The sequence below is a fragment of the Pygocentrus nattereri genome, chromosome 29, assembly GCF_015220715.1.
Source record: "Pygocentrus nattereri isolate fPygNat1 chromosome 29, fPygNat1.pri, whole genome shotgun sequence".
Classification (NCBI taxonomy): Eukaryota; Metazoa; Chordata; class Actinopteri; order Characiformes; family Serrasalmidae; genus Pygocentrus; species Pygocentrus nattereri.
Window position 1 is genome coordinate 2,831,488 of NC_051239.1, and position 261,129 is coordinate 3,092,616.

The following is a 261,129-nucleotide window of genomic DNA, read 5'->3' on the forward strand; positions in this document are numbered from 1 at the left end:
TACGTCATTAACGATCATCAAATAAACAAACGCCGCTCAGCTCCGCCCTCTAAAGACGTCATTAACAACCATCAAATAAACAAACGCCGCTCAGCGCCGCCCTCTAAAGACGTCATTAACAACCATCAAATAAACAAACGCCGCTCAGCTCCGCCCTCTAAAGACGACATTAACAACCATCAAATAAACAAACGCCGCTCAGCTCCGCCCTCTAAAGACGTCATTAACAACCATCAAATAAACAAACGCCGCTCAGCTCCGCCCTCTAAAGACGTCATTAACAACCATCAAATAAACAAACGCCGCTCAGCTCCGCCCTCTAAAGACGTCATTAACAACCATCAAATAAACAAACGCCGCTCAGCTCCGCCCTCTAAAGACGTCATTAACAACCATCAAATAAACAAACGCCGCTCAGCTCCGCCCTCTAAAGACGTCATTAACAACCATCAAATAAACAAACTCCGCTCAGCTCCGCCCTATAAAGACGTCATTAACAACCATCAAATAAACAAACGCCGCTCAGCTCCGCCCTCTAAAGACGTCATTAACAACCATCAAATAAACAAACGCCGCTCAGCTCCGCCCTCTAAAGACGTCATTAACAACCATCAAATAAACAAACGCCGCTCAGCTCCGCCCTCTAAAGACGTCATTAACAACCATCAAATAAACAAACTCCGCTCAGCTCCGCCCTCTAAAGGCGTCATTAACAACCATCAAATAAACAAACGCCGCTCAGCGCCGCCCTCTAAAGACGTCATTAACAACCATCAAATAAACAAACGCCGCTCAGCTCCGCCCTCTAAAGACGTCATTAACAACCATCAAATAAACAAACTCCGCTCAGCTCCGCCCTCTAAAGACGTCATTAACAACCATCAAATAAACAAACGCCGCTCAGCTCCGCCCTCTAAAGACGTCATTAACAACCATCAAATAAACAAACGCCGCTCAGCTCCGCCCTCTAAAGACGTCATTAACAACCATCAAATAAACAAACGCCGCTCAGCTCCGCCCTCTAAAGGCGTCATTAACAACCATCAAATAAACAAACGCCGCTCAGCTCCGCCCTCTAAAGACTTCATTAACAACCATCAAATAAACAAACGCCGCTCAGCTCCGCCCTCTAAAGACGACATTAACAACCATCAAATAAACAAACGCCGCTCAGCTCCGCCCTCTAAAGACGACATTAACTACCATCAAATAAACAACCGCCGCTCAGCTCCGCCCTCTAAAGACGACATTAACTACCATCAAATAAACAAACGCCGCTCAGCTCCGCCCTCTAAAGACGACATTAACTACCATCAAATAAACAAACGCCGCTCAGCTCCGCCCTCTAAAGACGTCATTAACAACCATCAAATAAACAAACGCCGCTCAGCTCCGCCCTCTAAAGACGTCATTAACAACCATCAAATAAACAAACGCCGCTCAGCTCCGCCCTCTAAAGACGCCATTAACAACCATCAAATAAACAAACGCCGCTCAGCTCCGCCCTATAAAGACGTCATTAACAACCATCAAATAAACAAACTCCGCTCAGCTCCTCCCTATAAAGACGTCATTAACAACCATCAAATAAACAAACGCCGCTCAGCTCCGCCCTCTAAAGGTGTCATCTGTTAACAACCTGATGAAAACACACACACTTAAAATCCTATTTCTCAGAACGTAAACCGATGATTGTGAAGATTAATGGCTGTGGTACGTCACTCAGGTTCCTTAGGAAAACTCAATGTAATTAGCTTGAGTAACGCTGGTCAGCTGATTATGTTAATTGCTTTGCTGTGAACAGCGCAGGCAGCCTGCAGAGGTAACGCTGAAGTAGCAACAGATGTTCTGAACCAGCCAGCCAGTTTTAAATGAAATGTGCCATTTATTTCAGGGTAGAAACAGCAGAAGAGCAACTGAGAGGCGCTCTGAGTGAAAGAGGAGGAGAAAAATGTGAAGAAACGTCTAAAAGCCTGTTCCTGTATAAGAGGAAGGAGACTGATGGGGTTTTGCCTGTTCTGCTTCATTCTTCTGTTCAGCGTCCCTCAGGGAGACCCACTCTGCACCCACAACAATCATCCCTCGCCTCTTCTGTCTAAGGGCTCTCGACCACGCCCTCTCTCTCTCTCTCTCTCTCTCTCTCTCCTTCCCCCTCTTCTTTTCTCTCTCTCCCCCTCTTCCTTTCTCTCTCTCCCTCCCTCTGTCCCTCTCACTCTCTCACAGGTGAAGAGCTTTTCTAAAGCGTATGGACAGTCATAAGCGGCCTTTCTGACCTTTACTGCCCATCTGGCGTTCACTGAAAAGGTCAAAAACATTTTATCTCTCAGGGCTGTTACTGTAATGTGACTAGAGCTGCAACGAGCCATTATTCACACAACACAACACATCCTGTGTGGATCATATGAACATTATAGAGCTTTTTAAATGAAACAGTAGAAGCCGTATCGCCCCCTACGCTTCCTGTAGTGTATTACAGTCTGTCAGAGCGACTGTGTGGATCATATGAACATTATAGAGCTTTTTAAATGAAACAGTAGAAGCCGTATCGCCCCCTACGCTTCCTGTAGTGTATTACAGTCCGTCAGAGCGACTGTGTGGATCATATGAACATTATAGAGCTTTTTAAATGAAACAGTAGAAGCCATATCGCCCCCTACGCTTCCTGTAGTGTATTACAGTCTGTCAGAGCGACTGTGTGGATCATATGAACATTATAGAGCTTTTTAAATGAAACAGTAGAAGCCGTATCGCCCCCTACGCTTCCTGTAGCGTATTACAGTCTGTCAGAGCGACTGTGTGGATCATATGAACATTATAGAGCTTTTTAAATGAAACAGTAGAAGCCGTATCGCCCCCTACGCTTCCTGTAGTGTATTACAGTCTGTCAGAGCGACTGTGTGGATCATATGAACATTATAGAGCTTTTTAAATGAAACAGTAGAAGCCGTATCGCCCCCTACGCTTCCTGTAGTGTATTACAGTCTGTCAGAGCGACTGTGTGGATCATATGAACATTATAGAGCTTTTTAAATGAAACAGTAGAAGCCGTATCGCCCCCTACGCTTCCTGTAGTGTATTACAGTCTGTCAGAGCGACTGTGTGGATCATATGAACATTATAGAGCTTTTTAAATGAAACCATAGAAGCCGTATCGCCCCCTACGCTTCCTGTAGTGTATTACAGTCTGTCAGAGTGACTGTGTGGATCATATGAACATTATAGAGCTTTTTAAATGAAACAGTAGAGGCCGTATCGCCCCCTACGCTTCCTGTAGTGTATTACAGTCTGTCAGAGCGACTGTGTGGATCATATGAACATTATAGAGCTTTTTAAATGAAACAGTAGAAGCCGTATCGCCCCCTACGCTTCCTGTAGTGTATTACAGTCTGTCAGAGCGACTGTGTGGATCATATGAACATTATAGAGCTTTTTAAATGAAACAGTAGAAGCCGTATCGCCCCCTACGCTTCCTGTAGTGTATTACAGTCTGTCAGAGCGACTGTGTGGATCATATGAACATTATAGAGCTTTTTAAATGAAACAGTAGAAGCCGTATCGCCCCCTATGCTTCCTGTAGTGTATTACAGTCTGTCAGAGCGACTGTGTGGATCATATGAACATTATAGAGCTTTTTAAATGAAACAGTAGAAGCCGTATCGCCCCCTACGCTTCCTGTAGTGTATTACAGTCTGTCAGAGCGACTGTGTGGACCATGTGTGGCCACTAAAGGGCTTCTAATGATGTACCTGCTCTGTCTGCACGGTTGACACACAGAAAAGCCTAAATAAACCTCTCCAGCATATGAAAGCGCTTTCTATCTAAACATAAAAAGCAATAAAATAAGCCTCGTTCATTAAGTGTGCAATATTTATCCAGCCCTGACATTTACAGACGTCCTTTTCTTGAGTCTGAAAGGAGCCGAGCAGCGAGCAGAAGCTGAGCGAGGGAACCGAAGTGATATATTCTTATACTGTCAACCTAAATTCCACTCTGAGAGGGAGCTCAACAAAAAACGCTTGATCAGAAGCCAAAAATACATCCATAAATAACCTGAAGTGAACAGTGAGATGACGTTCCTCATCATTATTAACTTCTACACAATGTCCTTGGAAGGGGTTCTTGAGTTTCCGATGAAAATGGCTGAATATGGTATGTGCTGCAAGCTTCTTCTAACCCTTTTAACCCCTCAGTAGATGATGACTAACGCTGCACTGCACAATGGGCTCTAATGGCCTTAATGCAGGATGATCTCCGGATGATGGAAAGGAAAGAATTCCATGGTAAACAGCAGCGATTTGCTCATGTTTTTGTCATTTTATACCCAGCAAAGGCTGATTTTACAAAACTGGGGTGTAATCAGAGGTTCAGAGGGTTTGGTGTGAAACGGCTCAGACGTCTTTACAGTGGTGGTGATGGGAACCAGGCGTCGCCATGACTACAACACAGATATAGACACTTTATTTACCATCCAGAACCACCATGGAACCTACACGAGTCATCTGAGCTTATATGGAATGTTGATGGTGGAAAACAGTGGAATAATCTGGAATAATGAGTTTTCTTTGGGGACTATTTTGCCGCACAGCGCCCTGCATGTCTCCCTCCACCATGAATGGAGTTGAAGTTCTCTAAACTCTCATAAAACAGCGTCTCAGTCATCAGGCAGTGAATTCAGAACCAGTTCATGTAGGAACTTTCTGTAGGAGCTTTTAGAGGGGGGACGTCTGGTTCCCATCACCACCACTGTGAGGAGCTGTAACACGTTATTCTGCTGCTAAACATTTACACTGTTTAAATGTCTGTTACTGTAATCAGATTTTCCAGTTCAGTCTGTATCTTTGTTTACATCTCAACCACATAATTACGGCAGAACTTTGAAAATATGGTGGGATTGTCCTTCAAGCCTGACATTCTGTCATTAACTAGACTTTTAAGAAGTGTAGCCAGAGAGAAGAGGACATTGATATCAGTCTATAAAGCACTCTTCAGCTAAAACTAAATAAAACAACTCATATAAAATTGTATCAGCCGATATATTATCGATTATTGGATCATTTTTTGCCCCTTAAAATCGTTACTGTCATCATCCCCATAGTTTTCCTACCTGTTAGGCCCGATAAGAGGCCACACGAAGCCTAAGCTGCGTCCATATTTGCCAGCTTCTTGTTTCTAATTGTCTGTTCCACCTTAACTGGTGGAGTCATTTAAGGTGGATCAGACGATTCCAATAAAAAGCCGGTCAATACGAAGGCAACTGTACTAACGCGTTCAGGGGAGCGTGTGATGTCGTAGGAGTGCAGTTAGCACCATGCCAACTGGTGGGCTACAAGCCCCCGTTACTTGTTGGCCACATTAGACACTCAACACGCCTCGAGTGATCCTGAAATCTGATGTACTATCACTTTAAAAGCTGCGCTGAACTCCCCTCCCCCCAAGAAGTTTCACCACCTCAGTGGAGAATTTTTCGGCAGGCGACCCTGAGCGCTGATTTAAACCGCCCCCACTGGTATCCCCCCGGTATCCTCCCTCGGTATCCCCCCTCGGCTGGGAGGCCTGGTGTGCTGGTGGAGGGTGAACAGGGTCTTGTGTTTGCTGGAATGTTTCAGGACCCCCGGGAGAGTGTGTGTGTGTGTGTGTGTATAAGGGTGTGATGGCAAGCAAACAGAGGGGCGGAGCCTGAAAGGGGAGGAAGGAAACTCCCTTAAATCCGATTGGCTCACAGAGTCTCTGAACGCAGAGAGAGATTGCGTGACCCTTGACCTCCAAAACTGCAGCCTGCTGCTAAAAACACACTCCAGTGCAAACACAACTGCAGCAAAACAAACTCATATATACAAACATATAAACACACAAACAGGACAAATAAGAAAGCGGATCTGTGTTATTTGATAATGCAAATGTTATAAGCTCCAAATTAATAATCCATTTTAGGAATGCACCAGAATTTGGGCCACCAAAACCAAAAGTGCACATTTTTGAACATTTTTGGATGAAAAGTTTGCTGAATTGCTAATTGGGGTTTATTAATTTAATGTTTATAATGTTTTAATTAAGTGGTTTAAGTGGTTTATGTGAACCACTGGAGAAAAACATCAGACTAAAATCCTTTTGCTGTAAGTGACCTTATACATAATTTAGTAATAAATAAATAATAATAATAATAATAAATAATATTAATTTTAAAAAACATATTTTATTAAACGTAATGACTGAATATTCCATATTGTCACTACCAAAACAACAAACATAACACTACACAAACTTTAACAAATCATTCAGTCACGAACATGGTCTGAATCAATTCTTATTCACAATATACTGTAATAGCAGGGCATGACCTGGGAGAGCGCTGCTGCTCTAATGCAGTGCTGCCTCTGCTGTACCAACAGAGACTGACTGATGTAACAATCAGTCAATCATATTAGATCTCAGACATTAAAAGCCAATCATAACAGAACTCATACGTTGCAAGCCAGTTATAGTGGCATGGGTGCGAATCCCACTTCTGACACCACTGTGGCATCGGCACAGAAGCGGAAGATGCGGAAAACATAGGACGTCAAACGAGTGCTCTTTTATTTACAAGCAGCATGTTCCCAGTGGTGGTGATGGGAACCAGACGTCCCCCTCTAAAAGCTCCTCACAGAAAGTTCCTACATGAACTGGTTCTGAATTCACTGCCTGATGACTGAGACGCTGTTTTATGAGAGTTTAGAGAACTTCAACTCCATTCATGGTGGAGGGAGACATGCAGGGCGCTGTGCGGCAAAATAGTCCCCAAAGAAAACTCAGTATTCCAGATTTTCCACTGGTTTCCATCATCAACATTCCATATAAACTCAGAAGACTCGTGTAGGTTCTCTGGTGGTTCTGGACGGTAAATAAAATGTAAATTTAACTTTGTGGTTTCTGACACTGTGATCGATAAACACGGAGTAAAGTACATTAGCTCAACTACTCGGACTTTAAACATGTCTTGGATGATTAACCTGTTAAATGGCCAGAGCCCAAAGTTTTATTACACTTCTATAATCGAAGAATAGTTCAGCCAGTTTGCACTGAAGTCCCTGTAGGTGAATAATAATAATAATAATATTAATAATAATAATAATACATTTCTCCAAACTACCACTTTAACACACTCTTCATAGGGAAGTGAAAAGACAAACAGCAGTACTAATATTTAAGAAAGCAGTGCTGCAGATAAGCAGGTGGAACAAGGGGAAGGTCACACCTGCAGGACGCAAGACGAGGCGTCCGGATCGGTAGGGGTGGGGGGAGGGGGGTGTGGGGGGTTTCTTTTTGGGGCGGTGGAGTTCAAAGTTCAAATTTAGTCACTGCAGTTGCACAAGTAGGCAAACAGGAGTTATGCAGTCAAATAAACAGCAAAGCCTGTGTAAACACTTTTACATGACTAATGGCACGGGCCCCCCGCACCACGCTGCCGGCCCCAGGAGCTCTAACAGCATTAAAGGGCCCATATCACACACTTCCCCTGCCTTCTTCACGTAAACACCGCTAAAGTTTCAAAACATGCCAGTCATGCCAGCGCACAGCGTGGTCTGCATGGAAACACATACAGCTGTTTTTAACCCACTGTTTTTGTTTTTGTGATGTCATAACCATGAAAACATTTACATATGACAACTGCATTTTATCCCCACCCATACAACTTAGAGCACTTTAGCTCCTCCCATTCAGTCTACAGCAGTTTAGCCCCGCCCATTCATCCTACAGCAGTGGACTGCATCTTTAAACCAGGCGGACGTTGACGTTGTTCACAGCTTCTAAATCGAATGTCCTGGTCCACCTTAAATGCTAGCACAATGAAACTGCAACACCATTTAAGGTGGAATGGAGGATTCTCAAACCAAGCTGGTTATTGGTCTGGTTTGGTAGTTTTGTATGGTTTGGTCATTACTGGTGTGGTTTGGTAGTTAATTGGTGTGGTTTAGTAGTTTTTAGTGTGGCTTGGTTGTTATTGGCGTGGTTTGGTAGTTAATTGCTGTGGTTTGGTAGTTCTTGCTGTGGTCTGGTAGTTTTCGGTATAGTTAATTTGTTTGGTATTGGTGTGGTTTGGTAGTTTTCAGTGTGGCTTGGTCGTTATTGGTGTGATTTGGTAGTTAATTGGTGTGGTTTGGTAGTTAATTGGTGTGGTTTGGTAGTTAATTGGTGTGGTTTGGTAGTTCTTGGTGTGGTTTGGTAGTTTAATTTGTGTGGTTTGGTAGTTCTTGATGTGGTTTTGTAGTTAATTGCTGTGGCTTGGTAGTTAATTGGTGTGATTTGGTAGTTCTTGGTGTGGTTTGGTAGTTAATTGCTGTGGCTTGGTAGTTAATTGGTGTGATTTGGTAGTTCTTGGTGTGGTTTGGTAGTTAATTGCTGTGGTTTGGTAGTTCTTGGTGTGGTCTGGTAGTTTTCAGCATGATTTGGTAGTTCATGGTGGGGATGGGCAGTTTTCGGTATGGTTTGGTCATTATTGCTGGGGTTTCATTGTTTTCACCTGAACAAAGTCACGTACCTTGCTTGTAAACATCCGAGTACAATTTAAAACACTGAATAACTGCATATTTTGAAAACGTTTACAGATTGGTCTGTTCCCTTGAGAGGATCCAAAATGAAGCCAATACAGTCCAGCCAATCAGAACAGAGCTCATTTACATAAATAAGTATTGGAGGCCCAGTAACAGAAACACTCTGTTTAATTGACTGTAAGAGAGGTTGGAGGATGGTGATGTAGAAATTAACTATGACTGTCTTTGGTTCATTAAACCCCACAAAGCTAATAAGTGAACCTCGGGGAATATAAAGCAGAAGTAACCGTGGGATACGGGCTCTTTAAAGAGACGGTCAGGCATGACTGATGGGGCTTATATGGCTGGTATTAAAGTGAGGGGAGGTATGCAATCTGGTGAGATCTGATCGCCCGTCCACTTCTCTTTCAGGAGGTCAGTGGAAAAGTCTTGGTCAGCAGAGCAAACCTGACCGCACAGAGCAGGACAGTGCCAGCACAAGGGAGAGTGAGCTGGATCAGCACCAAAACAGTGCCTTCAGTTCTAATGGCAGCTTTAATACCTCAGTACTGATACCTCAGATAACAAATCAATAGCCTAACTAATCAATTAAATGCACAGCAGCACTTAATACAGTTGAGCAATAGCTGTAATATTATCACAGCCTTACTTGGTTCACGAGGTGTTTGGGTAGCAGTTGGTGTGGCTTGGTTGTTATTGGAGTGGTTTGGTAGTTTTCAGTGTGGCTTGGTTGTTATTGGTGTGGTTTGTTTGTTGGTGAGATCCGGTAGTTTTCAGTGTAGTTAATTTCTTTGGTATTGGTGTGGTTTGGTAGTTCTTGGTGTGGTTTGGTAGTTTTCAGTGTAGCTTGGTCGTTATTGGTGTGGTTTGGTAATTATTGGTGTGATTTGTTTGTTGGTGTGGTCCGGTAGTTTTTGGTGTGGTTAATTTGTTTGGTCTTGGTGTGGTTTGGTAGTTCTTGGTGTGGTTTGGTAGTTTTCAGTGTAGCTTGGTCGTTATTGGTGTGGTTTGGTAATTATTGGTGTGATTTGTTTGTTGGTGTGGTCTGGTAGTTTTTGGTGTGGTTAATTTGTTTGGTCTTGGTGTGGTTTGGTAGTTTGTAGTGTGGCTTGGTAGTTTTTGGTGTGGTTTGGTAGTTTTCAGTGTGGTTTGGTAATTATTGGTGTGGTTTGTTTGTTGGTGTGCTCCGGTAGTTTTTGGTGTGGTTGATTTGTTTGGTCTTGGTGTGGTTTGGTAGTTTGTAGTGTGGTTTGGTAGTTTTTGGTGTGGTTTGGTAGTTTTCAGTGTAGCTTGGTCGTTATTGGTGTGGTTTGTTAGTTTTCAGTGTGGTTTGGTGTTTTTCAGTGTGGTTTGGTAATTATTGGTGTGGTTTGTTTGTTGGTGTGGTCCGGTAGTTTTTGGTGTGGTTAATTTGTTTGGTCTTGGTGTGGTTTGGTAGTTTGTAGTGTGGCTTGGTAGTTTTTGGTGTGGTTTGGTAGTTTTCAGTGTAGCTTGATCGTTCTTGGTGTGGTTTGGTAGTTTTCAGTGTGGTTTGGTAGTTTTTAGTGTGGTTTGGTAATTATTGGTGTGGTTTGTTTGTTGGTGTGGTCCGGTAGTTTTTGGTGTGGTTAATTTGTTTGGTCTTGGTGTGGTTTGGTAGTTTGTAGTGTGGTTTGGTAGTTTTTGGTGTGGTTTGGTAGTTTTCAGTGTAGCTTGGTCGTTCTTGGTGTGGTTTGGTAGTTTTCAGTGTGGTTTGGTAGTTTTTAGTGTGGTTTGGTAGTTATTGGTGTGGTTTGTTTGTTGGTGTGGTCCGGTAATTTTCGGTGTGGTTAATTTGTTTGTTCTTGGTGTGGTTTGGTAGTTTTTAGTGTGGTTTGGTAGTTATTGGTGTGGTTTGTTTGTTGGTGTGCTCCGGTAGTTTTCAGTGTGGTTAATTTGTTTGTTCTTGGTGTGGTTTGGTAGTTTGTAGTGTGGCTTGGTAGTTTTTGGTGTGGTTTGGTAGTTTTTAGTGTGGTTTGGTAATTATTGGTGTGGTTTGTTTGTTGGTGTGGTCCGGTAGTTTTCAGTGTGGTTAATTTGTTTGGTCTTGGTGTGGTTTGGTAGTTTGTAGTGTGGTTTGGTAGTTTTTGGTGTGGTTTGGTAGTTTTCAGTGTGGTTTGGTAGTTTTTAGTGTGGTTTGGTAGTTATTGGTGTGGTTTGTTTGTTGGTGTGGTCCGGTAGTTTTCAGTGTGGTTAATTTGTTTGTTCTTGGTGTGGTTTGGTAGTTTTTAGAAGGGCTTGGTAGATCTTGATATGGTCTGACAGATTTTAAAACCTGATTGGCTGAGCTGTGTTTGAAGCCATTGTAAAGCCACTGTGAGACCCTATATATGCAGGTCTGTGGCCTCACAACAACGGTAGCTGCATACTGTAATAATGGACCCACTCCAAAACCACTGTGCTGTAATCATAGCATTGCTGCTCACAGGAACCACTGAGTGCACTGGTGTGGTGTTCTTCACCAGAACAGTGTGTGGTTCTCTTTAGTTGTGTGGTTATATGCCCTAGGGAACCTCAATCTGTGTACTACATCGAAGTAGATTAATTTTGCTCTTGCAGGCGACATCATATATAAACAAAGTATGGCAATAAATGTCTAATGCCCAATAAACGGCCAGTGCATTTTGCCAACATTGTCCTCTTCAATGTAAACTGGCCGATTCTAATCTTATGTATGCAGAGTCGCCACCAAAACTCTGACAAAAGTGTATATGTACTAAACGTAGCGCTCTCGTACACCTCTGAGTTCAACTTGTCCAAAAAATAAGAGAACTGGTTAAAAGATCCAGACAACATGTGTCTCCTCACAACCATCTGGAAGACCTGGTCGACCCAAAACTGCCCCATCAGATAAACAGGTCTCAGAGAGAGAGGAGAAGATCAAGCTGCTTCAGATCTGAAAACATCCACAGGTGCTTCTGTCCATCCTTCCACTGTGAGAAGACCACTCAGCGCTGTGGGTCTGAAAGGATGTGTAGCAGATCAAGAATAACCTCACTGAGAAAAGGAGACGGACACATCAAACAAAGAAGCTGGACGATGGACTGACCCCCCCAGAGTCCAGACCTCAGCACCACTGAATGGGTTTGATCATCAACCAGCTTCTCAGACTGAGCTTTGGAGGCGTGTCTTCTCTGAGGAGCTGAAAGTGAGGCTGCTGAGAAGAACGGAAGCTGGAATGAAGGGAGAGAGACTCACTGACTGACCATGCTGAGAGTAGAGTGAGCTGCTGAGGATTCTGGGTGATTTGCTGTTAAATATGTGTTATTTACGGTATGAGGTACGGTTTACTGCACAGAACTTTACATACATATAACTACATCTGCTCTGAATGCTCTGCTATAGAGAACGACTGGCTGGTATGTGTGTATCTGGCTGCGTGTTGGAGAGGCACTGAGCTTTGTTTACGTTTCAAAGGTCTGTGGACTGGACGTTTATCTGCTCACTAGATCAGAACCGACGTCCCGACAGCTCTGGACTGCAGGGCTTTAGCCTTTAGCCTCTAGATGCTAACGTCAGCACATTCCTCCATCTGAAATCTCTCAGTGCTGCACGCTGATCTGAGCCGACATCACACCATTCAGCTACAGCGGTTTAGCTCCACCCATTCAGCTACAGCGGTTTAGCTCCACCGTTCAGCTACAGCGGTTTAGCTCCATCATTCAGCTACAGCGGTTTAGCTCCACCCATTCAGCTACAGCGGTTTAGCTCCACCATTCAGCTACAGCGGTTCACCTCCACCCATTCAGCTACAGCGGTTTAGCTCCACCCATTCAGCTACAGCGGTTTAGCTCCACCCATTCAGCTACAGCGGTTTAAGCTCCACCATTCAGCTACAGCGGTTTAGCTCCACCATTCAGCTACAGCGGTTTAGCCCCACCATTCAGCTACAGCAGTTTAGTTCCACCATTCAACTACAGCGGTTTAGCTCCACCCATTCAGCTACAGCGGTTTAGCTCCACCATTCAGCTACAGCGGTTTAGCCCCACCCATTCAGCTACAGCGGTTTAGCTCCACCCATTCAGCTACAGCAGTTTAGCTCCACTCATTCAGCTACAGCGGTTTAGCTCCACCATTCAGCTACAGCGGTTTAGCTCCACCCATTCAGCTACAGCGGTTTAGCTCCACCATTCAGCTACAGCGGTTTAGCCCCACCATTCAGCTACAGCGGTTTAGCCCCACCCATTCAGCTACAGCGGTTTAGCTCCACCGTTCAGCTACAGCGGTTTAACTCCACCGTTTAGCTACAGCAGTTTAGCCCCACCATTCAGCTACAGCGGTTTAGCTCCACCGTTCAGCTACAGCGGTTTAGCTCCATCATTCAGCTACAGCGGTTTAGCTCCACCCATTCAGCTACAGCGGTTTAGCTCCACCATTCAGCTACAGCGGTTTAGCTCCACCCATTCAGCTACAGTGGTTTAGCTTCATCCATTCAGCTACAGCGGTTTAGCTCCACCGTTCAGCTACAGCGGATTAGCCCCACCGTTCAGCTACAGCGGTTTAGCTCCACCGTTCAGCTACAGCGGTTTAGCTCCACCCATTCAGCTACAGCGGTTTCGCTCCACCATTCAGCTACAGCGGTTTCGCTTCACCCATTCAGCTACAGCGGTTTAGCTCCACCGTTCAGCTACAGCGGTTTAGCCCCACCCATTGAGCTACAGCGGTTTAGCCCCACCATTCAGCTACAGCGGTTTAGCTCCACCCATTCAGCTACAGCGGTTTAGCCCCACCCATTCAGCTACAGCGGTTTAGCCCCACCCATTCAGCTACAGCGGTTTAGCCCCACCCATTGAGCTACAGTGGTTTAGCTCCACCGTTCAGCTACAGCGGTTTAGCTCCACCGTTCAGCTACAGCGGTTTAGCCCCACCCATTCAGCTAATTCATAGTAGATACTGAATAATTCATAGTAGATTCTGAATAATTCACAGTAGATACTGAATAATTCATAGTAGACACTGAAGAATTCACAGTAGATACTGAATAATTCATGGTAGATACTGAATAATTCATGGTAGATACTGAATAGTTCATAGTAGATACTGAATAATCCATAGTAGATACTGAATAATTCACAGTAGACACTGAATAATTCATAGTAGATACTGAATAGTTCATAGTAGATATTGAATAATTCATAGTAGATACTGAATAATTCACAGTAGACACTGAATAATTCATGGTAGATACTGAATAGTTCATAGTAGATACTGAATAATCCATAGTAGATACTGAATAATTCACAGTAGACACTGAATAATTCATAGTAGATACTGAATAGTTCATAGTAGATATTGAATAATTCATAGTAGATACTGAATAGTTCATAGTAGATACTGAATCATTCATAGTAGATACTGAATAATCCATAGTAGATACTGAATAATTCACAGTAGACACTGAATAATTCATAGTAGATACTGAATAGTTCATAGTAGATACTGAATAATTCATAGTAGACACTGAATAATTCATAGCGGATACGGAATAATTCACAGTGGATACTGAATAATTCATAGGGGATACTGAATAGTTCATAGTAGATACTGAATATTTCATAGTAGATACTGAATAGTTCGTAGTAGATACTGAATAATTTATAGTAAATACTGAATAGTTTGTAGTAGATACTGAATAATTCATAGTAGATACTGAATATTTCATAGTAGATACTGAATAGTTCACAGTAGATACTGAATAATTCATAGTAGATACTGAATAATTCATAGTAGATACTGAATAGTTCATAGTAGATATTGAATAATTCATAGTAGATACTGAATATTTCATAGTAGATACTGAATAGTTCGTAGTAGATACTGAATAGTTCGTAGTAGATACTGAATAATTTATAGTAGATACTGAATAGTTCGTAGTAGATACTGAATAATTCATAGTAGATACTGAATATTTCATAGTAGATACTGAATAGTTCATAGTAGATACTGAATAGTTCATAGTAGATACTGAATAGTTCGTAGTAGATACTGAATAATTCATAGTAGATACTGAATAATTCACAGTAGACACTGAATAATTCATAGTATATAGTGAATAATTCATAGTGGCTAATGAAGGCTAAGATTTAGAGTTAATAACTGAGTAATAATCTGCAGTTTGTCCCTTTAATCAGAATCACGGCTGTTTATAATCCCCTCCCGTACGGTGTGTATAGTGTATAGTGTGACTTCTCAGAGCTGCTGGGGAGTTAAAGTTCACATGTAAGGAACTCGATCTGTTCACGGACGTGTATCTGCCCTGTTATGAATAAGCAGCGCGTCTGACCGATCGGCCGGCGTGCGGCAGGTGAGGGAGCTGAAGGCGGTCAGCGCTGGAGCTTGTGGAGCGAGTCGATACGTCATTACAGTTCGCAGCCCCTCTGATTCATTAGAGCACAAACGAGGAACTCACGCCTCATTTATCATCACTCCGCTCTCCGTCCACTCGACTGGACAGCCCATATTCAACACACACACACCAGAAGTTTGGGGACTCCTCAGCTTCTTTACTGACGTTGGGTTTTCACAGTTGCTCTTCACGTCAGTAACCAACGTGGTGTAAAGAGCAGGTTTTAAACAAGGATTTGATTGGTTTTCTTTCCCAAACCAGTGTTTAAAGATGATTCCAGCCCAAAGTGAACCGGATTAATATGGTCAGTTACCGCAAGACCAACAAAGAAAACATCACAGTTTTTATTACAAACATGTTAGAGGTTTAAACAGAGGGATCCACAGGGGTTCACTGTGAAACGGTTCAGACGTCTTTACAGCGATGGTGATGGGAACCAAGCGTCGCCATGACGACAACACAGATATGGACATTTTAGTTACCATCCAGAACCACCAGAGAACCCACACGAGTCTTCTAATAAGTTGGCTTTGGCCTCACAGCTCCCTGCACGTATCCCTCCACCAAAACACACTGCAAATAACACCAAACCATCAAGGGAAATTATCTCAAGCCTTTAAAGCCAGAGTCTTCTTACACACTGAGGCCGATGATTCAGGAACTACAGGGACTTCAGTGCAACCTGGCTGAGCTGATCTTAGATTACAGGAGGGGGTAATAAACTCTGGGCTCTGGTCATTTAAAGGTTTAAATCTAGTCAATATGTGTAATATCTGTCGTATTGAGATTATTTACATTATTATAAGATGATTGAACTTATTTAAGACATTTTTAACTTCTTTTAAGCGAAATGATCTCACTGTCAGTGAAATTGCTGCTTCTTCCACACACATTTCTTTAAACAAGCAAAATTATCCGCCAGAATGGAACGACCTCACCTAAAAACAGGTTACACGGCTTTAGAAACAAGAGAAACGCAATCTTGACATGATATATATTGCATATCGTTGCTGTCCAAAGAAAAACAAGCGTCTCCAAAACGTAAACGTTACAGGAGAAAAACGTTCTGCACGTTCTGTGCCGGTCCAACCAGCGTGGAGTTTTCACACAACGTAAAGGACAGCTGCCGCGGACAAATGACGAACGTTCCCGGCCCAAAATGGAAAACTCTAAGCCGTAAAGGTCTTAATAACAAATGCTTAAAGAAACAGACGAAGCAGCTTAACGGGAGTTTTTCACTCTGATGTCTTTAAAGTGGCGGCTTTGTGTGTAAACTTACAGTCAGTACTGATCCACTGCTGATCTGACTCGGACCAGCCAGAACCCTCAGTAAACACCGTTATATTTTGGCCCAGGAGTGAAGAAAAATAAATACTGAAAATAAATAAATAAATAAACAGAAATATATGTTTTCCTTTGGGCAGCACAAAACATTCACTGTTTTACTAAATATACACAGATTTTAAAGCCTGATTTAGAGCCGAAAGATCAACTTGGATTTAGTCCCTACATGAATCTTCTGAGTTTATAAGGAATGTTGAGGATGGAAAACAGTGAAAAATATGAAAACTCTTTTTTTTTGGCCTCGCAATGTCCCGCATGTATCCCTCCACCCTGAACGCACTGCAAAAACCACGTAATCTCGTCACGTGACATGATCCTGAACCTGTGATATTTCCCATGTTGAGGATCTGAAGCTCATTATGGGGTCGTTTCACTCGTTTCCAGACTTTCAGGTTGTATCCCACTGTACTGACAGCTTTGAGGGGTCAAGCAAAACGAGCGAAATGACCGGCTGATTTAGTGAGAAGGGATGCAGAACGAGTCCTGATCTGGGTTCAGGGATCCCGTAATCAGCTAAACTGCCTGAACATGAGAAATATTAGACATACTGACCAGATTAGTCTGCTTTAAAACCAGTCTCGTAAAACAGCATCTCAATCATCAGGCAGTGAGTTCTGTGAGGAGCGTTTAGAGGGGGACGTCTGGTTCCCATCACCACCACTGTGAGCAGCTCTGATTCTGTTCAGTGTTGGAGCTGCAGAAAGTGTGTCAGCTGGTCCGGAGCGTTAAAGCGGAGCTCCGAGAGCAGCTCGGGGCTCATATAGCAGCTAACAGCTCATGTGTCGACTTGTTGCAGCTCGCGGCATTTAGACGGCATCTACAGTCCACTGGTGCGAGTGTGTGTGTGTGTGTGTGTGTGTGTGTGTGTGTGGGTGTGGGTGTGGGTCTTTGTGGCCTCATTCCTACAACCACGCTTCTCACACACACACACACAGATCAGAGCTGGAACACACACTGACACTGCTGAGACAACTCAGTAAACCAGCGCAGCACGAGAACCGAAATCGACACAAACCAGAAACACCGTCAGCAAAAGTACCTGCACCACCTGCACTCGGACGCAAATGACCATTATCCACCACTCTAAACGCTCAAGTTAGTCCCAACTAAAATCGGTCCCACAGTAAAACTGACACAGAGCAGCGAAGAGTCCGGATCTTAGATGATTACAGGGATTCTGTTCTGATCTATTTAATCCCAAAACATTAACAGAGACGGTAACAAGCTAAATACATACAAACTCATCATTAGGAGTCTGTCCCAAACACTAGCCCCTAAATTTACACCTAAAATAATAATAATAACATAACTAATAAGTGTATCGCTTTTTCAGTTTTTGACATAATGTGAAAATGCCTGCGGTTCTTTACATCGTGTGTAAATTTCGTGATGAATGGACCAAAAGAACCGGCCCAGAATGACTTGGGAAAAATTCTGGTTCCATTGACTTCCATTAAAAGTACAGCAGGTTTTTTCCTTCTCCTGTAAAGTTACTATTTAGGAGATACGAGGTTTTGTTCCGACAGCAGCGTCATGTATAGAATAATACTTACGTTTAATTCTGTATTTTCTAGGTTTTTTGGTTTATTTTAAAGTTTTATATTTAGATTGATGATGAGTTTAATTGAGTTTAATTGAGTTTCATTGTAATTGCGGTCCCTCATTTTCACACTGCCTTTATTATGTAGGCGGAGCCTTATTTTAGCCCCGCCCCTGTGTTTCAGAGCAGGCGGTGGGGCTGCATCCCCGTCCCTCATGGCCACATGGTGAGCAGTTTGATCCCAGTGTTTTGCAGTAAATGAGTCCCAAAGTCTGAATGTCAGTGAGGAGCATTAAGAATCGCCATATTTCCTGCAGTTCAGCTCTTTTTAGTGTTTTAGTGAAAAAATGTGGTGATTTTCTGGGTGAACAGCTGGTCAGAGCTGCGTCTGCTGAGTTTCTGAGCTCAGAATGAGCCGAAATTGAAACATTCGGTCCAGTTTGGATCGAGTTCTGATTGTTTTGGAAATGTTTAATCATTAGTTGTAATAAAATAATCAGAATTATGATAATTACACCGCGACCCTATCTGGACTAAGCGGTTAACGACAATGACGATGACGATGATGATGATTATGGTTCAGAGCCACTCGGAGCAGAAGGAGTTTAGTCTGAATGTGTTTCAGCTCAGACTCTGACCCAGTTCAGCAGAATCATCTGTATATAGATAAAGTTGTGCTTCATAGTATATGTAGATACCCACACCTGCGTAGTTACTACGGCAACCCATGCAGGGTAGGCTGGTGACGTGTGGACACACAAATCAGATTTGACCACTTGTCACCACAAACGCTGCGTTCACATTATAAGCCTCCATGTTCAAATCCGATTTTTTGCTCAGATCTGATCTCTCTAACATGCCGGTTCACATTCGTGGAGATAAGAGACTCAAACCTGTCATCAATGACGACCGAATTAAAGTGATCAGATCTGAGTCACATTACAGCAAAAAATCTGATCTAGTAATGTGAACACAGCCAAAAGATCCGATTTGAGAAATCCGATTTGCCTGCAGTCTGAACGCAGCCTTCACATTAGTCGGAATATCTCTAACTGCTACCATTAAACTAAGGCTGCGCTCACATTTCCAGGCTCAAGTGGCACGAATCTGATTTCTTGCTCTAATGTGAATCAGATCTGGTGTTTTCAGGGCTGTGTGGACACAAATCTGAGCTTTTCAAAGCCGACCTGAGCCACTTTCATATGTGGTCCTAGATCGGATACGTATCAGATTCGTGGCCATGCGACCTAAATGTGACGCCATCATTCATCGTTACCATGGCAACAGCGGCGAACAGCCGTTAAAGCCTGTAAACGGTGGAAAGGAAGCTGGTCTCACCTTTTTCCTCCTCCGTCTGGCTCTAATAATGAAGCTGAGAGCCGATCAGAGTTAATGATCTTCTCAGCGAAGCTCGTTCTGCTCGTTAGTTTGTGCTGATGATGCAGCGATTCAGTCACGTGACGTCACTGAGTAGGAGGAGCTCATGAGGGTCATTTCAGGAGCCGGTTCGTCACATGAATGAATCACCTAAACGAGTAAGAACCATCGTGTGAAAGATCTCAGCCAAAAATCTGATTTGAGAAACGAGGTGCGTAATGTAAATGTAGCCAGAGTGGCTCAGGTCCAATTTGAAAAGATCAGATTTGTGTTCAGCTCTGAGTCACATCAGGGCAAAAAATTTGGATTTGTGTCACTTCAGCCCGGTAATGTGAACGCAGCCAAATAATCTGATTTGAGAAATCCGATTTGCCTGCAGTCTGAGCCCAGTCTTACGACTCCCGCTGAACTAAGAGCGCTTTCAGACCTGCCTTGGTTGGTGCGCCAGTCACACTCTGTCTTTACTTTGGTCACCGTGTTCAGGTCCACTCGGAACACCAGAATCATGTTAGTTCACGAGGGAATCCAACACCAGAGCTCATCAGAGCTGCACTGTCCGTATGATCTGCTGCCCTAGCGGTCGCTCATATCACGCCTCTTCATTAAGGCAAGCAAAATCGGTAAACCACTGATATCAAATAAGGTTTATCACTGCTGCTGATTGTGGTTCTCACAGGCGAGAACCGCCTCTGTTCTCCGTGTTTATGGCGAGCGTGAGATCAGCAGAGCAAACCGGGTCTGAGACCGGGGCGCTGGCTGGACTCTGGACCAGGTCTGTGGTATGTACACTCTGATGGTCCTGCGAGGGCTCTTTAGTAAAGAAAATGGTTCTATATAGAACCATGAACACTTAAAGAACTCTTTTCTTTACTAAAGAACCCTTAAAGAACCACCTTTTTTAAGAGTGTACACACCACAGACCTGGGGGCCGATATCCCAAAACAGCCGTACAACCTGAAGAACCATTTCGAACCCTTTCATGATGCAAAGAACCCTTTAACCATCGCAAAATGGTTCTTCAGATTGATGAAGAACGTGTTGTATTTGGTTCTACATAGAACCTTTTTGAAAATGCATCGTAACAATAACAGAACCCTTTATGGTGCTATACAGAACCAAATACAGCACAGTCTCCATCAATCTGAAGAACCACTTCACCATGCAAAGGGTTCTTTGAGTGTTCACGGTTCTATACAGAATCACTTTCTTTACTAAAGAACCTTTCAGAAGGTTTTTATAGTCATTTCTGGACAAACTGTGTGAAAGTGCTGCTTAAGCATTTTAACCTCAGTCTGTCAGCGAATAGTTCAAACACCTCCTTAAATCAGTCTCACTATTCCACTCCACCTTAAATCAGCCTCACAATTCCGCTCCACCTTAAATCAGCCTCACAATTCCGCTCCACCTTAAATCAGCCTCACAATTCCGCTCCACCTTAAATCAGCCTCACAATTCCACTCCACCTTAAGTCAGCCTCACAGTCCCACTCAACCTTAAGTCAGCTTCACAGTCCCACTCCACCTTAAGTCAGCCTCACAGTCCCACTCCACCTTAAGTCAGCTTCACAGTCCTGCTCCACCTTAAGTCAGCCTCACAGTCCCACTCCACCTTAAGTCAGCTTCACAGTCCTGCTCCACCTTAAGTCAGCTTCACAGTCCCACTCCACCTTAAGTCAGCCTCACAGTCCCACTCCACCTTAAGTCAGCCTCACAGTCCCACTCCACCTTAAGTCAGCCTCACAGTCCCACTCCACCTTAAGTCAGCCTCACAGTCCCACTCCACCTTAAGTCAGCCTCACAGTCCCACTCCACCTTAAGTCAGCCGCTGATGAACAGAAGTCCAGGTGTGAATATTCTCTGCGATCTTCGGCTTGGTGTGAAAAGGTTGAGTGCAGAGTCTCAGATTTCAGACTTGGTTTAAATCATTTACACACGGACAAAATGTGAAACGTGTGCACTTTAGCCCCGCCCATTCACACTGAAGCTATAAGGAGTGTTTCAGCTCACACTGCACAAGGCACAAGGCCAATCAGAACAGCTCTCATTTACATGCATCAGCCTTAAAGGCACAGCAACATAAAGTAAACGACAGCGTTCGTCCTGTAAACATGAACTAACAGTGAATAAACACACAGACGGAGTAAACACAAGACAGGCAGGAGAAGTCAGGTAACGCGGGATGAGGGCCCTTTAAACAGATCAACACACTGTATTCCTGTCTTTGTGGGGTCTTCTCACTCATTTCTGTACAAACTGTGAAGAAACGCGGCTCAAAATCCACAAACAGCGCCTCAGAAACGCGTTTTAGCGCTAAGCGCTGATCCGCGCCGGTTAAAGCTCCGCGAACTGCCGAGGACCTGCCGGAGCGCCCTATCGCGGCAGCCGCCGGCATGTTTTTCCCGCAATCTGGGGACATCGGGTCCCCACAAAGCGGTTTCCTCTCCGCCAGCGTCTCACAGGAATTTTCCGTTCCACCTTAAATGGTGCAGCAGCTACACTGAGGCGCCTGAGGCCGCAGCCGCTGCAGGATTTAAGGTGGGACGGGGGCTTCCGAGGCGAGGCTGGGAGCTGAAGTTGAGCCTCGTCTCTCCGGGACTCACCGCGCCGAACTTGTAGACTTTTCCTCGCGCGCTGTCCTCCGCTCATGTGCTCGCGCTGTCCTCCGCACTCCTGACGCGCGCGCGGATCAGACCAGCATTCCGCGTGTAAACACATACACGCTCGCGCGCACACATACACGCACTGTGTCCCTCTCACACACTGCTCTCCGTGTCTCCCTCTCTCGCTCGCGCGCGCGCTCGCGCACACACACACACACACACCGCGGCGCGTGAACCCGCTCCTCCGGCCCGAGCGCGGCGAGAGTCTCGCGCTGATTTCACTCACTCTCTGCGCTGCTCCGGGACTGCGCGCGCTGCAGGACGGCAGAGGCACGCGCGCCCCCTCGCGACAGGCATCCGCGCGCGCAGCGCATCATAATCGCACCTTCATAAACAACAGAGTGACGACAATAATAAGAGCGTAATGAGCGCAATTAGCTAATTAATCATAATACAGCCGTTATTACAGGACGTCATCGCTGCGGTAGCGCGGCGTCACTTACGCGCCAATTTATCCACAGTCCACAGCCTCTGATGAACTCCCTCTGATTAACTCCCTCTAATTAACTTCCTCTGATGAACTCCCTCTGATTAACTCCCTCAAATTAACTTCCTCTGATTAACTCCCTCTAATTAACTCCCTCTGATGAACTCCCTCTGATGAACTCCCTCTGATTAACTCCCTCTGATTAACTCCCTCTAATTAACTTCCTCTGATTAACTCCCTCTGATTAACTCCCTCTGATGAACTCCCTCTGATTAACTCCCTCTAATTAACTCCCTCTAATTGACTCCCTCTGATTAACTCCCTCTAATTATCTCCCTCTGATTAACTCCCTCTGATTAACTCCCTCTGATTAACTCCCTCTAATGAACTCCCTCTGATTAACTCCCTCTGATTAACTCCCTCTAATTATCTCCCTCTGATTAACTCCCTCTGATTAACTCCCTCTAATGAACTCCCTTTAATGAACTCCCTCTAATGAACTCTCTCTGATTAACTCCTTCTAATGAACTCCCTCTAATGAACTCGCTCTAATTAACTTCCTCTGATTAACTCCCTCTAATTGACTCCCTCTAATGAACTCCCTCTGATTAACTCCCTCTGATTAAGTCCCTCTAATTAACTCCATCTAATGAACTCCCTCTGATTAACTCCCTCTGATTAAGTCCCTCTAATGAACTCCCTCTGCTTAACTCATTCTAATTAACTCCCTCTAATGAACTCCCTCTGATTAACTCCCTCTGATTAACTCCCTCTGATTAACTCCCTCTAATTAACTCCCTCTTATTAATTCCCTCTGATTAACTCCGTCTGATTAACTCCCTCTAATTAACTCCCTCTAATTAACTCCCTCTTATTAATTCCCTCAGTTTAACTCCGTCTGATTAACTCCCTCTAATTAACTCCCTCTAATTAACTCCCTCTGATTAAGTCCCTTTGATTAACTCCCTCTAATTGACTCCCTCTAATGAACTCCCTCTGATTAACTCCCTCTGATTAAGTCCCTCTAATTAACTCCATCTAATGAACTCCCTCTGATTAACTCCCTCTGATTAAGTCCCTCTAATGAACTCCCTCTGCTTAACTCATTCTAATTAACTCCCTCTAATGAACTCCCTCTGATTAACTCCCTCTGATTAACTCCCTCTGATTAACTCCCTCTAATTAACTCCCTCTTATTAATTCCCTCTGATTAACTCCGTCTGATTAACTCCCTCTAATTAACTCCCTCTAATTAACTCCCTCTTATTAATTCCCTCTGATTAACTCCGTCTGATTAACTCCCTCTAATTAACTCCCTCTAATTAACTCCCTCTGATTAAGTCCCTTTGATTAACTCCCTCTGATTGACTCGCTCTAATGAACTCCCTCTAATTAACTCATTCTAATTAACTCTCTCTAATGAACTCTCTCTGATTAACTCCCTCTAATTAACTCCCTCTAATTAACTCCCTCTTATTAATTCCCTCTGATTAACTCCCTCTGATTAACTCCCTCTGATTAACTCCCTCTGATTAAGTCCCTTTGATTAACTCCCTCTGATTGACTCGCTCTAATGAACTCCCTCTAATTAACTCCATCTAATGAACTCCCTCTGCTTAACTCATTCTAATTAACTCCCTCTGATTAACTCCCTCTGATTAACTCCCTCTAATGAACTCCCTCTGATTAACTCCCTCTAATTAACTCCCTCTGATTATCTCCCTTTGATTAACTCCCTCTAATTGACTCCCTCTAATGAACTCCCCCTGATTAACTCCCTCTGATTAAGTCCCTTTGATTAACTCCCTCTGATTAACTCGCTCTAATGAACTCCCTCTGATTAACTCCCTCTGATTAACTCCCTCTGATTAAGTCCCTTTGATTAACTCCCTCTGATTAACTCCCTCTAATTAACTCCATCTAATTAACTCCATCTAATGAACTCCCTCTGATTAACTCCCTCTGATTAAGTCCCTCTGATTAAGTCCCTCTAATGAACTCCCTCTGCTTAACTCATTCTAATTAACTCCCTCTAATTAACTCCCTCTGATTAACTCCCTCTGATTAACTCCCTCCAAAACAAAAACACAGTCGCAAAAAGTTGCTGCAGGTTTTACTTTACTTTAGTGCATCGTCTCTTTTTGGGATCAAACATAAAGCCGCGGCGTGACTCCCGCACACTGTCCAGCGAACAGAACCAGCGTTAAGCCTGAAGCTGTGCCATGACTCCCACACACTGTCCAGCGAACAGAACCAGCGTTAAGCCTGAAGCTGTGCCATGACTCCCGCACACTGTCCAGCGAACAGAACCAGCGTTAAGCCTGAAGCTGTGCCATGACTCCCACACGCTGTCCAGCAAACAGAACCAGCTACAAGCCTGAAGCTGTGCCATGACTCCTGCACACTGTCCAGCGAACAGAACCAGAGTCAAGCCTGAAGCGGTGCCATGACTCCCGCACGCTGTCCAGCAAACAGAACCACAGTCAAGCCTGAAGCTGTGCCGCGACTCCCGCACGCTGTCCAGCAAACAGAACCAGCGTCAAGCCTGAAGCTGTGCCATGACTCCCGCACGCTGTCCAGGAAACAGAACCAGCGTCAAGTCTGAAGCTGTGCCGCGACTCTCACACGCTGTCCAGCAAACAGAACCAGCGTCAAGCCTGAAGCTGTGCCATGACTCCCGCACGCTGTCCAGCAAACAGAACCTGAGTCAAGCCTGAAGCTGTGCCATGACTCCCGCACGCTGTCCAGCAAACAGAACCAGAGCCAAGCCTGAAGCTGTGCCGTGACTCCCGCACGCTGTCCAGCAAACAGAACCAGAGTCAAGCCTGAAGCTGTGCCGTGACTCCCACACACTGTCCAGCAATCAGAACCAGAGTCAAGCCTGAAGTTGTGCCGTGACTCCCGCACGCTGTCCAGCAAACAGAACCAGAGTCAAGCCTGAAGCTGTGCCGCGACTCCCGCATGCTGTCCAGCAAACAGAACCAGCGTCAAGCCTGAAGCTGTGCCATGACTCCCGCACACTGTCCAGCGAACAGAACCAGCGTTAAGCCTGAAGCTGTGCCATGACTCCCGCACGCTGTCCAGCAAACAGAACCAGCTACAAGCCTGAAGCTGTGCCATGACTCCCGCACACTGTCCAGCAAACAGAACCAGAGTCAAGCCTGAAGCTGTGCCATGACTCCCGCACGCTGTCCAGCAAACAGAACCAGCGTCAAGCCTGAAGCTGTGCCATGACTCCCGCACGCTGTCCAGGAAACAGAACCAGCGTCAAGTCTGAAGCTGTGCCGCGACTCTCGCACGCTGTCCAGCAAACAGAACCAGCGTCAAGCCTGAAGCTGTGCCATGACTCCCGCACGCTGTCCAGCAAACAGAACCTGAGTCAAGCCTGAAGCTATGCCATGACTCCCGCACGCTGTCCAGCAAACAGAACCAGAGCCAAGCCTGAAGCTGTGCCGTGACTCCCGCACGCTGTCCAGCAAACAGAACCAGAGTCAAGCCTGAAGCTGTGCCGTGACTCCCACACGCTGTCCAGCAATCAGAACCAGAGTCAAGCCTGAAGTTGTGCCGTGACTCCCGCACGCTGTCCAGCAAACAGAACCAGAGTCAAGCCTGAAGCTGTGCCGCGACTCCCGCATGCTGTCCAGCAAACAGAACCAGCGTCAAGCCTGAAGCTGTGCCATGACTCCCGCACACTGTCCAGGAAACAGAACCAGCGTCAAGCCTGAAGCTGTGTCGCGACTCTCGCACGCTGTCCAGCAAACAGAACCAGCGTTAAGCCTGAAGCTGTGCCATGACTCCCACACGCTGTCCAGCAAACAGAACCAGCTACAAGCCTGAAGCTGTGCCATGACTCCTGCACACTGTCCAGCGAACAGAACCAGAGTCAAGCCTGAAGCGGTGCCATGACTCCCGCACGCTGTCCAGCAAACAGAACCACAGTCAAGCCTGAAGCTGTGCCGCGACTCCCGCACGCTGTCCAGCAAACAGAACCAGCGTCAAGCCTGAAGCTGTGCCATGACTCCCGCACGCTGTCCAGCAAACAGAACCAGAGTCAAGCCTGAAGCTGTGCCGTGACTCCCACACACTGTCCAGCAATCAGAACCAGAGTCAAGCCTGAAGTTGTGCCGTGACTCCCGCACGCTGTCCAGCAAACAGAACCAGAGTCAAGCCTGAAGCTGTGCCGCGACTCCCGCATGCTGTCCAGCAAACAGAACCAGCGTCAAGCCTGAAGCTGTGCCATGACTCCCGCACACTGTCCAGCGAACAGAACCAGCGTTAAGCCTGAAGCTGTGCCATGACTCCCGCACGCTGTCCAGCAAACAGAACCAGCTACAAGCCTGAAGCTGTGCCATGACTCCTGCACACTGTCCAGCGAACAGAACCAGAGTCAAGCCTGAAGCTGTGCCATGACTCCCGCACGCTGTCCAGCAAACAGAACCAGCGTCAAGCCTGAAGCTGTGCCATGACTCCCGCACGCTGTCCAGGAAACAGAACCAGCGTCAAGTCTGAAGCTGTGCCGCGACTCTCGCACGCTGTCCAGCAAACAGAACCAGCGTCAAGCCTGAAGCTGTGCCATGACTCCCGCACGCTGTCCAGCAAACAGAACCTGAGTCAAGCCTGAAGCTATGCCATGACTCCCGCACGCTGTCCAGCAAACAGAACCAGAGCCAAGCCTGAAGCTGTGCCGTGACTCCCGCACGCTGTCCAGCAAACAGAACCAGAGTCAAGCCTGAAGCTGTGCCGTGACTCCCACACGCTGTCCAGCAATCAGAACCAGAGTCAAGCCTGAAGTTGTGCCGTGACTCCCGCACGCTGTCCAGCAAACAGAACCAGAGTCAAGCCTGAAGCTGTGCCGCGACTCCCGCATGCTGTCCAGCAAACAGAACCAGCGTCAAGCCTGAAGCTGTGCCATGACTCCCGCACACTGTCCAGGAAACAGAACCAGCGTCAAGCCTGAAGCTGTGTCGCGACTCTCGCACGCTGTCCAGCAAACAGAACCAGAGTCAAGTCTGAAGCTGTGCCATGACTCCCACACACTGTCCAGGAAACAGAACCAGAGTCAAGCCTGAAGCTGTGTCGCGACTCTCGCACGCTGTCCAGCAAACAGAACCAGAGTCAAGTCTGAAGCTGTGCCATGACTCCCACACGCTGTCCAGCAAACAGAACCAGAGTCAAGCCTGAAGCTGTGCCGTGACTCCCGCACGCTGTCCAGCAAACAGAACCAGAGTCAAGCCTGAAGCTGTGCCATGACTCCCGCACGCTGTCCAGCAAACAGAACCAGAGTCAAGCCTGAAGCTGTGCCATGACTCCCGCATGCTGTCCAGCAAACAGAACCAGCGTCAAGCCTGAAGCTGTGCCATGACTTCCGCACGCTGTCCAGCAAACAGAACCAGAGTCAAGCCTGAAGCTGTACCGCGACTCCCGCACGCTGTGCAGCAAACAGAACCAGAGTCAAGCCTGAAGCTGTGCCGTGACTCCCGCACGCTGTGCAGCAAACAGAACCAGCGTCAAGCCTGAAGCTGTGCCATGACTCCCGCATGCTGTCCAGCAAACAGAACCAGCGTCAAGCCTGAAGCTGTGCCGCGACTCCCGCACGCTGTGCAGCAAACAGAACCAGCGTCAAGCCTGAAGCTGTGCCATGACTTCCGCACGCTGTCCAGCAAACAGAACCTGAGTCAAGCCTGAAGCTGTGCCGCGACTCCCGCACGCTGTCCAGCAATCAGAACCAGAGCCGAGCCTGAAGCCGTGCCCTGACTCCCGCACGCTGTCCAGCAAACAGAACCTGAGTCAAGCCTGAAGCTGTGCCGCGACTCCCGCACGCTGTCCAGCAATCAGAACCAGAGCCGAGCCTGAAGCCGTGCCCTGACTCCCGCACGCTGTCCAGCAATCAGAACCAGAGCCGAGCCTGAAGCCGTGCCCTGACTCCCGCACGCTGTCCAGCAAACAGAACCAGCGTCAAGCCTGAAGCCGTGCCCTGACTCCCACACATTGTCCAGGAAACAGAACCAGAGCCGAGCCTGAAGCCGTGCCCTGACTCCCGCACGCTGTCCAGCAAACAGAACCAGCTACAAGCCTGAAGCTGTGCCATGACTCCTGCACACTGTCCAGCGAACAGAACCAGAGTCAAGCCTGAAGCTGTGCCATGACTCCCGCACGCTGTCCAGCGAACAGAACCAGAGTCAAGCCTGAAGCTGTGCCGTGACTCCCGCACGCTGTCCAGCAAACAGAACCAGCGTCAAGCCTGAAGTTGTGCCGTGACTCCCGCACGCTGTCCAGCAAACAGAACCAGAGTCAAGCCTGAAGTTGTGCCGTGACTCCCGCACGCTGTCCAGCAAACAGAACCAGAGTCAAGCCTGAAGCTGTGCCGTGACTCCCGCACGCTGTCCAGCAAACAGAACCAGAGTCAAGCCTGAAGCTGTGCCGTGACTCCCGCACGCTGTCCAGCAAACAGAACCAGAGTCAAGCCTGAAGCTGTGCCGTGACTCCCGCACGCTGTCCAGCAAACAGAACCAGAGCCGAGCCTGAAGCTGTGCCATGACTCCCGCACGCTGTCCAGCAAACAGAACCAGAGCCGAGCCTGAAGCTGTGCCATGACTCCCGCACGCTGTCCAGCAAACAGAACTAGAGCCGAGCCTGAAGCCGTGCCCTGAGTCCCGCACGCTGTTCATGTTTATTCATTGCGTTTAACACGGGAAAGAAATTTAATGTAAAGCGTGGCCTGTGAAAAAGTTATGGCCCCTTTCATGTTTTACTTTTCCATGTTAGCTCAGAAGCTGAGTAGGTCGGGGCGGTGTGTGAAGCAGATGTGTGTAATTTACACGGAACCGGAGGTTTTGGGCCTGTTTGCCTCCGAGGCTGTAAGCAGCGATTATTACAGCGATGCTGTTGTTCTGCTGTGAGTCACTGTGCAGCCGGAGAGCAGCTCGACCTTTGACCTCAGCGCCGATAAGTCATGGTCGTGCACGTGATCATGACGTGTCAGTCGTCGGCTGCTCTTGAACACCGACACATTCCGTGTCATTTCCTTCTGCTCTGCTGGTTCTGATCCAGAGGCCATATAACAGAACCAGCTCAACTCTGAACTCTGATCTGTTTGGTCTCCATGATGACTGAGTTTAGCTCAGTATCTATTCCAGAATAGACAGGAGACAGGAAGACAGGCAGTCAGGCAGACAGACAGACAGGCAGGCAGACAGGAAGACAGGCAGACAAACAGACAGGCAGGCAGACAGGAAGACAGACAGACAGGCAGACAGACAGGCAGACAGACAGGCAGACAGGAGGACAGACAGACAGGCACACAGACAAACAAGCAAACAGGCAGACAGGCAGGCAGACAGACAAACAAGCAGACAGGCAAACAGGCAGACAGGAAGGCAAGCAGACAATCAAACAGGCAGACAGACAGGGAGACAGGAAGACAGACAGACAGACAGACAGGCAGGCAGACAGACAAACAAGCAGACAGGCAGGCAAACAGACAAACAAGCAGACAGGCAAACAGGCAGACAGGAAGGCAGGCAGACAATAAAACAGTCAGGCAGGCAGACAGACAAACAAGCAGACAAGGCAGAGAGACAGGCAGGCAGACAGACATGCAGACAGGCAGGCAGACAGACAGGCAGGCAGACAGGCAGGCAGAAAGGCAGGTAGACAGACAGACAGGAAGACAGATAGACAAATAGACATAAAGACAACCAGACAGACAGACAAACAGCAAGGGGCGCTCTGATAAACAGCAGGGGGCGCTCTGATGAACAGCAGGGGGCGCTGTGATAAACAGCAGGGGGTGACTCTGATAAACAGCAGGGGGAGCTCTAATAAACAGCAGGGGGCGACTCTGATAAACAGCAGGGGGAGCTCTGATAAACAGCAGGGGGCGACTCTAATAAACAGCAGGGGGAGCTCTGATAAACAGCAGGGGGCGATTCTGATAAACAGCAGGGGGCGACTCTGATAAACAGCAGGGGGCGATTCTGATAAACAGCAGGGGGAGCTCTGATAAACAGCAGGGGGCGATTCTGATAAACAGCAGGGGGAGCTCTGATAAACAGCAGGGGGCGACTCTGATTAACAGCAGGGGGCGACTCTGGTAAACAGCAGGGGGTGCTCTGATAAACAGCAGGGGGTGGCTCTGATAAACAGCAGGGGGTGACTCTGATAAACAGCAGGGGGCGACTCTGATAAACAGGAGGGGGCGCTCTGATAAACAGCAGGGGGCGACTCTGATAAACAGCAGGGGGAGCTCTGATAAACAGCAGGGGGCGACTCTGATTAACAGCAGGGGGCGACTCTGGTAAACAGCAGGGGGTGCTCTGATAAACAGCAGGGGGTGGCTCTGATAAACAGCAGGGGGTGACTCTGATAAACAGCAGGGGGCGACTCTGATAAACAGGAGGGGGCGCTCTGATAAACAGCAGGGGGCGACTCTGATAAACAGCAGGGGGCACTCTGATAAACAGCAGGGGGTGACTCTGATAAACAGCAGGGGGCGCTCTGATAAACAGCAGGGGGCGACTCTGATAAACAGCAGGGAGCGACTCTGATAAACAGCAGGGGGCGACTCTGATAAACAGCAGGGGGAGCTCTGATAAACAGCAGGGAGCGACTCTGATAAACAGCAGGGGGCGACTCTGATAAACAGCAGGGGGTGACTCTGATAAACAGCAGGGGGTGACTCTGATAAACAGCAGGGAGCGATTCTGATAAACAGCAGGGAGCGACTCTGATAAACAGCAGGGGGCGACTCTGATAAACAGCAGGGGGCGATTCTGATAAACAGCAGGGAGCGATTCTGATAAACAGCAGGGGGCGATTCTGATAAACAGCAGGGGGAGCTCTGATAAACAGCAGGGGGAGCTCTGATAAACAGCAGGGGGAGCTCTGATAAACAGCAGGGGGCTACTCTGATAAACAGGAGGGGGCGCTCTGATAAACAGCAGGGGGCGACTCTGATAAACAGCAGGGGGCACTCTGATAAACAGCAGGGGGTGACTCTGATAAACAGCAGGGGGCGCTCTGATAAACAGCGGGGGGCAACTCTGATAAACAGCAGGGGGCGCTCTGATAAACAGCAGGGGGCGACTCTGATAAACAGCAGGGAGCGACTCTGATAAACAGCAGGGGGCGACTCTGATAAACAGCAGGGGGCGATTCTGATAAACAGCAGGGGGCGACTCTGATAAATAGCAGGGGGCGACTCTGATAAACAGCAGGGGGCGACTCTGATAAACAGCAGGGGGCGCTCTGATAAACAGCAGGGGGCGACTCTGATAAACAGCAGGGGGCGACTCTGATAAACAGCAGGGGGCGCTCTGATAAACAGCAGGGGGCGACTCTGATAAACAGCAGGGGGCGACTCTGATAAACAGCAGGGGGAACTCTGATAAACAGCAGGGGGCGACTCTGATAAACAGCAGGGGAAGCTCTGATAAACAGCAGGGGGCGCTCTGATAAACAGCAGGGGGAGCTCTGATAAACAGCAGGGGGCGACTCTGATAAACAGCAGGAGGCGCTCTGATAAACAGCAGGGGGCGCTCTGATAAACAGCAGGGGGCGCTCTGATAAACAGCAGGGGGCGCTCTGATCAACAGCAGGGGGAGCTCTGATAAACAGCAGGGGGCGACTTTGATAAACAGCAGGGGGCGACTCTGATAAACAGCAGGGGGAGCTCTGATAAACAGCAGGGGGCGACTCTGATAAACAGCAGGGGGCGCTCTGATAAACAGCAGGGGGCGCTGTGATAAACAGCAGGGGGAGCTCTGATAAACAGCAGGGGGCGGCTCTGATAAACAGCAGGGGGCGACTCTGATAAACAGCAGGGGGCGCTGTGATAAACAGCAGGGGGAGCTCTGATAAACAGCAGGGGGCGCTCTGATAAACAGCAGGGGGAGCTCTGATAAACAGCAGGGGGCGCTCTGATAAACAGCAGGAGGAGCTCTGATAAACAGCAGGGGGCGACTCTGATAAATAGCAGGGGGCGACTCTGATAAACAGCAGGGGGCACTGTGATAAACAGCAGGGGCGGCTCTGATAAACAGCAGGGGGCGACTCTGATAAACAGCAGGGGGCGCTGTGATAAACAGCAGGGGGAGCTCTGATAAACAGCAGGGGGCGCTCTGATAAACAGCAGGGGGAGCTCTGATAAACAGCAGGGGGCGACTCTGATAAACAGCAGGGGGCGATTCTGATAAACAGCAGGGGGAGCTCTGATAAACAGCAGGGGGCGACTCTGATAAACAATTAAGCTCTTATCTGCATAGGAATCATCTTAATGAAAAATTTCAGTCTGGTTTTAGGCCACATCACAGCACAGAAACAGCACTAGTAAAAACTGTAAATGATCTTCTATTATTCACGGACCAAGGAAATGTGTCGTTGTTAGTCCTCCTTGACCTTAGTGCAGCATTTAACACAATAGACCACTCTATCCTACTAGATAGACTAGAAAACCTTCCAGGGATAAGAGGAATACCTCTTTCCTGGTTCAGGTCCTACCTCACTGATCGATATCAGTTCATTAATGTAAAGGGTGAATCATCTGTCCTTGCAAAAGTAAAGTATGGTGTTCCACAAGGCTCTGTTTTAGGGCATATATTATTCACATTTTATATGTTACCACTGGGCACCATTATCAGTAAACACGGCATAAATCTCCACTGCTATGCCGATGACACCCAGTTATATATATCAAGCGAACCGGATGATAAAATTAAACTCAGCCAGATTGAGGACTGAATAAAAGACATAGAAGACTGGATGTCGAGTAACTTTCTGCTACTTAACTCAGATAAAACAGAGGTCCTGCTTCTTGGTCCAAAAGCAGCTAGAAACAAACTGTCTAACTCAACACTTAACAATCTCTCAGTTTCATCAAGCTCATCTGTTAAAAGTCTTGGTGTCGTGATGGACACTGATCTTCGACGCACATATAACTAATATCACTAGAACAGCCGTCCTGCATCTCCACAATATCACAAAATTAAGAAATGCACTATCCCTACAGGATGCAGAAAAGCTAGTTCATTCATTCATTACTTTAAGGCTGGACACTGTAATGCCCTGCTGTCTGGACGTCCCAGCAAAAGCCTCAACAAGCTTCAGCTGGTCCAGAACGCTGCAGCCAGAGTCTCACAGGAACCAGAAAGTTTGGCCATATCAGCCCAGTTTTATCAGCCCTGCACTGGTTACCAGTTAAATTTCACACTGATTATAAAATCCTATTACTGACCTATAAAGCTCTAAACGGACTCGCCCCTCAGTACCTGAGTGACCTTCTCTCCCACTATGAACCATCATGCCTACTTAGATCACAAGGTGCTGCTCACTACTGGTACCTAGAACTAATAAAGCTCCATCAGGGGGGAGAACTTCTCATACAGAGCCCCCCAGCTCTGGAATAATCTTCCTGTTAATGTTCGGGACTCAGACTCAGCCTCAGTCTTTAAGTCGAGGCTAAAAACTCACTTGTATAGTGGAGCCTTTGGTGATTAGTCTCCCTGTCAGATCTGGACCTGCAGGAGTCTCTGCTGCTCTGTTATAATCTGTGGTCAGCCACTCTCTACAGAACTGACTCTGTGGTCAGTCACTCTCTACAGAACTGACTCTGTGGTCAGTCACTCTACAGAACTGACTCTGTGGTCAGTCACTCTCTACAGAACTGACTCTGTGGTCAGTCACTCTTTATAGAAATGACTCTGTGGTCAGTCACTCTCTACAGAACTGACTGTGGTCAGTCACTCTCTACAGAACTGACTCTGTGGTCAGCCGCTCTTTACAGAACTGACTCTGTGGTCAGCCACTCTCTACAGAACTGACTCTGTGGTCAGTCGCTCTTTACAGAACTGACTCTGGTCAGCCGCTCTCTACAGAACTGACTCTGTGGTCAGTCACTCTTTATAGAACTGACTCTGTGGTCAGTCACTCTCTACAGAACTGACTCTGTGGTCAGTCACTCTTTATAGAACTGACTCTGTGGTCAGTCACTCTCTACAGAACTGACTCTGTGGTCAGTCACTCTTTATAGAACTGACTCTGTGGTCAGTCACTCTCTACAGAGCTGACTCTGGGTTTTCTTCTTTTCTCTGCCGAATTGATCAGCTGCCCATCTTGTGCATCTGATGCTGTTTGCCCTTCTGCCCTGATCAGGTGCCGCTGCTGACCAGCCATCGGCTTGACCACCGCTGCTGCTGCTGCTGCTGCTGTTGCTGCTGCTTTATCATAAGCTGATCTAATGAGCCACTGCCTTCTTTTCTTCCCCACTTTGTTCTATAAAACTTCATACTAACACTGTTTGCTGTCGACCAGAGGAGGACGGGTTCCCCTCCTGAGTCTTGGTTCCTCTCAAGGTTTCTTCCTCTTTTAGGGAGTTTTTCCTTGCCACTGTTGCCGCTTGCTGCCGCTTTCTTTCTGTAATACTGATTGATCTGTGAAGCTGCTTTATGACAGCACCTCCTGTAAAAAGCGCTGGATAAATAAACTTTGCTTGCTTGCTGTCTGTCTTTGGTTCTGTTTGAGCTTTTTATACACCAGTAACGCAGCATAACCCATGTTTTAACGTTATTCTGATGATGTGTTTACGTTTCAGCTGTGTGTTTATGGTCGGTTGCTAGGACACAAACATGACAGCTGGTTATCTGATCAGATAAGATTCCTAAACTAAGATCAGATTTGCTTCTGTAACAGGAATCAGTGGAAAATCTTACCTTGACCTGAAAGATCTTGACACTAAACGACAGGAGGTTTCTGTGATTCGGCTCCTGGTCCTGGGTTTTCAGCAGCACCGCTGTGTCTGATCCACTTGCACCAGCACAACACACACTAACACACCACCACCACGTCAGTGTTACTGCAGTGCTGAGAATGACCCACCACCCAAACAGTACCTGCTCTGTGAGGGTCCATGGGGGTCCTGACCACTGAAGAACAGGGTAACAGGGTATCAGAGAAACAGATGGACTACAGTCTGTAACTGTAGAACTACAAAGTGCAGCTATACGGTCAGTGGAGCTGATACAGTGGACAGTGGAGCTGATACAGTAGACAGTGGAGCTGATGCAGTAGACAGTGGAGCTGATAATGTGGTCAGTGGACCTGATACAGTGGTCAGTGGAGTTGTTACAGTGGACAGTGGAGCTGATAAAGTGGTCAGTGGAGCTGATAAAGTGGTCAGTGGAGCTGATACAGTGGACAGTGGAGCTGATACAGTAGACAGTGGAGCTGATACAGTGGTCAGTGGAGTTGTTACAGTGGACAGTGGAGCTGATAAAGTGGTCAGTGGAGCTGATACAGTGGTCAGTGGAGCTGATACAGTGGACAGTTTAGCTGATACAGTAGACAGTGGAGCTGATAAAGTGGTCAGTGGAGCTGATAAAGTGGTCAGTGGAGCTGATACAGTGGACAGTGGAGCTGATAAAGTGGTCAGTGGAGCTGATACAGTGGACAGTGGAGCTGATACAGTAGACAGTGGAGCTGATACAGTGGTCAGTGGAGCTGATAAAGTGGTCAGTGGAGCTGATACAGTGGACAGTGGAGCTGATACAGTGGACAGTGGAGCTGATAAAGTGGTCAGTGGAGCTGATACAGTGGACAGTGGAGCTGATACAGTGGACAGTGGAGCTGATACAGTAGACAGTGGAGCTGATATAGTAGACAGTGAAGCTGATACAGTGGACAGTGGAGCTGATAAAGTGGTCAGTGGAGCTGATACAGTGGACAGTGGAGCTGATACAGTGGACAGTGGAGCTGATACAGTGGTATTAAAACAGCCTTCAGGGAGAACCGGGAGGAACATCTGTCTGACTGCGGTGAAAACTGTGATGATGTTGCTATGAGAACTGGAGAAGATGACCAAAAGCAATCTAGATGACCAATCTACCGGAACCTGTTCAACTACACTCTTAAAACAGATGGTTCTTCAAAGGTTCTTCAGTAAAGGGAAAGGCTCTGTTCAGAACCCATAGTTCTATACAGAATCATTTGCATGATTAAATGGTTCCCTGCATGGTGAAATGGTTCTTCAGATCGATGGAGAACATGTATATGGTTCTATGTAGCACCAAAAAGGGTTCTGCTGTTGTAACAAGCTTGACATCGTAACAATAGCAAAACCCTTTTAGGTGCTATATAGAACCAAATACAACACAATCTTAGCAAGGAAATGGGTCTGTATAGAACTAACGGTCCTATAGCCAACTTTTCTTTTAGTGTACATCAAAATCATTGTCATAATAATATTTATTTACATAGTTAAAAAATTAAATAACTAAACCAAATAAAACTTCAAAACAAAAACAGACTCAATTAATGATATGATATTCCAGGTGGTTGCTATAATAATGTAAGGAGGTTGCTATGGTATTGCAGGTGGTTGCTAATGTTGCTGAAAGGATGATATGGTATTCAAGGTGGTTGCTAGTGTTGCTAAGAGGTTGGTATGGTATTTCAGGTGGTTGCTAGTGTTGCTAAGAAGTTGCTATGGTACCTTAGGTCGTTGCTTGAGTGTTGCTAAGAGGTTGGTAGGGTATGCCAGGAGGGTACTAATGTTCCCAGGAGGTTGCTATGGTATTCCTGGTGGTTGCTAGTGTTGCTAAGAGGTTGATTTGGTATTTGAGGTGGTTGCTAGAGTGTTGCTAAGAGGTTGATATGGCATTCCAGGTGATTGCCAGAGTGCTGCTAAGAGGTTGATATGGTATTCCAGGTGGTTGTTAGAGTGTTGCTAAGAGGTTGATATGGTAATCCAGGTGGTTGCTAGAGTGTTGCTAAGAGGTTGATATGGTAATCCAGGTGGTTGCTAGAGAGTTGCTAAGAGGTTGATATGGTAATCCAGGTGGTTGCTAGAGTGTTGCTAAGAGGTTGATATGGTAATCCAGATGGTTGCTAGAGAGTTGCTAAGAGGTTGATATGGTAATCCAGGTGGTTGCTAGAGTGCTGCTAAGAGGTTGATATGGTATTCCAGGTGGTTGTTAGAGTGTTGCTAAGAGGTTGATATGGTAATCCAGGTGGTTGCTAGAGTGTTGCTAAGAGGTTGATATGGTAATCCAGGTGGTTGCTAGAGTGTTGCTAAGAGGTTGATATGGTAATCCAGGTGGTTGCTAGAGAGTTGCTAAGAGGTTGATATGGTAATCCAGGTGGTTGCTAGAGTGTTGCTAAGAGGTTGATATGGTAATCCAGGTGGTTGCTAGAGAGTTGCTAAGAGGTTGATATGGTAATCCAGGTGGTTGCTAGAGTGTTGCTAAGAGGTTGGTATGGTAATCCATGTGGTTGCTAGAGTGTTGCTAAGAGGTTGGTATGGTAATCCAGGTGGTTGCTGGAGTGTTGCTAAGAGGTTGATACGGCATTCCAGGTGGTTGCTAGAGTGTTGCTAAGAGGTTGGTATGGTAATCCAGGTGGTTGCTAGAGTGTTGCTGAACGCACAGTTAATACACAACTAAAAACTTAAGCAAAAAAATCACTGTAACATGTCCAGATTTCTGATGTTTCCTTATAGATTGTTATCTGGTTGCTATCACACTGAAACATCGGCCAGTGCCTTCTACTGTGAGTCAATTCACGGTCAGTAAGTTTTCATTTCTGTTCCAAGTTCTGAGAAACGTATTGACAGATACAGCAGACGGAGGTTAGAATGAATAAAACTAAAATATTCCTTTAAAGTCAGCTGGTCCTTCTGTGAAGCCTGAATTTTGACCTTGAGGCAGTTTGAGTGACAGTGTCTTTGTCTATACTGCTCAATAGAAAAGCTTCAACTCAAACCGCACCACTTCCAGCTCTCAGTGAACACCTCGCAGTACAAACCCTCTGTGTCCTGATGGGAAAATGATCAGTCATGTTGTCTTTGACAGTTTTATTAAGGATCTGTTACTGCGTTCTGTAATTTATCCTCCGTCTTAAAATAGGCCGACACTGAGAGACGCTGACTTTAGTCTGCCTTCAGTAACCCCGAACTCTAATTTAATCTCACAACCGAAATAGAAAACAGCGCACAGAGCAGAGCTTTACTCTCAGCACCAGCGACAGCTCAGACTGTAGTGTATATAGATCAGGTAAACTCAGTGCAGCAGGTTTAAAAGCGATAATTTAGCAAAAACATCTCATTTAAGCAACTTTCCCCTTTTACTCCAAATACAGCCAATCAGTGAGGTTCACAAAGCAGCCTGGACTGGGTGGAGCTAAACTGCTGTAGGCAGTGTGTGTGTGTGTGTGTGTGTGTGTGTGTGTGTGTGTGAGTGTGTGTTTGTGTGTGTGTGTGAGTGTGTGTTTCTGTGTGTGTGTGTGTGTGTCTGTCTGTGTGTGTGAGTGTGAGTGTGTGAGCATGTGTGTTTCTGTGTGTGTGAGAGAGTGAGTGTGTGTGTCTGTGTGTGTGTGAGTGTGCATGTGTGAGTGTGTGTCTGAGTGTGTGTGTGAGTGTGTTTCTGTGTGTGAGTGTGTGTGTGTGTGTGAGTGAGTGTGTGTTTCTGTGTGTGTGTGTGTGTCAGTGTGTGTGTGTGAGTGTGTGTGTGAGTCAGTGTGTGAGTGTGTGTGTGAGTGTGTGTGTTTCTGTGTGTGTGTGTGTGAGTCAGTGTGTGAGTGTGTGTGTGTTTCTGTGTGTGTGTGTGTGTCAGTGTGTGTGAGTGTTTCTGTGTGTGTGTGTGTGTGTGTGTGTGAGTGTGTGTGTGTGAGTCAGTGTGTGTGTGTCTGTGTGTGTCTGTGTTTCTGTGTGTGTGTGTGTCTGTGTGTGTGAGTGTGTGTCTGAGTGTGTGTTTCTGAGTGTGTGTGAATGTGTTTCTGTGTGTGAGTGTGTGTGTGTGAGTGTGTGTGTGTTTCTGTGTGTGTCAGTGTGTGTGTGTGAGTGTGTGTGAGTGTGTGTGTGTTTCTGTGTGTGTGTGTGAGTCAATGTGTTTCTGTGTGTGTGTGTGTGTGTGTGTCAGTGTGTGTGTGTGAGTGTGTGTGTGTTTCTGTGCGTGTGTGCGTGTTTCTGTGTGTGTCAGTGTGTCTGTGTTTCTGTGTGTGTGTGTGTCTGTGTGTGTGAGTGTGTTTCTGTGTGTGAGTGTGTGTGTGTGTGAGTGTGTGTGTGTGTATGAGTGTGTGTGAGTGAGTGCTTCTGTGTGTGTGTGTGAGTGAGTGTGTGTCAGTGTGTGTGTTTCTGTGTGTGTGAGTGTGTTTCTTTGTGTGTGTGTGTGAGTGTGTGTGTCAGTGTGTGTGTTTCTGTGTGTGTGAGTGTGTGTGTGTGTCAGTGTGTGTGTGTCTGTGTGTGTGTGTGTGTGTGTGTTTCTGTGTGTGAGTGTGTGTGTGTGTATGAGTGTGTGTGTGTGTCAGTGTGTGTGTGTGTGTGTGTGTGAGTGTCTGTGTCTGTGTGTGTGTGTGTGTGTGTGTGTGTGTGAGTGTGTGTGTCTGTGTATCTGTGTGTTTCTGTGTGTGTGTGTGTGTGAGTGTGTGTGTCTGTGTGTCTGTGTGTTTCTGTGTGTGTGTGTGTGTGAGTGTGTGTGTCTGTGTGTCTGTGTGTTTCTGTGTGTGTGTGTGAGTGTGTGTGTGTGTGTGTGTGTGAGTGTGTGTGTCTGTGTGTGTGTGTGTTTCTGTGAGTGTGTGTGTGTGTGTGTGTGTGTGAGTGTGTGTGTCTGTGTGTCTGTGTGTTTCTGTGTGTGTGTGTGTGTGAGTGTGTGTGTCTGTGTGTGTGTGTGTTTCTGTGAGTGTGTGTGAGTGTGTGTGTCTGTGTGTTTCTGTGTGTGTGTGTGTGTGAGTGTGTGTGTCTGTGTGTCTGTGTGTGTGTGTGTGTAGGCGCTGCTGGATCCCACTGCAGACTCTGTAGCTCTGGGCTGAATAAAAGCGGAAAAACCTGCAGCTTCACATTAATCGAGGGTGACATGAAAACAATAGTTGTGAGGTTGATGGTCGGAGTCCACGGTGCAGAGCACACACTCCCAGCGCCGCCCAGCACCGCCCAGCCTGCATTCTTCACCACAACAATACTCACCAGCTCGGAGCACCAGAAGCCGAGTTTACTGACCACTTTACCTTAAAGCGAAAGTTCAGTGGAAAACCTCTCGCGCTAAATATAGTCAACCAACCACGACGTTCCTTCTGTAAAAGGACTAGTCAATAGTTTTGCTTTCTAATTGGAATAAGCTACGTGGTCCTAAAGGAAACACTAGTTTCCTGTAGATCCCATTAGAACCAACAGAAACACTTACTGGTTTTTAGGGTTTTTATGCAGGGCTATTTGTGGTTTGAAGTTTTTTGCCTTCGTTTTAGCACCAGAGCAGCCCTGCAGATTGTTCTGGGCCCAGTTCTGTTCTCTCTCTCTCTCTCTCTCTCTCTCTCTCTCTCTGTCTCTCTCTCTCTTTCTCTGAGCATTTGTGTAGACAGACACTGATGTTGGACAAGAGGTTCTGGCTTACAATCTCTGTTCTAATTCATCCCAAAGGTGTTCAGCTGGGTTGAGGTCAGGACTCTTTGAGGGCCACTGGAGTTCCTCCACACCGAACTGGTCACTCCATGTGTTTATGGAGCTGCTCTGTGCTCAGGGTCTCAGTCCTGCTGGAACAGGAAAGGCTCTTCCCCAAACTGCTGACCCAAAGCTGGAAGCTTAACTGTGTCCAATGTCTTTGTGCTGTAGCATCAACATCACCCTTCACTGGAACTGAGAGCCCAAACTCTGAGAAACAGCCCAGCCCATCATTCTTCCTCCACCAAACTCTACTGCTGGTTCTGCGTTCTGGTAGGGAACGTTCTCCTGACACCCACGAAACCCAGATTCATCATTAGACTGACAGACAGAGTAGATTTATCACTACGGTTCCTCAAATCCATGGTCCAATGGCTGCGCTTTACACCACTCCTGCTGACGCTTGGTATTGCGCATGGTGATTTTTGGCTTGTGTGCAGCTGCTCAGCCATGGAAACCCGTTCCATGAAGCTCCTGATGCTCAGCTCTTGTGCTATTGTTGCTTCCAGATACAGTTTAGCACTCTGTAGTGAATGATGAAACAGAGGAGAGGAGATTTTCAACACTCAGTAGTCTACCGTGGCTGTTGTTGCTTCTAGATGCTTCCATTTCACAATAATAGCACTTACAGTTGTCTGGGGCAGATCTAGCAGAACAGAAACCTCACAGACTCGCTTGTAGCAGAGGTTTCATTCTATGACAGAGCCGTGCTTAAAGTCGCTGAGCTCTTCAGTTTGACCCTCCACTGCCAGTGTTGGTCTATAGAGGCTGCAAGGCCGTGTGCCTGATTTTATACACCTGTTAGGGAAGTGTGTGCCTGAAACACTCAACAAATAAAAGACATGTCAACATGTAATACATGTAAAAAATGCCTGTATATCATTAAAAATGTAAACATTTCCTTTCCTTTACCAAAACGTGGTTAAAAAGCTGAGCTCTACTGCACTGACGGCTGTGATTCTGAAGGCTGGCCTTTATCGGACTCCACCTGTGAGATTTAATTCCAGCTCTCACTCTGAAGGGCAGAATTGGATTAATGTGATGGTCATCGGTCAGAAAAGGCCACTGAGCACCTCAGGTTGCTGCTCACTCCTCAGGACCCCCGGGGGGCAAAGATAATGCTGTTTATGTGTGTAATTGGGAAAAGGGTAAAGTCAGATTAGTGGTCAGGAATCGGTCAGGAACTGAGACAGACTGTGGCTGTGGTCCAAAGTCAACACCCTCTCTCCATCACTGACACCGGAGGAATGCTGCAGGCTTTATCTGAGCGTGAAGACACACAGCTGCAGACTCAGTCAGAGTCAGTTTCACTGAGTACAAGAAACGGCTCAACACACACAATAATGCTGATTCATCTAAACTACTGACTCACCAAAGGGGGTGGGGTTCACCTACAATCAGATGCACCTAGGCCTACACAACTCACACAGTCCTGTTCTAAAATAACCATAAACCAAAATGAAATAGACTGTAGATGCTCAAACATGAGCCAAATCTGTTCATATTTTATATCCATTAATAAGTGTTGCAACAGCTCAGTTTCCACCAAAATGACACACAGTGTGCTGTAGTGATAAGCAGGTGGGCCTTGAGGTGTGAAAGGCTGATTCAGACCACACTGAGTGCACCTCAATGATTTCTGCAGCAAAATGTTTTCAGTTTCAGTTTCACTTAAACTCTCATCTGCTTTTACTGCATCGTTTGGCTGCTCACAGCCAAATTACAGTCTGTTACAGTAATAACTAGTGTATATTGTAAGGGCGAGCGAGGAGGCGGACGCACACGCTGAGATAAGCGAGATTTATTATGGGCAAATCCAGGGTCGTGGTCATAACAGGCCAGGTTCATATAGCCGATACGGACAGATCGAGGAACAGACATGACAAAAACCAAAATAACCAGCAAACAGAGACATCAAACAAAGACCAATACAATGATACAAAGACTGGCAAACACAAGGGGCAAACACAGGGCTTAAATACACAGAACAATGAGGGACAGGTAAACACAATCAGGGGCGGAGTAACCAAACAGGGGGCAGGACTGAAACCAAAACAAAGGAGCACATGGAGGGGCCAACCGTGACATATATCTACATGACACTGTGCTAAATGTAATTAAAAACAGAAAGCAATGATGTCCATATCATTTAAACCCTATATTCAATTCAAACATAATTCAAAGACAACATACCAGATGCTGAAAATGAGAAACTGTATATTTTTTTTAATATATGCACATTTTGAATTTGATGGCAGCAACATGTTCCAAAAAAGTTGGGACTGGGGCAACAAAAGGCTGGGAAAGCTAAAAAAAACACCTGGTGGTTGATTGGCAGCAGGTCAGTAACGTGATTGGGTATAAGGAGCATCTCAGAGAGTCTTTCAGAAGTGAAGATGAGGAGGGGTCACCACTCTGTGAAAGACTGCACCATCAAATAGAGCAACAACTCAAGAAGAACGTTCCTCAACATAAAACAGCAAAGAGCTTCTGCTTTTCATCGTCTACGGTGCAGAATATCATTAAAGACTCAGAGAATCTGGAGAAATCTCTGTCTGTGAGGGACGAGGCTGAACACCAGTATCTGCTGGCCGTGATCTTTGGGCCCTCAGGCAGCACTGCATTAAAAACAGACATGATTCTGTAGTGGAAATCACTGCATGGGCTCAGAAACACTTCTGAAAACCACTGTCTGTGAACACAGTTCATCACTGCATCCACAAACGCTGTTAAACTCTAAAACACAAAGAAGAACCCAAATATAAACAGGATCCAGAAACGCTGCCACCTTCTCTGGGCCTGAGCTCATTTAAAATGGACTGAGGGGAAGCGGAAAAGTGTCGAATCAACATTTGAAATTCTTTAGGAAATCATGGACACTGTGTCCTCCGGGCTGAAGACCCCTCAGCTTGTTATCAGTGCTCAGTTCTAAAGCCAGTATTCATGATGGTTTAGGGGGCATTAGTGCTCATGGCGTGGGTGACCTGCTCATCTGTGAAGGCTCCATTAAAGCTGAATGATATATACATGTTTTATCAACATCTGCTGCCGTCCAGACAACGTCTTTTTCAGGGAAGGTCTTGATTATTTCAGCCAGACGATGTCAAACCACATTCTGACTGTATTACAGCAGCACTGCTCTGTATTAAAGGAGTCCGGGTGCTAAACTGACCTGCCTGCAGTCCAGACCGGTCACCACTGAGAACATTTGGCACATTATGAAATGAAAAATACGACAAATGAGCTCCTGAAACTGACGATCAGCTGAAATCCTGAATCAGACAAGAACAGAAAACATTTCACTGTCAGAGCTACAGCAGCGTCTCCTCAGTTCCCAAACAGTGACAGAGCTGTTAAAGAAGAGGTGATGGACTCAGCGGTGAACAGAACCTGTCCCGACTTTTTTGGAACATGTTGCTGCCATAAAATTCAAAATGGGCAAATATTTTTCAAAAAACAATCAAATTTCTCAGTTTCAACATCTGATCTGTTGTCTTTGTAGTGTTTGCCATCAGGGTTCTAATGACTGGCACATAACTGTATTCTGTTTTTATTTACATTCTGCACAGCGTCACAACTTCTTTTGGAAACAGGGTTGTAAAAATGTAGATCCCACATACATTTCCACTGTGGGGTTTACACATTCTCATGGAGAGACTTCACCGGGTTGCCCAGTTTATCATTGATTTAAACGCTTTATCATTGTGCAGGTTAAAACGTTGGACTTTGTTTTTGTTTTCTTGCCTGTAAACTAAACAAAAGCAACCCTGGCAACACAATTCAGCACTGAAGGTCCCCAGACGAGTTCTCTCGGGATTAGATCCCGTCTGTCCCTGCCAGCGCATTCAGCATTCAGCATCAGAGCTTTTGCCTCTGGAGTGAGTAATAAATCCTCTTTACTGTACTCGCTGATGTTGCTCAGCAAAGTCAGGCTGACCTGCAGCGTGGAAACATCTCTCAGAGTAAACAGTGTCTGAGAAAATAGCACCTCCGCGCGCGTTCGGACCCCGGCGGGTAGAAAAACAAGGCAATTAGCATTTGGCTGTTTTTGCTGCCGCATGCAAATGAAATATTTTCTCCCATTTTTCCGGTAAATGGATGATCTAATAGAGGCTGCCGTCACAGCATACTAATCAGAGAGTTCGCCTTAATTAGTGAAGGAAGGATAAAAGCGGCAGGGAGGTAAGGAGAGAGATGACCGGGCAGCGGCCTGCGGGACAGATCCGGCCCAGCCGACTCCAGCCCTACGAACCTGTTCTAGTTCTGTTAAAGGGTCTATAGAAAAGACAGAGCACTGAACTGTGTAATGAAGAGTATAAACACCTGTAGGGAGACACCTGCGGCTCTGCGGCTCTGCAGACGGACGTTACTGCCCACAAGGGGCATTCTGCTGTACAGGTAAGAGAACAAGAGGCAGCAGAGCGGCTAAAGATGCTACGTTAGCCATGCCTGATAGCCATCAGGGTATTTCGCGATAGCAGCTGCATCACTGCAGGTCCGACCGGCTGGATGGGACTTAAATATGTTTTGATCCGTTCTTCCGTTCTTGACATCAGCAGTGGTGGACAGTAATTAAGTAACCGAGTAACTAAGTAACCGAGTAACTAACTAACCGAGTAACTAACTAACCGAGTAACCGAGTAACTAACTAACCGAGTAACTGAGTAACTAACTAACCGAGTAACCGAGTAACTATCTAACCGAGTAACCGAGTAACTATCTAACCGAGTAACCGAGTAACTAACTAACCGAGTAACCGAGTAACTATCTAACCGAGTAACAGAGTAACTATCTAACCGAGTAACCGAGTAACTAACTAACCGAGTAACTATCTAACCGAGTAACCGAGTAACTAACTAACCGAGTAACTATCTAACCGAGTAACCGAGTAACTAACTAACCGAGTAACCGAGTAACTAACTAACCGAGTAACCGAGTAACTAACTAACCGAGTAACCGAGTAACTATCTAACCGAGTAACCGAGTAACTAACTAACCGAGTAACCGAGTAACTAACTAACCGAGTAACCGAGTAACTATCTAACCGAGTAACCGAGTAACTAACTAACCGAGTAACTATCTAACCGAGTAACCGAGTAACTAACTAACCGAGTAACCAAGTAACTATCTAACCGAGTAACCGAGTAACTAACTAACCGAGTAACCGAGTAACTAACTAACCGAGTAACCGAGTAACTATCTAACCGAGTAACCGAGTAACTAACTAACCGAGTAACCGAGTAACTATCTAACCGAGTAACCGAGTAACTAAGTAACCGAGTAACTGAGTAACTATCTAACCGAGTAACCGAGTAACTAAGTAACTGAGTAACTAACTGAGTATCTGAGTAAATGTAATTGGTTTCTGTACTTTAGTATTTTTGGTGTATCTGTACTGAAGTTTCTCCGTTCTGGGCGACTTTCTCCTTTCACTCCACTACATTTCAGAGTCTAATATCCGACTTTTTCCTCCTACATTTTGAGAAATCTGTCGTTCCTTTTGGTTTCTGTGTGTATAAAAACGTAACATGTCAAAACGAAAGAAGCGCAAAGCCAGAGCACCAATCAGGGCCCAGCGGTCACTTTGTTTAGAGCTGGTTTTGACCTGTTGGTCAGACCGACCCAGTGCAGCACACGGTTCAACGTCAGCGCAGCAGCGTAAAACTTTGGGAGAGTCTGTTCAACATAAATGATGAACTAACCTAACTTTGTGTAAATAGAGCTCAATATAGAAATATGTCCACATATGCAGTCGAGACTGACGCGGCTTTTTTCTGAATTTCTACAAACACCATTTCATTTTATAGTAAATGAGTTTGGGCTGGTTTATGTTTATGAACAGACGCCTACAGATCAACATAGTAAAGGAGCTCATCTGTGATCCTGAGTTTAAAGCCAGTTTTTATTCAACTTAAACTTGGAACTAAGTTGTAAATAAATCTGAAACTGAAACTTTGCTTGTGTGTAAAAAGTGATTTCAGAGCCACTCGGTTCTCCCTGATGGAAACTGTTTACCTTCAGTGTTTTGTGCTTCTGATCATTTTAATAGACGTCAGCGTCACTAATTAATGACGTTCTATTAAAAGACTGGTTTACCAAGAGAGACGCTGGAGGACTTTCACCTGAGATGAGTTCATGAAGCCAGTCTGGTTATAAAAATGATAACAGGACATCAGAGCCAGAATTCCTCTTTTAGTACTTTTACTTTATACTTAAGTACATTTGAAGGTAAATACTTTAGTACTTTTACTCAAGTGGAGGTCTAAAGGGAGGAACTTCTACTTTACACCTGTTTCTGATTAACAGACTATTCCTGAGCACCTCACCAGGAGCTTAGCCCCAGACAGCCAATCAGAACAGACCTTATTTACATATATCAGCCTTAAAGACGCAGTAAGAAGAAGTGTTTAATTATAAGGGAGATTAATTATAAAGAGGGTTTGGAAAATGGTTCTGTAAAAATGAATTATGACTAATATCATAAACATGAAGATCATACAGGAAAATGCAGCCTACAGGCCCTTTAACAGGTCGGGCACCGTATGCTCTGGGAGCTTTTAAAGGGCCGACAGATCCAGCTGAGTCCGGACCGGAGCAGCGTCTCCTCCTCACTGCTGCTTGTTTACTGAGCTCAGTCTTTCACTCCAGCTTATCTGAGAATAAAGAGAGATAATGAGCTCAAATGAGCTTTAACTATCACGCCCGTCACACGTCGCCTAAAGGCCGGACCTCTCTGGGCCGCCCCACGCCCAGGCACTGTTACAGCACTGCTGAAGGGCAAATCCACCCACGTTTCAAAATTCCTGCATAACTGCCTCGAAACTCTTCGAAATGAGCTCATTTCTGGGTGTTTTTCCACCTCAGGCTGCTAAATCACAGACTGGATGAGCTGTTTTGCTCCTAATTGACTGAATAACAGGGTGGAATTCTGGGTAACGGGGTGCGGTAAACACGTAAAGCCTTCAGTAGAGCGGAAGCGGAATCTAAAAAATAGTTTTCATCAAAATGTTTTCATTAAAATCTTTGCTTTCATTTTGTTATGTTCATTAACGCCGAATTTAAATAAGGAATTTAACCTGAGACAGTAGAATATGAACACTGGCCTGTCTGATTCCTCCGTATATGATAATAAATAATAAATGGGATGTTCCGTGTTTTGGAGGGGGCGCAGGGTTGGAGAACAGGGTCGCACGTTTTTTTTGCTAAAGTAAATAAATCACAAAACAACAGCAGCCGTCACTTTATGTGGACACACTTTAGGATCTCCTTCCCATGTGTTAATAAGTCATGGCCACACTTTAGGATCTCATTCCCATGCGTTAATAAGTCGTGGCCATGCATTAGTATCTCGTTCCCATGTGTTAATAAGTCGTGGGCCACACTTTAGGATCTCATTCCCATGCGTTAATAAGTCGTGGCCATGCATTAGTATCTCATTCTCATGCGTTAATAAGTCGTGGCTACACTTTAGGATCACGTTCCCACGCGTTAATAAGTCATGGACAGGCATTAGGATCTTGTTCCCATCATTTGGACGGTCCACTTAAGATGATCTACAGATACTTAAATGAATAAACTCCTCAGTGTCGCTGCTGGACTGAGAACAGTCCACCAACCGAACATATAGCGTCCTGTGGGCGGCGTCCTGTGAGCAGCGTCCTGTGGGCGGTGTCCTGTGGGCGGCGTCCTGTGGGCGGCGTCCTGTGAGCAGCGTCCTGTGGGCGGCGTCCTGTGGGCGGCGTCCTGTGGGCGGCGTCCTGTGAGCGGCGTCCTGTGGGCGGTGTCCTGTGAGCAGCGTCCTGTGGGTGGTGTCCTGTGGGCGGCGTCCTGTGGGCGGCGTCCTGTGGGCGGCGTCCTGTGGGCAGCCTCCTGTGACCACTGATGAAGGACTAGAGGACGACCAACACAAACTGTGCAGCAGCAGATGAGCTGTCGTCTCTGACTTTACACCTACAAGGTGGACCGGACTGGCACTGCTGAAGTCGGTCAGATCACGGTTTCAGTTCGATTAACGAACACAGAGACAGGAATTTGTGAAAATTTTATTTTTTTTAGCTAAATTGATCATTAAGTCAAAGTGTGATGTATCCCTCTGTGAGCCGTAATGACGGGAGGTAATTCCTGGTCATTTTATAGGGAATAAAGGTCAGCTGTCTCCCTCTAATGACCGCATTTCAGCACAAAGCGCAGAGCTGCCTCTGCTGCCTCTGCTGCCGCTCCACTTTAATGCGCTCAAATTGCAGCAATCAGGATTTTATTTTAAAACCAGCCGCCGTTCAGAGAGCAGAGGACCGGGAGGAGGCGACGGAGCAGCACCACGTTTACTGCTTTACAAGCTAAAGAAGTGATTCGCTCTTCATTTAAACCTGAGCTCTTAAACTCAGCGCCCACTTTAAAACAGGAATTCAGCACAAAATGCCACGCCCCCAGGTTTTCCAGGTCAGGCCCATCCGCGGAAATGGTCAGGGTCCGGATTCTGCCTCTTTAGCTGTAGGCCGGTCTATGAGGAGTCTGGCCGCTTCCTATTTCCCCCATTATATCAGGACTGTTGACCACGAGCGAGTCCTCAGTGAAGGGGCGTGAACTGAGCTAAACGGCTAAAAACTGATAGCTAGAATAGTTTCTAAGAACTGTCCTCTAATTTAGAGCGTAGAAGTTTTTACTGCACTAAAAAAACTAAGAAATCTCACCTGAATTTTCCTTTTCTACAGTAAACTGACGCTAACATTCCTGCTGAGCTCTGATTGGTTGGAGGGCGGAGCAGCTCATTGGCTGTTCGCTCTCACAGACGTCATGAAGGAACGCGAGGCGGCGTTTTAACTCGAGTGTAAAAGCTCTTAAAAACACATGGGCGGTGTTAAAATGAAGATGAACGCATTGCTTTACGTTTAGAATCTTTCAGCCTTTATAAACTGCGATTTTGCTCAAACGCTCCGTATTAATCCCTTCGCTCTGGACCGGGAGAGTGGGAGCTCTCCTCCCGACCCGTTCTCTGATGGAAGCTTTCAGCTTAGCAGGGTAACCGAAAACTCCGGCCCTCTAGTAGCGACAGGCTGCCGTGGCTTCTTTAGCTATGCTAATGCTAATGTAGCTAACACACAGTGGACGCCAGGCCACTGATGAGCACCGTTATTACCCTCCTTTCAGTGGAAGTCCATGGATCCAGACGTTCCTCCACCTCATTTTTGGGTCATTTCTGTTGGTCCGTTCATCTTGAAATTTACATAAAACATATAAGACCACGGGAACTTCCAAATTAGGTCAGAAACTGAAAAAGAATTGAGGCGTGTAGAGGCGGTCAAGACAACCTGCTGAAGTGCAGGCCGAGCATCAGAACGGGGAAGAAAGGGGATTTAAGGGACTTTGAACGTGGCGTGGTTGTTGGTGCCAGACGGGCTGGTCTGAGTATTTCAGAAACTGCTGATCTGCTGGGATTTTCACGCTCAACCATCTCTAGGGTTTACAGAGAACGGTCCGAAACAGAGGAAATATCCAGTGAGCGGTCAGTTGTGTGGATGAAAATGCCTTGTTGATGTGAGAGGTCAGAGGAGAATGGGCAGACTGGTTCCAGATGATAGAAAGGCAACAGGAACTCAAATAACCAACCAGAATCTCTGAGGAACGTTTCCAGCACCTTGTTGAAAGTCTGCCAAGAAGAATTAAGACAGTTCTGAAGGAAAAAGGGTGTCCAACCTTTTACTAGCAAGGGGTACCTAATAAAGTGGCCAGTGAGCGTAGATCTGCAGAGGGCAAAGCTACATCAGGAGAACCAGAAGGACATAAAAGCGTCTCTGATAAATCCAGAGGTCTGTGCAGCAACTCTGAATGAATCTGAATGGAGCCTAATGAGTGAGAATGCGCTGCCCCCTGGTGGACAACAGCCACAACTCACCCAACCTTTCCCACCAGCTGACCCCTTAAATTACTTGACCACAGAGTTTTAATTTGGCCAACGCTACGTTACATGATTTTCACTGAAATCTTTTGCCTTCAGATTTGCATGGTTTGTTTTCTTAAATACGGCTGCTGCTAGAAAAACTACCAGACGGTTCTTCAAGGGTTCTTTGGTCACAACCATGAACACTCAAAGGACCATTTGCAGGCTTAAACGGTTCTCATGGTGAAACGGTTCTTCAGATTGATGGAGAATGTGCTGTAGATGGTTCTGTATAGAACCTTTTTGAAACAAGCTCTGCTATTGTTTACAATGTCAAGCTTGTGACAATAGCAGAACCCTTTTTGGTGCTATATAGAACCTTTCTGAAATTGTATGGATACTGAATCGTTTCCATAAGCACTGGAGTGGCAGTGAATCTGTATCATGCAGCTCTTGAAGGATCTAATGGTACGTTCTCCATTAATCTGAAGAACTACTTCCCCATGCAGAGAACCATTAAGCAGGCAAATAGTCCTTTGAGTGTTCGTGGTTCTATACATAACCACAGTTGTTACTAAAGAACCCTTGAAGAACCATCTTTTTAAGAGTGTAAACGCAGTTAAATGTGTTTTTTTCCTGGCACTTTCTGATGTCTTTACACAGAGCTGTACACCTAAACACCTAAACACGATATTCCCAAAAGTCCTCACTCCCCCATCCAAATCACTGAATCCAGGTGTTCCAGTCACTTCCATGGCCACAGGTGTATAAAGCCGAGCCACTAGGCCTGCAGACTGCTTCTACAGACATTACTGAAAGAATGGGTCGCTCTCAGGAGCACAGTGAATTCCAGCGTGGTACCGTGATCGGACGCCACCTGTGCAGCAAGTCCAGTCGGGAAATTTCCTCACTACTAAATATTCCACAGTCCACTGTCAGTGGGATTATAACAAAGTGGAAGCGATTGGGAACGACAGCAACTCAGCCACGAAGTGGTCGGCCACGTAAAAGTCACCGACTTTCTGCAGAGTCAATCGCTACAGACCTCCAAACTTCATGTGGCCTTCAGATCAGCTCAAGAACAGCGTGGAGAGCTTCATGGAATGGGTTTCCATGGCCGAGCAGCCGCATCCAAGTCTTACATCACCAAGCGCAGTGCAAAGCGTGGAATACAGTGGAGTAAAGCGCCGCCACTGGACTCTAGAGCAGTGGAGACGTGTTCTCTGGAGTGACCAATCACGCTTCTCTGTCTGGCAATCCGATGGATGAGTCTGGGTTTGGTGGTTACCAGGAGACGGTACTTGTCTGACTGCATTGTGCTGAGTGTAAAGTTTGGTGGAGGGGGGATCATGGTGTGGGGTTGTTTTTCAGGAGTTGGGCTCGGCCCCTTAGTTCCAGTGAAAGGAACTCTTAAAGCTTCAGCACCAAGAGATTTTGGACAATTTCATGCTCCCAACTTTGTGGGAACAGTTTGGGGACGGCGCCTTCCTGTTCCAACATGACTGCCCACCAGTGCACAAAGCAGGTCCATAAAGACACGGATGAGCCAGTTTGGTGTGGAAGAACTTGACTGGCCTGCACAGAATCCTGACCTCAACCCCATAGAACACCTTTGGGATGAATTAGAGCGGAGACTGTGAGCCAGGCCTTCTCGTCCAACATCAGTGTCTGACCTCACAAATGTGCTTCTGGAAGAACGGCCAGAAATTCCCATAAACACACTCCTAAACCTTGTGGAAAGCCTTCCCAGAAGAGCTGAAGCTGTTATAGCTGCAAAGGGTGGGCCGACATCATATTAAACCCTATGGATTAAGAACGGGACGTCACTCAAGTTCATATGCGTGTGAATCCAGACGACCGAATACTTTTGGAAATGTAGTGTGTGTTAAGTTTGACGGAAGGAAGGAAAAATTCACATAAAAATACGAGATTCTTTCATTTATTTCCATAATTTTTTAATATAATAAAATTTTGCACGTTTGTCAGGTCATTGTGTTTTTATTAGAGTAAACTGTTCAGCACCAGGTGCTTAAATTCATGTATACAGCATCTCCCATATTTAACCATTCATTTTACAAAAGGAATTTCACAAAAAGTAAAAATTAAATCATCACAAAAATATAAAAAATGCATTAAGGCAATTCTGAGAGCATCATGAAAACTGAACGTTGTTTATGTAAACAGTTTTTTCATTTCAGTAATAATAGTGTATTGTTAAATGTGTAGAATAAGTACTGCTTCAATTATTGTAGTGAATGTAACTGAACTCACTGTTACATATCAGTAATAATAATAATAACAATAATAATGCTAATAATAATAATATCCCACAGGAATGATATAACCTCTGATTATACTGATGTCCTCTGGACCTACAGCCTCAGTCCAGACTGTTTCAGTAACCAGCCGATACCGTCCAGGAGTCCAGCCAAAGACTCTGACACTACGTCCTGGACCTGCGAACACATTCGGACAGCAGGCAGTGATTTTATGTTAATTTAATTTGATTAACTTTATTACTGTGTTAGTTTAACTGATTCCTGCTCTCTCCTCAAGGAGGTGCTGTATGATTTGTAGTTATCGCCCAAAACCTGCTTTACCTAATCAATCCTGAAATCAGGTGCTGCTGATGGAGTTCAATAAATCCATGATGTACTGGACAAGAAATCAGCTCACGAGTAACGACCCTGAATCATTTCCCACAATAAATCACAGTGATACTGAATCTTTTACCAAATGATCACAAATAATCATGATACTGAATCATTTCCCAAAGAATCAAATCATACTGAATCATTTTTCCCAAAGAATCAAATCATACTGAATCATTTCCCAAATGATCGCAAGTAATCGTGATAGTGAATAATTTCCCAAAGAATCAAATCATACTGAATTGTTTCCCAAACAATCATAATGACACTGAATCATTTCCCAAAGAATTGTAATGATGCTGAATCGTATCCTAAAGAATTGTAAATTGTAATGATGCTGAATCGTATCCTAAAGAATTGTAATGATGCTGAATCGTATCCTAAAGAATTGTAATGATGCTGAATCGTTTCCTAAAGAATCATAATGACACTGAATCTTTATATATGATCCTTTCTCTGTATTGTGCAGGTTTTGAGGGATCTAATGGTGTCTTATGATTTCTCACCATCCAGGGGTTGGCCAGCAGGTGGAGCTGTAGTTGATGGGCTACAGTAACACTGGGGGTCCTCTCTACTCCATCTCTGGACACGCAGGACAGAACGAGCAGCGGTCGCGACGCCGGACCCCAGACGGGCTGCAGGACTGCCCGGACCTGACCGGCCTCTTCTATACGGCCTGAGAACCCACAATTCAAAGAGACAATCAGTCAAAAAAATCTAATTCCAGCCCTTAATGAATCAGAATCATTTTCAAATGATCTTAATGAATCAGAATCATTTTCAAATGATCTTAATGAATCAGAATCATTTTCAAATGATCTTAATGAATCTGAATCATTTCCCAAAGTACTGCAATAAAATCGAGAAGAGAACCACATTAAGGGCTCACACTGTTTACTGAACTCACACACACACACACTTACTCTCACACACACACACACTCACACACACACACACACACACTTACTCTCAAACACACACACGCACACACACACGCACACTTACTCTCTCTCACATACACACACACACTTACTCTCACACAGACACACTTACTCTCACACACACACACACACACTCACACACACTCTCACACACACACACACACACTTACTTTCACACACTCACACACACAAACACACTTACTCTCAAACACACACACACATACTCTCAAACACACATACACTCTCACACACACACACACACACACACTCAGACACTCACTCTCACACACACTCACACACACATACTCTCACACACACACACACTCACACACACACTTACTCTCAAACACACACACACACACACACATGCACACTTACTCTCTCTCACATACACACACACACACACACTCTCACACACACACACTTACTCTCACACACACACTCACACACACACACACACTCACACACACTCGCACACACACACACACACACACACTTACTCTCACACACTCACACACACAAACACACTTACTCTCAAACACACACACACATACTCTCAAACACACATACACTCTCACACACACACACACACACACTCAGACACTCACTCTCACACACTCTCACACACACATACTCTCAAACACACACACACTCACACACAGACACTCACTCTCTCTCTCACACACACAGACACACAGTGACGTGTAGCTGTTGTTTGTGTTGTTGTTTGTGCCGTGTTTGTGTGTTACCTTTGTCCGTCTGAGCGTTGGAAACGAAGATGAATCCGTTTACAGCCTGACACGCCTCCTGGACCTGCGGAGCCACAGAGTACACGGGCCCGCTCTCCGTCTCCCCCTGCAGGACAAACAGCTTACTGCGCACACTCTGCTGCTCCAGACGAGCCCGCTCTCGCTCTGAGCTACACACACGCACACACACACACACACACACACACACACACACACACACACACACACAAACACACACACACACATCAACACAGCATTAATACAGCATCAATACAACATTAATTCTACAATATTAATACAACAATATATGTCTGAAAAGTATATCAGAATAAACTACAGCACTTTAATAATAATAATTAGCTACTTTCAATAACACTTAAGTGTGTCTTTAATTTCCTCTTGTTTTCTGCTTTTATGTACTTCCTTTTAATTACGTATACTTTATATACAACTGCATAAGTTTAATACGTAAGTATATAAGGACAAATATATAATTTAAATATGTAAGAATATAATATTATATATATATATATATATATACGTGCACTCTATGAGTACATTAGTATGTAAGTACATAGGTGTACTATATAGAGTATAACAATAATTTATATACTATATAATTATCATGTATAAGCATGTATGAATATATACACCAGATCTACACTACATTTCCAAAAGTATTCGGTCGTCTGGCTTCACACGCATATGAACTTGAGTGACGTCCCGTTCTTAATCCATAGGGTTTAATATGATGTCGGCCCACCCTTTGCAGCTATAACAGCTTCAGCTCTTCTGGGAAGGCTTTCCACAAGGGTTAGGAGTGTTTATGGGAATTTTTGACCGTTCTTCCAGAAGAGCATTTGTGAGGTCAGACACTGATGTTGGATGAGAAGGTCTGGCTCACATTCTCCGCTCTAATTCATCCCAAAGGTGTTCTATGGGGTTGAGGTCAGGACTCTGTGCAGGCCAGTCAAGTTCTTCCACACCAAACTGGCTCATCCACGTCTTTATGGACCTGCTTTGTGCACAGGTGCGCAGTCATGTTGGAGCAGGAAGGGGCCGTCCTCAAACTGTTCCCACAAAGTTGGGAGCATGAAATTGTCCAAAATCTCTTGGTGCTGAAGCTTTAAGAGTTCCTTTCACTGGAACTAAGGGGCCGAGCCCAACTCCTGAAAAACACCCCCACACCATGATCCCCCCTCCACCAAACTTTACACTCAGCACAGTGCAGTCAGACAAGTACCGTCTCCTGGCAACCGCCAAACCCAGACTCGTCCATCGGATTTCCAGACGGAGAAGCTTGATTGGTCACTCCAGAGAACACGTCTCCACTGCTCTAGACTCCAGTGGCGGCGCTTTACTCCACTGCATTCCACGCTTTGCATTGCGCTTGGTGATGTATAGCTTGGATGCAGCTGCTCAGCCATGGAAACCCATTCCATGAAGCTCTCTACGCAACCCATTCTTTCACTAATGTCTGTAGAAGCAGTCTGCAGGCCTAGGGGCTCGGCTTTATACACCTGTGGCCATGGAAGTGACTGGAACACCTGAATTCAGTGATTTGGATGGGGGAGTGAGGACTTTTGGAAATGTAGTGTATCGTTAATTTAGGGTAAAAGTATTTTCAGCATTTATAAAATACTGTTAAAATTTCGTCTCACCTGTAGGTGGAATATAAAGTGATGATGTTGAATTTGTGTTGGTTGTTGTACAGAAAACTGATTCCGGATCCGATTCCTACAACAAAAAAAACTAAGTTTAAACAGGAAACTCAGAAACTCCTCGCGGAGCTCTTTAAAATGTGGCCCGTGAAAAAGTTATGGCACATTTTATATTTTACGTTTTATTGTTTCCCAAAATACTGAAAACAAACAAGTAAACTATAATAATAAAGGCGGGAGAAAAATGCCGGATGTATGTTTTCCCTGTAGAGGAACGTGTGAATTTATAAATACAAGCAGCACCAGCGGGTTAATCTGGGTTAATCTGGGTTAATCTGGAGAAATATCTGTGGCAATTCACAGATGACGTTGCTATGGGAACACAAGAAGATGCCCAAAAACACGTGTCCCATTGTACCCTGTGTGAGTCTGTTCCCTGCTTTTCCTTCACCTGTCGTTTCTCTAAACTGGGCTTTTTTAGGTTCAGGCCGGTACCGTAAACGCGTGCGTACCGCCGATCTGCCGCTGCGGTATCCCCGCTACAGGCAGGATGTGTGGAGAGTGCATCATGGTGGTCATCAGAGAATCGTCCAGCTGCTCCAAACCTGGCCCGAACATGGCGAAGCGCGGCTCAGAGCCGGACACCAGGTTCTGCAGGAAGAACGCCACTGCCTCCAGGGCCGGCCGCGGCTGCTGATACCGACACCGACACGCGGGAGAGCAGCGCAGGTACCTGCAGGAGAAACGATTAAAGCGACAGAACCTCACAGTCCACTCCAAACCACTGAGCCGCTCTGTTTACATCTCAACACTTCCATCATGCAGATATTTTGGTGGAGTTGCCCTTCACAGAGACACGCACTCGGCCATGAAGTCCAGTTTCTGCAGCTCCGGTGCGTCTGGCGCCGCCACGCTCAGGAACTCCTCCTTAGGCATCGATAAATGGTCCACTGAGGTCCAGCTGTTCACGTCCCGCATGAAGAAGAACCTCCAGAGCAGAGGCTCCTGGACCATCGACCTCCAGAACCGACTGCAGGCCCCCAGCCTGCAGAGGTCTTCAGGAGGGAGGTAGGTCATAATGAGGAACTGCATGTCCACCTGAGGATGAAACACAAACAAACAAACAATCAAACAAACAAACATCACCATTCTTGACTGACAGAACCTAAAGCATCTGTTCTATATTTACAGCTGTAATGACACACACACATTTTCCAAGCCGCTTCTCCCTCAGGGTCGAGGGGACACTCATACTCTACCCCTCAAAAGCGTGGGGTCACTGATGTCCAGACCAGTGTCTCTGAAGATGTGAGTATACAGTGATTCTGCGACTGACCTCAGTTCTTACGAGTGTCAGTCGGAGAGCATGAAGCTGTAGGAAGGAAGATGTTTTGATGATCAGAGCCGTGAGTGAATTATGATCATTAATAAATCTGCACAGCTTATTATTTAATAACGCTCCCTTTTTCTACCACGTCGTAACTTCATGTTGATCCTGAAACACCGTAAACTGAGTTGCTTTGAGTTTTGGTGTTTAGTTCATGTCATTTCCATCCGCACTGCCTGAGCTGACAGGAGCTGGGCGATACGGCAAAGATATAATATCACGATATTCAGACAAAAACGGGGAACGCAGCGATTTTTATCAAGTATTTATACAATATGACCAAAAAAACATATTGTACTGTATTGTGACATAATCTATTTTAAATGAACAAAAACAGAAATATTAAACAAATCCACTTATTTACAAAAACACATACTCTGTGTTTGGTTATACTACAGTAATAATAATAATAATAATAATAATAATACTCATGATAATTATAATAAATCTAATAATTATTATTATTAGTAGTAGTACTTATATGAGTGTGTATTTTACATAATTCAAACTCTTTTTTGCTTTAAATTAATACAGTTATACTTGAAAAATGTATAGAAGTAATGTATATAAAATCATACAGAAGCTCCCCACTGAAAAATGATTGCGACACATGAAGTCATTTAAAACGCTGTTTCTATTTCTACACATTTTACATTTATGGATTTAGACAATTTCACTACACACACTATACAGCCAAAAGTATGTGGACAGCCCTCCTAGTTATTGGGTTCAGGTGTTTCAGCCACACCCATCACTAACAGGTGTATAAAATCAGGTACGCAGTCTTGCAGCCTCTATAGACCGACACTAGCAGTAGAGGGTCAAACTGAAGAGCTCAGTGTCTGAACATGGCTCTGTCATAGGATGAAACCTATGAAACAAGTCAGTCTGTGAGGTTTCTGTCCTGCTAGATCTGCCCTAGACAACTGAAAGTGCACAAAGTGGTACACCATGAAAAACTCACAGAGTGGGACCACCAAGTGCTGAAAATCTACTATCCTCCATTGAATCACTCATTTCAGAGCTCCAAACTGCCTTTAGAAGCACCATCAGCAAAGGAGCTGAGCATCAGGAGCTTCATGAAATGGGTCTCCATGGTTGAGCAGCTGCACACAAGCCTAAGATCGCTATGCACAATGCCACGTGTCAGCTGGAGGGGTGTAAAGCTGCCACTGGACTCTGGACCAATGGAACCGTGTTCTCTGTAGTGATGAATCTTCTTTATTTGTCAGTCTGATGGATGAATCTGGGTTTGGTGAGTGTCAGGATAACGTTCCCTACTGGAACGCAGAGCCAGCAGTAAAGTTTGGTGGAGGAGGGATGATGGGCTGGGCTGTTTCTCAGGGTTTGGGCTCTCAGTTCCAGTGAAGGGTGATGTTGAAGCTACAGCACAAAGACATTTTACAGTTAAGCTTCCAGCTTTGGGTCAACAGTTTGGGGCAGAGCCTTTCCTGTTCCAGCAGGTCTGAGTCCCTGAGCACGAAGCAGCTCCATAAAGACATGAAGTGACCAGTTTGATGTGGAGGAACTCCAGTGGCCCTCAAAGAGTCCTGACCTCAACCCCACTGAACACCTTTGGGATGAACTAGAACGGAGATTGAGAGCCAGATCCTCTCGTCCAACATCAGTATCTGACCTCACGGGTGCTCTTTAGACTGAATGGACACAGATTCCCACAGACTCTCTCCAAAATCCTGTAGAAGCTTCCCAGAAGAGTGGAAGCTGCTCGAGCCGCAAAGAGGGACCAACTCCACATCAATGCCTATAGATTTGGAATGAGACGTCCAACAATACAGGTGTGACGGTGAGGTGTCCACATACTTTTGGCCATTTCGTGTACAATACCTTTAAGATCTAAAAACAGGCTGAAGAACCTTATAACGATCCTCCAAGACTCTCATATTGATAAATGATCGATTTATTGACACTTTTTAAGACGGAAACTTTACAAAACTGGATTTTTGAAGTGTGGGAATGAACCATTTAAGGTGGACCGGGAACATTTAGACACGAAGCGTTCCAGGACATTAAAAAGGGCCATCAGGAGAGGGTTTACCGGCAGGTGGTCCAGAAGGGCCCTGCCTTCCTCCTCCTCCTCCTCCTCGTCAGGGCGCTCTTTACTCCTCCGGCTGCCGTCTGACAGCAGCTTCTCCCTGACGCTGCGGAGGCTGCGCAGTAAGACGCTCTGCATGCCGGGAATAAAACCAACCACGCCTGAAAATCAAATATAACTTTTCATAATCCGATTCGACGGTGATCAATAAAGTCCTGCGGCTGGCAGAAACCCCACTGCGCCCGCCTGCTTCGCTCTCCTTTCCCCGGAACTGCCAAAACTTACACGTATTCGCAGTTCACAGGCCGCGGGGCATTGTGGGAACTGTAGTTTTCCCTGCGTTCGCGACGCTAACGCTAACGAATTGGCTTATTTTCAGTCATTTACTACTTTCTGCTCCGCCGTTCGGCCTCACTGTGTTCTCGCTGAGTGAGAGACCTGATTCCGAACTGATAAATGTTCTGTAGGACCAGATAAACATCGACTTCCTTCAGCAAACGGGTTCAGGGTGAAGCGGTTCAGACGTCTTTACAGTGGTGGTGATAGGAACCAGGCGTCTCCATGACTACAACACAGATATAGACACTTTATTTACCATCCAGAACCACCAGAGAACCTACACGAGTCTTCTGAGCTTAAATGGAATGTTGATGATGGAAAACAGTGGAAAATCTGGAATGAGTTTTCTTTGGGGACTATTTTGCCGCACAGCGCCCTGCATGTCTCCCTCCACCATGAATGGAGTTGAAGTTCTCTAAACTCTCATAAAACAGCGTCTCAGTCATCAGGCAGTGAATTCAGAACCAGTTCATGTAGGAACTTTCTGTGAGGGGCTTTTAGAGGGGGAGAAATTTTGAAAAATCGATGGAGTTGCCCTTCGAAAGTTTAGCTAGGCAGTGTTCATCGAACAGACTTCACAGCAACGAGCTGCACACAGTCAGAGCAAAGTCACTCACAGGGCTCATAAACCTTTTTTAAACCAAATTTATTTTCAATGAAGACATAAACAAAACATGGAACACAACTGCAAAGTAATACGAGCGAAAAGTTGAGCTTTTTTACAAGTGTACTATCAAAATATCAAAGTTCATATCTGGGAACGTTACGGCTCGTCGAGGGAATAAAGATGCAACATTTAGTGAGTGAGAAAAAGAGACTCGGTATACAAATATGGTATTAAAATCAAAACTGTCTATACTGAAAAACGGCCGTGAACACTTCAGAACGCGTCTGTACAGCCCCCCCGCCCCGAAAACACTCCTCTTAACATATAGAAATGCAATTAAAAATAAATAAAGTCAACTAAAATAAATAAAAAGTGGAATATTGTTTTTAAACAAAGTTTTTTTGTGTTTTTTTTTTTTATCTTACATCAGAATCAGTGTTAATGCACATTCGCAGAACACAGAGGCGTCCAGCAGCCTGGACTTACGGAAGATAAGTGCTTTTTAATAACTTTACTGTTTTTTTAAACCCATTTTTGTTGTTGGACTAGAACTGTGAGCGTGGTGGAGCGGCGAGCCGGAGCAGCGTTTACTGCAGGATGCTGAGGATTTCTTTAGCGTTCTCTGTGTTCCAGCCTTGGCCCTGCAGCGGCCCCTCGCACGCCAGCACGTACTTATTCAGGATCTGAGCTCCGATGTCCCGGAAATGAAGCCTGTCCTCCTTCTGCTCCGCTCCGTCCGCGCTGCCGTCCTCGTACTTCACCGCCCAGAAACACATCTCTCCGATGTACATCATCGTCAGCAGGTGGGTGTCGGAAAAGATCCCTGACACACAAAACAGAAAACCAGAGGAATAACGGGACAAAATAACGGGACAAAGTAACGGGACGGCATTTATGTCATTTACACTGCAAGCAAAACAGAGAAAAAAGAGAAGAGAAGAGAAACATTTCATAATAAAGCAGCATCATTAATAACAAATTAAACTACACACAAAAATTACGGCTCTTCAAGGGTTCTTCCAGAACCATTTTCCTTATAACTAGAACCATAAACACTCAAAGAACCCTTAGCATGGTTAAATGGTCTCTGCATGATGAAATGGTTCTTCAGACTGATGGAGAACGACCTGAAAATGGTCTTATTATGATGTTATGCGGTCCTCAAATCCGTACTCAGTGAAGCTGACTGTTTCTCAGCTTCTGTCTCTGGTGTTCTTAACTACCTAGAGCTGCAGCTCTGCTCTGCCTCAGGGAGGCGCTGTAGCAGACCGGTTCACCCAGTTGGTCCTTCATAGCCTAGAAACCGCAACTCTGCCCGGATTCCTCTGGAAAACTTTCCAATGAGCTGCAGCAGATCTGAAAACCGGAAAACTGGCCCAGTTTCCCAAGAGTTTGGAGTGAAGAGCGACTGCTCCTCATTCCTCACACTGAAGACCGAAGAGGAGACGAGGAAGATCTCGGTTACTGTGAGGAAGAGCGCAGAACCGCACTAGAACAGAGACTCTACAGAGGAGGAGACGAGGAAGATCTCAGTTACCGTGAGGAAGAGCGCAGAACCGCACTAGAACAGAGACTCTACAGAAGAGGAGACGAGGAAGATCTCAGTTACTGTGAGGAAGAGCGCAGAACCGCACTAGAACAGAGACTCTGATAGAACCTACGTGTACTGACACTGAAGCGTCCGCGCCTGTAAAGAGCCACAGGCATCTTCAAATAATGTCAAAAATATTTCAAAAAGTTTTCACTCCCCCATCTAAATCACTGAGTCCAGGTGTTCCAATCACTTCCATGGCCACAGGTGTATAAAGCCGAGCCCCTAGGCCTGCAGACTGCTTCTACAGACATTAGTGAAAGAATGGGTCGCTCTCAGGAGCTCAGTGAACTCCAGCGTGGTGCCGTGATCGGACGCCACCTGTGCAGCAAGTCCAGTCGTGAAATTTCCTCACTACTAAATATTCCACAGTCCACTGTCAGTGGGATCATAACAAAGTGGAAGCGATTGGGAACGACAGCAACTCAGCCACGAAGTGGTCGGCCACGTAAAATGACAGAGCGGTCAGCGGATGCTGAGGGGCATAGTGCGCAGAGGTCACCGACTTTCTGCAGAGTCAATCACTACAGACCTCCAAACTTCATGTGGCCTTCAGATCAGCTCAAGAACAGCGTAGAGAGCTTCATGGAATGGGTTTCCATGGCCGAGCAGCTGCATCCAAGCCTTACATCACCAAGCGCAATGCAAAGCGTGGAATGCAGTGGAGTAAAGCGCCGCCACTGGACTCTAGAGCAGTGGAGACGAGTTCTCTGGAGTGACCAATCACGCTTCTCCGTCTGGAAATTCGATGGACGAGTCTGGGTTTGGCGGTTGCCAGGAGACGGTACTTGTCTGACTGCATTGTGCCGAGTGTAAAGTTTGGTGGAGGGGGGATCATGGTGTGGGGGTGTTTTTCAGGAGTTGGGCTCGGCCCCTTAGTGAAAGGAACTCTTAAAGCTTCAGCACCAAGACATTTTGGACAATTCCAGGCTCCCAAACTTTGTGGGAACAGTTCGGGGACGGTCCCTTCCTGTTCCAACATGACTGCATGATGATCATAAATGGACTTCTGGAAGAACGGTCAGAAATTCCCATAAACACTCCTAACCCTTGTGGAAAGCCTTCCCAGAAGAGCTGAAGCTGTTATAGCTGCAAAGGGTGGGCGACATCATATTAAACCCTATGGACTAAGAACGACCGAATACTTTTGGAAGTATAGTTTATGCACAGGTGCCTCAGTACCAATCTTTGGGGACATTCTTAGTGATGAATGACTCAGAACTGGACGTATTTTCAGAGATTCACCTTCTGACAGGAAGTTAGCAGTTGTGGAATCATGGAAAACGACTCCATCGTTCAGCTTGACGGAGCTCCGAACCTGCAGCATCTTCATCAGGTACCGCACGCCCTCCTGAACGCACTGCGGAGACACGGATACAAAATAAAAGCCTGTAATGCATCAACCAAAGAGGCAATTCAACTGACTATTACAGTCCAATAGGCAATTACTATAAAATGAATAATAATAACTTCATTTATAGGGAAAGCTAAAAGTTCAAATCAGTAAGAAGTAAAATAAAATACATTAACACTTTTTAAAAAGCAAGCATTCATTTTTACTTTTATCAAGCTTTTATCAAACATAAAAATAAAACCGTTTGCTGTGTTTTATATCTATATTCCACTTCTACACTCTTTGGCTATTTTGTGTAATTATAAAAATAACTAAGTTGCATCACAATAAAGAAACTGAATCCTGCAGACGTCCGAGATGTCTTGATTCGCTGAATCGATTTTGTAGTGAATCGTGATTGAATCAGAGCTGCTGAGTCAGAGTGAAGTTAGAGGATGTTTACCTTCAGGAAGGTGGCTTTGTTCTGTTTGATCCACTGCTTCCTCTGGTGCAGCGTGTGGCAGTACATATAGAGCAGAGCTCCACGACGCCAGTACAGACACTCCAGCAGCTCCAAACCCAAAACAACCTGCACCTGGATCAGAACACACACACGGGGGAGACCGACAACAAGCATCACCATATGCGACTGTGTGGATCATATGAACATTATAGAGCTTTTTAAATGAAACAGTAGAAGCCGTATCGCCCCCTACGCTTCCTGTAGTGTATTACAGTCTGTCAGAGCGACTGTGTGGATCATATGAACATTATAGAGCTTTTTAAATGAAACAGTAGAAGCCGTATCGCCCCCTACGCTTCCTGTAGTGTATTACAGTCTGTCAGAGCGACTGTGTGGATCATATGAACATTATAGAGCTTTTTAAATGAAACAGTAGAAGCCATATCGCCCCCTACGCTTCCTGTAGTGTATTACAGTCTGTCAGAGCGACTGTGTGGATCATATGAACATTATAGAGCTTTTTAAATGAAACAGTAGAAGCCGTATCGCCCCCTACGCTTCCTGTAGTGTATTACAGTCTGTCAGAGCGACTGTGTGGATCATATGAACATTATAGAGCTTTTTAAATGAAACAGTAGAAGCCGTATCGCCCCCTACGCTTCCTGTAGTGTATTACAGTCTGTCAGAGCGACTGTGTGGATCATATGAACATTATAGAGCTTTTTAAATGAAACAGTAGAAGCCGTATCGCCCCCTACGCTTCCTGTAGTGTATTACAGTCTGTCAGAGCGACTGTGTGGATCATATGAACATTATAGAGCTTTTTAAATGAAACAGTAGAAGCCATATCGCCCCCTACGCTTCCTGTAGTGTATTACAGTCTGTCAGAGCGACTGTGTGGATCATATGAACATTATAGAGCTTTTTAAATGAAACAGTAGAAGCCGTATCGCCCCCTACGCTTCCTGTAGTGTATTACAGTCTGTCAGAGCGACTGTGTGGATCATATGAACATTATAGAGCTTTTTAAATGAAACAGTAGAAGCCGTATCGCCCCCTACGCTTCCTGTAGTGTATTACAGTCTGTCAGAGCGACTGTGTGGATCATATGAACATTATAGAGCTTTTTAAATGAAACAGTAGAAGCCGTATCGCCCCCTACGCTTCCTGTAGTGTATTACAGTCTGTCAGAGGGACCGATTATGCTTTTAAGTAAATAACAACGCCTATTTGTCAAGGAATCAGCACTAAAAAGAAACCTGGGAAGTGTAGTGTACCTCCTGGGTGGGTGCCAGTCGTCCTGCTAAGATCTCAGGCTCCGTCAGGTCCTGCAGCAGCTGCTGGATTTTAAAGGGGGACGTGTCCTCTGGAAACTCCTGATCAACAAGTCTGTTCTCCTCATAGAATGTGATGTCCAGTATGACCTGCAGTTACATGACAGTAAAGGGGAATTCCATCATTTTTAAAAAATCTCCATATAATCCAGTGTGTGAGGTGTAATCAGAGATCCAGAGGGTTTGGTGTGAAACGGTTCATACGTCTTTACAGTAGTGGTGATGGGAACCAGGCGTTGCCATGACTACAACACAGATATAGACACTTTATTTACCATCCAGAACCACCAGAGAACCTACACGAGTCATCTGAGCTTATATGGAATGTTGATGATGGAAAACAGTGGAAAATCTGGAATAATCAGTTTTCAGTTTCATCATTTTGCCGCACAGCGCCCTGCATGTCTCCCTCCACCATGAATGGAGTTGAAGTTCTCTAAACTCTCATAAAACAGCGTCTCAGTCATCAGGCAGTGAATTCAGAACCAGTTCATGTAGGAACTTTCTGTAGGAGCTTTTAGAGGGACGTCTGGTTCCCATCACCACCACTGTGAACGGTTCTGACTCGGTGAGTTTATCTAGAACAGAGCGTTTCACACCAAACCGCTCAGAACCGCTCCGTTTACCTCTGAACCGGTTAATTATGCAGGAATTCTGGAACATTTCCCTTTGAGGAACACTGAACAACTGCATGTTTGATTAGAAGGAGCACAACTAGTCCTGCCCAGCGACGGCTCCCAGTCAGAGACCCGCTGGAAGAGCAGACATGGTGCCCGGAGTTCCAGCGGTGAAAGCAAGTCCGTGGTGATGGTCAGTACCTGAGTATAATCCTGAAGCAGCTTGGCCACGCTGCTGCTCTCTCCGGCCTGCGCGCTCTTCAGCCGGTCGAGGATGGAGGACGCGTTCTGTAGATAGTCGTCATCTACGAAGGAAAGAGAGCGTTAGTAACTCCCAGAGCAGCAGCACAACCTCCTCTACTCTGCAGGTCACGGGTTTATACGAGCCATGTTAAAGATATGCAGGCAGGAAGGCTGCATCTCTCAGCCCTTATAGAACCGGGTCTGGTACTCCTCAGAACCCTGTAGGTTTCAGTCCGGACTCCTGCATAAGCATCTCACTCTGGCCGTGTGACAGCTGTAGCGTGTGCAGTCAGTACACGTCTATCCATCAGACTGTCTGTCTGCCTGTCTCTCTGTCCATCCAACCATCCGTCTGTCTATCCATCAGGCTGTCTGTCTGCCTGTCTCTCTGTCCATCCAACCGACCATCTGTCTGTCTGTCTGACCGACCATCTGTCTGTCTATCCATCCAACTGTCTTTCTATTCATTTGTGTATCTGTCTGTCCATCAATCCAACCATCCATCTGTCTATCCATCAGACTGTCTGTCTGTCTATCCATCCAACCATCTGTCTGTCTCTCTATCCATCCATCCGACCGTCTGTCTATCCATCCATCTATCCTTCCATCATTCTGCCTACCTAGACATCTTTCTATCCATTTGTGTATCTGTCCATCAATCCATCAGACTGTCTGACAGCCTGCATGCCTGTCTCTCTATCCACCTGACTGTCTCTCTATCCATCCGACTGTCTTGTCTACCCGTCCATCTATCCTTCCATCATTCTGCCTTTCTAGACATCTTTCTATCCATTTGTGTATCTGTCCGTCCATCCATCCAACCGTCCATCTATCCATCAGACTGTCTCTCTATCCATCCGACCGTCTCTCTCTCTATTCCATGTCTCTCTCCGTCCATCCGACCGTCTCTCTCTCTCTCTATTCCATCTGTCTCTCTGTCCATCAATCTATCCATCATTCTACCTATCTATGCATCTTTCTATCCATCCATCCATCCATGTCTATTTGTCCATCTCTAAATCCAACTGACTGTGTATCTGTCCATCTCTCTATCCATCTGACCATCTGTCTGTCTACCAGTCCATCTACCCATCATTCTGCCTATCTATACATCTATCCATTCATCAATCTATCCAGCTTTCTGTTTATCGATACATCTGTCTAATCATCTGTCTGTGCATCTGTCCATCCAACCAGCTGTCTGTCTATCCATTTATCCACCATTCTACAAATCTATACATCTGTCCATCCATCAGCGGCAATGATGCATTGAAGGTTAATCTGAATCCACTGTATCGGCTGTAGAACGACAGTGAAGTGTTCACTCAACAAAATCTCAGAGAAACTAAACTAGTAAGACCAGCGTCGCCCACTGCACTGAGCACTGAGAGCTGAACTGATCCTAATCCCAATCCTAATCCCACATCATTACTCCTACTATAAACCGTGTTCCCACTCCTCCAGCAAAGAGTCCACCTGCACAGGAGGGTGTGTTCACCAGCACAAAACCTACACGAGTCTTCTGCGCTTATATGGAATGTTTATGATGGAAAACAGTGGAAAATCTGGAATAATGAGTTTTCTTTGGGGACTATTTTGCCGCACAGCGCCCTGCATGTCTCCCTCCACCATGAATGGAGTTGAAGTTCTCTAAACTCTCATAAAACAGCGTCTCAGTCATCAGGCAGTGAATTCAGAACCAGTTCATGTAGGAACTTTCTGTGAGGAGCTTTTAGAGGGACGTCTGGTTCCCATCACCACCACTGGGAGCAGGTCTGTTTACATCCGAACCAGTTAATTCTGCAGGAATTCTGAGGCACTGGTGGAATTCTCCTTCCGCTTTGAATGATCTGGAACACTTCTGCGGCAAACAGAAGTTTCTGGAAAGCCCATTTTGTCCCTCCCAGCCCGGGTTCTGTGTAAGGAAGTCCAGGCGTAATTAGATTAGCTCGGCGTGTAAACACAGGCTGGTCCGCCTGGTCCGCGCTAACCCGGCTCTGATTTCGGCCGGGTTTAAAAACAACTACACACTTAAATGAGTTAATTAACCTGAACAAACAGCTCATCAAGTTGTTAATTATCGCGTTAGCGCGCCTTTCGGACTGACGTTCACCACACAGCCGAGTAAAAAACTACTTTACTCGGTGTAAACAAACCCACAGCACCGCTAGCCTAGCCTAGCCTAGCCTGCTCCGTAAGCACAGCGCTGAGTTGCTAGGCTAACGCTGCTGTGTTGCTAAGCTAACCGCAGCCCCCGGCTCTCCGCGGCTCTGGCTGAGCTCCACGGCGGCTCCGAGCGCCCCGGACCCCGCCGGCTCCGAGCCCCGACCCCCGGTGTGTGTCCTCCGCGTTTCTGTACCGTGTGTCTCCGCGCGCAGCGCCGCGCACCTGTCCGACAGGTGAGTGATCCTGCTCTCCAGCACGCGCAGCTCCGCCATCGCCGCACGCGCGCTCACGTGACCATCACGTGACCCTCTACTCACGTGCTCCAGAGAGCGCGCCTGCGGTGTTTTTCCCGTTTTTCGCTTTAAACGTTTAATAAAGCGCGCGCAGTTCTAGTTCGTTATAAAATTGATTATTAACGGGCAGCTCGGTGATTAATAACGCAGCTATAAACAAAAACGACCCAGTTAATTAATGATTAATGATCTCATCACAAGTGTATTAGCCGAATTAGCTCCTATTAGCAGTTCTAGCTAAATATTCAAACTCTTTCTCTGACGTTTGGGTTCTTTTAGAACCCTTTTTTGGGGAAAAGATGGTTCTTTAAGTTTTGTTTAGTAAAGACAATTGTTCTGTTTCGAGCTCATGGTTATAACTGGTTCCACATAGCACCAAAACGGGTTACAAATTTGTCACAATAGCGGAACCCTTTTTGGTGCTATACAGAACCGTATACAATCCGAAGAACCATTCCACTGTGCAAAGAACCATTTAATCATGCAAATGGTTCTAAATAGAACCATTAATTTTATGAACCATTCCACTGTCTTTTTAAGAGGGGTACCTAGAACCATTTTTAGAGTTCTTTGAGTCGAGGTTCTAGATGCACCATTGAAAAGTGGTTCTACAGGGGATCTTAGGGTAAAGGTTGTATCTAATGCGGTCACTGTAATCCTTGGTTCTAGGCCGCTGTGCAGTGAAACCCTGCAAAGCTTTTTCAAAAGTATTTTCATTTTCACTTTCAGTTCTGCTAAAAACCCACAGAATGTTTCACTGTGTTTGGATGTTCTAAGCTGCAGAACCGACATCTCTGTAAGCGAGCGTGTAGTGCTGGACGTTTCCCTGGTGATGGTGGGATATTTATAGTGCAGAATTACCCGTTGCCACCATCAGCACAGCGACTGTGTTTACGCTGCTGTGAGGAACCAACAGAACAAGGAACCGTCTATTGTTGAGAGACTGAGCCGGTCTTTCCGGCCAGAGCTGTCAGTCACTGGCCAGGCCTCTGGTGCTCTGACCTCTCTGTGTGTCATGGATCGCCTTATTGTCCACGTTAACCGTCACAGTGATGGGGTGTAATAAAGGCGGGAAACTGATCCGGCGCTGCTGGGAAACACGAAGTGTTTCACACTGAATAGCCACCAATAATAAGGAGGTGTAGCTCCGCCCACTCCAGCTATAATTTTCCATCTCCATAACTATCCCCCAGTGTAGCTCCGCCCACTCCAGCTATAATTTTCCATCTCCATAACTATCCCCCAGTAGCTCCGCCCACTCCAGCTATAATTTTCCATCTCCATAACTATCCCCCAGTGTAGCTCCGCCCATTCCAGCTATAATTTTCCATCTCCATAACTATCCCCCAGTAGCTCCGCCCACTCCAGCATATAATTTTCCATCTCCATAACTATCCCCCAATGTAGCCCCGCCCACTCCAGCTATAATTTCCCATTTCCATAACTATCCCCCATTGTAGCTCTGCCCACTCCAGCCTATAATTTTCCATCTCCATAACTATCCCCCAGTGTAGCTCCGCCCACTCCAGCCTATAATTTTCCATCTCCATAACTGTCCCCCAGTGTAGCTCCGCCCACTCCAGCTATAATTTTCCCTCTCCATAACTATCCCCCAGTATCCGCCCACTCCAGCCATAATTTTCTATCTCCATAACTATCCCCCAGTGTAGCTCCGCCCACTCCAGCCTATAATTTTCCATCTTCATAACTATGTCCCAGTGTAGCCCCGCCCACTCCAGCCTATAATTATCCATCTCCATAACTATGCCCCAGTGTAGCCCCGCCCAGTCCATCCTATAATTTTCCATCTCCATAACTGTCCCCCAGTGTAGCTCCGCCCACTCCAGCTATAATTTTTCATCTCCATAACTGTCCCCCAGTGTAGCTCCGCCCACTCCAGCTATAATTTTTCATCTCCATAACTATGCCCCAATGTAGCCCCGCCCACTCCTGCCTATAATTTTTCATCTCCATAACTGTCCCCCAGTGTAGCCCCGCCCACTCCTGCCTGTAAGTTGCCACCTTCACAACAATCCTCCAATTTAGCCCCGCCCACTCTATCTCCACTCCAATTTGCCATCTCCTCAATGAGCTCACAGTATAGCTCCGCCTACTTTCTGAGCTCTTTATTTTGGAATCTGACTTGTAGCTCCGCCCCCTTCCTTTTGTAATTAGCTCCCCATGAAGCCCCCAATATAACCCCACCCACTCTTCACCCCACGCTATACTTACGTACTTCTGCTGGTTTGTAGGTAATTATCAGAAACCACAGAATCAAGTACACAGGAGGTACTCCAAGGGGAGCTCCACCAATTTTTAAAATTCCCCCATAATTCACAGTGTGAGGTGTAATCAGAGAGACTCAGAGGGTTTGGTGTGAAGTGGCTCAGACGTCTTTACAGTGGTGGTGATGGGAACCAGGCGTCGCCATGACGACAACAGAGATATAGACACTTTATTTACCATCCAGAACCACCAGAGAACCTACACGAGTCTTCTGAGCTCATATGGAATATTGAGGACGATATAATAGCGGGGGCCTGGCCTATTTTTGCTCCGTTTCCATCCATTTAATTATGCAATCTCGAATTATTCTCTAAAAATCTCTGAATTTTGAACAGTTTGGTGGAACTGCCCTTTAACAGTGTCATGCGGTTCATTGTGCGGTAACCTGCATCTTGTCTAACGAGCCTCCGGTGGCCCCGCCCACTCTACTGACGCAGTCCGCCAGCTCCCCCAACAAGCCCCCAGCCTAGCCCCGCCCACTCCCATTTCAGGGCCTGACTCGTCACCACAACCGAGCCCCCTGTAGCCCCGCCCATCCACCCGCCCCCGCTTAAATTTGCATCTCCTCAACGTGCCCCCCAGCATAGCCCCGCCCACTCTCTCTCCTTAGTCTGACCCGCTGTCTCTCTGTCTCTCTCTCTCACTCTGTGTTCAGTGTTGTGGACATGGCGCCTCTGTCAACGCTGCTGCAGGCGGGGATCCGGCTCAGGCTCCGCAGCCTCCCCAAGGTCAGTGCGCTCATCCCCGGCTTGGAGCCGCCTGGAGCCGCCCGGGGGGAGCCTTAGCTTCAGCCTTAGCCTGGAAAAAGCCGTGTAGCTCTGCTTGAACTTGAGGTCTGGGCAGGAAATGAAGCTGAATAGCAGACAGGCGCTGCTGACAGCTCATCGCGGTTGAGCTGCATGCCTTTGTTTGCTCTGCAATGCGAGTAATTTCAGCTTAAAAACGAGAATTACGCGATATTAGTTTCCATTTAATGCTTCTCGTGTCGATTTGGCGCTGACTGAGAAATCTGGACCCATCTGAAGTCGGTTTAACATTCGATTTTTTCGAATTTCCCGTTCCACCTTAAATGGTGCAGCAGTTACATTAAGGCGCCTCTGGCGCCTTAATGTAACTGCTGCACCATTTAAGGTGGAACGGGAAATTCGAAGGGGGGAAATTCTCAAAAGCAGGAACTGAAAGCCTGAAAGCGAGGATTACCCCAAAGCATCCTCTTTTACCACTAAACACACTTAACTTCGGGCTTAAGTGCTCATCTGACTCACAGACGAGACTGGTAAATAAAACTGTTTACTAGTAAACAAAGAGCATGACCTTGGCTTGGACAGGCTGGCTTTGCGTTTTGTGATATTAAACATTAATAAATGATCCGAGGTGAACATTTGAGTGCTTTCATGGCACGAAGCATCAGAATAAGTGAGGCTCGGCTGACGTTGGGCGGCTTGATGAATGGACCTTGGAGTCTCCAGTAGTTTCCGAATGCCTCGTTTGGTAAATAAACACATGTCCAAGAAACATGAGCAAGATTCAGGCTCGTCGGTGGTATTTTTAGCTATGCTTACTCACTTTTGGCCCTATTTATAGGTGTCGGCGCATCAAAAAGCACATAATCAAGACTACCAGAGGTTACACGGAGGGGAATTTTCATAAATCCCCCCCATAATCGAGTGTTTGGGGTGTCAACAAGGTGACCGCAGCGCAAATATAGACGTTTTATTAAGCGGCCAGTGAACCTGCATGAGTCTTCCGAGTTTATGTGGAATGTTGGTGATGGAAAAACAGTGGAAAATGCGGAGTAATAAGAAGTGGCAGTGAGTTCAGAACCTTTTAGAGGGGGACGTCTGGTTCCTATCACCACCACTGTGAGCAGCTCTGACTGGTAAGTTTATCTAGGACTGAGCGTTTCACACCAAACCGCTCAGAACCGCTCAGTTTCCATCTTAACCAGTTAATTGGGAAGGAATTCTGAAAAAATGGGTGGAGTTCCCCTTCAGCATCCTCATATGGGGGTGATGCAGAACCACTTTTAGGGAAAATGTGATTTTTCTCCAAACTGCGGCTTTAAAGCGGCTCAGCCCGGCCCACACTCCCACCCACTGAGCTCTGCTTGCGCCGCAGAACCAGAAACTGGACCAGCTCTCATGGGACGGGTTCTAAAAGTGTTGCAAGCTATGTTTTAAAATAGCGCTTGGATCTTTGTGCTCTTGCTCTACACGGTTCTTCGAGGGGTTCTTAGTAAAGGCAGCGGTTCTGTTCAGACCTGAACCATTTCATGCTTACGTGCATCTCTGCATGGTGAAATGTATTGCACGTGGTTCCATATAGAACCTAAAGGGGTACTTCTGTTGTGCTATCTAGAATCATTTCATGCTTAAATGTTTTTTTTGTATATGGTTCCATATAGAACCTTTCTTAAGTGGTTCTATATAGCGCCAGAAAGGGTTCTTCTGTTGTTATATATCTAGAGCCATGTCATGCTTAAATGGTTCTTTTTATGGTGAAATGTGGTGTATGTGGTTCCATGTAGAACCTTTTTAAGTGGATCTTTATAAGCACCAAAAAGGTGCTAAGCAAAAAAACTTTTGTGATGTCAGGCTTGTAACCATAGCAGAACCAATACAGAACCATATACAGCCATGTAGCACCAAACAGGGTTCTCCTGTTATGACACGTAGAACCATTTCATGCCTAAATGGTTCTTTTCATGGGGAAATGTTGTACATGGTTCCGTATAAAATGTTTCTTTTATTTTCTTTAATGTAGCACCAAAAACGTTCTTCTGTTGTTATATAGAACCATCTCATACGTTCTCTGCATGATGAAATAGCTCTTCAGATTGATGGAGAACGTGTAGTATATGATTCCATGTAGAACCTTTTTGAAAATGGTTCCATATAGCACCAAAAAAGGGATCTTCTACCTTTAGTCGCGCTGAGCTTGTAACAGTAGCAGAACCCGTTTTGGTGCTATATATGCACCACGTTCTCCATCAGTCTGAAGAACCATTTGACCATGCAGAGAACCATTTACGCACGAAATTGTTCAGTTCTAAACAGAACCGTTGCCTCTGCTAAAACGTCCTTGCAGAACCGTGTGTAGACCTCAGTATTCAGAGAAACATCAAAGCAATACGGTTCTTTATAGAACCCATGGTTCTAAATAGAACCATTCCCTTTAGTAAAGACCCTTAAAGAACCATGGCACTAACGGAGGACGCCTTTAATTGAGAGTCACTGATGGGCCTCAGTAATACTGGCCTTGTGAGCGAGCTGACTCTACTGCGGTCCGAGTCAGTTTTTCTGAGTTGGAGGCGTTCGAGGCTCGGCTGAGGGATCAGTGTGAGTTGAGCGCTAATCTTCCAGGCCTTATCGGTTCTCTCGGCCGGTCAGGGAGATTATAAGTCAGCGGGCAGGTTTATGCGTCGCGGTGTTGGAGTAAAACATTCCGAGTCCTTCCTGCTCCTGAAGGTGACCGTCTGGCGCCTCGTGTTTTCAGCTTTAACTGCCTCAGACGTTAAAATAAAGCAAAGGTTAAAGTGCCTCATGTCTCCATTCCCTGATCACAGCACCAGCCCTCGCTGCCTCGCCTCTGTCTGACCACAGAAGGACGTCCAGATGCTTTGACCAGGCTTCCCAAACTGCTTTGATCTCATAGATTTGTCTTATTGATCTTCCTTTGTTATAAATAACCGTAATAGTGTTTAAGTAGTAAAAGCGCATGTTGAGGCTCTTTTGGCTCGAAGGCGGTCTGAACACCTGAAAGGTGTGAACGCTGGTGAGCGCAGTGCTGTGAAAAAGTATTTGCCCCTCCCCAGTTTCGTTTATTTCTGCATATTTGTCAGTTTTAATGTTTCAGATCATCAAACTGCTTTTAATACATGACAAAGAAAACACAAAAATGCTGTTCAGCCCTGCCTGGCCCAGTGTGAAAAAGTAAGTGCCCCCCCCCCCCCCATCCCCCATCCCCCACCTTAGCCACTAAAAGGAGCACTTCACCAAGTTCAGTCGATCAAATTGGGTTCAGTTTCCCGGGCATGATCACCGTCAGACCTGCTGAATCTAAACGCCGCTGAAACAGAACCTGTCTGTCAGTGAGAAGCAGCTAGAAGGTCTCAAACAGCAGCACACTGTCACATTCCAGAGATTCAAACACAGATTTCACACATGGAGAACACCTGGCGCGGTGGAGAACCTTCCCAGGAGTGGTTGGCCCACCAGAATTTCACCAAGAGCGCATCACCGACTCATCCAGGAGGTTCCACAAGAGCCCAGACGAACATCTAAAGGCCTGCAGGCCTCCCAGGCCTCGTTTAAGGTCAGCGTAGACAACGCCGCAATAAGAGAGGCTCTGGGCGAAACTGGCGTCAGTGGGAGAGCTGCAAGACATAAATCACTCCTGACCAACCAGAACAAAAACACTCGTCTAAGAATTGCCAAAAAGATCTACACGACTCCCAAGACTTTCGGGATAATGTTCTGCGGACTGGTGAGTCAAAGGTGGAAGATTTTGGAAGACGTGGGTCCCAGTACATCCAAGTAAGACCATCAAACTAACAGTCAAACATGGTGGTTTTAGTGTGATGATCTGGGGCTGCTTTGCGTCTGCAGGACCTGGACGACTTGTCCTAAATGACGAAATCGGCTCTCTATTGGAAAATCCTGAAGGAGGATGTCCACACCTCAGCTTTTGACCTAAAGCTCCAGTGCAGCTGGGTTAATGATCCAAAACACACAAGCAAGTTCACCTCTGAACGGCTCAGAAGAAGCGGCCGAGTCAAAGTCCTGACCCGAATCCGATTGAAATGCTGAGGCAAGACTTTAAACGGGCGGTTCGTGCTTGAAAACCCTCAAATGTAATGGTTCTTTAAATTGATGGAGGGTGGGTTGAATAGGGTTCTATGTAGAACATTTGGAGAGTGCTTCTATATTGCACCAAAAAGTGTTCTACTGTTATGTGCAAGCTTGACATGATGACTACAGAGGCCCCCCTTTTGGTGCTATGGAGAACCATATGCAGTAGATTCTCCATCTGAAGAACCGTTTCACCATGCAGAGAACCATTTAAGCATGCCAGTGGTTCTTTGAGTGTTCATAGTTCCACATAGAACCGTTGTCCTCACTGAAGAACCATCAAAGAACCAGCTTTTTGAGTGTGTACTTTGCAAAGACAAAGAAGAAAACCTGATCAAAAGAATTCTGGAAATCGGAGTGTCCCCAAACTTTTGCCTGGCGGCGCCTGTAGTGATCAGTGAGCGGCTGTTCTCTGTTCTCTGTTCTCTGTTCTCTGTTCTCTCTGTGTGTAACGGAGCATAGTTTGCAAGGTTTCTGGTTCTTTGTCTCTGTAACGTGCAGACAGCTGCGTCCCGCTGTGGTCAGTCTGTATGTAACTCGGCCGATTACAGTGGACACAAGGTTCTGTTGGGTGGAGGACGGAGCTCAGAGCTGTGTGCTGTGGTGGAGGTCCAGCCGTTTAACTGGGAGGGCTTTATTGTTGTGTTGAGCTGTTGTGATGTTAATATTGTGAAACTGTGTCTGCAGGTGTCTGTCTGTTATTTCTCCACCGCCCCCCGCCGGCCCTCACACTTCTACTCCAACACCACTGACGCGGTGAAGGACATTCCTGATGGTGCTACCATACTGGTTGGAGGTAATACTACTACTATTAATAATAATAATAATAATAATACAAAAGTAATTCCAAAACCGCTGGCATGGTGTGTGAAATGCTAATAAAACAGAAAGCAGTGATTAGTAAATTTCTTTTAACCTGTGTTAAATAGAAAATGTCACAGAAACATATTTTATTTACATTATTAGCACTTTTTAAAAAACTATCCACTCTTTCCAAATTTAATGCCTGCAGCACTTTCCTGTTTTCAATGGGAGACAGTTCTAGACTGCAGGGAGGTCAGTCTAGAACCTGCACGCTCCGATTACGCAGCCGTGCTGCTGTAACACGTGCAGGATGCTTCTTGGTGTGTCGTGTTGAGATAAACAAGGATGTCTCTGAAGAAGACGGCGTCTAAAAGGCGCCGTATGTTTTGCTCCACAATGTGTTCAGTGTTAATGGAGCTTTCACAGATGTGCAGGTTACCCAGTAATACCCCCCCCCCCAACCACAACCACCACACACACACACACACACACCACAGAGGTCCTTGGACGGTCCTTCCCTTCTTTAGCCTGGAAAACATGACGTCCATTATTTCCATTATTCAGTCTGAGAGGTGGTTCTCTACATTTACAGCGCAAAGCTTGTATACAATAGAAAATGCCATTTAAAAAAAATAAGGGTTCTATATAGAACCATATACAACACATTCTCCATCAATCTGAAGAACCGTTTCACCATGCAGAGAACCCTTTAAGCATGTAAATGGTTCTTTGAGTGTGCATGGTTCTATATAGAACCACTGTCTTAGCTAAAGAACCTTTGAAGAACCATGTTGTTAACTGTGTACGTTATTGCAGACAGGGTGCCTCGTCAGACCACACGTTTCAGTGCATTTGGAGCCCAGAGAAGCTCCACCACACTCCACCACCCTCCACCACCCTCTTTGTGCTGCTTTAGTTTATCCACAGGTCAAAATAGATGAATAAATCACTGCTTTCTGTTTTTATTTACATTCTACTGACTTTTGGAGTCGGGTCTGTACTTTAAACACGGTTCCCTCTCTATCATTTACCCAAACCGAGGCAGCCTATCAGAGTACGGAGGGTGGGGCTTATGCTTAGGACACACCCACAACCCCTTTTTGGGTTTATTTATGAAAGTCAAACCCATCAGTGTGAGTCTCGCCCTGTGGAGCAATAGTTATTATGGTAATGATGAAATGATGATAAGCTGCGCTTGCAGGTTTCGGCCTGTGTGGGATCCCAGAGAACCTCATCAACAGTTTACTGAAGACTGGCGTGAAGAGACTGACCGCAGTCAGTAACAACGCTGGGTGAGTGACCGGACGGAATTACAGCTCACAGCCACTGCGATATGACATTATGATTATTGTGATATTATTAAAAGGCAGTATTATCATAGATGTGATATCAGTATTATCACTATCATATTATCCTAAAGTAATTTGGCAACGCAGCGTTTATCATAAACGTGATGTTATCGTCATGGCGTTTTAGTGAATGTGATATACCAACGTAACCTTATTACACACGTGACCTGATACATTATCATAGACGTGATGTCACGATGTGATGTTACCGTGAGTGTAACTGATCACAGGACAGTGGGAAATTGCAGTGCAGCATAAGAGAGGTGGTATTATTGGGATACAGGATGATCATGAATATGATCCCACCATACACTGTTAACAGGATGTGATACATGAATGTAACATCACAATACGAACTGATATCATACACGGTGCGAACAACAGGGTGTCCTATAAGCCCGTCCCCCTGGGGGTCTGTGCTGGGTCACACGGTAGTCAGTGGACTGTTGTCAGTGCAGCTCTGAGAATCTGGATTAAGTGAGAAACCCCCCCCCCCCACCCTCCACCCTCCACCTCTATCCTGTTATAGTGAAGGGCAGCAGGTTCACAGTCAGTACAGACCACCTGTCTCAGCTAAAATAGAACCGTCCTGCTGACCTCACTGAGCACACTGACCTGCTGAATGGACCAGAGCGTTCCGTGGACTTAACTCTAATCAGGTTCTCCGCTCAGTCGCACAAGGTTCCTCATACACACTCGCATCACACACACTCCCGTCTCACACACACATGCACACTCTCCTATCACACACACTCCCGTCACACAAAGAGGGAAAATGTGTGTGTGTGTGTGTGTGTGTGTGTGTGTGTGTGTGTTGTGGGGAATCTCAGTCCATAGGACCCCATAATGTGTTTATGCACTAAAACAGTCATAATTCATGTTCAGCCTCTTTACTCCCACAGTAAACGGGCTGTTTATATTACTGTGCCTTTAAGACTGATATGTGTAAATGAGCTGTGTTCTGATTGGCTGCTGAGCTGAAACACTCCTCTGGCTGAATGGGTGTGGTTAAACTGCTGTAGGCTGAATATTCATTTACGTTTACGGCATTTAGCCGACGCTCTTATCCAGAGTGACTTACAGTTTGATCATTTAACACAGGGAGGTGAAGGCGGTGTTAGGAGTCTTTCCCAAGGACTCTTATTGGTATAGTGTAGGGTGTTTACCCAGGTGGGGCACTGAACCCCAGTCTACAGCGTAGAAGGCAGAGGTGTTACCCACTACACTAACCAACCACTATTTGTGAATGAATTCTTTTTTTATGACATCACAAAAACAGTGAACTGAAAACAGACTTTAGATTAGCTTCCATATATGGGAAATATGCTTTGTACTGAGACTGAGCAATATGTTTACACACTACATCAAACTCTTACTTCCAAAAACAAAGGAACGGTTTTCCGAGTTTTCCGTGGTATGAGCCCTTTAACACTCCCTGATCAGAGGGCCTGAGTGAGAGCAGTGTTGCCTGTTCTCACCTGTGTGGATTCAGAGTGAGTGCAGTACTGGCTGTAAACACACAGAGGAGCATTCCTCACCATTAGAGATCTCCAAACACCAGAACACCAAACCTCAGTGCTGCGGTTCAACCAGTTAGATCAGTTTCTCTCCGACACGCCGAGATCAGTCCGCCCTTTGCTTTCATAAGCAAGCGCCTCCATAATGGCTTTACAGGAGGTGCTCGAACCACCTTGGCTTCTAAAGGAACGTTTTTACAGGCAGGTTTAGACGTTTCTGCTGTCCACTCTACCACATTTGTACAAAATGAAAAATTGTAGAGAAATACAGAGATTTATTTATTTATTATCTTATATATACAAGATTATACAAGAAACCCTGTCCTTGCTACAAATTAAAGTGCAGACTTTGTTTGGAGCTCTTGCTGTTTACAAGTCCAAAGATGCCTGACTCTAAACGTCACAACTTACCCCACAGGCAGGGTTAACGGTAAAAGCCCTTGGGCCGTGCAGGGTCCAAATATTCGGAACCTTTGAATGTGTTTACATTCATTTAATAATCTGATAACTGCAGAAAATCAGATTGTGTCAGTAACTGGTTTAGTGTGTTTACACTTAATAATCTGATAACTGCAGAAAATCAGACTGTGTCAGTAACTGGTTCAGCGTGTTTACGCTTAATAATCTGATAACTGCAGAAAATCAGATTGTGTCAGTAACTGGTTCAGTTGTTTACACTTAATAATCTGATAACTGCAGAAAATCAGATTGTGTCAGTAACTGGTTTAGTGTGTTTACACTTAATAATCTGATAACTGCAGAAAATCAGACTGTGTCAGTAACTGGTTCAGCGTGTTTACGCTTAATAATCTGATAACTGCAGAAAATCAGATTGTGTCAGTAACTGGTTCAGTTGTTTACACTTAATAATCTGATAACTGCAGAAAATCAGATTGTGTCAGTAACTGGTTTAGTGTGTTTACACTCAATAATCTGATAACTGCAGAAAATCAGATTGTGTCAGTAACTGGTTTAGTGTGTTTACACTTAATAATCTGATAACTGCAGAAAATCAGACTGGGTCAGTAACTGGTTCAGTGTGTTTACGCTCAATAATCTGATAACTGCAGTAAATCAGACTGGGTCAGTAACCGGTTCAGTATGTTTACACTTAATAATCTGATAACTGCAGAAAATCAGACTGTGTCAGTAACTGGTTCAACGCGTTTACACTTAATAATCTGATAACTGCAGAAAATCAGATTTTGTCAGTAACTGGTTCAGTGTGTTTACGCTTAATAATCTGATAACTACAGAAAATCAGACTGTGTCAGTAACTGGTTCAGTGTGTTTACACTTAATAATCTGATAACTGCCGAAAATCAGACTGTGTCAGTAACTGGTTCAGTGTGTTTACGCTTAATAATCTGATAACTGCAGAAAATCAGACTGTGTCAGTAACTGGTTCAGTGTGTTTACGCTTAATAATCTGATAACTGCAGAAAATCAGATTGTGTCAGTAACTGGTTCAGTGTGTTTACACTTAATAATCTGATAACTGCAGAAAATCAGACTGGGTCAGTAACTGGTTCAGTGTGTTTACACTTAATAATCTGATAACTGCAGTAAATCAGACTGGGTCAGTAACTGGTTCAGTGTGTTTACGCTTAATAATCTGATAACTGCAGAAAATCAGATTGTGTCAGTAACTGGTTCAGTGTGTTTACACTTAATAATCTGATAACTGCAGTAAATCAGACTGTGTCAGTAACTGGTTCAGTGTGTTTACGCTTAATAATCTGATAACTGCAGTAAATCAGACTGTGTCAGTAACTGGTTCAGTGTGTTTACGCTTAATAATCTGATAACTGCAGAAACTCAGATTGTGTCAGTAACTGGTTCAGTGTGTTTACACTTAATAATCTGATAACTGTGTAAAATATGAACATCGTAATCTAGAAGATGAAGAATATTAAATCCGTCATTTGGTCGAGTGTGTATTCGGTTCCTTGCTCCAAACGTGCCGTGTTGATCTCAGGGGTTCTGAGTTAAACGCTGCTCGCTGTTTCCAGGATGACGCTGTGTTTTCAGACATGCTCAGACTGAGGGAAACAGAGCTGCCCTTCATTCCCTTTATGAATGAAATGCTGAATTCAGGTCAGAAGTGAACGTGATCCGCTTTTAAATGTGGTAACGGCCCAGCTATACTGCTGTCTGCACTGCAGTGAAAGTCACTATTCCACAGGCGAGGCGCCAAAATGAAAAGCGAAACCCCCACTACACTGTTTCACGCCTCTTCTCCGTACCTCAAATGTGTTTTCTTTATTGGAATTCAATCAGATAAACAGAAACCTGCTGAAATGAAAAGTAAAGTGTTCTGTAGACACTGAACACAAAGCAGAACCGCGGATAATCTAGTAAGATTCTGATGAACCTGATGGGAGTGGATGTTCTATTGTCATTGTCGGAACAAAACCTTGCATCTCCATTTTTTGTCGTTTTTCAGTTTTTTACATAATCTGAAAAAGCCTGTTGTTCTTTACATTGTGTGTAAATTTCATGATGAGTGGACCAAAAGAAACGGCCCAGAATGACTTGTAGAGACGTCTGGTTCCATTGACTTCCATTAAAACTACAGTATGTTTTTTCCTTCTCCTGTGAAGTTACCATTTCGGAGATGCGAGGTTTTGTTCCAACAGCAGCAACGTGGAATTCTGGTTGTTTACTTTGGGGGACTGAGCTGTAACAGTGTGTTAGACTAACCCCCCCGTGTGGGGGCTGTATTTTAGCCTGTCTGTCTCTCGCTGTGAGCTGTCTATCTGATTCTGCTTTATTACACGAACCAAGAGGAGATTACAGTAATGTAGGAGTGAATTCTGTGCAGATCACTGACCACAAACACTCATGGAGATGGAGAAGTTACTGTGATGGTGTTTTCAGGGAGAAACTGGAGGAACGTCTGTCAGAACCCACAGACGACGCTGCTAAATATTAGATACCCACGTGACGTTGGCTCTCCTGCCGCGTCCCGCTGAAGTTCAGTGACCTGTCAGTGGTGTAGACAAGATATAAGGTCCTGCTGGCCCTCTGTAACTCGACACCGGCGCTCCGGCATATTTTCCACGTTGCTCTGTGCTGAGCAGACCTCCTGACTCAGACACGCCGGTCGTATGATTGTTCCGAGGGTTTGTCACATGATGAGGAGCTAAAGGGAGCTTTGCCGCTGCACCTGTGTCCTACAGGAACACCGCTGATAAGCGTAGAGACGCTGTGACTTACTGTTATCTGGAAAAGGAGCAGCTCAGCCGTGTTTATGTGGCACCGTACAGAGTCAGAACCCTCAGAGTAGAGTCAGAGAGGCACGGAGCTGCTACGCTCGATTTGAGACACGTGGCCTCCCTGCTCAGCAGCTGCTGGCAGGAATTTTCAGTTCCACCTTAAATGGTGCGGCAGACACATTTTTGGCACCCGAGACTGCTGAACATAACAGCTGGTTCTTTAGTAAAGAACGATGAACACTCAGATCACCGCTTGCATGGTTAAATGGTTCTCTGCACGGTCAAGAGGCTCTTTAGATTGATTGAAATGTGTTGAATATGGTTCTATATAGCGCCAACAAGGGTTCTGCTACAGTGACATGTTTCACATTGTAGCCACAGCAGAACCCTTTTGGCACTATGTAGAATCATTTTTAATAAGGATCTGTAATATCCGATCAGCTCTCAGTAGCAGTAACACTAACCAATCAGCTCTCAGTAGCAGTAACACTGACCAATCAGCTCTCAGTAGCAGTAACTCTAACCAATCAGCTCTCAGTAGCAGTAACTCTAACCAATCAGCTCTCAGTAGCAGTAACGCTAACCAATCAGCTCTCAGTAGCAGTAACGCTAACCAATCAGCTCTCAGTAGCAGTAACACTAACCAATCATCTCTCAGTAGCAGTAACACTAACCAATCAGCTCTCAGTAGCAGTAACACTAACCAATCAGCTCTCAGTAGCAGGAACACTGACCAATCAGCTCTCAGTAGCAGTAACACTAACCAATCAGCTCTCAGTAGCAGTAACTCTAACCAATCAGCTCTCAGTAGCAGGAACACTGACCAACCAGCTCTCAGTAGCAGTAACACTAACCAATCAGCTCTCAGTAGCAGTAACGCTAACCAATCAGCTCTCAGTAGCAGTAACGCTAACCAATCAGCTCTCAGTAGCAGTAACGCTAACCAATCAGCTCTCAGTAGCAGTAACACTAACCAATCAGCTCTCAGTAGCAGTAACGCTAACCAATCAGCTCTCAGTAGCAGTAACGCTAACCAATCAGCTCTCAGTAGCAGTAACACTAACCAATCAGCTCTCAGTAGCAGTAACACTGACCAATCAGCTCTCAGTAGCAGTAACGCTAACCAATCAGCTCTCAGTAGCAGTAACACTAACCAATCAGCTCTCAGTAGCAGTAACGCTAACCAATCAGCTCTCAGTAGCAGTAACGCTAACCAATCAGCTCTCAGTAGCAGGAACACTGACTGATCAGTGCTCACTGTAGTGTTGAGCTCCACTGTATTAAAGCCAGTGAAACCCCCTTTAACCCGTCCTGTTACTGTCCAGTGAGGTCCAGTAGCTCCACAGGGCAGTGAAGTGAGACTCATTCAGTCACTCATTAACCTCCACAGTGACTTACTGACTTATTAAAGACTCATAAAAATTCAGCCTGAAGACTTCAATCAGCCCGAGCTGCTGACTTTACAGCTGCTTTCACTCAGCTCAGCTCAGCACCCGCACTCAACTCCACACATCATTACACAACACGACATACACATGCCCCGGGAGCACCCTCACACAGCGGCCACTTTATCAGAAACACCCCACCTGCTCTCACTCAGCTCAGCACCCGCACTCAACTCCACACATCATTACACAACACGACATACACATGCCCCGGGAGCACCCTCACACAGCGGCCACTTTATCAGAAACACCCCACCTACTCTCACTCAGCTCAGCACCCGCACTCAACTCCACACATCATTACACAACACGACATACACATGCCCCGGGAGCACCCTCACACAGCGGCCACTTTATCAGAAACACCCCACCTACTCTCACTCAGCTCAGCACCCGCACTCAACTCCACACATCATTACACAACACGACATACACATGCCCCGGGAGCACCCTCACACAGCGGCCACTTTATCAGAAACACCCCACCTGCTCTCACTCAGCTCAGCACCCGCACTCAACTCCACACATCATTACACAACACGACATACACATGCCCCGGGAGCACCCTCACACAGCGGCCACTTTATCAGAAACAGCCGGGCGGCTGGCCTCCTCTGTGTGGGCCGGGGTGCGGGGTCTGGGGCCTTGGCGCCTGGGGTCGCCCGTCCCCCGTTTGGGCTCCTCCCTGCGCTGGAGGGGTCTGTGCCCCCCTGGGCGCACCGCCGGGTGGTGGGGGGTCTGGGGCGTGCCGGGGTGTCTGTCTGGCATTCCAGGATTCTGGATGCCTCCCGGGAGGAGGGGTGGGGCACTCAAGTAGGGGGACAACCACATAGGGCTGGTTGGTTCTGGACCCAGGACCACTGTGTTTGCGTATATATGGGTGTGTGTGAAGTTTGTGCGGGTGAGTGTGTTTGTGTTGGTATGTATGTGTGTGTGTTTGTATTGTAATCGTGAGTATGTGTATTGTAACCGTGAGTATGTGTATGTGTGATAATTGTTGTCTCTTGTGTGCGTGTGGGGGTGTATGTTTTGTGCTGTGTCAGCTGTGTGGGCGGGCGCCGGCCTGGAGCGCGGTGGTGTCCTGGGGTCGTGGCCGCTTCGGGCCCAGGGCCGGCCTTCCCTGCGCCGCGGCCGGGTGTAGGAAACCGGGGTGCCTAGTGAGCTAGCGCCAGCTGGCTCTCTTCCTCCGAGGGGTAGTTCTCTGCCTCTCGGTCTTTCTTATCCTGACCCTTCCCCTCCTCCCACTCAGTCAAACATCACACTACACATGGGGGTTCTGGGGGAGGGGGGCCCATGCTACAGTGAGTAGGGCCACCTACCTGGCTCTGCTCGCTGTGATGCGTGATGTCCCACTCCTCCCCTTTTTTCCCCCCTTACAATGACACATTTCATGACACAGTACAGTACACACAGGGCTTTGGGGGGCAGGTGTCACTCAGTGGATGGTGGGTGGCGCTGCTGATGTGACCTCACTTATCTGCTCACTGCTACCTGCCCCTCAATTTTATTTACACATTAGACATTGAGGGCCTTGGGGGGCAGTGTGGCAGTGTGCTGTTATTCAGTACTACATTGCCTCTGTCCCTCCAATTTTAATTGCACTGTAGCTCACACACATTCTTTTCATTTCACACACATATTGAGTGTGTGGGGGGGGGGGTGGGCGGGTCCTCTCACACCCCGGTTTGGTGCACCCTGCCTGGTGGGGAGACCGGCCGGTCATTCGGGGCCGGGGTGGCTGCCTCCCTGGGTTACCGCTGACCCGTGCTGGTGTCCGCCCGCCGATACTGTGAGTCCATGTATGTTCCGTGTGTATGCATGAGTGGGTGACTGGTGTGTGCGAGTGTGGGTGTGGGTGTGTGTGGGTGCATGTGAACAGCTGGGCCTGGGTCTATGACTTGCTGAGCCTGGTCATCTGTGGTACATGGTGGTGGGCAGGAGTTACCCCTCCCCACCGCTCCCCGCTGCTTGCCGACTCCGCCCCCCCCCGGGTTATGGGTGCCCTGTGGGTCCCTGGGTGCATGGCTGGACATCTTGGCGTGGTCCCTGCCCTGCTCCCTTGGCGGTTGTGTCCTGAGGGTGGTTTGGGCCTCTCTGGCATGGGGGGGGGGGGGGGGGTCCTGCCGGGGGTCGGCCGGTCTCGGGCGCCTGGGCCCTCGGGGGCCGCATGCTCAGCTCATGCTGGGGATGTTGGCCTGCCGGGGGGGTGGGCTGCTCATTGCCTCTGGCTCTCCGGTCACTTGCCCTTTGTCTGTGGGCGCTCTGTCTGGGGCCTCCATTCTTCGTCCTCTGGGGCGTGCACGCGGTGGTCGTCGGGGCGTGTGGCCTCAGGTCTCCTGAGTTCCTAATGGGCTGTGGATGGTCCGGGTCCCCCGGGTCCTTCCCTATCTGTCTCTGGACCACGGGGGCATGGTTGCGGCTTCTTGCCCTCATTGCTGAGCACATTCCATGACACATGACACGTGAACGCATATACACACATATACACATTGCTGCAAACAGTAGAATTGTGTGTGGTGGGTGGGTGTATATGTATAGAGGCATATGTATAATGTAAACATGTGTATGTATGTAGCAGCAAATAGTAGAATTATGTCTGGGTGTATATATGTGAATATGTATATGTATGTATATCTGTATAATTGTTTTTTTTCCCCTCCCCCTTTTTTTTTTTTTTTTTTTTTAAACTTACTTATTTATCTATTTATTTTTATTTAGTTGTCTGTTTATTTACTTATTTTATTTGTTTTTTCTCTTTTTTTTTTAAACTTTTTTTAAAAAATTATTATTTTTTCTTCTATTTATTTATTTACTTACTTAATTATCATTATTATGATTTATTATTATTATTATTATTATTATTATTATTATTATTATTCCTTTTTTTTTCTTTCTTTTTTTTTTTCTCTCTCCTCCCTTCTTCTCTTTCTTTCCTGTCCTCTTTTTTATTGCCTGTCAGGCCTGGCCAAACAAATAAAATAAAAACTTTAACAAGAATAGGCTTTAGTAACCTATAGAGCTTTTTCTTGTGAAAACAAATATGTTTGGTACATCAGTGCATTCGGATTACCATTCCGATTGCAAAAATGGCCAGATATGACAGGTTAAAAAAAAAAAAAAAAAAAGAAACACCCCACCTGCTCTCACTCAGTTCAGCACCCGCACTCAACTCCACACATCATTACACAACACGACATACACATGCCCCGGGAGCACCCTCACACAGCGGCCACTTTATTAGAAACACCCCTCCACTTCATTAGAAAGGAATGTAGCCGTTGATTATAATTATGAACACTTGTCCTAAAATCCCGCTGTTTTCCCGCTGGGAATTCCTTTGCCAGGTCCGTTCATTATTCCGACTCAGGGTGCTAATCTTTCCCTGTGTGTCCACTGTACCGAGACAGGCTGTAGGTAGCAGCGAGCCGGATCACGCTACACGCTCATTAAGGCTGATGAAGCTGATTTAACGTCTTCATCTCGGTCTCCAGCACTGATTCTCACAGTCAGACCTGTAGGAGAATTCCACCCATCTTTCAAAATTTCAGCTGAGTTAAAAACCTCATTCAGAGTAAAATGACATCACCGCTGTGAACAGTCCTGTAACTCTCTCTGCGCTCTTAAAGAACGTGGTTCTTGAGGGGTTCTTCAGTAAGCCATTTGCTTCTCTGCATGGTAAAATGATCCTTTAGACGGATTGTTTTTTATGTTCTATATGTAGAACCTTTTGGGAAGTGGTTGTATGCCGCACCAAAAAGGGTTCTTCTACTCTTACTCTTGTGTCCAAACCCGGAATCAGCTTGTTGTGTCCTTGTGTGCTGTTTTAATAGCGGATTACTGTCGACTATAAAGAATAAATTTCATCTTTATGTTTACAGAGTCAGTGTTCCTTCCAGACCTTTGTCCTTTGGTGTGCAGATGTTTGCATACGTTACCGTTTCATTCCATCTTGTTTTTGTTTCCGAGCTCATTTGCATTTGTCTGCTAAGTGACTGCGCTCGGGGTTAAAGGACGTGTGAAACCGACTGACCCACTGTTGTGATTCACAGTTACAGGTTCACTCAGACCTCAGTGAAGAACAACGTCAAATCTGGTCCGCTCAGTTCACTGAAATTCCACTTTAATGGCCAATATCGAGGCAGACCGGACCTCAGCTTGACCATCCAAAACTCAAAGTACGGCATTAAAGCGATACTCCGACTAAAACCCCCCTCACCCCGAATACAGTCCGTCAGCCGAGACGCGTTCGGGGTCTGAAGTCGGCTTCTTTAGTCTAATCGCTGGAGCTGTGAGGCTAATGCAGCTCACCCACTGCTGTGACCACTGCTTCACTGTAAACACAGCGCACGCTCCGTTATAACCCGGCTCATTGTGGTGTAACGTCCTCATACCACTGAGTGCAGCACCTACTGTCCTCTGACACAGCTCCTCTGACACAGCTCCTCTGACACAGCTCCTCTGAGACAGCTCCACTGACACATCTCCTCTAACGCACCTCCTCTGAGACAGCTCCACTGACACATCTCCTCTAACGCAACTCCTCTGAGACAGCTCCTCTGACACAGCTCCTCTGAGACAGCTCCACTGACACATCTCCTCTAACGCACCTCCTCTGAGACAGCTCCACTGACACAGCTCCTCTGAGACAGCTCCACTGACACATCTCCTCTAACGCACCTCCTCTGAGACAGCTCCACTGACACAGCTCCACTGACACAGCTCCTCTGACACAGCTTCACTGACACAGCTCCTCTGAGACAGCTCCTCTGAGACAGCTCCTCTGAGACAGCTCCTCTGACACAGCTCCTCTGAGACAGCTCCTCTGAGACAGCTCCACTGACACAGCTCCTCTAACGCAACTCCTCTGAGACAGCTCCACTGACACAGCTCCTCTGACACAGCTCCTCTAACACAGCACCACTGGCACAGCTCCTCTGAGACAGCTCCTCTGACACAGCTCCTCTGAGACAGCTCCTCTGACGCAGCTCCTCTGAGACAGCTCCTCTGACGCAGCTCGTCTGAGACAGCTCCTCTGACGCAGCTCGTCTGAGACAGCTCCTCTGACGCAGCTCGTCTGAGACAGCTCCTCTGACGCAGTTCGTCTGAGACAGCTCCTCTGACGCAGCTCCTCTGACGCAGCTCCTCTGAGACAGCTCCTCTGAGGCAGCTCCTCTGAGACAGCTCCTCTGAGACAGCTCGTCTGAGACAGCTCCTCTGACGCAGCTCCTCTGAGACAGCTCGTCTGAGACAGCTCCTCTGACGCAGCTCGTCTGAGACAGCTCCTCTGAGACAGCTCCACTGACAAAGCTCGTCTGAGACAGCTCCTCTGACGCAGCTCCTCTGACGCAGCTCCTCTGAGACAGCTCCTCTGAGACAGCTCCTCTGAAGACAGCTCCTCTGAAGACAGCTCCTCTGAGACAGCTCCTCTGACGCAGCTCCTCTGACGCAGCTCCTCTGAGACAGCTCCTCTGAGACAGCTCCTCTGAAGACAGCTCCTCTGAAGACAGCTCCTCTGAGACAGCTCCTCTGACGCAGCTCCTCTGACGCAGCTCCTCTGAGACAGCTCCTCTGAGACAGCTCCTCTGACGCAGCTGACGCAGTAAATCTGCTGATGCTCTTTTACTCCTTCCCTCTCGTAGTTTAATCGTGTCTGTTTTATTTCGGCCTAACATGTTGAGTTTGTGTGCGGTTGTACGTCTTTTTATCTATATGCCAGGTAAATATGACGATAGACATGATTTATTTCTGCTCTTTTACTTTAACTTCTTTCTATTTTCATCTGTTATTACTTTTTGTTTTGTTTATGTAAGTTTATGTGTAATTTTATGACTACTGTACTACTGTAACACTGCAATTTCCCCCGGGTTCAATGAAGTTCTGTCTGCCTGTCTGTCTCCCTGTCTGCCTGTCTGTGTCTATCTGTCTCTATCTGTCTCTATCTGTCTCTGTCTGTCTGCCTGTCTGACTGCCTGTCTGTCTGTCTGTTTGTCTGTTTTTCTGTCTGTATGCTCTATCTGTCTATTTGTCTGTCTATCTATCTGTCTCTGTCTGTCTATCTTTCTCTTTCTGCCTGTATGCTCTATCTGTCTGTCTGTCTGTCTGTCTGTCTGTCTGTCTGTCTGTCTGTCTGTCTGTCTGTCTGTCTGTCTGTCTTTCTAGATCATCACAGACTTGCCCAGTTAGCCCAGTTGGCTTGTTGTTCAACAGATTCTTACTGAAATTGTCCGTTCCACCTTAAATAGTACAGCATTTCTATTCTTCGTTTAAGGTGGAACGTGAACCTCTTTTGGGGGAAGTTCCCAAAGCAGGAGTTGTAGCTCAGGTGTCTGAATCTCTTAAACCTGTGATCTGATTGGTGGGATGCGCTGGCTGTGCTGTGTGATGTGTGTAGCTGGAGGCTGATGTTCTGCTGGTGTCCAGGGTGGACGATTTCGGGCTGGGACTCCTACTGAAGACGAAGCAGATCAAGCGCATGATCTCGTCCTATGTGGGAGAGAACGTGGAGTTTGAGAGGCAGTACCTGGCCGGAGAGCTGGAGGTGGAGCTAACGCCACAGGTGAGGCTTTTACCCACAGCTGAGAGTGGCCAGAATCACCTCAGATGACCTCACAGTGTTATCACTCTGATAAGCAGCATTGATATACACGCCAACGTCCTGCCGTTACACAGACGAGGGATGTCCAGTGTTTTCCAGAGAAGGACGTTATTAAAACGCTGTCGCAAAGAAAAAATCTGCGTCAGATTCCTGTCGTGATCTTAAAGCACAGAACGGTTCTCAGCTTTGTCTCTTGACTGTGTGTAGATTCTGTTCTCCCCTGAGAACAAACCCCACATAAGAGAACACTGGAGAGTCTTCGTCAGAACTTCGTACGTCGGGTTTACGAGGAACGGTTGGAGAACGAGGCCCAGTGTTATGAACTTCGGTTCAGAGAAAGCATCTTATTGTAACGTTAATATTTCAACATTTACTGCCAAGAAAAGTTTAGAGAACTGATGTTCTTCAACTATACTCCACTTTATTCCAGAGAAACTTCCAGAGAAGTGCTGTTCCAGGGATTGCATGTTATTATAACGTTATTCCAGGAATGCATGTTATTATAACGTTATTCCAGGAAAGCATGTTATTATAACGTTATTCCAGGAATGCATGTTATTAAAATGTTATTCCAGGAATGCATGTTATTAAAATGTTATTCCAGGAAAGCATGTTATTATAACGTTATTCCAGGAATGCATGTTATTAAAATGTTATTCCAGGAATGCATGTTATTAAAATGTTATTCCAGGAATGCATGTTATTAAAACGTTATTCCAGGAAAGCATGTTATTATAACGTTATTCCAGGAATGCATGTTATTAAAATGTTATTCCAGGAATACATGTTATTAAAATGTTATTCCAGGAAAGCATGTTATTATAACGTTATTCCAGGAATGTATGTTATTATAGCGTTATTCCAGAAATGCGTGTTATTATAATGTTATTCCAGGAATGCATGTTATTAAAACGTTATTCCGGGAATGCATGTTATGGTAATGTTATTAGAATGTATGAATGTTATTAAAATGCTTTTCCAGGGAATTAATCTTATTATAACGTTACTCCAGGAATGTATGGTATTGTAATGTTATTAGAGGGAATGTATGTTATTAAAATGCCATTCCAGAATGCATATTATTAAAACACTATTCCAGGGAATGCATGTTATTATAACGTTATTCCAGGAATGCATGTTATTATAACACTATTCCAGGAATGCATGTTATTATAACGTTATTCCAGGAATGCATGTTATTATAACGTTATTCAAGTAATGCATGTTATTATAACGTTATTCCAGGAATGCATGTTACAGTGGTTATTTCAAGGAAAGAATGTTATTACACTTAATTCCACATTACTCCAGGAAAAACAAGTAATGCTTGGCTTCTACAAAGTCTTAGTTTGTTGAATGGAGCTGTTCCTCGTTACTGGTCCATGTAGATGTATGATAGCAATTTTTTCCTGTTGTTTCCAAAGAGGAAGTATTTTATATTGTTATGAATTGTAAAACTAGATCACTGAGGCAGAACTCTTGTTTCTGTGTAGCAGTTTCTGCAACCGCAATCTTCATCTGTTTAATGGAACGATATTGGTCGGGATGTGTTTGTAGGGAACGCTAGCTGAGCGGATCCGGGCTGGAGGGGCTGGAATTCCAGCATTCTTCACGGCTACAGGGTATGGAACACTGATCCAGGAAGGAGGGTCACCCATTAAATACAATAAAGATGGCACCGTGGCCATCGCCAGCGAACCCAGAGAGGTCAGAACCACCTTGAACTCTTTTAGCTGTTGAACATTATAGAGCTTTTTAAATGAAACAGTAGAAGCCGTATCGCCCCCTACGCTTCCTGTAGTGTATTACAGTCTGTCAGAGCGACTGTGTGGATCATATGAACATTATAGAGCTTTTTAAATGAAACAGTAGAAGCCGTATCGCCCCCTACGCTTCCTGTAGTGTATTACAGTCTGTCAGAGGGACTGTGTGGATCATATGAACATTATAGAGCTTTTTAAATGAAACAGTAGAAGTCGTATCGCCCCCTACGCTTCCTGTAGTGTATTACAGTCTGTCAGAGTGACTGTGTGGATCATATGAACATTATAGAGCTTTTTAAATGAAACAGTAGAAGCCGTATCGCCCCCTATGCTTCCTGTAGTGTATTACAGTCTGTCAGAGCGACTGTGTGGATCATATGAACATTATAGAGCTTTTTAAATGAAACAGTAGAAGCCGTATCGCCCCCTATGCTTCCTGTAGTGTATTACAGTCTGTCAGAGCGACTGTGTGGATCATATGAACATTATAGAGCTTTTTAAATGAAACAGTAGAAGCCGTATCGCCCCCTACGCTTCCTGTAGTGTATTACAGTCTGTCAGAGCGACTGTGTGGATCATATGAACATTATAGAGCTTTTTAAATGAAACAGTAGAAGCCGTATCGCCCCCTACGCTTCCTGTAGTGTATTACAGTCTGTCAGAGCGACTGTGTGGATCATATGAACATTATAGAGCTTTTTAAATGAAACAGTAGAAGCCGTATCGCCCCCTACGCTTCCTGTAGTGTATTACAGTCTGTCAGAGCGACTGTGTGGATCATATGAACATTATAGAGCTTTTTAAATGAAACAGTAGAAGCCGTATCGCCCCCTACGCTTCCTGTAGTGTATTACAGTCTGTCAGAGTGACTGTGTGGATCATATGAACATTATAGAGCTTTTTAAATGAAACAGTAGAAGCCGTATCGCCCCCTACGCTTCCTTGTAGTGTATTACAGTCTGTCAGAGCGACTGTGTGGATCATATGAACATTATAGAGCTTTTTAAATGAAACAGTAGAAGCCGTATCGCCCCCTACGCTTCCTGTAGTGTATTACAGTCTGTCAGAGCGACTGTGTGGATCATATGAACATTATAGAGCTTTTTAAATGAAACAGTAGAAGCCGTATCGCCCCCTACGCTTCCTGTAGTGTAGTACAGTCTGTCAGAGTGTGTGTGTTTTAGTAAATGCTGCATCAGCTCTTCTCTGTAATTAAGTGCTAATTTCTGTCCTCACCGTCACTAATCAGCGTTAGTTGCACTCAGGTGCGGCAGTTTGGAGACAGAGACTTCATTATGGAGAAAGCCATCACAGGAGACTTCGCTCTGGTTAAAGCCTGGAAGGCAGACAAAGCAGGAAACATCATCTTCAGGTACACAGCACACCTGCATGACATCACACACCATGTGATGTCCCACACAGTACAGAGGTGATCAGACTTTCTCCAGCTGTAAATGTTTACTGAGGGTGTTTATCTCTCTGCAGCCGTGTGATTTAACAGGAACCGGTTCCGTGACTCAGCACATTCCCGCTTCTTCAGCGTTAGGGTTAGGGTCAGTTTGGCTCAGTTATTTTGGTTGGATTGTACAGTAACAGTAACGGTACAGCAGTGCACGGTTATGAAACAAGTCTGAGTCTTATTTGTGTAAGAAAAGCCGCACGTTCTTTGCTGAACGTGACTACTGTGGTTTCTCACGTTCCCAGTCTGATGCAGTAACATCACCACCTTTAGAACAACGCGCATCAGCAGTTCTAAATGATCAGACCCTTTCATGGGAAATCATCGTAAATCCAGCCACATTGTTTTTTATATGTAAGGTGGTTGCCAAGGCGTTGCTAGGTCATTGCTAGGATATCTAAGGTGGTTGCTAGGTCATTGTTAAGGTGTTGGTGGGATGTTCTATGTTCTCCAAAAGCTCTAATGGACTCTTCTGTTGTTAAGGAAGTTGCTATACCAGGTGGTTGCTAGGGCACTGAGGTACAAAAGAAGTGTGGAACAATAAAGTGCAGAACAGTGAGAGTCAACAAAACCGACTTAATACACCTGTTTCTAGATATTTTACCCGTTTTCAGCAACTTTTGGGTTAATGTTTTATTCCATTGACAGGTAGTGTTGCTTATTTCAGCCATTGTTTCTAGAAAATCTCATTTTTCTCTTACAGAATTGCCTAAAACAACTGAACATGCCTATAAAGGGGTGAATAATCTTATAGGCGTCTTGCCGCATCTCAAAGTGAGAAACGCTAGATATTTAAACTAGATTTAAGATGATTTCACTTGACAGGTTGTGACAGGTTGTGAGAGGTTATGACAGGTTATGACAGGTTGTGAGAGGTTATGTGAGGTTGTGAGAGGTTATGTGAGGTTGTGACAGGTTGTGACAGGTTGTGACAGGTTGTGACAGGTTGTGACAGGTTATGACCGGTTGTGACAGGTTATGACAGGTTATGAGGTGAACTGGCTCGATGTTTCAGTAGTAGTCAGTATAAAGCTGCAGTTAGCCCACACTGCTGAACACAGAAACATAAACACTGCCTGTGTCGCTGCCTGCGGCTCCAGTTTTGGGAATTGAATCTCCGGGCTGTGGTGGTGCCGAGAGCGGGGTATAATTACACACCTATTACACACTTCCATAAACAGCTCGGCCCACAGGCGCAACTCTTATGAAGCATAACCTGCTGTTGGAGGAAGAGGAGGATGACGAAGCTGCCATATTCAGAGCACGGCTGTGGGGAAATGAAGCCTCTGGCCTGGTTAGGAAATTTAAGGCAGTAGTTTAAGGTCAAGCATGCAGTGTGTTTAAAGGCTTAAAGAGCTCATATCATAGAAAACTGGGCTGTCCTCCTTCTTAATATATGAGTTTGATGTGGTGTATGATATTATTTTAAAAGTTTCAAAATGTCCACAGTGTATTTAATATATCAACTAAACAGCAAATTCATTTAAAATCATTGTTTTTTGTGATGTCACAAAAAACAACGCAACTAGTTACCCATTCAGCCTACAGCAGTTTAGCTCTGCGGAACGGAGGTCATTTGCATATCAGTCTTAAAGTAACAGTAACAGAAGCCGCTTGTTTATCTGTCGGAGGTAAAAAGAGGCTGAAAATGATCGTTATAACTAAATTAAGACTGAATTTATGTTTCGATATTCGCTGTGAAAATAACCCACAGGGGTTTGACTGGAGGAGGAGTCTGTGGGATTTGGGCCCTTTAAGGAAAACATCTCCGCCCGTCAGTGCTGTTAGCAGATACACTGGATCCCACACCGCACCTTTAATGGTGTTGTCTTTGTTTGCACTGTAAACCCGATCAGTTAATTAAATATGAATTATTATCAGTTTTACTAGTGACGCTTTACTGACAGTGGACAGCAGATCAGCTGTCATTGTTTCCTGCGTGCACCAGAGGGCAGTGTTTCCCATTAATTCAGCGCTGAATGTGGTTTGGGACGCGCTCAGCTGCTGTAACGGGGTTAAAGGCCTCTAATGAGGTCTGATGATTCCTTTCGTGATCAGATTAAATTATTGATCGCCATGGTTCTTCACGCTGATTGGCCTGAAGGCTGTTTACTGATTCTGTGCTTCTCCATTAAAAACAGGAAAACGGCCCGAAACTTTAACCAGCCGATGTGCAAAGCAGCCAAGGTGACCATCGTGGAGGTGAGTGACGTCCTCGTTACTGTGTTCTCTGATGACCTGAGCGTTAAAATGCGCTTCACTGACAGCTGCAGCTTAATGTACAGAAGGCCTCAGGTGGGCGGCCCCTCTGTGGGCGGAGCTGCTGAGACTGACGGTGCTGTCAGAGCGTACCTGCTGAGTCCTGATAGAGAAATGGAGATGGAGGTGACGCAGAACCTGTAAAATTAAAACACAAATGGGTCCTGTTTACACTTTTTACAGCTTTTTACTGCTTCTTACTGTCACGGTTCGAAAAGTAATTCATTGATTAATTGATGCATTCATTTATTTGCGACTGACACAGATATTGATCATTGAACTGAACCTTAATCAATCAGAAACCTGTGCTTTACAAGCTGCACATGGTTCTCCTACACGCTTGTACAGATGGTTCTTCAGACTGGTGGAGGATGTGTTGTATGCAGCTGCCTTCCTATGATACAGCTCCACACTGCCCTCTGGTGGAGAACGGAGTTCAAACAGCTCGTAGCTCCACCAGTTTTCCCAAGTCTCCATATATCTCAGAGTGTGAGGTGTAATCAGAGGTTCAGAGGGTTTGGTGTGAAACGGTTCAGACGTCTTTACAGTGGTGGTGATGGGAACCAGGCGTCGCCATGACTACAACACAGATATAGACACTTTATTTACCATCCAGAACCACCAGAGAACCTACACGAGTCTTCTGAGCTTATATGGAATGTTGATGATGGAAAATAGTGGAAAATCTGGAATAATGAGTTTTCTTTGGGGACTATTTTGCCGCACAGCGCCCTGCATGTCTCCCTCCACCATGAATGGAGTTGAAGTTCTCTAAACTCTCATAAAACAGCGTCTCAGTCATCAGGCAGTGAATTCATAACCAGTTCATGTAGGAACTTTCTGTAGGAGCTTTTAGAGGGACGTCTGGTTCCCATCACCACCACTGTGAACAGCTCTGACTCGGTGAGTTTATCTAGAACGGAGAACCTCTCTGAACGTCTCTGTTTACACCTCAACCAGTTAATTATGTAGAATTGGTGGAGCTCCGCTTTAAATATGAGAACATGCGTTGACGTGTGTGGCTGGTCAGAGATTCAGGCTCCTCTGTAGTCCCGACTCTCGCCCTGATGGCTGTCCTCAGCGTTTGAACGTCCTCGGTTTGTCCGTCTGACGCCAACATGCAGCACGTTTTCAGCTTCAGGACCACGAACAAAACAAAACTGTGTCAGTTTCATCCAAATCTTTGAAGCCTTTTCGCTTCTCTTTGTGCCGTTCTCCTCTTTCTCTTTTCAAACGCTCGTCTGCATATCAAATCCGCTCTTATCCGCGCGCCTTTGTTCCGAACTCGCCCGTGTGAACAAAAGACGTATCAGAAGGCGTTTTTGTCGCTGGCAGTGAAAGAACTTCATTAATTAAAGCCGTTCTCCAGCAGGCCTGACTCAGACCAGCCTCACAGCACTGAGAGGCCATACGCTGCCTTTCCCGCAGGCGCTCCGGTACTGATGGGCGTTTCAGACAGATTTGACATTCCGGTTCGGAAAAATGCTGCTGGAGGTGATTATGAAAGAAAGGGTCACTGACCGTCTCGTTACTATAAAACTACAGTGGATGATGGGGCTTAACTTCACACCGGCGACTCAAAGACACACAGTGATGGACTAAAATGAACATTTCTGACATAATTAATCAAAGAGAACGTCATTAATATCATTACTGGCCTTGGAAAGTCACACACACACTCTGTGCCTGTGTCGGAAAATACCGGACCTTTTCTGAGCAGCAGAGCGCCGAGGGAGGAGCCGCGTGCCAGAGACCAGTGATTAGATATGAAAAAGACAACTAGACCTGTTTAATGAGCAGGTCTAATAAAAAGAGATGAATCTTTGGTTTTAATGATGAACGAACCAGAGGGAGAGGAGATCGGCTCGTCTCTGAAAGCCGGAGCTCTGTACGCCGTACTGGCGTTTGGGACCGGAGCCTGGTGTCCACTCACTAAACGTTTTGCCGAAACCTGAAGGGCCTTGTGTGTTTAATACGCCGCAGCTGCAACAGCAGAACAGGCCCTGGATACTTCATCTACAGTAGTTCTGCCCTCAAACCCATGGGTTCGTTAAAACGGCCCAGGCATCCTTTCTGTTTGTGTTCCTGGCTCACAGATTGTTGTTTGGTGGTCAGGACACACGCTATGCTGCAGTGCATGCTGGGGACTGTAGTGCATCTCGGGGTAAAGGGTGGTAATAATAGTAGAGGATTAAAGTTTCTCCACATTGTTACTGCACTGAGGCTGTTTTCACACTTCCTTCATTTGCTAAAGCCTAAAAGAGTTTTTCTGAGTTTTTCCTCTAATTCATCAGAGCTGCACGGTCAAATACCATCATAAAAGTTTAAGTAAGTGACTTTTTTAATCCCACAATCGAGGAAATTCCACCTCCGCATTTAACCCATCCGTGAAGTGAAACACCACATACACACTAGTGAGCACACACACTAGGGGGCAGTGAGCACACTTGCCCGGAGCGGTGGGCAGCCCTATCCACAGCACCTGGGGAGCGATTGGGGGTTAGGTGTCTTGCTCAAGGACACCTCAGTCATGGACTGTCAGCCCTGGGGATCGAACCGGCGACCTTCCGGTCACAGGGCCAGTTCCCTGACCTCCAGCCCACGACTGATCAGTTTTACTGTCGTGTCTGAGCGATTAAACTCTCGTCTGGTGCAAATTTGACTGTAAACAGCAGCTGTTCCGTCCGTTGAAATAAATAAATAATAAATAAACACAGCTTAGAGTCACAAACTGCAGTGACGTGACGTTCTGTTCATGTCATGCTTTATTATTTCAGTGGTCGTAATTGTAACACTGTGAAGTTTGGTCAGTAGGGGGAGCTGTGCACTCACTGACCTCTAAGTCCACCTATAAGCACAGTCACCAGCTGCTAAGTGCTGTCATCTGATTGGCTCCCTGGGAGAACATCTGTATGAATTGGCCTGTGGTTTATGTAAATGATATTTAAATGAAGTGCCGGTATCACTCTAAACAAAGATTGTTCTTCAAGGGTTCTTTAGTGAAGCCAGTGGTTTTGTATAGAGCCATGAACCCTCAAAGAACCATTTACATGCTTAAAAGGTTCTCTGCATGGTGAATGGGTTCTTCAGATTGATGGAGAATGTGTTGGTACCAAAAAGGGTTCTGCTATTGTTATCATGTCAGCCTTGTCAGATACTTTATAGAACCACTTTGCCATTTAAGGTGGAACAGAATTTGCGCTGGGTCCGCAAGGCCATAGTGTGTGTCTGTGTGAGTCTGTGAGAGTGTGTGGGAGTGTGAGAGCTTGTGTGTTTGTGTGAGAGCTTGTGTGTTTGTGTGAGAGCTTGTGTGTGTGTGTGAGTGTGAGAGCGTGTGTGTTTGTGTGAGTGTGAGAGCGTGTGTGTGTGTGAGTGTGAGAGCGTGTGTGTGTGTCAGTGTGTGAGTGTGAGAGCGTGTGTGTTTGTGTGAGTGTGAGAGCGTGTGTGTCAGTGTGTGTGTGTGAATGTGAGAGCGTGTGTGTGTGTGAGTATGAGAGCGTGTGTGTTTGTGTGAGTGTGAGAGCGTGTGTGTGAGTGCGTTTGTGTGAGTGTGAGAGTGTGAGTGTGTGTGAGAGCGTGTGTGAGTGTGAGAGCGTGTGTGCGTGTCAGTGTGTGAGTGTGAGAGCGTGTGTGTTTGTGTGAGTGTGAGAGCGTTTGTGTGAGTGTGAGAGTGTGAGAGTGTGTGAGTGTGTGTGAGAGCGTGTGTGAGTGTGAGAGTGTGTGAGTGTGAGAGCGTGTGAGTGTGAGTGTTAGAGCGTTTGTGTGAGTGTGAGAGTGTGTGAGTGTGTGAGAGCGTGTGTGAGTGTGAGAGTGTGTGAGTGTGAGAGCGTGTGAGTGTTAGAGCGTTTGTGTGAGTGTGAGAGTGTGTGAGTGTGTGAGAGCGTGTGTGAGTGTGAGAGTGTGTGAGTGTGAGAGCGTGTGAGTGTGAGAGCGTGTGAGTGTGAGAGCGTGTGTGTGAGTGTTAGAGCGTTTGTGTGAGTGTGAGAGCGTGTGTGTGTGTGAGAGTGTGAGAGCGTGTGTGTTTGTGTGAGTGTGTGTGTGAGTGTGAGAGCGTTTGTGTGAGTGTGAGAGTGTGAGAGTGTGTGAGTGTGAGAGCGTGTGAGTGTGAGTGTTAGAGCGTTTGTGTGAGTGTGAGAGTGTGTGAGTGTGTGAGAGCGTGTGTGAGTGTGAGAGTGTGTGAGTGTGAGAGCGTGTGAGTGTGAGAGCGTGTGTGTGAGTGTTAGAGCGTTTGTGTGAGTGTGAGAGCGTGTGTGTATGTGAGAGTGTGAGAGCGTGTGTGTTTGTGTGAGTGTGTGAGTGTGTGTGAGAGCGTGTGAAAGCGTGTGTGTGTGTGTGAGAGTGTGAGAGCGTGTGTGTTTGTGTGAGTGTGTGAGTGTGTGTGAGAGCGTGTGAGAGCGTGTGTGTGCTGGGTCCGTACGGCCGTACGCCGAGTCGTCCAGGCCGGTTTTATCCGAGCGGGCGCAGTAATTACAGCTCCGAGCTGGTACAGCGAGGGAGCGCCGGCCGAGCGCCGCTCTCGGAGCCGCTTCTGAAGGGGGGAGACTCTCTGCTGGACGATGAGGCCGATTTCAGTGCCAGGCAACAGGGAGCCAGGCTAAACTGTTGTTTTTGGCTCGGGCGGCTTCTCGTTCACAGCAGGGATCAGGTTAAAAAAACAGAGCCTCCTGTTATCACGACTGTAGGGGGACACTATAAACGGCCGGCTGCCGCACTCTGCGCTGGCGTCCACCGCAGCGCTTACATAAACACACTCTACCTTTATATAACTGCCCAGGACATGGGGGACAGTCTCAGCCTGATATCAGTTTACATGGCCAATAGATAGATGGAGGGATGGATGGTGGAAGATGGACAGATGGGCAGAAGGATGGATGATGCTAGAAATAAAGACAGATGGATAATCAAATTGAAAGATGGAAGGACATAAATAGATTAATGGATTGCAGAGAATTGATGGAGGGATGGATGATGTTAAATAGGACAAAGATGAATGGATGGATGGATGGATGCATGGATGAAGATGAATGGATGGATAGATGGATGGACGGATGAAGATGAATGGATGGATAGATGGATGGAAGGATGAAGATGAATGGATTGATAGATGGATGAACGGATGAAGATGGATGGATAGATGGATGGAAGGATGAAGATGAATGGATGGATAGATGGATGAACGGATGAAGATGAATGGATGGATAGATGGATGAACGGATGAAGATGGATGAATAGGGAGGTGAACAGACCCAGTGGGAGGACAGATGTTTATATAGATCAGTAAACGAATGTGTGGATAGATAGATGAGCGAATAGGTGATGGATGGATGGATGCATGGATGAAGATGAATGGATGGATAGATGGATGGACGGATGAAGATGAATGGATGGATAGATGGATGGAAGGATGAAGATGAATGGATGGATAGATGGATGAACGGATGAAGATGGATGGATAGATGGATGGAAGGATGAAGATGAACGGTTGGATAGATGGATGAACGGATGAAGATGAATGGATGAAGATGGATGGATGGATGGATGGACGGATGAAGATGAATGGATGGATAGATGGATGAACGGATGAAGATGAATGGATGGATAGATGGATGAACGGATGAAGATGAATGGATGGATAGATGGATGAACGGATGAAGATGGATGGATGGATAGATGGATGAACGGATGAAGATGAATGGATGAAGATGGATGGATAGGGAGGTGAACAGACCCAGTGGGAGGACAGATGTTTATATAGATCAGTAAACGAATGTGTGGATAGATAGATGAGCGAATAGGTGATGAGTGGATGGTGAGCGTATATAATCAGAATGAGCGTGTGGATCACTATAGAACAGCATAGAGCACACTGTGTCACTGTGTGTGAGTGTGTGTGTGTGTGAGTGTGTATGAATGTGTATGAATGTGTGTGTGTGAGTGTGTGTGTGTGTGTGAGTGTGTATGTATGTGTGTGTGAGTGTGTATGTGTGTGTGAGTGTGTGTGTGTGTATGAATGTGTAAGTGTGAGTGTGTGTGTGTGTGTGTGAGTGTGTATGAATGAGTGTGTGTGAGTGTGTATGTGTGTGTGAGTGTGAGTGTGTGTATGAATGTGTGAGTGTGTGTGAGTGTGTGTGAGTGTGTGTGAGTGTGAGTGTGTGTGCGCTGGGCGGCTCCTGATGCAGTGAGTCTGTATCCTCAGCTCTGTTCTCCTTCTCCTCTGTTCTCTGTAATTTATGGAGAACCCGCAGCTCAGGCTGCTTTATCCGTTTGGCTGAGCTGAAGTGTTTGATCAGAACGTGCCAAACTCAGCAGCCCTGAGGAGCATCAAGAGACTGAGGAGCTCATGGAGACGAGCGTGGATGAGTGGATAGATGGATGGATGTTTATACATGGATGGATTGATGGATGCTTAGATTGATGCAGAGATGTTTATATAGATGGATAGACAAGTGGATTCACACCATCAGGGTTAGATTCACACCATCAGGGTTAGATACACACCATCAGGGTTAGATTCACACCATCAGGGTTAGATACACACCATCAGGGTTAGTTTCACACCATCAGGGTTAGATACACACCATCAGGGTTAGATTCACACCATCAGGGTTAGTTTCACACCATCAGGGTTAGTTTCACACCATCAGGGTTAGATACACACCATCAGGGTTAGATTCACACCATCAGGGTTAGATACACACCATCAGGGTTAGATTCACACTGTCTGCAGTGTGTCTTTGATTCATCTAAAGAAGTGATAATGATGATGATGGAGACGAAACCCATAAAGAGGGGAAATGCAATGGACTTTGTTGACGGGTTGCCAGGCAACGGGAGCCTGTGTGCTGGACCGGCGTGCAGTTCCTGCTATCCTGTTATCAGGTAGATGGAGGCGTGGAGCTCTGTGGGACGTGAGGGCGATCGATCAGGGGTCTGCGCGGGGTTTGGGGGCTCTGTGTGTCGAACAGGGTTTTGTATGATGGGTCTAATTGTGTATTGATGAAATTCTTCCTCAGAGGTGTCGGCCAGGCCTTCCTCCTCCTCCTCCTCCTCCTGCTCCTCCTTTTGTTCAATTCAAAACGCTGATTATTCTTTTGGTTTGTTGCACATAAATTACCCAGTGTCCATTGCCCAGCTGGGCTTTTCAGCACATCAGACAGAAATAGGAGCGCGGTGTATCGTCAGAATCGGCGTGGCTGTAATGGGAATGTTGAATTCAGCAGTTCTGCAGCGCGATTGGGCTCTCGGCCTGTTCTGCCACTTAAACTCCTCAACTTCTCCACTGGAGTTCACTCCAAACCGGATTTACTCCTATAATCATGTAGTAATTTGACTCTTGATGGACAGATGGTTGGTTGGATGGATGGATGGATGGATGGATGGATGGATGGCTAGATGGCCATATGGTTGGTTGGATGGATGGATGGATGGCTAGATGGGCATATGGTTTGATGAATGGGTGGATGGATGGGCAGATGAATGGATGGATGGATGGGCAGATGGTTTGATGGATGGATGGATGGACAGATGGTTTGATGGATGGATGGTTGGGCGTATGGATGACTAGATGGATGGATGGTTGGATGGTTGGATGGTTGGATGGATGGATGGATGGATGGATGGATGGATGAATGGATGGACAGATGGTTTGATGGATGGATGGATGGGCGTATGGATGACTAGATGGTTGGATGGATGGACAGATGGTTGGATGGATGGATGGATGGATGGATGGATGGATGAATGGGCAGAAGGATGGATGGTTGGATGGATGGACAGATGGTTGGATAGATGGACAGATGGATGGATGGATGGATGGGCAGAAGGATGGATGGGCGGATGAATGGCTAGATGGGCGAATGGATGGACGGCTAGATGGGCAGATGGTTTGATGGATGGGTAGATGGGCAGATGGATGGATGGCTAGATGGGCAGATGGTTTGATGGATGGCTAGATGGGCAGATGGTTTGATGGATGGCTAGAGGGGCAGATGGTTTGATGGATGGATGGAGGGGCAGATGGTTTGATGAATGGATGGACAGCTACATGGACGGACGGATGGATGGATGGATGGATGGATGGCTAGATGGGCAGATGGTTTGCTGGATGGATGGATGGATAGCTAGATGGGCAGAATGTTTGTTTGATGGATGGATGAATAGCTAGATGGGCAGATGGATGGATGGATGGTTAGCTAGATAGAGAGATGATTTGTTGGATGGATGGATGGATGGATGGATGGTTGGATGGAGATGGTGGACAGACAGATGGATAGTTTGATGAATGGAATAATGTCATGAACAAATGGATAAATGACAGATAAATGGATGGACAGATAAACTGATTGACAGGGAGATGATGGATGGGTGGAGTAATTACTGAATGGATAGACAGATGATTGAATACTCCGCTCCTCTGCTGCTCCGCTCGCTCCTCTGCGGCTCCGCCCGCTCCTCTGCGGCTCCGCTCGCTCCTCTGCGGCTCCTCTGCGGCTCCGCTCGCTCCTCTGCGGCTCCTCTGCGGCTCCGCTCGCTCCTCTGCGTTTCCACTCCTCTGCTGCTCTGCTCCTCTGCGGCTCCGCTCGCTCCTCTGCGGCTCCGCTCCTCTGCGGCTCCACTCCTCTGCGGCTCGGGTCGCTCCTCTGCGGCTCCGCTCCTGTTCTCTCAGACTAAATCTAAGCCTAATGCTCTCTCTAGCCCTGAACGTAACGCTCTCGGACTAAATCTAAGCCTAATGCTCTGTCTAGCCCTGAACGTAACGCTCTCGGACTAAATCTAAGCCTAATGCTCTCTCTAGCCCTGAACGTAACGCTCTCGGACTAAATCTAAGCCTAATGCTCTCTCTAGCCCTGAACGTAACGCTCTCGGACTAAATCTAAGCCTAATGCTCTCTCTAGCCCTGAACGTAACGCTCTCGGACTAAATCTAAGCCTAATGCTCTCTCTAGCCCTGAACGTAACGCTCTCGGACTAAATCTAAGCCTAATGCTCTCTCTAGCCCTGAACGTAACGCTCTCGGACTAAATCTAAGCCTAATGCTCTCTCTAGCCCTGAACGTAACGCTCTCGGACTAAATCTAAGCCTAATGCTCTCTCTAGCCCTGAACGTAACGCTCTCGGACTAAATCTAAGCCTAATGCTCTCTCTAGCCCTGAACGTAACGCTCTCGACTAAATCTAAGCCTAATGCTCTCTCTAGCCCTGAACGTAACGCTCTCGGACTAAATCTAAGCCTAATGCTCTCTCTAGCCCTGAACGTAACGCTCTCGGACTAAATCTAAGCCTAATGCTCTCTCTAGCCCTGAACGTAACGCTCTCGGACTAAATCTAAGCCTAATGCTCTCTCTAGCCCTGAACGTAACGCTCTCGGACTAAATCTAAGCCTAATGCTCTCTCTAGCCTGAACGTAACGCTCTCGGACTAAATCTAAGCCTAATGCTCTCTCTAGCCCTGAACGTAACGCTCTCGGACTAAATCTAAGCCTAATGCTCTCTCTAGCCCTGAACGTAACGCACTCGGACTAATACTAAGCCTAATGCTCTCTCTAGCCCTGAACGTAACGCTCTCGGACTAAATCTAAGCCTAATGCTCTCTCTAGCCCTGAACGTAACGCTCTCGGACTAAATCTAAGCCTAATGCTCTCTCTAGCCCTGAACGTAACGCTCTCGGACTAAATCTAAGCCTAATGCTCTCTCTAGCCCTGAACGTAACGCTCTCGGACTAAATCTAAGCCTAATGCTCTCTCTAGCCCTGAACGTAACGCTCTCGGACTAAATCTAAGCCTAATGCTCTCTCTAGCCCTGAACGTAACGCTCTCGGACTAAATCTAAGCCTAATGCTCTCTCTAGCCCTGAACGTAACGCTCTCGGACTAAATCTAAGCCTAATGCTCTCTCTAGCCCTGAACGTAACGCTCTCGGACTAAATCTAAGCCTAATGCTCTCTCTAGCCCTGAACGTAACGCTCTCGGACTAAATCTAAGCCTAATGCTCTCTCTAGCCCTGAACGTAACGCTCTCGGACTAAATCTAAGCCTAATGCTCTCTCTAGCCCTGAACGTAACGCTCTCGGACTAAATCTAAGCCTAATGCTCTCTCTAGCCCTGAACGTAACGCTCTCGGACTAAATCTAAGCCTAATGCTCTCTCTAGCCCTGAACGTAACGCTCTCGGACTAAATCTAAGCCTAATGCTCTCTCTAGCCCTGAACGTAACGCTCTCGGACTAAATCTAAGCCTAATGCTCTCTCTAGCCCTGAACGTAACGCTCTCGGACTAAATCTAAGCCTAATGCTCTCTCTAGCCCTGAACGTAACGCTCTCGGACTAAATCTAAGCCTAATGCTCTCTCTAGCCCTGAACGTAACGCTCTCGGACTAAATCTAAGCCTAATGCTCTCTCTAGCCCTGAACGTAACGCTCTCGGACTAAATCTAAGCCTAATGCTCTCTCTAGCCCTGAACGTAACGCTCTCGGACTAAATCTAAGCCTAATGCTCTCTCTAGCCCTGAACGTAACGCTCTCGGACTAAATCTAAGCCTAATGCTCTCTCTAGCCCTGAACGTAACGCTCTCGGACTAAATCTAAGCCTAATGCTCTCTCTAGCCCTGAACGTAACGCTCTCGGACTAAATCTAAGCCTAATGCTCTCTCTAGCCCTGAACGTAACGCTCTCGGACTAAATCTAAGCCTAATGCTCTCTCTAGCCCTGAACGTAACGCTCTCGGACTAAATCTAAGCCTAATGCTCTCTCTAGCCCTGAACGTAACGCTCTCGGACTAAATCTAAGCCTAATGCTCTCTCTAGCCCTGAACGTAACGCTCTCGGACTAAATCTAAGCCTAATGCTCTCTCTAGCCCTGAACGTAACGCTCTCGGACTAAATCTAAGCCTAATGCTCTCTCTAGCCCTGAACGTAACGCTCTCGGACTAAATCTAAGCCTAATGCTCTCTCTAGCCCTGAACGTAACGCTCTCGGACTAAATCTAAGCCTAATGCTCTCTCTAGCCCTGAACGTAACGCTCTCGGACTAAATCTAAGCCTAATGCTCTCTCTAGCCCTGAACGTAACGCTCTCGGACTAAATCTAAGCCTAATGCTCTCTCTAGCCCTGAACGTAACGCTCTCGGACTAAATCTAAGCCTAATGCTCTCTCTAGCCCTGAACGTAACGCTCTCGGACTAAATCTAAGCCTAATGCTCTCTCTAGCCCTGAACGTAACGCTCTCGGACTAAATCTAAGCCTAATGCTCTCTCTAGCCCTGAACGTAACGCTCTCGGACTAAATCTAAGCCTAATGCTCTCTCTAGCCCTGAACGTAACGCTCTCGGACTAAATCTAAGCCTAATGCTCTCTCTAGCCCTGAACGTAACGCTCTCGGACTAAATCTAAGCCTAATGCTCTCTCTAGCCCTGAACGTAACGCTCTCGGACTAAATCTAAGCCTAATGCTCTCTCTAGCCCTGAACGTAACGCTCTCGGACTAAATCTAAGCCTAATGCTCTCTCTAGCCCTGAACGTAACGCTCTCGGACTAAATCTAAGCCTAATGCTCTCTCTAGCCCTGAACGTAACGCTCTCGGACTAAATCTAAGCCTAATGCTCTCTCTAGCCCTGAACGTAACGCTCTCGGACTAAATCTAAGCCTAATGCTCTCTCTAGCCCTGAACGTAACGCTCTCGGACTAAATCTAAGCCTAATGCTCTCTCTAGCCCTGAACGTAACGCTCTCGGACTAAATCTAAGCCTAATGCTCTCTCTAGCCCTGAACGTAACGCTCTCGGACTAAATCTAAGCCTAATGCTCTCTCTAGCCCTGAACGTAACGCTCTCGGACTAAATCTAAGCCTAATGCTCTCTCTAGCCCTGAACGTAACGCTCTCGGACTAAATCTAAGCCTAATGCTCTCTCTAGCCCTGAACGTAACGCTCTCGGACTAAATCTAAGCCTAATGCTCTCTCTAGCCCTGAACGTAACGCTCTCGGACTAAATCTAAGCCTAATGCTCTCTCCTAGCCCTGAACGTAACGCTCTCGGACTAAATCTAAGCCTAATGCTCTCTCTAGCCCTGAACGTAACGCTCTCGGACTAATCTAAGCCTAATGCTCTCTCTAGCCCTGAACGTAACGCTCTCGGACTAAATCTAAGCCTAATGCTCTCTCTAGCCCTGAACGTAACGCTCTCGGACTAAATCTAAGCCTAATGCTCTCTCTAGCCCTGAACGTAACGCTCTCGGACTAAATCTAAGCCTAATGCTCTCTCTAGCCCTGAACGTACGCTCTCGGACTAAATCTAAGCCTAATGCTCTCTCTAGCCCTGAACGTAACGCTCTCGGACTAAATCTAAGCCTAATGCTCTCTCTAGCCCTGAACGTAACGCTCTCGGACTAAATCTAAGCCTAATGCTCTCTCTAGCCCTGAACGTAACGCTCTCGGACTAAATCTAAGCCTTAATGCTCTCTCTAGCCCTGAACGTAACGCTCTCGGACTAAATCTAAGCCTAATGCTCTCTCTAGCCCTGAACGTAACGCTCTCGGACTAAATCTAAGCCTACTGCTCTCTCTAGCCCTGAACGTAACGCTCTCGGACTAAATCTAAGCCTAATGCTCTCTCTAGCCCTGAACGTAACGCTCTCGGACTAAATCTAAGCCTAATGCTCTCTCTAGCCCTGAACGTAACGCTCTCGGACTAAATCTAAGCCTAATGCTCTCTCTAGCCCTGAACGTAACGCTCTCGGACTAAATCTAAGCCTAATGCTCTCTCTAGCCCTGAACGTAACGCTCTCGGACTAAATCTAAGCCTAATGCTCTCTCTAGCCCTGAACGTAACGCTCTCGGACTAAATCTAAGCCTAATGCTCTCTCTAGCCCTGAACGTACGCTCTCGGACTAAATCTAAGCCTAATGCTCTCTCTAGCCCTGAACGTAACGCTCTCGGACTAAATCTAAGCCTAATGCTCTCTCTAGCCCTGAACGTAACGCTCTCGGACTAAATCTAAGCCTAATGCTCTCTCTAGCCCTGAACGTAACGCTCTCGGACTAAATCTAAGCCTAATGCTCTCTCTAGCCCTGAACGTAACGCTCTCGGACTAAATCTAAGCCTAATGCTCTCTCTAGCCCTGAACGTAACGCTCTCGGACTAAATCTAAGCCTAATGCTCTCTCTAGCCCTGAACGTAACGCTCTCGGACTAAATCTAAGCCCTAATGCTCTCTCTAGCCCTGAACGTAACGCTCTCGGACTAAATCTAAGCCTAATGCTCTCTCTAGCCCTGAACGTAACGCTCTCGGACTAAATCTAAGCCTAATGCTCTCTCTAGCCCTGAACGTAACGCTCTCGGACTAAATCTAAGCCTAATGCTCTCTCTAGCCCTGAACGTAACGCTCTCGGACTAAATCTAAGCCTAATGCTCTCTCTAGCCCTGAACGTAACGCTCTCGGACTAAATCTAAGCCTAATGCTCTCTCTAGCCCTGAACGTAACGCTCTCGGACTAAATCTAAGCCTAATGCTCTCTCTAGCCCTGAACGTAACGCTCTCGGACTAAATCTAAGCCTAATGCTCTCTCTAGCCCTGAACGTAACGCTCTCGGACTAAATCTAAGCCTAATGCTCTCTCTAGCCCTGAACGTAACGCTCTCGGACTAAATCTAAGCCTAATGCTCTCTCTAGCCCTGAACGTAACGCTCTCGGACTAAATCTAAGCCTAATGCTCTCTCTAGCCCTGAACGTAACGCTCTCGGACTAAATCTAAGCCTAATGCTCTCTCTAGCCCTGAACGTAACGCTCTCGGACTAAATCTAAGCCTAATGCTCTCTCTAGCCCTGAACGTAACGCTCTCGGACTAAATCTAAGCCTAATGCTCTCTCTAGCCCTGAACGTAACGCTCTCGGACTAAATCTAAGCCTAATGCTCTCTCTAGCCCTGAACGTAACGCTCTCGGACTAAATCTAAGCCTAATGCTCTCTCTAGCCCTGAACGTAACGCTCTCGGACTAAATCTAAGCCTAATGCTCTCTCTAGCCCTGAACGTAACGCTCTCGGACTAAATCTAAGCCTAATGCTCTCTCTAGCCCTGAACGTAACGCTCTCGGACTAAATCTAAGCCTAATGCTCTCTCTAGCCCTGAACGTAACGCTCTCGGACTAAATCTAAGCCTAATGCTCTCTCTAGCCCTGAACGTAACGCTCTCGGACTAAATCTAAGCCTAATGCTCTCTCTAGCCCTGAACGTAACGCTCTCGGACTAAATCTAAGCCTAATGCTCTCTCTAGCCCTGAACGTAACGCTCTCGGACTAAATCTAAGCCTAATGCTCTCTCTAGCCCTGAACGTAACGCTCTCGGACTAAATCTAAGCCTAATGCTCTCTCTAGCCCTGAACGTAACGCTCTCGGACTAAATCTAAGCCTAATGCTCTCTCTAGCCCTGAACGTAACGCTCTCGGACTAAATCTAAGCCTAATGCTCTCTCTAGCCCTGAACGTAACGCTCTCGGACTAAATCTAAGCCTAATGCTCTCTCTAGCCCTGAACGTAACGCTCTCGGACTAAATCTAAGCCTAATGCTCTCTCTAGCCCTGAACGTAACGCTCTCGGACTAAATCTAAGCCTAATGCTCTCTCTAGCCCTGAACGTAACGCTCTCGGACTAAATCTAAGCCTAATGCTCTCTCTAGCCCTGAACGTAACGCTCTCGGACTAAATCTAAGCCTAATGCTCTCTCTAGCCCTGAACGTAACGCTCTCGGACTAAATCTAAGCCTAATGCTCTCTCTAGCCCTGAACGTAACGCTCTCGGACTAAATCTAAGCCTAATGCTCTCTCTAGCCCTGAACGTAACGCTCTCGGACTAAATCTAAGCCTAATGCTCTCTCTAGCCCTGAACGTAACGCTCTCGGACTAAATCTAAGCCTAATGCTCTCTCTAGCCCTGAACGTAACGCTCTCGGACTAAATCTAAGCCTAATGCTCTCTCTAGCCCTGAACGTAACGCTCTCGGACTAAATCTAAGCCTAATGCTCTCCCTAGCCCTGAACGTAACGCTCTCGGACTAAATCTAAGCCTAATGCTCTCCCTAGCCCTGAACGTAACGCTCTCGGACTAAATCTAAGCCTAATGCTCTCCCTAGCCCTGAACGTAACGCTCTCGGACTAAATCTAAGCCTAATGCTCTCCCTAGCCCTGAACGTAACGCTCTCGGACTAAATCTAAGCCTAATGCTCTCCCTAGCCCTGAACGTAACGCTCTCGGACTAAATCTAAGCCTAATGCTCTCCCTAGCCCTGAACGTAACGCTCTCGGACTAAATCTAAGCCTAATGCTCTCCCTAGCCCTGAACGTAACGCTCTCGGACTAAATCTAAGCCTAATGCTCTCTCTAGCCCTGAACGTAACGCTCTCGGACTAAATCTAAGCCTAATGCTCTCTCTAGCCCTGAACGTAACGCTCTCGGACTAAATCTAAGCCTAATGCTCTCTCTAGCCCTGAACGTAACGCTCTCGGACTAAATCTAAGCCTAATGCTCTCTCTAGCCCTGAACGTAACGCTCTCGGACTAAATCTAAGCCTAATGCTCTCTCTAGCCCTGAACGTAACGCTCTCGGACTAAATCTAAGCCTAATGCTCTCTCTAGCCCTGAACGTAACGCTCTCGGACTAAATCTAAGCCTAATGCTCTCTCTAGCCCTGAACGTAACGCTCTCGGACTAAATCTAAGCCTAATGCTCTCTCTAGCCCTGAACGTAACGCTCTCGGACTAAATCTAAGCCTAATGCTCTCTCTAGCCCTGAACGTAACGCTCTCGGACTAAATCTAAGCCTAATGCTCTCTCTAGCCCTGAACGTAACGCTCTCGGACTAAATCTAAGCCTAATGCTCTCTCTAGCCCTGAACGTAACGCTCTTGGACTAAATCTAAGCCTAATGCTCTCTCTGCAGCCCTGAACGTAATGCTGTCTGCTTTGCCCTTGTTGTGTTTGCCGTTGCAGGCGCTGTGGTGAGCGACGGCGGGCTGGACGCGGCGCGTGGTCAGGGCGTCGTCAGTGTTAATGCTGCGCTGTCTCGGCTCTGACATTTCAGCCGACATCTGAAATACCACACACACACACACACACGCGGTCACTGTTTGATCATCCTCAGGTGACTTTCTGATCCAGAGCGGCGAGCAGGGCCCACGCTGGGCAGAACAAGGGCGGCCCCCCCAGCGCACACCCCCCCGTCCCCACCCATCCCCGATCCCTGACTCGCAGATGCTTTCAGCAGCACACACACCCGTCATCTCTCCGGGATTTAACCGGCCTTGACAAGCCGCGCGCTCCGGAGAAAGAACAAACCGCTGAAAAAATAAGCTCTGTGCCCCCCGCTACAGCCCCCCACCCCCACTCCCACCCCCCACCCCACTGGCCTTTAGCTCAGCTCCACAGCTGGATGACTTCAGTTCCTCTACCGGAGATTTTAAAGGGCTACGTGATCCGTTTCAGCCTCTTCAGCTCTGTATACCTCACAGTGACACAGGCTGCTTCTGTTACTGTGCCTTTAACACAGCATATGTAAATGAGCTCTGTTCTGATTGGCTGTGTCATTAAAAAAACTAAACTGCTGTAGCTGAATGGGAGGGGCTAAAACTGCTGTCACCACTATTACAACACAGATATAGACACTTTATTTACCATCCAGAACCACCAGAGAACCTACACGAGTCTTCTGAGCTTATATGGAATGTTGATGATGGAAAACAGTGGAAAATCTGGAATAATAAGTTTTCTTTGGGGACTATTTTGCCGCACAGCGCCCTGCATGTCTCCCTCCACCATGAATGGAGTTGAAGTTCTCTAAACTCTCATAAAACAGCGTCTCAGTCATCAGGCAGTGAATTCAGATCCAGTTCATGTAGGAACTTTCTGTAGGAGCTTTTAGAGGGACGTCTGGTTCCCATCACCACCACTGTGAACGGCTCTGACTTGGTAAGATTATCTAGAGCAGAGCGTTTCACACTGAACCGCTCAGAACCGGCCTGGTTACGTCTGAACCGCTTAATTATACAGGAATTTTGGAAAATGGGTGAAATTCCCCTTTAAGAACTTGACACAGTTTATGGAACATTATTTGATTACGTTTGAAGTCAAGGAGGCGGTCCCCTAGCCGAGTGGCTTAGTCTGAGTCTGGCTCCGAGACTGACCCCATAGGCCGCTGGCTGTAACCACGACAACAGCCACAGCAGGATGGGGCAGGCTGTGTCATGCTGGAGCCTGTGGGGGGCGCTGTGTGTAGCGTTCAGGCTGCAGGCTAGCAGGTGGAGGCCTGGGTTCAGCTCCGATCATGTTAACTCTCCGCTCTGCTTCGGCCGGCTGGTCCACCGGGTCTCTGGGCTCATCGATCGGCCTCCTGCGAGTCTGAGCCTTCGTCACGTTCTCGGATTTCAGCTCCGTATTGTAGGAGCTGATTCGGCTCCTGAAAAGGGAGCTGAAGCAGCCCAGCGGCAGGGCAGGCAGAGGACACTCCGAGCGGTCAGCAGCACTAGAGTAACCAACAATAAAACACCTGCTTACTAATAACGGCACGAATACGACGTTAATCAGGTTCATTTACTGGGTGACGGGTGTTAAAGGGCCCACGTTGTGCAGAACTGATTTTTTTAATGAGAATAAGTTTTAAGCCAAAACGTTCTGCACACAGAATCTAAATTACAGCCCACTTTTAACAAATCGTCTTTGTGATGTCACAGAAACATTTACAGATATCCACCTTTTCAATTTGCAGTACTCCACCCGTTTAGTCTCCAGCTAATCATCCCCCTAATTTTAGTCTACAACGATTTTGCCCTGCCCATTCAGTCTACATCACTGTAACCACACCTACTTACCATACAGCAGTTCAGCCCCACCCATTCAGCCTACAGCAGTTTAGCCCCGCCCATTCAGCCTACAGCAGTTCAGCCCCGCCCATTCAGCCTACAGCAGTTTAGCCCCCACCCATTCAGCCTACAGCAGTTTAGCCCCACCCATTCATGGTGTAGTTTCTGCTTTTCGAGGTACAGTGCAGGACAGCCAATCAGAACAGAGCTCATTTACATATTCTTAAAGGCACAGTAGCAAAAACAGCGATGTGTTGGTTATTATGTTATAACAGTCGTTATAAGTTGATCTGAGGGGAGGAAGTGTAACGGAGTGTGAGTGAAATGGGGGGTAACTGCGTCTCCTGCCCTGTTGCAGGGGGTCTGTAGCTCGTGGTCTTCGGTTTCTCAGTTAGTTAGTTTTCGCTGAGTTTCGGGGGAGTCAGGGGGCAGTGGGGGCGCCGGTCTGCCGTCTCTGACTCCGTGTGGAAGGAGCGCTGAGTGAGATCCTCGGCCGATCCAGCTCTCCGGCTCTGTGTGTGCGGACGCTGCGCTGACACTGATGTGTGTCTCATATTTGCAATTTTCCTCTTTGCTTTTATCGCAGCGCCGTCCCCCGTGTGGAGCCGTGGTGTTTGTTTTCCTGCTGTGACAGATTAAAGAATCGGGCATGTTTATACTCTCAGAGAGGCCGGGGCTCAGAGTCGGCGCTGACGGCACACCTGGGAGCAGCTGTTTATTCTTTAGACGCTGAAGCACTGAGATTGTTCAGTTTTCCAGCACAGCGCCGACGGCCTGGCTGGAGCTGAGCTGCGGCTGCGCTGAGGAGCCTGTTAGAGCCGTAGGACCTGCACACACGTTTAATATAATCTCATATAACGAGGACAAAATCACGTCATGCAATTATACGTGAACTGGTTCACGCGTCTTTACAGTGGTGGTGATGGGAACCAGGCGCCGCCATGACTACAACACAGGTATAGACACTTTATTTACCATCCAGAACCACCAGAGAACCTACACGAGTCTTCTGAGCTTATATGGAATGTTGATGATGGAAAATAGTGGAAAATCTGGAATACTGAGTTTTCTTTGGGGACTATTTTGCCGCACAGCGCCCTGCATGTCTCCCTCCACCATGAATGGAGTTGAAGTTCTCTAAACTCTCATAAAACAGCGTCTCAGTCATCAGGCAGTGAATTCATAACCAGTTCATGTAGGAACTTTCTGTGAGGAGCTTTTAGAGGGACGTCTGGTTCCTATCACCACCACTGTGAACGGCTCTGACTCGGTACGTTTATCTAGAATGGAGCCAGACTGCTCTGTGATTGGTCAGGGGCTCATTAGCATATTGCATCCTGCTGTGATGTCAGTCGTGATCAGGTGGTGATGTACTGTATCTGTGATGTGGTTTGTGTTTGTGTGCTCAGGTGGAGGAGATCGTGGACGTCGGGACGTTTGCTGAGGAAGACATTCACATCCCCAGCGTTTACGTCCACCGCATCGTTAAAGGAGAGAATTACGAGAAACGCATTGAGGTGAAACGGCGGTCCTTCCACTCATGTTCATTGTGTCGTCAGGGTCAGAAGAGAAGTAGAGGTTTTGGTTGTTTTGCGTAACACCAGCTGCTCTTAGTTCCACAAGCGTTTTTCATTATTAGTGGACCAGCAGTCCTGGTGCAGCTGTACGTTAGCGCTATGCTTATTGGTACAGGGTGCTTCAAAAAGATTCGTCTGATTTCAAAGCGCCGTGTTTTTACCACCGTGAGGCGCCGAGGAACCAACCACAATCCAACTGTAAAAGGGGGTCATAGAGTTTCTGACTGGCTCCTTCAGTCTGAGAGGAGCTGAGACCCATGAGCAGAACGTTCCGCGTTCTCCACGTCAATCAGAGTGAATCCGTCAGAACTGAGCAGCGGGATTTTCATCAGCAGTGAAGCTCCAGCAGCTCAGAGCATTCGGCGCTGGTTCCACAGCACTGGATGATCTCCGAAATCCCACTGAAAGAGCCGTGAGAGCGGCGACGCCCGACACGCTCGGTCCAGTCTGGGATGAGTTTGACTGTGGAGTTGATGTCGTCCGTACAGCTGGAGGAGGTTCAGACTGAGACCTTGTAGAACTACATAATAAACTTTACGCTCATTTAAACAGTTTACAGCTCACTGCACTGATCTGGGATGATCTACAGTGAAATCAGTCATTTTGAAATCAGACGAATCTTTTTGAATGAAATGAAATTCGACTTTGGGCTGAGCTGTGGCTCTAAGCGTGTGCCGATGGTGAAGATGCCACGCTCGTTTGTGCTGTGTGTGCAGAGACGGACTGTCAGGAAGGCGCAGGCCGAGACCGCCAAGCCCAAGAAGGACGCAGACGTGGTGAGGGAGAGAATCGTCCGCAGAGCTGCGCTGGAGTTCGAGGACGGCATGTACGGTACGACCAGGCGGAACCGGCTCACGTTCTTCACGTCAGAAACATTCACACTTAATGAAAGGAGAACTCTAGAGTTCTTCATCCTGGATCTGTAGATCACGATCCACCAGCACGGAGAGGACCTTCAGCAAGTTCTACTGAAATTAGAGCAGATCTGAATTCTAGTCAGTGTATCTAATACTTCCCATTGTAAGATATTGATTCCCATCAGGTGGCCGTGCACCTGTTATGATGCTGTCTGGCTGATTTCTGGACATTATTAACTTGCTTTAGGTTATTTTATTAGGGGTCGGTCACGTTTCCTGAAACAAGCCGATTATCTGCCAATATCGCGAGAATTTTACTGAATAAAATTACTCAGCACAAGTTTGAATGTTCTGACTTTTCCAGCTAATCTGGGAATTGGAATTCCGATGCTAGCCAGTAACTTCATCAAGCCTGACATCTCTGTGTACCTGCAGAGTGAGAACGGCATTCTGGGACTGGTGAGCTTTCTCTCTCTCTCTCTATACGTATGTGTGTATACATATATCCATACAGTCTTATACGTCTACTGCGCTGTGTGAAAGCTTCAGGCTTCTGAGCGAATGTTTAACCAGTTGACCTCAGCAGTGAGTTTATCACAATATACATTAGAATAAAGTCGTATTCATAATTCACATAAACAGAAAAACTATAAACAGTAACAAGAATTTCTCGGGTCCATATTTTTCCTGGACACCTTCACAGCCGCCACAGAGACTCGTTAATATCATCAATTACATCATGAGCTCAATTTACTGAGCACTGATTGGTCAATTGATTTTATATATATATATATATATATATATATATATATATATATATATCACTATTAATTAATATTCTGTACATTTTGTTTGCTGCTGTAGGGTGAATGGGTGGGGCTAAACTGCTGTAGGCTGAATGGGTGGGGCTAAACTGCTGTAGGCTGAATGGGTGGGGCTAAACTGCTGTAGGCTGAATGGGTGGGGCTAAACGGCTGTAGGCCAAATGGGCGGGGATAACCGTCTGTAGGCTGAATAGGCGGGGCTAAAGGTCTGTAACTGAATGGGCAGGGCTAAAGGGCTGTAGCTGAGTGGGCGGGGCCAAACGGCTGTAGCTGAGTGGGTGGGGCTAAATGGCTGTAGCTGAGTGGGGAGGGAGTGGGATCAGCCTGTTGTATCGGTGTAGCAGGAGGCGTCTGTGGTACGGAGGTGTCCTCAGAGTCAGTGCAGTGTTCCTCTGGGCTCTGACTCTGACGCTGCTCATTACCATGCTAATGGCTTCACAGGCTGACGGTGATGAGGACGATTTGGTTTATGGCCTCAGCTGCACAGCCGCAGTCCTTCGGCGAGCCTCTGAGGGGCAGACGTGCGATGTTTGTCACAGGGTTAGGCTGTTAAGGGTTTCTGGGCGTATCTGAGCCTCTGCTTTATCAGAGGCTGCTCGTGAATAGAAGCCGCTGTCCGTCTCAAACCTCAGGCGCAGTGTTCATGACTCCTGTGTAGAAGCTGAAGTTTACTGTTGTGCTCTGTCTGTGTGTGTGTGTGCTGTGTGGACCCTGCAGGGTCCGTATCCCACAGAAGAGGAAGTGGATGCTGATCTGATCAACGCAGGTGAGGCTGAGTGTGTGAGACGTCTCACTCTTTAATCACTCTTCAGTATTTTGAAGCAGTGCAGCTCAGCTGTCGGTGTCCTTCTCAGCCCAGAGTTCCCGTGAGCCCGTGAGGGGGGGGGGGGGGGGTTTCTAACGCATATTGACCCGTTTGTTTGTGAAAATTAATACCACTCTGCAAAAAGTGACATAATCTTAAATCTAGTCTGATCTGCCGTTTCTCATCATGAGGCAGTTATTATATATAAATACACAACTTAGATACACAAACTTCATTTAAGATGGTTTTTATTTGCGGAGATCATTTTTCAGTGCAGTTTGAAGGCTGAAAAGGATGTTATGAACGAGTGCTCTGCCATTTAATGACAACCAATAATATTAATAATAATAATAATAATAAGAAGAAGAAAATAATAACAAATTTTTAAAATTATATTGTGCCTTTCTCAAACCTATGGTCACTTTACAAATGCAGAAAAAATAAAAAAACTTTACATTTTTATTTAATAAAAAGAATGATCAATTTACCTCAATAAAGTTATTAATTAGTGTGTGTGTGTGTGTGTATGGAAAAGTGTGTGTGTGTACGTGTGTGTGTGTGTGTGGAAAAGTGTGTGTGTACGTGTGTGTGTGTGGAAAAGTGTGTGTGTGTGTGAAAAAGTGTGGAAAAGTCTTTAAGTGTCTATGTGGAAAAGTGTGTGTGTGTTTGTGTGTGGAAAAGTGTGTAAATGCTTTGTAAAATCCCGTTTGCTGCTGTTTTCCCGTCACGGACGCGGCCGCCTCAGGCCCGTGTGGTGAGCGGTGGTGACTTCATGCTTTAATGAAGCCGTTTGTGTTGGACGCAGGGAAAGAAACGGTGACGGTGCTTCCTGGAGCTTCATACTTCTCCAGTGACGACTCCTTCGCCATGATCCGCGGGTGAGACTTACACTAATCCACGATTCACCAGCTAATTCGCTTCAAACAAGGGTTTTTATACACACTGTAAACTGGGCGGTCCTAATCTTGGGTGACGCTTCTGTAAGCGTTCCCCTGACCAATCACAAGGCTGTGTCCCCTGCCCCGCCCACACAGACTTGAGAGAGAAGCGTAGCACGGCGTCACTGCACAGCTGAGCGCGTTTGGAGAACGACAGCCGCCAGTTCTGTCTGCGCTGACTAGCATTGTGCTCATTGATGGGGGGACGGCTGGGACCACCCTCCCCACCCAGACGCTGCTCTTTAGCTGTGATTTTAGCTGCATTTTGGAGCGAAACCTCAAAGTTTGTTTCTTCCCTTTATTGCGAGTCTACCCCAAAAATTCCAATCCCAAAACTGAAAATGGAATACCTGTGTAATAAATAGTTGAGTATTCCGGTCCAGCTGTACTCAATATCAAGTATCTGTAATTTATTTGACCTCTGCAGTGCTTTTCTAAAGAATCTGTGCATAAACAGTCCTGTAGTGACCGTATGTGGGGGGATATTCTGTGTAGTTCTGCTCGTTAGACTAACCCCCCCGTGTGGAGGCTGTACTGTAGCCTGTCTGTCTCTCACCGTGAGCTGTCTATCTGCTTCTGAACGCTGATACATCACACTCACCAAGAGGGGATTACAGTAATATAGGAGTGAATTCTGTACAAACTGACCACGAACACTCGGGATGGAGAAGTTACTGACTTCTGGGTGAATCTGGAGAAATATTTGTGTGGTTTTGTTGCTGAAGGGAATATGAGAAAACCTGGAGCCTGTTTAAATGCCTGTGTGACATGTTGCCCCGTGTTAGTAGTTTGTGTCCTGCGCTCTCTGCACTTATAAATCCAGCTAAAGACATTTTAGTCTTATAACACAAACTGTGCACAGAGTGTCCCGTCATTTTTGGCTAGACTGTTCCCTCAGGAGCCAATTTCAGCTTCCACCCCCCCAAAAAATACGAGCATCACTGTCCTTAATCAGTGCTGCGGGGGTGGACGAGCCCACATGCAGCTGTATTTTTCGGTAAGGAGCACCTGGCACGACTGCATGGAGGAGTTTCAATAGGGAGATATATATATATATATATATATATATGGCTTTATATTTACATTCCCTTACATAATGCTGAAATGTTAGTTACATAATAAATTACTTTCATATTCAGTTTACCTTCTGCATCGGCAGATTCGAGTTCTGACTTCATTTAAAATGTTAAATCATCTCGTGGAACGTGAATTTAATATGAGCTGAGAGTTTAGAAGTTTTGCTCACGATTTCTGCACTAGTTATATTAACCTGCCTGTCAGAAATAAGGGCGGTACTGTTAGAGCGTGAGTGTGACAATAAAGGTTAATGTTAGAGGGGGTGGCAGCGCCTCAGGCTGCAGCGACTGACATTTGGAGTGTCTAAAAGCAGGGCGATTTAATTGGAGGCTCGTACGGCTCAGCTCGGACACGAGAGTGAGAACAGCGCGGAAAATGAAAAATGCCCTCCGCCCCCCAGCACTTCTCCTTACACTAGAGCACTACAGAACACTATTACAGTGAACAGAACTGGCCTTTAATCACTATTCTCTGCTTTAGAGCACTACAGAACACTATTACAGTGAACAGAACTGGCCTTTAATCACTATTCTTTGCTTTAGAGCACTACAGAACACTATTACAGTGAACAGAACTGGCCTTTAATCACTATTCTCTGCTTTAGAGCACTACAGAACACTATTACAGTGAACAGAACTGGCCCTTAATCACTATTCTCTGCTTTAGAGCACTACAGAACACTATTACAGTGAACAGAACTGGCCCTTAATCACTATTCTCTGCTTTAGAGCACTACAGAACACTATTACAGTGAACAGAAATGGCCTTTAATCACTATTCTCTGCTTTAGAGCACTACAGAACACTATTACAGTGAACAGAACTGGCCTTTAATCACTATTCTCTGCTTTAGAGCACTACAGAACACTATTACAGTGAACAGAACTGGCCCTTAATCACTATTCTCTGCTTTAGAGCACTACAGAACACTATTACAGTGAACAGAAATGGCCTTTAATCACTATTCTCTGCTTTAGAGCACTACAGAACACTATTACAGTGAACAGAACTGGCCATTAATCACTATTCTCTGCTTTAGAGCACTACAGAACACTATTACAGTGAACAGAACTGGGTACTAATCACTATTCTCTGCATTAGAGCACTACAGAACACTATTACAGTGAACATAACTGGCCCTTAATCACTATTCTCTGCTTTAGAGCACTACAGAACACTATTACAGTGAACAGAACTGGCCTTTAATCACTATTCTCTGCTTTAGAGCACTACAGAACACTATTACAGTGAACAGAACTGGCCTTTAATCACTATTCTCTGCTTTAGAGCACTACAGAACACTATTACAGTGAACAGAACTGGCCCTTAATCACTATTCTCTGCTTTAGAGCACTATAGAACACTATTACAGTGAACAGAACTGGCCCTTAATCACTATTCTCTGCTTTAGAGCACTACAGAACACTATTACAGTGAACAGAACTGGCCCTTAATCACTATTCTCTGCTTTAGAGCACTACAGAACACTATTACAGTGAACAGAACTGGCCCTTAATCACTATTCTCTGCTTTAGAGCACTAGAGTAGCTAACGCTAATAAATGAAAACAGCTTATGTTGTCTAACCCCACTAACTGTGAAGTGCTAATGCTAGTTCATACTGCTAACTGAAAATGGCTAACTTTAGCCAACTGTGCTAACTAAAATTGGCTAACATTAGCTTACTGTGCTAACTAAAATTGGCTAACATTAGTTTACTGTGCTAACTGAAAAAGGCTAACGCTATCTAACTGTGCTAACTGAAAAAGGCTAACGCTAGCTAACTGTGCTAACTGAAAAAGGCTAGCGCTATCTAACTGTGCTAACTGAAAATGGCTAACGCTATCTAACTGTGCTAACTGAAAAGGCTAACGCTATCTAACTGTGCTAACTGAAAAAGGTCAACGCTAGCTAACTGTGCTAACTGAAAAAGGCTAGCGCTATCTAACTGTGCTAACTGAAAATGGCTAACGCTATCTAACTGTGCTAACTGAAAAGGCTAACGCTATCTAACTGCTAACTGAAAAAGGCTAACGCTATCTAACTGTGCTAACTGAAAATGGCTAACGCTATCTAACTGTGCTAACTGAAAATGGCTAACGCTAGCTAACTATGCTAACTGAAAAAGGCTAGCACTATGTAACTGTGCTAACTGAAAAAGGCTAGCGCTAGCTAACTGTGCTAACTGAAAAAGCTAGCGTTATCTAACTGTGCTAACTGAAAAGGCTAGCGTTATCTAACTGTGCTAACTGAAAAGGCTAGCGGTAGCTAACTGTGCTAACAGAAAGAGGCTAGCGCTAGCTAACTGTGCTAACTGAAAGCGGCTAGCGCTAGCTAACTGCTAACTGAAAAGGCTAGCGCTAGCTAACTGTGCTAACTGAAAAGGCTAGCGCTAGCTAACTGCTAACAGAAAGAGGCTAGCGCTAACTAACTGTGCTAACTGAAAAGGCTAGCGGTAGCTAACTGTGCTAACAGAAAGAGGCTAGCGCTAGCTAACTGTGCTAACTGAAAGCGGCTAGCGCTAGCTAACTGTGCTAACTGAAAGCGGCTAGCGCTATCTAACTGTGCTAACTGAAAGCGGCTAGCGCCAGCTAACTGTGCTAACAGAAAGAGGCTAGCGCTAGCTAACTGTGCTAACTGAAAGAGGCTAGCGGTAGGTAACTGTGCTAACAGAAAGAGGCTAGCGCTAGCTAACTGTGCTAACTGAAAGAGGCTAGCGCTAGCTAACTGTGCTAACTGAAAGAGGCTAGCGCTAGCTAACTGTGCTAACTGAAAAGGCTAGCGCTATCTAACTGTGCTAACTGAAAGAGGCTAGCACTAGCTAACTGCTGAGCGCCGTGCTGGTTTGTGCCGCTGGCCCGTCTCTAATAATCCTCGTATTTGTGTGTAAGGTCTTGCAGGCCTGATCGTTTCTGCTCTGTTTTATTACAGCGTTTATCTTTTGGCTGCTTGTTTTAGTCACTGCGCCTTTAAAGAAGCTCCAGCGTTTTTTAACGTGATTGATTGATTGATGAATCAGTTCTTACAGTAACCTGAACACGTTTCCTGCGCTTGGAACAGAAATCCCCCCTAAAGCGCGAGTGCCGGCGTCTCCGGTGAGTAATGGTGGTCTGAGAGACGTTCTTTGTGCGTGGCAGTAGAAATGAGTCCTCTGTCCTCTAAAGGCCGCGCTGGCGACGCGCTATCGGTCTTGATTGATTTTCTCCCGGGTGGTTTTATGCCTTCTCCCTCCCACATGGTGTGCGTCATTTCTATGTGTTTGCTCTGCGTGAATCCAGCAGAGGCTGTAAATTCAGCCTTTAATTGCGCGGCGGCTGCAGGACTCGGCTGTAGCGCCGCATGAGGAGTCGTGACCGAACATACAGAACGCGGCGTGGACGCCCACCGGCAGCCTGGATGCCCGCCAGCCTGGGCGCTAACTCGGGAGCAAGAAACGACCTGATAAATCACTGCGAAGCGGCTGAAGAGCGGCACACGCGCACCTGCCAGTCCCGGTGGGCGGCGATCTGCCCTAATTGGACGGTACACGTGGACTGATAACAGGGTTACCTGCATACAGGACCAGGACACGGCTCCGCTGCTCACCTGCAGAGCTGCGCCGGCAGCCCACCTCGCGCACTGCCAGACTACTGACTACTGAAATGTACATATAGAAGTAAATGTGGAATTAAACCACATCCACTGTTGATAAATCCTTCGTCCTGAGCAGCGTCACAGATTTCAGATGATTAGAGATCAGAGGTCAGAGATACACGGCTTGCTTTGATAGTGAAAATATATACATTATAATTTATACAAAATAAAAGTGAAAATGCTGTATAAGTGACTTATTGTCTGTCTCTCTAGCTCACTATGTATCTATCTGTCTGTCTGTCTGTCTGTCTCTCTAGCTCACTATGTATCTATCTGTCTGTCTGTCTGTCTCTCTAGCTCACTATGTATCTGTCTGTCTGTCTGTCTCTCTAGCTCACTATGTATCTATCTGTCTGTCTGTCTCTCTAGCTCACTATGTATCTGTCTGTCTGTCTGTCTGTCTGTCTGTCTCTAGCTCACTGTATCTGTCTGTCTGTCTGTCTGTCTCTCTAGCTCACTATGTATCTATCTGTCTGTCTGTCTGTCTGTCTGTCTCTCTAGCTCACTATGTATCTATCTGTCTATCCTGTCTGTCTGTCCTGTCTGTTTATATATCTGTCTGTCCTGTCTGTTTGTCTGTCTATCTGTTTGTCTGTTTATATATCTATCTGTCTATCTGTCCTGTCTGTTTGTCTGTCTGTCTGTCTGTTTATATATCTCTCTGTCTGTCTGTCTGTCTGTCTGTCTATATTTCTGTCTGTCTGTCTTTCCTGTCTGTTTGTCTGTCTGTTTGTCTGTTTATATATCTCTCTGTCTGTCTGTTTGTCTGTCTGTCTGTCTCTCTAGCTCACTATGTATCTGTCTATCCTGTCTGTCTGTCCTGTCTGTTTGTCTGTCTATCTGTTTGTTTATATATCTCTCTGTCTGTCTGTCTGTTTATATATATATATATATATATATATGTCTGTCTGTCTGTCTGACTCTGTTATTTAATTGTATCTATGGCTGTATTTTCCAGGGGCCACATCAATCTGACCATGCTGGGGGCCATGCAGGTGTCCAAGTACGGCGACCTGGCCAACTGGATGATCCCTGTAAGTGTCTGCTGTCCTGGTCTTTTCCTCGTTGATTATATTCTTGCATGTAAAATGATGTTCATTGGTTTCATTTTGGTGGAAATTCTCGTGATCAGAGGCTTTTGTGTTGGGGCCTTTCGTGAAGACGAAGCTCCACTCTTCAGCTTTGAGCTTTGATGTGTGACTTTGCTGCTCTGCTCTGAGCTCTGAAGAGCTGGAGCGTCAGACAGCACTTTTTACTGTACAGACATTTTTTCTAAACATCACCAGATGTGATTTTTGAGGTGTAACCATTTCCTAAAAAGTTGGGACGCTGTGCAAAAATATAAATAAAAACAATGTAATGATGGGCAAATAATTTAAACCCTATACTTCTTTTAACATAGTGCAAAGACAACATACTGAAGGTTGGAACTGAGAATTTTTATTTTTTTTTAAATATGTGCCCATTCTGAGTTTGATGCCGAGAACATGTTCCAAAAAAGTTGGGACGGGTCTGTTCACTGCTGAGTCCATCACCTGGACTGGACAACTCTGTCAGTGTTTGGGAACTGAGGAGACGCTGCTGTAGCTCTGACAGTGAAATGATCTCTGTTCTTGTTTGATTCAGGATTTCAGCTGATCGTCAGTTTCAGGAGCTCATTTGTCATATTTTTCATTTAATAATGCACCAAATGTTCTCAGTGGTGACCGGTCTGGACTGCAGGCAGGTCAGTTTAGCACCCGGACTCTTTTAATACGGAGCAGTGCTGCTGTAATACAGTCAGAATGTGGTTTGACATCGTCCTGCTGAAATAATCACGGCCTTCCCTGAAAAAGACGTCGTCTGGACGGCAGCAGATGTTGCTAAAACATGTTTATATCATTCAGCTTTAATGGAGCCTTCACAGATGAGCACATCACCCACGCCATGAGCACTAATGCCCCCCTAAACCATCATGAATACTGGCTTTAGAACTGAGCACTGATAACAGGGGGAGGGGTCTTCAGCCCGGAGGACACAGTGTCCATGATTTCCTAAAGAATTTCTAATGTTGATTCGTCGGACCGCCGGACACTTTTCCACTTCCCCTCAGTCCATTTTAAATGAGCTCGGGCCCAGAGAAGGTGGCAGCGTTTCTGGATCCTGTTTATATTTGGGTTCTTCTTTGTGTTTCAGAGTTTAACAGCGTTTGTGGATGCAGTGATGAACTGTGTTCACAGTCAGTGGTTTTCAGAAGTGTTTCTGAGCCCATGCAGTGATTTCCACTACAGAATCATGTCTGTTTTTAATGCAGTGCTGCCTGAGGGCCCAAAGATCACGGCCAGCAGATACTGGTGTTCAGCCTCGTCCCTCACAGACAGAGATTTCTCCAGATTCTCTGAGTCTTTAATGATATTCTGCACCGTAGACGATGGAAAGCAGAAGCTCTTTGCTGTTTTATGTTGAGGAACGTTCTTCTTGAGTTGTTGCTCTATTTGATGGTCCAGTCTTTCACAGAGTGGTGACCCCTCCTCCTCTTTACTTCTGGAAGACTCCGCCTCTCTGAGATGCTCCTTATACCCAATCACGTAACTGACCTGCTGCCAATCAAACACCAGGTTTTTTTTTAGCTTTCCCAGCCTTTTGTTGCCCGGTCCCAAATTTTTTGGAACATGTTGTTGGCATCAAATTCAAGAAGGGCAAATATTTTTCAAAAAGTGATAAAATTTCAACATTTGATACGTTTGTCTTTGTATTTTCAGTTAGAGTCTTAAAGCCTGAATTTAGTCTGTTTGTAAAGAACAGTGAGTCATACAATGTTAGAAACCACATAATCCTTTAATTTAATGCTTACATGGTTCTCTGCAGGGTGGAATGGTTCTTTAGATTGGCCAACAATGTGTTGTATATGGTTCTGTATAGTACCTAAAAGGGTTCTGCTATGGTTACAAGCTTGACATTGCAACAGTAGCAGAACCATTTTTGGTACTATGTAGAACCATATACAACACATTCTCTTTCAGTCTGAAGAACCATTTCGTGAAGTTACTGAGCTCCACTTAGGCATGCAGTTAGCGCCATGCTAATAATGTGATGCTAATGTTAGCTTCCATTACTTGTAAGCCACATTAGCCTCGTAGCTGCAGCGCTAAAGCTAAAAGAACAGACGTCAAACATTCGGGATGAGAGAGGAAACTGGGAATTCCGTTTTTTTCGGAACTTTCACTATAACGCTGAGGTGTAAACGGAGGATATGAACTCCACGCTCTTCAAAAGCCCCTCTGAAGCCCCCAGCAGAGACGAGCATGTTCCCCTCAGCGTTTCTCATTAAGCTCAAGATGGACGCACAGCATGTAGCTGAGATCATTTGTGTGAAATATGGCTCACAGAACCGTCCATTAACAGCAGAGCAGGGCCGGCCTGTTGGGCAGATCGGTCAGCGAGAGCCCCGCCATTCAGAGCAGCTCCGATTCGTCTGGAGCTCGGAACGTTTTACTGCTCTAATATCCACGTTTTAAACCAGCAGTTCACAGCGAGAAAAATGTCCTAAAAGATCAACACTGTTTTTTTACACCACACAGACCTGATTTCCATAAGCAGTTACGGAGACTTCATTTTATCGGCTCGGCCTGCAGCTCAGCTCATCCTTAAAATAGGAATATGATGAAATGAAAATGATCTGCAGTGGAAATGATTCCTGCAGTAAGGAATGAGAATATCTAGTCCTCCATAAACAGGAGAGAATAGTCATCCTCTTTTTCCGTTTCTGTTGGTTTGATTAGGTGGTTCTTGGTCTGGTTTGGTGTTTTTGTTTTGGTTTGGTAGGTCTTGGTGTCATTAGTTGTTCTTGGTGTGATTTGGTAGTTTTGGTTTAGGTTGATTGTTCTCAGGAAGGTAGTTTGGTAGTTATTATTATTATTATTATTATTATTATTATTATTATTATGCTACTAATAACAATAACATGCTTATACTTTTTTGTTTTTATCCACTTTGATGTTACCACATCATCCAAATCGCATGCCCAGGTTTGAGTTTGGTGGAGAAGCCGTGCCGTTTGGTTGTAAACGAGCGCGATTGTGGTAGAAGATGTGAAGTGCTGCTGTGTGATGTCCTGAAGCCACAGAATTGATAATACTGTATATGATATAGATGTTAAATGAAAGCGTGTTGACAGAAATCAGAGCTCCTGACACAAATCTGATCGCCTCAGTCTGTCGTAAAGGTCGTTGATTGTCAGTTGTGATGGACAGACTGGTCAGTCGTCTCAGGGCTGCTGCCCGACTGTGTTTACAGTGTTTCTGGTGCCCGGCGTCTCCACTTTCAGCCACATTGTACAGTCTTGCGTGGAGTTGAACACAGTTGGTTTGTTTTTTGCTCCCTCGCTCTCGGCCTGCAGACAGTAATGAGTGCGCTTGCTGGCGGCAGATTTTTGAAGATGTTCTTCTGCTGCCTGTCACCGTGGTGATGGTGCCTGGTCCCGCTGTCAGTTCGGGAGGCTGCAGGATCCACACAGGCGCGCACCTCCCCGCCCGGGTTATTTATAGCGCTGCCTGGCGCTGACGGCTGCCTGGCGCTGACGGATGCCTCCCAGGCTGCAGCCCGGCTCCTCTCGCTTATCGAGTTTGGTGAAGGTTATTTCTGCGAGCTGCTCTGTCTTTTGTTTTTTTCCCCTTGTTCTCGGGTAAAAGCCGCTTCAGGCCATTCTAATGAGGCTGAGGATCAGGAGGCCGTGCTGACGGTGGAGAAACGGCGCCCAGCCTGCTCTCTGCTGAGTGACCTTCTCAGATGTTGGTGATAGTTCAGCAAGAGCCCAGATCTGAGATTAATTTCTACATGATCGTGTTCAGCCTCTTCATATCCCTTAATAATTAAACAGGCTCTTTCTGTCACTGCGCCTTTAAGACTTGCAAATGATCTCTGTTCTGAATGGCTGCCTTGTAATTTTTTATTAGTAAAAAGGTTAAATGGTGGGGCTAAACTGCTGTAGCTGAATGGGTGGGGCTAAACTGCTGTAGCTGAATGGGTGGGGCTAAACTGCTGTAGCTGAATGGTGGGGCTAAACTGCTGTAGCTGAATGGGTGGAGCTAAACCGCTGTAGCTGAATGGTGGAGCTAAACTGCTGTAGCTGAATGGGTGGGGCTAAACTGCTGTAGCTGAATGGGTGGGGCTAAACTGCTGTAGCTGAATGGGAACAGGTGTGTTCTACGCAGTGTAAACAGTGAAGGCGCAGGGTGGTGGTGCTCTAACAGAACTAGAATACTAAGGTTATGGGAGGAGCGCTTGGAGGTTGCAGCAGCAGCAGGATAGCATTATTAACCCTGAAGCTCTGGACACGAGTAGACGGACCTTGGCGAAAGGTCATGCGAATATGTAAGGCATTTTCCCAATATCACATTTCTGGAGGCAAACATTTGACATTTGGTGACCTGAATGTAATTAAACCAGCAGAACAGAGCCGGCCGCCTACAGACACACATGCGGTTTGTTAAATGAATATATATGGAAGACATTATTATTATTATTATTATTATTATTATTATTATCATTATCATGACACGTAGGTATTTAAATGTCTTTTTGGGCGTGGTTATTCAGTGAGAGTATGAGGGCTGTCTGAGTGGGCGTGGTTATTCAGTGAGTGGGCGTGGTTATTCAGTGAGAGTATGAGGGCTGGGTGAGTGGGCGTGGTTATTCAGTGAGAGTATGAAGGCTGTCTGAGTGGGCGTGGTTATTCAGTGAGAGTATGAGGGCTGGGTGAGTGGGCGTGGTTATTCAGTGAGAGTATGAGGGCTGGGTGAGTGGGCGTGGTTATTCAGTGAGAGTATGAAGGCTGGGTGAGTGGGCGTGGTTATTCAGTGAGTGGGCGTGGTTATTCAGTGAGAGTATGAAGGCTGTCTGAGTGGGCGTGGTTATTCAGTGAGAGTATGAAGGCTGTCTGAGTGGGCGTGGTTATTCAGTGAGAGTATGAGGGCTGTCTGAGTGGGCGTGGTTATTCAGTGAGTGGGCGTGGTTATTCAGTGAGTATGAAGGCTGTCTGAGTGGGCGTGGTTATTCAGTGAGAGTATGAGGGCTGTCTGAGTGGGCGTGGTTTTCAGTGAGTGGGTGTGGTTATTCAGTGAGAGTATGAAGGCTGGCTGAGTGGGCGTGGTTTTCAGTGAGTGGGTGTGGTTATTCAGTGAGAGTATGAAGGCTGTCTGAGTGGGCGTGGTTATTCAGTGAGAGTATGAGGGCTGTCTGAGTGGGCGTGGTTATTCAGTGAGTGGGCGTGGTTATTCAGTGAGTATGAAGGCTGTCTGAGTGGGTGTGGTTATTCAGTGAGAGTATGAAGGCTGGCTGAGTGGGCGTGGTGATGGGTGTGGTCACTTTATACAGTGTCTCAGTCATCAGGTCACGTATTCACAACCCTTTCATGCATTGATTTTTTTGTGACGGAGCTTTTTTGTTGAGAAATTCTGAAAAATTGGAAGTTGCCAAGTTTCCTCCTGAGAACCAACCACCCGAAGGTTCTTGAGTGAAGCAGCAGAGGTTCCTCGGTGGCCGGGCTGAGTTATTTGTGAGGGTGTATAAATAGAGAGATGGAGGGACGTTAGACGGCAGCGCTCCATCTGTTTGTGCGCTGATAGGCTCTGTCCTGCTGCAGGGTCCACATGGCCTCAGCTCGCAGCTTCAAACGGTCGTCACTCGGCGCCTGAGAGCCGACACTGAGGAGACGAGCGCTTTAAAGCCGTGCCAGCGTACCGTGCAGGGTGGGTGATGTGAGGGAGAGGCTTCGGCGCCGTTTCAGTGCCGTCGAGCGGGAGAACCGTCAGATATGGTGAATTACGAATTAGCATTTTTAATATCCTCGATTTGTTCGTCTAAAAATAAAAGGCACAAAATAAAGGGACGCCAGCTTCTCGCCTCATTTGCATTTGGCTGAGCTCATTTCTGTGAGGCTTGCAGCAGCGCTGAGGGGAGAAAACAGGAGGAATACAACCTGCAGATAATGTGTGTTTAGCATTACTGTGCCTCTCTGTAATCACTACATACATACTGTACATATCACTACATACATACTGTATATATCACTACATACTGTACTGTATATATCACTACATACTGTACATATCACTACATACATACTGTATATATCGCTACATACTGTACTGTATATATCACTACATACTGTACATATCACTACATACATACTGTATATATCGCTACATACTGTACATAACTACATACATACTGTATATATCACTACATACATACTGTACATATCACTACATACATACTGTATATATCACTACATACTGTACTGTATATATCACTACATACTGTACATATCACTACATACATACTGTATATATCGCTACATACTGTACTGTATATATCACTACATACTGTACATATCACTACATACATACTGTATATATCGCTACATACTGTACATAACTACATACATACTGTATATATCACTACATACATACTGTACATATCACTACATACATACTGTATATATCACTACATACTGTACTGTATATATCACTACATACTGTACATATCACTACATACATACTGTATATATCGCTACATACTGTACTGTATATATCACTACATACTGTACATATCACTACATACATACTGTATATATCGCTACATACTGTACATAACTACATACATACTGTATATATCACTACATACTGTACTGTATAAATCACTACATACTGTACTGTATAAATCACTACATACATACTGTATATATCACTACCTACATACTGTATATATCACTACATACATACTGTATATATATCACTACCTACATACTGTATATATGACTACATACATACTGTACATATCACTACATACATACTGTATATATCACTACATACATACTGTACATATGACTACATTTATACTGTATATATCACTACATACATACTGTATATATCACTACCTACATACTGTATATATCACTACATACATACTGTACATATCACTACATATATACTGTATATATCACTACATACATACTGTACATATCACTACATACATACTGTATATATCACTACATACATACTGTACATATCACTACCTACATACTGTACATATGACTACCTACATACTGTACATATCACTACATACATACTGTACATATGACTACATACATACCGTATATATCACTACATACTACACTGTATATATCACTACATACTACACTGTATAACTACGTACATACTGTATATATCACTACATACATACTGTATATATGACTACATACATACTGTACATATCACTACATACTACACTGTATATATAACTACGTACATACTGTATATATCACTACATACATACTGTATATATAACTACCTGCTACACTGTATATATAACTACATATTACACTGTATATATCACTACATGCATACTGTACATATCACTACATACACACTGTACATATCACTACATACATACTGTATATATGACTACATACATACTGTACATATCACTACATACATACTGTACATATCACTACATACATACTGTATATATGACTACATACATACTGTACATATCACTACATACATACTGTATATATGACTACACACATACTGAATAAATCATAGCACATGCTCAAAAGTATAAACTCAAGAATTCTGAGCAGTTTATAAAAAGTAGGTCCTGAATATTTATGATAGCAATACAATTATCTGTATTAGTAGATACTGAATAATTCATAGCAGATAATGAAAAATTCATAGTAGATACTGAATATTTTATAGTAGCTATTGAATAATTCATAGTAACTGCTGAATAATTCATAGTAGGTACTGAATGAATATATAGCGCCTATATGACTAAGGATATATATCCATCTATTCAGCCAAAAGCAGTTTTGCCCCACATTTACTCTTAAGTTATAAGCGGTCTTTCGGCCAGTCAGAACAGAGCTCATTTGCATATTTCAGTCTTAAAGGCTCAGTAGCAGAGATGGCCTGTGTAGCTGTGAAGCTGATGAAGTGGTCAGTCATGTAGAAATGAATTCTGATGGATGTATAAACTCTATAATCGGTCTAAGAGGACACATATATATATATATATATATATATATATATATATATATATATATATATATAAAACTAGGACGTGTGACGTGATGCTCCTGTAGTGAGATTCCTCTTGACGCTCCTTCAGAGTCGTACCCTCTGGCCTGCAGCCGTGCAGCAGTGCAGCAGTGCAGCAGTCGCTCTCCAACCTGCTGCAGGAATTAAGAGCCGCCGCGGTCCCTTTATTTAGACGCCGTATTTGCATATGTATGTTTATGCGCGCTATGCTAATCTCCTCAGCCGTCCTGAGTTCTGGATCCAGTACAGTGTGATTGTGAGAGTCTGCGCTGAGCCCAAACGATAAAGACGCACCCGCCGCCTCCTCAGCGCCCGGCACGCCGCGGAAAACGGGATCAGCCTAAATGGACTCGGCATGGCGAATGCTGCGCATTACGAGGCTGCTGAGACAGTTTATCGGCCCAGTTCTGCTCAGTCCTCCTTATTTCAGGCAACTGTATCCGCAGGATTAGTCACTGCACCGTCAGGAACGATGAGCCCACAGAGTTCATTTGATCAACATAATTACAGTTAAAATGGCTTAATAATCTGATTATAACAGCCTTATAACGAGAGGAGGAGCTGCTGCTGCTCAGAATCATCCGCTCCACCTTAAATGGTGTTGCTGCTACATTCTGTTCTCCAGCCTCTTATTCAGCAGCTTCTTACTTGAATTATCTGTTCCACCTTAAATGGTGCAGCAGTTACATTGTGGTGCCACAGGCAACATTTAAGGTGGAACGGATGATTTGAGTAAGAAGCTGTCGAATAGAGCGTAACCGCTGCGTCGTTTAAGGCGGAACGGATGATTTGAGTAAGAAGCTGTCGAATAGAGCGTAACCGCTGCGTCGTTTAAGGCGGAACGGATGATTTGAGTAAGAAGCTGTCGAATAGAGCGTAACCGCTGCGCCGTTTAAGGCGGAACGGATGATTTGAGTAAGAAGCTGTCGAATAGAGCGTAACCGCTGCGCCGTTTAAGGCGGAACGGATGATTTGAGTAAGAAGCTGTCGAATAGAGCGTAACCGCTGCGCCGTTTAAGGCGGAACGGATGATTTGAGTAAGAAGCTGTCGAATAGAGCGTAACCGCTGCGCCGTTTAAGGCGGAACGGATGATTTGAGTAAGAAGCTGTCGAATAGAGCGTAACCGCTGCGCCGTTTAAGGCGGAACGGATGATTTGGGTAAGAAGCTGTCGAATAGAGCGTAACCGCTGCGCCGTTTAAGGCGGAACGGATGATTTGGGTAAGAAGCTGTCGAATAGAGCGTAACCGCTGCGCCGTTTAAGGCGGAACGGATGATTTGAGTAAGAAGCTGTCGAATAGAGCGTAACCGCTGCGCCGTTTAAGGCGGAACGGATGATTTGAGTAAGAAGCTGTCGAATAGAGCGTAACCGCTGCGCCGTTTAAGGCGGAACGGATGATTTGAGTAAGAAGCTGTCGAATAGAGCGTAACCGCTGCGCCGTTTAAGGCGGAACGGATGATTTGAGTAAGAAGCTGTCGAATAGAGCGTAACCGCTGCGCCGTTTAAGGCGGAACGGATGATTTGAGTAAGAAGCTGTCGAATAGAGCGTAACCGCTGCGCCGTTTAAGGCGGAACGGATGATTTGAGTAAGAAGCTGTCGAATAGAGCGTAACCGCTGCGCCGTTTAAGGCGGAACGGATGATTTGGGTAAGAAGCTGTCGAATAGAGCGTAACCGCTGCGCCGTTTAAGGCGGAACGGATGATTTGAGTAAGAAGCTGTCGAATAGAGCGTAACCGCTGCGCCGTTTAAGGCGGAACGGATGATTTGAGTAAGAAGCTGTCGAATAGAGCGTAACCGCTGCGCCGTTTAAGGCGGAACGGATGATTTGAGTAAGAAGCTGTCGAATAGAGCGTAACCGCTGCGCCGTTTAAGGCGGAACGGATGATTTGAGTAAGAAGCTGTCGAATAGAGCGTAACCGCTGCGCCGTTTAAGGCGGAACGGATGATTTGAGTAAGAAGCTGTCGAATAGAGCGTAACCGCTGCGCCGTTTAAGGCGGAACGGATGATTTGGGTAAGAAGCTGTCGAATAGAGCGTAACCGCTGCGCCGTTTAAGGCGGAACGGATGATTTGGGTAAGAAGCTGTCGAATAGAGCGTAACCGCTGCGCCGTTTAAGGCGGAACGGATGATTTGAGTAAGAAGCTGTCGAATAGAGCGTAACCGCTGCGCCGTTTAAGGCGGAACGGATGATTTGAGTAAGAAGCTGTCGAATAGAGCGTAACCGCTGCGCCGTTTAAGGCGGAACGGATGATTTGAGTAAGAAGCTGTCGAATAGAGCGTAACCGCTGCGCCGTTTAAGGCGGAACGGATGATTTGGGTAAGAAGCTGTCGAATAGAGCGTAACCGCTGCGCCGTTTAAGGCGGAACGGATGATTTGGGTAAGAAGCTGTCGAATAGAGCGTAACCGCTGCGCCGTTTAAGGCGGAACGGATGATTTGAGTAAGAAGCTGTCGAATAGAGCGTAACCGCTGCGCCGTTTAAGGCGGAACGGATGATTTGAGTAAGAAGCTGTCGAATAGAGCGTAACCGCTGCGCCGTTTAAGGCGGAACGGATGATTTGAGTAAGAAGCTGTCGAATAGAGCGTAACCGCTGCGCCGTTTAAGGCGGAACGGATGATTTGAGTAAGAAGCTGTCGAATAGAGCGTAACCGCTGCGCCGTTTAAGGCGGAACGGATGATTTGAGTAAGAAGCTGTCGAATAGAGCGTAACCGCTGCGCCGTTTAAGGCGGAACGGATGCTAATTGGTGGCTTATAAGCTTCCATTATTTGTTAGCTACTTTAGCCTATTAGCTCCAGTGCATAAAATGAGCGAGGCACCAAACGTCTTGGCTGATGGATTGTGTTTGGAGATGGTGGTGGTGGTGGGGCGCTGGGGGGCCGCTGGGGGGGGCCGCTGGGGGGAGTGTGAATTATAGCCGAACTCTCTCTTTAATGGCGCCGTCACTCCAGCTCTGATAATGTGTTTTGAAATTGTTCACAATTGTCCGATCTGCTAATCTACAGCCGACCTTTAGTGCCCGTCTGAGGAGTTTGAGTGGTTGTCGTGGAAACGACACCAGCCAAAGTGTGTGTGTGCGTGTGTGTGGAACAGGTTAGCGGAGCAGATGCAGAGAGAGAGGGAGAGAGGAGAGAGAGAGGGAGAGAGGAGAGAGAGAGGGAGTGAGCGAGAGCGAGTGAGCGAGAGCGAGCGAGAGAGGGAGCGAGAGAGAGAGAGAGAGAGAGAGAGAGAGAGACAGAGAGAGACACAGAAAGAGAGGGAGAGAGAGAGAGAGGGAAATGGTCTCGAGTGAAGGGCATAATTTCTCGTCTCGTTTGGCGGCGTGGAGGACGGAGAAAGTTGCCGGGGAAATATTTGATTTGTTGTCATGGAAACGCTCTCTGGCAATCTGCTGTCAACTAAAGTTACAGTCTCTCTCTCTGTGTCTCTCTCTCTGTCTCTCTGTCTCTCTGTCTCTCTCTCTGTCTCTCTCTCTGTCTCTCTCTCTCTCTCTCTCTCTCTCTCTCTCTGTCTCTCTCTCTCTGTCTCTCTCTCTCTCTCTCTCTCTCTCTCTCTCTCTGTCTCTCTCTCTGTCTCTCTCTTTCTGTGTCTCTCTCTGTCTCTCTCTCTCTGTCTCTCTCTTTCTGTGTCTCTCTCTCTCTCTCTCTCTCTGCCTCTCTCTCTCTCTGTCTCTCTCTTTCTCTCTCTCTCTCTGTCTCTCTCTCTCTCTCTCTCTCTCTCTGTCTCTCTCTCTCTCTCTCTCTCTCTCTCTCTGTCTCTCTCTCTGTCTCTCTCTTTCTCTCTCTCTCTGTCTCTCTCTCTCTCTCTGTCTCTCTCTCTGTCTCTCTCTTTCTCTCTCTCTGTCTCTCTCTGTCTCTCTCTCTCTCTCTCTCTCTCTCTCTCTCTCTCTCTCTCTCTCTCTCTGTCTCTCTCTTTCTCTCTCTCTCTCTCTGTCTCTCTCTCTCTCTCTCTCTCTCTCTCTCTCTCTCTGTCTCTCTCTTTCTGTGTCTCTCTCTGTCTCTCTGTCTCTCTCTCTCTCTCTCTCTCTCTCTCTCTCTCTCTCTGTGTCTCTCTCTCTATTTTCTGTTATTTTGGAAATGTTTGGTTTCGTTCTGAGAGCAGCGCTTTGTTCTTTACAGTAAGGCCAGAAGCGACGAGCGATCAGTGTGAACCGTTCGTCCTCAAAGGTTCAGAGTTTAGACTGAGGTCTCTCTGATTCTCTGCAGTTACACCTTTCCACCACAGAGGTCTCCAAATCCCCTGATCTTACACAGTGCAGCTTTAAAATCAGGATATTTTACATTTCAGAGCTTTTATTAGTTTTTCTTGTTATGTTATGTTCTACTTTATTGGTTCAAGGGAATCTCTCATTTGGCTGGGATGGAGCAAAAATTATAGTCACAATTATTCAATTAGTCAATACTGAGATCACGATTATTCACTGACAGAAATAATCGTGTTAAATAATGTTTAACTTGTCCGTTCAACAGTCGCTTTCCCTGAACTTTAAATGTAGTTAAACTAAAAAAAAAAGCAAAATAAGTTAAAAAATAAATAAATAAATAAATGAAATAAAAATAAAGCAAGTAATAAGTAAAGAACATGTAATATAAAAGTACATAAACATTTAAATAAGAAACAAAGAGTACTGCATAAATACCAATACATGTGAAAATAGGCATATAAATAAATAATATATAAATATGTCCATTTAGATGAATAATATAAAAATGTCCCCCCCGTCCCCCCGTCCCTGTGTGTTCCGCTCCTCCTCCTCGTTATAAGATTGGAAACTCAATCAAAACTGCATTAGCGGATGCTCTTACGACGCCCCAGCCTCCGGCAGGATTTGATGGTGCGGTAATTGAAGGAAAGGGCAGCAGCGCGTCCGGCAGAGCAGAGCGGCCTCCTCACCGCCGTCTCAGACCCAGGATCGCGCTCGGACACACCGCATACACGCACACCTGCACACGGGAATCTGCAGGGATCGACCCTGGGAACGTTCCAGCTCGCGTGTGAACAGATGACGATACACTACTAAAACAGATGGTTCTTCAGGGGTTCCTTAGTGAAGATGATGGTTCTGTATAGAACCATGAACCCTGCGTGCTGCAAGAAATGGTGTCTGGTCCAGTAAATTCATCCTAAATATAGTCAATTACAGTCTGTCAGAGCGACTGTGTGGATCATATGAACATTATAGAGCTTTTTAAATGAAACAGTAGAAGCCGTATCGCCCCCTACGCTTCCTGTAGTGTATTACAGTCTGTCAGAGCGACCGTGTGGATCATATGAACATTATAGAGCTTTTTAAATGAAACAGTAGAAGCCGTATCGCCCCCTACGCTTCCTGTAGTGTATTACAGTCTGTCAGAGCGACCGTGTGGATCATATGAACATTATAGAGCTTTTTAAATGAAACAGTAGAAGCCGTATCGCCCCCTACGCTTCCTGTAGTGTATTACAGTCTGTCAGAGCGACCGTGTGGATCATATGAACATTATAGAGCTTTTTAAATGAAACAGTAGAAGCCGTATCGCCCCCTACGCTTCCCGTAGTGTATTACAGTCTGTCAGAGCGACTGTGTGGATCATATGAACGTTATAGAGCTTTTTAAATGAAACAGTAGAAGCCGTATCGCCCCCTACGCTTCCTGTAGTGTATTACAGTCTGTCAGAGCGACTGTGTGGATCATATGAACATTATAGAGCTTTTTAAATGAAACAGTAGAAGCCGTATCGCCCCCTACGCTTCCTGTAGTGTATTACAGTCTGTCAGAGCGACTGTGTGGATCATATGAACATTATAGAGCTTTTTAAATGAAACAGTAGAAGCCGTATCGCCCCCTACGCTTCCTGTAGTGTATTACAGTCTGTCAGAGCGACTGTGTGGATCATATGAACATTATAGAGCTTTTTAAATGAAACAGTAGAAGCCGTATCGCCCCCTACGCTTCCTGTAGTGTATTACAGTCTGTCAGAGCGACTGTGTGGATCATATGAACATTATAGAGCTTTTTAAATGAAACAGTAGAAGCCGTATCGCCCCCTACGCTTCCTGTAGTGTATTACAGTCTGTCAGAGCGACTGTGTGGATCATATGAACATTATAGAGCTTTTTAAATGAAACAGTAGAAGCCGTATCGCCCCCTACGCTTCCTGTAGTGTATTACATCTGTCAGAAGGAGGCTGGTGCAACCATGGGCACATTTGATATCCGGTGCGTTTGCTTGTACGACTGAACAGGGCAGGACTTCTGTTACAGCGGAGCTGTGGAGTGTCAGGATGGACGAGCGGTCAGGAATGGAAAGCTGAGTTGTGTTATGCGCTGTTAGAAAAACACTGAGGCTAAAATCTCTTCTCTCTGCGCTGGAGCTGTGGAGGTCGACAGGGTCCTGCAGGACAGCACGGTCACCGTCAGTGGAAAATAACACTTTTGTTTAGTGATTGTAGCCACAGGTGAGCAGGTTTATGGTTGCCTAGCAACAGTGTCCTCTCAGCGCAGCCCCGTAAACGCTCAGGCCGCGCCCTACGGCCGCTCGAATCGCGTCTGCCAGATGTTCCTTCACCACGGGTAGAGGCGGCGTGAAGCTTCTACTGGGAGTTTGGGTTATAAAAGAAGTTACCGCTGCTCACGGTCGGAGAGTCCGCAGAGTGTTTGAGGGGGTGTGGCTCATATGCGTAACATCATTAATAATGTTAATAACGGCAAGTCACCAGCCGCCTGCCGCTGCAGGCCGAGGCTCAGCTCCACTGTGTTCACATGCGGGCCGGATGCCTCAGGCTAAACCGCTGATAATGTATCCGTGTTTACAGGGTAAGATGGTGAAAGGAATGGGCGGAGCCATGGACCTGGTGGCGAGCGCTGGGACGAAGGTGGTGGTGACCATGGAGCACTCTGCAAAGGTACGACAGAGTGTGTGTGTGAGTGCGTGAGTGAGTGAGTGAGTGTGTGTGTGTGTGAGAGAGAGTGAGCGAGCGGTGTGAGGGGCATTATTATATTCTCTGAGTGACAGTGACAACACCCCTCCACACACACACAGACACTCACACGCACGCACACACACAGACACTGACACACAGACACTCACACGCACACACAGACACACACACACACTCACATACACGCACACACAGACACTCACACACGCACACACACTCACACAGACAAGCTAATAGAATCAGAATTAGGATTAGAATGAGATTAGACTCAGGCTAATAGAAATAGGATTAGGATTAGAATGAAAATTAGACTCAGGTTAATAGAAATAGGATTAGGATTAGAATGAAAATTAGACTCAGGTTAATAGAATCAGAATTAGGATTAGAATGAAAATTAGACTCAGGCTAATAGAATCAGAATTAGGATTAGAATGAGATTAGACTGGGGCTAATAGAATTAGCATTAGGATTAGAATGTGAATCAGACTCAGGCTAATAGAATCAGAATTAGGATTAGAATGAGAATTAGACTCAGGCTAATAGAATCAGGATTAGGATTAGAATGAGAATTAGACTCAGGTTAATAGAATCAGAATTAGGATTAGAATGAGAATTAGACTCAGGCTAATAGAATCAGAATTAGGATTAGAATGTAAATTAGACTCAGGCTAATAGAAATAGGATTAGGATTAGAATGAAAATTAGACTCAGGTTAATAGAATCAGAATTAGGATTAGAATGAAAATTAGACTCAGGCTAATAGAATCAGAATTAGGATTAGAATGAGATTAGACTGGGGCTAATAGAATTAGCATTAGGATTAGAATGTGAATCAGACTCAGGCTAATAGAATCAGGATTAGGATTAGAATGAGAATTAGACTCAGGTTAATAGAATCAGAATTAGGATTAGAATGAGAATTAGACTCAGGTTAATAGAATCAGAATTAGGATTAGAATGAGAATTAGACTCAGGCTAATAGAATCAGAATTAGGATTAGAATGTAAATTAGACTCAGGCTAATAGAATCAGAATTAGGATTAGAATGAGAATTAGACTCAGGCTAATAGAATCAGAATTAGGATTAGAATGTAAATTAGACTCAGGCTAATAGAATCAGAATTAGGATTAGAATGAGAATTAGACTCAGGCTAATAGAATCAGGATTAGGATTAGAACGAGAATTAGACTCAGGTTAATAGAATCAGAATTAGGATTAGAATGAGAATTAGACTCAGGCTAATAGAATCAGAATTAGGATTAGAATGAGAATTAGACTGGGGCTAATGGAATCAGGATTAGGATTAGAATGTGAATCAGACTCAGGCTAATAGAATCAGAATTAGGATTAGAATGAAAATTAGACTCAGTCTAATAGAATCAGAATTAGGATTAGAATGTGAATCGGACTCAGGCTACTAGAATCAGAATTAGGATTAGAATGAGAATTAGACTCAGGCTAATAGAATCAGAATTAGGATTAGAATGAAAATTAGATTGGGGCTAATAGAATCAGAATTAGGATTAGAATGTGAATCAGACTCAGGCTAATAGAATCAGAATTAGGATTAGAATTAGAATTAGACTCAGGCTAATAGAATCAGAATTAGGATTAGAATGAGATTAGACTGGGGCTAATAGAATCAGAATTAGGATTAGAATGAAAATTAGACTCAGGCGAATAGAATTAGGATTAGAATGAGAATTAGACTCAAGCTAATAGAATCAGAATCAGGATTAGAATGAGAATTAGACTCAGGTTAATAGAATCAGAATTAGGATTAGAATGAGAATTAGACTCAGGCTAATAGAATCAGAATTAGGATTAGAATGTAAATTAGACTCAGGCTAATAGAATCAGAATTAGGATTAGAATGAGAATTAGACTCAGGCTAATAGAATCAGAATTAGGATTAGAATGTAAATTAGACTCAGGCTAATAGAATCAGAATTAGGATTAGAATGAGAATTAGACTCAGGCTAATAGAATCAGGATTAGGATTAGAATGAGAATTAGACTCAGGTTAATAGAATCAGAATTAGGATTAGAATGAGAATTAGACTCAGGCTAATAGAATCAGAATTAGGATTAGAATGTGAATCAGACTCAGGCTAATAGAATCAGAATTAGGATTAGAATGAGAATTAGACTGGGGCTAATGGAATCAGGATTAGGATTAGAATGTGAATCAGACTCAGGCTAATAGAATCAGAATTAGGATTAGAATGAAAATTAGACTCAGTCTAATAGAATCAGAATTAGGATTAGAATGTGAATCGGACTCAGGCTACTAGAATCAGAATTAGGATTAGAATGAGAATTAGACTCAGGCTAATAGAATCAGAATTAGGATTAGAATGAAAATTAGATTGGGGCTAATAGAATCAGAATTAGGATTAGATTGTGAATCAGACTCAGGCTAATAGAATCAGAATTAGGATTAGAATTAGAATTAGACTCAGGCTAATAGAATCAGAATTAGGATTAGAATGAGATTAGACTGGGGCTAATAGAATCAGAATTAGGATTAGAATGAAAATTAGACTCAGGCGAATAGAATTAGGATTAGAATGAGAATTAGACTCAAGCTAATAGAATCAGAATCAGGATTAGAATGAGAATTAGACTCAGGTTAATAGAATCAGAATTAGGATTAGAATGTGAATTCGACTCAAGCTAATAGAATCAGAATTAGGATTAAAATGTGAATCAGACTCAGGCTAATAGAATCAGAATTAGGATTAGAATAAGAATTAGACTCAGGCTAATAGAATCAGAATTAGGATTAGAATAAGAATTAGACTGGGGCTAATAGAATCAGAATTAGGATTAGAATGAGAATTAGACTCAAGCTAATAGAATCAAAATTAGGATTAGAATATGAATTAGACTGGGGCTAATAGAATCAGAATTAGGATTGGAATGTGAATTAGACTGGGGCTAATAGAATCAGAATTAGGATTAGAATGTGAATTAGACTGGGGCTAATAGAATCAGAATTAGGATTGGAATGTGAATTAGACTGGGGCTAATAGAATCAGAATTAGGATTAGAATGTGAATTAGACTGGGGCTAATAGAATCAGAATTGTGATTAGGATTATGTATGTATGTGTGTGTTTGTGTGTATATGTGAGTGTGTGTGTTTGTGTGTGTATATGTGAGTTTGTGTGTGTGTATCACTCTTATGGTTGTAATTATTATGGTCTGTAATTTCCTCTGGGCTCTGACCAGGCAGAGGCGCTTTTTCCTGCCCCCTCAGGGCTGCGGGGGGGGGGGCAGCTGGCACTGAGGGTCTGACTGACTGTTCCAGCTACCTGCCCACAGCACTCACTCCCGACCACCGACCTCTGTGCGCTATTTACACACAGTAGGTTGAGGCCCCTGGCCTGCAGCGGGTCAGCAGCAGTGACCGGTGGGGTCAGTTGTAGTCCAGCTGCCCACTGGGGAGGGGGGTGGTCACCCACTGCCACTGAGCTGGACGCTGCCTTAAGGAAGTGTCGTATGACGCTGACCTGCGTGTTCGTACTAATGTAGATAGCTGGCGAAGTGAGCGTTGCTGCCTGCGGCGTGGTGCACAGCCGTACATGAGCTTGTAGCCCATTTTAGAGCTTGTAGCCCATGTTAGAACTGACTGACATGACGGCGGGAAGCCTTTGTGTTAGCGAGACTTCTTGGGGAATTTAGGTAGATTTTTCACTGGAACCTCATCTCAGATCCTGAGCCCAACCCTACAGACAGGGGCTTCCACTACGTTAGCCTGTTCATCATCATTAATATTTTCATTATTATCAACAATTTGAGCATCCGTGTCTGTTAAAGAGCACGGAACAGATGCAGCAGGACCTTATTTGTTCTGTTTTGTTGTCGTTGTTGTTTTAATTGAGTCTTTTCTCTTTGTTGTGTTTCCCAGGGAGGAAAGCACAAGATCCTGGAGAAGTGCAGCCTGCCGCTGACCGGGAAAGGGTGCGTGGACCGCATCATCACAGAGAAGGTGAGCCATACGCTCCTGTAGGAGACCGGCTGTCTCTCTCTCTCCGACAGTGTCAGGTGTTCATATTAAAACAGTGTCACACGAGTGAAGCCGACGTGACAGTGAGAGAATTCCGGTTTCAGCAGAAGGAGCGGATCCATAAACCGGTGATTCCTCCTAACCCGGAGCTCAGCGCCAGCTGATGAATGGCTCTGACTGGGTCGGGTGAGCAGGGTGGAAATGACATTAGCGCTCTGGAGCTAATTACATCTCTCCCTCTCTCCGTCTCTCCCTCTCTCCGTCTCTCCCTCTCTCCGTCTCTCTCTCTCTCCGTCTCTCCCTCTCTCTCTCTCTCCGTCTCTCCCTCTCTCCCTTTCTCCGTCTCTCCCTCTCTCCCTCTCTCTCTCTCCGTCTCTCCCTCTCTCCCTCTCTCCCTCTCTCCCTCTCTCCCTCTCTCTCTCTCTCCCTCTCTCCCTCTCTCCCTCTCTCCGTCTCTCCCTCTCTCCCCCTCTCTCTCTCTCCGTCTCTCCCTCTCTCTCTCCGTCTCTCCCTCTCTCCCTCTCTCCGTCTCTCCCTCTCTCCCTCTCTCTCTCTCTCCGTTTCTCCCTCTCTCCCTTTCTCCGTCTCTCCCTCTCTCCCTCTCTCTCTCTCTCCGTCTCTCCCTCTCTCTCTCTCTCCGTCTCTCAAACTCTCCGTCTCTCCCTCTCTCTCTCTCTCTCTCTCTCTCTCTCTCCCTCTCTCCGTCTCTCCCTCTCTCTCTCTCTCCCTCTCTCTCTCTCCCTCTCTCTCTCTCTCTCTCTCTCTCTCTCTCTCTCTCTATGTGTAAGAGGACAGACAGGTTTGTATCTGTCAACATGTATAAAGGTTAAAGCTTTCAGCATCACTGCCCCCCCCCCCCCCCAGGTGTTGGGGGGTTGTGGGTGGTGGCAGTTGGGGGTATAGAGTGAGTACTGATGTCCGTGATTAACCACAAATAGCCCCGCCCCCAGGACAAGTGAAACGTTTTTGAATAAATAATCATTTAATTTGAATAAACTGAATGTGATCTACATTGAATGATGACACAGTTTAAACACTGAACCACTGGTTCATTAGATCACTCATTCACAGAATCACTCAGTCACTCATTCACTAAATCATTCACTCATTAGATCACTCATTCACAGAATCACTCAGTCATTCATTCACTAAATCATTCACTCATTAGATCACTCATTCACAGAATCACTCATTCATTCACTAAATCATTCACTCATTAGATCACTCATTCACAGAATCACTCAGTCACTCATTCACTAAATCATTCACTCATTAGATCACTCATTCACAGAATCACTCAGTCATTCATTCACTAAATCATTCACTCATTAGATCACTCATTCACAGAATCACGCAGTCACTCATTCACTAAATCATTCACTCATTAGATCACTCATTCACAGAATCACTCAGTCATTCATTCACTAAATCATTCACTCATTAGATCACTCATTCACAGAATCACTCAGTCATTCATTCACTAAATCATTCACTCATTAGATCACTCATTCACAGAATCACTCATTCATTCACTAAATCATTCACTCATTAGATCACTCATTCACAGAATCACTCAGTCATTCATTCACTAAATCATTCACTCATTAGATCACTCATTCACAGAATCACTCAGTCATTCATTCACTAAATCATTCACTCATTAGATCACTCATTCACAGAATCACTCAGTCATTCATTCACTAAATCATTCACTCATTAGATCACTCATTCACAGAATCACTCAGTCATTCATTCACTAAATCATTCACTCATTAGATCACTCATTCACAGAATCACTCAGTCATTCATTCACTAAATCATTCACTCATTAGATCACTCATTCACAGAATCACTCATTCATTCATTCACTAAATCATTCACTCATTAGATCACTCATTCACAGAATCACTCATTCATTCATCCACTAAATCATTCACTCATTAGATCACTCATTCACAGAATCATTCAGTCACTCATTCACTAAATCATTCACTCATTAGATCACTCATTCACAGAATCACTCATTCATTCATCCACTAAATCATTCACTCATTAGATCACTCATTCACAGAATCACTCAGTCATTCATTCACTCATTAGATCACTCATTCACAGAATCACTCAGTCATTCATTCACTAAATCATTCACTCATTAGATCACTCATTCACAGAATCACTCAGTCATTCATTCACTAAATCATTCACTCATTAGATCACTCATTCACAGAATCACTGTCATTCATTCACTAAATCATTCACTCATTAGATCACTCCTTCACAGAATCACTCAGTCATTCATTCACTAAATCATTCACTCATTAGATCACTCATTCACAGAATCACTCATTCATTCATTCACTAAATTATTCACTCATTAGATCACTCATTCACAGAATCACTCAGTCATTCATTCACTAAATCATTCACTCATTAGATCACTCATTCACAGAATCACTCAGTCATTCATTCACTAAATCATTCACTCATTAGATCACTCATTCACAGAATCACTCAGTCATTCATTCACTAAATCATTCACTCATTAGATCACTCATTCACAGAATCACTCAGTCATTCATCCACTAAATCATTCACTCATTAGATCACTCATTCACTGAACTGCTCATCAAATCACTCATTCACAGAATCACTCTGTCATTAATTCACTGAATCACTGAGTCGTGTAGTCATTGAATCATTGATGTAATGAGTGAATGAATCCCCCTGTCTGTCTGCACTGCTGTGGAGAAGAGAGTCACCTTTAAAGTGTGTCAGTTAATGAGTGAATCATTTGAGTGTTTCTATTCATCCGTTCATCATAAGTTGTTCACACTGCGTAGCAGCTGGAGTTTACAGATGGAAAAGTTAATAATGTTCAACATCAAAGCGTTATTGGCCTGTATGTATTTATCACACTCAAAGTATGATGAGTATAATAAGTATTAGAAGTGTAATCAGTATCATAAGTTACAGTAGAAACTGTTTTATTTTACTGCAGTTATATTTATATGAATGAATCTAGGTTTCAGGATTTGTCTATTGTGGTTTTCTAGTTTGTTATATTTACTTAATCATATATTTTATCATCTATTTCAGCATTTCGTGGGATTTTATTGAACAAAACTAAATTTTAGAATTTTTTTCTGTTTTTTTTTCCTCTTGTGTTGTATGTAAAGCTGCATTTCAGTGTGTGGCAGTTGCTGTATGAATGAAGTTCATTATGATTTAATTGGCGCTGGCGAAGCATCTCCAGAAGTGAATGTCTGGACGGCGACGAATATCGAAGTCAGGTTTATGTATGGAGGGCAGGTGGCATCAGAAAGCAGCTTCCCAGTGTAATAATAAGGAGATTGCTCTGTGTAACCGTGATGGCTCTGATTGTTCTGACCGTGGGGCGATATTATACGGTCATTGTGTGCGCAGTGTAAAATACGATGATATAAATATCAGTCGTGTGGGACGACTGAGTGCTAATACAGGCGCTAACAGGAAGTGTGGCTGCTAATGCAGGTTAATGTGTGTGTGGTGAAGCTGCACTAATGGAGCTGATTAGTTATCAGATGCTTTGGTGGGATTTTATCACTCAAATGGACCCGTTATAAAAAACCGCTCAGACAGAAAAGTCTCCTCAGCTCCGCTTTCATAGCTCAGTTTATATAAATCGTGTTACTGTTCAATTGCAGTTTTAGGATAATAATGAAAACTGCACATATATACATATATATATATATATATATATATATATATATATATATATATATATAACATGTATCTATACTGCACATATACATCTATACCACGCATATGTGTCTATACAGCGCATAAGTATCTATACAGCGCATATATACACTGCTCAAAAAAATAAAGGAAACACTTAAACAACACAATATAACTCCCAGTAAATCAAACTTCTGTGATATCAAACTGTCCACTTAGGAAGCAACACTGACAATCAATTTCACAGCGGTGTTTGAGTCAGGTGTGCGGTGGTGTTTGAATGGTTAACGGTGTTTGAGTCAGGTGTGCGGTGGTGTTTGGATGGTTAAAGGTGTTTGAGTCAGGTGTGCGGTGGTGTTTGAGTCAGGTGTGCAGTGGTGTTTGAGTCAGGTGTGCGGTGGTGTTTGGATGGTTAACGGTGTTTGAGTCAGGTGTGTGTTGGTGTTTGAATCAGGTGTGCGGTGGTGTTTGGATGGTTAACGGTGTTTGAGTCAGGTGTGCGGTGGTGTTTGAATCAGGTGTGCGGTGGTGTTTGAGTCAGGTGTGCAGTGGTGTTTGGATGGTTAAAGGTGTTTGAATCAGGTGTGCGGTGGTGTTTGGATGGTTAACGCTGTTTGAGTCAGGTGTGCGGTGGTGTTTGAATCAGGTGTGCGGTGGTGTTTGGATGGTTAACGGTGTTTGAGTCAGGTGTGCGGTGGTGTTTGGGTGGTTAACGGTGTTTGAGTCAGGTGTGCGGTGGTGTTTGAGTCAGGTGTGCGGTGGTGTTTGGATGGTTAAAGGTGTTTGAGTCAGGTGTGCGGTGGTGTTTGAATCAGGTGTGCGGTGGTGTTTGGGTGGTTAACGGTGTTTGAGTCAGGTGTGCGGTGGTGTTTGAGTCAGGTGTGCGGTGGTGTTTGGATGGTTAAAGGTGTTTGAGTCAGGTGTGCGGTGGTGTTTGAGTCAGGTGTGCGGTGGTGTTTGGATGGTTAACGGTGTTTGAGTCAGGTGTGCGGTGGTGTTTGGATGGTTAACGGTGTTTGAGTCAGGTGTGCGGTGGTGTTTGGATGGTTGACGGTGTTTGAGTCAGGTGTGCGGTGGTGTTTGGATGGTTGACGGTGTTTGAGTCAGGTGTGTGTTGGTGTTTGGATGGTTAACGGTGTTTGAGTCAGGTGTGCGGTGGTGTTTGGATGGTTAACGGTGTTTGAGTCAGGTGTGCGGTGGTGTTTGAGTCAGGTGTGCGGTGGTGTTTGGATGGTTAAAGGTGTTTGAGTCAGGTGTGCGTGGTGTTTGAATCAGGTGTGCGGTGGTGTTTGGGTGGTTAACGGTGTTTGAGTCAGGTGTGCGGTGGTGTTTGGATGGTTAACGGTGTTTGAGTCAGGTGTGTGGTGGTGTTTGGATGGTTAACGGTGTTTGAGTCAGGTGTGCGTTGGTGTTTGAATCAGGTGTGCGGTGGTGTTTGGATGGTTAACGGTGTTTGAGTCAGGTGTGCGGTGGTGTTTGAATCAGGTGTGCGGTGGTGTTTGAGTCAGGTGTGCAGTGGTGTTTGAGTCAGGTGTGCGGTGGTGTTTGGATGGTTAAAGGTGTTTGAATCAGGTGTGCGGTGGTGTTTGGATGGTTAACGCTGTTTGAGTCAGGTGTGCGGTGGTGTTTGAATCAGGTGTGCGGTGGTGTTTGGATGGTTAACGGTGTTTGAGTCAGGTGTGCGGTGGTGTTTGAATCAGGTGTGCGGTGGTGTTTGGGTGGTTAACGGTGTTTGAGTCAGGTGTGTGGTGGTGTTTGAGTCAGGTGTGCGGTGGTGTTTGGATGGTTAAAGGTGTTTGAGTCAGGTGTGCGGTGGTGTTTGAATCAGGTGTGCGGTTGTGTTTGGGTGGTTAACGGTGTTTGAGTCAGGTGTGCGGTGGTGTTTGGATGGTTAACGGTGTTTGAGTCAGGTGTGTGGTGGTGTTTGGATGGTTAACGGTGTTTGAGTCAGGTGTGCGTTGGTGTTTGAATCAGGTGTGCGGTGGTGTTTGGATGGTTAACGGTGTTTGAGTCAGGTGTGCGGTGGTGTTTGAATCAGGTGTGCGGTGGTGTTTGAGTCAGGTGTGCAGTGGTGTTTGAGTCAGGTGTGCGGTGGTGTTTGGATGGTTAAAGGTGTTTGAATCAGGTGTGCGGTGGTGTTTGGATGGTTAACGCTGTTTGAGTCAGGTGTGCGGTGGTGTTTGAATCAGGTGTGCGGTGGTGTTTGGATGGTTAACGGTGTTTGAGTCAGGTGTGCGGTGGTGTTTGAATCAGGTGTGCGGTGGTGTTTGGGTGGTTAACGGTGTTTGAGTCAGGTGTGTGGTGGTGTTTGAGTCAGGTGTGCGGTGGTGTTTGAATCAGGTGTGCGGTTGTGTTTGGGTGGTTAACGGTGTTTGAGTCAGGTGTGCGGTGGTGTTTGGATGGTTAACGGTGTTTGAGTCAGGTGTGTGGTGGTGTTTGGATGGTTAACGGTGTTTGAATCAGGTGTGCGTTGGTGTTTGAATCAGGTGTGCGGTGGTGTTTGGATGGTTAACGGTGTTTGAGTCAGGTGTGCGGTGGTGTTTGAATCAGGTGTGCGGTGGTGTTTGAGTCAGGTGTGCAGTGGTGTTTGAGTCAGGTGTGCGGTGGTGTTTGGATGGTTAAAGGTGTTTGAATCAGGTGTGCGGTGGTGTTTGGATGGTTAACGCTGTTTGAGTCAGGTGTGCGGTGGTGTTTGAGTCAGGTGTGCGGTGGTGTTTGGATGGTTAACGGTGTTTGAGTCAGGTGTGTGGTGGTGTTTGAGTCAGGTGTGCGGTGGTGTTTGGATGGTTAAAGGTGTTTGAGTCAGGTGTGCGGTGGTGTTTGAATCAGGTGTGCGGTGGTGTTTGGGTGGTTAACGGTGTTTGAGTCAGGTGTGCGGTGGTGTTTGAGTCAGGTGTGCGGTGGTGTTTGGATGGTTAAAGGTGTTTGAGTCAGGTGTGCGGTGGTGTTTGAATCAGGTGTGCGGTGGTGTTTGAGTCAGGTGTGCAGTGGTGTTTGAGTCAGGTGTGCGGTGGTGTTTGGATGGTTAAAGGTGTTTGAATCAGGTGTGCGGTGGTGTTTGGATGGTTAACGCTGTTTGAGTCAGGTGTGCGGTGGTGTTTGAATCAGGTGTGCGGTGGTGTTTGGATGGTTAACGGTGTTTGAGTCAGGTGTGTGGTGGTGTTTGAGTCAGGTGTGCGGTGGTGTTTGGATGGTTAAAGGTGTTTGAGTCAGGTGTGCGGTGGTGTTTGAATCAGGTGTGCGGTGGTGTTTGGGTGGTTAACGGTGTTTGAGTCAGGTGTGCGGTGGTGTTTGGGTGGTTAACGGTGTTTGAGTCAGGTGTGCGGTGGTGTTTGAGTCAGGTGTGCGGTGGTGTTTGGATGGTTAAAGGTGTTTGAGTCAGGTGTGCGGTGGTGTTTGAGTCAGGTGTGCGGTGGTGTTTGGATGGTTAACGGTGTTTGAGTCAGGTGTGCGGTGGTGTTTGGATGGTTAACGGTGTTTGAGTCAGGTGTGTGGTGGTGTTTGGATGGTTGACGGTGTTTGAGTCAGGTGTGCGGTGGTGTTTGGATGGTTAAAGGTGTTTGAGTCAGGTGTGCGGTGGTGTTTGAATCAGGTGTGCGGTGGTGTTTGGGTGGTTAACGGTGTTTGAGTCAGGTGTGCGGTGGTGTTTGGATGGTTAACGGTGTTTGAGTCAGGTGTGCGGTGGTGTTTGGATGGTTAACGGTGTTTGAGTCAGGTGTGTGGTGGTGTTTGGATGGTTAATGGTGTTTGAGTCAGGTGTGCGGTGGTGTTTGGATGGTTGACGGTGTTTGAGTCAGGTGTGCGGTTGTGTTTGGATGGTTGATGGTGTTTGAGTCAGGTGTGCGGTGGCTAAACTGCTGTACCTGAATGGGCGGGGCTAATGTGAATGTATATGAATAAGTATTTAGTAGAATTCAGTAAAATGCTGCGTTTTTATTAATAAATGTGTCGTCCCAGTTTACGTGACTCGGTCCTGGTGTGCCCGGCATGCGTTCGGCCCGCAGTGCTGGGGCCGGTTTTCTTTCGGAATAAAGTCTCCAGGTTCCTCCGTGTCCGTCTGTTCCGGTCGGATCCGAGCGCTAAACCGGCCGCTCCCTCGGCTCAGGTGCCTCCTTTGAGCCGGCCGTTTCTGAAGCCTGGCTCTTTGGTTAGATGCTGTTCTTGGTGCTTGGCTGGTTTGGAGGAGGTCTCTCTGAGCCCTTTCTCTGGAGCCAGTACTGACTCTGCTGTGGCTCGACTCCATTTGTTTAGCGTTTTTCCCAGAATAAACGCTCCCTGCGATGCCCATGAAGAGAGGCGGCGTGTGTGCGCTCGCTGAAGCAGGCTGAGTGGATCATTTGTGAGAAATATCTTGGAAGATGCTTGTTTGGTGCTATTCAGGCTCCATCCACCCACTCAATCAGGAGGGAGTGGCTGGAAAAAAGCGCTAAAGAACCATGCAGAGCGCTTTAGCACTCGCTCACACACTCGCGGAGCCCTTAAAGCGGCAGTCTGTGGTCGTTTAAACGAGACCAGCAGTTATAAAGCTGCTGTAAAGCTTCACACGTCAGATCAAGCGTTCAGACAGACCCTTCTCTCGTGAGCAGCTGGAACTGCGCTGTGGCTGGTTCTCCAGCGGCGCCGGTTCTGCCGGATCAGTTTGTGTGAGCGGGTGGAGCTCGCCGGTAGGCGGGCAGTAAGGACTGTGTTACGAGATGATGTCATCCTGTAACAAAGGAAAACGGCTGGAGTTCCAGCGAGACGTTTCAGCCAGCTGAGAAAAGTGGGTTCTGTGGGAGAGAGGTTCTCCCTCTGGAGGGAACGCTGAGCTTTAGGACTTTTACATCAGGGGTGTCAAACTCAATTGCACAGGGGGCCAAAATTCAAAACACACTTTAGTTTGCGGGCCGAACAGAATAAACATTTTTTGAACTAACAAACTAAAACTAAATGTTTTAACATAAATATGAATAAAAATAGACAGGAATGCTATTCTGGAATAACGATGGCATCTTTTTTTGGCATCAAGTTGGTTTCTGTTTGGCGTGAGGTCCCGTGCTGTGGAGACTCTCAGGATGGACTGCAGGTGCTCCTCAGTGAGACGACTCCTGTGTGCTGTTCTGTTCGTCTTCATCACTGAGAACAGCTTCTCCCACAGAGATGTGCCACCAAACATGCAGGTTCAAGCCACATGTAGGCGGAGCTGGGGCGCTGCTGCGGGACTGGAGTGAATAAGCTCTGTGGCCCTGCAGTGTCGTACTCTGCCTTTAGTGTCTCATTACACTGCAGCTCAATCAGCTCCATCTGAACCTGCACAGGTGCCGTTTCCACGTCGACGGCAAAATTCTTGTTTTGTTTTTCCGAGTCACCAAAGCGCCGCGCGAGCTCTGAGGGCAGGGCGCTCCGTTTGTCAGCAAAGTGCGTGTTTATGAACAACGTTGTGCCGACGTGGTTCAGCATTACTGGGTAACAGGGAAAGTGAGGCAAGTTGCTCTGGTGCATTCGTTTTTCATTCATTCATACGTCAGTGATCATGCGGTCACAGCCCTGGAGCTGGAGCTTTAACGCACTGAGGTCAGCCAGGAACGCCAGCTCACATTTCATCCCGCAGAACGTGGAGTCTGTTCCTTTACTGTCCATGAACTGACAGATTCCGTTGCTGAGCTCAAAAACTCTGTTGAGAACTTTTCCCCGACTTGGCCGACGCACCTCTGTATGATCAGGGATGTCGGCAGACTCTGAATCCATCTCCCGCATAAAGGACTGAGATTGCCGGTGATTTAAAACTTCACTTCGGATAAAGTTCACGGTTTGCGTTACAGCGCTCGTTACATGGTCCATCTTCAGGACCACGTAGAGCTTCCTGGTGTATGATATGCTGTTAACTCACCAGTGCAGTTCTCCTCCTGCATCTTCACTCTCATCCTTCGCTCTAGTCCACTTCTTTCACCGCACATAGCCGGCGCTCCATCAGTTGGAAGTCCAATAAGTTTGTCCCAGGGCAGTTTCATGTCGGTTCACTTTGACATACGTTTTCAAAAACGTCCTGTCCAGTCGTCCCGTGCATCGACTCAATGTCCAATATTTCCTCTGTAATGCGCAAATTGGAGTCCACCCCATGGGTGGAGATGGCCAGCTGTGCAGCGTCAGTCATGTCAGTGCTTTCATCCACAGCAAGAGAGTCAGCATGAAGTCTTTGCCTCTTTCACTCAACTGTGTTCTTAAATCAGTGGCCATCTCACAAACTCCACCAGCAGCCGTATTTCTACTTGGGCTTAAATTGGCCAGAATCTGTTTTTTGTCTGGACATGCGACGTTGCGCACCTTGATCACGCAGCTCTTCAGAAAGTCTCCCTCGCTGGACGGCCGGGCTGCTGGAGCGAGCTCCCTGCTTTCACAGCTGCTTCGCTTTCCGGGTGAAAAACGTCTGCAGCTTCTTTTTTAACTCGTCTACTTTCTGTATCTTTTGCTCTGCATTCAAGTCTTTCAGGTTATCCTGATGTTTTGTCTCATGGCGGCGTCTTAGATTCAATTCTTTGAATGCAGCCACAATAGCGGCACCAATGAGACAACCGGGCCACTCGTAGCAATAATATAAAATGATCCCGGGCCGGATAGAATTGCAAGCCGGGCCGGATGTGGCCCGCGGGCCTTGAGTTTGACACATATGCTCTACATGAACGAAAAAGGGGAACAGGGGAAGAACACCAGCTGTTCGGAGGATGTTCAGAGGAAACGCTGTGTCTGTGTGTAGCGTGGCCCCCGAGAGCCGGATCAACCTGCAGGTTTGGGCTCCCTGGAGCTTTAAATAAGCTCTTTAATAGACCTGATTATGCAGATTCTGACACCGGTCTCTATAAACATGGACCGAAGCTCATTAGCATAGATAAAAACAGCCCCTCTTGAAGGCTGAATATCCCCCCTCATATAAAACAATGAGGTTCCAGCTGAAAGAGTGACCGCTGGGGTGGGGTGGACGTGTCTGTGATGGACGCTGTTTTTTCCTCCTCAGGCCGTCTTTGATGTGGACAGGAACAAAGGCCTGACCCTGATTGAAGTGTTGGAGGGGTTAACTCCAGATGACATTAGGAAATGCACAGGCGCAGACTTTGAGGTGAGTGATGCATGCTGGGAAATGTAGTGAATAGCACCACAAATGTGTTCTATAGTGGCTACTGTAGTGAGGTTTACAGAAACGCTGGTCAAACGAGAAGCCGTGCACGCTTAAAAAGATGGTTCTTCAAAGGTTCCTTAGTAAAAACATGTTTCTGTTTAGAACCAGGAACACTCAAAGAACCCTTTAATCATGCGAAGGTTCTTTGCATTGTGAAAGGGCTCTTCAGTTTGATGGAAAATGTGCTGTAGATGTTTCTATATAGAACCTTTTTTTCAAAAAAAAGTGGGACACAGAACCACATGCAGTACATTCTCCATCAGCAGAGTGTTCGTGGTTCTATTATTAAAGAACCCGTGAAGAACCCTTGCTTTGCAGTTTGTAGAACAGGCTCAGTTTATATCACGGTACCTACTTTTAGAGCCAGAGAACAGACGTGTGGGCGGAGCCTGGAAGTTATGGCTCCGTCAGAATCCGTGGTTTGTGGTGTTTATTACGGTGCTGAATATCTCAGGATGGTTCTGGTGGAACGGCGTCTCACAGGATCGACTCTGATAGCGAGAACACACGTCTGGTGACGACGGTGCCCCTAAGTTACACCCCCTCTAAGCTCTGCCCCCCAGATACCTGTGCTCTGTTTCATCTCTGGAGTTCAGTCAGTAAACACCCCCCACCCCCAAACCCCCCCACCCCCTAAAATAACAACAACACAAACAACAAGAACCACAACAACCACGGAGACCCAGTGGTGAATCCCCTGATCCGGGGATTCGGAGAATCGTTACGACTCTTCTGACCAGTGATGCCCAGAAATGAAAATTCTTTGCCAAAAAATATAAAACAGAAAAGATCCGACAACACAAACTGTTCACATCAGATGATCTCCGTGAAATGACCACAGTGCGCAGACCAGTCGGTCTTCCAAGACCATGAATTGAAAATTTCAGTTATTATTTACATTTTCCACGGTGGTGTGACGGTTCGGAACTTTTTAAGTCCGACTTTTTCTCTTTTCACTCTTTCCAGAGCTAAAAAGTGCCACTTTGTTGTCATTTTGGTGGCTGAAATTTTGCCACAACAGAAACTTGAAATTTTGTAATTAGAAATTTTGCTGCATTGTAAATTTGAAAATTTAGAAATGTAGAAATTTGTAAATTTGGTGCAACCAAGATTTTAAATGAAAGTTCCGGCGCGTTGGACAGTGTTAACGAACACACCAGCGCCTCCTACTGTGAGCTCCGCCTACTCGGGGCGCTGGATTGGTTCCGAAATTTCCCACTGTAGTAAGTGTACATTCCCACATTTAGCCCAGAATTCCTGGCGGTTCTCCCCCGACGTTCTCGTTTGGAGGTCTGACCCTGCGAGACTCCGAATGAGCACAGAGCTGAAGGTTTTAATGTTTTGTTTTCTCTCTGTTTAAACAGGTCTCTCCTAACCTAAAGCCAATGCAGCAGATCTGACGCTGGAGCTGAAACGCTCCGATATGTCCGGAATTTCACTCAGTAAACGACAAACAATCAGCCATCAAGCAACTTAACATGTAGGAAATCTCAATGCAATAAATGTAAGTTTAGTCAGGAAAATCATCTTAAACCTGGTCCAGACATCTAATATTTCTCATTCTGAGATTTAGTTCAAACTCATTCATTTCTATTTGATCATTTCCAGCCTCTCTTTATCCAATTAAACAGACTGTTTTAGTTACCGTGCCTTTAAGACTAACGTATATGTAAATGAGCTCTGCTCCGATTGGCTGCCTCGTTCAAAAAGCAGCCCAGGCTGAAACACTCCCTGTGACTTCAGCCTGAAGGGGCCAAAAACCGAAACTGAGGAAAATGCACCTTCAGTGACTCGGGCCTTTAACGGCTAGAACTCGCCACACGGGGTTAATCGCTCGTTTTCTTACGGCCAGTCAGGATGAGAAAGATCAGATGTTTGGACGAGGCTGCAGACGGTTTTATGTGCGGTCAGACGTTGTGCAGTGACCAGCTGACGTGCAGAGTGTGCTCCGAGTCTGAATACGGAGCAGAGCTAAAGGTCAGACAGTGACCACAGAGGCAGAGACTCATCAGTGGAGCACATGATCAGCACAGTGTCCAAACAGATGAAGTTCATTCTTCTCCGAGTTCATTAGAAACCTGCGCTCACATCTCAGCCCAGCCGTTACGCATGGATCCATTTCACACCCCGGCAGCCGCAGCTTTCAGCTCCCACTTCAGCTTTCCTTGTGTTTTGTAAATAATAAAAGAATTTGTGTCTCAGACGGAGCTCTGTCTCTTATTTCAGCGTCATCTATTAATGTCTCCAATAAAGCGGCCACTGGGTGGAAGAAGGTTGGGGTGTTTCTAATAAAGTGACCACTGAGTGGAAGAAGGTTGGGGTGTTTCTAATAAAGTGGCCACTGGGTGGAAGTGGGTGGGGGTGTTTCTAATAAAGTGGCCACTGAGTGGAAGTGGGTGGAAGAGTTTCTAATAAAGTGGCCACTGAGTGGAAGAGGGTTGGGGAGTTTCTAATAAAGTGGCCACTGAATTAAAGTAGGTAGGGCAGTTTCTAATAAAGTGGCCACTGAGTGGAAGAAGGTGGGGCAGTTTCTAATAAAGTGACCGCTGAGTGGAAGAAGGTTGGGGTGTTTCTAATAAAGTGGCCACTGAATTAAAGTAGGTGGGGCAGTTTCTAATAAAGTGGCCACAGCGTGAGTTACTCATTTCTCATTTGTACGTGCTGCTCCTGATCAATTGGATCGATACTTATGATCGTAACCGCAGGGCTTTAAGTGTGTGTGTGTGTGTGTGTGTGTGTGTGGTTTTGGGGGCGTGGCGCTACGAGCTCTGAACAGTGATGGTTTATTCAGAGCTATCAAACCGATTCTTTCGAACCGTCCGTTCAAATGAATCGAACGACTCATTTGATTCAGATTCACAAGCCAACTTTATTCTAATTTGTGACTTCACATTTAGTGATTAGTGAGTTTTCTCTTCTGTAAATAGTTATTTACCGCTCACACGTGCAGCGCAGAATAAACAAACATCAGGAGGAACTGAAGACTCTGATAATGAAGACTCTGATAATGAAGTGAGATCTCACGTTGTGAACGCTCGGCGTTGTAAAAGACGTGTTTGGAGTTTAACGTCTTTAACAGACACGCGCGGTACTTCATGGTTTTATGACATTATTATTTTTAAGTACAGCGGCCCCGCAAATAAAGCAATGCACGAAATAATACGACATGAATCATGAATCATTGTCATTATCTGAATCACTGAATCACACACGTTTCATAAACATATAAACTGCGTTATTATGATCATTTATTCTGTCATCAAGACGGCCATGAACCTCGTGCACACACACACACACACACACACACACACACACACACACACACACACACACACACACATCGAATCAGTTGGGACCTGCGAAGAGAATCGGTTCCTCTGATTCACTAGCAGCGAGTCGATTCAGCGGAGTGATTCTCTCGCAGGCTCGGCGTTGTCTCCGGGAGCGCGCGGCGCGGCGGCAGTGCGCTCTGGGCTCACGGCAGCATGGCCTCCTCTCAGGGGAAAGCGGAGCTGCGGCACGCGGACTGGATGGCCACTTTACCGGAGAACCTGCACGCGTTGCCGCTCACCAACCTCGCCATACCGGGTGAGTGAGTGCGTGCGCGCGCGTGCGCGCGAGAGAGCCACGCCGAACGGATCGGTTGCCGACTTGCAGCGCGGCGCTCGAGCTCCTTGGCCGCGCGGCTGGAGCGCGGAAAAAGCCTCGGCGCGCGCGTTTGGGCGGGTTTGCGCGCTTTGGAAGCTGCTTTGTTGATCTGAGCGCTCGGGCTGGTGAAAGGCGCGCGCACGTGTGATAGGCAGCCTCGAGCTGAACAGGCAGCGGTCGGGGGGGTACGGGTCCTGACACTTGTTGCACGCGCACAGCGTGAGCTCAGACTATATGTATCACTTTATGGGGATTAATTATGAATATTAATATGAATCATTATTAATAATCAGCATTAGACATAAACACGTGCTGCTGCTCCTGTGGATCAGGGGAGGGCGGATCAATACTGGAGTATCGATACTCACAGAAATGGTTCTAATGTTTTCTTTAAAGCAGAATAATAATAATAATAATAATGACAATAATAAAAATAATAATGATAATAATATGCCTTTGATGTTCACTTTTGAAAGTGGTTAATTGGTGCTGCTCAGTATTGGATCATGACAGAAGATGATCGGTGTTATTGACGGTTGTGCGTGTCAGTCTGACCGTCTCTGCCCGGCCCGCCCGCCCGCTGCTGTTTCCTCTCCAGGGCACTGGCTGCTCTGCTGTCCAGATGAAGCTCTGAGACCAGAGCATGTGGTCATTCTATCAGCAGCAGCGCCCGAGCACAAGTCTTAGTCCTATTACTGTCCACACTGCAGTGCCAGGCAGTTACAGTGCAGTTCAGCTGCTCATCAGTCATTAAAACTGACTGGTGATAAACGGACTGGGCATTTAAACCGAAGCAGGAGATTAAGGTGTTTCCGGCTTGTTGACACTGGGAGGTCATTAGAACCCTGATTAGCGTTAACCCATTAAAATTATTAATCCTGTGCTGTACTGAACTGTAGAAATAATCCCAGGTTATATTAATCCTGTGCTATACTGAACTGTAGAAATAATCCCAGGTTATATTAATCCTGTGCTATACTGAACTGTAGAAATAATCCCAGGTTATATTAATCCTGTGCTGTACTGAACTGTAGAAATAATCCCAGGTAATATTAATCCTGTGCTATACTGAACTGTAGAAATAATCCCAGGTTATATTAATCCTGTGCTGTACTGAACTGTAGAAATAATCTCAGGTTATATTAATCCTGTGCTATAGTGAACTGTACAAATAATCCCAGGTTATATTAATCCTGTGCTGTACTGAACTGTAGAAATAATCCCAGGTTATATTAATCCTGTGCTGTACTGAACTGTAGAAATAATCCCAGGTTATATTAATCCTGTGCTATACTGAACTGTAGAAATTATCCCAGGTTATAGTAATCCTGTGCTGTACTGAACTGTAGAAATAATCCCAGGTTATATTAATTCTGTGCTATACTGAACTGTAGAAATAATCCCAGGTAATATTAATCCTGTGCTATACTGAACTGTAGAAATAATCCCAGGTAATATTAATCCTGTGCTGTACTGAACTGTAGAAATAATCCCAGGTTATATTAATCCTGTGCTATAGTGAACTGTAGAAATAATCCCAGGTTATATTAATCCTGTGCTGTACTGAACTGTAGAAATAATCCCAGGTTATATTAATCCTGTGCTGTGCTGAACTGTAGAAATAATCCCAGGTTATATTAATCCTGTGCTATACTGAACTGTAGAAATAATCCCAGGTTATATTAATCCTGTGCTGTACTGAACTGTAGAAATAATCCCAGGTTATATTAATCCTGTGCTATACTGAACTGTAGAAATAATCCCAGGTTATATTAATTCTGTGCTATACTGAACTGCAGAAATAATCCCAGGTTATATTAATCCTGTGCTAAACTGAACTGTAGAAATAATGGCAGGTTATATTAATCCTGTGCTATACTGAACTGCAGTAATAATCCCAGGTTATATTAATTCTGTGCTATACTGAACTGTAGAAATAATCCCAGGTTATATTAATTCTGTGCTATACTGAACTGTAGAAATAATCCCGGGTTATATTAATCCTGTGCTGTACTGAACTGCAGAAATAATCCCATGTTATATTAATCCTGTGCTATACTGAACTGTAGAAATAATCCCAGGTAATATTAATCCTGTGCTATACTGAACTGTAGAAATAATCCCAGGTTATATTAATTCTGTGCTATACTGAACTGTAGAAATAATCCCAGGTAATATTAATCCTGTGCTATACTGAACTGTAGAAATAATCCCAGGTTATATTAATTCTGTGCTATACTGAACTGTAGAAATAATCCCAGGTTATATTAATCCTGTGCTAAACTGAACTGTAGAAATAATGCCAGGTTATATTAATCCTGTGCTGTACTGAACTGCAGTAATAATCCCAGGTTATATTAATCCTGTGCTAAACTGAACTGTAGAAATAATGCCAGGTTATATTAATCCTGTGCTGTACTGAACTGTAGAAATAATCCCAGGTTATATTAATCCTGTGCTAAACTGAACTGTAGAAATAATGCCAGGTTATATTAATCCTGTGCTGTATTGAACTGCAGAAATAATCCCAGGTAATATTAATCCTGTGCTGTACTGAACTGTAGAAATAATCTCAGGTTATATTAATCCTGTGCTATAGTGAACTGTACAAATAATCCCAGGTTATATTAATCCTGTGCTGTACTGAACTGTAGAAATAATCCCAGGTTATATTAATCCTGTGCTGTACTGAACTGTAGAAATAATCCCAGGTTATATTAATCCTGTGCTATACTGAACTGTAGAAATAATCCCAGGTTATATTAATCCTGTGCTGTACTGAACTGTAGAAATAATCCCAGGTAATATTAATCCTGTGCTATACTGAACTGTAGAAATAATCCCAGGTAATATTAATCCTGTGCTGTACTGAACTGTAGAAATAATCCCAGGTTATATTAATCCTGTGCTATAGTGAACTGTAGAAATAATCCCAGGTTATATTAATCCTGTGCTGTACTGAACTGTAGAAATAATCCCAGGTTATATTAATCCTGTGCTGTGCTGAACTGTAGAAATAATCCCAGGTTATATTAATCCTGTGCTATACTGAACTGTAGAAATAATCCCAGGTTATATTAATCCTGTGCTATACTGAACTGTAGAAATAATCCCAGGTTATATTAATCCTGTGCTGTACTGAACTGTAGAAATAATCCCAGGTTATATTAATCCTGTGCTGTACTGAACTGCAGAAATAATCCCAGGTTATATTAATCCTGTGCTATACTGAACTGTAGAAATAATCCCAGGTTATATTAATCCTGTGCTATACTGAACTGTAGAAATAATCCCAGGTTATATTAATCCTGTGCTATACTGAACTGTAAAAATAATCCCAGGTTATATTAATCCTGTGCTATACTGAACTGTAGAAATAATCCCAGGTTATATTAATTCTGTGCTATACTGAACTGCAGAAATAATCCCAGGTTATATTAATCCTGTGCTAAACTGAACTGTAGAAATAATGGCAGGTTATATTAATCCTGTGCTATACTGAACTGCAGTAATAATCCCAGGTTATATTAATTCTGTGCTGTACTGAACTGTAGAAATAATCCCAGGTTATATTAATTCTGTGCTATACTGAACTGTAGAAATAATCCCGGGTTATATTAATCCTGTGCTGTACTGAACTGCAGAAATAATCCCAGGTTATATTAATCCTGTGCTATACTGAACTGTAGAAATAATCCCAGGTAATATTAATCCTGTGCTATACTGAACTGTAGAAATAATCCCAGGTTATATTAATTCTGTGCTATACTGAACTGTAGAAATAATCCCAGGTAATATTAATCCTGTGCTATACTGAACTGTAGAAATAATCCCAGGTTATATTAATTCTGTGCTATACTGAACTGTAGAAATAATCCCAGGTTATATTAATCCTGTGCTAAACTGAACTGTAGAAATAATGCCAGGTTATATTAATCCTGTGCTGTACTGAACTGCAGTAATAATCCCAGGTTATATTAATCCTGTGCTAAACTGAACTGTAGAAATAATGCCAGGTTATATTAATCCTGTGCTGTACTGAACTGTAGAAATAATCCCAGGTTATATTAATCCTGTGCTAAACTGAACTGTAGAAATAATGCCAGGTTATATTAATCCTGTGCTGTATTGAACTGTAGAAATAATCCCAGGTTATATTAATCCTGTGCTGTACTGAACTGCAGAAATAATCCCAGGTAATATTAATCCTGTGCTATACTGAACTGTAGAAATAATCCCAGGTTATATTAATCCTGTGCTATACTGAACTGTAGAAATAATCCCAGGTTATATTAATCCTATGCTATACTGAACTGTAAAAATAATCCCAGGTTATATTAATCCTGTGCTATGCTGAACTGTAGAAATAAACCCAGGTTATATTAATTCTGTGCTTAACTGAACTGTAGAAATAATGCCAGGTTATATTAATCCTGTGCTATACTGAACTGTAGAAATAATCCCAGGTTATATTAATCCTGTGCTATACTGAACTGTAGAAATAATCCCAGGTTATATTAATTCTGTGCTATACTGAACTGCAAAAATAATGCCAGGTTATATTAATCTTGTGCTATACTGAACTGCAGTAATAATCCCAGGTTATATTAATTCTGTGCTGTACTGAACTGTAGAAATAATCCCATGTTATATTAATCCTGTGCTATGCTGAACTGTAGAAATAATCCCAGGTAATATTAATCCTGTGCTGTACTGAACTGCAGAAATAATCCCAGGTTATATTAATCCTGTGCTGTACTGAACTGCAGAAATAATCCCAGGTTATATTAATCCTGTGCTGTACTGAACTGTAGAAATAATCCCGGGTTATATTAATCCTGTGCTGTACTGAACTGCAGAAATAATCCCAGGTTATATTAATCCTGTGCTATACTGAACTGTAGAAATAATCCCAGGTAATATTAATCCTGTGCTATACTGAACTGTAGAAATAATCCCAGGTTATATTAATCCTGTGCTATACTGAACTGTAGAAATAATCCCAGGTTATATTAATTCTGTGCTGTACTGAACTGTGGAAATAATCCCAGGTTATATTAATCCTGTGCTATACTGAACTGTAGAAATAATCCCAGGTTATATTAATTCTGTGCTGTACTGAACTGTAGAAATAATCCCAGGTTATATTAATCTTGTGCTATATTAAGAAAAAAAGTATTAAGAGACAGAAGTACTTAAGTAACGTACAGATTCAAATATTACTTAAGTGCAGTCAGTAAGTACTCTTCGTTACTGACCCCTAGTGGTCTGTAGGGGCTTTGATGCTTCCTCAGGTTCCAGTTCGGCCAAGTTTCAGCTCTGACCAGTCCTCTTATAGTACTGACCGTGAGCGGAGCCAGAGGGCATCTAAACAGCTGTTTGTGGAATGCTGGACAGATCCTTCCCTTTCCCATGGTTATCTGCTCCGAGGGGATTCTGGGTAAAGACTGGATTATGCCTGCAGGGGCATCAGAAGGTCAAGCATTCTGTCCTAAAGACTCTAGAACAGTGGAACTGCAGACCCTGCGTAGAGGAAGGGTGACCAGCGTGCTGAACACTCTCTGATTACTCTGTATAATTGACCTATTGGTGATCAATCAGTCAAACAGCCAGATTAATGAAAAGGATCGCTGTAAGGATTAATTAATAAAACATAATCTCTCAGCTCATTTACCCTTAGATTTGACCTGGCTTTCATATTTAAAGGGGAGCTCCACTGATTTTACAAATTTCCTGCATAATTAAATGGCTACGGTGTAAACAGAGTCGTTCAGAGAGGTTCTGCGTTCTAGATAAACTGACCGAGTCAGAGCCGTTCACAGTGGTGGTGATGGGAACCAGGCAAATAAAGTGTGGTATATATGGTATATGGTAAATAAAGTGTCTATATCTGTGTTGTAGTCATGGCGACGCCTGGTTCCCATCGGAACCGTTTCACACCAAACCCTCTGGATCTCTCTGTTTACATCCCAGTTGTGGAGAAATCCTGATAGATTGGTGGAATTACCCTGTAAGGCTGGGTTTTCAAGGCTTCTGAACTTAGAAGTCACTCGTGAATAAACATTCTGGCAGGAAGTTTGAAGGCTTCCTCCGTCACATCGTTTTCATTACTCACACTGTGGGATTATACGAGCTATTTCTGAATAGAACAAGCAGGAACTGGGAGGAAAGTCCAGATTCTAAACTTTCAGTCCAGATAAGATCAGCATCTGATGACAGAAGAGGACAAATTTTATTATGATTTGAATTTGATGAAAGGTTATTGCTGTTTGATCACTTTATAGTGTTGATGATTCCTGACCGAGAGAAAAGTGCCGACTCTAATCTGTCGATAAAGATTGTAAAGCAAAATGAACACAAACTATTAAATGAAATATATGAAATATATAATCACTGTTTAACCCTTTATGCTCTCAGTCTTCTTACAAACTGAGGCTGATTATTCAGTATCTACAGGGACTTCAGTGCAAACTGGCTGAGCTGATCTTATATTATAGGAGGGTGTAATGTTGCGTTGAGGGCGGCACGGTGGCGTGGTGGGTAGCACTGTCACCTCACAGCGAGGAGGGCCTGGGTTCGATTCCCCGTCCGGGTGACTGGGGTCCTCTCTGTGTGGAGTTTGCATGTTCTCCCGGTGTCTGCATGGGTTTCCTCTGGGTTCACAGTGCTGAATTGCCCCTTGGTGTGAGTGACTGTCTGTGTCTGTCTGTCTGCCCTGCGATGGACTGGCGACCTGTCCAGGGTGTATCCTGCCGCTGGGATAGGCTCCAGCACCCCCCCTTGACCCTGATGGAGAAGCGGCTTGGAAGATGGATGGATGTTGCGTTGACATCACTAGCCACGTTTACATGCAACCTAATAATCCGAATAATAGCTCAATCGGAATAGAATATGTCCATGTAATCACTTAGACTAGTCCGATTGAGGCCTTTTGGAGTATCAGTTTCTATCTGACTGATCGAGGTGGGAAATCCTGTAAATAATCTGTTAAATAGAAGAATAATATCCGTGTAATCCGTGTATCCGATTACATTCCCTATCGGAAAGTTTAAGCCCGTTCTGCAGGTGCGTCGCATCACAGTGAGAGTATATACCGTTCAACACAGCGGAGCAGAAACTGGTCTGCAGAGGAGACGGTGGTGGGACGGACGTCCAGCTTATGTGTCTCAGAGCACGACATCTTCCTCTCGGCCTTCTTTAATAAGGACACGTGAAGGACGTTTTCCTGAGTCTTTTGTAAGAGTGTAGATATATATGTATCTCCCTGACTTTGAACTTGAAGACATTAGCTAATTAATGCAACAATTCTAGCACACGTAGAACCGTTCATACACATCATGATGATGGAACGTCTGCAATGTGGCCAGGATTTGCTCTCTATAGCAAAACAGCAGCAACTCTAGATATTTAGACGTTAATTGACTGACATTGGCCAACAAGTTAGACTGAGTCAGTGTGTCTCAGTGCTTGGGGGGACCAGCAGCACCTGAGCCTCTTCATGTTGTGGAGAACTTGATGTCAGACACAACCCTAACCCTAACCCTAACCCTCTCCACTCATTTCAGTGAACCGTGAGACTAATTCCTGTAAAACCACGTGATTCTGAATGGCCACCATGACTGAGAGGGCTCAAAGCTGTGGACACATGGACATTAGGCTTTGCAGGATGTTAAGAAAGTCCTAATTGATTTTCATGGCTGGAATTTTTCATTTGTCGCTGAGGAATTTTAGTACAATGCAGTCCTGCAGAAAGTGCAGCCTTGAGTTTCCATCATAGAAAATGAGTGAATGCGATGAGGGTCTGCTTGACATGCTGGAATATTTGAGTGGTGATGAAGAGAGAGGAGCTCCGCCGCCGCAGGCCGGCTCAGCGTTATCCACAGAGCGTCTGTGTACAAAGAGTTAAGAGTTAATCCTCCATTCACTGATGGCAGGATGAGCTGTTCCAGAGCTACTGGTCCATTTTAGACGGTTTCAGATCCACATCAGTGACCTTCTGTTACAGCAGTGCCATTAAAACGGTCACTACAGGCTTTTCAGTTCACTTTAGAAAGGTGTGCAGCCATGACTGTTTATATTCACAGTGTGAAGCTCAGTATTTCCCAGAGGGGATCATTCCCTTACTACTCTAAACACTGGGGTCATTTGGATCTGTCCATCTCTTCTTAATCTCTCCTCTAAAGGTTCTTCATAGAACAGGATCCTCATGTGTTTCATATCTAAACGCTCCGTTATCTTCATCACTACTTTCCAAACCCGCTGCAGCAGCTTCAGCAGCTGGAAACTCTCTGATGCCGTTTCTCACGAGTCTCCGATATGGACTGAGTGAAGAATGAAGGGTTTCCTGCATGAAGGTCAGTCCTTAGTGATCTCCTGAGTGTCCGTCGGTCAGTTTCACTCAGAATGTAGACGGACACACGAATCCAGCAGCTCCACACGGTGAGAGGCAGATGACGTGTATCTCAGCCCCTCTTCATAGGCTTATAACTCCGGATGTGAGACTCGTAGGATCTCGTGATGAGATGGAATGGAAAGGCCAGCGCTACGGATTCAGGAAGGGTTTGAACTGGAATTTTTTTCAATTACACAGAAATTTAACATTTATTTCTGTACAATTGCAAATGCAATGAAAGGAATGAAATACAGAGATTTTAGTGCATTAACTCAAAACACTCTGCTGTACTGCACTTCAGTAAACACATCATCATGTACAAGCCTGGAAACACCTGCTAAACATCTGTCCAGTACTAAGATTCTGATACTCTTCAGTTTGGTATACACTCTTCAGTTTGGTGTATACTGTTCAGTTTGGTATATACACTTCAGTTTGGTATATACTCTTCAGTTTGGTATATACACTTCAGTTTGGTATACACTCTTCAGTTTGGTATACACTCTTCAGGTTGGTATACACTCTTCAGTTTGGTATACACTCTTCAGTTTGGTATATACTGTTCAGTTTGGCATATACTCTTCAGTTTGGTATATACTGTTCAGTTTGGCATATACTCTTCAGTTTGGTATCTACACTTCAGTTTGGTATATACTCTTCAGTTTGGTATACACTCTTCAGTTTGGTATATACTGTTCAGTTTGGCATATACTCTTCAGTTTGGTATTTACTCTTCAGTTTGGTATACACTCTTCAGTTTGGTATACACTCTTCAGTTTGGCATATACTGTTCAATTTGGCATATACTCTTCAGTTTGGTATATACTCTTCAGTTTGGTATACACTCTTCAGTTTGGTATATACTCTTCAGTTTGGTATACACTCTTCAGTTTGGTATACACTCTTCAGTTTGGTATACACTCTTCAGTTTGGCATATACTGTTCAGTTTGGTATACACTGTTCAGTTTGGCATATACTCTTCAGTTTGGTATCTACACTTCAGTTTGGTATACACTCTTCAGTTTGGTATACACTGTTCAGTTTGGTATACACTGTTCAGTTTGGTATATACTGTTCAGTTTGGTATACACTCTTCAGTTTGGTATACACTCTTCAGTTTGGCATATACTCTTCAGTTTGGTATACACTGTTCAGTTTGGCATATACTCTTCAGTTTGGTATCTACACTTCAGTTTGGTATACACTCTTCAGTTTGGCATATACTCTTCAGTTTGGTATACACTGTTCAGTTTGGCATATACTCTTCAGTTTGGTATCTACACTTCAGTTTGGTATACACTCTTCAGTTTGGTATACACTGTTCAGTTTGGTATACACTCTTCAGTTTGGTATACACTGTTCAGTTTGGCATATACTCTTCAGTTTGGTATTTACTCTTCAGTTTGGTATACACTCTTCAGTTTGGTATACACTCTTCAGTTTGGCATATACTGTTCAGTTTGGCATATACTGTTCAGTTTGGCATATACTCTTCAGTTTGGTATACACTCTTCAGTTTGGCATATACTCTTCAGTTTGGCATATACTCTTCAGTTTGGTATATACTCTTCAGTTTGGTATACACTCTTCAGTTTGGTATATACTCTTCAGTTTGGTATACACTCTTCAGTTTGGTATACACTCTTCAGTTTGGCATATACTGTTCAGTTTGGTATACACTGTTCAGTTTGGCATATACTCTTCAGTTTGGTATCTACACTTCAGTTTGGTATACACTCTTCAGTTTGGTATACACTGTTCAGTTTGGTATACACTGTTCAGTTTGGTATATACTGTTCAGTTTGGTATACACTCTTCAGTTTGGTATACACTCTTCAGTTTGGCATATACTCTTCAGTTTGGTATACACTGTTCAGTTTGGCATATACTCTTCAGTTTGGTATCTACACTTCAGTTTGGTATACACTCTTCAGTTTGGCATATACTCTTCAGTTTGGTATACACTGTTCAGTTTGGCATATACTCTTCAGTTTGGTATCTACACTTCAGTTTGGTATACACTCTTCAGTTTGGTATACACTGTTCAGTTTGGTATACACTCTTCAGTTTGGTATACACTGTTCAGTTTGGCATATACTCTTCAGTTTGGTATTTACTCTTCAGTTTGGTATACACTCTTCAGTTTGGTATACACTCTTCAGTTTGGCATATACTGTTCAGTTTGGCATATACTCTTCAGTTTGGTATATACTCTTCAGTTTGGTATACACTCTTCAGTTTGGCATATACTCTTCAGTTTGGCATATACTCTTCAGTTTGGTATATACTCTTCAGTTTGGTATACACTCTTCAGTTTGGTATATACTCTTCAGTTTGGTATACACTCTTCAGTTTGGTATACACTCTTCAGTTTGGCATATACTGTTCAGTTTGGTATACACTGTTCAGTTTGGCATATACTCTTCAGTTTGGTATCTACACTTCAGTTTGGTATACACTCTTCAGTTTGGTATACACTGTTCAGTTTGGTATACACTGTTCAGTTTGGTATATACTCTTCAGTTTGGTATACACTCTTCAGTTTGGTATACACTCTTCAGTTTGGCATATACTCTTCAGTTTGGTATACACTGTTCAGTTTGGCATATACTCTTCAGTTTGGTATCTACACTTCAGTTTGGTATACACTCTTCAGTTTGGTATACACTGTTCAGTTTGGTATACACTCTTCAGTTTGGTATACACTGTTCAGTTTGGCATATACTCTTCAGTTTGGTATACACTATTCAGTTTGGTATATACTCTTCAGTTTGGTATCTACACTTCAGTTTGGTATACACTCTTCAGTTTGGTATATACTGTTCAGTTTGGTATACACTCTTCAGTTTGGTATACACTGTTCAGTTTGGCATATACTCTTCAGTTTGGTATACACTGTTCAGTTTGGCATATACTCTTCAGTTTGGTATCTACACTTCAGTTTGGTATACACTCTTCAGTTTGGTATATACTGTTCAGTTTGGTATATACTCTTCAGTTTGGTATACACTCTTCAGTTTGGCATATACTCTTCAGTTTGGTATATACTGTTCAGTTTGGTATACACTCTTCAGTTTGGTATACACTGTTCAGTTTGGCATATACTCTTCAGTTTGGTATACACTCTTCAGTTTGGCATGTGCTCTTCAGTTTGGTATACACTCTTTTTGCTATATACTCTTCAGTTTGGTATATGAGCTTCAGTTTGGCATATACTCTTCTGTTTGGTATACACTGTTCAGTTTGGCATATACTCTTCAGTTTGGTATCTACACTTCAGTTTGGTATACACTCTTCAGTTTGGTATCTACACTTCAGTTTGGTATATACTCTTCAGTTTGGTATACACTCTTCAGTTTGGCATATACTCTTCAGTTTGGTATATACTGTTCAGTTTGGTATACACTCTTCAGTTTGGTATACACTGTTCAGTTTGGCATATACTCTTCAGTTTGGTATACACTCTTCAATTTGGCATATACTCTTCAGTTTGGCATATACTCTTCAGTTTGGTATCTACACTTCAGTTTGGTATACACTCTTCAGTTTGGTATATACTGTTCAGTTTGGTATCTACACTTCAGTTTGGTCTATACTCTTCAGTTTGGTCTATACTCTTCAGTTTGGCATGTGCTCTTCAGTTTGGTATACACTCTTTTTGCTATATACTCTTCAGTTTGGTATATGAGCTTCAGTTTGGCATATACTCTTCTGTTTGTTATATACAGTTCAGTTTGCTATATACTCTTCAGTTTGGTATATGAGCTTCAGTTTGGTATACACTCTTTTTGGTATATACTCTTCAGTTTGATATACACTCTTTAATTTGATGTACACTTTTTAATTTGGTGTGTATTCTTTAGTTGATGTACACTCTTTAGTTTGGTGTACACTCTCTAGTCCGATGTACACCGTTTAGTTTTGTGTGCACTCTTTAGTGTGCACTCCTTAGGTTAGTGTGTACTCTTTAGTTTGGTGTGCACTCTAGTTTGGTGTGTATTATTTAGTTGATGTACACTCTTTAATTCAGTGTGCACTCTTTAGTATGATGTACACTCTTTAGTGTGGTGTATAATAGAGTATCCAGGCTTGTGTGAAATCCCTGCTCCCTCTGATAAGCTGTTCGAGCTCCACCAGAGAGAGAAAGATGATTTCAATTACTTCTACTTGACCAGCAGCCTGATGAAAAAGGGTGATCCCATCAGAGCCCTGAGGGCTGCATTGTTCTTGTCTGATTCAGCCTTAAATCTGTCTATCAATCCAATTGTTCATCCGCTAATCCCGCTCTCCAGCCCTGAAACAGAGGGGATTTCCTGCCCACCAACGTTCCAATGAACAAGATAAACGCAGGCGATTAACTGACCAGAACATGAAATTGCAGTGTCACCGTGGGAACCGAGTCTTTTTTCCTGTCCAAAGGAGTCTCTGTGTGCCAGGTCCCGTTAGCTGGGAGGCGCCATGGGGTTGTCATGTTGAGGTCCGTGAAGGTTATAGGATTTGGGAAAGTAGCTGCGTTATCTTAGAGAGCTGCACCTCAGCCGCACAAATCCTTTTTCCCCGTCTGGAGATTCAGAGAATATCTGAGTGCAGACGGACTCTAAGGTCAGGCTGATAATCCACATGGAAAAACACGTTCTAAATGTGTGTTTTTACAATATATTTGCAATATAGTTTTAATGAAGGTTCCAGATGTAGCTGAACGTACTGACTGTGATCTGCACTGTGCTTTACATTAACCACGTACGTCTGCAATCAGACTCTCACACACAATGTACTTCACATAAACAAGATATCAGATCAGCCCTGCATTTCACAGAGTATCAATACCGGCAGTCCTCGCTTCTGTCCTGCTAAAGGACCATTAGATCAGATTTAACATGAAGAGACTGGAACACAAACTCATTTCTAAAGGAATCAGACAGTGAAGAACATCAGACAGGATTCTGGAGATGTTCCTCCACTTTCAGATGGAGCTGATAAACTCATTTCTAAAGGAATCAGACAGTGAAGAGCATCAGACAGGATTCTGGAGATGTTCCTCCACTTTCAGATGGAGCTGATAAACTCATTTCTAAAGGAATCAGACAGTGAAGAGCATCAGACAGGATTCTGGAGATGTTCCTCCACTTTCAGATGGAGCTGATAAACTCATTTCTAAAGGAATCAGACAGTGAAGAGCATCAGACAGGATTCTGGAGATGTTCCTCCACTTTCAGATGGAGCTGATAAACTCATTTCTAAAGAAATCAGACAGTGAAGAGCATCAGACAGGTTTCTGGAGATGTTCCTACACTTTCAGATGGAGCTGAAAAACTCATTTCTAAAGGAATCAGACAGTGAAGAGCATCAGACAGGATTCTGGAGATGTTCCTCCACTTTCAGATGGAGCTGATAAACTCATTTCTAAAGGAATCAGACAGTGAAGAGCATCAGGCAGGATTCTGGAGATGTTCCTCCACTTTCAGATGGAGCTGATAAACTCATTTCTAAAGGAATCAGACAGTGAAGAGCATCAGACAGGATTCTGGAGATGTTCCTCCACTTTCAGATGGAGCTGATAAACTCATTTCTAAAGGAATCAGACAGTGAAGAGCATCAGACAGGATTCTGGAGATGTTCCTCCACTTTCAGATGGAGCTGATAAACTCATTTCTAAAGGAATCAGACAGTGAAGAGCATCAGACAGGATTCTGGAGATGTTCCTCCACTTTCAGATGGAGCTGATAAACTCATTTCTAAAGAAATCAGACAGTGAAGAGCATCAGACAGGTTTCTGGAGATGTTCCTACACTTTCAGATGGAGCTGAAAAACTCATTTCTAAAGGAATCAGACAGTGAAGAGCATCAGACAGGATTCTGGAGATGTTCCTCCACTTCAGATGGAGCTGATAAACTCATTTCTAAAGGAATCAGACAGTGAAGAGCATCAGGCAGGATTCTGGAGATGTTCCTCCACTTTCAGATGGAGCTGATAAACTCATTTCTAAAGAAATCAGACAGTGAAGAGCATCAGACAGGTTTCTGGAGATGTTCCTACACTTTCAGATGGAGCTGAAAAACTCATTTCTAAAGGAATCAGACAGTGAAGAGCATCAGACAGGATTCTGGAGATGTTCCTCCACTTTCAGATGGAGCTGATAAACTCATTTCTAAAGGAATCAGACAGTGAAGAGCATCAGGCAGGATTCTGGAGATGTTCCTCCACTTTCAGATGGAGCTGATAAACTCATTTCTAAAGAAATCAGACAGTGAAGAGCATCAGACAGGATTCTGGAGATGTTCCTCCACTTTCAGATGGAGCTAATAAACTCATTTCTAAAGGAATCAGACAGTGAAGAGCATCAGACAGGATTCTGGAGATGTTCCTCCACTTTCAGATGGAGCTGATAAACTCATTTCTAAAGGAATCAGACGGTGAAGAGCATCAGACAGGATTCTGGAGATGTTCCTCCACTTTCAGATGGAGCTCATAAACTCATTTCTAAAGGAATCAGACAGTGAAGAGCATCAGACAGGTTTCTGGAGATGTTCCTCCACTTTCAGATGGAGCTGATGAACTCATTTCTAAAGAAATCAGACAGTGAAGAGCATCAGACAGGATTCTGGAGATGTTCCTCCACTTTCAGATGGAGCTAATAAACTAATTTCTAAAGGAATCAGACAGTGAAGAGCATCAGACAGGATTCTGGAAATGTTCCTCCACTTTCAGATGGAGCTGATAAACATTCACACAGTTCTTTCTGTCTGACTTCATATTTCACCTCACAGTTTAAATATATTTGGTTAATATGGTGAAATATTCTGAAACACATTTTTTGTGTTTGAAGGTATTTCAGCATCGGCTGCAGTGGATTTGAAATGGATTTCAAATATTAAAATGTCCATATATTTTTTCCATATGGAATACACAGAACAGCATCAGTGTCAGAGAAGCTTAGTGAGCTAAAGGTAGCCCAAATGCCTGTAGCTGCCTGTCACCCCTTCACTCGTTTATCACACCTGTTCTGTCATTCACGAGTTGCTTCATCCGTCTCTTTGTTCATCTGTTCGTCCATCTGTCCGTCTCTTTGTTCATTTGTTCGTCTGTTTGTTCATCTGTTTGTCTGTCTGTTCGTCTGTTTGTTCGTCTGTTCGTCTGTTTGTTCATCTGTTCGTCTGTTTATTCATCTATTCGTCTGTCTGTTCGTCTGTTTGTTCATCTGTTCGTCTGTCTGTTCATCTGTTCGTCTGTCTGTTCATCTGTTCGTCTGTCTGTTAGTCTGTTCGTCTGTCTGTTTGTCTGTTTGTTCATCTGTTCGTCTGTCTGTTTGTCTGTTTGTTCATCTGTTCGTCTGTCTGTTTGTCTGTTTGTTCATGTGTTCATCTGTCTGTTTGTCTGTTTGTCCATGTGTTCGTCTGTCTGTTTGTCTGTTTGTTCATGTGTTCGTCTGTTTGTTCATCTGTTCATCTGTCTGTTTTTCTGTTTGTTCATGTGTTCGTCTGTTCATCTGCTTAGTGAGCTAAAGGTAGCCCAAATGCCTGTAGCTGCCTGTCACCCCTTCACTCGTTTATCACACCTGTTCTGTCATTCACGAGTTGCTTCATCCATCTCTTTGTTCATCTGTTCGTCCATCTGTCCATCTCTTTGTTCATTTGTTCGTCTGTTTGTTCATCTGTTTGTCTGTCTGTTCGTCTGTTTGTTCATCTGTTCGTCTCTCTGTTCGTCTGTTTGTTCATCTGTTCGTCTGTCTGTTAGTCTGTTCGTCTGTCTGTTCATCTGTTCATCTGTCTGTTCGTCTGTCTGTTCATCTGTTCGTCTGTCTGTTCATCTGTTCATCTGTCTGTTCGTCTGTTTGTCTGTCTGTTCATCTGTTCGTCTGTCTGTTCATCTTTTTGTTCATCTGTTCGTCTGTCTGTTTGTCTGTTTGTTCATGTGTTCGTCTGTCTGTTTGTCTGTTTGTTCATGTGTTCGTCTGTCTGTTTGTCTGTTCATCTGTCTGTTCGTCTGTCTGTTCGTCTGTTTGTTCATCTGTTCGTCTGTCTGTTCGTCTGTTTGTTCGTCTGTTCATCTGGTCATCTGTTCCTCTGTTTGTTCATGTGTTCGTCTGTTTGTCTGTCTGTCTGTCTGTTCGTCTGTTTGTTAATCTCTTCATCTGTCTGTTTGTCTGTTTGTTCATCTGTTCGTCTGTCTGTTTGTCTGTTTGTTCATCTGTTCGTCTGTCTGTTCGTCTGTTTGTTCATCTGTTCGTCTGTCTGTTCGTCTGTCTCTTCGTCTGTTTGTTCATCTCTTCATCTGTCTGTTTGTCTGTTTGTTCATCTGTTCGTCTGTCTGTTCGTCTGTTTGTTCGTCTGTTCATCTGGTCATCTGTTCGTCTGTTTGTTCATATGTTCGTCTGTTTGTCTGTCTGTTCGTCTGTGTTCGTCTGTTTGTTCGTCTGTCTGTTTGTTCATGTGTTCGTCTGTTCGTCTGTTCGTCTGTCTGTTCATCTGTTTGTTCATCTGTTCGTCTGTCTGTCCGTCTGTTTGTTCATCTGTTTGTCTGTCTGTTTGTTCATGTGTTCGTCTGTTCATCTGTTCATCTGTCTGTTCGTCTGTTTGTTCGTCTGTCTGTTTGTTCATGTGTTCGTCTGTTCGTCTGTTCATCTGTTCGTCTGTCTGTTCATCTGTTTGTTCATCTGTTCGTCTGTCTGTTCGTCTGTTCATCTGTTCGTTTGTCTGTTCGTCTGTTTGTTCATCTGTTCATCTGTCTGTTTGTCTGTTCATGTGTTCGTCTGTTCGTCTGTCTGTTCGTCTGTTCGTCTGTCTGTTCGTCTGTTCATCTGTCTGTTCATCTGTCTGTTCGTCTGTCTGTTCGTCTGTTCTTCTGTCTGTTCCTCTGTTCATCTGTTCATTTGTCTGTTCATCTGTCTGTTCGTCTGTTCTTCTGTCTGTTCATCTGTTCATCTGTTCGTTTGTCTGTTCGTCTGTTTGTTCATCTGTTCGTCTGTCTGTTTGTCTGTTTGTTCATGTGTTCGTCTGTTCGTCTGTCTGTTCATCTGTTCGTCTGTTCGTCTGTCTGTTGAGAGGTTAAAAATCTACTTAAGCGCTGAGCGACTTATAGAACAGTGGAGGAACTTCACTGCATCTCTCAGTGCAGGAAACAAAGCGCGTCCAGCTCTGTTCTTCTCTTCTGAGATCTAAGATAAAATGCTAAAGCTCTGAAGTCAGCGAGGTGACCAATCACAAGGAAGGACAGATGTTGACCTCAACAAAATTAAATGAAACGCAAAAGGGGAATTAGTAACCAAACAAGATGGCTAAAGTGTGCGAACCAATTCCTTTAGATGTAAAAGTATCACTTGAAAATACTTTACTGAAGTACACGAACTTGCGTAAATGTAATTAGTCACTGCCCACCTCTAATGAGGAGAGCAGTTATTTGCCCTTCTCACTCAGACGTTGACACTTTGCCAACCAACACGGTTGTTCTAACACACTTAAAAAGATGGTTCTTCAAGGGTTCTTTAGTAAGAACAATGGTCCTCATTCTCACTCATTCAGATTTGACCACATTTACTAGAAGCGTTGGAAACGTTCCTCAGAGATTTTGGTTGGTTATTTGAGTTCCTGCTGCCTTTCTATCATCTGGAACCAGTCTGCCCATTCTCCTCTGACCTCTCACATCAACAAGGCATTTTCGTCCACACTACTGACCGCTCACTGGATGTTTCCTCTTTTTCGGACCGTTGTCTGTAAACCCTAGAGATGGTTGAGCGTGAAAATCCCAGCAGATCAGCAGTTTCTGAAATACTCAGACCAGCCCGTCTGGCACCAACAACCACGCCACGTTCAAAGTCCCTTAAATCCCCTTTCTTCCCCGTTCTGATGCTCGGTCTGCACTTCAGCAAGTCGTCTTGACCACCTCTACAGGCCTAAATGCAGTGAGCTGCGGCCGTGTGATTGGCTGATTAGCTATTCATGTTAACAAGCAACTGAACAAAAAGTGTCTGGTGAGTGTAATTTAGCCATATACTACAAATGGCACTGGACTGAGGACAGGAAAGCATGTAGATGCTGAAAAGGACTCCAATCCAACGGGGTGCTGCAGTGCAGTTGGTACAACTGTTTGGAATAAATTTATAACTTCAGCCTGAATGGGTGGAGCTAAACCGCTGTAGCTGAATGGTGGAGCTAAACCGCTGTAGCTGAATGGGTGGAGCTAAACCGCTGTAGCTGAACGGTGGAGCTAAACCGCTGTAGCTGAACGGTGGGGCTAAACCGCTGTAGCTGAACGGTGGGGCTAAAACCGCTGTAGCTGAACGGTGGAGCTAAACCGCTGTAGCTGAACGGTGGGGCTAAACCGCTGTAGCTGAACGGTGGGGCTAAACCGCTGTAGCTGAACGGTGGCGCTAAACCGCTGTAGCTGAACGGTGGGGCTAAACCGCTGTAGCTGAATGGTGGAGCTAAACTGCTGTAGCTGAATGGGTGAGGCTAAACTGCTGTAGCTGAATGGTGGAGCTAAACTGTTGTAGCTGAACGGGTGGAGCTAAACCGCTGTAGCTGAACGGGTGGAGCTAAACCGCTGTAGCTGAATGGGTGGAGCTAAACCGCTGTTGCTGAACGGTGGAGCTAAACCGCTGTAGCCTAACGGGTGGAGCTAAACCACTGTAGCTGAATGGGTGGAGCTAAACCGCTGTAGCTGAATGGTGGAGCTAAACCGCTGTAGCTGAATGATGGAGCTAAACCGCTGTAGCTGAATGGGTGGAGCTAAACTGCAACTAAAATTGTATGAGGAAGTCAGGTGTAGCTGAAAAGTATGTTAGGGTGGTGCAGGACATGCATGAGGATAGTGAGACAGTGGTGAGGTGTGCAGTTGGAGTGACAAATGGTTTCAAGGTGAAGGTGGGGTTACATCAGGGATCAGCTTTGAGCCCCTTCTTGTTTGCAATGGTGATGGACGGGTTGACAGATGAGGTCAGGCAGGAGGCTCCATGGACCATGATGTTTGCAGATGACATTGTAATCTGTGGTGAGAGTAGAGAGCAGGTGGAAGAGAATCTGGAGAGGTGGAGGTTTGCACTGAAGAGGAGAGGAATGAAGGTCAGTAGAGACAAGACGGAATACATGTGTGTGAATGAGAGGGAGGCAGGTGGAAAGGTGAAGATGCAAGGAGTAGAGGTCGTAAAGGTGGATGACTTCAAATATCTTGGGTCAACCATCCACAGCAATGGACAGTGTAGAAAAGAGGTGAAGAAGAGGGTGCAGGCAGGATGAGGTGGGTGGAGACGGGTATCAGGGCTGATGTGTGACAGAAGGATAGCAGCAAGAGTGAAAGGGAAGGTTTACAAGACAGCAGTGCGTCCTGCTATGATGTGTGGTTTGGGGACTGTGGCTCTGTCTAAAAGACAGGAGGCTGAGCTGGAGGTGGCGGAGATGAAGATGCTGAGCTTTTCGTTGGGAGTGACAAGGATGGACAAGATTAGAAATGAGCAGATCAGAGGGACAGTTAAGGTGGAGCAGTTTGGAGATAAAGCCAGAGAGGCCAGGTTGAGATGGTTTGGACATGTGTTGAGGAGGAATAGTGGATATATTGGTCAAAGAATGTTGGAGATGGAGCTGCCGGGTAGAAGGAGAAGAGGTAGACCTCAGAGAAGGTTTATAGATGTAGTGAAGGTGGACATGGAGATGGTTGGTGTGAAAGTAGAGGAGGCAGTGGAGGAGGCAGATGATCCGCTGTGGCGACCCCTAAAGGGAGCAGCCGAAAGAAGAAGAAGGAGACTAAAGCAGTGAATTGTAAAGTGCACTTTAGTGCGGGCTCTTATGAACATCTCTTATTTGGTGGATTGAACATCTGACGTCACAGCAAGGGGAGAAAGTGGGCGTGGCCTTTGGTTTTATTCCCAAGCTGGCACGAATAATAATGACACAGACATCTATAGCAGTGCCAGCGTTCCAGCTCGGCTCGGTCCGGCTGACGCACGGTCCTTTACACGCTTCTCTAACTGACAGGCGTGCAGACAGAGGACGTTCAGGAGCTCTGAGCCGTGTGACGGAGCTCCAGCGCTGCTGAAGAAGCTTTTACTGCATGCTTTCTAATGAGGTCTGTCTGCTTGAGCCTCATTGATCTATAATGACTTTACTAAGCCGTAAACACACATTCCCGACTGATGGTTCTGAAAAAGCCCGTAACTTACAGACGTGGAAATGAGTGTGAGCCTTTAAAACCCCGCAGAGGCACGACGCTGTGAGGAGACCTTGGAGTGAATTAAGAGCTTAATTGGTCGGAGTCGTATTGTTGTACTGCTGTAGGCTGAATGGGTGGGGCTAAACTGCTGTAGGCTGAATGGGTGGGGCTAAACTCCTGTAGGCTGAATGGGTGGGGCTAAACTGCTGTAGGCTGAATGGGTGGGGCTAAATTGCTGTAGGCTGAATGATTGGGGCTAAACTACTGTAGGCTGAATGGGTGGGGGCTAAACTGCTGTAGACTGAATGGGTGGGGCTAAATGGCTGTAGGCTGAATGGGTGGGGCTAAATGGCTGTAGGCTGAATGGGTGGGACTAAACTGCTGTAGGTTGAATGGGTGGGACTAAACTGCTGTAGGTTGAATGGGTGGGGCTAAACTGCTGTACGCTGAATCGGTGGGGCTAAACTGCTGTGGGCTGAATAGGTGGGGCTAAACTACTCTAGGCTGAATGGTGGGGCTAAACTTCTGTACGCTGAATGGGTGGGGCTAAACTGCTGTAGGCTGAATGGGCGGGGCTAAACTGCCATTCAGCCTAAAATCAGTTTTTTGGCCTAGACTGAAGGCTCAATACAGGACAACCAATCAGAACAGAGCTCATTTACACAAATCAGTCTTAAAGGCACAGGTTAAAGCAGTTTCCAGTGGTATGAGCTCTTTAATGAAGCCCATTAAAGTGTGATCATGGCTCTGTCTCACTGAGAGAGCGTACAATTCAGCATGAAGGAGGTGGGCGGGGCGCTGATGGAGGGTCCAGTAGAGGTCAGCTCCATCACAGATGTAGTCAGATTGATTAGCGTGTCATTTCCACTGCTGTTTGGGTGTCGCGCCGTCATTGGGCGGATAACGACGATAACGAGGATAATGAGGCTAACAGCGCCAGGCGCTCTGATTAACGCTCTGCTGGACTTGATGAAAATTGTTGATGTCTGTGTTCATGGCTGCTTCCTCGTCCTGCGGGACGTGCGTGTTAATCGCGTTAGCGTATCCTCCAGACGCCGAGCGCGTAATGAGGATGTCCGCAGGTCCGTCCGCGGCGTGACGGGCGCTGAGCGCGACGGCGATGCTCTCATTAATCAGGCGGATGGTGAAATACAGGCTGAGTCACAGTTTCATGCTGAAACCACTCTCACTTCACTCACCGGTGTTTAGGCCTGTTAAAGCGGCGGTTCTGACACTAATTACTTTCTGCTGTACTGATAGTATCTGATTACGTCATTAAGTAGGCCGCGTCTGTTAGTGGGTGAGCTGTAACTCTGAGCTCTGATGGAGCTCGTCTCAGATACAGCCCTGCAGGATGATCAACACCAACAACACTGACCAGAATGACCAGGTTGAGGTCAGGACTCTGTGCAGGCCAGTCAAGTTCTTCCACCCCAAACTGGCTCATCCATGTCTTTATGGACCTGCTTTGTGCACTGGTGTGCAGTCATGTTGGAGCAGGAAGGGGCCGTCCCCAAACTGTTCCCACAAAGTTGGGAGCGTGAAATTGTCCAAAATCTCTTGGTGCTGAAGCTTTAAGAGTTCCTTTCACTGGAACTAAGGAGCCGAGCCCAACTCCTGAAAAACACCCCCACACCATGATCCCCCCTCCACCAATCTTTACACTCGGAACAATGCAGTCAGTCAAGTACCCTCTCCTGGCAGCCGCCAAACCCAGACTCGTCCATCGGATTCCCAGATGGAGAAGCGTGATTGGTCACTCCAGAGAACTCGTCTCCACTGCTCTAGAGTCCAGTGGCGGCGCTTTACTCCACTGCATTCCACGCTTTGCATTGCGCTTGGTGATGTAAGGCTTGGATGCAGCTGCTCCCATTCCATGAAGCTCTCTACGCTGTTCTTGAGCTGATCTGAAGGCCACATGAAGTTTGGAGGTCTGTAGTGATTGACTCTGCAGAAAGTTGGTGACCTCTGCGCACTATGCCCCTCAGCATCCTCTGTCATTTTACGTGGCCGACCACTTCGTGGCTGAGCTGCTGTCGCTCCCAATCGCTTCCACTTTGTTATAATCCCACTGACAGTTGACTGTGGAATATTTAGTAGTGAGGAAATTTCACAACTGGACTTGCTGCACAGGTGGCGTCCGTTCACGGTACCACGCTGGAATTCACTGAGCTCCTGAGAGCGACCCATTCTTTCACTAATGTCTGTAGAAGCAGTCTGCAGGACTAGGGGCTCGGCTTTATACACCTGTGGCCGTGGAAGTGACCGGAACACCTGGATTCAGTGATTTGGATGGGGGAGTGAAAACTTTTGGAATTGTAGTGTATGTTCCTAATCTTACGACAGACTCTCATCTCAGGCTGTATTGATGAGTTGATCATCTACACTGATCAGACTCAGTGCTGCCTCTGCTGCTCCTCATCCTCGACTCCTCTTTCCTCCTTTACTGAATTTCTAAGGAGGATTTTTCCTGTTGCTTGGTTCTTCCACCATCAGCTGTAGGTCTTTTTTAAAGGCTGCGTTTGATGTTTTTCCTCCAGTTTTGCTCCTCTGAGTGGATTAAACTAAATAATGGAAATAACCGTTAATAGGTGTTCGGAACACATCCGACATCGTTCATGATGAGCTGTAAAATGCTCTACAGCCGCCCTCAGTAAACAGCGAAGATTTACTCAACAGTATCTTTAAGATTCATGATAATCTTGAGAGAATTTTGTTTGTTTTTTTGAGAGTTGCATTTAATAAGACTGGGCCTCGTTCTCGAATACCTTCCTAAGTCCGTTATTAAATGTGAAAAAGTCTCCATCAGATTCACGTCGTGTTCTTAAAGCGCAGAACGGTTCTCACCTCTGTGCTTTGAGTGTGTGTAGATTCTCTTCTTACCTGAGAACAAACCCCACATAAGAGAACGTCGATGAGTCCGAGGCTTCGTCAGAACTGTGTGAGTGGGATTGAGAAGGAATTTCTTCGTAAGAACGTTTGGAGAACGAGGCCCAGCGGTCTTAACTTCTTAGTGTTTGTCTGAAGGTCCTTTGCGGTTTTTTCTTGCGACCTTTCTGTGAATCCAACCCCCGATCTCTGGGTGAAGACTGACTGAGTGCTTGTTGGAGGAAGATCCTGCATTTTCCTGTTTTATTCGTGTATTTTATTAAATCTGCGGTGGCTGCGCTGTTTAAATTAACGCTGCATTTCCATCACAGTGAGCTGGATCGCTGCCCTCCACCACAGCTGGCTGCTTCGTGGACGCATCGCTGAAACAGGCAGGATGAGAAAGCGCAGAGATGGAGGCCAGTTCTGAAACCCTACAGCAGCTCAACACTGTAAAAATCAGCCAACGTATTCGCGATGTTTTATCAACCGTTACGTCTCCCACCAGGCGTGAGAGCCTGTCTTAAATCTCAGCATGTGCCTGTGGGTTAATACAGTCACTTACAGCACCTAAATCTGATTGCTCGAGCTCAGATCATTTGCATAAAGTTCGTCCAGAATGAGCAGAGAGACGTGCTCTGATCTATGAATTATACCTGTATATCGTTGCTGTCGGTCATCGCTAAAAATTTCAGGACCCCCAGCTTGAAACACCTCCCGTGTGTGATGGTGGTCTCTGACCTGACACGGCTGGGCAAACCGTATAACTCGGACGTCTGTTCCGGCTGCTGTAGCGTCGTCTGTGTCTGCTTTCTCGCGCTGAGATCTCCCCAGTTAGGATGTGGCTCCCTGCCTGGGATCTGTCTGTGCTGCTGGGTGCTGATGGCTACTGTTCAGAGCTGGCTGAGAGCATCTCGGTGGAGATGCACCAGAAAGTGACAGTGTTTTGACAGGCAAACTCATAAAAGAGCATCTAAATCAAGCAAAGAGTAGAATCTCAGTGTCAGTGTCAGATTTGAGTAAACAATGTACCGTAGCACATTCGGAAAAGATTCGCACGTCAATTCCAGGTATTTAACGGTTCTGATAAGGGCTCTTATTGTGAAGGCGGGGCTAGTTTTCCCTGGGATGTTTATGTAGAGGAAGTGGAGTCAGTGCAGAGACGTGACCCGAGTCAGAGAGCGAGCTGTTACTCTGCTTCTGTGCAGTGTGGCTGTGGTCGACGACAGCTGGAGAATAAATCACCACTGCCTGTGCAGAAGCTGATGAACGCTATCATACGAATACGTCGCAACTTAAGACACGTGAATGTATTTCATTATTATTGTCAGTAAAACGGCCTGCAATTGCCCTGCGATGGACTGGCGGCCTGTCCAGGGTGTATCCTGCCTTCTGCCCAATGACCGCTGGGATAGCCTCCAGCACCCCCCGCCACCCAGAGGGAGAATCGGCCTAGAAGATGTGTGTGAGTAAAACTGCTGTCACTGCAGATTATAGTGATCAAATACTCTACCAGTGGTTTTACTCATGGATCGATTTTGATGACTAATTGAAATTAGTAATCAAATAATATCTATACACTATATTGCCAAAAGTATTCAGGCGTCCGGCTTCACACGCATGTGAACTTGAGTGACGTCTCATTCTTAATCCATAGGGTTTAATATGATGCCGGCCCACCCTTTGCAGCTATAACAGCTTCAACTCTTCTGGGAAGGCTTTGCACAAGGGTTAGGAGTGTTTATGGGAATTTTTGACCGTTCTTCCAGAAGCACATTTGTGAGGTCGGACACTAATGTTTGTCTATCAGGCTCAGTTTCTTACTGTAAGAGAGCAATACAGGTATGAAAAATAAACATAAACCTATCTGCCAATATCACCTGATACAGGTGTAATGCTGGTGTAAGGGTCCAGCCTGCGCCCCTGCTGCCAGCAGAGGGCAACAGAAGCAAGCTGGGCCATAACTTGAGGGAACTCCAATTCCCAGAAGCTCTCGGGCTGATTAAGTCCAACTCAACACACCTGTGGACTCCTCTGCTTAAGGCTGTGGCAAACAGTAGTGCTTTGTCACACCTTTGTAGAGGGGTGACCAGTACGGTACTTAGTGTTGTTAAAGAAAAGAGTGCTGAGAAAAGAACTTGCCCCAAAACTAAAGAGAAGAAAAGAGGACTACAAAGAATAAACTGTCCCAAAGATACTTAAAGCCAAATAAAAAGGTCTTGAGCTAAAAACGGCTCCAAGAAATATAGAAGATGTTTGTTCCACCAAGAGCAAACAGCTCAAAGTCTACCCCCACTTCGTTCTTACAGAGGAGATGTTTCGTTTTCCCTTTCTTTGTTTCAACGTTTCCCGCCTTTTCATTTCCCCTTCCTTGAGGTTCTTTACCCGTTGTCACCTGTGCGTCCCAGTGGCGCAGCAGTAACTCCATGGACCACCTGGCTCCGGGTCAACTCAACCGCAACGTCTCAAACACGCACTCCATCCCCCCAATACATTTATTTAGTACTATTAATATGGTATACATTCAGAGTTTAACAAGCTCTACAGACACTTGGGGCTTTTGAAATGTGGAACAGAAATTCAGTTCAGGTTTTTTACATTTTATTTTAAAATTTTTACAATAAAGCTTAATTCTGCTTATTAAACCTGCCTGTTAGCCTGTTGGCCGTGTGCTGAGCTGCCCAGCCCAGACCTGATTTTGACCTGATATGAACAGTTAAACAGCCATTCAGTTAAGGGTTAATTACACAAAGATGACGTTTGATGATTAATCACTGAAGCATTGCTGCCCTTCCTCCTGAGGACAGCAGCGCTCGATGGTGTTGCAGCTGGATGTGGACGATGTTGTGTGAGGCAGTCAGAGACGCGAGGAGGTGCTGGTCCATTAAGAGACGATGAAGCAGTAACCGAATGTGAAGTCCTCTCCTCTGCGCTGGTGCTGCTGGTCTTCTGTCAGCCAGCGTCACTGACTCACTGTTTTCATGCTGAAGGAAATCAGATTTTGGGCTGAGCTTTAATGTGATGCTGTGTTTCGGGGAGGAGGAGTAATTTCAGCTTTGTGTTTCTCTTTATGTCACGTCACACATAAAACTGCAACTCATTCTCCACTCTGCCTTCATCAGCTGCCAGTGTCCGGCTCGGCCCGAGCCTCGGTGCCTGTCTGCTCTCACTGTCCAGCTCAACGGCTGTAGCTGAATGGGTGGAGCTAAACCGGTGTAGCTGAACGGTGGAGCTAAACCACTGTAGCTGAACGGTGGAGCTAAACCGCTGTAGCTGAACGGTGGAGCTAAACCGCTGTAGCTGAATGGGTGGAGCTAAACCGCTGTAGCTGAACGGTGGAGCTAAACCGCTGTAGCTGAACGGTGGGGCTAAACCGCTGTAGCTGAATGGGTGGGGCTAAACCGCTGTAGCTTAATGGGTGGAGCTAAACCGCTGTAGCTGAATGGTGGAGCTAAACTGCTGTAGCTGAATGGTGGGGCTAAACCGCTTTAGCTTAATGGGCGTGGCTAAACCGCTGTAGTTTAATGGGTGGAGCTAAACTGCTGTATATTACTACACGAAGTTCACCAGCAGCTTGTGTTCCATGTTCCAGCTTCAGTGGAGTAATGATGGTTCCTCCTGTCTTGCAGGTTCCCACGACTCCTTCAGCTTCTACATTGACGAGGCGTCCCCGGTGGGCCCGGAGCAGCCGGAAACCGTGCAGAACTTTGTCTCCGTGTTCGGCACGGTGGCTAAGAAGCTGATGAGGAAGTGGTTGGCCACGCAGACCATGAACTTCTCCAGCCAGCTGGAGGCGGGGATACGCTTCTTTGACCTCCGCATCTCCACCAAACCCCGAGACCCCGACAACGAGCTCTATTTCGCCCACGGCCTCTTCAGCGCCACCGTGCGCGAGGGTCTGGAGCAGATCAGCACCTTCCTGGCCTCTCACGCCCGGGAGGTGGTCTTCCTGGACTTCAACCACTTCTACGGCGTTCAGAACCTGCACCACGAGAAGCTGGTCCAGATGCTGAGAACCGTGTTCGGGGACCGGCTGTGCCCGGTGGTTTTCGCTCAGGAGGTCAGTCTGAAGTACCTGTGGGAGAAGGAGTACCAGGTGCTGGTCTTCTACCACAACCCCATGGCCCTGGAGGTGCCCTTCCTGTGGCCCGGCCAGATGATGCCCGCCCCCTGGGCCAACACCACTGATCCAGACAAGCTTATCCAGTTCCTTCAGGCCTCGCTGACGGACCGCCGACGCAAAGGAACCTTCTTCGTGTCCCAGATGGTCCTCACGCCCAAAGCTAGCACGGTCATGAAGGGAGTGGCCAGTGGACTGCGGGAGACCATCACAGAGAGGTAAACGGGGACCGTCACGGTCGCGACCTTCAGCCTCAGTCTCAGACCTCACAGTCCGACTAGATTACGACTCTTTAGGAAACGATTCGGTTCATAATGACATTTGATTACAGCTCCTGCAGAAACGTCGCGTCACCAGGTTTAAACATCACCACAGTGCGACTTCGTTCCGTGACGGTTCTGTGCTGAACGATTCTGAAGCCACAGCTTTCACCACAGCTCCATTCATTGTTTATAATAAACCGTCGTAACCGGAAGAACTGAAAGACGTGACATACAGACAATAGAAAACACCTGTTTACGATGTTTTTAAGATATTTAAATTTGGGGGGAAAACCGATTTTGGCTTAAGGTCTTTTGATGATGCTAAATGGTGAGGCAGGTTTACGTCTTAAATAAACTGATATTTTGCTGAAAGAATTTCGGTTTTAAAAATAACGTCAGTCTAATAAACGAACAGACGTTACTTAGAAAGATGAACTTTTTGATTCTGAACTACAACATTGATATTTTCTTAAGTGTAAATCACTTTGTAGAATTACCTTGAAATTCATTTCTCAATTTACTGAAATATTTCGTTTTGTTTTTTAATTAAATTTATTAAAACTGCGAAGTATTATTGAATTAGAACTCCATTCTGAGTGTCAATTTTATGAGCTTTGTGTGTTTCTGTCTCCATGCTGAGAATCTAAAGGCTGTGAAGTTTTGTTTTTCATCAGTTATTGATCAGTTATTGATCAGTGGTGTTTAACCGTGTAGGTGAAGCTCATGCAGGTCAGCTGAGTGATCCTGAGAGATTAGCCGCGGCAGGACTGAGCGGAGCTCGTTATCTGGCTGGTTTGGGTCTGTTAGATGTTGTTCAGATGGAAATGCTGTGAATGTGATGAGTGATAAATCTGCGCTGGTGGTCTCGGAGAGGAAACGTACAGAGTCTGAATCATCAGCTCTGGCTGGAAATCTGCCCAATCTGGCAGATTTAGAGTTTCTCAGATTATTCAGTCTGGGTAGCAGAGCTGCGTGTACGGCTGACCGACGTGGTCATGTTATTGTGATATACGTTACAGTAATACAGTCGTATCAGATCTATAAATACTTTGGTGAGTGATCGGCTCTTCTAGAACACTGAACACCTACAGTATAGAACCAGCAACTACCAGAGTGCAGTAACCGTGTGAACCTGCGCAGGGGTGAATATCTGTGTTACTAACTCGGAACAGAGTCTGGAACGGAGGAGTTGCCTAGCCTGCTCAGTACTCCGTTCCTCCCGGTTCTCCAGCCTGTTTCACCTTACGGACACAGCTGAGCCTCGGCAGGGACACATCTCAGGATGCTCAGGATTTCAGTGTCAGCGCTAAAGAAGGGAAAGGGAAAGGGAACTGTACTTAAATTCTGTGTGTGTGTGTAAGTGTGTCTGTGTTTGTGTGTGTGTGTGTGTGTGTGTGTGTGTGTGTGTGTGTGTCTGTCTGTGTGAGCGTGTGTGTGTGTAGGTGTGTCTGTGGGTGTAGGTGTGTGTGTGTGTCTGTGTAGGTGTGTGTCTGTGTCAGTGTGTGTGTGTGTGTGTAGGTGTGTGTCTGTGTGTGTGTAGGTGTGTGTGTGTCAGTGTGTGTGTGTAGGTGTGTGTCAGTGTGTGTGTGTGTGTACGCGTGTGTCTGTGTGTGTGTAGGTGTGTGTGTCTGTGTGTGTAGGTGTGTGTGTGTGTGTGTGTGTAGGTGTGTGTGTCTGTGTGTGTGTAGGTGTGTGTAGGTGTGTGTGTGTGTGTATCTGTGTGTGTGTGTGTCTGTGTGTGTGTCTGTGTGTGCCCGCGCCGTGTTTGCTGGGTGTAAGTGGGACAGAAGCTAAAGGGCAGAGCCGACACTCTGAGTCACGCTGCCTCTATAGAGCCTCGACCTCGGGCTGGTCCTCCGCTCTCACAGCTCCCGCTGCCCGCTGTGGCTTTCTCTGCTCGCTCTGTGAAACCAGGTCGACTCGTTCTGCCTGAGATCAGCCTTTCAGTGAGGTGTTTAGAACCGTTCCATTACCATTACCATACGCACTGTATCTGTTATAAACACACGGCTCTCCAGCATCCCGACAACGTCTTAAAGGACAGGGATTAGGCCTAGGCCTACTCCTGGGGTCTCGCTTATCATGCATAAACCTCACGGACGCATTTTTACACTGTCTGTTTAGCTCCACAGATGATCTCAATCACAAGTTTAATCTCCTTCAATTCCTTAATTCATTTATTTTATTCTTTTATTTTTTATTCGATTCGTATGACATCCGCATGCTCTCCTGAGCTTCATCAGCTCTTGGCGGTTTTACGTTTGCCAGCATGAGTTTTCTGACTCCCCGTTCAGAGGCTGCTGTTGCTTTGAAGTAAGACTTTACTGAGTGTTCAGCCGTGAAGGCGGTAAGTTGGGGCTCTTCCTCTCTCGCGCTGCTGGACATGACTCAAACATTTCTTTGTAAACATTTAGGCCTCTTTGATATTTAATTATTTATCTCTTTTATGGTTTAATTACTTTTTACTTTCTTTTAGGTCCGCCTTTATAACCACACACTTACAAAAGAAGGTTCTTCAAGGGTTCTTCAGTAAATACGTCCAGCTTATGTGTCTCAGAACACGACGTCTTCCTCTCGGCCTTCACGGACATGTGAAGGACGGTTCCTGAGTCTGACGTCATTTAAAAGCAGTTAAAGACACAATCACTGCTCACTGCTGCTCATCTCACTCTGCCTGGACTCACGGGACGCTGGTTGTCATGGTAACGCCTACACTGAGTGGTTCTGTATGTGTGCATGCGATATTGGATCTGATTATTGTAGCGAGCGTGTAAATGGAGATCTTCATCAGATTGGTGGGTAGAGCGGGAATAAGCCCCTCCATCTTAATCTGTAATCTGTTTGAATTTAGACTGGAGAAGATCTTTGTAAGTAAACACGGAGGCTGGCTCCTGGATTAGGAGCTGGAGAGTCGTGCATCACCACCACACACTGCTCAGTCTATAAGAATCAGTGACTGAGTCTCGATTGGCTCACTAGCTCCGTATGTAGTGAGTCAGTATGTAGTGAGGATGAACCCGGGCGCTGGCTCGGTTCCTGGAGCTGGGAACGCTGGGCTGAGTGGCGCTGTTTCTGACGGTGCTGTGTTCGGTGCTGTATTGATTTCTCTAGAGTCGCACGATACGCCAAAATCCAACATCACGATACTTTAAGACATTTTTTATGATGCACAGTGTGATATTTATGTCATAGCGAAGCGCAAATGTTTTATTCTTCATTTTACATTTTTCTTCTTTACTGTTCATTTTCTGGTGTTATGTGCTTCAATGGCTACGTGATTAAAATGTTGTCAAAATTATGCCATAAATTATTTTTATTAATGATTTTAAACAGTTGACCAAGGTCACCTGACGGCTAACGAGTCGGCCAGTTTACAAAATCCTCAGTTTTTACCTGAATGTCACTGGAGTTACACCACATACATTCATACAACACCCGTGACTGTAGAACACGTCAGGAATTCAGCTCCTTTCTACACTATATTGCCAAAAGTATTCGGTCGTCTGGCTTCATACGCATATGAACTTGAGTGACGTCCCATTCTTAATCCATAGGGTTTAATGTGATGTCGGCCCACCCTTTGCAGCTATAACAGCTTCAGCTCTTCTGGGAAGGCTTTCCACAAGGGTTAGGAGTGTTTATGGGAATTTTTGGCCGTTCTTCCAGAAGCACATTTGTGAGGTCAGACACTGATGTTGGACGAGAAGGCCTGGCTCACAGTCTCCACTCTAATTCATCCCAAAGGTGTTCTATGGTGTTGAGGTCAGGACTCTGTGCAGGCCAGTCAAGTTCTTCCACACCAAACATCCATGTCTTTATGGACCTGCTTTGTGCACTGGTGGATGTTGGAACAGGAAGGGGCCGTCCCCAAACCGTTCCCACAAAGTTGGGAGCAGGAAATTGTCCAAAATCTCTTGGTGCTGAAGCTTTAAGAGCTCCTTTCACTGGAACTAAGGGGCCGAGCCCAACTCCTGATAAACAACCCCACACCATGATCCCCCCTCCACCAAACTTTACACTCGGCACAATGCAGTCAGACAAGTACCGTCTCCTGGCAACCACCATGCCCCTCAGCATCCGCTGACCCCGCTCTGTCAGTTTACGCGGCTGACCACTTCGTGGCTGAGTTGCTGTCGTTCCCAATCGCTTCCACTTTGGTTTTTAATCCCACTGACAGTGGACTGTGGAATATTTAGTAGTGAGGAAATTTCACCACTGGACTTGCTGCCCAGGTGGCGTCCGATCACGGTACCACGCTGGAATTCACTGAGCTCCTGAGAGCGACCCATTCTTTCACTAATGTCTGTAGAAGCAGTCTGCAGGCCTAGGGGCTCGGCTTTATACACCTGTGGCCATGGAAGTGACTGGAACACCTGGATTCAGTGATTTGGATGGGGGAGTGAAAACTTTTGGAAATGTAGTGTATGATAGTAGGAGATTGTTCAGTTTTGGGATAAAAGAAATAGATTTTTAAATGTTTCCTCCTGGAGAATCCTCCAACTGGAGAATGACCCATATATTTTCGATTTGCAACATATAATAATAATGTGATTAAAATTCATAGATTGCACCACATAAAGTTATTTTACATATTCCACCTGATGAGGCCACTGAGAGCTTCAACAGGAAACTCAGTGATCATTACTGCAGTCACAGTTCTCTGAAGATAAAAACATTATTAGCCTGTTGAGCAGATCTAAAGTTTTCAGCCGTCTCGCTCCTCTTTCGCTGGCATGGCTGTTAAGCAGTACACCCACTAGAGGGCAGTCCAGAGTCAAAGCTTCTGACAACAACAAACAGGTCAGCGCAACTGCGAACTCCGAAAGAGACGAGAGGTGGCGCTGTAGCCTGAGGAGTCTGTGAGGTCATTAAATACTCTGTGACGTGTGGACGGAGAATTCTTCACACTTTCATAACCAACACAAGAAACTGGCGTGTCTCAGGTGAATGCTTGGCTGCGCTGCCCCCTCCTGGCTCCCAGTGGTAGTGCTCCGCTTTATCCATAAGCTTTCAAAAATGAGCTTTCAAAAAAGAAGCTGCTGCCAATAAAGAAAAACCTCACATTTTTGTTCCTCGTTTGGTTTTAAATCAGTGGTGGTTGCAGTTCTAATCACGAATCTTTATTAACCAAGAAGGAGCTGGGCTTGTTGGCACTTCTTGGTTCAGGTGTCAACATAACGTTAAATCCAATAAAATAAACCTGTAAACAGATGTAATGCACATAATCATAAAACAGATATTTTATAATAGACGACCAGTGAGTGGACGGATGTGTGTCCTGCAGTACTGAGGCACACAGAGAAACAGAGAAACGAGCAGTAAATGTTCATACGGCTGTAAACGTACAGGCAGAAATGCTGAGAGTGCAGGACGCGCTTATCAGCGCTGGTGAGTGGAGCTGGATTATCATACGGCTGGTAAACAAACTCCCGATCAGCACAGACCTCAGACAGAACGTCTCCTCAGCCGATTAGTGCAGAGCACCACCTCACACTTTCTGACCTCACACTTTTTAAGATATTGAAGTTGGAATAATCAGGTTTTCATACAGATGTTCATGAACATCTCTGCTGCACGTGAGCAGCTCAGTTCAGTTCCACCCAAATTACATTGGTGAAATCACCTGGAAATTCGTTCCATGTGTGGATGTGCAGCTGTTTGTGTTCAGCAGTATGTCCGTCATGGTTATCTGTCTCCCATGGGCTTGTATTTCAGTTGGGGGCAGTCGTGAGCTGGAGGTTAGGGAGCCAGCCCTGTGACCAGAAGGTCGCAGTCTTCAGCTGTCTCAGACTGACTGGATTAGGACGCAGGACTTTGAGTGTGGAGACTGTGAGACTTGTTGACCTGTATCTCTGACCTGTTCTGATGAAGTTGATCTGTGTGTTGTTCTCAGAGCTCTGCCCGGAATGATGCAGTGGATCCGCTCTCAGCGGCCCGGAGAGAGCGGTGTGAACGTCATCACGGCCGACTTCGTGGAGCTGGGCGACTTCATCAGCGCCGTCATCACCCTCAACTACTACCTGGGCGACGATGACGACGCCACCTGAGCCGCCCAGCGCTCTCTCTCTCTCTCCCTCTCCCTCTCCCTCTCCCTCTCCCCCTCCCTCTCTCTCTCTCTCTCTCTCTCTCTCTCTCTCTCTCTCTCTCTCTCTCTCTCTCTCTCTCTCTCTGTGCTGTCTGTTTTGTTCTGGAGGAAGCCGCCTTCCTCTCCGACGTTTTTAGGGCTAATCAGAATCTCCGGTTCGAGTCGGGAAAGCAGTGGGACGATTTCCGGGTCTCAGCGCTGAGGACGGAGACGAAGGGAAAGGACTTATGAATTTGTGTGTGTGTGTGTGTGTGTGTGTGTGTGTGTGTTTTTCCAGCTGGAAGAGTAAATGATGATGATGATGTTGCTTTCCTGCATCCTGTCTGTCTCCCTAGTAAAAATGACAGCGCGTCCCGTCGTTTATCCCCCGGTTCTGCCTCCGATCAGAGTAACAGTAACATATTAAACTCATTTCATGGGAACTTAATGTCGTTTGTACAGTGGATGTGATGATGACTCTATAATAGGCCTCTCTGCTGTGGTGTTGTGACTCGTATGACTGTCAGTCTGTAAATATGTGTGTAATCCGGTTGAGTTGATTATTATTCGTCACGCCAGACAGCGTTTATATCCGCTGTCGGTTACTCTTCTGTACATTCCTGCTTTTTTAAAGTGCTCCGGCTCTAGAGAAGCATTCCTGTCGTGACCCTGCAGTTTTATATTTTCTTCACTTTTATCAGAGGAGCACTTTTATTACGTTTCCTTATGCATGGCGTCGACTCTGAAATGACGTTCCTCGCAGTGCTTCAGTCTCGTGTCTCACAGTGAACTGTCCGTAAGAGAACGGGAATCCGCCGTCTGGCTTCTCGATCCCGTGTTTATGGCGTGAAAACATTTCAGTGGTCTAAGCCTCGACTGTCCTTTTCTTTGGGGTCAATTTGACCCAGTTTAATGTTTAACGTCTCTAAATAAATAAATAATTCACATCATGTTTTGCAGAGAAACAAAGCACTTGACACAAACTTGGATAACAAACTCGGAACTCAAATTGACCCCAAGAATAACGTTGGTCCTCGTTCACCAATCAAAGAAATTTCCTCTTAAATCCGACTTGCGCGGTTCTGACGAAGACTCTGACTCGCCAGTGTTCTCTACGTGGGGTTTGTTCTTGGGTAAGAACAGAATCTACACACACTCGAGAACACAGAGGTGAGAACCGTTCTGCGCTTTAAGATCACGACGTGAGACTTTTTCTTAACGGCCTTTCTCAAGAACACAGTCGAGAAGACACTTGGGGGGATTCTGGAGAACGAGGCCCAGTGGTAGTACATCAAAACATCAAATTCCCACAGAAGCCACCTGTTTGGCCGTGTTCAGACTGCAGGCAGATCGGATTTGTGTGTCCAGACATCACCCGTCATGGGTTGCCGTGGTAACGACGTAGGCGTCAGTAACTATGTAGCTACGCTGGTGACGGGATTTCAGGAGATATGGAGGAGCATCATCTCCCCTCCAGACTCCTCAGAAGTCTCATCATCATCAATCTCTGGAGCTCCTCCCGAATCCCAGCTCTTCATCACTCTGGAATCCACGTCGACGCCATTTGTCGACAAAAACGGCACTTTGAAATCTGATCTGACCGTCCAGATTGTCCAGAGCGTCCAGACTGAGACGCATCTGTTTCATGAGTTATTTAGCTGTCCAGACTAGCAAACATCAATCTGGATACGACAGAAATCAGAGTTGGGCTGTCAGTCTGAACATGGCCTTACAGGTCACAGTACATCCACGTCAATGCTAATACAATGCTGGCGAAAGCTGAATTTAAGGTTACAGGAAAGCCTCTTTTGTCTCCTTTTTATCACCAGACCAAAGCAGTGATGTCATCACGCAGTCCTCTTCATACGTCGCCCAAAGCGCTCCAACACGGCTGGTAATAAAAAGGCAGACAAACTGGAACTGGGTTGATTTGAGCGTTTACCATGTTTGCAGTTCACTGTCTTATGAAATAGGCTTGTCAGTTCGTAATGACCATTCGCTGAGATCAGGTGTCCATGCGTGTGGATGGATCATCAGGCATTGTACGGTGTGTTGATGCATGTAGCTGCTAATGTCCATCAGTTCTCTGTAACATTTCCATTGGTCAGTGTTTTGCAGCTTCCAAAAATGACTCATAAATCATAAATCTGGTGTAAAATAAATGTAAATACTCCAACTGTGCCTGACATGCCGTTCTTTTCCTTCCTACACCTACACTCAACAGCTAGCATCAATCTTGTCTTTTCTCTATTGAATTTTCTCTCCTTTGTGTTTCGGTTCATATTTGCTAATGTCTGCTGTCAGATTGAAAAACATTAGTCCTCAATAAGCATATCTTGAATGCAAATCACCGCAGCAGAACTATTTTTCATGCCAAAAAAACAAACAATTCAGCAGGCAGTGTGTGGCGTCCCTCAAGGTTCTATTCTAGGTCCGCTGCAATTTCCCTCTACAAAAATGAGCTGCAACTTTTTGGAAGCCATTCAGATGCAAATGAAAAGTACATTTACATAAACAACAGCAGAGAAAGGCAGCGTTTTCAGTGTTGTCAGTGGTCAGCCAATTCTTTTCCTTTCTGATGCACGTAACACTCCATGGCCTCATTACATGTTTCCTCAATTACAGCAATTCACTGCTGGCAGAGACGGCAGCACCGTGCAGCTGTGAGAGCCTTTTCCATATCAAAAAGCACAAACTGCCCTTCCTGGCAGCCGGTTCTGTGTTTTAAATCCAGGCTAAAAGAGAGCAGTTAAGGAGCTTTGGCTCCGTTGCCACAGGGCTGCACTGGCCTGTCATCACTCATCAGACGCTGTAGGAGATAAATGTTATTAAACGCATGTTATTCTGAGTCGTACACCTGATTAAATGCCAAATGTTATAATGTGGTCTGAAAAGGAGGCTCAATGCTTGGCTCTCCTGCAGCCCTGCAGAATAAAACCAGGCTGATTAATGATTTTAGGGTTTAAACCGGTGCCCTAGTCTCTAACCTCCAAGTCTATATTCTTTATATAATGAACCTGGAACAAGGACAGATCCAGCCCAGTGTTAGTATAGACACGTAATGTATTTATCAATACTCCCTAGACCTTCTGTTTAAAACCTTGTCTCATAAACCCTAACCTTTAGCTCTGATACCCTAATCCATGAATTCTGTCATCTAGATCATAACCCCTAAACCCTATACCTTGGGCCTTATGTCCTAGACCCTTACCTGTTTAACCCAAATGCTATGCCCTAAACCTATGCCCTAAATCTTTAAACCCCAACATATAGAGGCTGTACCCTAAACCTTGTTCTCTAAACTCTAACATATAGACTCTATACCCTAAACCCTAAACCATATTCCCTCAACCCCAACATATAGACCCTAAACCCTAAACCTTATTCTCTAAACTCTAACATATAGATTCTGTACCCTAAACCCTAAACCTTTTCCCTAAACTGCAACACACAGACTCTATAGCCTAAACACTAAACCATATTCCCTAAACCCCAACATATAGACCCTAAACCCTAAACCCTAAACCCTGTTCTGTAAACTCTAACACTTTGTAACACGCTCTTCCTCCTGGCCGTTTCTGGCCACTCCTCAGTGTCTGAGGGAGAGGACTGTTATTGGATGTCTGTTATTCTGAGTCTGTGTGATGAAATGTTATAATGTGTCTGTTCAGCTTGGCTCTGCTGCAGCGCCACTGATTAATGGAGGTGACGACGTTACCAAAAATAAGTCCACTAAGTTTCTCACGGCAGATATTTTCACCAGGATTAAAGGAGCAGCCAAATCAATAAGAGGACAGAAATACGGCCTGGACTTCAGGACAATCAGTACTGCAGCACACGAGCTCAGCTCTGTAACACTGAAACAGTCCTGTCACAGCCACGTCCGATGGGTATGATCAGCAAGATTACAATGTCACTGTCACTGTTATCAGTAATTGATCTTATGACAGATGGATGTCATTCTTTATTATTGTATTATAACACTAGACCCTATCACCAATCCCCTAACCCTCTAGACCCTATCACCTATCCCCTAACCCTCTAGACCCTATCACCTATCCCCTAACCCTCTAGACCCTATTGCCAATCCCCTAACCCTCTAGACCCTATCACCTAACTCTAAAGCCTTATTTCCTAGACCCTATCACCAATCCCCTAACCCTCTAGACCCTATCACCTATCTCCTAACCCTCTAGACCCTATCACCTATCCCCTAACCCTCTAGACCCTATTACCAATCACCTAACCCTCTAGACCCTATCACCTAACTCTAAAGCCTTATTCCCTAGACCCTATCACCAATCCCCTAACCCTCTAGACCCTATCACCTAAATCTAAAGCCTTATTTCCTAGACCCTATCACCTATCCCCTAACCCTCTAGGCCCTATCACCAATCCCCTAACCCTCTAGACCCTATCACCAATCCCCTAACCCTCTAGACCCTATCACCTATCCCCTAACCCTCTAGGCCCTATCACCAATCCCCTAACCCTCTAGACCCTATCACCAATCCCCTAACCCTCTAGACCCTATCACCTAACTCTAAAGCCTTATTCCCTAGACCCTATCACATATCCCCTAACCCTCTAGACCCTATCACCTATCCCCTAACCCTCTAGACCCTATCACCTATGCCCTAACCCTCTAGACCCTATCACCAATCCCCTAACCCTCTAGACCCTATCACCTAACTCTAAAGCCTTATTCCCTAGACCCTATCACCAATCCCCTAACCCTCTAGACCCTATCACCTATCCCCTAACCCTCTAGACCCTATCACCAATCCCTTAACCCTCTAGACCCGATCACCTAACTCTAAAGCCTTATTCCTTAGACCCTATCACCTATCCCCTAACCCTCTAGACCCTATCACCAATCCCCTAACCCTCTAGACCCTATCACCAATCCCCTAACCCTCTAGACCCTATCACCTAACTCTAAAGCCTTATTCCCTAGACCCTATCACCAATCCCCTAACCCTCTAGACCCTATCACCTATCCCCTAACCCTCTAGACCCTATCACCAATCCCTTAACCCTCTAGACCCTATCACCAATCCCCTAACCCTCTAGACCCGATCACCTAACTCTAAAGCCTTATTCCTTAGACCCTATCACCTATCCCCTAACCCTCTAGACCCTATCACCAATCCCCTAACCCTCTAGACCCTATCACCAATCCCCTAACCCTCTAGACCCGATCACCTAACTCTAAAGCCTTATTCCTTAGACCCTATCACCTATCCCCTAACCCTCTAGACCCAATCACCTATCCCCTAACCCTCTAGACCCTATTACCAATCCCCTAACGCTCTAGACCCTATCACCAGTCCCCTAACCCTCTAGACCCTATCACCTATCCCCTAACCCTCTAGACCCTATCACCTATGCCCTAACCCTCTAGACCCTATCACCAATCCCCTAACCCTCTAGACCCTATCACCTAACTCTAAAGCCTTATTCCCTAGACCCTATCACCAATCCCCTAACCCTCTAGACCCTATCACCTATCCCCTAACCCTCTAGACCCTATCACCAATCCCTTAACCCTCTAGACCCTATCACCAATCCCCTAACCCTCTAGACCCGATGACCTAACTCTAAAGCCTTATTCCTTAGACCCTATCACCTATCCCCTAACCCTCTAGACCCTATCACCAGTCCCCTAACCCTCTAGACCCTATCACCTATCCCCTAACCCTCTAGACCCTATCACCTATGCCCTAACCCTCTAGACCCTATCACCAATCCCCTAACCCTCTAGACCCTATCACCTAACTCTAAAGCCTTATTCCCTAGACCCTATCACCAATCCCCTAACCCTCTAGACCCTATCACCTATACCCTAACCCTCTAGACCCTATCACCAATCCCTTAACCCTCTAGACCCTATCACCAATCCCCTAACCCTCTAGACCTGATCACCTAACTCTAAAGCCTTATTCCTTAGACCCTATCACCTATCCCCTAACCCTCTAGACCCTATCACCTATCCCCTAACCCTCTAGACCCTATCACCAATCCCCTAACCCTCTAGACCCTATCACCTATCCCCTAACCCTCTAGACCCTATCACCAATCCCCTAACCCTCTAGACCCTATCACCAATCCCCTAACCCTCTAGACCCGATCACCTAACTCTAAAGCCTTATTCCTTAGACCCTATCACCTATCCCCTAACCCTCTAGACCCTATCACCTATCCCCTAACCCTCTAGACCCTATCACCAATCCCCTAACCCTCTAGACCCTATCACCTATCCCCTAACCCTCTAGACCCTATCACCAATCCCCTAACCCTCTAGACCCTATCACCAATCCCCTAACACTCTAGACCCGATCATCTAACTCTAAAGCCTTATTCCTTAGACCCTATCACCTATCCCCTAACCCTCTAGACCCAATCACCTATCCCCTAACCCTCTAGACCCTATCACCAATCCCCTAACCCTCTAGACCCTAGCACCAGTCCCCTAACCCTCTAGACCCTATTACCTATTCTCTTATCCTCTAGACCCAATTACCTGTCTCCTAACCCCCCTAGACCCTATTACCAATCCCCTAACCGCACTATTCCCAACACCTCATTACATAGGTAGGACACCTTGTCCAGTAGATCTTAAGTGCTGAACCTACAAACCCTGTCCTCTATACCCCATACCATGGACCCCATCCCGTACACCCTAACCCCAGTGCTCTAGACTAAACCCATATGCTCTGTCCTATAGCCCCTTACTCTTAGACCTTAAAGGGGAAATGATTTTTTAATTAATTGTTTAAGATGTAATCAGAGCGGTTCTGAGCGGTTCGGTGTGATACACTCCGTTCTAGATAAACTTACTGAGTCGTTCACAGTGGTGGTGATGGGAACCAGACGTTCCCCTCTAAAAGCTCCTACAGAAAGTTCCTACATGAACTGGATCTGAATTCACTGCCTGATGACTGAGACGCTGTTTTATGAGAGTTTAGAGAACTTCAACTCCATTCATGGTGGAGGGAGACATGCAGGGCGCTGTGCGACAAAATAGTCCCCAAAGAAAACTCAGTATTCCAGATTTTCCACTGTTTTCCATCATCAACATTCCATATAAGCTCAGAAGACTCGTGTAGGTTCTCTGCTGGTTCTGGATGGTAAATAAAGTGTCTATATCTGTGTTGTAGTCATGGCGACGCCTGGTTCCCATCACCACCACTGTAAAGACGTCTGAACCGTTTCATACCAAAGTTATGGAGAAATGTGGAATTAATCTGACAGTCAGCCCTGCTGCACTTACATAAACACAGCAGCACCTTAATCCCACCATTCAATCACTAATAATCCAGAGCGGCAGCTGAGGATCTGCTGTGATGTGAGTGGGAGGCGGAGGCTGCAGTGACTGAGTGTCTCTGTATAAGTGCAGTCGGAGTGGAGGTCTGCCGTGGGCGTCAGTCAGTGCTGTAAACATTAGTCAGTGTCGGCCTGGACGCTGTCTGACCACTCTGCGTTCCTCTGCCAAACCCCACTGCCAACATTTTAACTAACAACGAAGACTTAAATGGAGAATTCACACTGAAGGTTTGATGAAAAGCGCTTTGATTGTCGTGGGGCAGAGAAAGAGAAACAGATATAAATAAAAGCCCACACAGTCCTGCAGAACCAGAGAGACGACAGTCACGGCTCCACACATGCAAACGTCTCTGGCATCAAATGAAGCGGAACCCAGTGGACGAAACAGATTTAAAAACTCCGAAATATTCAAACTGAGCTCCCACAAAAAAACCACTACAAAACGAATGTGTCATGAAATCTACAGATCTTAGGTGTTTACAGTGATTTTTAATTCCTGTGTCACATTTTTCTGTCACTACAGAAACACGCTCTGCGTTCAGACTGCAGGCGAACCGGATTCGCTCCTCAAATCAGATCTTCTGAGTCGACTGTCCGCTCTGCAAGCGGTCAGATCGGATTTGTGTGTCCAGACATCACCAGTCTATCTGCATGGGTTGCCGTGGTAACGACGTTGGCGTCAGTAACTACGTAGCTACGCTGGTGACGGGATTTCAGGAGAGATGGAGGAGCATCATCTCCCCTCCAGACTCCTCAGAACTCTCATCATCATCATCATCAGTCTCTGGAGCTCCTCCTGAATCCCAGCTCTTCATCACTCTGGATTCCACGTCGACGCTGTTTGTCGAGTTACGAATGACAAAAATGGCACTTTGAAATCTGATCTGACCGTCCAGAGTGTCCAGAACGTCCAGAGCGTCCAGGCTGAGACGCATCTGTAGAAATCTGACTAGAGTCGCATTTCAAACCAGCTACAAATGTGTTTCAGATCTGATTAGAAAAAAATGTGTTTTTTGTGGTTCAGACTAACAGAAATCAATTTGGATACGACAGAAATCGGATCTGGACTGTCAGTCTGAACATAACCTCAGAGTGTTTGTCTCTGTGTTTCAGAGCAGGCGGTGGGGCTGCATCCCTGTCCCTCATGGCCACATGGTGAGCAGTTTGATCCCAGTGTTTTGCAGTAAATGAGGAGCATTAAGAATCTCCATGTTTCCTGCAGTTCAGCTCTTTTTAGTGTTTTAGTGTAAAATGTGGTGATTTTCTGGGTGAACAGCTGGTCAGAGCTGCGTCTGCTGGTCATGACCTGCTGAGATTCTGAGCTCAGAATGAGCCGAAACGGTCACTGGAACAGTCACGACGGACACATTCGGTCCAGTTTGGTCGAGTTAGGACTGTTTTGGAAATGTTTAATCATTAGTTTTAATAAAATAATCAGAATTAAGCTTGAGAGTCACAGAGCAGAAGGAATTTAGTCCTGGATGTGCTTCAGCTCAGTTCAGTAGAATCTGTTTATCTGTATGTGATCCAGGAAACCTCCTTTGTTTTGGTTTTGTTTCCCTGTAAGTGAGAATTTCCCTGTTTTCCGCAATAGATGTTCCCATCTGGTCTGAATGTACCCTGACTCCGCTGATGTCTGGAAGTGATAAAAGCGGAAAGCGTTGAAGGAGCAGATTTATGTTCCTCTCTGTGAGGAATTCTTTGAACTGAAGACCTTCCTCCTCCCACCTCCCTCCTCCCTCCTCCCACTCCGACTGGACTTGACCACAGTAAGAAAACTACAGCCAGTCACAACATCGGCTTTTACAGCGCTGACCACTCAGTCACATCCCTGCAGGACCTGCGACCAAACCCTCACAACCCCCACTGACCAGTTAGGCCAGACTGAACCGGGCAGGGCTCTGCGTTGGCTGGTGGTGTTGGTGCTTGGACTGTGCTGTTGATGTGCAGTGATGTGCTGCGCCTCACTGCGGTGTTCAGTAAGTGAAGAGGTGTAATGGTTTTTAATGTGTTTAATGTCTGCATGTTGGCGCTGAAGCGCAGGAAGAGTCGGGAAAGACATAAATCCAGGCTGCGTTTATGTTTACAGCAGCTTCCGGAAGACTGAGAGTGGAAAAGCTTCTCTTCTGTATTTTAAACTCAGTTCCATATAGAACCATGAGCACTCACAGAACCACCAGCATGGCTTCAACGGTTCTTAATGGAAATGTTCTTCACGTTGACAGAGAGTGTAACGATTCTATATAGCACCAAAAAAAGGGTGACACAACAACAGGAGAACCCTTTATGGTTCTCCACCAATCTGAGCTGGTAATCATGCAAATGGTCCTTTAAGTTTTCATAGTTCTATATAGAACCACTGTCTTTACTAAAGAACCCTTGAAGAACCGTTTTTAGGTATAGTATTTAGTGGTGTGTAGTAATAATAATAATAATAATAATATAAACATGAGCATTATTAAAGGAGAGAAAAGGCTCAAAAACAAATCCGACCTTTTAGTAGAAAATGACCTCAACATGGTCAGAAATCTGACCAAATCTGACCACTGACCTAAGAACAGTGCAGAATCTTCAGCACTTCCTCTTCTTTTTACTTCTCATGACCTTCTTTTGCTTTGAAATGTGCAAAACACTAAACAGACACTGTTTCTTTACAGATTTAAAAGAAAAGATCACAGACTTTCAGTATTTATGCCCTGTTTGTTTATTTACTGCTGCTACTTGTTTGCTGTGAAGTGAACCGTGTGAGTGCGGGTCTAACAGGGTTCTAGTAGATGTGTGAACAGGAGGTTGTGTGGAAACACAGGGCCACTCCTGATCTGTGCTCCACACTTCTGTGGGATTTTAAAGCGGCAGCTCTGCAGTGTTTCCCTCCTCGTCTGAGCCGGTCTGCTTTGTGAGCTTTAGCGCTGGAGCTGCGAGGCTAACGTGGCGAACGCTCATTTTTGCTGCAGGTTTGAGTTTCGGAGGCAGCACTGGGAGAAGCTGTGTTCTTCCAAAGGGAGGACTGGACAGGAAAGTTATTTAGCATTGACCGGAACAAATGAGCCGCCTTTCCACAAATAAATACACATATATAATATCAATCTAACAAAAACAGCTGCAACGGCGCAACGGCGTCCAGGCCAATGGGATGATGCTGGGTGGGATGGTGTAGTGGATAACACTACAGGGCTTTGTGTACTGGTCATGTTTCTAAAGTATTGTGTACCGTACGTTATTATTGAAAACTAAAATTTATTTTTGAGAGTCATGTGGGCAAACTAGATAAAAAAGGAACAAGACACAGATAAAACCAAGGTGTAAGCACTAGAAATAAGTAATAAAATTGGGCCATTAACCCAGATAAAAAGAGCTGAACTGAGCTAATGAGGCTGTAATATCAGAGTGAAGGAACCGTATAAAATAGCACATATTTATGTTACATTAAGCGTCCTTTGAACACTTCAGTGTAAATAGCATCAGCTGTATAAGCTCCATTACTTTTAGCCAAATCCAGTGGTGGACAGTAACTGAGTAACTGAGTAACTGAGTATCTGAGTAACTAAATAACTGAGTAACTGAGTAACTAAATAACCGAGTATCTGAGTAACTAAATAACTGAGTAACTGAGTATCTGAGTAACTAAATAACTGAGTATCTGAGTAACTAAATAACTGAGTAACTGAGTATCTGAGTAACTAAATAACTGAGTAACTGAGTAACTAAATAACTGAGTAACTGAGTATCTGAGTAACTAAATAACTGAGTATCTGAGTAACTAAATAACTGAGTAACTGAGTATCTGAGTAACTAAATAACTGAGTAACTGAGTAACTAAATAACCGAGTATCTGAGTAACTAAATAACTGAGTAACTGAGTATCTGAGTAACTAAATAACTGAGTAACTGAGTAACTAAATAACTGAGTAACTGAGTATCTGAGTAACTAAATAACTGAGTAACTGAGTAACTGAGTAACTAAATAACTGAGTAACTGAGTATCTGAGTAACTAAATAACTGAGTAACTAAATAACTGAGTAACTGAGTATCTGAGTAACTAAATAACTGAGTAACTGAGTAAATGTAATTAGTTCCTGTACTTTAGTATTTTTGGTGTATCTGTACTGAAGTTTCTCCGTTCTGGGCGACTTTTTCCTTTCACTCCACTACATTTCAGAGTCTAATATCCGACTTTTTCCTCCTACATTTTGAGAAATCTGCCGTTCCTTTTGGTTTCTGTGTGTATAAAAACGTAACATGTCAAAACGAAAGAAGCGCAAAGCCAGAGCACCAATCAGGGCCCAGCGGTCACTTTGTTTAGAGCTGGTTTTGACCTGTTGGTCATACCGACCCAGTGCAGCACGCGGTTCAACGTCAGCGCAGCAGCGTAAAACTTTGGGAGAGTCTGTTCAACATAAATGATGAACTAACCTAACTTTGTGTAAATAGAGCTCAATATAGAAATATGTCCACATATGCAGTCGAGACTGACGCGGCTTTTTTCTGAATTTCTACAAACACCATTTCATTTTATAGTAAATGAGTTTGGGCTGGTTTATGTTTATGAACAGACGCCTACAGATCAACATAGTAAAGGAGCTCATCTGTGATCCTGAGTTTAAAGCCAGTTTTTATTCAACTTAAACTTGGAACTAAGTTGTAAATAAATCTGAAACTGAAACTTTGCTTGTGTGTAAAAAGTGATTTCAGAGCCACTCGGTTCTCCCTGATGGAAACTGTTTACCTTCAGTGTTTTGTGCTTCTGATCATTTTAATAGACGTCAGCGTCACTAATTAATGACGTTCTATTAAAAGACTGGTTTACCAAGAGAGACGCTGGAGGACTTTCACCTGAAATGAGTTCATGAAGCCAGTCTGGTTATAAAAATGATAACAGGACATCAGAGCCAGAATTCCTCTTTTAGTACTTTTACTTTATACTTAAGTACATTTGAAGGGAAATACTTTAGTACTTTTACTCAAGTGGAGGTCTAAAGGGAGGAACTTCTACTTTACTGGAGGAATATTTTACCCTGGGGGTCTCTCCTGTAACTCCAGTACATGGTTTGTGTACTTCGTCCACCACTGGCCAAGTTAGCCTCGTAGCTCCAGTGCCAAAGCTGAAGAAGTGAATTTCAGACCCTGGTGGCGTCTCGGCCGACCGAGGGGAGGAATCTGAATTCCTGCTGAGCTGCTGCTTTAAGGTTTGGACAGACTTGTCTGATGAGCTTGTGGTGATTCTGAAGCTGTGGGTGTGTTGTTGTCAGTTCGGGTGCTGCGGCGCGGCGCTGCTCCTGTCCAGCCTGACTGCGGTCATCCTGTGGTAAGTGCTCTTCATCCTGTTATTTATGCAGTTGTATAGACACTCCATAGAAAATGTGTTCATTTCAGAGGCCGCAGTGTGTTTAAGTTATTGCATGCTGTCATGTTTTCCTCCAGGCCTGCGGTCAGTTCTGAGCCAGTGCATTGTGCTTGGGGTCCATGGTCATCATGGTCAGCCTGCGACGCCTGCTCCAAATCACAGGTGGCGCTAAAGAGCTTGAACACCATAAAGATTGCTTTACTCAGGAAAGTTGTTTGCCTTACAGCAAAAGGACAGCTCCATAGACAGATACACTGCACTCTAAATAATGATGGTTCTTCAAGGTTCTTAAGTAAAGCAAATAAACACTCAAAGAACCCATCTGCATGATTAAAGGGTTTGGATCACGAAAGGGTTCTTTAGCTTGATGGGGAATGTACTGTATATCATTTTTATACAGTGCATCCGGAAAGTATTCACAGCGCTTCACTTTTTCCACATTTTGTTTTGTTACAGCCTTATTCCAAATTTAATTATATTAATCTTTTTCCTCAAAATTCTACACAAAATACCCCATTGTGACCATGTGAAAAAAGTTTTCTCGAGAGTTTTGAAAATGTATTAAAATTAAAAAACAAAGAAATCATATTTACATAAGTATTCACAGCCTTTGCCATGAAGCTCAAAATTGAGCTCAGGTGCATCCTGTTTCCACTGATCATCCTTGAGATGTTTCTACAGCTTAAATGGAGTCCACCTGTGGTTGATTGGACATGATTTGGAAAGGCACACACCTGTCTATATAAGGTCCCACAGTTGACTGCATGTCAGAGCGCAAACACCAAGCATGAAGTCAAAGGAATTGTCTGTAGACCTCCGAGACAAAATTGTCTCGAGGCACAAATCTGGGGAAGGATACAGAAAAATTACTGCTGCGTTGAAGGTCCCAATGAGCACAGTGGCCTCCATCATTCGTAAATGGAAGAAGTTCGGAACCACCAGGACTCTTCCTAGAGCTGGCCGGCCGTCTAAATTGAGCGATCGGGGGAGAAGGGCCTTGGTCAGGGAGGTGACCAAGAACCCAATGATCACTCTGTCAGAGCTCCAGCGTTCCTCCGTGGAGAGAGGAGAACCTTGCAGAAGGACAACCATCTCTGCAGCAATCCACCAATCAGGCCTGTATGGCAGAGTGGCCAGGCGAAAGCCACTCCTTAGTAAAAGGCACAAGGCAGCCCGTCTGGAATTTGCAAAAAGGCACCTGAAGGACTCTCAGACCATGAGAAACAAAATTCTCTGGTCTGATGAGACAAAGATTGAACTCTTTGGTGTGAATGCCAGGCGTCATGTTTGGAGGAAACCAGGCACTGCTCATCACGAGGCCAATACCATCCCTACAGTCAAGCATGGTGGTGGCAGCATCATGCTATGGGGATGTTTCTCAGCAGCAGGAACTGGCAGACTAGTCAGGATAGAGGGAAAGATGAATGCCGCAATGTACAGAGACATCCTGGATAAAAACCTGCTCCAGAGCGCTCTTGACCTCAGACTGGGGCGACGGTTCATTTTTCAGCAGGACAACGATCCGAAGCACACAGCCAAGATCTCAAAGCAGTGGCTTCAGGACCACTCTGTGAATGTCCTGGAGTGGCCCAGCCAGAGCCCAGACTTGAATCCGATTGAACATCTCTGGAGAGATCTGAAAATGGCTGTGCACAGACGTCTCCCATCCAACCTGATGGAGCTTCAGAGGTACTGCAAAGAAGAATGGGCAAAACTGCCTAAAGATAGGTGTGCCAAGCTTGTGGCATCATATTCAAAAAGACTTGAGGCTGTAGTTGCTGCCAAAGGTGGTTCTACAAAGTATTAAGCAAAGGCTGTGAATACTTATGTAAATATGATTTCTTTGTTTTTTAATTTTAATAAATTTTCAAAACTCTCGAGAAAACGTTTTTCACATGGTCACAATGGGGTATTTTGTGTAGAATTTAGAGGAAAAAGATTAATTTAATTCAATTTGGAATAAGGCTGTAACAAAACAAAATGTGGAAAAAGTGAAGCGCTGTGAATACTTTCCGGATGCACTGTATACATTGTGACAATACCAGAAACTTTCATGATGCAAAGAACCCTTCATTAGTGCAATGGGTTCTGAACGTGTTCATGGTTCTATAAAGAGTCACGTTCTTTACTAAAGAATGCTTGAAGAACCATTGTTTTTAAATATGTGCTATGTATAGACGTCAATGTCAGCTCACGTCTCACTGGGTTCACTGGGTTTGCTACGCTTACCTGGTGTTCTCCAGGTAACCAGGGCAGAGCTGACTGATAAGCATGTGACGTCAGATAAGCGTGTGACCTCAGATAAACGTGTGACGTCAGATAAGCGTGTGACGTCAGATAAGCGTGTGAGGTCAGATAAGCGTGTGATGTCAGATAAGCGTGTGATGTCAGATAAACGTGTGAGGTCAGATAAGCGTGTGACGTCAGATAAGCGTGTGACGTCAGATAAGCGTGTGACGTCAGATAAGCGTGTGAGGTCAGATAAGCGTGTGACCTCAGATAAACGTGTGACGTCAGATAAGCGTGTGACGTCAGATAAGCGTGTGAGGTCAGATAAGCGTGTGAGGTCAGATAAGCGTGTGACGTCAGATAAGCGTGTGACGTCAGATAAGCGTGTGAGGTCAGATAAGCGTGTGACGTCAGATAAGCGTGTGAGGTCAGATAAGCGTGTGGCTACAGTGTTTTAACTGCTGTCGTTATAATGTCAGGGATATTATGAGAGTAATTCATTTCTTTTCTCCGTTTGTGTTCAGACGCAGATCCGCTCAGTCTCAGTGTATCCCCAGTTTGGGGGGCTGCCGTGTTCGGGTGACTCCCTTCGCACACAGAGCTGCGAGACCACTCAAGGCTGCCCCCTGGAGGAGGGCTGTGGGGAGCGCTTCCGCTGCCAGTCTGGTAAACAGCGTGATGTTAATTATGTTCTAGTCCAGCGACACGAGGGGAAGGTGGTGATTCAGCTGGACTGGCTTTAAAATGATGGAATTAATTATAATCGATAGGAATCTGGATGTAATCCTAGTCCTGCATGGGTGGATATTGAATGGTGGTTGTCCAGCCTCTTTGTCCTGATTGAACATTGAATGTTGGTGGTCCTGCCTCTTTGTCCTGATTGAACATTGAATGTTGGTGGTCCTGCCTCTTTGTCCTGATTGAATGGATATTGAATGTTGGTGGTCCTGCCTCTTTGTCCTGATTGAATGGATATTGAATGTTGGTGGTCCTGCCTCTTTGTCCTGATTGAGTGGGTATTGAATGTTGGTGGTCCTGCCTCTTTGTCCTGATTGAATGGATATTGAATGTTGGTGGTCCTGCCTCTTTGTCCTGATTGAGTGGATATTGAATGTTGGTGGTCCTGCCTCTTTGTCCTGATTGAATGGATATTGAATGTTGGTGGTCCTGCCTCTTTGTCCTTATTGAGTGGATATTGGATGTTGGTGGTCCTGCCTCTTTGTCCTGAAGTGTGTGTGTGTGTGTGTGTGTGTCCAGGTGAATGTATCAGTCAGTTTCTGGTGTGTAATGGAGATGTGGACTGTGAGGACAACTCAGATGAGCAGCGATGTGAGAACAGAGAACAGATCTGTAACCTACAGAAACCCCCACCACAGATAGAGCTCACCGGCTTTGGGTAAATGACCATCTGTCTGGCTGTCCATCTATCTATTCATTCATTTTTCATTCTCTCCTTTTTCTTTACTTTTCCAAAGTTTAATACTGATAATGATCATATTAAAGCATAGTCTCTCTCTCTCTCTCTCTCTCTCTCTCTCTCTCTCTCTCTCTCTCTCTCTCTCTCTCTCTCTGTCTCTCTCTCTCTCTCTCTCTCTCTCTGTCTCTCTCTCTCTCTCTCTCTCTCTCTCTCTCTGTCTCTCTCTCTCTCTCTCTCTCTCTCTCTGTCTCTCTCTCTCTCTCTCTGTCTCTCTCTCTGTCTCTCTCTCTCTCTCTCTCTGTCTCTCTCTCTCTCTCTCTCTCTCTCTGTCTCTCTCTCTCTCTCTCTCTCTCTCTCTCTCTCTGTCTCTCTCTCTCTCTCTCTCTCTCTCTCTGTCTCTCTCTCTGTCTCTCTCTCTCTCTCTGTCTCTCTCTCTCTCTCTCTCTCTCTCTCTCTCTCTCTCTCTCTCTCTCTCTCTCTCTCTCTCTCTCTCTCTCTCTCTCTCTCAGGTATGATGCAGTGCGGGGGGAGTTTAGAGGGTCAGTTATAAACACTAAAAGTTTTGGTGGTCAGTGCAGGAAAGTGTTCAGTGGTGATCATAAGGACATCTACAGACTCCCAAACAGCGTCCTCAGATACAGCTTCCAGGTACAGTAAACATAAACATAACCGAAAACACATTTCAGCAGCACTGAAACTCTCAACACGTCTCCAGTGAAGTCAGTAACTGGTTCAGCACTGAAACTCTCAACACGTCTCCAGTGAAGTCAGTAACTGGTTCAGCCCTGAAACTCTCAACACGTCTCCAGTGAAGTCAGTAACTGGTTCAGCACTGAAACTCTCAACACGTCTCCAGTGAAGTCAGTAACTGGTTCAGCACTGAAACTCTCAACACGTCTACAGTGAAGTCAGTAACTGGCTCAGCACTGAAACTCTCAACACGTCTCCAGTGAAGTCAGTAACTGGTTCAGCACTGAAACTCTCAACACGTCTCCAGTGAAGTCAGTAACTGGTTCAGCCCTGAAACTCTCAACACGTCTCCAGTGAAGTCAGTAACTGGTTCAGCACTGAAACTCTCAACACGTCTCCAGTGAAGTCAGTAACTGGTTCAGCACTGAAACTCTCAACACGTCTCCAGTGAAGTCAGTAACTGGTTCAGCACTGAAACTCTCAACACGTCTCCAGTGAAGTCAGTAACTGGTTCAGCACTGAAACTCTCAACACGTCTCCAGTGAAGTCAGTAACTGGTTCAGCACTGAAACTCTCAACACGTCTCCAGTGAAGTCAGTAACTGGTTCAGCCCTGAAACTCTCAACACGTCTCCAGTGAAGTCAGTAACTGGTTCAGCCCTGAAACTCTCAACACGTCTCCAGTGAAGTCAGTAACTGGTTCAGCACTGAAACTCTCAACACGTCTCCAGTGAAGTCAGTAACTGGTTCAGCACTGAAACTCTCAACACGTCTCCAGTGAAGTCAGTAACTGGTTCAGCACTGAAACTCTCAACACGTCTACAGTGAAGTCAGTAACTGGTTCAGCACTGAAACTCTCAACACGTCTACAGTGAAGTCAGTAACTGGTTCAGCCCTGAAACTCTCAACACGTCTCCAGTGAAGTCAGTAACTGGTTCAGCACTAAAACTCTCAACACGTCTCCAGTGAAGTCAGTAACTGGTTCAGCACTGAAACTCTCAACACGTCTCCAGTGAAGTCAGTAACTGGTTAAATGTGTTTAATCTGATTACTGCAGAAAATCAGGGGCTGGTTTCCTGTTTTTCCTAAGACAAGCACTAAGACATTGGTGAGAATATTGTTCCTTGTTCTCTAACAGTTCCAAAGAAATTCCTTCCAAATCCCACTCATGCAGTTCTGATGAAGACTCTGACTCTCCAGTGTTCTCTTATGTGGGGTTTGTTCTCAGGTAAGAACAGAATCTACACACAGTCAAGAGCTCAAAGACGAGAACCGTTCTGCGCATTAATAACATGTCATGAATCTGATGCCGACTTTTCCTTAGAAACTTTCTCAAGAACACAGTTAAGAACAAACCTAGGACAGTATTGGAGATAGAAGCCAAAAATTCTTACATGTAATTCAGAATATTTTGATTATTTCACTTTGGCAGTTTGAATTTATATAGAAATTTCCATTATTTAGTTTAATCCACTCAGAGAAGCAAAGTGGAGGAAAAGATCAAACCAGCCTTTAAAATATTTAGCAAACAAGATCTACAGCAGATGGAAAAAACAGCTGACAGGAAAAGTCCTCCTTAGAAAATCTGATAACTGTGGAGTGACAAAGGAAAGAGGAGTCGAGGAGGAGGAGCAGCAGAGGCAGCAATGAGACTGATCAGTGTAGATGATCAACTCATCAATACAGCAAGCAAAGTTTATTCATGTAGAGCGTTTTACAGCAGGTGTTGTCACAAAGCAGCTTTACAGAAAAATCCAGGTCTGAGCCTCCATGAGCGTCGCCAACGGCAACAGTGGCAATAAAAACTCCCTGAGAGCAAAAGGAAGAAACACTGACAGGAACCAAGACTCAGAAGAGGAACCCGTCCTCCTCTGGACCACGACGGACAGCAAACAGCCTGAGTAGAAAATATTAGGAAACAAAACGGGAAAAATGGGGAGAGCAACAGCTCATTAGAGTTTATGCAGCAGCAGCAGGAGGGTCAGTTCATGAGGTCAATGATGGTCAAGCCGGTCCAGAGGGCTGGCGAGCAGTGGCACCTGATCAGGCAGAAGAAGACCAGTATCAGACGCTCAGGATGGTCAGGATGGTTATTAGTTCTAGGTACCAGTAGTGAGCAGCACCTTGTGATCTAAGTAGGCGTGATGGTTCATAGTGGGAGAAAAAGGTCACTCAGGTACTGAGGGGCGAGTCCGTTTAGAGCTTTATAGGTCAGTAATAGGATTTTATAATCAGTGTGAAGTTTAACTGGTAACCAGTGCAGGGCTGATGAAACTGGGCTGAAACTGCCTCAGATGAAGGAGAGTCTGTCATAAGATTAAGAACATATTAAAGAACAGAATGTTTTCAGGAAGATCACTTACTCTAGAATTACTCTTACTAAAAGAGTTCAGAAACAAATAAGAGAATTTTTAAGAAGTTTTTGAAAAATAACAATTTTTCGTATTTTTTTTCTTCAGAATAAAGTTAAGAAAAAACACATGAGAAGACCCTTCAGTGAATCTATATTGTAATCTATAATCTATATTTTCTGTATTCTGCAAGGTTACGGCTAAAAACGACTTTTCCAGTGAGTTCTACTCCAGCTCCTGGCACTACATGAAGAACATTGATAACCGTGAGAACACAGAAGGAACCACTGCAGGGCACAATTACTTCACATCTAGTGAAGACCTGAAAAAAATACAGGTATGACATCACGATTTACAGACAGACTGTCATTTCTACAGGGCAAGTTATTAATGAGAGGAATATGAACACAGTCCGTTCTACAGTTTCTCATTAGGCTGAATGAATAACCGACTCTAAATGTAGGTATTGTGATATAAACCGAGTCTGTTCTACAGTTTCTCATTAGGCTGAATGAATAACCGGCTCTAAATGTAGGTATTGTGATATAAACCGAGTCCGTTCTACAGTTTCTCATTAGGCTGAATGAATAACCGACTCTAAATGTAGGTATTGTGATATAAACCGAGTCTGTTCTACAGTTTCTCATTAGGCTGAATGAATAACCGGCTCTAAATGTAGGTATTGTGATATAAACCGAGTCCGTTCTACAGTTTCTCATTAGACTGAATGAATAACCGACTCTAAATGTAGGTATTGTGATATAAACCGAGTCCGTTCTACAGTTTCTCATTAGGCTGAATGAATAACCGACTCTAAATGTAGGTATTGTGATATAAACCGAGTCTGTTCTACAGTTTCTCATTAGGCTGAATGAATAACCGGCTCTAAATGTAGGTATTGTGATATAAACCGAGTCTGTTCTACAGTTTCTCATTAGACTGAATGAATAACCGGCTCTAAATGTAGGTATTGTGATATAAACCGAGTCTGTTCTACAGTTTCTCATTAGACTGAATGAATAACCGGCTCTAAATGTAGGTATTGTGATATAAACCGAGTCTGTTCTACAGTTTCTCATTTGGCTGAATGAATAACCGTCTCTAAATGTAGGTATTGTGATATAAACCGAGTCCGTTCTACAGTTTCTCATTAGGCTGAATGAATAACCGGCTCTAAATGTAGGTATTGTGATATAAACCGAGTCCGTTCTACAGTTTCTCATTAGACTGAATGAATAACCGACTCTAAATGTAGGTATTGTGATATAAACCGAGTCCGTTCTACAGTTTCTCATTAGGCTGAATGAATAACCGACTCTAAATGTAGGTATTGTGATATAAACCGAGTCTGTTCTACAGTTTCTCATTTGGCTGAATGAATAACCGTCTCTAAATGTAGGTATTGTGATATAAACCGAGTCTGTTCTACAGTTTCTCATTAGGCTGAATGAATAACCGGCTCTAAATGTAGGTATTGTGATATAAACCGAGTCCGTTCTACAGTTTCTCATTAGGCTGAATGAATAACCGGCTCTAAATGTAGGTATTGTGATATAAACCGAGTCCGTTCTACAGTTTCTCATTAGGCTGAATGAATAACCGACTCTAAATGTAGGTATTGTGATATAAACCGAGTCCGTTCTACAGTTTCTCATTTGGCTGAATGAATAACCGGCTCTAAATGTAGGTATTGTGATATAAACCGAGTCCGTTCTACAGTTTCTCATTAGGCTGAATGAATAACCGACTCTAAATGTAGGTATTGTGATATAAACCGAGTCTGTTCTACAGTTTCTCATTTGGCTGAATGAATAACCGTCTCTAAATGTAGGTATTGTGATATAAACCGAGTCCGTTCTACAGTTTCTCGTTAGACTGAATGAATAACCGACTCTAAATGTAGGTATTGTGATATAAACCGAGTCCGTTCTACAGTTTCTCATTAGGCTGAATGAATAACCGTCTCTAAATGTAGGTATTGTGATATAAACCGAGTCCGTTCTACAGTTTCTCATTAGACTGAATGAATAACCGACTCTAAATGTAGGTATTGTGATATAAACTGAGTCTGTTCTACAGTTTCTCATTAGACTGAATGAATAACCGACTCTAAATGTAGGTATTGTGATATAAACCGAGTCTGTTCTACAGTTTCTCATTAGACTGAATGAATAACCGACTCTAAATGTAGGTACTGTGATATAAACCGAGTCTGTTCTACAGTTTCTCATTAGACTGAATGAATAACCGACTCTAAATGTAGGTATTGTGATATAAACCGAGTCCGTTCTACAGTTTCTCATTAGACTGAATGAATAACCGGCTCTAAATGTAGGTATTGTGATATAAACCGAGTCTGTTCTACAGTTTCTCATTAGACTGAATGAATAACCGACTCTAAATGTAGGTATTGTGATATAAACCGAGTCTGTTCTACAGTTTCTCATTAGGCTGAATGAATAACCGACTCTAAATGTAGGTATTGTGATATAAACTGAATCTCTATGTGGGTTTTTAACGTTTATTGTGTTTTTTTGTTGTGCTGTTGTTTGTAATATTCTCTCTGCAGTCTCGGCACCTGGTGGTCATCAGCAGTGATGTAGAAGTGGCTCAGTTTCAGAATCAGCCACCCCAGAACCTCCCACTGTCTGAGGATTTCTGGAAGGTTCTTTCCAAACTGCCGGTGGTGTACAATTACGCTGCATACCGCAGGGTTCTGGAGAGATTTGGGACACACTTCCTGTCAGAGGGAACGCTGGGTGGGCAGTTCAGAACCCTGCTGCACCTCAGCCAGGACTTCAGTCAGAAGAGCCGTAAGGAGCTTCAGCATTTAAAGGGGAATTCCACTAATATTTAATTCTTATTTAATTCTTTTTTATTTAATATTTAAATAAATTAAAATATTTAATTCTTCCTTAATCCAGTGTGTGAGGTGTAATCAGGGAGATTCAGGGTGGTTTGGTGTGAAATGGTTCAGATGTCAGTGGTGGTGATGGGAACCAGGGGTCGCCATGACTACAACACAGATATAGACATTATATTTTATTTTCTCTCTCTCTCTCTCTCTCTCCCTCTCTCTGTGTCCCTACAGAATTCGAGAGGCATGATTTTAGAGAGTGTGTCACAGAGACCCACACTTTCCTGTTCTTCTTCAGCTCGACGACTGTAAGATGCAGAGAGTTTTATAACTTCTTAAGGAGAGAAGAGGACAACTACAGTAAGAGTTTTACATCACTGACATTCCACAAGTGGCAGATCAGTCTTTTAAAACATGTACCAAAAGAGTTTACCTGTCACTGATTTTACCATCTCAGAAAATTTCCTCAGAATAACATCACAAGAGTTTTCTTAGAGCTGTGTTGCTTCTCAGCATCTCAGAAAATCTTACTGATGGTCACTGGTGTTACACATAAGAAAGAAAACACCAGAGACAGTAACACCAGACACAGGAAACACCAGAGACGGTAACACCCATGACAGTAACACCAGAGACAGTAAAATTAAAGACAGTAAGACCAGGGACAGTAACACCTGGGATGTTAACACCAGGGACAGTAACACTGATCATGGTAACACCAGAGATAGTAACACCAGAGACGGTAAGACCAGTGACAGTACATCAGAGACGGCAACACCTGAGATGGTAACACAAGATATGATAAGAACAGTGACAATAACACCAGAGAAAGTAACACCAAGGACAGTAACACCAGAGATTGTAACACCTGAGACAGTAACATGAGAGACAGTAACATCGGGGACAGTAACACTAGAGATGGTAAAATCTGGGATGGTAACACCAGAGATGGTCACACCAGACACAGTAACACCAGATACAGTAATACCAGGGACAGTAACACTAGAGATGGTAACACGAGAGACAGTAACACCAGAGACGGTAAGACCAGTGACAGTACATCAGAGACGGCAACACCTGAGATGGTAACACAAGATATGATAACAACAGTGACGGTAACACCAGTGACAGTAACACCAGAGAAAGTAACACCAAGGACAGTAACACTAGAGGCAGTAACACCAGGGACAGTAACACCAGAGATGGTAACACCAAGGACAGTAACACCAGAGACAGTAACACCAGGGACGATAACACCAGGGACAGTAACACCAGTGACAGTAACACCAGAGATGGTAACGTGAGAGACACTAACACCAGAGATGGTAACGTGAGAGATGCTAACACCAGAGATGGTAACACCAGAGACATTTTAATCAAAATGCCAACAAAATTGGTGCTACAGAGCATCAAACCACATGTTGTCAGTCATGGAACGTCTAAAATATGCAATTTAATCCATTTGTGTTCTATTTTTTCCCACTTACCTCAGAATAATGTCAGTCACTCCAGTGATTTCAGCTAAAAGCTTCATATGAAATCATGAGCTAAATTACACATGACTGTGAGGACAAGCTCTTCTGCATTGCTTAGTATTCGATATGATTGATTTAAAAACCAATGTTGCTAAATCGAAGCTCAAGAAGGTGAAATTGTTAAAGTAACATTGTTTTATTTAAAATGTAAATAAATTGTAAGCCTAACATGAAGTGGAATATATCTGTAAATGCTAGGGGCACAACAACTGGACATTTCCATAGAACAACTCAAAATGAACTGTGTTTAATATTATTATGAGTTCTTAATCCTGCAGACAGTGACTCTGTGAGACCCCCAGACCCCTGAGTGTCAGACCTTAGTCTGTTAAAAGTCTTTTAGTCTTCTAGTGTACAGTTAGCCTTACCAGACTCGACTCAGACTTAATCACTAGTGACTCAACTCAGGATCACACTTCAGATAAAAAGACTCAGCCCTCGATTCAGACTCACGCCTCAAAGACTTGAGACTCAAATCTGACTCACACTTCAGAGAATCAATACTCATTCAGAGACCTGAGACTCATACCTCAGAGACTTGACTCAGACCCACACATCAGAGACTCAGCCCTTGACTCAGACCCACACCTCAGAGACTCAGCCATTGACTCAGACTGGCACCAGAGACTTGACTCAGACCCATACCTCAGAGACAGCCCTCGACTCAGACCCACACCTCAGAGACTCAGCCCTCGACTCAGACTGGCACCTCAGAGAATTGACTCAGACCAACACCTCAGAAACTCAGCCCTCGACTCAGACTGGCACCTCAGAGACTTGACTCAGACTCACACCTCAGAGACTCAGCCCTCGACTCAGACTGGCACCTCAGAGACTTGACTCAGACCCACACCTCAGAGATTCAGCCTTCGACTCAGACTCACACCCCAGAGACTTGACTCAGACCCACACCTCAGAGGCTGAGACCTCGACTCAGACTCACACCCCAGAGACTCAGCCATCGACTCAGACTCACACCTCAGAGACTTGACTCAGACCCACACTTCAGAGACACAGCCCTAGACTCAGACTCATATCTCAGAGACTCGACTCACACCTCAGAGGCTCAGCCCTCAACTTAGACCCACACCTCAGAGGCTCATCCCTCGACTCAGACTCACACCTCAGAGACTTGACTCAGACCCACACCTCAGAGACTCAGCCCTCAACTCAGACTCATATCTCTGAGACTCAGCCCTCAACTCAGAATCATATCTCAGAGACTTGACTCACACCTCAGAGGCTCATCCCTCAACTCAGACCCAAACCTCAGAGACTCAACCCTCAACTGAGACCCATACCTCTGAGACTTGACTCAGACCCACACCTCAGAAGCTCAGCCCTAGACTCAGACTCACACCTCAGAGGCTCAGCCCTCGACTCAGGCTCACACCTCAGAGGCTCAGCCCTCGACTCAGACTCACACCTCAGAGACTTGACTCAGACCCACACCTCAGAGACTCAGCCCTCGACTCAGCCTCACACCTCAGAGACTCAACCCTCGAATCAGACTCACACCTCAGAGGCTCAGCCCTCGACTCAGGCTCACACCTCAGAGGCTCAGCCCTCGACTCAGACTCACACCTCAGAGACTCAGCCCTTGATTCAGACTCGCACCTCAGAGACTTGACTCAGACCCACACCTCAGAGGCTCAGTCCTTGACTCAGACTCACACCTCAGAGGCTCAGCCCTTGATTCAGACTCGCACCTCAGAGGCTCAGCCCTCCACTCAGACCGACACCTCAGAGGCTCAGCCCTCCACTCAGACCCACACCTCAGAGACTTGACTCAGACCCAAACCTCAGAGACTCAACCCTCGAATCAGACTCACACCTCAGAGATTCAGCCCTCGACTCAGATTCATATCTCAGAGACTCAAGACTCGACTCACTGTGGGAGTTGGAATCTAAGCTTCCAGTACTTGATAACTACATTAGCCTCAGGTCCAGTCCTAAAACAGCAAACAGAAGCAAGCAGAAACATTTGAACTATCACTTTAATGAACACATCATGCGTACCTCTCTCTCAATCAGAGCGAGAGCAAAATAAAAACATTGTTAAGGCAACAGCGATTGGAGGACACACTGCTTACATCTCAGCGCTCACGGCTCTGGACCCGAGCACAGCAGTGGAGAACTGGAAGCGTTTCTCTCAGTGGGCGGGATCAGTGAAGGACCTGCCGACAGTCATCAGCCAGAAGGTTCAACCTTCTGATCTTCTGAATCTGAATTCAACTCTCTGATTCTGATTCTCTGACTCTGTTTTTCAGACTCTGATTTTAATTCTATGATTAAGCCTCTGAATCTCTGACTCTAATTATTTGATTGTTTTTTCTGTTTCTGATTCTAATTTCAAATGCTGATTCTGATTCTCCTTGACTGATTCTCTGACTCTGATCCTGATTCTCTTTTTGATCCTCTGATTCTAATACTGATTCTTTGCTTCTGAATCTCTGAGTGATTCTCTGATTTTGATTTTTCTGACCCTGAATCTCTGACTCTGATTCTCTCTGTTTCTCTAACCCTGATTCACTGATTCTCTGACTCTCTGATTCTTTGATTTAAATTCTCTGATTGTCTGACTTTGAGTCTTTGACTCTCATTCTCTAACCATGATTTTGATTCTCTGACTCTCTGGCTATGATTCTCTGACTCCAAACCTGATTCTCTTATTCTGACTCTCAGACTCTCTGATTCTCTGACTCTGATTCTTTGATTCTGATTCTCTGTGACTCTGGTTCTCTGTGAGTCAGATCCGGCCACTGTATGAGCTGGTGAAGGAGGTTCCATGTGCTGGGGTGAAGAAGCTCCACCTGAGGAGAGCTCTGCAGTCATACCTGAGCGAGAGGAGCTCCTGCCACTGCCAACCCTGCCGCAACAACGGCCTGAGTGTGCTGAAGGATGGTGTGTGTGAGTGTGTGTGTAAGGCGGGTACAAGAGGTTCTGCTTGTGACATCGGAGCTCCGGTGGAGGAACAGCCAGGTAAAGAACTCGGATCCATGATCACCTGAGATCTGTGAAACATTAATGGCCATCACACCATCATGTTTCTGCCTTCACTCTTTATATGTATGTGTGTGTGTTTGTTTATGTGTGTGTGTGTGTGTGTGTGTGTAGGAGTGATCGATGGAGGTTGGAGCTGTTGGTCAGCGTGGGGTGTCTGTTCTGCTGGCCGTCAGAGCCGCAGTCGCTCCTGCAGCCGCCCGCTGCCGCAAAACGGCAAAAACTGCATCGGAAACTCTGTGGAAACGATCAACTGTGACGAAGAGGAGGAGCTGCAGTATCTGCGGTGAGGAAGATCACGTTAACACATGACACTGAGACAAGTTTACAGTTCAAACTTCCAGATTAAATGTCCAGCTAGAAGTGAATAGCCAAGGTTCAATTTCATGTCCATATTAAATGTCCAGGCTGAAACAAGCATCCAGATTAACGTCCAGGCTGAAACAAGCGTCCAGATTAACGTCCAGGCTGAAACAAGCGTCCAGATTAACGTCCAGGCTGAAACAAGCATCCAGATTAACGTCCAGGCTGAAACAAGCGTCCAGATTAATGTCCAGGCTGAAACAAGCATCCAGATCAACGTCCAGGCTGAAACAAGCATCCAGATCAACGTCCAGGCTGAAACAAGCATCCAGATTAACGTTCAGGCTGAAACAAGCATCCAAATTAACGTCCAGGCTGAAACAAGCATCCAGATTAACATTCAGGCTGAAACAAGCGTCCAGATTAACGTCCAGGCTGAAACAAGCATCCAGATTAACGTCCAGGCTGAAACAAGCATCCAGATTAACGTCCAGGCTGAAACAAGCGTCCAGATTAACGTCCAGGCTGAAACAAGCATCCAGATTAACATCCAGGCTGAAACAAGCGTCCAGACTAACGTCCAGGCTGAAACAAGCATCCAGATTAATGTCCAGGCTGAAACAAGCGTCCAGATTAACGTCCAGGCTGAAACAACCAGATTAAACATCCGGGCTGAAATTAAGGTCAATTTGAAACATCTAGTCTGAAATGTGCATCCAGATTAAACATACAGATTAAACATCCAGACTAAAACGAGAACTAACCTCTGGATTATACGGTGCGGATTAAACTGCCATCTGTTGGCACTAAACATGATTAAGTTCTAACTGGGTTTGTTTTCAGTACAATGGAGCCGCACTGCTTTGATCAAACACTGGAACCCGGTAAGAGGTGCAGACACCCACCACCTCTGCGCAACGGCTTCACCCAGGTGAGGCACCTGTATTTACTAACAACTTCTGTGCAAGATAAAGTGTAATACTGAGATAAAAGACCTTATCAATTAAACATCATCTATAACAGTTATAACACTCTCATAATGAGGTATTACTGATGTAGATGTTCTTCAAGGTGTTCGTATCCCTCAGGACCCTAAAGACGTGTACTTGGTGGGCAATAAAGTGGAGTACTCGTGTATTGATGGCTATCAGCTGATCGGAGATCCATTTGCTGAGTGTGTGGAGGAGCAGACGTGGAGGAGATCTCCGCAGCAGTGCAGGAGTGAGTGTCTGAGATTTAATCTGAGCTCCGCATTCGTAGTCAGACACGGTGCTGTCAACACTGTTGCTTTACATATTCATACATACGTCTATTTCCCTTTTTTCCTATTTAGGATCCGTGTGTGAACCCCCTCTCCTCCCTGCAGACGTTTCTGGAAGTCCGTGGAACCTCAGCTACAGAATCGGAGAAACGATTGAGCTGAGCTGTCCTGCAGGGAAAGAGAGAGACGGACCATCTCAAATCCGCTGCAACTCCGGCCTGGCCTGGTCACCTCAGCCTGAAAACACGAAATGCCGCGCAGGTAAGACCCAAGACCCAAGACCCTAATAACACATTTAACGCCTTAATAACACAGTAAACACCTTTATAACACAGTTAACACCTTAATAACACAATTAACACCATAATAACACAGTTAACACCTTAACATAGATAACACCTTAATAACACAGGTAACACCTTAATAACACAGTAAACACCTTACTAACACAATTAATACCTTAATGACACAGGTAACACCTTAATAACACAGTAAACACCTTACTAACACAATTAATACCTTAATGACACAGGTAACACCTTAATAACACAGATAACGCTTAATAACACAGTAAACACCTTAATAACACAGATAACGCTAAATAACACAGTAAACACCTTAATAACACAGATAACGCTAAATAACACAGTAAACACCTTAATAACACATAACGCTTAATAACACAGTAAACACAATAACACAAGTTATACCTTAATGACACAGGTAACACCTTAAAAACACAGATAACGCTTAATAACATAGGTAACACCTTAATAACACAGATAATGCTTAATAACATAGGTAACACCTTAATAACACAGATAATGCTTAATAACACAGTAAACATGTTAATAACACAGATTACATTTAATAACACAGATAACACTGTAGCAAAGGTAACACCTCAATAACACAGGTAACACCTTAATTTCATAGGTAACACGCTAATAACACAAGTAACATGCTAATAACACAGGTAACATCTTAATAACACAGTTAACACCTTAATAACATAGATAACACCTTAATAACAAGGTACCAGCTTAATAACACAGGTAATAATGTACAGGTAACACCCCAATAAAGCTCACAGCTAACACCATTATAAAGCATATAATACTGTTATAAAGCACAAAGGTAACACTCTTTGAACACATATAGTGCAGCACTTCAGACTGATCTGATCACTGTACCTGTGTAACCCTGTGTGAACCCTAAATAACTGTGTAACCCTATGTGAACCCTAAGTAACTGTGTAACCTTGTGTGAACCCTATGTAACTGTGTAACCCTGTGTGAACCCTAAGTAACTGTGTAACCCTGTGTGAACCCTAAGTAACTGTGTAATCCTGTGTGAACCCTAAGTAACTGTGTAATCCTGTGTGAACCCTATGTAACTGCTATGTAACTGTGTAACCCTGTGTGAACCCTATGTAACTGTGTAACCCTGTGTGAACCCTGCGTAACTGCGTAACCCTGTGTGAACCCTAAATAATTGTGTAACCCTGTGTGAACCCTGCGTAACTGTGTAACCCTGTGTGAACCCTGCGTAACTGCGTAACCCTGTGTGAACCATAAATAATTGTGTAACCCTGTGTGAACCCTGCGTAACTGTGTAACCCTGTGTGAACCCTGCGTAACTGCATAACCCTGTGTGAACCCTGCGTAACTGCGTAACCCTGTGTGAACCCTGCGTAACTGTGTAACCCTGTGTGAACCCTGCGTAACTGCGTAACCCTGTGTGAACCCTAAATAATTGTGTAACCCTGTGTGAACCCTATGTAACTGTGTAACCCTGTGTGAACCCTGCGTAACTGCGTAACCCTGTGTGAACCCTAAATAATTGTGTAACCCTGTGTGAACCCTAAATAATTGTGTAACCCTGTGTGAACCCTGCGTAACTGTGTAACCCTGTGTGAACCCTGCGTAACTGCGTAACCCTGTGTGAACCCTAAATAATTGTGTAACCCTGTGTGAACCCTGCGTAACTGTGTAACCCTGTGTGAACCCTGCGTAACTGCATAACCCTGTGTGAACCCTAAGTAATTGCGTAACCCTGTGTGAACCCTAAGTAATTGCGTAAGCCTGTGTGAACCCTATGTAACTGTGTAACCCTGTGTGAACCCTGCGTAACTGCGTAACCCTGTGTGAACCCTGCGTAACTGCATAACCCTGTGTGAACCCTAAGTAATTGTGTAACCCTGTGTGAACCCTAATTTCGTAACCCTGTGTGAACCCTAAGTAACTGTGTAACCCTGTGTGAACCCTATGTAACTGTGTAACCCTGTGTGAACCCTATGTAACTGTAACAATGTAATACTAACTTTGTCTAATGGTGTAACTCAGTAACGTAACGCTGTGTAATTGTAACACTGTTACTATGTAAGCCTGTAACTTTGCGTAACACTATGTACACGTAACGTGTAATTTTGTGTAACTGAACCATAGTGCTGTGTGACAGTGTAACTATGTGTGTAACTCTGTAATGTTTTGTAACACTTCTCTGTCATTTTTCTGTCCACCAGTGGTGACGACTCCATCTCTCGAATGCCAGCCGTGGGAAAAACTGGCCAAAGATAAATGTGTCTGTAAAGTTCCCCACGAGTGCGAGTATGCTAACACACACACACACACACACACACACACACACACACACACACAAATCCAATCAAATGTTTTGGTTAGTGTGCTAATGTTCTAATAATAAACATGACACTGGTCACCTTGTTATTAATGTTTGAAACACACAGGAGCCCAGTGTGGTGGGATCAGCAGGTATAACCTGGTCAGCAGATTCAGATCGTGGGATGATTTGAGCTGCAGAGCTCTGAATAAGTCAGTGGTTCAGATTGTTAGAGATGCCCTCCAGGATCGCATTAAGCAGCCGTTGTGTGATGTAACCAAAGCCTTGACTAAGACTTCAGTGGAGTGTCCTGTTAAAACAGGGTGCAGTCTGGAAATATTTCACAGGGGGAAAAAGGCTATCTGGATTGTTTATATGATGGAAAGGAGAGGTTCTGCCCAAACCAACACAGAGGCTCTTAACCTGTGTGAGTATTTTGGCTCCAGCAATGGGGAGTGAAGAAATATCAGTTTTAAAGTGTAGATTTAGAGCCCATGAGGATCAGCTCAGTCTCACTGCAGCTGAGTGTAAGTCGTCTGTATATGTGTATGACTGAAACGCAGTGAGGGTACTGAAGGGCAGAGTAGAGGCTAGAACTGTGGACACATAGACCTGTTTACCATCAGTATAACAGTGAAAAGCTATACCAAGAGGGAAGAGCCCCAAGACTGAGCCCTGGGGAACAAAATTACAACTATGGAGGTTTCTGACTTGTATACTAAAGAAAATAGAGATCTGCACATGAGGACTGCTGTATTTTATTGTATATTATGTCTGATTGATCTTCACTCTGACTGGTCAGGCCGTCTCTGGAAGTGTGCGCCACCATCTCGGAGCTCCAGCGGACCAGAAGGCTGAGTGTCTGTAAGGTTCGGGCCATGCAGTGTATGGGTCACCAGCTTATCTTAGCTGAACGCAGCGCCTGCCAGTGGCCAGAGCCGTCCACTGCAGCCTGCCCACAGTGCTCTCTGTGGACCCTCTGTGATGGTGAGCCCCTCAGAGTGACCAATACCTCACAATACCACATAGCAGAGACACAGTGAGGGTAAATGTAGCTCACTGTAATCAGCCCTTATCAGAAAGGCATGAAGAGTTCTGCGTGAAACTCGTCAAATCTCGGAATTTCACTTAGAAAATCATCAGAACATCAATTATTTACATTTTACACGCACACACACACGCGCGCACACACACACACACACGCACACACATACACACTAACACACATGCACACACACTAACACGCAGACACACACGCAAACACACACTAACACGCACGCACACACACACACACACTAACACACACATACACACACTAACATGCGCACACACACATACACACACATACACACGCACACTAACATGCACACACAAACACATACACACTAACACGCACACACACACACACACACATACACACCCTAACACGCACACATACACACACACACTAACACGCACACACACCCATACACACATACACACCCTAACACGCACACACACACACATACACACACACACTAACACGCACACACACACATACACACACTAACATGCGCGCACACACACACACACACTAACATGCACGCGCACACACATACACACACACACACGCACACACACTCACACATACACACACAGGCACACACACATACAGGGACACAGGCACACACACATACATACACACACACAATGTAAGATGTCAATATTTTGCATACGTAAAGCAAAAAAGCAGCAAGAAGAACTTTCCTTAAAGTTTAAAGTTTAAAGACGCTTTTGTTTTAAATGTTTTGTTTCAGTTTCAAAGACTTGAAAATAAGACAGAAGTGAAAAGAAGGGAGGGTGACAATGAGTGTGTGTGTTCAGAGTCAGACACTGTAAACAGTGTAAATGTCCCTCTACACACAGTGTATTAGAGTAACACACTCTCATAGTAAACACACTCTGTGGTGCGCTTGTTCTTCGGCTGCAGGTCAGTCGCAGGTGTGTCGCTGCCGGACGCTGGAGGAGTGCACGCCGCCCGGCCGCTGGATCCAGGTGTGCGCGTTACTGAGTGGAGAGTCCACACCGTCCACCGTGTCTGAATGCGAGGTGGGGGTCCGACAGTGCAGGGGAGAGACCCCCAACATCCTCAGCATGCAGCCCTGTGTCGTCTAAAGGCACTAAAAGCAATAATCAAAAAACCTCGGCTATTAGCATTAGCATGCCTAAAGCCTCTCACTCTTGGCTCAGATGTGTCAGTGAATGTGGTTTCCCTCTTCGGCCGCTTCTCAGTGCAATGTGCTGTTTCACCTTAAATAATGCAGCATGTAACTGCTTCACCACTTAAGGTGGAACTGAGAATTCCGAAGAGAAGCGGCTGAATAGAGAAGCCACATTCCACTTCATGGCTCAAACCTGCCTCTATAAACAGAAAGTGTGGCTTTCAGCTTCCTAGATTCGTCTTTTCTCACGCGCTCCATGAAACGTACCTTGTTTTTGACTCTTTATTCTGAATAAATGAAAAGTCTCCAGCTGGTTGTGTGCTGTTTTGGAAGAGAACTGCTGCCAGTCTGCTCCAGTCTGACACAGCGAAGGTAAACAAACTGTTTACACACGGCCAGTGTCCAAACACACCCTCCCAATCTGGCCAACTGCTCGACAACTAATTACACTGGCCCTCGTGTCCAGCCCCCGTCCAGACTTTTTATAGCGTCTGTTGCTGCGTGGGATGAGCGGAGGGTCAGAATTTCGGATACGAGTCTATTAAAGCAATGATGCAGCAAAGCAAGCATCAGTCCTCATCCTAAACCAGCAGGGGGCGCTTCAGGGTCACCCACAGTTGTCATATCAAAATGACCCAAATGACGTCATACACTGGCATGTTTACAGTGAGAATACTTTGGAGAGGACTTTGAAAACATAGGGCCCTAGGAACATTGGGCACCTGGAACATAGGACTTTGGGAATACAGGGCCCTAGGAACATTGGGCACATGGAACATAGGACTTTGGGAGCATAGGGCCCTAGGAACATTGGGCTCCTGGAACATAGGACTTTGGGAACATAGGGCCCTAGGAACATTGGGCACCTGGAACATAGGACTTTGGGAGTATAGGGCCCTAGGAACATTGAGCTCCTAGAACATAGGACTTTGATGATTTGAGGCCCTTGGAATATGGGGCTCCTGAGAATATAGGTCTCTTGGAAGATAGGGCTATTTAAAAATCCCAAGGAGAACATACATGATCCTTGGAACATACAGTCCTTGAAAAAACGGTCCTGGGAACATACAGTTGTTTCCAAATTGACAAAAAGGGAAAACAGGACCATGGAAACATGACATTGGGAGTACAGGACACTTGAAATATACAACTCCTGAAACAAATAAGCCTGGGAATACAGGGCTCCTTGAAACAGGACCTTGGGTACCTAGGGCCTTTGGAACACTGGGCTCTTGGAACATAGGAGCTTGACAATGTAGGGCCCTTGGATTATAGGGCCCCTGAGAACACAGAGCCCTAGGAACATACAACTGTTTCCAAAATGACAAAGGAGCAAAAATAGAACCCTGGAAACATGATGTTGGGAATATAGGAGCCCTGGAATATAGGTCTCCTGAGAATATAGGGCTCCTGGAATATAGGGCTCTTGGGAATATAGACCTCCTGGGAATATAGACCTCCTGAGAATATAGGGCTCCTGGAATATAGGGCTCTTGGGAATATAGACCTCCTGAGAATATAGGACCCCTGGAATATAGACCTCCTGAGAATATAGGGCTCTTGGGAATATAGGGCTCCTGGGAATATAGACCTCCTGAGAATATAGGGCTCCTGGAATATAGGGCTCTTGGGAATATAGACCTCCTGAGAATATAGGGCTCCTGGAATATAGGGCTCTTGGGAATATAGACCTCCTGAGAATATAGGACCCCTGGAATATAGGTCTCCTGAGAATATAGGGCTCTTGGGAATATAGGGCTCCTGGGAATATAGACCTCCTGAGAATATAACGCTCCTGAGAATATAGGTCTCCTGAGAATATAGGGCTCTTGGGAATATAGGGCTCCTAGAATATAGGGCTCTTGGGAATATAGACCTCCTGAGAATATAGGGCTCTTGGGAATATAGACCTCCTGAGAATATAGACCTCCTGAGAATATAGACCTCCTGAGAATATAGGGCTCTTGGGAATATAGACCTCCTGAGAATATAGGGCTCCTGGAATATAGGGCTCTTGGGAATATAGACCTCCTGAGAATATAGGACCCCTGGAATATAGGTCTCCTGAGAATATAGGGCTCTTGGGAATATAGGGCTCCTGGGAATATAGACCTCCTGAGAATATAACGCTCCTGAGAATATAGGTCTCCTGAGAATATAGGGCTCTTGGGAATATAGGGCTCCTAGAATATAGGGCTCTTGGGAATATAGACCTCCTGAGAATATAGGGCTCTTGGGAATATAGACCTCCTGAGAATATAGACCTCCTGAGAATATAGACCTCCTGAGAATATAGGGCTCTTGGGAATATAGACCTCCTGAGAATATAGACCTCCTGAGAATATAGACCTCCTGAGAATATAGGGCTCTTGGAAGAACTTTAAAATAAGAAGGGAACACATACAGTGTCGTGGAAATATTGACCCTTGGACTATCGGGATGACCCCCTGATTCTGAGCAAGAGCAGCAAATAGCAGCAACATCAGAAAACGCTCCAAACGCAGCCACTACACTTTCCTCCGGCCCTTCGAGTACAAATGCATTTGAGTGAAGCGGCGAGTCTGAAGCTGCACTGAGCTACGACGGCGACTGACGTGTGTTTAATTAGCTGTGCCGTCTGCTCTCGAGCTCAAGTCCAGAGAAAACAGGGAAACGTGGGACTGTTTGCCTCTGTGGCGTTTGTAAATGCCACAGTGACCCCTGGTGGTCGGCGCTTTCAGAGCAGCCAGGGCTGAATGATCTTTAACTCCACGTTTATGTCTTTACTGCTATTATTGCTGATATTCATGCACTTATTACTCAGCTCAGCGATTAAGGCCCAGAACAAGAATATGACCTGCAAGTGTGAGGAATAATTTGACTCTTTTCCACCTGACCTTTCTTTGCGTATTCAGTGCCGACACATTTGAGGAACCCTGCACACCAGGCGTCAACATAAATATGACTGTGTACAAACGTAAACATCACATGTAAACAAGGGGAACGTAACTCGAGCTTCAGTATATAGATTTATTTATTATGTACAAAGGCTTTTTCAGGTGCTGTTTATCCCTAAAGATGGACACAAACAGAAGTTTACAGGTTTTCGGTTTGTGGAAGACTAAATAACAGAATTAAAGTGGAGGAGAAGCAGGGAGAAAGACGAAGTTCAGGGCCAAGACGAGACCAGACACGTCCAGCGTTTGTTTCTGTTGTGTGGCTATATTTGCAGCTGAGACGTGTGAATGTGGCTCGTGTTCTGCAGTAAGCATGCAAAATAAACGGGAACGCAGTTTATTAGGCTGGAATCATTTGCACCAGCAGGGGGCACTGTGGAGGAGGATAAACACAGCAGAGAGCATGATGGTGATGAACATAAACTACATTCACATATTTCAAAAGAACATCATGTTTATATCGTATATATCTGTATATATATGTGTGTGTGTGTGTGTGTGTGTGTGTGTGTGTGTTGATTATCAGTGACGGTACAGTTGGTCTGCATCAGTAAGTAATCAGAGCGCCTTCACCAACAGAGGACGCTAGCTTGGGAAACTGGGCACTGGCAGTAACACTGTCGATTGATGAATGACGCACACTGTGAGGAATCGTGGGAAATGGAGTCTTTGTGGTTAGATCCTGGATGAAAGCTCTTAGCTGGACACCAGACAGCACAGGCCGAAGAAGCGCCTCTTCCTCTGCCGGACCAGGGGGTACGGGGTCAGGTTCAGCAAGCTGCTGTCATCTGGGAACACACAGAACACCACGTTCACCCCGACAGCTGGGCAGCGCCGCCATACTGATCATTATCCTGATGAATTACGCCACGATATTGCTTTCTGAGCGTATCGTCTGGACAGCACTTAAAAACACTGACCAGCTGCTTTATTTTATTAGAAAAAAGAGCTTAATTAGCCCTGTTTAATTAGATTTAGTGCAGAGTGAATAGTAATTAGACAAATAGTAATTAGACAAATAGTAATTAGACAAATAGTAATTAATTAGTAATTAGATAAATAGTAATTAGGCAAATAGTAATTAGATATAGTAATTAGATAAATAGTAATTAAATAGTAATTAGTTAAATAGTAATTAGACAAATAGTAATTAGACAAATAGTAATGAAATAGGAATTAGATAAATAGTAATTAGACAAATAGTAATTAGACAAATAGTAATGAAATAGTAATTAGACAAATCGCAATTAGATAAATAGTAATTAGACAAATAGTAATTAGATAAATAGTAATTAGATAAATACTAATCAGCTGAAGAGTAAAAAGTTCATAGTTTTTGAAAGCATAACAGAAAACACTGTGATGTCACGTATCTAAGGACTTCCTGAAGTATCGCGATATTTCATTTTGCAGCATCGACCGCCTCTAATTTACACAGGATACTATAATCTAAAGATTATACGTGAGGAGCGTAACGTTCACGCTGATGAATATTCACGCTAATTATCTGCTACAGAGGGCGTCCAGACGTCTGACAGCGCTGGAGATAATCAGAATTCAATAGAAAGAATTTCATTACCAATTCTACACACTTAAAAATAACGATTCTTCAGCGGTTCTCTAGTGAAGAAAATGGTTCTATGTAAAGCCTTTTTGAAAAAAGTTCTTTTATTGTTACAAGCCTGACACCATAACAATAGGGGAACCCTGTAGAACTGTTTACGCACATCCTCCATCAATCTGAAGAACAATTTGACTATGCAAAGAACCTCTTAAGCAGTGTCCATGGTACCTTATGACTTTTTCTTCATTAAAGAACCCTTGAAGAACCATTTTTTAAAGTGTGCAGAATAACAGTGACGACAACAACAACAACAACAACAACAACAACGCAGGTGTGACGAGGGCACCTTGATTCTTCAGCGGTAAAGGCATCGTCTCCCTGAGTTTACTGAGAAGGTTCTTCATCTCCGTCATGTCCCTGCAGGAGAACATCTCAGAGTTTATTTACCATCTGCTGCTTTAAATGAAAGTCACGCTGCAGTTCTATAAGAAGCATTTCTGAGTGACGCGACGAGGAAAGTGCAGATGTTATTATGATTTTATTATGATGTGGATCTGACGAGACGTTCCTGTTGTGTGTTCACAGCAGACGCTGAATAATCGGTTATAGCTGCTGAATTATTATTATTAATAAGCCATGAACAGAGAATCCTCCATAATGGACACTGCGTCTTCATATCAGCAGCGACTCAATGATTTTAACAGTAACTGTGATCATTTTACAGCAAGAAAAACAGGCGAAGTCTTTCAAATTCGTTCATCTTTAGCATTTTTCCTTTTACCGAGTAAACGACTGCCCACCTGTCCGGCTGGACACTGAAGGACGACCGACTGCTGAGCCCTCCTGCTACCTACTTCAGACCAGCTGCCCACGCCCCAGCTGCCACCACCTGGCTTGAAATAGCTGCCCACCCTACGTGATGTTCTCATGGACTCCTAGTTATTCCTAATACCAATATTACTGCTATTAATATTAGTAGTATAATAACTCTGTAGGTAGTCTGACCAGAGGAGGACGGGTCCCCCCTGGTGAGCCTGGTTCCTCCCAAGGTTTCTTCCTCAGCTCTGAGGGAGGTTCTCCTTGCCACTGTTGCTCCTGGCTTGTTAAAACATTGTCTTTACTGGAATCCTGTGAAGCTGCTTTGTCTTTACTGGAGTTCTGTGAAGCTGCTTTGTCTTTACTGGAATTCTGTGAAGCTGCTTTGTCTTTTCTGGAATTCTGTGAAGCTGCTTTATCTTTACTGGAATTCTGTGAAGCTGCTTTGTCTTTTCTGGAATTCTATGAAGCTGCTTTGTCTTTTCTGGAATTCTATGAAGCTGCTTTGGCTTTACTGGAATTCTGTGAAGCTGCTTTGGCTTTATTGGAATTCTGTGAAGCTGCTTTGTCTTTTCTGGAATTCTGTGAAGCTGCTTTGTCTTTTCTGCAATTCTGTGAAGCCGCTTTGTCTTTACTGGAATTCTGTGAAGCCGCTTTGTCTTTTCTGGAATTCTATGAAGCCGCTTTGTCTTTACTGGAATTCTGTGAAGCTGCTTTGTCTTTACTGGAATTCTGTGAAGCTGCTTTGTCTTTTCTGGAATTATGTGAAGCTGCTTTGTCTTTTCTGGAATTATGTGAAGCTGCTTTTTCTTTATTGGAATTCTGTGAAGCTGCTTTGTCTTTATTGGTATTTTGTGAAGCTGCTTTGTCTTTTATTGGAATTCTTTGAAGCTGCTTTTTCTTTATTGGAATTCTGTGAAGCTGCTTTTTCTTTATTGGAATTCTGTGAAGCTGCTTTGTCTTTTCTGCAATTCTGTGAAGCTGCTTTATCTTTACTGGAATTCTGTGAAGCTGCTTTGTCTTTTCTGGAATTCTATGAAGCTGCTTTGTCTTTTCTGGAATTCTATGAAGCTGCTTTGGCTTTACTGGAATTCTGTGAAGCTGCTTTGGCTTTATTGGAATTCTGTGAAGCTGCTTTGTCTTTTCTGGAATTCTGTGAAGCCGCTTTGTCTTTTCTGCAATTCTGTGAAGCCGCTTTGTCTTTACTGGAATTCTGTGAAGCCGCTTTGTCTTTTCTGGAATTCTATGAAGCCGCTTTGTCTTTTTCTCGAATTCTATGAAGCTGCTTTGTCTTTACTGGAATTCTGTGAAGCTGCTTTGTCTTTACTGGAATTCTGTGAAGCTGCTTTGTCTTTTCTGGAATTATGTGAAGCTGCTTTGTCTTTTCTGGAATTATGTGAAGCTGCTTTTTCTTTATTGGAATTCTGTGAAGCTGCTTTGTCTTTATTGGAATTCTGTGAAGCTGCTTTGTCTTTATTGGAATTCTGTGAAGCTGCTTTGTCTTTTCTGGAATTCTGTGAAGCTGCTTTTTCTTTATTGGAATTCTGTGAAGCTGCTTTTTCTTTATTGGAATTCTGTGAAGCTGCTTTGTTTTTTCTGGAATTCTGTGAAGCTGCTTTGTCTTTATTGGTATTTTGTGAAGCTGCTTTGTCTTTTATTGGAATTCTTTGAAGCTGCTTTTTCTTTATTGGAATTCTGTGAAGCTGCTTTGTCTTTATTGGAATTCTGTGAAGCTGCTTTGTCTTTATTGGAATTCTGTGAAGCTGCTTTGTCTTTTCTGGAATTCTGTGAAACTGCTTTGTCTTTTCTGGAATTCTGTGAAGCTGCTTTTTCTTTATTGGAATTCTGTGAAGCTGCTTTTTCTTTATTGGAATTCTGTGAAGCTGCTTTGTTTTTTCTGGAATTCTGTGAAGCTGCTTTGTCTTTATTGGAATTCTGTGAAGCTGCTTTGTCTTTTCTGGAATTCTGTGAAGCTGCTTTGTCTTTTCTGGAATTCTGTGAATCTGCTTTGTCTTTATTGGAATTCTGTGAAGCTGCTTTGTTTTTTCTGGAATTCTGTGAAGCTGCTTTGTCTATTCTGGAATTCTGTGAAGCTGCTTTGTCTTTTCTGGAATTCTGTGAAGCTGCTTTGTCTTTATTGGAATTCTGTGAAGCTGCTTTGTCTTTATTGGAATTCTGTGAAGCTGCTTTGTCTATTCTGGAATTCTGTGAAGCTGCTTTGTCTTTTCTGGAATTCTGTGAAGCTGCTTTGTCTTTATTGGAATTCTGTGAAGCTGCTTTGTCTTTATTGGAATTCTGTGAAGCTGCTTTGTGACATCAGTTGTAAAGAGCACTACAAATAAATTTGATTGGATTGGATTTGATTGGACATTAGCTCACCTGAAGGGGCAGCTTCCATCACCAACACTTCCACAGCGCACGTTTGGTTGGGCTTACGTCGGTACTCTGTCCGGTCTGTTTGGTAAAGCTAGTTTATTTATTTTGACTGATGAAACGTTCGTCCTCCGTCTGCTTCCACGTTTCCTTTCATGCTAATGAACTTTTAGTCCTTTAGCACAAGTGCTACGGATGCCACCATGGGTTTTTTTGGACATAGCAACAGTAACTAAGGGGCGGGATTTGTCAGAATTTTGTAATCACAGTCAATTTTTATCAATAAGAGGTTTTGTGTCGGAACGCAAGGAAACGACATCACACTGCGTCACGTCGTCGTACCATGATCAGCTCGTGGGCTTATAGCTGAGATTAATTATGGCTAAGTCATCAGATGGTGATGTGGTAACGCAGCGCATTTAAATAGCGATTAAAATACGGTTATGATGTTAATTACTCTGATGATCTGAAAAGACTGTTTTATTAAAACTCGCAGAATCAAAGCACCACGTCGTATGAAATTCAGAATTTTACGGCTGATGATGTGGTCAGTGCTGCGGATCTGAATGACCTCTCGATGTTCTCGATGTCGGTGGCCACGTGGCAGTGGGCCTGCTGGTCCAGCGGAGATGAAGAGGTGTCCTCCAGGATGGGGATATCGGAGCTCTCCTCTTTCCGACTCTCCGGCTTCAACAGAGCGGAAGAATCTTTCCCTGTAACACATTCAGCCCCGAACATGAGTAACCAACACCGAGAACACACTGCACTGAAACCAACACCGGGCGCTGGACCCGCAGAACTAAATACAGAACCAGAACACAAACGCTGCTCAGTGAGGGCAGCTCGCCTACAGATGCCCACGCGGTTAAACACTGAAGGAGGAGCTGGACGTGGACCCGTTATTTGGCTCCTCCACGTCAGAACTGCACACAAGATATTTATATATATATATATATATATATATATAGATATATATACACACACACACACATGTGTGTGTGTGTGTGTGTGTATCACTGCTGTTGGGACAAATCTCCATTTTTGACATTTTTCAGTTTTGAGATCATGTGAAACGACCTGTCACCCTTTATATTGTGTGTGAATTTCATGATGAACGGAGCAAAAGAAACAGCCCAAAATTACATGGAAAAAATTCTGGTTCCATTGACTTCCATTAAAATGACAGGAGGTTTTTTCCTTCTCCTGTAAAGTTCCTATTCTGGAGAGACGAGGTTTCGTTCCAACAGCAGCGACACCAATGAAACATTACTGAATAAATTATAACAGACACTGAATGAGTCACAGTAGATATTGATTAGGGTAGTAACTGAATGAGTCACAGCAGATATTGATTAGGGTAGTAACTGAATGAGTCACAGCAGATATTGATTAGGGTAGTAACTGAATGAGTCACAGCAGATGTTGATTAGGGTAGTAACTGAATGAGTCACAGTACATATTGATTAGGGTAGTAACTGAATGAGTCACAGCAGATATTGATTAGGGTAGTAACTGAATGAGTCACAGTACATATTGATTAGGGTAGTAACTGAATGAGTCACAGTAGATATTGATTAGGGTAGTAACTGAATGAGTCACAGCATATATGGATTAGGGTAGTAACTGAATGAGTCACAGTAGATATTGATTAGGGTAGTAACTGAATGAGTCACAGCAGATATTGATTAGGGTAGTAACTGAATGAGTCACAGTAGATATTGATTAGGGTAGTAACTGAATGAGTCACAGTAGATATTGATTAGGGTAGTAACTGAATGAGTCACAGCAGATATTGATTAGGGTAGTAACTGAATGAGTCACAGCAGATATTGATTAGGGTTGTAACTGAATGAGTCACAGTATATATTGATTAGGGTAGTAACTGAATGAGTCACGGTACATATTGATTAGGGTAGTAGCAGATATTGATTAGGGTAGTAACTGAATGAGTCACAGTAGATATTGATTACATATTGATTAGGGTAGTAGCATATTGATTAGGGTAGTAGCAGATATTGATTAGGGTAGTAACTGAATGAGTCACAGTAGATGTTGATTAGGGTAGTAACTGAATGAGTCACAGCAGATATTGATTAGGGTTGTAACTGAATGAGTCACAGTAGATATTGATTAGGGTAGTAACTGAATGAGTCACAGTAGATATTGATTAGGGTAGTAACTGAATGAGTCACGGTACATATTGATTAGGGTAGTAGCAGATATTGATTAGGGTAGTAACTGAATGAGTCACAGTAGATATTGATTACATATTGATTAGGGTAGTAGCATATTGATTAGGGTAGTAGCAGATATTGATTAGGGTAGTAACTGAATGAGTCACAGTAGATATTGATTAGGGTAGTAACTGAATGAGTCACGGTACATATTGATTAGGGTAGTAACTGAATGAGTCACAGTAGATATTGATTAGGGTAGTAACTGAATGAGTCGCAGCAGATATTGATTAGGGTAGTAACTGAATGAGTCACAGTAGATATTGATTAGGGCAGTAACTGAATGAGTCACAGTAGATATTGATTAGGGTAGTAACTGAATGAGTCACAGTAGATATTGATTAAGGTAGTAACTGAATGAGTCACGGTACACATTGATTAGGGTAGTAACTGAATGAGTCACAGTAGATATTGATTAGGGTAGTAAGTCATAGTGAAAATGAAACTGTCCTTACTAAATACTGAATCACTCATAATAGACATCATATCAGTGACATACCTTCATATGTGTGGTAGTTACTGAATAATTCATAGCAGTTACCATGTGTAGTGTAACCATTGAAATGGGTGTTCTGTAACTATGGAATGAACTGTACCTCTCCTGTGAAGCTGCAGTGATCCAAGGAGACACACAGACTTCAGCATCTCCGTCAGGTACATCTCCAAACAGCACTGCAGCTGGATAAAGAGCCGACAGATTTCAGGGTGGATTTCTCCATCCTCCGGCCTGAGGAACAGAGAGAGAGAGAGAGAGAGAGAGAGAGAGAGAGAGAAAGAGAAAGAGAAAGAGAGAGAGAGAGAGAGAGAGAGAGAGAAAGAGAAAGAGAAAGAGAAAGAGAGAGAGAGAGAGAGAGAGACAGAGAGAGAGAGAGACAGAGATCTAAACTCTGAGATTAAAGCCCCTCCACAAATTGTGCAATATCAGCATACTGTGAGTTTACACTGAGTGGAAGTAGGTAAGACTGTTTCTAATAAAGTGGCCAGCGAGTGGAAGTAGGTGGGGCTGTTTCTAATAAAGTGGCCAGCGAGTGGAAGTAGGTGGGGCTGTTTCTAATAAAGTGGCCAGCGAGTGGAAGTAGGTGGGGCTGTTTCTAATAAAGTGGCCAGCGAGTGGAAGTAAGTGGGGCTGTTTCTAATAAAGTGGCCAGCGAGTGGAAGTAGGTGAGACTGTTTCTAATAAAGTGGCCAGCTAGTGTTAGTAGGTGGGGCTGTTTCTAATAGACATAGATATTTGATGTTTTTAGATAAACGTCTGTGTTTCTGCTGCAAGCTGTCATATAAAAAGTCCTGTGTGATTGGTGGATTGGTGGGACAGACCCCCCCCCCCCCCCCCCCCCCCCGCCCCGCACCGCCCTACGAAACAGGAGGGTAAGCCGCTTAAATGATGACTGAGTGATGGATCATCAGTGTAAACGATTGTCCTAATTAGTCAAATTAGTACAGAAAACATTAATATCGTAATAGCACTGCTAGATCAATTGGGGGATTAGGGGTAAATAAAATTCTCGGATTACAGACAATTATAATTAACCACCCCAAATCATGCAGTTAACCCACACGGCAGAGACTTGACTGCAACAGTGAGAGCAGCGCTAATTAAAATGTTGCTTGTAGCCTGTGGCTCTCTGTAATTACTGCTGTGAGGGTCTCTGAAGGAAAGTCGTGGTGTTAACGATGTTCTGCAAATCACTGATTTGCTGATCCAAATTAAAGCGACAGTTCAGAGAAAAGTCTAATTTACTGAGTTTAGCCCCTCATCCTGAATGCAGCTGATCACCTAAGACTGCAGCTAAAAAGCTAAGGTGGTTAATAAGCAATGTAAGCCCATACCCACCAACCAGTCCAGCGCTAACTGCAGGCCTGCATCAGCACACACTCAAACAGTCTGATCTCAAACCACAGCCATGTCTTAAAGGCACAGTCCAAACTAAACTGAACTGTAAAGCTGTAAGGGTTCAGCCCGCACCGCCTGCTGCCAGCAGAGGGCGTCAGCAGCAAGGTGCCGTAGACTAACTCGACGTACCTGGAAGCTTCCTTATATAAAGTCCTGGCAGACGCCAATGTTTGTCACACTTTGTAGAGGAGTGACCGGTACGGCTCTTAGTCTTCAGAAAGAAAAGTAACTGCCCCAAAACCAAAAGAGGGCTGAGAGAAGAAACTGCCCCCAAAAAATAAAAAGAAGAAGAGGGCTGGAAAAAACAAAAGACAGTAACTGCCCCAAATTACTCCCAAAAAACAAAAACCCAAGCCACACCAAAGGCGTTCGCTAACGCAAACCGGTAAAGGAAAGTCTGCCTTACCGTCGTAATTACGGTGGCTGTGTCTGTTTTCCTTTTCGTTTGTTTCACCTTTCAACCTCAGCCTTTGTCTGAGCAGCCGCGCTTGGCGTCACCTTAGTTTGACGTTCTTCCACCCCACCCCACCCCCGACCATTTCTGCCTTCCTTGAGGTGCTTCGACCATCGCTGCTTGCACACTCCAGCGGCGTAGCGGTAGCGCCGCGGACCATCAACCTTAGGCCACAAGCTGGGACACGTTTCACCACAGTAGCAGAGTTTGACCAGGCTATAAGCTGGGACACATTTTACCATAGTAGCAGAGTTTGACCAGGCCACAAGCCGGGACACGTTTCACCATAATAGCAGAGTTTGACTAGGACACAAGCCGGGACACGATTCACCACAGTAGCAGAGTTTGACTAGGCCACAAGCTGGGACACGTTTCACCACAGCAGCAGAGTTTGACCAGGCCATAAGCTGGGACACGTTTTACCATAGTAGCAGAGTTTGACCATGGAGTTTGACTAGGCAGCAAGCTGGGACACGTTTCACCACAGCAGCAGAGTTTGACTAGGCCACAAGCCGGGACACATTTCACCATAGTAGCGGAGTTTGACCAGGCCACAAGCCGGGACACGTTTCACCATAGTAACAAGGTTTGACTAGGCCACAAGCTGGCACACGTTTCACCACATTAGTGGAGTTTGACTAGGCAGCAAGCCGGGACACGATTCACCACAGTAGCAGAGTTTGACTAGGCCACAAGCTGGGACACGATTCACCACAGTAGCAGAGTTTGACTAGGCCACAAGCTGGCACACGTTTCACCACAGTAGCAGAGTTTGACTAGGCCACAAGCTGGGACACGTTTCACCATAGTAGCAGAGTTTGACTAGGCCACAAGCTAGGACAGGTTTCACCACAGTAGCAGAGTTTGACTAGGCCACAAGCTGGGACACATTTCACCATAGTAGCAGAGTTTGACTAGGCCACAAGCCGGGACACGTTTCGCCATAGTAGCAGAGTTTGACTAGGCCACAAGCCGGGACACATTTCGCCACATTAGTGGAGTTTGACTAGGCAGCAAGCTGGGACATGTTTCACCACAGTAGCAGAGTTTGACTAGGCCACAAGCCGGGACACATTTCGCCACATTAGTGGAGTTTGACTAGGCAGCAAGCTGGGACATGTTTCACCACAGTAGCAGAGTTTGACTAGGCCACAAGCCGGGACACATTTCACCATAGTAGCAGAGTTTGACCAGGCCACAAGCCGGGACACGTTTCACCATAGTAACAAGGTTTGACTAGGCCACAAGCTGGCACACGTTTCACCACATTAGTGGAGTTTGACTAGGCAGCAAGCCGGGACACGTTTCATCATAGTAGCAGAGTTTGACTAGGCCACAAGCCGGGACACGTTTCACCACATTAGTGGAGTTTGACTAGGCAGCAAGCTGGGACATGTTTCACCACAGTAGCAGAGTTTGACTAGGCCACAAGCCGGGACACGTTTCACCATAGTAGCAGAGTTTGACTAGGCCACAAGCTGGGACACATTTCGCCATAGTAGTGGAGTTTGACTAGGCCACAAGCTGCAACATGTTTCATTGCAGCAGACGAGTTTAAAAGAACTACAAAGTGGGACATGACAGCAGAGTCTGACTGGGCCATGCACTGGGCCCCTAAGAAGAGTATTCTGCTTCTTTCATAGTAGGCGATGCACCTTGCATTTAAAAAGGTGTCGATGGCCAAGTCATCAGAATCACAAAACGCATTTACCTTCCTGTAAATATATTCTTACCCTGAAATTGCAGAAAGTTTCTGATGAGCCGTCCTTGCCATCTCACAGCCTTTAGTGCGGGTTTTGTGCATCTCGGCCCGTAGAGAAGGACAGTCCACCGAAATCTCCCCCACCGATATCACCAGTTCCCGATACAGAGCCACCAGAGTGTTGAACTCCTGAACAACCTGAGGGAAAGATGGAGGAAAGAGAATGAAACACCGTCCTCATGAATAGAAGCTCCACAGCATTTTGGAGCTTAAATAAATAGTTTACTGAAAAGACCAACTCTCACAGTTTCCCCAAAATGTAAGCAATCAGAATGTTTGGTGTCTGAAGTTTGCTTTTTAATTATAGGCTAACTGTAAAGGCTAACTGTAAAGGCTAACTTTATAAGTGTTAGCAAAGTTGGCTCACTATTTGCACCAATATTTAAGGTGGGACGGAAAATTCAGATGAAAAACTGGTAAACAGAAAGCCAACAACTGCTTCATGCCTCAAATTGTGTCAAGTTATTTGAGGCAAGTGTGCAAAAATGTATGCATGCAGTTAGCATAACGCTAATGTGTGGGTTATAAGCTTAAGATTACTTGTTAGCAACACTAGCCTCACAGCTCCAGTGCTAAAACTAAAGCAGACTTCAGACACTGAACATGTCCCGGCTGATTGACTGCATTTGTGGTAACCTGGTAAATTTGGCCGGTTAGTTTGGTTTGAGACCTGCAGCCTGCAGGCGGCTCAGTGGTCATTACACACTGCGGATTAGAGACGGTACTGATTCATTCTGAACGTTTCCTCAAAGGCTTTGACCTCGGGGCTGCATCTGAAATCATTAATGTTATCTACAAACATTAAAAGTGCCATTAAAGCTTAGATTCAGTCTTTATTCTCCTTTAACAGCACAGTGATACAGTCGCTCTGCTGAGGTTGCTTTTGTCTAAACTCAGTAGAAGCTCTTTATTATGGATTCGCTAACAGGCTGCAAGTCAAGTTAAAGTTTATTTATATTGTGTTTTTTTTATAACAGCCATTGTCAGAAAGCAGCTTTACTGAAAAAACCAGGTCCAAGACTGTTGCCAAAGACAGCAGTGACAACGAAAAACTTCCTAAGAGCAAAAGAAAGAAACCTTGAGAGGAACCAAGACTCAAAAGGGGAACCCACACTCCTCTGGAACTCGTCCTTCTCTGCACAGAAAGATCACGCAAAATAAAACTGTAAACATGTAGACCCCAACCCCAGTAAACAGCAAACCCAGCGACCCCCTCCAACCCCAAAGTCCAAACCGACTCCAAACACCCTAAATCCTCTAAACACCAAACCTGTAAAACATCAACCCACCAATCCCAAACGTGCCCAAACTCCAAACCTGCCAAACTACAAATTTGAACTTAAAACCCAAGGTACAAAAAATTTAACCTCCAAAGACCGAAACTCCCCGCAAATTCCCACAAAGCTCCAAAACCCAAATATCCAACAACCCCTGACCCCTGAACATGTAACTTCTTTAATACCCAATCCTCCAAACTCCAAACATTCCTCCACCCCTTTACATACATCCAACACCCCAACCCCAATCCTGAAGCATCATGTGCCTCTATAAATCTCAACCTCCAAACATCAAAAACTCACAAACATCCAAAAACTAAACACTAAAACCTCCTGACATCTCAAACCTCTCAACATCTGGAGGTTAGGGAACCAGCCTCGTGACCGGAAGGTCGCCAGTTCGATCCCCAGAGCTGACCGCACATGACTGAGGTGTCCTTGAGCAAGACACCTAACCCCCAACTGCTCCCTGGGCGCTGCGGATTGGGCTGCCCACCGCTCCGGGCAAGTGTGCTCACTGCCCCCTAGTGTGTGTGTGGGCTCACTAGAGTGTATGTGGTGTTTCACTTCACGGATGGGTTAAATACAGAGGTGAAATTTCCCCGTTGTGGGACTAATAAGGGTCACTTAATCTAATCTTAATCTTAATCTAAAACCTCCTAACATCCCAAACCCTGATGCATCAAAAACTCTCAAACCTCCCAAATATCAAAACTGTCCAACATCCAAAAACCTCCCAAACATCTAAAACCTCCCAACATCCAAAACCTCCCAACATCCAAAACCTCCCAACATCCAAAACCTCTCAACATCCAAAAACCTCCCAACATCTAAAACCTCCCAACATCTAAAACTTCCCAACATCCAAAACCTCTCAACATCCAAAAACCTCCCAAACCTCTCAAACATCTAAAACCTCCCAACATCCAAAACCTCCCAAACATCCAAAACCTCCCAACATCCAAAACCTCTCAATATCCAAAAACCTCCCAAACCTCCCAAACATCTAAAACCTCCCAACATCCAAAACCTCCCAAACATCTCAAACCTCCCAACATCCAAAACCTCCCAACATCCAAAACCTCCCAACATCCAAAACCTCCCAAACATCTCAAACCTCCCAACATCCAAAACCTCCCAACATCTAAAACCTCCCAACATCCAAAACCTCCCAAACATCTCAAACCTCCCAACATCCAAAACCTCCCAACATCCAAAACCTCCCAAACATCTCAAACCTCCCAACATCCAAAACCTCCCAACGTCCAAAACCTCCCAAACATCTCAAACCTCCCAACATCCAAAACCTCCCAACATCCAAAACCTCCCAAACATCCAAAACCTCCCAAACATCTCAAACCTCCCAACATCCAAAACATCCCAACATCTCAAACCTCCCAACATCTCAAACCTCCCAACATCTAAAACATCCCAACATCTAAAACATCCCAACATCTAAAACCTCCCAACATCCAAAACCTCCCAACATCCAAAACCTCCCAAACATCTCAAACCTCCCAACATCCAAACCTCCCAACATCTAAAACCTCCCAACATCCAAAACCTCCCAAACATCTAAAACCTCCCAACATCCAAAACGTCCCAACATCCAAAACCTCCCAAACATCCAAAACCTCCCAACATGCAAAACCTCCCAACATCTAAAACCTCCCAAAATCTAAAACCTCCCAAACATCTCAAACCTCCCAACAACCAAAACCTCCCAAACATCCAAAACCTCTCAAACATCCAAAACCTCCTAACATCTAAAAACCTCCCAAACCTCTCAAACATCTAAAACCTCCCAACATCCAAAACCTCCCAAACATCCAAAACCTCCCAAACACGCGACCAAAGCCCCCAAATTCCAACCAGCAAGAGCAAATCCGCCTCCCCAGCAGTAAACACCCCCCCACCACACACACACACACACACACACACACACACACACACACACACACACACACACACACCCTCAGTGATGCTCACCATCCTGCAGTCCGCTCCCTCCGCGCGCTCGGGCTCGCGCTCCCCGGGCTTGCCCGGCTGGAGGACGGGGCGGGTTCTGCGCCCGGTCGGTGCGGCGCTCATGCGGACACATCCAGCGAGGAGACCGAGCCGAGGCGCGCGCCACCACCCCCACCTCCACACGCTCGATCGCACGCGCACACGCTCTCACTCACGCGCGGGATTTGGTTTTTTTCTCGCTCTCCAGTTGATCAGTCTGTCACGCGCACCGCGGCTCCTCGTCGCGCGCACGAACTCGTCTCTGCATTGCCACCGACTGCACGCGATGCGAGTCACCTTCGTCTCGAGGACGAGATCAGAGCGCGTGCATGTCCGATATGGACAGCAAACGACACCGATCGATACCGATCAATGATGATCGATTATAAGCCCCGCGCGCGCTCTCCTCGCCGCTGCAGAGGTTTCATCGCTTTAGCAGATAAGCCGACAGATTAACGGACAGCGCGCGCAAGAGAGAGAGAGATGCTGCTGGTCTGACCTCGCCGCGTGCACCCGTATTCCGGTATACCACGCCCTCCTGCGCTGGGATTGGCCAATAGTGTGGCAGTTTAAAATAGTGGCTATGACCTGGTTAACCAATCACAGGGCAGGAGGGGCGGGACCAACAGCGTCTTAGAACGGCGGAAAGCCTATGTGTACGAACTAACCAGCCAATCGGAGCGCAGATGGGGCGGGGCTTCGTGTCGGAATGCGGGTGGGAAACGAAGCTGCCTTTGCGCTCCTATTGGACGGGACTCCTACCGCGGTGCAGCGGCTCGAGCGCGGACTGCGACTGTGACGTCAGAGGAACATCAGAGAGAACCGCCGAGCGGCCGCTGTAAACGGTCAGTCTGAGCCCGAGAGCGGGAACCAGAACCGACCGGCAACGACCCCCGATCCCCCGACCCCGGGGTGCTTCACCGCCTCATGAATAAACTTCCCGAAACGAGCTCGAATCGACCGAATTCGGTCTGAACCGAGTCCAAACCAGCCGGTTTAGGGCCCGAAACCCCGAGTGCTGCCGGGGGGGTGTTCCTCTGTGGTCCCCCAGTGGTCGCTCCCCGCATTACTGTTTATAAATCAATACAATGCATGTAAACACACACACACACACATATATATATATATATACACACACACACACACACACACAGACTCACATATAAACACACACTGACTGACACACACACACACACACACACACACACACACACACACACATAAACACACACTGACACACACACACTCACATATATATATATATAAACACACACATACACACTTTTGGTAAACACTGACAATGAGTCCCGCAGCTCTGAACCCCACACATGGGTTAAAATGACTAAATTAAGTAGAAATTTACCCCAATATTGTCTAAATTAAGCAACGCAACTCTGAACAGACCAGAACTGCACAGCGTTCAACAGCATGAAGCTCCCTGGTGGTCAAGCCGGTTCTTCTGATCAGGCAGAAGAAGACCAGTATCAGACGCTCAGGATGGTCAGGATGGGCAGCTGATTGACTCGGCAGAGAAGGGAAACAGAGTCAGCTCTGTAAAGAGTGACGGACCACAGATTACAGGGTTAACAGAGCAGCAGAGACTCCAGCAGGCGGAGCTTCTACAGCCTCACTAAGAGGGAGAAACCAGAAAGGAAACAGAGTCATGAGGCTCCCTGAGACGTTAGCACCCCTCCGACTCCACCGTCAACAAACCCGAGTGAGTGAGTGAGGCAGCGGCACGACGGCACCAGCACTCCCAGTTTACCGTCATACTCTACGACCATGAATCCCAGATCTGCACCTTTTATCTAACAGGAAACACTAATTACCAACTAAACAAGTGGGTTTTAGCCTCGACTTAAAGACTGAGGCTGAGTCTGAGTCCCGAACATTAACAGAAAGGTTATTCCAGAGCTGGGGGGCTTTGTATGAGAAGCTCCGCCCCCGATGGAGCTTTATTAGTTCTAGGTACTAATAGTGAGCAGCACTGCCAAACAGAATTGGGCCTCTTTTAATTTGACTATATCAGGGCTGATCCTGGCTCTGAAGATCTACAGTCTAACCCTGCCTCTGAAGAGTAGAGTCGAGTCAGGTATGTAGGAAGGTGGTCGATATGTCCGTATATACGCCTCAGTTGGAGTTGGCTGGTCCGATTGAGCCCATTCAGACTCCGGTTCTGTCCGTTTGGTCGAGGTGGGTAATCCTGTAAATAACCTGTCATGTAGAATTACAGCGGCAGCGTTAGCGCCTGGGTCTGATTACGTTCCCGGTGGGAAAAACTCAGGATTGCTGCGTTTACATGTGTCACTGAAAACATCGTAATTCTGCACCTGATGGAGGTAAACGGCCAACAATGGCATGAAGCCCCACAGCGTTGACATGGTGACCGTGTTACTGGGGAAAATGGATGATTATCAGAGATTATCAGAGATTATCAGAGATCTCACCATCCCTCTTCCCATCACTCGTCATCAAGACCTGAGATACTTAAATGCCTCCACCTGTGGGAGGAGCTCTCCCCTCATCCAGAGGGGGCATGCCATCTCTTTCCAGACCTGGAACTATATATATATATATATATATATATATATAATCTTTAATCTGAAGGGATTTAATCTGACTGGTGAAAGACTTTGCATGTAAACACAGCCAGAAGTTACTGAAGAAAGTCTGCTTGTCTTTCTCTCTCAGCAGCTGAAGTTGGAGATTCTGAAGGGACGTTCTGCTGCGGCGCGCAGGACACAGTGCAGGCTGGGGAATCTAATTACCATCCCACGCTGGAGGCCACGCAGGCTGACCTGTCCTTCCTGACCACAGGTCAGCACCATCTGCGCCACCAGCTCAACGCTTTTCTCATTATAATAAGAGCAGCATGGGTTCTCTCCCTGTTCCGTTCTGTTAAGTTTGTTCTCCTGCAGGAACTTTGCGGTCAGACCATGTCCACCTGCTGGGCTACTGCCCCTCACAGGACCTGCTGCAGATCACTGACCCCATGTAGGGGGTGCATCAGGTTCTCCATGGACTGGAGAGTCCAGAGCTACCCAACACTCTTAGAACCATGAGCCCTATTTGGAACTATTTGCATGCATACACTTCTTGGCACGGGGCACTTGTTTGAAAAAGCGATATGTAGAACCCACTGTCCTTCAATCTGAAGAACCATTCCTAAAAAGAACCAAGGCCTCCACTAAAGAACCCTTGAGGAACATGTTAAGTGTGCAAGGCAGTCTGGGTACAGATATGAAATGAGCATTAATAAACATCGTAAATAAAATGTACAGTTTTATAAATTAATGCCATTTTATTGACTTTAAAAGGTTTAGACAGGAGGTTCGGTCAGTCGCTGGACGCTCTGTACGCATCTCAGTTCTGGAGAGGAACATCAGCAGAACATTAACCACAGTGCTTTGCAGGCAGAGGCGGAGCTGAGGGGTAGCCGAGGGGGGCAGTGCCACCCTGGAATGAACCATGGCCGGCATTCTGGACACCCCGGTTATGGAAAGTGAGACGGTCAGTCATCATTAATCCGCTCCGTGGTGAAAAGCCACCAGTCAGAAACGGGAGTCTGATGATGCTGCGTTTGATAATTAGCATATCGTGCTGTGATTGGCTGATTTACTCACAGCTGCTCTGAGCTGCTCTGTATTCAATGGTTCGAGAAGTCAACATCAAAAATCTTGATCATTAATCAGGTTCTACAGGTGCTGTGGGTTCCCTTACACAGTGCTGAGCGTTCTGACCGCAGCTGAGATCAACTCCTACGACGTCTGTATGAAGAGCGTTCATGGTGTACATGATGGACAGATGTCGTGACTGTTTGGGTTAAATGCCTCATTAAATATAACTTTTTAATACGGTAATGTATTTTTCCCAGCAGTGTGCCGCACCAACACAATTTCCCGTCTCGGAGTTCTAGCTACGCCTCTGTTTGCAAGAACCTGTGCACATGACGGTTTTAAGTGAAGGACCTGGCTGTGTAAATGAGCTTTTCCCAATATGCTCTTCCTGTAATCTGTGGCGTAAATATTACTGTATGATTTTAGTTCCTACAGCAACCAATCCAGACCGAGCTCAGAGCTCCTCACTGCCGATGGACATACATAATCAGTCAGTGTGCAGCAGGTCTGGAGCTGCTCCGGATCACGTGTCCCTCTGGAAAGGAGCTCCAAGAATAGACGTTCTGTAGAATTTTTGGACGAGTGTCCCGAGCTCCCCGTCTGTCCGCGCCTCTCCGTCTCTCTCCTTCTCCTCACAGTGAGGGGAAGAAGCAGTAGCAGAGGAAGATGAAGACGATGAAGCCGATGACCCAGTTGACGGAGTAGATGTAGATGATCACCATGTCCATGTCGAACCTCCAGCCGCGAGAGTCGTCCTCGAAGTCCAGCGCGTCCAGCCGGTACCCGCCGTGAGGGAACTGGCGCCGAGCGATCGGACTGCTCTGTCTCGGAAAACCTGGAACGCACAGGTATCCGAGACGCGGGCTGAAGTTCGTGTCTTTGGTTTCAGCGCCGGAGCTCTGAGGCCTATGAAGCTAATAGGTAATGGAAGCTCATACCCCACCAATTAGCACGGTGCTGACCACACGCCTTAATGATCCACCACTCGCCCCAAACCGCCGGGCTGCGAACGGGACACTGCGGCCCAGATGGCGCGTTCCACCACCTGCTGTAAACGTGCCGACTCGGTTCTGCAGCGAGGTCTAAAACCACCCTCTGACGATGAAGCTTGAGGGTGGGAAAAACGACAGTCTTAAAAAACGATGGTTCTCCAAGGGTTCTTTGGTAAAGATTCTGTTCTTCTATATAACATATATGTTCAAATGGTGGTAAAACATGCTGTGCATGGTTATACACAGAACCTTCTTGCAACCAAGAAGGGTTTCACTGTTGTTACGATGCCAAGCTTCCAGCAACTGAAGAACCCTATTTGGGATTAAACAGTACCATTTTCAAAACCTTCCTGTGTAGAACCGTATACCACAAATCTGTCAATCTAAGTGGATTATCTAAATGCATGCAAGTGGTTCTATATAGAACTCATTGTTCTAGCATTACTTTTACTAAAGAACCCTTGAAAAGGAACCTTTTTAAGAGTGCACAGCTGACGGTGTGGATTTGGGGGGTTTGAAGCGCATGTCTGTGGTTAGCTGGGGAACGAGGATCAGTCAGATCACACCAATCCCTCAGCCTGGTCAGCTAGAGATCTGCCCTCAAATCATCTCTGGAGTCCATAAATAACCATATAATCTGTGATAAACCGTGAATTAAGATGGACCCTCTGGCCGAGCTCCTGCAGTGAAGCCGTACACGCCACAGATTTTCTAAAAGCTCTGTGTGTAAAATAAAGCGGTCACTGAAACATGAATAAAATAACCGGTAATCCCACAAAATGTGGAAGAGTTAATGTGGTTTTTCATTGGGGGGCTCAAATATTAGCCTATAGTGTATTGCTGTAAATGTGAAGTGGGCAGTCCCTTAAACCCATAATTCCCACTTGGAAAGTTGGAGCTTATCAGGAGCTCAGACTTCTCTGAGCGTCTGACACCTGAGGTCAATTTAATGCGTCAGCATTTTAAACAGGCTTGTGTGGGTCTGTCTCTGCATGTCAGGCTATTTGTGTATTTTGTTGGTAAACTCAAGGGGGGAAACTGGGAAAACTGGGAAGTCTGGCTGTTCTGTGCAAGTTTTTCGACAAAGCCGAGAGCTTCTGTGTCCTTTCTCAGCTCTATATGATGATTAGCGCAGCCGAGATCCATAAAACGCCAACCTACAGCTCTTTAATCCAACCATGTTTTTCTCATCATCAGACAGCGGAAAGTTCAATCAACACTTTTAGGTGGGAAGTAGGAAATTCCAAGATGTGAAATTCTGAATTCCCTGTTGTCACGAATACACTATTTTGCATAGTGCATGCTGGGTATTATAGGAAAACAGCACCAACACCACAGACGGCACGTTGCCCTGTAGATTCAGACGCTTTGACCGGAGCTAAAGCAGCATCTCAGGACATCGAAAGGGTTGAGGCGAGCGTCTGATGGTTTAGCCATGCCGTTAGCATCCTGCTAATTGGTGGGCCATAAGACATCATCTACTGCTTGCTAGCTACAGTAGCTCCAAACTTCCGAAGCCAAGCCCGACTCGGCTGATCCACGTTCAGAGTAAAACTGGTTGAGTTAAATTTTTTACTAGACTAAAAGTTTAGTTTTACCTCCAAAAATGCGGAAGAGCTTCCTGCAGCTGGGCAGCGGCCATTTAGCACAGCTGGCCTTCTGGAAGTTCTGCTTCCGGGACAGATATTCCTTCGGGAAGAATGTGCGGGCGGTTTGGTTCAGCTCTGCAGAGAAAACAGAATTACATTTTAAAAAATGTATACTAAAATATCTGATTACAGACCTGAGAAAATACTGAAAATACAGAAAATACAGAAAAAACTTAAAATAATGAAAATACTGAAAAAACTGAAAATACTGAAAAAACAGAAAAAACTGAAAATACTGAAAAAACAGAAAATAATGAAAATACAGAAAAAACTTAAAATAATGAAAATACTGAGAATACTGAAAAAACTTAAAATAATGAAAATACAGAAAAAACTGAAAATACTGAAAATACAGAAAAACTTAAAATAATGAAAATACTGAAAATACAGAAAAAACTTAAAATAATGAAAATACTGAAAAAACTGAAAATACTGAAAATATAGAAAAAACTGAAAATACAGAAAAAACTTAAAATAATGAAAAAAAATGAAAATACTGATCACATCGCTGTGGATGGACTTTCACACCTGACAGAGCATTTTAATGGTATGAAAGATGCTCTAACACGAGTATATTATTATTATTATTTTTATTATTATTATTATTATCATCAATAACTCTGAACTCTGGTCTCTGGTCTTCAGGATGCTAGATGCATGACCTTGGTCAGAAGTCAACATAAGAAGCTTAAACATCTCCTCAGATGTTATCAGAGGGAAGAACCGCTGCAGGTCCATCAGTACAGTGTGATTCACCGTCAGTGTGAGCATCAAGCTGCGCTTTACACTGGTTCTCTGCTAACATGTCAAACGGTAAAATTACTGATGGTAAATACACGATTTCCAGACTTTCTCTCTATATCATCCACAGTTCTGAAAAATGTAAACCAACTGGAAATCTCAATGGTTGTAGCATAACCATGGAAATAGTTGTAGCATAACTACAGAAATAGTTGTAGTATAACTATAGAAATAGTTGTAGCATAACTATAGAAATAGTTGTAGCATAACTATAGAAATAGTTGTAGCATAACTACAGAAATAGTTGTAGCATAACTATAGAAATAGTTGTAGCATAACTATAGAAATAGTTGTAGCATAACTATAGAAATAGTTGTAGCATAACTATAGAAATAGTTGTAGCATAACTACAGAAATAGTTGTAGCATAACTACAGAAATAGTTGTAGCATAACTATAGAAATAGTTGTAGCATAACTACAGAAATAGTTGTAGTATAACTATAGAAATAGTTGTAGCATAACTATAGAAATAGTTGTAGCATAACTATAGAAATAGTTGTAGTATAACTATAGAAATAGTTGTAGTATAACTACAGAAATAGTTGTAGCATAACTACAGAAATAGTTGTAGCATAACTACAGAAATAGTTGTAGCATAACTATAGAAATAGTTGTAGCATAACTATAGAAATAGTTGTAGCATAACTACAGAAATAGTTGTAGCATAACTATAGAAATAGTTGTAGCATAACTATAGAAATAGTTGTAGTATAACTACAGAAATAGTTGTAGCATAACTACAGAAATACTTGTAGCATAACTACAGAAATAGTTGTAGCATAACTACAGAAATAGTTGTAGCATAACTACAGAAATAGTTGTAGCATAACTATAGAAATAGTTGTAGCATAACTATAGAAATAGTTGTAGCATAACTACAGAAATAGTTGTAGCATAACTATAGAAATAGTTGTAGCATAACTATAGAAATAGTTGTAGTATAACTACAGAAATAGTTGTAGCATAACTACAGAAATACTTGTAGCATAACTACAGAAATAGTTGTAGCATAACTACAGAAATAGTTGTAGCATAACTACAGAAATAGTTGTAGCATAACTATAGAAATAGTTGTAGCATAACTATAGAAATAGTTGTAGCATAACTACAGAAATAGTTGTAGCATAACTATAGAAATAGTTGTAGCATAACTACAGAAATAGTTGTAGCATAACTACAGAAATAGTTGTAGCATAACTACAGAAATAGTTGTAGCATAACTACAGAAATAGTTGTAGCATAACTATAGAAATAGTTGTAGCATAACTACAGAAATAGTTGTAGCATAACTATAGAAATAGTTGTAGCATAACTATAGAAATAGTTGTAGCATAACTACAGAAATAGTTGTAGCATAACTACAGAAATAGTTGTAGCATAACTACAGAAATAGTTGTAGCATAACTACAGAAATAGTTGTAGCATAACTATAGAAATAGTTGTAGCATAACTACAGAAATAGTTGTAGCATAACTACAGAAATAGTTGTAGCATAACTATAGAAATAGTTGTAGCATAACTACAGAAATAGTTGTAGCATAACTACAGAAATAGTTGTAGCATAACTATAGAAATAGTTGTAGCATAACTATAGAAATAATTGTAGCATAACTACAGAAATAGTTGTAGTATAACTACAGAAATAGTTGTAGTATAACTACAGAAATAGTTGTAGCATAACTACAGAAATAGTTGTAGCATAACTATAGAAATAGTTGTAGCATAACTATAGAAATAGTTGTAGCATAACTACAGAAATAGTTGTAGCATAACTATAGAAATAGTTGTAGCATAACTACAGAAATAGTTGTAGCATAACTACAGAAATAGTTGTAGCATAACTATAGAAATAGTTGTAGCATAACTATAGAAATAGTTGTAGCATAACTACAGAAATAGTTGTAGCATAACTACAGAAATAGTTGTAGCATAACTAAGGTAATAGCTGTAGTGTAACCATGGAAATGGCTGTGGCGTAACCATGGAAATGGCTGTGGCATAACTATGGTTTTATGGCTTTATAGGCCACTGCTCCATATGAATATTTATGAATCAGCTCATGTTTTGTGTTTTTATTAGTATGTTCCCGCCCCCTGTGTGATGTAAGAAGTGAGCGTGAATAAGTGTGAAAGGTGTTTCGGACCTTTCTGGAAGAAGACGTGAGTGATGGTGGTCCTGCACAGTGGGCAGGGGGTGTTGGTGGGGCAGTTCTTGGCGAGGGTCCGCAGGCACGGCTCACAGAAGACGTGATTGCAGGGGTGACACATGTAGGGGCAGAAATACACGTCCAGACACACAGCGCAAATACAGCCCTCACACTCCCTACCAGAGCGCTCTTCATCATCGTCATCATCATCACTGCTGCTGGAGGGGTTACCTGTGGAGCTCTACAGACAGAGAAAGAAAGAAGGGGGAGAGATACAGAGAGAGAGAGAGAGAGAGAGAGAGAGAGACAGAGAGAGAGACAGAGGGAGAGAGAGACAGACAGACAGAGAGAGAGACAGAGAGAGAGAGAGACAGAGAGAGAGAGAGACAGACAGACAGAGAGAGAGAGACAGAGAGAGAGAGAGAGATAGAGAGAGAGAGAGACAGACAGACAGAGAGAGAGAGAGAGAGAGAGAGACAGACAGACAGAGAGACAGAGAGAGAGAGAGAGAGAGAGAGAGAGAGAGAGAGAGACAGACAGACAGACAGAGAGAGAGAGAGAGAGAGAGAGAGAGAGAGAGAGATTGACTCAGTTTACTGTGCAGGACAGGGTTAAGTAATGAACTCTAGAACTGAAGAACTTGGAGGACTGCATCTGAGGTTTGTGAGAAGTGTTTAGTGCTGAGGTGTTGCTGTGGCCCCGGGGGGCTCCGAGGGTCCCTGTGTAATTACCACCCTCACATCTCCAGCATCCTGCAGGGAGCGCCGCTGAGTCATCATCATCATCACTAGATACACACAAACCTCCCTGTGTTGCTCACAGACAGCAGCCAGCACCAACACAGCCTTAGAACAGCTTCAGAACAGCTCTAGAACAGCTTTAAAACTGCTCTGGAACAGCTTTAAAATAGCTTTAGAACAGCTTTTAAAAGCTTCTAGTCAGCTTTAAAACAGCTTCAGAACAGCTTTAAAACAGCTCTAGAACAGCTTTCAAACAGCTTTAGAACAGCTTTCAAACAGCTTTAGTACAGCTTTAGAACAGCGTTAGAACAGCTTTAAAACAGCTTTAAAACAGCTTTAAAACAGCTTTAGAACAGCTTTAGAATAGCTTTAGTACAGCTTTAGTACAGCTTTAAAACAGCTTTAGTACAGCTTCTAAGCAGCTTTAAAACAGCTTCAGTACAGCTTTAGTACAACTTTAGAACAGCTTTAGAACAGCTTTCAAACAGCTTTAGAACAGCTTTAGAACAGCTTCTAAGCAACATTAAAACAGCTTCTAAACAACTTCTAAGCAGCATTAAAACAGCTTTAGAACAGCTTTAAAACAGCTTTAGAACAGCTCTTGGTTAGCAATTCAATGTTTGGCCACCAGAGGTCTCACTCTCCCGAGTACTAGCCCTGTTCCCAAATCAAGTATTCCAGTTCTGCTCAGCATTTGTTTGGTCTGTCTTGCTGGTGTTTTGAAGCTCTGCCTGATCTCTACTTGTTGCTCTGTCTGTCTGGCTTTTTGGACTGACTTCTCTGGTATGACCTGTTTGATATCGAGTTTTGGATTGCCCTGTTTGCCAAGAAATCTGCACATGGATCCTTCTCAAGTTCCTGAGTCTGCTTCTGCTCAGAAACTAGACAGACACTAAACTGCATTTTATTGTCTAATTTATGGGTTTATATAAACTCACCCACATATCAAATCCTCTATTTCTATATCTGTCTCTGTATCGGTGAGACTCACATCCGAAGTTATGAGCCTATGAAGAGGGGCTGAAATACACGTCATCTGCCTCTCACCATGTGGAGCTGCTGGATTTGTGTGTCCGTCTACATTCTGTGTGAAACTGACCGATGGACACTCAGGAGATCACTAAGGACTGACCGTCACGCCGGAAACCCTTCATTCTTCATTCAGTCCACATCGGAGACTCGTGTGAAACGGCGTCAGAGAGTTTCCAGCTGCTGAAGCTGCTGCAGCGGGTTTGGAAAGTAGTGATGAAGATAACGGAGCGTTTAGATATGAAACAGATGAGGAACGAGATTGAGAGGAATGAGATTAAGAAGAGATGTCGTTCCCAATTGCTTCCACTTTGTTATAATCCCACTGACAGTTGACTGTGGAATATTTAGTAGTGAGGAAATTTCACGACTGGACTTGCTGCACAGGTGGCGTCCGATCACGGTACCACGCTGGAATTCACTGAGCTCCTGAGAGCGACCCATTCTTTCACTAATGTCTGTAGAAGCAGTCTGCAGGCCTAGGGGCTCGGCTTTATACACCTGTGGCCATGGAAGTGACTGGAACACCTGAATTCAGTGATTTGGATGGGGGAGTGAACACTTTTGGAAATATAGCGAATATAAATACCCTTGCCCTTGCCTTGCCTCTCAGAGGCTACAGCAACAATGAAGAGTAAGTTAAAAATGATAGTTCAGTGGAAAATATCCCGTCTGGCACCTCGCCCACTTCGCCTCTCCAGACAGGGAGGAGCAGAGTTTTCAGACTCACCCTCAGCAGGTTAGCCTCAGCGAGCAAATCAAACTTTGTAATGCAAACTTTTTTTTTTTAAAGTTTAACCTACATAACACGTGAGTGATGGCGTGTCTGGAGCGGAGCCGCGATGCAGCGCCTTTCCTTTGTTCTTGTTAGCCCTGATTTAGCCGCTCGGTTCTGAAGGGTCCTCTGCCCAGGCCTCATCACGCTCATGACCCATAACGCTACCCCACTTATTGACAAGTGACAAGGACCTCTGAGAGAACAGCGAGACCACAGCATCAGCAATCAGGCGTAGAAGAGCTTTGAGGATCCGAGAGATTCTTCGGAAAGTTGTCTGACGTCATACTGACCGTTTCAGCGGTCAGAGAACGTGTGTATAAGTCTAACGTGTGTAAGTCTAACCTGGTGGGAGGGGCTTCAAGTATCTAGCCATCAGAATGGACCACGCACAACAGCCATTATCTCAACCGTCCTCTTACGTTGTGGCTCAAATGAGTTTAAAACTACAGAAAAAACACCGTTAATCATTTCTGCTGGACTTGCTGAAACCAAATTTTTGGTGACCAATCTCACATCCCTGACCTGTCACTTCCTCTAATTTCCGGTCTTACTGCTATTGACAACCGTTCAAAAGGCATAGCTGGATATCTGTGTGCTGGACTTACTGGGATCTTCAGTATATTCTAGTGATGTCCGTCTGATTCCGAGGCTCCGAGCTGTGATCTGAGTACACAGACGAAATCTAAACAAAGCTCCGTATCAAGGCTAATACTGTTTTCAGAGAGTCACATGACCGATGATGACCGAGGCCTTACAACAGGTGACCGCTTCATTCAGAAGACTGGAACCCCCTGCCACCCCAGGAGGTGGAACAGACACAGCCTGAGAACAGCCAACAACCATTATTCCTGAATAAAATGGATAAAGCCTTCCCTTCCGTTCCCTGAGCTCCACCCTCTGTCAGTCTAAGCTCAGACTAAATTCACATCTCCAACTCAGTCTTAGTCTGCATCTTCTTCCTGTACTCTGATCACCTGATTGTCCCGTTTTCTTCTACTTAGGCCGTGGCGGTGCTTTTGGCTTTGGTTTGGACCAAACTTTCCAGATAGCGACCATATGGCTGGCTCTGAGGTCGGCACCCCACTGACTGTTTGCCACTGCCAGCCCCCCTCGGACCACCCAGATTACTGTCCTGGACACAAGCCTTGACTTGTCTTTAATCTCCCCAGACAGATTTTAACTGCACACAGACTTTTATTTTAGAAAATAGACCTCCTGAGAGAGAAAATCATGACTAGGCCTGATATAAAAGGATGTTATGAGAAAGATGCTGACGCTGAGATTAAAATGATTTACTGAACTAATTTACAAAGCACAGCTAAAGAAAGGAGGAAGGGACATCAGTAAACTGGACTGTGAGTGGAAACTGAGTGACGGTCAGTGGAATTTTGACTACTATGCTGCTGAACCACCGGTGGGCCGCCTGGTACCGGAAAATGCTGAGCGAAACGCCAGTGGACCGCCAGCTTCGCCATCAGTGGGCCGACAGTGGTCCTCTTGCTGTCAGGGTGAACAGTCCGAATCCCTGGACCAAACAAGGGCAGGTGTGAAGGACCCGAAGCAGCAGCAGGATGTCGCTTCAACTCACTGATGTCACAACTATCTGCATTTATTTTAGCCACATATTAAGAAGGACTACAAGCCTGTTTGTTAGAGGAGAGGAGCTGAGTGTAGCTTTGTTTGGCTTCTTTACATTAATACATGGATAATTAGCTGGTGCAGGTGTTTTGTTTATTAGTACCACAAAGTAAATTAGGCTCTACTGGGCTTGTACCCACTTGCTCTGATGGTCTATCTTTGTATATCATGATGGTGATAAAACAGGATGTGTTTATAAATATAATATCTGACTTGTTCAGCTCCTGGAAGCATCAGTGGTGCTGTGGGTGCCCTCTGCTGGTGGGATTAGTTAAAGGGGTTTTTCCTACACTGTCAGAAACGAAGGCTCTGTTCAGGAACGTTTCTCCTTCATCAAGGTACAAACAGTGTAAATGTTCCCTGAAAGCTCCAGCAGTGGTTCTAAGGTCTGATTGTGGAGCTTAAATCAGTTCCTCCAGGTGAAAAGTTGGTATTTGTTCCTTTTCATAACCGAATGTTTTAAAACAGAGCAGTAGAGTAAAAGCCTGGAGGCGAGGCGAGGCGGGGTGTGTGGAGTCAGTCCAGCTTAGAACAGATAATTTCAGTGGATTACGGTTCAGTTATGTTCCCTGACTGAAGGCGCTGAGATGTAGCCTTGAGGGTTCCACCCCAGGGACCGGAGGGGAACTGACCCAGAGACAGTCTAGTACCTTTATTACTGAGAATGAATCTGTATCTGTTTAGGACCAAAACTACCGTAACTGCAGTGGTGCCTAAACTTCCTGTCTTTGGGGGTCGAAGCGCAGTGTTTGCAGTGAGAGCCAAAAAGACAAAACAATATGAAAATAAAGTATTTTTTATGTATTTTATAACATTATACTACATTTTGTTACTAACACTTCAAACGTACAATTTTAATAATTGAGTTAGTTTTATTAATAAGAATAAGAACAGGACTTTAATCATCTATATGTACTACACAGTGTAAAATGATGTTCTGTCATTGAATGAAGGGGGGTGTGTGGGGGGGTGGTGGTGTGGTTGACCTTCCGGCTACAAAAAAATAAATATATTTACATATCATCACTGTCCTAAACCCCCCCCCCCCCCCCCCCCCCCAAAAAAAAATCCATATTTTCACAATTTTTGCTGTATAATTTGAGCTCAGGCGTATTTTACACTGTGTGAAAACTTCATGATGATTGGACCAGTAAAAATGCTGCAACACAGCTTTGAGTAAAAGATCTTTTCATTCACTCACACTGAAAGCACGGCACGTTTTGCCCTCGGCTGTGAAGTTGTTTATCTTTGTACAGCAACAAAAAGGGAAGCAAATGGGCATCGAGGAGTTTCACAGACAGGAACTTCAGAACAGAATCAGCAGACAGAGAAACTGAACAATGCAGAAGTGCCCAGACAGTGATCCCATTCAGCTACTTTAAGGTGTGCATAGGAAAGCACTGACCAACAGACTGGAGCTCTAGAGCAGCTGCACATGATCCTGACGTCTCCATGCCCAGTGCCCAGTGCCCTAGAGGGGTGTAAAGCCCCCCAGCACTGGGCTGTGGAGCAGTGAAGCTGTGTTCTCTGGAGTGATGGAGCTCCATCCAGTACCTTTGGGATGAGTTATTGACCCAGAACTGACCATCCAACATCATTACCTGACCTCACTAGTGCTCACTCAAATCCTCACAGCAATGTTCAACATATAGAGCCTTCCCAGAAAAGTGGAGGCTGTTACTGCAGCACAGACTCACTATCAACACTATCAACCTTCATTTCAGAGGAAACGCGGAGTCCACAGACCTTAAAAATTAGGAATGTTTTTTTTCTCCCTCTGTAAATTTATCATTGTGTTTCTGTACTCTGTTATTTACTGGGAGGGTGTGTCTTTGTGTATAACACCACGGGTTCTGTGCATCACTGTGTTTTAGCATCAATAATGGATCAATATAGACTTTAACTGAATAAAAATTAGGCCTAATTGACTGAAAACCATAATCCATCTTGGTTTCTGAACCACTTTAGTGTTACAGAAGTGCTTCCTCCCTCAGAGCTCCTGGGATTAACGTTCGTATGGATCAGAGACGAACAGAAACCCACAATCAGAAATGTCCTTCAAAAGCCTTCTTCTCTGAGTAATGCTGTACTGCACTGGAGTGAGTAGAGCAACAAATAAACCTTGAAGATTCAATCATTTGTTATAAATTGTGGTCCATTAGTTTTATTTGAAAAACACACTAATCTTAATAATTTCAAAAAGATGACGGAATAACTGGTAAAAGTTTCAAAAACTAAAAAAAAGTATGCTTTGTTTTTATTCTATAGATACAAATGAGTGTTACAACTGTTCCGGATATTGTTAAAACTGTCCTGGTACTGTTAAATTTGTCACTGGTACTGTTACCACATTACTGGTGCTGTTAAAGGGGTTCCTAGTACTGTTACAGTCGCTCCTGGCTCTGTTACCACTGTTCCTAGTACTGTTACAGTCGCTCCTGGCTCTGTTACCACTGTTCCTAGTACTGTTACAGTTGCTCCTGGTTCTGTTACCACTGTTCCTAGTACTGTTACAGTTGCTCCTGGCTCTGTTACCACTGTTCCTAGTACTGTTACAGTTGCTCCTGGTTCTGTTACCACTGTTCCTAGTACTGTTACAGTCGCTCCTGGCTCTGTTACCACTGTTCCTAGTACTGTTACAGTCGCTCCTGGCTCTGTTACCACTGCTCCTAGTACTGTTACAGTCGCTCCTGGCTCTGTTACCACTGTTCCTAGTACTGTTACAGTCGCTCCTGGCTCTGTTACCACTGTTCCTAGTACTGTTACAGTCGCTCCTGGCTCTGTTACCACTGTTCCTAGTACTGTTACAGTCGCTCCTGGTATTGTTACCACTCCATCTGTACTGTTACCACTATTTCTGACTCTGTTTACACTTTATATAGATGTATAGATTTATTTGACAATTATATTAATCCACATGAGACTGCATTCATAAACAATTTACAAGCTTTTACAAAAATGTCAGAGGATTAAAAAACACAATAAAGCCTGTAGACCTATTTCCCTTGTGGTCCTCTAAAGATATTAAGATTAACAAATTGCAATAGTCAGGGAATTTGCTTTAAAATTAGCTTTAAAATAATAAGCTTCTAAAATTCACATCATTTAGCAGACATTTCATCAAAGCATGTTTAAAGATTCTCTCCACTCATAATTGTTCAAGTTTATTTCCACAAAACTGCAGCTTAATATAAAAATGTGTTGATACCAATCAAACTGTTAAGAAAGTTATGAAGGTTATTGCACATTCTGTCTGAATAGGTTAATAGCACTGTTACAGCCTGGTACTGTTACAGCTGCCCCTGGTACTGTTACAACTGTTCCTGGTACTGTTACCACTGTACCCATTCTGTTACAGCTGCCACTGGTACTGTTACAACTGTTCCTGGTACTGTTACAGCTGTTCCTAGTACTGTTACAACCATCCCTTGTACTTTTATAACTGGCCCCTGGTACTGTTACAACTGCCCTGGTACTGTTTATAACTGATCCTTGTACTGTTACAGCTGTTCTTTATACTGCTACAGCTATACCCATTACTGTTTATAAACTGCCCTGGTACTGGCTGTAGCTGTTCATTGTACTGTTACAGCTGTTCCTAGTACTGTTACAAAAGTCCTTGGTAATGTACAGTTGTTACTGGTACCGTTACAGCTCTTCCTGGTACTGTTACGCTGTGCCCATTACTGTTATCTCTGACCCTGGTACTGTTACAACGGTTCCTGGTAACATTGACACGCTTGTTATTACTGTACCTGTACAAATTTCTTATTTATTTAAACATTTTTAAAAGCTTAAGGAAGTTTTTGTTATTTCTCTGACCTGAATGTTGTCCTGTATTTCTCCTGTCTCCAGCGCTCTCTCCTCCTTTGCCTCCTCCTTATGCTCTTCACTCGGTTCCTCTCTCTCTTGCTGACCCTCTGTTCTCCTGTGGGGGATGCCAATGCCAGGCTGGACCCTGATGGTGCCAAGCTGGACCCTGCAAGTGCTAGGTTGGACCCTGATGCTGCCAGACTGGATCCTGATGGTACCAGGCTGCACCCTGATGCACTTCTGCTCAGCTCTTCCACCTCCACCTCCTGTTCTGAGCTGCTGGGGGTCAAAGGTCGACCGGCATCATTGCGGAACGAGCTTCCAGCTGCCAGATCCAGGTTAGAAGAAGCGGTTCCCCTGTTGACAAAGGAACCATCCTGGAACCTGGAAGCTGGAGCTGGGGAGATCATTCCAGAGTCAGAAGAGGAAGCAGAGGAATCTTCTGGCCGCAGCACATCCACGTTCACTCCAGGAGAGAAATGACCACAGCGTTCTGCTGGACGGCCCTGCTGCCTGCTCCCATAGTCCAGACTGAAGGCTTTCCTGTGGGCCATGGTGCCCTTCGGCTTCTGAGGCCTCCTGACCTCTAGACACAGAGCTTCAGCAGAGCGTCCGAGCATCTGTCCCCACAGGAGCAATAAATGAATCATTTCGGAATCAGTATTTGAATCTGTACTCACACATATGTACGTCTTCTATCCACATCCTGGACAGTCTGGAAGACTCTCTATCAGTGTTCTGTCCCTGAGAACCTGCATCTCATTTATCATCTCCCTCAGACTAACGGCGCACTGGAGCAGTGCAGTACTGGTGTATATTATGTACAGTGTGAATTTCCCCGCTGTGGGACTAATAAAGGATTATCTTATCTTATCTGCGTATATTCAGAGTCAGTGTGTGTATATATATATATATATATATATATATATATATATATTTCTTTTTTCTTCTTAGATATTTATATTTTTTTGTATTTAAATTCTAAAAGGGGGCTACGCACCTAAAGGTTTCACGTTCCACCTGCGTAAATGTGATGTGGCAATAAACGTGATCGGATT

General features: G+C 45.1%; 8 protein-coding genes and 1 long non-coding RNA gene across 27 annotated transcripts in view; 4 read left to right on the forward strand and 5 right to left on the reverse strand.

Annotated features, from left to right (window-relative positions):
- ghra (growth hormone receptor a) overlaps positions 1-22,041 on the reverse strand; it is a 74,250-nt gene extending 52,209 nt beyond the window's left edge. The window contains exon 1 of the mRNA XM_037536264.1: positions 21,756-22,041. The gene's annotated coding sequence lies outside the window, so the exon portion shown is untranslated. The remainder of the gene's footprint in view (positions 1-21,755) is intronic.
- A 30,452-nt stretch (positions 22,042-52,493) lies between these two features.
- Positions 52,494-60,239, reverse strand: fbxo4 (F-box protein 4). Its single transcript, XM_017686829.2, has 7 exons — positions 59,983-60,239; positions 57,402-57,637; positions 57,052-57,272; positions 56,540-56,615; positions 54,879-55,048; positions 53,695-53,864; positions 52,494-52,993 (listed from the first exon to the last, which is right to left on the reverse strand). The coding sequence occupies exons 1-7, from the start codon at positions 60,115-60,117 to the stop codon at positions 52,910-52,912; spliced, it is 1,092 nt and encodes a 363-aa protein (XP_017542318.1). The 5' UTR covers positions 60,118-60,239; the 3' UTR covers positions 52,494-52,909.
- A 708-nt stretch (positions 60,240-60,947) lies between these two features.
- Positions 60,948-68,990, reverse strand: c29h5orf51 (chromosome 29 C5orf51 homolog). Its single transcript, XM_017686831.1, has 6 exons — positions 68,866-68,990; positions 66,465-66,568; positions 65,590-65,736; positions 64,313-64,444; positions 63,762-63,876; positions 60,948-61,748 (listed from the first exon to the last, which is right to left on the reverse strand). The coding sequence occupies exons 1-6, from the start codon at positions 68,942-68,944 to the stop codon at positions 61,513-61,515; spliced, it is 813 nt and encodes a 270-aa protein (XP_017542320.1). The 5' UTR covers positions 68,945-68,990; the 3' UTR covers positions 60,948-61,512.
- Positions 68,991-71,849: 2,859 nt separating this feature from the next.
- oxct1a (3-oxoacid CoA transferase 1a) lies at positions 71,850-157,116 on the forward strand. Its single transcript, XM_017686830.2, has 17 exons — positions 71,850-71,979; positions 76,789-76,897; positions 78,107-78,197; positions 90,855-90,990; positions 92,587-92,736; positions 94,058-94,164; positions 96,393-96,453; positions 115,729-115,836; positions 116,613-116,727; positions 117,118-117,212; positions 118,295-118,343; positions 119,188-119,260; positions 124,987-125,062; positions 139,906-139,995; positions 143,945-144,025; positions 154,752-154,853; positions 156,278-157,116. Exons 1-17 carry the CDS (start codon positions 71,917-71,919, stop codon positions 156,311-156,313), a joined length of 1,542 nt encoding a protein of 513 aa, XP_017542319.1. The 5' UTR covers positions 71,850-71,916; the 3' UTR covers positions 156,314-157,116.
- LOC119262816 lies at positions 147,839-152,778 on the forward strand. 19 transcript variants are annotated; one of them, XR_005129919.1, is made up of 4 exons: positions 147,839-148,949; positions 149,077-150,054; positions 150,247-151,037; positions 151,079-152,778. It is a non-coding gene; the product is annotated as an uncharacterized LOC119262816 (long non-coding RNA). The 19 variants fall into 19 exon arrangements; XR_005129920.1 differs by having other exon boundaries at positions 150,247-150,996; positions 151,038-152,778; XR_005129923.1 differs by having other exon boundaries at positions 150,247-150,909; positions 150,997-152,778.
- Positions 157,117-158,313: 1,197 nt separating the features above from the next.
- On the forward strand, positions 158,314-194,592 carry plcxd3 (phosphatidylinositol-specific phospholipase C, X domain containing 3). The gene is made up of 3 exons (XM_017686832.2): positions 158,314-158,501; positions 185,594-186,302; positions 192,241-194,592. Exons 1-3 carry the CDS (start codon positions 158,399-158,401, stop codon positions 192,392-192,394), a joined length of 966 nt encoding a protein of 321 aa, XP_017542321.1. The 5' UTR covers positions 158,314-158,398; the 3' UTR covers positions 192,395-194,592.
- Positions 194,593-201,493: 6,901 nt separating this feature from the next.
- On the forward strand, positions 201,494-225,859 carry c7a (complement component 7a). Its single transcript, XM_017681645.1, has 18 exons — positions 201,494-201,716; positions 204,988-205,043; positions 205,160-205,244; positions 207,836-207,977; positions 208,569-208,707; positions 209,238-209,376; positions 211,962-212,105; positions 214,338-214,581; positions 214,860-214,985; positions 218,195-218,361; positions 218,914-219,142; positions 219,278-219,449; positions 220,310-220,397; positions 220,555-220,687; positions 220,800-220,988; positions 223,252-223,336; positions 224,152-224,336; positions 225,319-225,859. The coding sequence occupies exons 1-18, from the start codon at positions 201,690-201,692 to the stop codon at positions 225,501-225,503; spliced, it is 2,535 nt and encodes an 844-aa protein (XP_017537134.1). The 5' UTR covers positions 201,494-201,689; the 3' UTR covers positions 225,504-225,859.
- A 2,680-nt stretch (positions 225,860-228,539) lies between these two features.
- Positions 228,540-243,386, reverse strand: rgs7bpa (regulator of G protein signaling 7 binding protein a). The gene is made up of 6 exons (XM_017681640.2): positions 242,850-243,386; positions 239,555-239,721; positions 236,070-236,200; positions 233,811-233,952; positions 230,397-230,467; positions 228,540-229,274 (listed from the first exon to the last, which is right to left on the reverse strand). Exons 1-6 carry the CDS (start codon positions 242,949-242,951, stop codon positions 229,183-229,185), a joined length of 705 nt encoding a protein of 234 aa, XP_017537129.1. The 5' UTR covers positions 242,952-243,386; the 3' UTR covers positions 228,540-229,182.
- Positions 243,387-247,116: 3,730 nt separating this feature from the next.
- The window catches only part of si:dkey-250l23.4 (E3 ubiquitin-protein ligase RNF180), a 16,841-nt gene continuing 2,828 nt past the window's right edge, over positions 247,117-261,129 (reverse strand). Inside the window, 5 exon segments of the mRNA XM_037535993.1 lie at positions 247,117-247,319; positions 249,075-249,200; positions 252,071-252,314; positions 260,081-260,106; positions 260,109-260,691. Coding sequence (XP_037391890.1) covers positions 247,117-247,319; positions 249,075-249,200; positions 252,071-252,314; positions 260,081-260,106; positions 260,109-260,691 — 1,182 coding nt within the window.

Coding starts and splice junctions, on each gene's coding strand:
- c29h5orf51 (XM_017686831.1), bottom strand. CDS start 68,944: ATGGCGGAGCTGCGCGTGCTGGAGAGCAGGATCACTCACCTGTCGGAC. Junction 66,569..68,865: donor GCTGCGCGCGGAGACACACG/GTACAGAAACGC, acceptor TTTCCTTCGTAG/ATGACGACTATCTACAGAAC. Junction 65,737..66,464: donor TGCTTCAGGATTATACTCAG/GTACTGACCATC, acceptor ATGTAACTGCAG/GTCATACTGGACATCACATT.
- c7a (XM_017681645.1), top strand. CDS start 201,690: ATGTGCTGCGCCTCACTGCGGTGTTCA. Junction 218,362..218,913: donor CGACAGTCATCAGCCAGAAG/GTTCAACCTTCT, acceptor TCTGTGAGTCAG/ATCCGGCCACTGTATGAGCT. Junction 220,688..220,799: donor ATCTCCGCAGCAGTGCAGGA/GTGAGTGTCTGA, acceptor TTTCCTATTTAG/GATCCGTGTGTGAACCCCCT.
- fbxo4 (XM_017686829.2), bottom strand. CDS start 60,117: ATGCAGAGCGTCTTACTGCGCAGCCTCCGCAGCGTCAGGGAGAAGCTG. Junction 57,273..57,401: donor AAACTGGACTTCATGGCCGA/GTGCGTGTCTCT, acceptor TTTCTCCTGCAG/GTACCTGCGCTGCTCTCCCG. Junction 56,616..57,051: donor ACCGCAGCGGCAGATCGGCG/GTACGCACGCGT, acceptor TTTTTGTTGTAG/GAATCGGATCCGGAATCAGT.
- plcxd3 (XM_017686832.2), top strand. CDS start 158,399: ATGGCCTCCTCTCAGGGGAAAGCGGAGCTGCGGCACGCGGACTGGATG. Junction 158,502..185,593: donor CACCAACCTCGCCATACCGG/GTGAGTGAGTGC, acceptor CCTGTCTTGCAG/GTTCCCACGACTCCTTCAGC. Junction 186,303..192,240: donor CGGGAGACCATCACAGAGAG/GTAAACGGGGAC, acceptor TGTTGTTCTCAG/AGCTCTGCCCGGAATGATGC.
- oxct1a (XM_017686830.2), top strand. CDS start 71,917: ATGGCGCCTCTGTCAACGCTGCTGCAGGCGGGGATCCGGCTCAGGCTC. Junction 78,198..90,854: donor GCAGTCAGTAACAACGCTGG/GTGAGTGACCGG, acceptor GCTGGTGTCCAG/GGTGGACGATTTCGGGCTGG. Junction 118,344..119,187: donor TGCTGATCTGATCAACGCAG/GTGAGGCTGAGT, acceptor TGTTGGACGCAG/GGAAAGAAACGGTGACGGTG.
- rgs7bpa (XM_017681640.2), bottom strand. CDS start 242,951: ATGAGCGCCGCACCGACCGGGCGCAGAACCCGCCCCGTCCTCCAGCCG. Junction 239,722..242,849: donor AGGGAGCGGACTGCAGGATG/GTGAGCATCACT, acceptor TCTTTCCCTCAG/GTTGTTCAGGAGTTCAACAC. Junction 229,275..230,396: donor TTTACCGCTGAAGAATCAAG/GTGCCCTCGTCA, acceptor GTGTGTTCCCAG/ATGACAGCAGCTTGCTGAAC.